The sequence below is a fragment of the Cynocephalus volans genome, chromosome 3 (genome assembly GCF_027409185.1).
Source record: "Cynocephalus volans isolate mCynVol1 chromosome 3, mCynVol1.pri, whole genome shotgun sequence".
NCBI classification, from domain to species: domain Eukaryota; kingdom Metazoa; phylum Chordata; class Mammalia; order Dermoptera; family Cynocephalidae; genus Cynocephalus; species Cynocephalus volans.
Window position 1 is genome coordinate 161,324,076 of NC_084462.1, and position 278,337 is coordinate 161,602,412.

At 38.1% G+C, this 278,337-nt stretch overlaps 3 protein-coding genes, 1 non-coding gene and 2 pseudogenes across 5 annotated transcripts; 4 read left to right on the plus strand and 2 right to left on the minus strand.

The window, feature by feature from the left end:
* The first annotated feature begins 1,368 nt into the window (after window positions 1-1,368).
* Window positions 1,369-1,616, plus strand: LOC134372785 (cytochrome c oxidase subunit NDUFA4-like; annotated as a pseudogene).
* A 2,714-nt stretch (window positions 1,617-4,330) lies between these two features.
* TSHR (thyroid stimulating hormone receptor) lies at window positions 4,331-149,330 on the plus strand. 2 transcript variants are annotated; one of them, XM_063090566.1, is made up of 10 exons: window positions 4,331-4,512; window positions 83,201-83,272; window positions 88,922-88,996; window positions 103,230-103,304; window positions 105,702-105,776; window positions 107,296-107,373; window positions 110,198-110,266; window positions 119,505-119,582; window positions 145,348-145,536; window positions 147,917-149,330. In XM_063090566.1, the coding sequence occupies exons 1-10, from the start codon at window positions 4,343-4,345 to the stop codon at window positions 149,328-149,330; spliced, it is 2,295 nt and encodes a 764-aa protein (XP_062946636.1). In that variant the 5' UTR covers window positions 4,331-4,342. The 2 variants fall into 2 exon arrangements, with proteins under 2 accessions (XP_062946636.1, XP_062946637.1); XM_063090567.1 differs by lacking the exons at window positions 145,348-145,536; window positions 147,917-149,330 and adding an exon at window positions 119,751-119,820 and having other exon boundaries at window positions 4,343-4,512.
* A 38,383-nt stretch (window positions 149,331-187,713) lies between these two features.
* Window positions 187,714-234,552, minus strand: GTF2A1 (general transcription factor IIA subunit 1). Its single transcript, XM_063090851.1, has 9 exons — window positions 234,114-234,552; window positions 230,750-230,851; window positions 221,275-221,479; window positions 219,290-219,354; window positions 215,114-215,189; window positions 213,782-213,915; window positions 204,013-204,333; window positions 192,432-192,521; window positions 187,714-188,022 (listed from the first exon to the last, which is right to left on the minus strand). The coding sequence occupies exons 1-9, from the start codon at window positions 234,141-234,143 to the stop codon at window positions 187,915-187,917; spliced, it is 1,131 nt and encodes a 376-aa protein (XP_062946921.1). The 5' UTR covers window positions 234,144-234,552; the 3' UTR covers window positions 187,714-187,914.
* On the minus strand, window positions 219,901-220,044 carry LOC134374442 (small nucleolar RNA SNORA79). Its single transcript, XR_010023287.1, has one exon. It is a non-coding gene; the product is annotated as a small nucleolar RNA SNORA79 (small nucleolar RNA).
* A 9,079-nt stretch (window positions 234,553-243,631) lies between the features above and the next one.
* LOC134374355 (small nucleolar RNA SNORA70) lies at window positions 243,632-243,778 on the plus strand (annotated as a pseudogene).
* Window positions 243,779-243,792: 14 nt separating this feature from the next.
* On the plus strand, window positions 243,793-244,214 carry LOC134373791 (large ribosomal subunit protein uL16-like). Its single transcript, XM_063091812.1, has one exon. The coding sequence runs from the start codon at window positions 243,841-243,843 to the stop codon at window positions 244,141-244,143; it is 303 nt and encodes a 100-aa protein (XP_062947882.1). The 5' UTR covers window positions 243,793-243,840; the 3' UTR covers window positions 244,144-244,214.
* The last annotated feature ends 34,123 nt before the right edge of the window (window positions 244,215-278,337 follow it).

Consider the following 278,337-nt stretch of genomic DNA (forward strand, 5'->3'; position numbering starts at 1 on the left):
CAACCTATATTTCCATCAGTGATGACTAGATAAGGAAAACGTAGTATTTATACACAACAGAATACTATTCTGCCATAAAAAGGAATGAAATTCTGACATTCACAGCAACATGGATAATCTTAGAGAAAATTATGTTAAGTGAAATAAGCCGGGCGCAGAAGGAGAAATACTGCATGTCCTCAATCATAAGTGGGAGCTAAAAAAAAAGAAAGAAAGAAAGATACAACAATCACAATAATTTGTTGAACTATCGAAAGGAGAGAACAGAACTGACACCACTAGAGGTTGGAAAGGGGGAGGGGTGGTTAATAAGAAATTGGTAAAGGGCCACAAAAAATCTATTACATTGTATAATGATAAATATAGTAATTATTCTGATTTGAAGGTCACATATTACACACAGGTATTGATATTCAGTGCTGTACCCCACAGATACGTACAATCAATTATGTTTCAATTAAAAATAAATTTTTAAAAAATGACATCAAATGTAAATGGCCTACACAAACCAAATAAGAGTCAGAGATTGTCAGATTGAAAGCAAGATCCAACTCTAAGCTATTTATCAGAAATGCACTTTAAATAGAAAGACCCAAAGAGGTTAAAGTAGAAGTATGGAAAAAGCATACCATGGTAACACTAATCAAAAGAAAATTTGATTGTCTCTGTCAATAACAACACACAAAAAAAGATTACATAGCAAGATATTAAAAGATTAATCACAAGGTACAAAGAAAGTTATTTAATAATGATGAAGGGATGAATAAAATAAAAGTTCTAAACATTTATGCACATAAGAACAGAACTTCAAAATACATAAGCAAAAACTGACAGAAATGTGATGGGGAAAAAAATTTTCCCGGTTATGGTAAAATATTTCAGTACCCATATCTCAATCATTGATGTAACAAGTAGACAATAAAATCAGCAAAAGAAAGACTTTAGCAACACCATCAACAACTACATCTAATGACATTTGTAGAACACACCATTCAACAACAACTGAAATGCACAGTTTTTCGAGTGCACACTAACCATTTACCAAGGTAGACCATATTCTGAATCATAAAGAGTTTCACAAAACTTAAAAGTTTTCAAGTCATACAACTATGTTCTTTCTCTATAATGGAGATATTGTAAAAATTAATAACAGAACAATATCTGGTAAATCCCAAGATATTTGGATGCTAAATAACACATTTCAAAATAAACCATGAATTAAGAAATCAAAAAGAAAAATTAAAAAGTATTTTCAACTGAATGAAAATAAAATTACAAGATAGCAAAACCTGTGGCAGAGATGACTTAGTCTTGAGCCTGGCAGATTTGATCTTCTCTCCTTTCAGACCAGAGGACTCTGCTGCAAACATGCTCTGCCAGATCCCTTCTTGGGCCAAGAAGCATCCAAGCTTGATTCTCCTCTTCATATTTATTGGAGCTGGAAGTACTGGAGCAATACTTATGTCTTGTGTCTGGCATTGTTCAATCCAGATGTCAGTTGGGACAGAAAGAATAACCCAGAACCCTGGAACAAACTGGGTCCTAATGATCAATACAAGTTCTATTCAGTGAATGTGGTTTACAGCAAACCAAAGAAAGAAGGTGCAGACCTCTAAATGAAATGTTCGGCTGTACAGCTGCTCAGAATGAAGGTCTTCCAGAAGCCTTGTGCACAATTTTCCATATAACCAGGAAATAGGTCTCCTCTAAATGCATCAAATCAAGTTGATGTACATTGTTGGGAGATTTCACTGATTAATAAATATCTGAAACTTGAAAAAAAGATACCAAAACTTCTGAGATGTCTCTCAAGTAGTACTTATAGTAAAGTCTCTAGCACTTTATATTATAAAAGGAAAAAGATCCCATATCAGAAGAAGGGCAAATTATACCCAAAGTAGGCAAGGAAAAGAAATAATAAAGATCACAGTAAGTATCAATGAAATAGAACATGGAAAAAATAAGTCTGTAAAACAAAAATTTGCTTCTTCGAGAATACTAATAAGATTGATAAACCTTCAGATATAATAGGGAAAAAAGAGAGAGGAAACAAATGACCAATATCAGGTATGAGAGAGTTTACATTAGAACAAATCATATCTACATAAATGGATAAGAGAATATTAGGAACAACTTTATGCCAATAAATCCAACAATTTAGATGAAATGGACAAATTCATTGTAAGACACAAACTGCCATAGCTTCCTCAAGAAGAATTATACAACCTTAATAACCCTATATCTGTTTTTAGAAATTGAATTTGTAGTTAAAAAGTTCCAACAAGGAAAACTCAAGGTCCAGACAGCTTTACTGGTGAATTCTAACAAATAATTTTAAAAGAAATAATACCAATTCTACACAAACCTTTTAGAAATGTAGAGGAGGGAATATTTTCCAACCCATTCTGTGATAGAATTAATTACCCTAATACCAAAACTAGACAAAGAAATTACAGAAAAGATTATAACAGACCACTATCCCTTCCGAACATCTGTGCAAAATTTCTAAATGAAAACTTAGCAAATCTAATCCTAGAATATATTAAAAATATGTTAAATACATCATGATCAAGTGGGGTTTATCTCTGAAATGCAAGGTGAGTTTAACATTCAAAAATCGATCACTGTGTTCCACCACATTAACAAACTACCATGGAACCACCATCACAATCAAGATTTAGAACAGTTTCATCACTCAGAAAGTTCTCTGGTGTCCGCTTGTAATACACCCTCTCCTCTGAATCCCGGTCCTTTGCAACTGTTGAGCTGTTTCCTGTCCCTATTGTTTTGCCTTTTTGAGAATGTCATATACATGAATTTCTTTATATGATAATTACATATAAATACATAATCTTTTGAGTTTGGCTTCTTTCACTTAGCATTATGTATTTAAGATCTGTGCATGCTGTATCAGCAGTTCATCTTTACCGTAGAACAGTATTCCATTGTGTGGATATATGAGTACTTGTTTATGCATTAACGAGTTGAGGGACATTTGCATTATTTCCAGCTTTTGATGATTTTAAATAAAGTTTCTATAAACATTGGAATGCCCATATTTTAAGTGTACAGTTCAATTAATTTTGACAAAGGTATACATCCACTTAACCTCCAGTCTAATTAAGATATAGAACCCCTCTATTCCCTCCTGTCTTTTTCTAGTCAATTTCCCTTCATCTTTATTCTGATTTCCATCATCACAGCTTTTTTCCCCTGTCCTAAAAGTTCATGTAAAAGGAATCACGCACTACGTAAGGATTTGATATTCCTTTTATCTCAAGAGGAATTAGTAAGTTATTGAAGACTTTTAAGAAGGAAATTGGCACAATCTGATTTGTCCTGTATTTCTTCTGATCTTCTGGGGAGAACAAGGCTTAAATTTTCTGGACAGACTAGAATTTCCAGGCTACATGGTGTAATGTTGAATATACTAATTATCCTGATTTAAGTATCACATATTGCACACAGGTATGTATATTCAATGCTGTATCCCCCGGATATGTACAATCAATTACGTTTCAATTAAAAAAAATTCCAGGCCGGCTTCAAACCCGCATCGCAAGGTAGATTCACAGACACTTTCAGGGCACCAGGAACTGTTTCTACCGTTCACGTTCTGCACAGCAGATGGCGCCAGAGCCCAGTGAGGCGGCCTCAGCCACGCGGCTCCTGGAGGCGATTTCAGCGTCCGGGTGAGCGCTGAAGTTGGGGAGCAGCTAGGACCCGCCAGGGGTGTCGCGTGCCGGCTTCGACCGCACCTCGGGCTGGCAAGGGCTGCATGCCCGGCCCGACTCTCAGCAGAGGCAACTTGGGCTGGGAGGAGTTAAACTCCGCAGGACCCTGGTGCGCCCCGGGACAGACCACTCCGCGGGGACCTTCCCCGGACAGACTGCGCGCGGGTGGGACCCGGGCAGGCAGCGTTTTCAGAAGGCTCCCGACGGGGAGAGGTGGATTTGGGGGGTTAGAGATGAAGAAAGGAGAGGACCTCTCCATTAGGCTTTGGCGAGTACAAATGAAAGGAACTGGTGGGGAAGGGTGGAGAGCAGAGGGGACAGCCGGGACCGGTGTTAGGCGTCAGGGAACAGACGGAGCGGGTGCGTGGCTCGGGCCAAGGGAAGCGAAGCAAGAAGCTTGCTTGGGTGGAGAGTTGCCTCGGGAAGTGGAGCACTCGAGAGCCTCCTCTTCTCCCTCTCCAGCCCCCTCTGCGCTGCTGAGGTCACAGCCCCTTCGAGCCTTCCCTGCTCCTCCCCTCCGCTCCTGGCTCCTTCACCCTGGGGAAGCGCAGGGCTGAGGAGGAGGAGGGAGCGGAGGGGCAAGGAATAGCCCTGGGGCCCCGTGGAAAATGAGGCCGGCGCCTCTGCTGCAGCTGGTGCTGCTGCTCGCCCTGCCCAAGAACCTGGGGGGAAAGGGGTGTCCATCTCCACCCTGCGAGTGCCATCAGGAGGACGACTTCAAAGTCACCTGCAAGGATATCCACCGCATCCCCAGCCTACCGCCCAGTACGCAGACTCTGTGAGTACCTGGGAGAGGAGAGGGTAGGACCCAGAGCCGGGGACACCTGGAAAGTTGGACGGAAGTGCACAGAAGCAGCTGGGGAACACGCAAAGTGTGGTGTGCGTGTGTGCATGTGTGTGTGTGCGCGCGTGTGTGTGTGTGCGCGCGTGTGTGCCTGTGTGTGTGTGCATGCGTGTGTGTGTGCGCGCGTGCGTATGTGCTTGTGTGTGCATGCGTGTGTGTGCGTGCGTGTGTGTCTGCGCGCGCGCGCTGAAGCAATGAGTACAAAATCGCCCACACTTTAGAAGGAATCATTGCTGACACCTTCGTTATTCATAACACAAGAAAAGGTAACGAAACAAGGTGACCGTGAGTGGTATTCTTTCTCAAGAGCTGCTATTCTGCTCTTTGCCTCCTCCCAGCCCTAGGTGAAACTTAGTTTCACTTCAGATATTAATAAGGTTAACAGCAACTCAAGAACTGACCTTTTTGATTTTATCTTGGTTAATAAAAGAAAATGCGAAAAAAGATTTCTCCTTTTAGGCTTTCTAGAGGAGAAATTGTCTTAGCAGTTGTACTGATTCATGAAATAGTGGACAAAAATTTAATCAGGGGCCCTTTTCAAAATGTTCCCTTCACACAATGTGTATATTTACCTAATTGTGAACTGCCCACCAACATAGTGCATCCAGAAGCCTCCTTTGTGATAGGCACAGTAGAGGTATAAAGAAGTGAAAAACACATTTTTGAGCATGGTCCTGTTGACGCCACATCCAGGGTTGATTCCTGTACCAGCCAGCTGCCAAAAAAAGAAAAGAAAGGAAAAGTTCATTTTTTATCTGCATGTTAGGTATTACCAAATTAATAACGTCATGTTAAATACTATTACATACACACACACAAATATATTTCTTAACAGATATTTAAATCAATAATCATTGAAAGGGTAAGTGTAGACAAGACCAAAGGGAAAAGGCTTTTTTGACTGATTAATAATAGAATAGAAAGAAAGCATAGTAAAAAATAAAAATAAAAAATTAGGCTGGTTAAGTCTAGTTAAGTTAAGAAAGTGCCTATTATTAAAGAGAATGTAGATAAGTGTGAAAAGCCATGATGAAGTTGTTCTGCAGGATTTTCTCAAGAATTTAGACACTGGGACACATTCAACAGTAGGTGGTGATGAACATTTCAGCACAGGTATGTATTTCTGTGCTCTGAGACGCCCTCGTTTCTTATCTCACCTGATTTTTAGTGCAGTAACCTCGAGATAGTGCATTAGTCTCCATGTTGCCATCACAGAATAAAATATGTTCCGATCATCCTCTTGATTAAACTTCCACATTGGCCCCTGTGGCCTCCAGAATAAAATTCTTTTGTACAACCTACAAGATCCCTCAAGACCTAGCCCAGTCTTTCAAGCCTCACTGCTCCTGATTTCTCTGACTTTCTACTCTTACTGAACAGAACTTCTGACACTTCCCCCAAAGTTCTCTGCTCTCACAGCTGCACTTGCCTTCCCTGCCACACTCTGTCCCCTCTGCCTAAAGCCCTTTCCCCTCTCTTCTGGCTAATGTCTACTCCGAGATCCAGATTCAGGGCTCAATTCCTTCAGGAAGCCTCTCCTGACCCCTGACCCCCAGGCTGGGTAACCTACCCTCCTTCCCAACTTTCTGTGCGTGAAACTGGCCCTATCCTTGACATAACTCTGTGCTTTCCTGTAACTTGTTATTTACTTGTGTGCCGACCCAAGCAGGATATGAGCTCCTCTAACACAGGGACCCTGTCATTCAACCCTGAATTCCTCAACCCAGCACAGGGCCTGGAACTACTTAGATGCTCACAAAAAGCTTAAGTGAGTGAATGAACAATTATCTGCAATAGCAGCAAAGTGATTTTCAGATCTTTTGGGGGCAGTAGAACTCTTTTGTCAAAGGAAAGGTTATGGAGACGTCAAATACGTAAAGCTAACAATTATATTGTGCTTATAAGTACAGGGTCCTGTTCTCAGTACTTTACACAAACTTTACCGTTGAATAACCACAAAATCCAATGTAGTAAGTGATTTTATTATTCTCATTTTATATATGAACACATTGAGACACAATATAATGAAGCAATTTTTTGCTCAATGTCACACAGCTTGTAAGTGGTCAGGACTTGAAATATCACGTGGTCAGCTATAGACCCTGCACCCTCAAACGACTGTTCTCAGATAGAAAGTAGGTCTCACCCTGCCAGCTTTTCCATAGGTCACAGGCTTTGGAGAAAGAAGTCTGAAAACCAGTGATGTCCAATAAAGTACAGATGACCTCTGGGGCTATTGGTCAGAGAAGCATGCAAGAACTCAGAAAATAGGAGGTTAGAGGGAAAGGAAAAAAGGACGGAGGGAGGAAAAAAGGGGTGGGGGGGGAAGTGTATCTAAGTTACAGAAGACATTCCCTGCTGAAACAAACCAGATCTTTGTCACTAAAAAGCTGTTCTGGCTGCTAACTTCTTTTCTGAATCTACTTAAATTATACAGGATCTGTGGCCAAGGCATGTTCTCTCACAAGGTCATATTATTCACAGTGTACCTCTTTTTAAAATTTTGAAGAGCTCTCACTGGCTTAAAATGTAAGGGCTTTTGCTCTTTGCTCTTGCGAGTTGTTTACGTAATTTCTGCAACCTTCATCAAGATGCTGTATAACCACTGCCAAACCATTTTGCAAATTATTTTGGTGCTGAGAACAATTCCTCCTCAGCTCTATCTTCTACCCATGTCTTATGGTGCTAAAAGGTAAACTGACCTCCTCTTTCCACACTACCCAGACACCTGTCCCGTGGTCTTATGGGTGGGTGGGAGATGGTTACACTGTGGCTTTCACAGAAGAAGTGGTTCTCCAGAGGAGCATGATACGCTCACATTATAACAGTGATTTGAACTGGGTGGGAGGTGAGGGAGAACCGATATCCCTACCTCCCCACCGTGGAACATTCTAGAATCTTTGATAAGCAGGCAGTCTGAAAAAAATGACTCTCTCCAATTGAGAATTACTAATGTAGGGGAATTTAAATGAAGTAAGAAAATAAAATTTAAATGTTGGCATATAATTGTACATCATACTACCTCAAAACCAAGGATAGGAAAGTTGCCTCTGTTGCCTGCACACATGAGAGGACCATCTGGTCAATGAAGGAGGAGCTGGATAGAGTTTGGCAGCACTTTTGGATTTGTGTGGCTTCTTCCTCATGAAAGTGCTCACAAACCTTGCCTTGTGCTTTGAACCTTCTTGCTTGCAGTTTTATGATGGCAACAATTGCTACCTCTGCCTCCTCCAACCTCTGCCACTATCTTGGTCTTGGCTTCAGCAGAGTAAACCATCTGTCCACCACACACACTCAAGTGCCTTCAGAAGTGTTTCTGAAGCGGTTGTAGCTGCTGTTGTTTTCAGGTTCACCTTCTAGTCATTTACATTCCGCTCTGTGGCTATAAAGGGATGGACTATTCCAGTGTTTTCTAAACTGTACACATCATTCATTGTCTTTGGGATTTTTGCCCTGCGTTTCATCTGTGTTATTATTTATTCAGCATTTTTAAGTTGACTTTCTTCTTTAACTGAAACAAATTTAGGAATGCTTATATCATGACTATAAACGGAAAATTATCATGACTTGCTATAAATAAGAAGTAACTAGAAAACCAAACACGGCAAAAACAAAAATGTAATTAAATTCTAGCAAGGGTCTGTGAATGCTCTGAGCCTAAGGCTGCCTTCTCTTTGTTAAAAAGGAAGAATAGTAAGTGTTGAGAAGTAGTAAAGAGATATCATGTCCTTGGTAATATCGAAATGATTGGAAGATGATGGGAAAAGGAATTACGTTCTCACTATGTAATTCAATAATATTTAATGCCATGTGGAATTACCCCACGTAAAAGAACCTCATGTAACTCCAACTCATCCCTGTTCTACACTTCGGGAAATGTGGATTTATTCCATATTTCAGAATGGTTTTAGTCATAGTCAGTGATCAGAACCTGAATAACAATTGATTTCCAACCTGAAGAGAAGCCCTCTCTTCAGCCCCCACGTGCTGTCCAAACCCAGCCCAGTACTTAGTGTTTTATACGGGCGGCTTCGTTTCATGCTTCCGGGCTCTGAGATTCATTCTCTTTTATTTTCTCTTTCTCCCTCTTCTCTCTTTCTCTCTACATTTATTTTTAAAATATATAAAGCATATATATATACTTAAATAAGTCAAGGCTCTTGATGGTAAGTAACAGAAAATCCACTGTCTAGTTTAAGGAGGAAAGAAATATTTTAAAAGAAAAAGATGTGATTTTCAGAATTATTGTAAACCCAGGTTTTACAAAAGGCTAGGGCCCAGGGTAAGCAGGGAGTTGGAGCCACAGCCATCATTTGTTTAGGACTATTTCACTGGCAATACCATAAACACAGCCAAGAGACATCTGCAGTCCTGTAGCTGCCAGGCTGTGAGCTGCCATCAATAATTTCTCAACTGTCCCTGCCTCTGTGAATCACCAGCCAGAGAGTGATATCCTCTATGGGAGCATCTGATTGGCTGGCACACATTACCTGCCATACCCTAGCTGCTGGAGGTAGGCAGAAGGAGTAGGTCCGCCTCTTCCACTTTTGGTGTCTGGAGTGGGAGACCCACCCAATGGGGAATTCTCCACCACAGAGAGGCCACGTGCTCTCAACACTGCTCCTCACTTCCTTCATTCTGCACGTGTTTTTAAAGCACTGGGAATATCACAGACATGGTGTGAAGCTCTGGATTTGATGGAAAATGCTACCAACATGTCCCTGTCCTCAGGGATCTCACAGTCTTGTGTGGAAGCTGAACGTGAATCAGATAATGACATAAACACATAACTATAATTGTGTAAGTGTGCTGAGAGTGTTCTTGGTGGGGAGGGGGGGTCTTACTTAAACTGGGGTTCAGGGAAGGTTTTAAGCTACATCCTGAAGAACCAATAAGAGTTAGGTGTAAGGAGTTGCAGGGGTGAGGAGGGTAGAGATTGGGAAAGTGATATTCTAAGAACTTCAAAGAATCCTGACCTGAAAACTGAAGGGGTTTGATTTATTCACTTGGGATGGAGATATTAATGGGCATTAAAATTTGTTACTGCTTTCTTCATAACATAATACAGGTCAAGGTGAATTTTGATGTCCTTGGGGACAGCTTTTGTGCACAAAAAACACTTATTGGGGTAACTGATTTTGAAAATTACTATCTGACTCATTAAAGTAATAAATGTAAAACCTAGTTCTTCCTTGAGTTTTCCATATATTTATTACTACATTTGTAAATCAAATTAATTGTTGCCATTACGTTAAGGAATATTTTATCATTCAGTAATACTTTAATAAATTACTTAATATATAATTTAATAAAAAATAGTATAAGTGAGTAAAAATTTAATTTATTTTCTTTTATAGTACATGAATGTTTGGAAAAACTTGGAAAATTCTAGAGAATCTATCAAATTAAACTTTATGAGTACTGGGAATTCTAAGTTCTTAGACATCCCTATGCTATTGGGCAGCAGAGAAGAGTGGTTAAGAACACACTCTCTGGAGTGAGACCATCTGAATAGCCTTGCTGCACTATCTCCTAGGTATGCTTTTGGAAATATCATGTGACATTGCCTAATTTCTCTGGGCCTCAGTTTCTTCATCTATAAAATAAGAATAATAATAGTATCCACCTTATCAAATTTCTGGGAAGTATGAATGAGTTAACACTGCTGAAGGATAGTTTTCAAAGACAGGTAAAATCATTACTCTTATACTGCTATACATTGAACACATGGTTGAAGATTTTATTTAACTCATTGAGGAGTATATATCGGTTTTCTAAGGCTGCCATACAAAGTACAACAGGCTGGATAGCTTAAGACAACAAATTTATTCTCTCACAGTCCTGGAAGTTAGAAGTTGGAAATGAAGCTGTTGGCAGGGCCATGCTTCATCTGAAGGCTCTTCCAAATAGAAAAGAATTTTCCCTTGGCTTTTCCTAGCTTCTGGTGGCTGCAGCAATCCTTGGCATTCCTTGGCTTATAGCTGCATTACTCTGGGTCATTGGATTTAAGGCCTACCCTAATTCAGTATGATCTCAACTAATTATATCTATAAAGATTTATTTCCAAATAAGACCACATTCTGTGATTCCAGGTAGACATGAATTTTGGGGGACATTATTCAACCCACTCTAATGAGGAAACTGGTAAGATATCACAACCAGTTTAAAGAAGAATCCACAAAATAGACATATTTATAGATCCGGAATACTGAAGTAAATGTATAAATGATGGGAAACTAGCTTCTTCCATAGTGGGGGAGGAAAGTTCATTAAAGCTCTTCACTACAGGGCAGAATTTGCTCATCTATAGACAAAATTACTTTGCATTGCTACAGATATAGAATCTACAAAACTGTAAAATAGTTCCCATAGAATCAAACTAGGAAACATGGAAGGGTGTGCTCAAGTCAAGGCATAATTTTCTATTGAATACAAATTTTCCCCATAATACATCCAAAATGCTTAGAATACTTACTGGCTCATGGTGAGTTCTATGCAAGTTAACCTAGTAAAACCTCAAATTTCCTTTTGAACTTAAATCACTGGACAAAATAAATTAGTTAATTATGCTCTTTAAATTGGAATAGTAAGGTCAATATATTAGATATCCCAATAAGCCACCTTCTCTTAAATAATATGAATACTTGGAATGCCAAACATATATTGATAATACTTAGACTCAACACAAATCTATTTATCTATGATCCTGATTTAGATTCTCATTTCTATTCTTAATTCTAAATTTTCTTAACCCCCACTGTAACTGTTGAGGATGGAAAATCCTATTGTGGTAATTGAAAGGTGGGGCCTTGAAGAGGTGATTAGGTTGTAGGACCATGTCATAGCGAATGGATTAGTAATGGTGGTCAGAGGCATGGTTCTGAGGGCTTTCAAAGGAGAACATGTCAGAATCTTTCTCTCTCTGCTCCACCATTTTCTGCCATGTGAGACCCCTGGGTCACTGTCACCACCACCAAGGCCTTCACCAAATGTGTTCCCTGGACTTTGGACTTCCCAGCCTCCAAAACCATAAGGAGTAAATTTCATCTTCTTACAAATCATCCAGTTCCAGGTATTTTGTTATAAGCAACAGAAATGGATTAACACACCAAGCTAAAACATGTTTATTGGTTAAACAAATTGGTCTTCTCCCCTAATGAACTCCAGATTCTTTATGGAACTGTCCACTGGCTTGCTAGGTACCTTATAGTTAAGGTGGCCCTACTTAAATCGAACCTCCCCTTATACCTGTAGGAGAGAAAAGATTATCTTTTCTTTACCTATCACAAGGTTCATGGCCAAAACCCCTATAACAAAGAAAAAAAAAAAACAGATTAACAAGAGAAATGCATAATGAATTTATTTAATAAGTTTGTTAATAAGTTTTACATGACATGAGAGACTTCAGAAATGGAGACATAAAGAAACAGGGAAAACTGTATTTTTATGGATAGTCATGCAGAAGTATGACTGGAGGACAAAAGGGTGTAATCTAATGGTAATAAATGGGGGAATTTAGCAAGGCCTGCGTATTTGTCTGTTTCTGTTGCTTATGACAGAATACCTGAAACTGGGTAATTTATAAAAAAGCAAAATTTATTTCTTACAGTTTGGAGGCTGGGAAGCCCAAGGTCCAGGGAACACATTTGGTGAGGGCCTTGTTGGTGGGTGGTGACTCTCTGCAATGAACAGGGTGTCACATGATGAGAATAGCCTGAGCAAGAGGGCTAACCTTCTCACTCCCTCTCCTTCTAAATCCATAAGAACCACACCCATGATAACTCATTACTTAATAAATGGATTAATACATTCATGAGAGCACAGTCCTCATGATCCAGTCACCTCTCAAAAGCCCCACCCTTCAAATACTATAATAGGATTTCCCACCCTCTTAACACTGTTACAGTGGAGATCTAGTTTTCAATACATGAACTTTGGGGGGGCACATTTGAGCCGCAGCAGCCAGTTTGTTCAGATTCTTCTCTGTGTCCTTTGTCTTTCTTCCTTTTCACTTTGTATAGGGAGGAACTTCTGGAGTGAAGGTCTTATTACCTACTTTAGAGGAAGGTCAGAGAATTCTTTTGTGGCCTGCTTCAGGGGAGAAGAGCAGAAGAAGGTCAGAGAGACCTTCCTGCTCCCTCTGTTTTCTCCAATGCCAGGGTGCCATATTTTGGGATACCATGTCCTTAACGCCATCATACCTATCATCTAGGTATAATTAACAGCATCTCTTTCACTCTCAAAGGAGTCCCAATTCTGAGGATAAATTACTAATAGATCTCACTAATAGACCATGAATTCCAGAGCCCTATGGGACATGCTGGGACATGCCGAGCCTTGTTTCTTGTCACCATAGCCGTAAGTCTATAACTTAAAAAGAGGGTTGGTTTCTTGGGACCACCTCAAAATCTGCAGCCCCCCACATACAGGGTAGTGACCTTCCTTCTCTGCTTCAGTTGAATTTTGCATTTCTTTGGGTCTCTTGAGATACCTAAATGTCTTCCCTTCTGTTTTATTGTAGGAGCCTCTTAACTGGTCTCCTGTGTCTATGGCCCTCGACAATATATTCTTCACTCAGCAAACAGAGAGATCTTTTAAAATGTAGTTCAAGGCATGTCCCTCCTCTACTCAGAATCTTCCTACTTACCTCAAAATAAAAACCAAAGTCCTTAAAGTGGCCTAAAGGCCTGACATGATCTAGATCTTCTCTATGTTTCTGATTCTTTTTTTTTTTTTTTCTCTCACTGAGTAATTCAGCTTTCCTTTCATCCTCTTTGCCAGCTTTTCACATTAAGTTCTTCCCTCTGCCTGGACCATTACTTTCCCAAGTATCCCCATGACTAATCCCTTCACCTCCTTCAAGTCTTTGTTCAATTGTTACCTTTTCAATAAGGCTTTCCTAATCACTGTCTTTAAAGTTGAACACTCCTGCTTTAAAAAAAAAATTATTTCAGAGCAGTTGGCACCTAATATGCTACATATTTGCTTATTTTTATGTTTCCTATTTCTGTATTTCCCCATAAGAACAAAAAGCAAGTCTTTTGTTTTGGTTTTGTTGTTACTGTTATCTGTTTTGTTCAGTTATCTATCACAAGTGCCCCAAACGAGCTTGGTATATAATAGGTAGTCTATAAATATTTGTTTAACAGAAGAATGACTGAATGCTTGAATGAATGGCCCTGGAGACACTTTAATATCATTTTATTGGGTCCTTTCATGATTCTTTTTCAGAGTCCTTAAGTTTTATTGCCCTGATAGGACAGATGAAATTCTGCCTTTGTGCTGCATTGTGACATATGTATGACATATTTTTCTAGGTTATCTGGGACACTAGTTTTTTATATACTGAGATGACATCTGATGGGGTTCTCACTGCTTGTCTGGCCCTATGCTGACTTTACTAAAACCATGTTAAAGACTTTGAACAGATACCTCCAAGAAATATTAACTTCACCGGTGCTTTCTAAACTTTCCAAATGCAGTACTCCTAAGCAAGAGGAAAGAAGAGGCACCCAGGATATCTGGGACACCCAGAAGCAATGCAGAGCAAGCAGGACATTTCTTTGAAACCTCTGGTTTTATTTTAATTTAACTTCCAAAAAATTACTAAGAATTTTTTCATTCTTTTCCATTACATAGCTGTTTTTCATGTGGCTTCATATTTTCCTTCACTTTCATGGTACTGTAACTCTGTATTTGAATATCCCAGTCACTTCACCCAAAAAAGGTGACTTGAATGCCCAGAATGGCAGGCATTGCAGGAGGCCAGTAAAAAAGTAGTTTGGGAGGCAGTATTGTGTGTGCTTGAGGGTGCCGCCTCAACCATCAGACCAGCCAACACCATCAGTCATGACCTCAGAGGCCTGGATCCAGACTGTCTTGTTATTTTCATCTGTGTGAACAAACCCTAGCTGTCCTGGGGTTTAAGTCTACTTTTTGTTCATATCACCTCTGATAAGATAGTAAGCATAGAAAACTAATTTCTAATGCTCAAAATTTATTGCTAAATAAATTAATTTTATCTGAACTGATCAATTTATCAAAATAGATGTTTTTTTCTGTTCAGAGCTGAGAAGTTGTTAACTTGAATTGATCTAACTATTTGATTATTTTAATGTTTCCTGGTTGCACAAAGTATGTTTGTTACCCATCTGATTGAGGTTTATTAACCGGAGGTTCATGGGCTTCCTGGGAGTTTGTGGTTATGCTCTTGGAATTTATGATTATGTGAAAATTTATATTTCTGAGAGAGTCTATAACATTCCTTACATTTTCAACAGTGTCCTTGACACCCCCCACTCCCCCCACCCCCAAAGTTAAGAAATTCTGCTTTGGAATAATTTGGCATTTTCGTGTGGCTATAAGTGTACATTTGGTATTCATTATGACTCAATCTTTTTATTTTATTACAAAGAGCACTAAAACAAAAAATGTTTAAAAACTACCCGACCTTCAAATGTGATGGTTTTTCTTCTGAATTATGATGATTACTTTCTTTATGCCACACACTTATCCTACCCCTTGAATGGGCTCCTCACATAGAAGTACACTAAATGTGGCCATTTTTCAAGTCTATAGCTTAAAAATAGATTTTACAAGTGTCTGATGCCTCCTATCTCACATTAAATTTTTCACACTGTTTCCATTTTTACTAAAGTTGGTCACTATACTTAATTACTCTTTTCCTTTCATTTACTGCAATTAAAAAGTAGCAGATTAATATTTTAAGTATGGGTAAAATGGTCCTATTCATTCAAAATTATAGATTGGATTTTCAAGTGTTCCATTTAAATGTCAGACTCTACTTTGCTTCATTTTTGTACAAATCCTTAAGAACATTTAGAGTGTTCTGGAAATTTTCAAAACAAATTTCTTAAAATTACAAAGTAGGCATTTGTGATTTTTAAGACACCTAATAAATATTGTTCTCTTACATGGGTGGCATGTGTATATATGCCCTGGATTTTTCTGGTACAGTCCTGTTGAAAATATTTTACCATCAGAATATTCCAGAAGTTCAAATATTTCCTCATCATCTTAAACTAAACTTCCCACATCGCCTTTGCACCTGGCAAAAGCTCCCTGTGTCCAAATTTTTCTTTCAGAAAACATGATCTCTGTGAAGCTTTTGGCTTCATGTGTATTTTGCAGGCATTAGCTTAATTTTACCCATGGCCGAGTGTTATCATTATTACTCAACTCCAGAGAGAGTATTGAAATTGTCTCCTCTTATTGCCAGGTACTGTCATTTTATATTTTGTTATTTCAATCTTTTTGCGAGCTGGGAAACTAGAAGCCTAGCTTTGGAGAAAGGCTCTGAACACGAGAATAAATAGGATCTAAAGACAGACATAAATGAGGGACTGTCCAATAAGAAAGTCTTTAGTGGGCTTTATGGCTGCAGTATTTCCATCTTAACATTCTTTTCGGTTATTTCTGGGTTTATGAACATGGTCCAAAGATTTGAGATGACCAGAAATCCTTCCTCTAGATGAGTAGCACTTTATTGTAGTGAGTTTTTCTTCCTTCCTTCCTTTGTTTTTTCAAAAAATATTTATTGATCACTGTCTGAGGATAGACCAAGAGCAGATTGTCCACCTAACTGGAAAGGTATCTCAAGGCCAAACAATGAAATAGGCCATTCCATCCAGTAAAGCAAAGATCTTTATCACAGGCTAACTTCTTTACACAGTAATGGGTCAGGCAGACAGCAGCCCTAAGGCACATGCCATACTTCTCTCTGCGCCATCTCAAGACTGAGCTCAGGTGTATATAGGCAGTTTGTAAACAAGCCAAACATAACTAGCTCCAAACGTTGAAGCAGGTTGCCAAGCTGATTTATTGCCACACTGGTACTTAATCTTTCCTTCTTTACAGTTAGCAAGTTGTGCCTATCTATGGTTCTAACTACTTTTCCCCTACTTACTGCACAAGTTATGGGCAAAGCTCTCACAAAGACATGACAAACAGGGCTTAAGATGGAGTCGGTTATGCTCACAGTCTCACAGCCACCTATCATATGCGAGTGCTATTCTAGGCACTGGCGATATATAATACATGGCTTTATTGATCTGACATTCTAGCAGGGGGAAATAACCACACTAATAATAATAATAATAATAATAATAAATTAAAACACAAAGAATGTCAGACAGTGAAAAGTATAGTGGAGAAATAGCAAGGAAGGGAGAGGGAGAAGGAATACTGGAAGTTGCATTTTAAATGGTCTAACAGGGTGTCTTAGTTTAAGCTGCATAACAGAATACCAGAGACTGAGTGGCTTAAAAAACAAACATTTATGTCTTTCAGTTCTAGAGACTGGAAGTCCAAGATCAAGGTGGCAGGAGGGCTGGTGAGGGCCCACTTCCTGGTTTGCAAATGGCTGTCTTCTGGTTATACATTCACATGGAAGAGAGCAAAGGTCTCTCTCTCATAATTCTTATTATAAGGGCACTAATTCTATCATGAGGGCTCCACCTTCATGACCTAATTACCTCCCAAAGTCCCCACCTCCTAATACTATTACACTAGGGGTTAGGATTTTAACATATGAATTTGAGGGGTTTGGAGGGGACACAACCATTCAGTCCATAACAGAAGGCCTCGCTGAGAAAGTGACATTTGAATAAAGACCTGAAAGAGCTAAAAATAATAATAATAATAAAAAAATAAGTCAGGCTGATATGGGGAAGAAGATTCTGAATAAATGCTAAGATCCAGAGGCAGGAGTGACAAAGGAGGAACACATATAGTACTATATGTTTAAGAAGTATCAAGGAGAGAAATGTGGCTGAAGCAGAGAGGATAGTAGAAAATAAGGTCAGAGCAGTTATGGGGGACAGATTATGTTATACTATGTAGATCATCATAAGGGCATTTAAATATATATATACACCTTATTTTCTGAATGAGATAAGAAGCTATTAAAAATTTTGACCCTCCTCCAAAAAAAAGAGCAAGATCTGACTTAAATTTTACTAGAATTATCCTGGCTACTATGTTTGTTAATCAGGTGAGAGATGATGATGGCTTGAACCAGCTAAATATCAGGAAAGGTGGTGAGAAATGGTTGAATCTTTGGTTTATTTTGAAGATAAGTCCAACTGGATTTTCTAACAGAAGGTGTGGAGTCTGAGTGAAAGAGAGGAGTCAGTGATGTCTTAGCCTGGGATCTTCTGAAGGCAGAGCCTGTGTGAGAATTCTTACTGGGGAGTGTGATTACAGGGAGCAGAAAGGTGCGATGGGGAAGAGAAGCAGGGAGGGGAGAGAGCTTGCTGCTGCTAGAAACAAATGGCTGCTGGATCCTGACCACCTGAGAATTCAGATGATATGCATCTCAGGACTGTCGCTGTAGGAGGGAAGAAAGGGAAACATGTATTCATCAGTCTTGTCCCCTGTGGATCAGGATGTTAACTCTACCAGCCTTCCAGGTTTCTTGTGCATAGGCAATGAGAGAATTCCTAGGTATTAACAGAAAAGCCCTAGGGTGGAAGGTGAGAGGTGCATGGTGCAGCATCAGGTTGCACCTGTGTGAAGCTAGTCAGAACTCACACAGAACTGGTGGCTGCAGTGTGGCTAGTGCTGTGGATTGGATGTCCCTCCAAAGCTCACTGGGACCTAATCCCCACTGTGACAGTATTAAGAGGGTGGGACATCCTACTATGGTAACTGAAAGGTGGGACCTTGAAGAGGTGATTAGATTGTGAGGACCATGAACTAGTAAATGGATTAATCCATTGATGGTTTAATGGTGGTCATGGGAATGGTTCTGATGGCTTTAAAAGGAGAGCTCATGAGGAGTACTCTCTCTCTTGTTTCTGCCATTTTTACTATGTGATACCCTGCATCTTCGTGGTGAATCACCACCCACTGAGAACAAGGCCCTTACCAGATGTGTTCCCTGGACTTTGGACTTCCCAGTCTCTAAAACCGTAGCCAATAAATTTTGTTGCTTACAAAGTACCCAGCTTGAGGTATTTCTGTTAAAAGCAACAGAAACAAGCTAATACAGGTAGCATAAGAGACAGGTAGGGCTGGGAAGATCAAAAGTGATATATAATAGGTGTCCAGTGTAGTTCAGCCTTTGCACGACTTGGATCTGCTTAAGTTTTGCATTATATCTGGCTCCCATCCTAAAATGTAGGGCCTCCCATTTTGTAAGAATGAGATGCCCTTACTTTTTTCCTGTGAACAAAAGAGATACAAGAACAACCTGCCCCAAAGCGCCCTTTAAGTTGCAGTCTTTGCAAAGACAGTGCAAGAGGATTTGTGAAATAAACTGAAGTCTCCTCTGTTGCAGCTGATCCCAAAGCTGTAATTGGTAGTCATCCTCTATCTTGGACTCCAATTCTACATTTCTCTCACCCTTGGCCAGCACTTTGACTGATTGAGGTGATCACCTGATGGAAGGACCCAGACTTCAACTCTAAGGGTTCTGACCCTTAGTGGCCCTGCCCTTGTCAGCTATAGTTGTTATATTTTCCCTTCACCACTATCACTGGGTACAGAAGAACCAAGAGATGCTCCAGTGAAATCCCTAAGTTCTAGATGTATTCCTCACTCCTGCTAATGTATAGGAGCTGCCTTAGCTTCTCACGGTAAAGAGGGTCTAATATTTCTGTAGTAGAAAACTTCTTTTATTTGCCTATATGTCTACTGACATGAGGAATTCAAGTTACCAGGTGGTCAATATAGTGTCAGGCCCCCTGTATTTTACTTGGCAAAGGTAATCTTTCTACCAGGAACTAGGACCTTTAACTGGCAGGCATAGAGATAGGAAGCTCAAATTCTAAAATTAAGTCACTGGAGTGATAGTGAAAAGGGCCAATACTGCCAACACACCTAGGTGCTCAGACCCATGTAATTCTAGCTGTCTGGAACACAATAACGTATATTGGCTATTGGTTCAGTGTGGATACTTCCTTAGGGCAGATGCCCACTCCTGCAGGTCTTTGTCCCCAAGTTGGCACGTTATCTGAGCCTTTAATGGGTATTCTACCATTCTATTGCAGTCTGCTTCTGCATGATGGGGCACATGGTAAGATTAGTGGATATAGTGACCATGTGCCCTTTGTTGCACCTTCTCTGCCATGAAATGTGTTCCTTGGTTGAGGCAATGTTGGGCTGGATTTTTACTGGTAGATCAGGTATTCTATAAGCCCTTGAACAGTAGTGCTGGTGGAGGCATTGAATTCAGAGAAGGCAGACCTAAATCCAATGTAATGACTATTCTTAAAATGTTTTACTATTTCCTATAGGGTGGGAAGGACCCAATGTAATCAAGGTGCCATCAAATAGCTGGCTATTCCCTTTGAGGAAATTTGCTTTATTATGGGTATAGCATCTGTCTCAACTGTGGCAGGCTGGGCATTAAAAAAGGCAGTATCTTGATTGGCCTTGATGAAAAGGAGCCCATGCTGTTGTGCTTGTGCTTGTCTTCTATCCCTGTCACCATGGCCACTTCAAACACTGCACAAGCACTGGTTGACATCCATAGAATGAGTGACCCTGTCTGCCTGGTTGTTGAGAGTCACCAACAGCCAGAGTAACCAGTTGATACTCTCTGATGAGCATTAAAATGAGACACAAAGATCCATACAATGTGTTCCCAAAGGTCCTTCCATATGCCTCTTCCCCAAACTTCCTTATTCCCTATTTTTTTATATTATTCCTTCTAGGCCAGTGACCAAAGAGCCAATACTCCTCAGTATTCTATGTATATCCTTACCTCAGTCCCTTCTCCCTTTATACAAAGTTAGTGATTACTTGTAATGCTCACAGATCTATCCACTGGGAGAACTTCCTTTTGCCACTACTCTTTAGGGCCACTCTTGAGTGGGGCTGTAATGCAGCACTAGTTCATTTTATGGCTAGCATTAACTTACTGCACCAATCTGTAAAGCAGGCATGAACCTTTGACCTCCATCAAAGTCATACAGTGCCCCCCATGAAGCAATCTGGGGAGAGGGTACAACAGAGATGAGTGAAGTGGGAGTCCAGTCTACCTGTTCATGGAATTTACCTTCACCTTCTAAGACTTGCTTGATCCAGAATATAAAAACTTCCATCATAAAATCAATTGCTGCTGTGCTTGCCTTATTTTATGACCCAGTGGAACAAACAATACTCAGTTCATAATGGGCAGCTGCAGTCACAGAATCAGTTTGTGTCCCCGAAGAGGGCTCAGTCTTTACTAGGGAGGAGTAGCATGCCAGGAGCTATTTTTCAAATAAAGAGTATTTCTGTTTTTCAGAAGATAGAGCCTTGCTCCAAAACCTTAGGAGCCTGAGCTTTAACTGTCTTATTGGGACTTGCCAGGGAATTCTCAGAATATTCTTATTCAGAATGGATATCTCTAATACTATCACATCTGGATCATGTGGCCTACATGCAGGACAGCTGACATTTCAGCCTGAAACTGTTAAAGACTCTTGTTCCAGATTCCACCCGAAACTGGCAGCCTTCTGAGTTACCTGTTAAATGGGCAAATGGGTTGGAGCATATTTCCAAGTGTGATATATACTGTCTCCAAAAGTCAATAGCCTAGCAAATACTGTACTTCTTTTAAGAGGCAAGAAGGGCAAGATCCAACAATTTGTCCTTTACCTTAGAAGAGATATTCTAAAATGCCCAGACTAAACACATCACCAATGGAAGAGGTCCCTGAATCTTTGTGGGATTTATCTTCCACTTCCTGGCACTCAAGTTTTTTACTAGGATATCTAGGCTTCTTTCTAATTCTTGCCCACCAAGTCTAATAAGCATGTCATCAGGTATTAGACCAGTGCAATGATGTGTGTGATGCTGACTATCGACGTTCCTGCAGATTCTTTTAAGAAATAGAGCTGGCAAGATTTGCACTGACAAGTGTGTATTACTATTCTTCCTATGTAAAGGTTTACTACTTTTAATCATCTCTATTGATAGGGATCAAGAAGAGAACTCATTCACTAGATCAGTAATCACATATATAGTACTAGAAGCTGTGCTGAAATGTTCCAGTAAAGATCTATCTGGCACAGCAGCTATGATAGAACCTACCTGTTGGTTAAGTTTACTGCAGTTCATTGTCATTGACTATAATCCATTTGTTTTGGTTTTTTGTTTTGTTTTTGTTTCTTGCAGGGGGCAGAAAGGTAAATTAAATTAGGATATGAGGGGTCATCATTCTGCATACTTTAAGTCTTTGAAGTTGGCACTAATATCTGAAATTTATCCTGGGATGTAGTACAATCAGTCTCAGCTCAAACCTTGTGTCCAATTGTCCTCATGAAGTCTGAGGCTTCTCTTTACCATTTGACAGTGACTTTGGCGAATGGCCACAGGTCTCTTTTGGGAAAGATCAGGGAAACATTTACCATATATGATTGTGGTGGAATTGTAGATACTACCTTAGGGGGTATCCAGCCGCCCTATCAATCAGTAGATTCTTGGTTTCTGACATATAATTTTTTTTTTAAATGTGCATCTTAAATTGATGAAATACGGTAACTCTTGATATAGTTCAAACACAATAATAGAGTAAAGAATTTGCCATAACACTAATTTTTAGGCTTAAGTTAATACCTTAATGCCAGATAAATGAAGTATAAACTGTAATTGCAAAACATCTAGTTCTTCAGTGTTTAGATTCCTGAAAATTGTCATAATCTTTATCTATTATAAACTATTAATCCAAGTTACTTTTATTACATTTTAACAGTTTTAGCTGTAACACGAATTAAGTAGATTTTTTGTACTACCTTGAAAAAGCCTATCATTGTTATGCTTTCTTTTGTTCAATTATGTATTATGTGCTATCTCTGCGCCCAGATCCCTGCATGTGTTTTTACATATAATATCTCACTTAGTATTCAAAATGGTTCTGTCAGGTACATGTTTGATTATAAATTAGATGAGGAACCTGAGACCCAGAAATGTCACCTTTTTTGTCTTTAATGACACAGCCAGTAAGTGAAAGAGTCAGAATTCAATCTCAGATCTCCTAATTCTAAATCCAATGCTCTCTATACTATTTCATAACTGTCTTCCTAAATCTGGTCTATTTTCTCTCTCTCCCTCCTTTTTTCCCTCTCTCCCTCTGTCAATTGATGTGAAATTCACACAACATAAAATTAACCATTTTTCAAGTGTACTATTCAGTGGCGTTTAGTACATTCAAAATATTGTACAGCCATCATCTCTGTCTAGCTCCAAAATATTTTCATCATCTCAAAAGGAGATCCCATACCCAATTAAGCAGCCATTTTCCATTCTCCACTCTTTCCAGTTTCTGGCAACCACAAATCTGCTTTCTGTCTCTATGGTTTTACCTATTCCAGACATTTTATATAAATGGAGTCATATAATATATTACCTTTTGTATCTGGTTTCTTTCGCTTAGCTTAATATTCTCAAGTTTCATCCACACTGTAGGGATAGAAAGAGTATGGGCAATCAGAAAAGTGGCCCCATGGGAAAACAGGCCAAGCTAAAGCTTGCAAAACTTTCCAGATACTATCATTTCTAACACACCAGTGTAGAGAGCGCCCCACTTCATGTCTAAATACGCCTTAGATATAAAAATATGGACACTGACAATGTCCATACTTACTCTCAGCAGCTTAGAGCTACAAAACTTCTTTCCCATGTCATAAGGTTTTAAGAGTGCTCGTCCTGTGAAGGAGAGTGTTTCTAACCAGTTGGCTGAGGAAAACCATGCATTTATGTCTTCTGGATCTCATGGGAATCTTAGGAAACATTTCTGGAAAGAAATGACTTAATAGCAATGCATGAGCCATTATTCATAACTTTTTTATGCATCAACACTCATGCAAGAGACTTTTCTCTGCTATAGGGAAGCTGAAGAACAACTCAAACAATATTTCATTTCTATTGATGTTTCTTATAATAGTATTGGCTTCTATACCATATTTTATGTCTCCATTAAAAAAAAAAATACTTAACCATTATGCCAAGAAGGAACATTTGCTAAGAACTGAAAAATATTTAAATGACAGGAGTATATTATTCTTCCCCGTACATTTGCCAAATCTTACCTCTCAGCTATTTCTCCCCAACCTGCTTTGGACTTGGTAACAGAAGACGTGATCAAATTCTAATCACCCGCCTCTCCCTCTGTGGGAGACTCTATTTGCTCCACTTACAGGAACAAACTGGTAAGATCTGTAAGATCTGCTATACCCACATCATCGAGTGGTTATGAGGATCTTATGAGTGAGTGTTGGCAGTGTGTATGTGAATACCTGGTAAACCAGAATATGCCTCGATCACAGGTTAGCTATTATCACTAACACAGTAGTAGTTCTGAGAGCCCATGAGATCTGGCCTGATTTCACCCTTAGCGTGGGTATTATGTCAATTTCTAGAGGGCAAGCTTCCATGCAAGGACCATTCAGCAGCTGTTGGACATCAGGGTTGTGCAGCTTAATTAAGAAGAGCAAACAATTGTCCACTTTGCAAAAGTGACATTTTAAAGATCTAAAAGAGTTCATATCTTCCAGAGGTATTCATCCTGAGGGAGTTGCCATTAATAGGGTAAAGTGACTGAAATTCTAATTGAGGGGGTCTCTGTCACAATAAGGCCCATAAATCTGTAAGAAGGATTTATCTGTTCTGTGTCAGAGTTTGGTTGAAAAGCCTGTTAGTATTTCCAAACTCTCCAGATGCCCATATTTAATGCTTGGCTGGCCTTCTTATGCAGCATAACCAAACTGCCATTTCACAACCATCTCAATCCCTGGAATCTAAAACAACAAAGCCAGAAGCCCTGAAATGTGCTCTATGAAGCATGAAAGAACCCATTAAGGCTCTTATTCAGTTCTGTGTGATGGTAGAAGGTCTAATGTACTTATGAAGGATTCCTTTTACTTGCAAGAACGTTGGCACTTTATGGAGAGTATGTATCTCGTGACCAAAAAAACATGGCGGCTTGAACAGGCTATGTTTGTTTTTTTTCTTTTTTCTTTATATTGTATGCAGTATCTTCATTATCAACAGCAGTGAAATAGGGACAGAAAATACCTTGTATAAAGCCATTTCAGTTAAATTCATGGTGAAGAGCAGAGGACAGAAATTTCCCACCTAATAGGGAAATGATTGTATGACTGTGTGAAAGGACTATTGATATAGTAACAGTGGTAAGTAGAAATGGAGATTGTAAGTCAAGAGACCTTCAATATATCATAAACATTTTAGCAAGGCACTTAATCATTTTGTGTCTTATCTTTTGTATCTGTTAAATGAAAACCATAGGATGGCTCTGTCCTCTTTCAGGACAGTTGGGAAGACCAAGGAAGTCATTGTTCAAGTGTACAGGAGCTCTTCATTGTTCAGGGACAATCTTTCTCATGCAGCAGAGTGAAAATATGGGACGTTATGATTTATTACATATTTTGGGGAACACAGATTTATCATATGGAGATTTTGAGAGAATTAGACTATAAAGTCAAACAAAGCAACAAAAAAGTAAATATTTAATTTAAGAGCATTGACACCCATCCTTTCCTCTTCTTGTAATGACTATTTTTTTACCTGCATCCATGTTTTCTTGGTCATCTCAGCCCGCTTTGACTTTTTTCCTCTTTCTCCTTCTCTCCCAGATCCTTTCCACTGCTATCTAAACACACTCAAGAGTTTTTCCTCTAAAAAAATTCTTCTTCCATGGTTCTCACATCTGAGTCCATCTGCCAGCCTACTTCCCTGCCTCCGTTCTTCCCTTCACAGCTATGTTCATAAAGAGTCTTCTTAAGTTGTTCTCTTGATGTTTTTACTTACCATTCACCCTTTAGTTTAGTACAGTCTGGCTTTTGCCCCTATTACGCAATTGTAAAAGCTCTTTCCAAAGTCACTGACAACCTTTGTTGCAGAATCCAGTAGACATTTTTAGATCTTTTCCTGAGTTGAATCGTTGGTAGCTGTATTAGTCTGTTTCTGTTGCTTATAACACAATACCTGAAACTGGGGAATTTATGAAGAAATGAAACTTACTTTTACAGTTTTCGAGGCTGGGGCATCAAAGGTCCAGGGAGCATATCTGGTGAGAGCCTTCTTCTGAGTGGCAACTCTCTACAAGGTCCTGTGGTGTCCAGGGTGTCACACGGCAAGAATGGTCTGAGCAAGAGTGTGTTAGTCTTCTCATAAAGCCATCAGAATCATGCCCATTACTACCCATTAAACCATCTATGGATTAATCCATTCATGGAGGACAGTCCTCACAATCTAATTACCTCTCAAATGCCCCATCTTTCAAATACCATAATTGGATTTCCCACCCACTTAACACTGTTACAATGGAGATCTAGTTTCCAATACATGAACTTTTGGGGAGCACAACCACAGCAGTAGCTTTAGTCACTGCTGGTTGCTTCTTTGGCTTCCTCCACATCACACTCCTTGATTGCTTGGTGTCTCAGTGTGGGACTTCTGATCAGCACAAAAGGCAGGGCTGCTGTTGCACAAGGAAGAAAACCTGAGTTGGTTAGGTGTGCCAACTACACTGCTTGCAGCTTAACAGCAGGTGGATTCCTGAATGGAGTGCTCACCTCCACACTGCCACAGCCCACCCCTTGCACTGTGTAGATCTATTTCTGCACATACATTTGGGAAACAGATCATCCAGGTTCCATGGGCCTGTCTTCCTGAGGGGAGACTTAGAAGAGGGAGGTTAGGGGAATGGACTCCAGCCTCTGTTGCTGCAGTTGGTGTCAGGACCGCAATTGGTACTTATTGTCTCTCTCTTCCACTATTCGTTCTAAATTCCCCTCAGCTTCTACCTCTGCTGGTCTTGACTCATCTGTTGATATGATCAAAGCTCTCATTCCTGAGGGATCCGAGCCCATTGTAATACTCTTCTCAGGATGGGGTTATTGCACTTGTCCATTTACAGTCATAATTGAGCAAGTACCAAGACATGCCCAAGTGGGTCATCTGAGCTTCACACATATTTCTCTCTTCCCTCACTGTGCAACTTCCTCCTTTAGTCTGCTGGTCTCTGTATACGAGGAATCCAAAATGTCCGAGTGGCAGACATAGCGTGTAGTTCCCTACAGAGCCTAGAATTGTAGGGATAGGAAGCACAGAGTCCTCCAGTGGATCATTGGATACAATGGCAAATGGAGGCATTCCTACTTCTGCCCCTTGGTTCCCGGATCCATACATTCTTTCTAACGGGGACAAAACATTCATATAGAGGCTTGTGATTCAGTGTGTAGCCTGCATGATGGTATCCCCATCATGGCAGAGTATTGCCTACAAGCTGGCATTTTGGTTGTGCCTTTGGTAGGCTATTCCATTGCTCTGTTAAGCTACATGCTTCTGAATTGTGTGGCGCTTGATATGGCCAGAAGATCCCACAGTCATAGGTTTGCTCCCCTATCTCCTTCTCTGTAAAGTAGGTCTCATGGTCAGATGCTGTGTTTTGTCAGATTCTATGCATGTGGATCAGACACTTTGAAATCCCCCAGATAGCGGTGCTGCCTGAGGCTGTACAGGCAAGAAAGACAAATAATTACCCAGAGTGTCTACTGTTATGACAATAAACTGCTGGCCCTTCCAGGAAGAAGGGGCCCAGGGTTGGCAACTTGCCACTAAGTGGCCATGTGATCCCTTCAAGGAAAGTGCCACTTCAATCTCTGTTGCTAACAAGTTTAGTAGTCAGATTAACCTTTGTAAGTGGGAGTCCATGCTATTGGCCCATGTATAGCCTCCATCTCTGCCACTGTGGCCACTCTGTTAATGTGCAAATTGTGCTTATTCTGGAGTGGCCAACAACAAAGGCTGGCTAATGTCAACTGACCAAGTCATTTTGTCTTGATTGTTTGATGCCTTTTCTATGGCAGCTGCTTTCTGGTAGTCATTAATATGTGATACACAGATCTTCATGTATCATGCCACTCCCATATATTGATTCTCGTGTATCTATTCCAGATCTATTTCAGACTTTCTTTGCTGAAATTTTCTAGGCTTTTTTCTTCCCAAGCCCATAAGCAGCTAGCTGATCCATTTGCTCAGAGGTTTATATATGTTCTTCCCTTAGGCCTCTTTTCCTTGAAAACCACCTATCGGGAAGATTTTCCCTTGCCACTGTTTTCCAAGGCCGCTTCTAAGTGCAGCTGCTGTCCATTTTTGCTAGACATACTGAGCTAACATGCACATATGAAATTAACCAACCCATTAACCAAGCTCTGGCTTTTTCCTCATCCTTTAGCTGCTTCTATGGGACACCTCATGCAGCCGTAGGTATGAGCCATGGGAGGGGCACTACTGCAATCTTAGTAGGTGACTTGAGAGTCTGTGTTACCTGTTCGTGTGGTTGACGTGCTTTGTAGTCCTGCTCAGGCTTGATCCCCGTGTACCACTGTGCATCTGACAAAATGTTGCTGAGTCTACCTGGCATTATGACCCAGTGTACCCTACAAAGCCCAGCTCGTGATGGGCAGTTTAGGATGTATGGTCACTTGGTTTCCCTGGTCAAATGTTTAGTCTCATCCAGGGCCCAGTAGCCCACCAATAACTGTTTTTCTGCAATACTAACGGTGCAGTCTTGCTCTAGAACTCCAGAGTACTGCATTTGGATTCTCTATAAAGGCTGGCCATAAACTCCACACCACACTACTTCTCTTTCCACTCTTGACTCCTTCAACACAATAGGGTCTACCAGATCATACGGCCCGAGTAGAAGTGCTGCTCATACCAGAGCCTGGTGCTGCAGAGTCCTGCTCAGGCCCTACTCCAAGTTGGCAGATTTTCATGTCAAATGATATATGGGAAGAGAAATCCTGTACAGTGTGCCCTTAAATGAATAAACTGCAGTTTGTTTGTCCATTCTCTACTGAGATGTAAATGAAAACATAACTCATATAAGTCCTGAGTTTGGTCTTCAGCTTTTTCTGATTTCCCATTGGACTAGATAAGGGCCTTCCTGTTTAGTGTTCAGCTCTTTGCTAATTGCTCTCAGCTTTGTCTCAGCATTATCTGTCTGTAATAGCTTCAGTGCGACTTAACCAAATCCAGCTAATTCCTTTATCCTTGTATGCACTGCTTTCCTTCCTCTTCCTACCTCCTCCCCAGCCTCCCCCTCCCCCCACACACACTTTTCTTTTTTTTCTCTTAGCATGTAAGGACATGATAAGTTTTTTCTTTTTATTTTTCATTTATTATTAGCATATTCATTCTTACAAATCGTGATATTTCTTTACTAAAGCATGAATCATTGCACAGGCCACGGCAGTTCCCTGTACAGAACATTCTTTCAAGCCACCATCAGTGAAAGTTTTAGTAATTGGTCTGCCACCTTGTGCCAGGGACTATCTGCGGGATCCTCATTACCAGCTGTCAGGAGGTGACCCATTCCCCAAACTCCATTTTACCTCTGGCTTGGCTTTTTCAGACCACTGACTGTACCAACTGTATGCATTCAGTTATTCTGGGAAGCAGATGCTGAGACAGAGTCAGTAGTGCAAGTGGTTCGTAGAAGAGTGACATCTGTGAAGGATAACGGGGCAGGAAGCAGGATTTGGCAGAGAGAGCCCCAGACTGTGCTGCAGATCTGATGGGAGCTCTGGAGCAAACATAAAGTCCAGGCTCTAGTACCCCTGCCATGCTCAGTCATTGGCTGTGGGCTTCCCGGGAAGAGTAGGGCCTTGGTTAAAACACTGACAGATCTTGGAAGTGCTGTAGATGGGGGCTGGCAGTTCCTGCCTCCTGACAGCTAAACAGAAAGCTCTTTCTTGGAGGGAGGTCTGAGTGGCACATCTGTATTCTCGCCATACCCATTTCTCTTTCTCATCTTCTCTGTCTGCACATCCTTGGCTTTCTGTGCAAGCTTCTCTTTCTCTACCTGTCATTTAAATGATGCTATTTCTTAGGTTCTCATGTCATGTCACACATCCCTGGCCATCTTGTGTATGTCCACTCATATGTCTAATGAGATTCTAACGAATTCTAATTTCAGATCTCCACACCAGGTCTCTATTCGGAGCACTAAATCTATATCATCCAACTGCCCATTGAGGAATCCTACAGACTCCTAACATTTAGTATTTCCAAAAGTGATCTCAATTATCTTCTTAGCCAAAACTATCTTTCTGTATACAGTAGTCCCTCCTTATCCACAGGGGACATGTTCCAAGACACCCAGTGGATGCCTGAAACTGAGGATAGTCCTGAATGTTCTATGTACTATGTATTTCGATCGGATAACTGAGAGGGCTACTAAGTGACTAGCGGGCAGGGAGCGTGGATACGCTGGACAGAGGGATGATTCATGTCCTGGGAGGGACAGAGAGGTATGGTGGCGATTTCATCACACTATGCAGAATGGTGCATAATTTAAAACTTATAAATTGTTTATTTCTGGAATTTTCCATTTACTATTTTCAGGCTGTGGTTGACTATGGGTAAATAAAATCACAGAAAGCAAAACCACAGATGAGGGGTGACTGCTGTACTCATCTCAGCAAATGGATCCATCATTTACCCAGATGCAGAAAACAGACAGCATAGAGTGATACTTGATACTTTCTTCTCACTCATCACTAATATTAAATCCATTATCAGTCATTACCAGTCAGAATATCTCTTGAATCTGTCTCCATTTCGTTTGTTTTACTGCCATCTGAGTTCACATCACCACCATTTTTTTCCACTTGAACCACTGTGGGGGGAGTTTCTTTTGTCCTTGCTGAGCTAAACAGCGGAGTGATCGGTCTAAACTGTACTCCTAGAGCACTCATTGGACTTACCACTCTGTTTTCAGTTTTTTCTTGATACCTGGGGAGTTATCTTCTTTCTAAGGAGTTCGGCTATTCATTTGAAGGAATTGTTATATTTTATTCAGCATTTATAAGTGGTCATAGTGGGAATGTTTTTGGATTACCTAAACTTCCAGGAAGTGTCTATCTTTCAGTTTCTAGATTATTCATTCTACAGGTATTTATTGTCTCGGGGGCTGTATAGGATATTGCAGGCAGTGGATAAAGGAAACAGATGCAGATCCTACACTATTACCTTTACAATATAAATTAGATTTAGTTTCTCCAGGAAGGTTTTCCTAATTTTTCTCAAATCAACATTAAAGAGATATAATCTAGCACTGTATATTTCCTCATTCTATCACACTATTTTATTTTATTTTATTTTTTTAATCCATAAAGAAAAGAGGTTTATTTGGCTCATGATTCTGTGGCAGCTGCATCTGGTGTGGGCCTCAGACTGCTTCTACCCATGGTGGAAGGTGGCAGGCAGCCGGCAGGTGCAAGATCAAATGGCAACAGGAAGCAAGAGAGTATCCCACTATTTTAATGGCCTATTTACTTGTCTGTATTACCTTCTAGACTATGATAAAGAATGTCCTCTCGATTAATGATTCACAATGTCTTGCACAAAGTCCCGCACATTGTAGAAACAAGAATATAATTGTTAAACACAATTGTTTCAGAGAGTACTTGAAAATCTTCAGTGTCTTTATAAAAATTCAATAATCATCTTATCATTTCCCCATCATCTGAGCACTATCATCTTTCTTTTTTCTCAAGTTCTTTCTTCTCTGCATGTAAATTTGCCCAAGCCTCCTCTATCCTTAAAAAGAAAGCAAAGAAAAACAATACCCCCATCCCGAGTCCTGTTACTCTTTAAAGACAGAGAGTAATGTCTATCTCTTCTTCTACTGTTAATCAATTCACCATTCCTCCATCGGTAAATTTTCTTAAAAACCAGGCAGAGTAATCCTGGTGCTTCCCAGATGCCATTTCCAAAATAACATTGGTTCCCCATGAAGCGACCTAGTGTAGCACTCTGTCTCCTATCGGATGTCTGCATTTATGATTCCTGGCTAATTCCATTACCTCCTGGTGACCCCTGAATTCCTTGCTTGCTCATTTCTATGAGGGTACTTGAACTCTGGTTCAACATTCTTATACTAATTATGTTTTAATTCCACTTCAAGTCTTATGCAGCATCCTACACTTCAAAAAATTTTTTTAAATAAAACTTTTGTATTGCATTCTATACTTTTCATTGACAGTGAAGTTCACCTGGTATTCCTCCACCAGGTTGCCCAGCTCTGGAAACTCTCTATTGACCCCTCCTGGTAGTTGGCAGACTGGTATTTTGATTAGCATACATCATCAATGCTGACCTTATGGCTTAATGTAGTTATGCCTCAGTTTCTAGTATCTTCCTCTCACTCTCATATTCCTCACTGCCGTTCTTTCTTCATCCTTTACTGATTCCCCCACCCTTTTCAGACTGACTTCTGCACCCATCTTTCTACCAAAACTTTCTATCCCATGGATACAAGGGCCTCTTTTCAGTCTTCTGGATGATTTCTGGTATTTGAAAGTGTTGCCCTTCCATTGCCTGTTTACCCATACACATTCAGTCTAAGAACTGGAAGTTCGATTAGAAGTTATTTACTCTTGGGGTTTTCAAATGTGATTACTTAGTAAGATTGCCAGGGGCACTTATTAAAAATCTTGGTTCCTGGGCCCTGTTCCTGAAAATTCTCACCCTGTAGGTCTGAAGTAGAGTTCGGAAAACAGAATTTCAATTTATTTATTCAGTTAGGTAAGACATGGATATAGTAAAACCTTAAACGATATTGGGTAAATGCTAAAAAGTAAGTCAAAAGTAAGTATCCTTCCTCCTCGGTTTCCTAAATGTCCTCTCCTAAGGCGACGACTATCAACAGTTTCTTGAGGATACGTCCAGATACAAAGTCTATATTTTAAATACATGCTTCAACTGATTTTGATGCATTTGGTCTACCAAGCCTGAGGAGCTTCTAATCTGGGTTGACCTCCTCGTCTTTCCTGAAATTCTTTCTTCCCTTGACATCCTTTATGTTGGTTGTTCAACATGCCCGGTAGTTTTGACTCTGTCTTCTTGGCTCATGCCTCTTACTTCTGACTCCTTAATGAGTTCTTTCCCTAAGGTATACCCCTTGATCTTCTTTTCTATTTTTTCTTCTTTGACAATTCCCTCCAGACACATGAGTTACTCAGATAATATACTTGTATCTCAATCCCTTGCTGCAACATCTAAAGCTAACCACAGACCAGTATTTTTCCTCCTTGTTAGACATTTCTGCCTGGTTGTCTGGAAGTGCCTCAAATTCAACATCCAAAACAAACTCCTCTTCCTGTTGACAAAGTTGCTCATCTTTCTCTCTTTTCTACCATCCTGACACTCTCCCATCACATTGACTCATTCGCTGCCTCTTCAGTGTTATTGAACCTCTGAAAAGCCCTACACTTTCATTCCCTCTGCTCCAGTTTTATTTGTTACAGAATTTCTCACACTTGTGTTTTCCACTGTCTTGTCCACTGTGCATAAGCCCCTTGAGGGCTCTTGAGGGTGGCAATGACATCTTCTTTATTTCTATGTTCACAATGCCTCCCTCACTCTCTGATGCATAGCAGGTACTCCATAGACATGTTGGGTCAATTAATACTGGTTAAAGCTCAAACTTTTTGATATGGCAGTCGAGATCTTCCATTTCTGCCTTATCAACCTTTTTAATCTAGGTACCCTTACTTCAACCAAACTGAATGATTTGCTGCTCTCTTGAATGTAAATTATTCTTTACCTTTCTATACTGCTTTGTATATATTTTTCTTCCTACTTGAAATGCTCATCTACACCATAGCTGTCTATCAAAATTCAACAAATCCTTCAAGTCTCAGATCAAATGCCTCATTCCTCACAAAGGCTTCCCAAATCCCTGAGGCCCTGGGTTCCCATAACATTTGGATTGTACCTCTTTTACAGGACTGTTTACAATCTTACTTCCATTAGACGATCTTTTTAAAATTGCTGGATTTTAGTTGTGGAAGGGACTTTAGAAGTTATGTAAGACAACCTCGTATTTTACAGCTAAGGGAACTGAGACTCAGAGAGAGTAAATGTCTTGCTCAAGATTAAATGCCAGCCAGTGAGCAGCAGGGCCAGACCTAGAACTCGACTCTCCTGAATCCCTTTCCAGAGCTGTGCTGCTTAAGCAATTGTTTTTACCTTCTCTTCTAGACTATTAGCACCAGAGGTCATGGATTGAATTTCATACAGCTTTGCTTCTCTTATAACATCCAGTATAGTGGCTTTCATATAGAAGGCTCACAAAATGATACTGGATCATGTGGACAGGCTGTGTGGAAAAACTATGCCTGGGGGCAGTTTGCAAGAAGCAACTTACTGTCCCCACTCTTTCCCACCTCCTGTTTCCACTGACCAACATTACTCCCCTGCGCTTCCATTTCTGTCCTCTGGCCCCTTTGACAGCTCTTTGGAAAGCCAGGTTCCATGCCCTGTAGGAGACGTGGGGAGGCTTCTCATTTGAGTCCAGAGTGGAAGAGGATGCACGTAAGTCCTGTAAAACATCCCTGAACCTAACTAAGCCTGTTATTTAAGCCTGTTACCGAAGATTGATCCTGCGTTCATTTTCGAAGTACACGGATGTGGGAAGCACAAAACTGGTGGCAGCTTTGTTTAAGAGAGAGTCCTGAAACAGGGATAATTTTAAAATATTTTATACAAGTCGACCGTGACATTTGTGAATAAAAAGATTAAAATGCAGATTGAACGAGTTCTGATTTTTCTCGAGAATAATTTGCAAATCTGTATTTGACTTTTAGAAATCATCAAATCTTAGGGTTTTCTCATACGTTATGATTCAACATTAAAAGACCTATAAACTCCTCTTCTCATTGAATTACTTGGTACAGTGCAAAAGAATCCGTCCTCGTAACCTGTCACTCTCTGTCCTCATATGTAACATACTTTTAATGAAAGTTGTTCAGCAGTGCGCATGACAAAAAATACTTAAGTGGGGAGAAGAATTCTTTTTTAAAATAAGAGGTTTTACCTACTTACAAAAAAGACTTGAGAAATTGGACACACTTCAAAAGACCGAATAATTTTCTTCAGCAGAAATTCCAGCCCAGACGTTCCATAACCCAGATTTGTTTTGAAAGACGAAATAAAGAAACAAATTTTGTAAAGAAAGGCCAAAATTTGAAAACAATGAATGGTGACAGATCCAAAGATTTTGCTTCATTTTACTATTAACACTACCACTCTTCCCAGATTTTATTGTCAGATATTGGAGAAGAAAGGGAAAAAGAAAAGTCTGGGAATCAAAGATAAAATTCACCATAAAGAGGACATTTTAAAGCCTAGTTAAGTAGAGGAAGAGTAATTAAAGGATAAGCTGACTGCCACAAGATGCTATAAAGCTAGCAGACAATAAATGATGGATAGGAGACCTAGGGAAGTTGTCTTCACAGATTTCAAACTTTGAAAGAAGTGCTGCAGACCAAGACCGGCTGACAACATGGTGAAGGTGTCCTAAATGAGTCTGCACCAACAAGCCTGGAGGGATTACATCACTCCATGCTAACAAAATCCAGTCATAAATCTCTCAGAGCAATATGTGAAATTTCTGCGGAATCTTGGAAGATAAGTGTGGGGCCAGAAAAATAGGATCACTTTGTTCTTGTTTTCTAAAAATGGGGAAAAAGTATTTTTTTGCTGGGTTACATAAATGCTGTAAGCCTTCGGTTCTTCTGTAAAATTGGGGACTATTTACTAGTCCCATTTATCCATTAGAATTGTTTTGATAATTAAATAAAATAGATAGGTAAGCTAATTATAAGTTCTAAATGAATATAAAAATGTTCATGATTACTTAAATCTCTTCCTTCTTTGCATTTTTATTGCATTTAACACATACCTCTGTTATAGATTTTAATATATGAAATGATGGAAAAGTTTATGTTCAGTTTCTCAACTGGAATGTGAGATACTCAAGAAGTATCTCACAGATTATCTTTTTATATGACTGCACAACCCAAACACTCCCTCCCCGCATTTAATGGGTGCTTAATATATATTTGCTGAATGAAGCACGATTAAAAAATAATCTCAGCAGGCTATGCTGTAAATCAAAATGTGCAGGACGATATTTAAATATAAATCCTACATTGAGCTCTAAGTAATAAATTGCACAGTTAGAAGATGGTAAAGTCCTAGTCCAGAGTTCATGATAAAAATATCTGGGATCAGTAGTTAACTATAAAAAAAGCCAAAATACAGATGAGATTTTTAAAATGTTAATGTTAATTTTATTATTAGTAGCATGGCACCGTGGGAAATTATGGGAATCAAGGGAAATGGTGGTCTCACTGCATTCAGCAAGAGTTGTCACATTTTAAAAAGAATTGACAAAGTGGAGTATATTCAGGTGACTGCCATCCAAGAAGGTAGGCATTATCTCATACTGTATTAAAAAAAGTTTTAAAAGCCCAAGTAGGGCCCCGTGGAAGAGAAAAATAAGAGATAGAATAGAGCTGTCGTCAGATATTTAAAGACTATCCAGTGTTGCCCCGGTAGGTAAAACTTAGAACAATAAAAATTATACTCCCAAATTTCATTGTCACATGTCAGATTTGGATTCAGCATAAAAAGGAGTGTTCTAAAGATAATAGCTATTCAACAATACAATGGACTCTAGAAGGGGCAGATTGGGCCCCACAATATCTGAGGCTTAGACATTTCTTGTGGTCCTGTTCATGTCTAGTATAGCTCTGGGCACACAATCCATATTCACTAAATATTTTTTTGCATATTAATACCAGGGGAAATAATCAGATTTAACTATTAGTTTATACTTATTCTGCCCAGTAAGGTTTAGAATTGAGCCAGTTATCTGGATTAGTGGCCTCCAGATTTAATTCATTGTATGCTCCTGTTAGTGAAGTTTTTGAACATGTACTTCTAGTATATACATTTATTTATAAATTCCATACTACTTTACTAATCATCACATTATCATGTTTATGAAACATACAAATAATGTAAAGGCTAAAGGTGTGAGATAAAGAAAAGGAAATGTTAATGTGTTTATTTTTTTTCTGCATACCAATTATCATGTCTACTCCACTTTGCAGAACACCAGTTTACAATTAAGGAATTTAACATACTTCTCAATTATGTCAAGTGTCTTAAATGCCTGGATATTTTGAACTCTTCTCTTTTTTTTAATTAATTTATTTTTATTAGCATATTCGTTATTACAAATCATACTTATTCTTTATGCCCCTTATCCAATCTCCCCATCCTCCTTCCTCTCCACTCTAATAACCATAGATTTGTTATCTCCTTCTGATAGATTAACTGTTTCTCTTTGTTGCCTAGATGAGCTGTCCAGTGCTGGGAGAGGGGCGATCAGGTGCCCCACTATTTTTGTATTGCAGATGCTTCTTCTATTTCTCTGGACTGTGTTTTGTGGAGAGAGAGGACCTCTTCCTTTTTTTTTCTTCTTGGTCTCCGCTGGTGACTCTCCTTGTGTCAGTGCAGTCAAGTGTCCGGTGTGCCACCTGCACAGGGACTGTGACTACTGCTATAGCGACTAGCCAGCTGTGGCAATTGCAGTGGCAATGGTGGGTTACCCATGCGGAAATGGTGTTTTTGGTGTGCTCTTGACCTGATTGCAGCTGGGTTCAGCTTCGCCCAGCTCCATGAATCAGGACCCTGGTGGAGCCCGAAGCAGTAGCAGCGTGCCCATTAAAAAGAAGATTAAGTGATTTCCTGGAATCTCTATCTATGTTTTTTGTAGTTTTTTTAAAAATAACTAATTTTAAAAATCAGCTTCCTGTTGACCCTGTGTGATTTCGACTCAATTTTTCCATCTTGTGTCTCAAAAACAGATATTGTTTTATATATATATACTTTATAAATATAATATACTTTACAAAATTGCAACTCCATGGTATTTTGCTGAAATGAGAAATTGAAATGAATGCCTCAGTATAAACCAGATCAATAATTCTTACTCCTGTCTGTCAAATTTTCCATTGAATCCCCAACACAAATCCAGCAGCCTTGTTTGAATATTTAGATGCTCTTTGCTTCACCAATATCTTCCCCCTTTCCTGCCAGATTTGTTACCTTTAAATGAATTATTACGCAATATGATGCCATATAGTCCCATGATTCTTCTTTATTCTTAAAAACTTTTCTCTATGACCTAGTGACCATGATTTGTTTATCGCAAATTTTTCTGAATCGCTTTGCTCTGTCCTATTAAGCTTTTAGCTAACCAGCAGAGGGAGCATCAAGAGACAAACTAGTTTTATCTTGATGTACTTCCAGTTACCTGCATGGGCTAGAAAACTCCCACAAACTCAGATCTGGTCCCCAACAGGAAGAAGCGTCATTCTAGCAATTCAGAAAACCTGGGCTTTAAGCAATGGCAGCACTAGGAATCCAATCTCTTCCTAACATTTTTTGGGATTCCTGTAACAATAGAAGAGGGAAAGTCTCTTTTGTGCTAGTTCCTTCTTGGGCTTCCAATGGCTCCTGTTTTTCCAAATTCTAAAGAAATCAACCCTGTAGACTGAGGTTGGTGGGGGTGGGAAGATGGAGACAAAAAGGAAAAAAGTCTTCTTGTCTGGTTTCTACTCACCAAATCTGTTTTTCCCAGAGCAAATACAAGACTTAACACTGGTTTACGGAGTCTCTGGCTTTTCTGCTCTCTGGGTACCCTGAGACCAAATCATTGAACTACTGAATCTCAGTTTCTTCAACTGTAAAGAAGATACAATATTATTCTTATTATTATTATTACTACAACTACCACTATTGCCATTCATTTAGTAACTTCTGTTTTCCATGCTTAATCTCATTTAATCCTCACATCAGCCTGAAGAGGCAGGTTGTTCCCATTTTACAGATAAAGAAACTGAGGCTTGGAGAGGTTGCAGAACTCAACCAAGGTCACACAGCTAGAAAGGAAACTTGAGCAAAGTCTCTCTGACTCCAAAGTCCCATACTCTTCACCTGTGTTGGGAATAAGAAGAGAAACACCACTCACAGTTGCATTATACCTTACACACTTTGTCTTTTATATCCCCACTTCAGAATAATTTCATGAGGTAAAACATACAAATATTAACATACTCCTCCCTCCCTCTTTAGCTCCCATTTTTAAAAAATTGTTAAGGAAACTAAAGCTCAGAAAATGCAAAGGATTTTTCTAAGGTCACATTGAGAAAAACAAATGGAGTTGGGATTCAACCGGCTTTACCCTTTGATTACTAAACCATGCAGCTTTGCTTCTCCCTAGCACTTTAACCCTAAGATGGTCATTTAAACCCTGAAGTTTTTGCATATGTGAAACAAATGGGAGTGATGACAATAAGTAATACCTATGTTAGCTACCGCACAGTGTCATTTGCAAAGATCAAATGAAACAATACACAGAGGTGTTTATGGAATAAATAAACAACATACAAAACAATGTAATTCTATTATTAAGATTATTCTGGGTTGAAAACTAGGTTATGTATGGCTTCTGGCAAAATTGCAAGACAGGCAGGTTAGTGTTTAACACCACCTATCATCTCACCTCCCAATCCCCAGGTAAGTAGCTCGTGCTCTCCAGCTGCCTTTGTCCTGCTTCTCAGAAGGAAATGTTGCCTGAAAAGGCATTAGAAGGTATTTGAGAGTCAGAAGACTGTCCATATTCCCTTAAATATTTTGATGAGGTTGCTGTGTTGACTGTCTCCTGAGGTGGTATTTATCTACTTGGGAAGCCATCCACAGCTCTTCTTCCCTGTCTGGGACTTGGAAGCAGTTTCATTGTACTTTGGAGCCAGAGCTGAAAAGCCGAATGATTTATTCTTACATGACTATGAACTGTCCCTTTGATATGCAAAAATTAATGAAGTAGTTTATAAAGAAGAAATAGAACCTTTGCACTGATCCGGGACAAAAAAAGATAAGCGATTTCTGCTTTCTACATTTACAAAACAAAAGGTAGTCTGCCTCTACTCTTTTAAGAAATTGTCCCCCCAAAATTGTGTGTGTGTGTTTGTGTGTGTGTGTGTTGTGATGTGGGAGACATGAAGAGCACTGGAGGGAGCAAGCAATCATTTACTTGCTAGATTTGTTCATTCAATTCAATGTCGTTTGAGTGCTAACACTGCGCTAGGTGCTTGACCTGGAATGCTAAACAAGACAGATGTCCGTATGTTCATGGAATTTGCATTCCAGCACTGATCAAATAATTACAAGTTTGGTGGATGTTATAAAGGAGAAAAACAGATTTCCATTATTGCTGTACATATAAGATATAAGCACACTGCAATGTCTTGAAGTTATTACTAATAAAGATCAAGCAGAGGCTACTGCTGCATGCTAGAGACCAGATGATTTCCAACAATGAAAACTTGAATTTCTTAAATAGTAACTGTTATAAAAAGAAACTAGAATGGCTAATCTCAGCTCTCTGTCTCTCTAAAGCCAACGTAATGTAAGTGAGAGAGACACGACTTTATCTTGACCTCACTGACCGCTAGATAGCCCAAGAAACCGTGTGAGCAATAGAGTAGAAAGAATCAAAGGATGAGTTTTATAAAGATAATGAATTCTGCTGACGTTTCTCCTTCTGGGCTATAATAATTTTTCCCTCTTTTGTAATCATACCCTGTTGGAAAGCCACATGGCTTGGACTGATTTCTGCCTACTACAGATTTTGGTTTCCAAAAGTACATCTCCATGACTAAGGAAATGGGCAGTCTCAGGTTGGCTGGCTTCATCAAGAACATTTATAACTTGATTGCACAATTATATAACCAATGGGGTCTTAGCATCAATTTGAATTTTCCCATTGGCATCTAGTTTTAAGGATATTATATTTCTTGAGAAAGAAAGAAGGAGTAGTTATTATAATTTTCATGGACTTACGGAATTTTAGTATTGGAAGGACTTAGATATCATCTATTTTCACCTCCCACCCAATGTAAGAATCTCCTGTACCTGATTCATGATATTCATCCTGTGAATGCATACAGTGAAAAGAGCTTACTATCTCATTTTTGAAGAAATCTGTACTGGAGATTTTCTATATTGGAGAAAAATCTACCACCATTGGTCTTAGATGGGTCCACTACAGACCCCACGGGCCAAAACAGAAGGAATCTCACTTTAATGACTTTCTTCCTTCCCACCACTAGCAAGTCTTTTCTCTCTAGGCTAAACATTCCAGTTTCTTTCCTCCATTCTATACACAACATGATCCTCCAAACTGTTGCCATTTTGGATAATGGAGACTGAAGAGGTGGAAGAGGATCAAAATGTTTTTACAAGTTACCTAATATTTGCTATTTCTCTCAGTTTTGTAACATCAGCAGGTTTGATCATCATATCACCAATGCTGATATTAACATTGATAATTAAACTGAACAGGCTACTTGAACTGTAAAGATAAAAGGGAGTTTTCTCCGTTAATATTGCCAGGTGGGGTAGCTTGCCAATTCATTCTCTTTGGGTGTAGAAAATGCCCAATAAAATAATATCAACCCTAAAATCAGCTCTGGGTTTGAAGCTGCTGCCATGCTATTGAGTCACAAGAATATATTATTTTTTATTTCTAATATACCACTAATTTTAGTAACTCTGGCAAAGGGAATATAAAAACAGGCGATCCCCAACTTATAGGGTTGTGTTCCAGAAGTCAGTCGTTTGGAATGTGTTTTACATGAGTATTAACTTTTTAAGCCAGTCTACCAAAGACTTTTTAACTCCTAAGAGACCTAACATTATAACACTATACCAGAAATCAGCTGCAAACCAGAGTACTGTCTCAGGGTTTTTGCTTAACATGTACCTCAAAAAATATTCTATCATACAGCACTATGTTTAACAATGTTTTTGTTTTGTTTTGTTTATTCTTTTTTATTCAAACATAATTGATTACACATATTTGTGGGGTACAGAGTTGAATATCAGTACCTGTGTACAATATGTAATGATCAAATCAGGATAATTAGTATATTCATCATTATAGTACGTAACAATGTTTTGGATTAGTATGACCAGGGTCACTACAAGGAACACTAGCAACATTTTCATTCTTCCCCTCTCCTGTCCAGTTGAGTTAAGGAACCCCCTGCCCCACATCTGCTGAACAAAGAAACCTGGGCTTCTTGTGACCTGAGCCTGGTGGTGGCTTGGGAAGGTGACGTGCAGTGATAAATTCTATTGACCTTATGGTAGAAAGAGTACCGTAAGGTATACTTCTCAGTCTTCACTCATTCTACTCGGACTCCCATTTTTTCCTTCCTTCTTTCTTTCATGTTAGCCTGATTCATAAGTCTCTTCACAGTCACTCTCTCTCTTTCTCTCTCTCTCCCCCCCTCCATCCTTCCCTCCCTCCCTCTCCTCCTTTCCCTTCTTCCCGAGGTTCACAATGAAGTCTTTCCGTTTTGCTTCACTTGTCCCTTAGGCACTCTCTGAGGCTTTAACAGTTTTCTAAAGTTTCCTCCCTTCCCCCACCCCTGCAGGGTAGCTAAATAAATACATAAATAATTAAAAAATAATAATAATATTTTATTTTATTAATTACATAATCCTGCGGGTCACAAAAGAGAAATGGGGCTATAACGCATCTCTCTTCCCATTCTCTGCTTCACTAACACCTGGAAAGGAGAGGCAGACTCACCTGCAGATGCTACTGGTGGTCGAATAAAATGCATTGACTTCAGAGGAAAAGCAAAGACAGGCTCTTCTAGACCATAAGGGAAAGAAGGTGAGGTAGACCTGGCATCCAACCTTCAATAAGAAAGCAGAACAGAGCTTCTCGTGGGAGGTGGGAGTGAGAAGCTGGGGCCTAACCATTTTGATCTTGCTTGTGTCCCCCCACCTCCACAACTACTTTCTCTCTTTGCAAAGGAACAGGTGCTCCTAGCCCCTCCCAAAGTCAAACCTCCTCCATCATCTGCCCCTCTTCCTTCCTTTCTGAGACATGCATGGCTATGGCAGAAACACAACTCCTTCTTCACAAGCCCAAAATCCAAGCAGCTCTAAACATTGATATTTTGGGGCAATTCACATTGTAATAGAACTTGGCCCAAACTGACCAAGAGGTTACTTACAGTCTTTATTTACTTGTCCATTTACTACAAAAATATCAGTTATCAATGTAATGGTTTCAAGGTGTAGCCCCAGATCCTGGTTGGGTGTAACAAAACATACGGACTCGTATATTTCCTTTCTAAAATCCGAACACTTCTCAATTCTAAAATATGAGGGTATTTCAAAAAGTTCATGGGAAAATAGCATGGAAAGATCATTTGAATTTTTCCATGAACTTTTTGAAGTACCCTCATACATCTGGTTCTGTAAGTTTCTGGGTAAGGGATTATGGTCCAGTATTTCCTGTTTTCCTGCATCTTCCTCTTTCCAGCAAATTGCAGAAGATAAGAGCATAGACTGGTGCCTTGAGCTGGATTCAAATCCTGTCTCTGATACTAGTTGTGTGTGACTTTGCTCAATTTATTTAACTTCTCTGTGCCTCAGTGTCCTCATTTGTAAAGTGGGGATAATAATAGCACCTATCTCAGTGTTGTTGCGAATATTTTAAAAAGTTAATCTATGTAAAGTGCTTAGAATAATTCCTGGCACATAGTAAGCGCTATATGTTTGCAATTATCATCATCCTTGATCCTTCCCCTCTACCTACAATTATTATCTAATTTTCCCATTGTAAAAATTCTACCCTTAATTCTATTTCCCCATAGTTAACCCTCTCAGTTTCCTTCTTTTCACGACTTAAAGAGACAATACGTTACAGTTCCCATTTACTGCTCTTCAACCTGCTTAAAATCTAATTTACTATCTCATTACTCAACTTTATGGTAACTGCTCTCATGCAGGTCCCCAATGACTCTTTAACTGCCAGTTTAAAAGGGTGCAGTTTAGTTGTTCCTGTGCTTGATATTTCTGCAACATTTGATATTTCTGTGACAAATAGACTCTCAGTGCTCCTCAAACCTCGTCTCTCTTCTACCGCTCTCATGACTTTCTCATTAAAGTTTGACCTGCCTGAGGATTTCATCCTTTGTCCTTTTTGCACATTACTCAGGCTCCTTAGAAAATCTCATTCAATGGAACATGTCAGCTATCACCTTGATAATAATGACCCAGACTTTATCATTAACGTTGAACTCTTCCTGGTGCTTCAGACTACATTTCCTATTGCAAACATCTCCACTTGGATGACCTGCAGGAATCTCAAATTCAACATATTCCAACCAAATTCATTATCTTCTCACTGACATCCTGCCTCTAATTCCCACTCCAGCCCCCCAAAATCCCACAACTTGTGTACTTCCTCTTTGCTAAACCCAGTTTTAATGATATTGCGCTGTGCATTCTAGCTTGAGCCAAAAATTTTGAATCACCATCCTTCCTGAACTTCCACATTCAGTTAGTCACTAAGTCCCACCAATTCTTTTTTAGGAATCATCACCAGAACCTACATACTGCTTTAGTCAGGGCTTGCATTTACTATCATATGGACCAGTGGCTTGGATTTTTTTTACCATGACCCATGGTATAAAATATATATTTACATTATGCCTCAGAATGTAGACATATTTATGTACATATGTGTTCTATTTTTTTTATTTTACTTTTCTAAAATTATGGCCATGATACCCTGAATTGATTTTACAATCTACCAATGGGTTACAATTTGCAGTTTGAAAAACACTAACCTAGAATAATGGCATCTAACCACCGCCCCCCATATTTGTAAAAGCAGCTCCATATGTAACACTTCAGAGGGTGTGTAATTACTTCAGGGGCTGTATAGTAACCCCAAGTGTGGGGTTGTAATTTGAAAAAGAAAATGCTCCCCCACAAAATTTCTGATATCTCCTATATGTTCTACTTAGTTCTCATAACAATAATGATATTTATGAAGCATCTGCTACACACGAAGCATACAGCTGTGGCTCAAATAAGCATGGCTTACTGATTTGGCATTTATCTTTACATTTGCTCAGGGTTGTCACAGGTTGCTTAACAGTCTATGTATTTTTATACCTCCGTATAAATTATTATTATTGCACATATTATTCCTCTGGCTTGGAATGTCCTTTCATCAGGCAAATGTCTGCTTTTAGCAATGTATATAAAAATCTGTGTCTTTACAAGAGATAGCTCAGTAGCAGTGGGGCAGCAGTGGTATGTGCCTCTCCAGTTACTCTGTTTCCTGGTTATGGTGGTACCAGCAACAAATCATGCCATTCCTGCCACCTCACCCCATAAAGCTTGGGCACAGTAGCCTGAACCTCACTTATCTCTGGTTTGCTGTGAGTCTGAGGCATGGAAGTCAGGTTCAGGGTTGTTGAACAGAGAGAAAGATGTGTCTGAGCTGTGTAGCCTGCAGGTTTTATAACCACGTGACCTTCTGATTAAGAAAGTTTCCATCCCGGATAACTCAGGATTTCCTCTTCCTCCCTCTTCTATCTGGGAAATGCAACATGAAATAGGTGCGCTTATGATCTCCTCCTTAAGGATGAGGGAACCAGAGCATAGAGAGATTAAGTAATTTATGCAAGGCCTCCAACCAATAAGCAGCTGAGCCTATTGTTTGAAAATATCCCCAGAGATGAAAATGTGCTCTGTGTTTCCGCTATTGTATTAAGGGTAAAAACAACTTAGAATCTAGTTTGTTCTCATCTACCCATGGTCTCATTTCTCCTGCCTTCTGATGAAGTGGACTCCAAACTTTTGGGGCACATACTCTCAATCAGCACTCTAAAATATATATGTATGGATGCATGTTTTATAAACATATATTACAGTATTCACATACCATGTAAATTATAAAGCAAGCACACAAAAAAGAAATTCAAAGAGTATGAATTTTTAAAATTATAAGTAAACATTCTAATGTTTTTCTGCCCCCCCAAAGGATTTCCTTGAACTCTGCACTTTGGAGAAGATCTGTAAAGTATCGTACTTAACAGAAAAACATGTTTTCCTTCATATACAGGAATTATGTTGATCCACAATCAATATGGTTTACAGAGTTGCTTTTCAAGGTGTGGTGTTGGTCTACATGTCACATCTTCCAGGACACCATTAAAGACAAGCATTTGCAGTTTTGAGGTGGCTAACCTTATTTAGGAAAATAGACTGCCACCACAGACGATAACATGACTAATGTGCCCTTGGAACCACTAGGCTGCAGAAGTTTCAGGGTATGGAATCAGTAAGAAGCAATAGAAGGAAGACTGGATTAACAGCAGATAAGAGTTCCAAATAATTCAATCTCTGCCTAAAATAGCGATGGGCCTTGGACAAAACATTTCCTAACACGTCCCTTAATTAAACGCTTTTGCATGTATTAATTCCACTGATGTCATTGATATCATGCTAACCGTGTGGCATTAACATCTTCATTCTACAAATAAGCTAAAGCTTAAAGAGGGTAAATAACTTGTCTACTCAGTAAAAGGTGTAACTGGGCTTCACCACGGCACTTTTGACTCATATACCACCTTGCTTAACTTCTTTCGGCTTCACTTCTTAAAAATAAACTTTCTGTTTCAGGATAGTTTTAGGTTTAACAGAAAAACTGTGAAGACAGTACAGGTAGTTCCCATAAACCCCACACCCATTTCCCTTCATATATTTGTTTCTAGGGCTGCTGTAACAAGGCACCACAGACAGGGTGGCTTAAATACAGAAATTTATTTTCTCACAGTTCTGGAGGCTAGAAGTCTAGGATCAAGATGTAGGCAGGGCTGGTTTCTTCTGTCACCTCTCTCTTGGACTTGCACATGGCACCTTCTCACTGTGTCCTCACGTGACTGTCCTTCGGTCTGTGTTTCATCTGGGTCCTAATCTCTTCTTCTCATGAGGACACCAGTCATACTGGATTAGGGTTCATCCTAATGACCTCATTTTCACTTACTTACCTCTGTAAGGACCCTATCTTCAAATACAGTCACTTTCTGAGGGACTTCCATATATGAATTTTGGGCAAGACACAACACAGCCCCTAACACCTTATTTTTAACATCTTATATTAGTATGAGACATTTGTCACAATCAATAAACAAATGTTGATACATCATTATTAACTTAAGTCCATTCTTTATTTAGATTTCCTTAATTTTCACCTAATAGTTTTTTTCTGTTCCAAGATGCCATCCAGGACACCACATTACGTTTCATCGGTGTTATGGACTGAATGTTTGTGTCTTCCCAAAATTCACGTATCGAAGTTATAATTCAAATGTGATGGTATTTGGGGATGGGGTCTTTGGGAGATAATTAGGTTTATGTGAGGTCATGAGGGTGGGGCTCCCCCACGATGGGATTATTGTCCTTATAAGAAGAGGAAGAGAGACCAGAGCTCAAGCTCTCTCCATCATGTGAGGACACTGTGAGAAGGTGGCCATTTGCAAGCCAGGAAGTGGAACCTAGGGAAGAACCAAATATGCCAGCACCTTGACCATGGACTTCCATCATCCAGTATTTGTAGTTGTAGCTCATTTTTCATTTCTAATACAATTATGTGTCGGACTTTCTCCCTTCTTTTCCCTGATCAATTTTGCTAGATGTTTGTCTATTTTATTAGTTTTTCCAAAGAACCAGCTTTTATAGTAGTTTACCAAGTTTTAAAAATTATGGTACCGCATGTATGGCCTACAAGGAATAGTAGTTAGAGTTTTTAGTCATATGTAATAACTTCTAGGAAACAGTTTATTTCTGTGTTTCTATGACATTAAGAAGTCTACTGGAAAATATCAATTAAGATTTGTTTTTTCGAGGAGAATCTTAACAGATGTACATGATTGTAGAGACATGTAGGTGCTTTTTCCCCAATAAACATGTACGTATATAGGATTTATTAGATAAGTACCATTGTGATAAGCATTTTATTACAAAGATAAACATACATGCTCTGTCCTCTAGGAGTTTTCAAGCCAATTAAAAATTTATAGACACTCTTTATTGTCCACTGTATGAGGGTACTTTAAAAAGCTCATGGAAAATAGAATTAAAAGATAATATGAATACTTCCGTAAACTTTTTGAAGTACCCTGTACTCTGTTATGAATCATGAGCTTTATTAACCACGTTCTCGTGACACTGGGCACTGGCTTGCTGAGAGAGTAAGTGACTTGCCTGGACCCCACTGCCAGTGAGCATCAGAGCTTGTATTCCACTCTTCATACCAGACCACACATGTGGCCAAGGAGGGATATTTACTGCCCTTTTTAGAGTCTGAGAAAACATTGTTTAGTGGTCTGGCATCATCTATATTTACTTGGCTTGATTTGGGATAGAGTATAATCCTAGTCCTTGATGAAAGGATTTTGATGAGTTAACCTAATGGGCAATGATATTTGTGGGATTATTTCCACCCTTAGAGTGATTTGTGGAAAAAATTGCGTACTAATCCTTAATTTAGGATTAAAACAGATATACTCATGAGATATGGGTCAGTAAAATTCATCATAATTTGAGAAATGCAAACAAATAAACACTTCTAAAATATCTTCTTGATTCAGTTATTTTAATCCAAAATCCAATTGGAGATCTGTTCTATATCAATGGTTCCCAGTCCTCTTGGGAGAAGGAGCTGTTTTTCATTTGCTTGCAGGCTTGAAGAGAAGCACAAACAATGTCAGGGATGTCCTCAGAGACCTACAGAGTCTGCCTTTAAGGAAATGTTTATTTCCCCAGGGGAAACCAGATGAGCTGAGCTTACGGATCAGAACAGAGAGAGGGACTGGAAATCAGCAGCCAGTTCCTGACGTTAGACGTCTCCTGGATAATTCGTGTGATGCCAAATAACAGTCTTTTTATTAGGTGTCAGAATCCAGAATGGTGCGGAGTTTGTGTCTAGGGGATATATAGGGGAGTAAATGAGAGAATGTGTGTAAAAAGCTAAGCAGATTGTGTGAAAAATAGCCTTCGGTCGCTTCTTCCTCCACTTCCTCCTTCTCTTCATCTCATCTTTGGCACTCCCCCGACTTGTCTGCACAAGCCCTAAGGGTTTGATTGAACGATAGCTCTGTAGCGTCACAACTACTAGACTCTTCAACATGCCCTGACTGCCACAATTTCATTAGATTGCAGCAGGCTGGTGACCAAACTGAGGCTAAAGGACTTTGTCCTAGAATTCCCACACCAAGTAGGAGGCATAAAAGGACTTGGAGACCTGGTCATAGTTCCTGCAGCTATTAGTCATGGTGTGTTAGTGGAATACAGTCTCAAACAGTTATTTCCTAAATGCTTTCCAAAGACTTGGTTCTTCACACAGATAGTTTTGGCCAGCTGTAACGACAGTGAGAAACTAAAGAGTGTCCGGAGGAACAGAACTTACGCTATGAGTTTAACTTTGTTTTGGGTTGAATTTTCCTCAAAGATAAACCTTCACCTGATCCTAATTTTCATTTCAATTTTATGGACTGGTGATTCGAGTGTCAGGGGTAGTTCTTAGAATCTGTTTATGCAGTATGAATACAGAAATGATGTGGTTCTGAGTTTAGGACCATGATCAGAGTTTTGATATAAACTCAAAACCTCTCTAAGTCACGTGTTATTTTTTGAAGCATAGAAGTTGGACTTTGCAAATAACCTAAATCCTTTTGTTGGAGAAACATTAAATAAGAATTGAGTTTTCTTGCCATGAAGTTCTGCACTGTATCTAGAAAGCGTCTTTGAAAAATAGCTCTGAAAACCTGAGGCTGGCAAAGAAGTTGGCTACTTGAAGGGAAAAATAATAGAGAATTCTGTTTTGCGGCAAGGGGGAACAAAAGAAGGGGAAAAGTAATTATTGTTAATTTAAAATTTTATATTAAATTTCTAGTGTGCAATTTTCAAGACCAGCAAGAGTTCGATTTTTTTTATCCAAACACAGTTACAATGTTAGATGTGTGTTTGAAACCAACATGTGAATATCACCTCTTCAAAAATATTTTAAAATTAATTCTAATTTTTAGCTGACAAATAAAAATTTTATGTATTTATAGTGTTCAACATGATATTTTAAAATATGTACATATTGTGGAACGACTAAATAGAGCTAATTAACATATGTATTACCTAATATACTTATTTTTTGTGGGGAAAACACTTAAAATCTACTCTCAGCAGTTTTCACGTATACAAAACAATGTTATTAAATATAGCGACCATTTTGTACAATAGGTCTCTTGAACTTATTCCTCCTAAGTGGAATTTGGTATCCTTTGACCGACATCTCCTGATGCCCCCTTACCTTCCCCTCTCCACTGCTGTTCCCCTCTCCACCATTCTACTCTGTGCTTCTATGAGTTTGACTTTTCTAGATTCCACATATAAGGGAGATCATGTGGTATTTCTCTTTCTGTGCCCAGCTTATTTCACTTTAATATAATGTCCTTCAGTTTCATCCATGTTTTTGCAATGTCAGGATTTTCTTTATTTTTAAAAGCTGAGTAGTATTCCATTGCGTGTGTGTGTGTGTGTGTGTGTGTGTGTGTGTGTGTGTGTGTATCACATTTTAAAAATCTATTCATCCATTGATGGACATTTAGGCTGGTTCCATAATCTTGACTATTGTGAATAATGCTGCAATGAACACGGAAGTGTAGATATCTCCTTGACATGCTGATTTTATTACCTTTGGATATACAAACCCAGTAGTAGCATTGCTGGATCAGATGATAGATCTATTTTTAATTTTTTGAGGAACGTCCATACTGTGTTCCATATGGCTGTACTAATTTGCATTCCCACCAACAGTGTGCAAGGATTGCCTTTTCTCCACATCTTCACCAACACTTGTTATCTTCCATTATGTAGGATGTCTCTTTACTCTGTTGATCGTTTCCCTTGCCATGCAGAAGTTTTTTAGCTGGATGTAATATCATTTGTCTACTTTTGCTTTTGTGCTTTTGGGGTCATGTTATTGCCCAGACCAATTTCAAGGAGATTTTCTCCCATGTTTTCTTCTAGTAGTTTTACAGTTTCAGGTATCCCATTTAAGTATTTAATCCATAGAGTTAATTTTTGTATATGGTGTGAGATAAGGTTCTAATTTCATTCTTTTGTATGTGGATATCCAGTTTTCCCAACACCATTTATTGAAGAGACTGTCCTTTCCCCATTGTGTGTTCTTGGCACCTTTGTTGAGGATCAGTTAGCTGTAAATGTGTGCATTTATTTCTGGCTCTCTATTCTATTCTATTTGTCTAAGTGTCTGTTTTTATACCAGTGCTGTGCTGTTTTGATCACTATAGCTTTGTAATATATTTTGAGATCAGGTACTATGATGCCCCCGGCTTTGTTCATTTTGCTCAAGATTGCTTTGGGGTCTTTTGTGGTTCTGTATGAATTTTAGGATTTTTTTTCTATTTCTGAGAAAAATGTCATTGAAATTTTGATATGGCTTTCATTGAATCTATAGATTGCTTTGGGTTTCACTTACTTTGCATAAGATTCCATTTGGTGTAACTGAGAATTTTAGTTTAAAAAACAAAATCAGTTGGTTTCCCAAAAGCATAAATTAATGCCACCTTCAGTTTTGCAAAGATGGGAGAGCAACTACACATGGAGAATGGGGAAGAGGTAACGGGGTAATTTGAGGATGCAGAATTTTTAGGGTTAAGTTGATGCTGGGTACAGGCATGCAATGAATGGCTGAGTGATATGTGAAGACACTGAGCACCAAGGAGTTGGAGTGAAGGCCGCTGAGAGATGTGCAAGGGTGTATGGGTGAGGAGGCAGAGAGGATGCAAACTGCTTTTTAAAAAAATTTACCTGGAAATCAATCTGCACTTAGGGTCATGGTTGGAGAAAATGCTTCTCTTCTTATGATGGCTATGGCTTCCTAATAGATCCTGAACAAAAAACTCAAACCGATTTTAATTCCACTTAATTCCACTACAAGAATAGGTGAAATAGGCCGTGGGCAACTGGCCTGAGAATTTGAACACCCTGTGGAAAAACAGATTCAAAATCCCAGAAAACATTTACAAACAAACTTTTGGACTACAACCAACTCAGAAAATGAGCAAGGCCTAGATTACATTTCTCTTGCAAATCAACTGAGTAATGAAAGTAGATTATATTTTCGAAGACAAAGGTTAGCACTCTAGAGACACGACAAGAGATTTTGTGAGAGGGAAACTAGATGTGATTTGAGAGGCAAGAGAAATTAAAAGAAAAAAACGAAAAAAAAAGAAAAGAAAAAAGTACATGAATGCCCTTAAACAAACAAATAGTACAAATAACCAAATTTTCTGAAACCAAAATCAGACACGTGATCTTATGTCATAAAACATATGAGCTATCCCACTCTGAAGAATTTGGTGGTGTGATAAACAAATAAAGAGGATGGATGACGCCAGTTGTACCTTGACACATGCAAGATTGAACCAGCAAGAAAATGTGGATGGTTTCATGCAAGCTAATCACCAATTCCAAAACTTAATAAAAAATATTTATTAAGCATGTGTGTGTTACACTTAGCACATAAGAGGTGTTTAATAAATAATGTTGAATGAGTGAATGTCTGAATGAGCAGCTACTATGTACCAGGTGTTGTACTGGTGCTAGGAAATAGTCCCGTCTAAGATACAAATGATCTTTGTTCTTACAGAGATTACAGGCTAGTGGGAAGATAGACCACTAAAAGTGTTTTGAGTGAAGAAGAAAGAAAAAGAATACTAGTTGCTGTTGAAGCACATAGCAAGTAGATTTAATCTAAGCCAAAGGGTCAGATGAAAAATTTCTATGGAGGGAGAAGAGTCAGGGGATAGGGCTGTGGTGTAGGGCTGTCCAGGTAGTGATTGTACTGTATAACCTTGGGGGAGCCATTCACATGTGATGTGATCCCATGGGGGAAACTAGGATGGAATGGCATATGCAAAGGCTGGAATGCAGGGTAATATAATAAATGCAGTGAAAGAACTGCAGTCTAGAGAACCAAGGGAAAAGTCAAACAGGATGAGGCAGAGAGAAGTATACAGTGACTTTGTCAAGGAGGGCCTGGGGCCATGTTAAAGACTTGAATCTTATCCTGAGGGAAAGGGAAAGCATTGGTTGTAGAATGTTTTGGAAGTTGGCAAGAGTGAATGCCTGGCAGCAAGTGCAATGGTCTGGCAGATGGATATAGTAGCCTGGACCATGGTGATGGGAGAGACACTCCAGCATGTGAAGACACATGAGTCAACAAGATGAGCTGGTTGGTTGGGTTTAGAGATTAAGAAAAAGAGAAGAGCCAAGTATGTGTAGTGTGTATGAAACATTTTTAAAAAAGAAAAAGAAAACCTAGGTGTGCAAGAAATTCTTTCTTATCTTTAAAATAATTTAAATTGAACTCTGAGCCTGTCTCCTGCTCCCCTGTGGCCCCCTTTTCCCCATCTTCACAACTTGGGCATGTATAAATGTTCCCAGTACCTACCCAGTGCAAAGTACTTGGGGCAGCCCCTCTAATCTCCAGCCCTTATCACTAAAGTACCTTTTGTCCAAGCCATGGCAAATGGACCACAGAAATCCTTTACTGAAGCTGGGACCCCCAGTGCCTTGGACAGAGCCTCCTGGATATGCCAAGCAGCGGTTCCTTCCCAGGTCTTGGCCCCTCCCCAAGGCACTAGCAGGTGGTACGTGAAGGTTCTACTCTAGGGACCAAAAACTTTCGGTCTTTCTCGTGTGTGAGGAATCCCTCTCCTCCCTCCTTGTGCTCAAAGGCACCTTCCCTGTGCCCTTCCCTTTGAGGACATAAGATGTGATCTCCTTAAGGAGTTTTTTAGGGTTTCACAACTGGTATCCATGAACTTGGCTGGGAAAAAAAATTTTTACATCTTTATTTTTACAGATGTCTAACTGAAATCCAACAGTTCCTTAAATTATGAATGTAAGCAGCAAAGCACTTTGTTGTCAGTAGGAATCAGAGATATTTTTATCTCATTATTGTTGTTGCAGATACTGTAAAATATGGTTTATCACATCACTTCTTAGAGATTGTTGTTTAACATGTTAGTAAAGAAACCCTCACACTGATAATCATAATTTTGTTTTAATAATTTGGTAGCTGTATTTCAGGATATTTGGTTTCCTTCCTAATCCTACGCATTTTATTTTATGCATTCAAAAGCATTATTATTCTGCCAGAGATCTTTCAAGTTTCTGGCTTGCATAACTCATGGGGATATTTATTGAGATGAGGAAAACTGGAAGGTCTGGGGCGGATGGGAAGAGATTATATCATGACTTTAGAAAAGACCATGATATATAATTCACATACTGTGATATAAAATTTATGTCATCTGTATCCCAAAACTTAATTCAAAATGTTAAACCAAAGCTAGGGTCTTGCTAAAAATATGCCTAAAATATGCAGCATTAGCCGTGAAAGTCTTAATATGCAGAGCAATTTTTACTTTAAAAGCTGTTTATGAAGTAAAAGTAAATATATTATCTGTAGCAGAAGTGATTGCCTAACAGAGCTATTTTTCTTTCTGTGAACTTTATGCCAACTAAAATGACTCCAGAATATGGATATTACCTAAAATGAGTAGTCGTGTTTCAGAGGAAGCCTGTATAATAATTCAGCTGAGTGCACTTAACCAACAATTTTAACTATGTACGTTTTTTGAAAATCTATTTAGGGTCAAAACAACTTTCTTTATTCTACAGATGCACATACACATATATGCCTTTCCAATATTTTTATTATGCCGAAATATATGGAATTGCCATTTTTGGGTCAAAAATGGTTGAATATCAGCTGTTTCATATGGTTTGACCTAAAATTCTGGAACAGTGACTTGAGATCACTGATACAATTAAAGGAAATCTCTGAAACTCGTGTCATGAAAACAACTCAAGACCAATTCAGAATAGACAGATGGATAGACAGATATTTTACTTTCATTTCACTGGAAGGTTAATGTTGAATATGAAGGAAGAACATATTTATTTGTATTTTTAATCATTTCAAATTTCCTAGAAACATAGACTGTTAGACCTGGAAACAACATCAGATACCCACTCAGTCAGTTTAGGTAGTTGATCAAGTCACTAAATGTTTGAATTGAGTGATAGTAGTTAAGAGACCTTGATTTATCTTTGTTAGACAAAATTCTTTTTGAGATCTCACCATTAAGCCAGATGCCAACAGAAGCCAAACTTTTTTTTTTTCATCCCAAATCTTGCAGACTCTTACCTGGCTCCTCTGGAAGGTAGAGTGCCTCATACTACTTAATCTCAAACACAGATACAGGAACCTCCCTTAGTTCCCCAAAGTACAGCAAAAATCAAGGTGTAATGCTTAACAAAATTTTATTGAAGGCTTGAGTATTACAAAGGCCAATGCAGAGAGCAGTTTACAATTGACACCTAAAATTAACAGATCGTAGGAGCCCAATCTTGACTTCAAGTCTCTGCCCAGATGCATAAATCCTACACTGGCAGAGCACTGGCTTAATCCTCACCAGTGGAAACCTCCAGATCTTCTCACCAACACTCCACTATGAATCCAGAAACTAAAAAAAAGAAATTGTTCCCTGCCTTCCCATTCATCCAAGGCTTTTCTGAGGTGACTGACAGAGAGAATTCATACCTCCACCCAAAGTGTAGCCTCCATGGCCTAAACAAAACAATCAAAATAATTGACAGAATATTCCCTAAAGTCTGATTTATTTAATCTTTTTTAAAATATTTAATTTTTTAAAATTGAAACCTAATTTATTGTACATATCTGTGGGATACAGAGTTGACTATCAATATCTATGTGCAATATGTGATGCTGAAATCAGGATAATTAGTATATTCAACATTACACAATGTAATCATTTTTTATGGCCCTTCCCCAGTTTCTCAACTTCCGCCCCTTTCCCACCCCTGGTGGCCTCAGTTCCGTTCTCTCCTTTTGAAATTTCAACGAATTGTGATTGTTGTATCTTTATTTATTTATTTGTTTGTTAATTTTTTTAGCTCCCACTTATGAGTGAGGATGTGTGGTATTTCTCTCTGTGCCTGGCTTATTTGACATACATAATTTTCCCTAAGTTCAGATAAGCCTTTTCAATGTGGTGGCAAAGATAGACCCTAGTAGCACTAAGCTGACATTGTCCTCTTTGCTAATGATCTCAGTGAGAAGATGGTGCCTTTGCCCAGAGAGTGGTGAGTAGTGACAGGAGTGAAGGGGTTAGCCCTACCTGAGCCCCATGAAATGGATTTATGAAAAAGAGGGATTCTATTACTAGAAACTGAGGGTGAAGAAAAGGCAGAAAGAACCATAGCTACTGTAGTTCACTTTTGGGAAGAAGGGGAAAAAAGAGCTGTATATGTGAGGCGGTGGGGGTGGGGGGGTGCGTGTGTGAACTGTGACAATGACTTAGGTGAAATCTGAAGCAATGGACTAGAAACCACAAAAATGATCAATTCCTAAAGAAAAAAGGAAGTGAGTAGTGTGCACTCGAAAAAAAAATAATAGTATTATATTTGCATTCAAATTACTTCATTTTACATAATTTTGCACAATTCCTTGTTATTTAATATAGTGATGTCAACAACAACACTATAGATTAGAGCAATCAAATTAGAACTTCATTGGTTCAATTATGAGAAACCCACTTCAAATTACCATTTCATGGAGATGAAGAAGGGAGTGGGAGGTAGGCACGGGCCTACCTGGAGATCACAAGGCCAAGCCGGGTTTCTGTACCAGTAGATGCAGATGATGAACCTGCCTGGATGTGCAAAGACGAAATCCAACAGGTACCTTTGTGAGGTTTAGGTTCTTTAATGTAAAAGCACAGGAAAGGTAGAACTTCTTCAAAAAGATTCCATAACAGTCTGAAGCTGACAGCAGTAAAATACATGGGCAACCACGGGAACTTTCTGTATAAGTATAAGTAATGCACTGAATGAGTTTGTGTATGGACAGAGTCATGAGGAATTTACACTGCTTTATCGTGTTGATCATAATTTGCATCAACACATCCTCGATCTCAGAGCGAGGCTCAGAAAGGTCACACAACTTGTAAGTTAGAAGGTTAAGCTGGGAACCCAGGTTCCTTGATTCCTAACCTACAACACTTTGTCCGTGCTAGTGGTTCTCAAACTTGAACACATATCAGAATCACCTAAAAGTATTGATAAAACACAAAATTGACCCCAAACCCATAGTAAGGGCCCAAGAAGTTACATTTCTTTCAAGTTCCCAGGTGATGTTGATGCTTGTGGTCCAGGGACTGCACTTTGAAAATGACAGGTCTATACAAAACCTGCAATATCTTCAATGTTTCCTCGAAAATAAGTATGGGATACAATTAACTGCCAGCACTCATTGAGAAGTTACTTTTTGCCATCCACTGTTCTAGGTACGTTATGTGTATTAATCCTTATGAGGCAGGTATTGTTAGTATTCTGATTTTATTTTTGTTATTTATTTATTTATTTATTACGCATATTCATGAGATACAAAGCTGATTGTCCCCCCTCCTGTCCATGATGTGGGGGCCAGATTCATACTGGGGGCATATCCATTACTAGAAATTACTTTTGTACCTTTTGTCCCCTTCCAATTATCCCCCAACCTTCCTCCCCCTCCCCTCTTTCCTCTCAACTCCAATTTGTAGCCCTAGGAATGTTCCCTCCCTCTGTTGGATCACAGCACTACTGTGATCTTTCTTTCCTGCCTTCCTTTCTCTCTTAGCTCCCACATATGAGTGAGCACATGCGGTATTTATCCCTCTGTGCTTTGCTTGTTTCACCCAACGTAAGTTTCTCCAGGTTCATCCATGTTGTTGCAAATGGGAGTATTTCATTCTTTTTTATGGCAGAGTAGTATTCCATAGTGTATATATACCACAGTTTCCTTATCCAGTCATCTATTGATGGACATTTAGGTTGGTTCCATATCTTGGCTATTGTAAACAGAGCTGCAATAAACATGGGAGTGCAGGTATCTCTTCGACATGATGATTTCCGTTCCTCTGGATATAAATCCATAAGAGGAATTGCCGGATCATATGGAAGATCTATTTGTAGTTGTTTGAGAAACCTCCAAATTGTTTTCCAAAGTGGTTGTACTAATTTACAGTCCCACCAACAGTGCAGGAGTGTTCCCTTCTCTCCACACCCTCGCCAGCATTTGTTATTCACCATCTTTTTTATTATAGCCAGTCTAACTGGAGTGAGGTGGTATCTCAATGCGGTTTTAATTTGCATTTCCCTGATGACTAGTGATGTTGAGCATTTTTTCATTTATCTGTTGGCTATTTGTATGTCTTCCTTTGAATAATGTCTGTTCAACTCCTTTGCCCATTTTTTAATTGGGTCATTTATTTTTTTACTGTATAATTGCTTGAGTTCTTTGTATATTCTGGATATTAGTCCCTTGTTAGATGCATAGTTGGCAAAAATTTTCTCCCACTCTATAGGTTGTCTTTTCACTCTATTGATTGTTTCTTTTGCTGTGCAGAAACTTTTTAGGTTGATATAGTCCCATTTGTTTATTTTTCTTATGCTGCTTGTGCTTTCGGACTCATGTTCATAAAGCCTGTGCCCAGACCTAACTGCTGAAGTGTTTCACCTATATTTTCCCTTAGTAATTTTACAGTTTTGGGTCTTATACCTAGGTCTTGAATCCATTTTGAATTGATTTTAGTGTATGGTTAGAGATGCATATCTAGTTTCATTCTTCTGCATATGGATATCCAGTTTGCCCAGCACCACTTGTTGAAGAGGCAGTCTTTCCCCCAATGTAGATTTGTGTTGCCTTTGTCTAATATCAGATGGCTATAAGCCTGAGGAGTGATTTCTGGGTTCTCAACTCTACTCCACTGGTCTGAATGTCTATTTTTATACCAGTACCATGCTGTTTGGATTACAACAGCTTTGTAGTATAATTTGAAGTCAGGCAGAGTTATGCCTCCAGCTTTTTTTTTTTTTTTTTTTTTTTTTTTTTTTTTTTGCTCAGGATTTCTTTGGCTATTCGGGATCTTTTATTTTTCCATATGAAAGGTAAGATTATTTTTTTCCATTTCTGTGAACAATGTCATTGGTATTTTGATGGGGATTGCATTGAATCTATAGATCACTTTGGGTAGTATAGACATTTTCACAATGTTAATCCTTCCAATCCAAGAGCATGGAATATTTTTCCATCTTTTTGTGTCTTCTTTAATTTCTTTCAGAAGTGGTTTGTAATTCTCATTGTAGAGGTCTTTCACCTTCTTGGTTAAAGTGATCTCTAGGTATCGTATTTTTTTGGTGACAATTGTAAATGGGCTTTCTTTATTTCTCTTTTGGTTAATTCATTATTTGATATAAATGCTACTGATTTGGGGGCATTCATTTTGTATCCTGCAATGTTACTGAAGTTATTAACCAGCTCTAGGAGATTTTTGATAGAGTCTTTAGGTTTTTCTAGATATAGTATAATGTCATCTGCAAATAGGGAAAGTTTGACTTCATCTTTTCCAATCTGGATTCCCTTTATTTCTTTCTCTTGCCTGATTGCTCTAGCTTGTACCTCCAGTACCATGTTGAATAGAAATGGTGAGAGTGGACATCCTTGTCTTGTTCCTGTCCTTAAGAGGAAGGCCTTCAATTTTTCCCCATTCAGAATAATACTGGTGGTGGGCTTGTCATAAATGGCTTTTATTGTGTTAAGATATTTTCCTTCTATACCTAATTTGTTGAGAGTCTTTATCATGAAGGAATGTTGAATTTTGTCAAATGCTTTTTCAGCATCTATTGAGATGATCATATGGTCTTTGTCCTTGAGCTTGTTGATGTGATGTATCACATTTATTGACTTTTGTATGTTGAACCATCCTTGCATCCCTGGGATGAATCCCACTTGATCATAGTGTATAATTTTTTTAATATGTTGCTGTATTCTATTGCTAATACTTTGTTGAGGATTTTAGCATCTAGGTTCATCAAGGATACTGGTCTGTAATTTTCTTTTTTTGTTGTGTCTTTATCTGGTTTTGGTATCAGAGTTATGTTGGCCTCATAGAACAAGTTTGGGAGAGTAGCATCTGTTTCAATTGTTTGGTACAGTTTCATGGGAATTGGTATTAACTCCTCTTTAAAAGTTTGATAGAATTTAGCTGTGAAGCCATCCGGACCTGGACATTTTTTTGTTGGAAGATTGCTAATTACTGCTTCCATCTCCTTGCTTGTCATTGGTCTGTTCAGGTTTTCTATCTCTTCTTGGTTCAGTCTTGGTAATTTATATGGGTCTAAAAACTTATCCATATCTTCCAGATTTTCAAATTTGTTGTCATGCAGTTGTTTATAATAGTCTCTAATGATTCTTTGTGTTTCTGTGGTGTCAGTTGTAATGTCTCCCTTTTCATTTCTGATTTTTGTTATTTGGATCTTCTCTCTCCTTTTTTTGTTAATCTAGCTAATGATGTGTCTCTTTTGTTTATCTTCTCAAAAAACCAACTTTTAGTTTTGTTGATCTTTTCTATTGTTTTTTGGGTCTCTATTTCATTTAGTTTTGCTCTGATCTTAATTATTTCTTTCCATCTACTGCCTGTAGGTTTGGATTGTTGTTGTTTTTCAAGTTCTTTAAGGTGTAGCATTAGGATGTTTATTTGGAGTCTTTCCATTTTTTTGATATAAGCATTTACTGCAATAAATTTGCCTCTTAGTGCTGCTTTTGCAGTATCCTACAAGTTTTGGTATGATGTATCTTTATTTTCATTAGTTTCTAGAAATTTTTTGATTTCCTGTTTTATTTCTTCTTGGAGCCATAGGTCATTCAGGAGCCTATAATTTATCTTCTTTCTTTTTTTTTTTTTTTTTTTGTCATTTTGTGACTGGTCGTACCACTCAGCCAGTGAGAGCACCGGCCATCCTTATATAGGATCCGAACCCGCGGCGGGAGCACTGCTGCGCTCCCAGCGCCGCACTCTCCCAAGTGCACCATGGGGTTGGCCCTATAATTTATTTTCCATGTATTTGTATAACTTCCAGTGATTTGCTTACTGTTTATCTCCAGTTTTAGTCCATTGTGGTCTGAAAAGATTATTGGATGGATTTCAATTTTTTAAAATTTGCTGAGACTGGATTTGTGACCTAATATGTGGTCTATCCTGGAGAATGTGGCATTAGCTGATGAGAAGAAAGTGTATTCTTTAGATGTTAGGTGAAATGTTCTGTATATATCTGCCAAGTCCAGTTGGTCTAGGTGGTAGATTAAATCCTGTGTCTCTTTGTTGACTTGTTGCCTGGAAGTCCTATCCCATACTGAGAGAGGGGTGTTCAGATCACCCACTATTAATGTATTAGGTCCTATCTCCTTCTTTAGGTCTAAGGGTGTTTGCTTAATGTATCTGGGTGCTCTGGTATTGGGTGCATACATGTTTATGATTGTTATGTCTTCTAGCTGGATAGTTCCCTTTATCATTATATAATGGCCTTCTTTGTCTCTTTTTATGTTTTTTGGTTTAAAGTCTATTTTGTCTGATATAAGAATAGCTACTTCTGCTAGTTTTTGGTTTCCATTTGCATGGTATATCTTTTTCCATCCCTTCACTTTTAGTCTATGTGTGTCTCTACAGGTGAGGTGGGTCTCTTGAAGACAGCATATACTTGGGTCTATCTTTTTAATCCAGTTGGTTAGTCTGTGTCTTTTGAATGGGGAGTTTAGTACATTCACATTCAGAGTAGTTATTGAGAAGTATTGTTTAATTCCTGTCATTTAATTGCTACTTGTTTAGGTGGTTTAAATATCTTTTGATCATTATTTCCCCTTTTGTTTCTCTTCTTCAATGTGAGTTCGGGATTTAAGGTGGAATGGTTTAGCTTCTTTCTCTTTCTTGGTGGCATTTTTGTTTTAACTGTGGGTTTTGCTCTTGCTTGTTTATTTGTGATTATGGTCCTCATTATTCAGATTCCAGATGAATGACTCCCTTGAGAATTTCTTGCAGGGCTGGTCATGTGCTGGTGAACTCACACAACTTTTGTTTATCTGGGAAATACACTATTTCTCCCTCGTTTCTGAAGGAGAGCTTTGCTGGGAAAAGAATTCTTCGCTGGTGGTTTTTTTCTTTTAGTATTTTGAATATATCATTCCACTTTCTTCTGGCCTGTAGGGTTTCAGCTGAGAAGTCTGCTGTTAGTTTGTTGGGGTTCCCCTATAAGTGACCTGACGCTTTTCTCTTGCTGTTTGTAGAATTCTCTCTTTGTCTTTGACCTTTGCGAATTTAACTATAATATGTCTTGGGGAAGATCTTTTTGGGTTGAATCTCTTTGGGGACCTTTGAGCTTCCTGGATCTGAAGGTCTGTATCTCACCCTACACCTGGGAGGTTTTCTGTTAGTATTTTCTTGAGTAAGTTTTTGATACTTTTTCCTTTCTCCTGCCCTTCAGGAATACCCACAATTCAAATGTTAGAGTGTTTGAGGTTGTCTGCTATCTCTCGTAGGTTTTTCTCATTATTTTTAATTCTTTTTTTCCTTTTTTTGTCTGCCTGACTTATTTCAAAAAGACTGTCTCCAAGCTCTGAAATTCTTTCTTCTGCTTACTCTACTCTGCTGCCCAAGCTCTCAGTTGTGTTTTTTATTTCATCGAGTGAGTCTTTCATTTCTAGAATTTCTGCTGCACTCTTTTTTATGGGATTAATCTCTTTGTAGATTTCCTCCTTCATATTCTGGATGTTTTTTCTTGTTTCATTGTGTTCTCTAATTGAGTCTTCCTTTATTTCTTCAAGTTTTCTTAAGATCATTGCTTGAAATTCTTTTTCAGACATTTCAAGGATTCCCTGTTCCATGGAGTCTGACTTTGGGGCATTACTGTATCCTTTCGGTGGTGTCATTTCTTCTTGCTTGTTTGTGCTTCTAGTATTTTTTTGCTGATGCTTGGTCATTTGGTAGGGAGTTTGCTTCTTCTATTACACTGAGGTTGGCTGTGGAGTGCCCTTTGTTGCTACTGTGGGGGGTGAATTGTCTTTGCTTGACAGTAGGTGTTGTGGTTGTTATGTTAAACCACCTTGTTTCCCATCCTAGACTCTGTGGTCATAGAATGAGCCCCTAGCATGTGGAGTTCTGATGGGCCAAAACTGGTGGATCAGAACCATAGGCTGGTGCTCCCCCCTGGGTCTGAGGTGGGATGAGGGGCTGCGTGGAGCTGCATGGTTCTGCTGGCTGGTGTAGCTGACAACCACCCCTGGTGGGCTCCTCTGCGTGGAGCCAGTTCAGGGCACAGGAGTGGGGCCTGGAGCTCCCTCCCAGCCTGGGTTCAAGGTGGTGGGGGGAGGGATCCACGTGGAGCCATGGTTCTGCTTGCTGGCACTGGGGGGCTCACCTGCACAATGCCAGTTCAAGGCACCAGGGTGGGGTCTGGATCTCCCCCCCCTGCCTGGGTTCAAGGCAGCAGGGTGAGGGAGCCATGTGAAGCCACGTGGTTCTGCTCTCTGGTGCTGCTGCCAGCTGTTTCTGAGGCTGGGTAGTCCAAATTCCAAGGAACACTTCTAGTAGTGGTGACAGTGACCCCTCACATTGCAAGATGGTGGAAGCAAAGAGAGACTATTCTGGTTTTAGAGATGAGAAAAATGATTAACAAAGTGGTTACTTAACTTGCCCAAAGTCACACAGCTAATATGTGGCAAAGCTGGGTTGCAAAGTCAAGCAATCTGGTCCAAAGGCCAGTACCTAATTTGTACACTATAGTCAACCCACAGTACTGCAGTGTATAGGTACACTTATGTTGTATAGGTCTCATATCAGTTCGTGGCACATCCATCCAGTGTAATGTCAGAAGACTCACTGGCTCTTCCTGGGAGCTGCTGGTATACAAAAACTAAAGAAATGACTGAGAAAGAATTCTGCTGGTAGTATCCACAATCTCTCCATTACCAATAGTTCTGCAAATAGTAATCACAATCCCATCATAGACTTTACCTTATCCAATTTGCTAATAATTCCCAAGCAAAAAAATCTAAAATATTAAACATGAAGTATATGTAAGTGCTAATCTGAATATTGACAAACGCTTTTTTTTTTACTAAGAATGTGCAAGCAAAGAATCATGTAAATAGAAAGGGAAGTGAGAACAAGAAGCCTGAGAAGAGAGATCCAAACACATTTTCAAAATAATAGGTGTCAAGAAAGATATTGGAGTCTAAATCCATGGAATCAAAGAGCATGTCTGGCAGAGCAGGGAATGATGGGTGTAAAAGTTTGGGTGATTTGGTTGCCAGCAGGAGAAAGTAACTGCGGATGCCTTAAAAAAAAATGTGCTAAAAGACTATGGGGTAACTTATGTACATTAATTAGTAATTCCCTTTAGAATGTGTCTCTTTGCTGATGAATATCTAATCGACCCTCAAGACCTGGCTTAAGTCCTCTTCTGCATAGCCTACTCTCAGCACAGTTAACCACATTCCACTGAAGAGCTCATCCCATCATCTTACAGGTTAGTTACTTTAACTGCTTGTCTTCCTCTAGGATAAGAGCAGAAGGATTCTGTGGGTTTTTTTCCATATTCATTTTCCCCAAATCTACTGCTTGAAGTAGGAGAAAGGAGAAAGGAAAGAAAAGGAGTAAGGAAGAGAAGAGAGGACCATGGGGGGTGGGGGGAGAAGGAGGAAAGGAAAGTGAAATGAATCATGTCCTTCTGCCTCCGAGGAAATTACGTTGCATCGAAGGTGTGATAGGTTTGTAATTAGATAATCAAGACCTCAATAGTACCTTATACTCAGTAGAAGTTGTTGGATTACATTACTTGTTCTACCATTCTGGGAAGAAATCTGTGACTTCAAAATGTTTTGGATCAATTCTGTCTTCTTACTACATTTCTTGCAGCTTATTGAAACTACTTAGCACACCTTTATATATGTGAAATGTACCATCTGACTCAGGATAAAAATGAAAGTTTCTAGGTAATAGTATCAGTAAGTATATGGCTGCACTTTCAGTGATGATCTACTTTTATTCTTTTCTGAGGCTGCAACCTCAATCTTCAATAACCAATATTACTCAATAACTGGTTGCATTCAATACATGAACCTGAAAGTGGGCTTAAAAATTGCAGCTATTACTATGGGTGTGATGGTTTATTTTATGTCAACTTGTGTTATGTGCTATGGGTCCAGATATTTTGTGAAACATTATTCCGGGTGTGTCTGAGGGGGCATTTTGGATGAGATGAACATTTGACTACGTCGACTGAGTGCTATGGTATGAATGTCTGTGTCTGCCCCCCCCACCCCACCCAATTCATATATCGAAACCTAACCCTTCATCTGATGGTATTAAAATGGGAGGCCTTTGGGAGGTGATTAGATCATGAGAGTAGAGCCCTCATGAATGAGATTATTGCCCTTGTAAAAGAGGCCCAAAGGAGCTGTTCACCCCCTTTGTTATGTGAGGACACAGCAAGAAGCCACCATCTATAAAAGCAGAGAGTGAGCCCTCACCATAGAATAAATCTGCTGGCACCTTGACCTTGGATTTCCCAGCTTCCAGAACTGTAAGAAATAAATTTCTATTGTTTGTAAATCACCTGGTCTTAAGGCATTTTTTTATAGCAGCCAAAATAGACTAAGACACTGAGTAAAGCAGATTACCCTCCTAATATGGGTGACCCTCATCCCAATCAGTTGAAGCCCTGAATAGAAGAAGAGGGAAGACTCTCCTGCATGTAAAAGGGACACTTCTTGCCTGATGCTCGGTCTGGAGCATCAGTCTTTTCCTGCCTTCAGACTCAAACTGAAATATTGGTTCTTCCTGGGTCTCGAGCTTGCTGGCTTTTAGACTGGAACTTACACCATTGATTTTCCTGGGTCTCTAGCTTACAGACTGCAAATCTTGGGACTTCTCAGCCTCCAAAATCACGTGAGCCAATTCCTTACAATAAATCTGGATAGATAAATAGACAGTAAAGATGGGATCTATCTACCTGTCTAATATCCTGTTGGTTCTCTATCTCTAAGGAACCCTGACTAATACAATGGGTAAATCAGTCAGTACAAATATGTACTTAACGTTTTTAATGTGTGAAGAGGTGCAAAGTTAGTTTTGGGCAAATCTGAAACTGTTTTTAGGACTAAATTTCTAACATTGATTTGTTTACTTGATACTTTTATATCCTTCACATAAAAATAAAATATAATGGAAAGGACATAGAAGTCTAGACACTTTGATTCTAGGACTGAATTTTTATTATAAATTATGAGAGACTTTGAACAAATCACTGAACCTTCTCAGCTTGAGTTCTCTCACTTTAAGAGTGAAAGGATAAAATATTTAGTTTCAGTAATGACATCTTGATCCCTGTACAGCTTTCTCAAAACCAGCCAAGAGCAGCAAGTAAAATTATCAATAGACATGCCCATTTGTGATGATTAGAAAATCCTCATTCACTTGAATCATAATATATATGAAGAAGAGCTGACAAGTACAGTGAAAATTGGACCAGAGGAAGGAAAGAAACAGAAAGAAGATGGTTACTGGGGATTACAGGCTGGGTGTGAAGGATTCTCCAACATAGATGAATCAAGGGGCAGGACATACATAGAACAAGGTAAGTGGGCTCAAGGAGCCCCTGAAATCCCAGGAGACACCCAGCAGTGACAGGGGATGTGGTGATAGGTGAGGACGTGTGCAGACAGGTGAACTCTGCTACAAACTGTCTTTCTGTTTGGCAGACCAGATGAGAAACTGTGAATGATAAGCAGCTTAAGGCAGTCAATCATTATCCTGCACAGAATGCAAACTCCATGGAGGCAGGGATTTTTTTTTTCTGCTTTATTTATTGCTGTATTGCCTAAACCTACAGCAGTACCTGGGACAGAGTAGATGCACAACAAAAGTTGTATGATGGATGGATGATTGAAGAATGATTATGGCTAAACAACCCCATTAACATACTAATATGTGCATGGGCTCACATACATACACACAAACACACACACACACACACACACAACCTCATATTATTTGGGACTGTGCTGTAAACTGGAAAATTTTCCTGCTATCCCAGAGCACCTCTCTGGCCCCTCCCATATTCTCATGCATTTTTCTGCCACATCCAGAGAAAATTCTCTCATTATCAAATAGGAATTAACATAGGATTTATGCAAAAAAAAAAATTCCCTATTCATATAAACAATAAAAGGAACAGAACAAATATAAATCATAAAGAGAATACCCACCAAAAATATTTTATTGCTATAAAGCAGATAAAAACTGTGGCCAAAATTACCGGTAAGTTCACAAAACTTAAGGAATAAAATGGCCTACCTGAATCAGGACCCCAAAGCTGAGAGACAAAGTCTCAAGGAGAAAAGGGTATGACACCATGAAATCTTTTAAAAAGTAGTCAGCAGGTCTTGGGATACAAGTAAAAGAGAAAAATAAAAGTGTCACAGAAATAAAGGTATTGATGGGAACAACACTGCTGCTGATGTGAAAATACAGTCAACATATTCATATCTCAAGAGAAAATGGAGCAAAATGAAATAGGAAAGAATAAAAACTAGAGGAAAAATTGTTGATATGGAACACAGAAGAAAATCAAACAGATGCAACACATTTTTTAAAGACAAGAACAAACAAATGGAGAACAAAAATGTTCAAATTTATGTCAAAAAAACTCCTGAAATAAAATTACTTGAGTCTATGGAATTAAAGGATACACAGTATTTCAGCCAACATAAATATTCTATAATACCCATGCATAATCTAGAAAATTTAAAAAATTTCAAAGAAAATAAAGAACCCAGGAGTATCCAGAGGAATTTGGAGCGGAAAGATCTTATCTGAAAAGAATAAGAATTAAGCAAAAGAATTAAGCTAGCTTCAAAGCTAGGAATTCAGTGCTAGAAGTAAGGAAGTCATGTCTGAGAAGTTCTCAGGAAAATAAATTATAGATCCCCAAATTATATACTCAGATATACTAGGCTCCTTTATTCACTGTTCATATATGCAATAACTCTTTCAAATATGCAAGAATGTACAGAAATAAACTACATGAGCTTTTAAAAAACTGTTTGCCAACTAAGTCAACCAAGATTCAAATGATGAGCTGTGAGCATTGAGTCACTTTAAATGTAGAACTAAGGTTAAAATAACTTGGGGGAATTATAGTTACAGAACAGAGTATAAATGTAATAATAAATTATTGCTTATAGAAATAATATAACTAACAAAAATCAGTAGCTAGTGGGAAATGGAGATGGAAGGTCATTTAAATAATGATTTCCTCATCTTCACAGTATATTGTGTAAGGCTGATCTAAGATTAAGGAGGATCTAAGATTAAGTACATAACTAAACAAAATGAATGTATCAGAAAAGAAAAGCAAGGAGGTGAAAGAAACTGAAAGTATTCTAAAAATATTACCCTTCATAGTGGGGAATTAATAGGTACTGTTTAAAGAGAGAACTTACTAGATTATGTAATGTTATATTTTAGAAGGTGACAAAGGAATTGCTAGAAGAACTAAAAATGGATCATAAACCTTTCATATTATGAAAAAGAAATGCACACATGCAAAATGAGCCTAAGAAATCACAGACCAATGGTAAAATATTAAAAACAAAGTCTAAAGGGCTCCTTCTCCCAGGAACAGTGGTCTACATCACTTAAACCACTCTTGCTGAGAAAAAATTAGCAAAGCAGAATTAAAAAAATTTTTTTTAACTCTCCCAGCCATCACAATAGCAAAGAACTATAAAACAAAGAGAAGAAAAAGGAGACCCAGAGAGATGAATCCTAGGAGTGTCTGATGATTCTGGAAGAAGTAGTTAAGGAAGAAATTTAGCAGAGGTTTTGGAAACCCCACAGAGCTAGATGGTCAAAAAATTTCTAATGTACAGCAAAAGAAAAAAATTTTCTAATGCACAGCAAAAGAAACAATTAACAGAGTTAAAAGACAACCAACAGAGTGGGAGAAAATATTTGCAAAATATACATCTGACAAAGGATTAATATCCAGAATATACAAGGAACTCAAACAACTTTACAAGAAGAAAACAAGCAACCCAATTAAAAAATGGGCAAAAGAGCTAAGCAGGCATTTCTCTAAGGAAGATATACAAATGGCCAACAGACATATGAAAAAATGCTCAACATCACTCAGCATCCGGGAAATGCAAATCAAAACCACACTGAGATACCACCTAACCCCAGTTAGGATGGCTAAAATCCAAAAGACTCTGAACGATAAATGCTGGCGAGGTTGCAGAGAAAAAGGAACTCTCATACATTGTTGGTGGGACTGCAAAATGGTGCAGCCTCTATGGAAAATGGTATGGAGGTTCCTCAAACAACTGCAGATAGATCTACCATACGACCCAGCTATCCCACTGTTGGGAATATACCCAGAGGAATGGAAATCATCAAGTTGAAGGTATACCTGTTCCCCAATGTTCATCGCAGCACTCTTTACAATAGCCAAGAGTTGGAACCAGCCCGAATGTCCATCATCAGATGAGTGGATATGGAAAATGTGGTACATCTACACAATGGAATACTACTCAGCTATAAAAACGAATGAAATACTGCCATTTGCAACAACATGGATGGACCTCGAGAGAATTGTATTAAGTGAAACAAGTCAGGCACAGAAAGAGAAATACCACATGTTCTCACTTATTGGTTGGAGCTAAAAATTAATATATAAATTCACACACACACACAAACACACACACAAAACCGGGGGGGGGGGAAGAAGATATAACAACCACAATTACTTGAAGTTGATACGACAAGCAAACAGAAAGGACATTGTTGGGGGGGAGGGGGGAGGGAGAAGGGAGGGAGGTTTTGGTGATGGGGAGCAATAATCAGCCACAATGTATATCGACAAAATAAAATTTTTAAAAAAAGAAAAAAGAAATTTCTAATGTAAATTTTGTCAAAGAGGGATCACTGGTAAACTTCTGCACATTGATTGCGACCCCAAAGAGTTCCACCTAGGGTTAAGGAGTAACTGGAAAAAACTCGGAAATGAAGTACAGTTTCAAATCATCTTAGGTCCTATAATTGGATTAAGGTGATCTAAGATTGCTATTGTTCCTAACTAGCTGAAAGCTAATTTTAGGTTTCAAATGATTTCAACATTTTTTATATACAATGTCTTTCTCACAATCAAAAGTAACCAGACAAATAACAGGAGAAGATGATATAAAAAAAAAATCAAGCGAAACAGCAGCAATAGAAATGAATGCACAGGAGATCCAGATAATCAATTATCAGACAACAACTTTAAAAAATTTTTTAGAGAACATTTTTTAAAAAAACAAATTGAGGTTGATCAAGAAAAAAGAATCAGAAATGAAAAAGAGGTACATTACCACAGAGCCTACAGATATTCCAGAATTAGGATATCATTTAAGGATATTAACAACTTTATGTCCCTAAATTTGAAAATTTAGATAAAATAGATAAATTCCTAGGAAAAATACAACTTACCAAAACTGACACAAGAAAAAATAGAAAATATGAATAATCTAATAACTTTTAAAGGAATTAAAAAGCATAACAAAGGCCGTTGTGATTTCTCCAGAGTTATCCCACTTACCTTTCCCACCTAAAACTTGTTTTCATATCTTTAAGACAAGATTTCTCATTTTGGCTATAGGAATCTTTGGGGAATTTTTTTTTAATTATGAGTAACTATTTTCCTTCCTTCATGTTATTTAACTCAATGTTATAAAACTCTTCTATGATTTACTTTAGTGGATTTATATATTAGCTTCTCAACTATATTTCAAACCCTGGGAGGGTGAACGTAGAAAGAGAGAGTGGAGGGAGACATGGAAGGAGGAAGAAAAAGCTGTTCTGATTTGAGTGGTTACAGTTTTGCATCCACATCCCCTACAGTCTATTTATAGCCTTCTAGCATAAATAGTCATGATAGTCATGGATATTATTAAGTATAAAATATTTTCAGAGAGGCAGTATGACAAAGTAGTTAAAACGTGTGTGTGTGTGTGTGTGTGTGTGTGTGTGTGTGTGTGTGTGTGTGTGTTTGGGAATCTTGTAGTCCTTAAGCAAGGTCCTTGGACAAATTACTTAACATCTCTAATTTTCAATTTTCTAATCTGTAAGACAACGATCATCAGGGTACTGATCTCACGGTATCACTGTGAAAATGAAATGAGAAAATACATGTAACAGTATTAGCACAGAGCCTGGGACCTAAAAGCACTTGAAAAAAATTAGCTATTATTTATGATTATGAGGGAGAGAAAATAAGTAAAAATATATGTGACTTGATTTTTGGTTTCAAAATGTGTTGATGAGGAAAAACAAATCAATCTAATTCCCTTAATGCTTACTTTATGGAAATAAAAATTTTCTTTACTAAGTGGTAGAAATGAGTATGGGCCACTCTGGAAAACTGTTCTTAAGTTAGGCTACCTGGTGACCTATGGATTGATTAAAACATTCGACATTTTTCTAAAGAAGAGAGGGTGAAATAATAACTTGGCCTTTCTTAAAAAAATATACCCAAGGACTCTACGTTCTTGCCAGTTGTCTGTAACACAGTTTGTTGAGACGGCCCAACATTGTCTGGAATTTCCAAGCTTCAGCACTATAAAAATAATTCACTAGAACTGCCTCTGAATAATTTTATGTGGTGTAATTACTTAACACTGTACTTTGGACTACAGTATGGGGTGGATATTTGGGAATTATGCTGAGTCCAGGAAGAGTTCCGCACAAAGCCTGTTTTGTCATATAGAGCAGCTCCTTGTTGTTTAAGGAAGAACGTTGATAGGTTCTAGAAACGTAGTACCTACAGTTTAAAAAGGAGCATATTTATTGCAGCACAGAGGGCAGTTGAGGGTGGCTGATATAACCTCGGTAAAAACAAAGTCACTGACATTCCAATGTGAACCCTCAAGAGCCCTTGAATCACTCTCACAAGGAACTCTCAATTGCTGCTCTCTCATGCCTAAACAGAACAGACCGAGTTCAAATTTTTTTCCCTAGTCTTTTGGCTAAAAGACCACAGAAAACCAATTCTTTACTTAATTTCAAGGAAAAAGAAATTGTATTGCTTTTGTGTAAATTCTTTTTTTTTTTTCTGTCTTTTTCGTGACCGGCACTCAGCCAGTGAGTGCACCGGCCATTCCTATATAGGATCCGAACCCGAGGCGGGAGTGTCGCTGCGCTCCCAGCGCCGCACTCTCCCGAGTGCACCACGGGCTCAGCCCTAAATTCATTTTTTACATCAAGGATTGAGCTGAAAGTTATCAAATGAAAATATATTTTCTTTAAAAATCTGGAATTTTTGCTCTGAATTGTATTGAAGGTAAATTCTATTTGAATTGTAATGTGGGGTGAAATATTTTGGTATTAATCCTTTTCCTTGTCTCAGTGAATTAAGACAAATACAAGTACCATTTAAAAATCATGCAGAGAGATAAATGTTAAGTTCTCTTTACCAGTGATTTCTCATTTTGTGAAACCAGCTTCTCTGAACCCAATGGATTTCACTGAAGAGTGTTTTTGATGATTCTAAATGGAACTGAGGATGACCTCTCAGATACAGATGCATTTGGACTTTCCATCCACTTAGACTATTTCATTCAAAATGGAAAATCATGTGGTTTCATTTTTATTATTTTTTAATTGAGAAGACTGTCAGGAGGAAATATGTATGTGGTTTTATTGTTATGTTGTTTGCTTTAATCAAGAAGATTTTCAGTAGGAAATGCATTCTGGCTATAGTACACATGGAAGAAACATGCCTTTTTGGTCATGACGTTTTTCCATTATGACAGCAGACATATTTCAGGAGTACACATCGTGTTTTGGTGCCTTTTTCATATCAAATTATAGCATCATCAAGCTTTAGACCTGTCTGTGAAAGCTGAGGTATATAAAGCTTTGACTGGTTGCCTCAATTAATTAAACAATCAGGAAATCTCTAGGGATTCCTTCTGTAGACTTGAGTATCCAGGTATGCCCCGCATAAACCCCTGGATCTTACAAACCTGTCCACACTCTCACACCAGGGGGCAGGGGAAATGGAAAGCTGACCTGTCGGTGATGTACACAGCCTTATGCTTAGGAGATCACAAGTTCCTTCCTCGCTGCCATCCTGCTCTTGGCATCTAATCACCGTCCAGTTTGTGGCTCTCAGGTCATACATCTGAAGGAACTACACCCATAAGAGACATAGGGGCATTGGCTCTGCCTGTGTATCTTTGTTGACATTTTTTTCTTTTTTCTTTTTTGTTTTGTTGACATTTTGATATAAAGAAGTTTATTGAAAAATTTATTTTTCATTGAATAATAACGACTCAGGGTAAAAATATCAAGGGTGTTGTCTAGAAATTTTTAATTTAATATTTTAGAAAAACTGTTAGGCTTCAACTTGTAGAATTAAATATATTTTAAAGGCAATTCTATCTACATTGTTTCTTATTTATTTATTCTTGGCTAGTATAGAACACCATTAGGGTGTCTTGTTTCAGATTGTAAAGGTAGGTATTTCTTTTTTAAGTCTTCAGTTGCTTCATTCTCTTTCATTTCTGTATTAGTATCTCATGTATTTTGAACAACTTCCTAAAAAATCCTTCAGGTTTAGAAAGAGACATAGTTTTTTAAGGCTGAGCTTAGTCTTCATGCCAGTGCTGTCCAAGAAAAACATAATGCAAGCCACATTTATCATTTAAATTTTTCTAGTTACCACATTAAAAAAAGTAAAAAGAAACAGATGAGATTAATTGTAATAATATATTTTATTTAACATATATAAAATATTATAATTTTAACATATAATAAAATAAAATTTTAAAAAGATATTTTACTTTTTTTCTTATTAATTCTTCAAAATCCAGTGTATATTTTACACTTGTAACACATCTCAGTTCAGACTCACTGCATTTCCAGGGCTCAGTAACCACACGTGGCTGTGGCTATCATCTTGGAAAGTATGGCTCTACTCTATGGAGGGAGCTTATGATTTACCCTGCTGAGTTGGAAGATCTAGCCCTTCCTTTTCCACTAGCTCCAACCCCTAATCCCCATGCTTTTGACCTTTTCATGGAAAATGACTCTTCGAGAACTGTAGAGCATGCTCATTGTCATGAATGATACTGATAAACAATGCTCCACTCATCTGCACTTTTTAAAATGGTTAATAACTTTCCTTTCATTACAAATAAAATACATGTTTTTTGTAGACAAATTAGAAAGTACAGTCATAGAAAGAAAAATTTAAATATTTCTAATCCCACTTTCTGAGAACTTCTACTAATATTTTGTTATTAGATTTCTTGTGTAATTTACGTGCTTATGTAAAACAATTTTATAGTGTGTATATTATTTTGTAATGGACTCTTTTTTAACTTAATATTATATTTTAAACATCTTTCCATGTTCTTTTTATTAAATTCATCTAGAAAAATAATTTTCCATGGCAGAAGTATATTTTATTTAGTGGATGTCCCATAATTTATGCAATCAATCCCTTGTCTTTGGACATTTTAATCATCAATTTTTTTTCTATCAAGAATGAGTCTATGCATTAGGTTTGTTTCATTCATGTTTGGAGTGAAGAATCAGGGGAAAAATTTACAGGTAATCAAAAGAATAGGAAGATTATTTGCAAATTGCTACCAACCAAAGAAAAGTTTTTTGTTTTGTCTGGATACTTTCAAATGTTCAAATTATCATGCATAAAAGATCCACATGGAAATATCAGAAAAACTATACATCGCTCTAAAGATTGAATATGTTTTAAATCCTTATTTAGGTTAATAAAAGAAAATAGTAGCAATTACAGTCTCTTTCTTTTTTTCCAAGTTGATATTTTGAAAGAAAACTAAACAGGTAAACATAATCTCTTCTATGTTATAACTTGTCTTCTTCTTCATCACTACTCTTTCAATGAAAACATAAATCCAAGAAAATTTCACATTTTCTGAATAGGTAGGGAAGCTAGAAATTTGAAGAATAATTTCATGAATGTGAAACATCTATCTAAATAATATTGAACATATAGTAGGTATTTTGGTTATCTTTTGTTGCATATTTATTCCAAAATACAGAAGTTTAAAACAACAATCATTTCTATATATAAAAATATTGCATGTCAGGAATCAGGCTAAGAAAGAGCTGCTTTATTCTCTTGGCATTATCAGAGTTCACTCTGTAGTATTCGTATGATGAGTGAGCTTGGCTGGAGAGTCCAGATGGCTTCATTCACGTGTCAGCTGCCTTGTTGAGGATGGCCTGAGTGCTAGTCTTAGGTGGGACTTTGACTGGAGCTCCTACAGGTGGCCTCTCTGCGTGGCAGTCTCAGGTAGTTACACTTTTCACAGGGCAGTTTAGGGCTGCCAGCGAGAGTATTCCAAGAAACCCAGACAGAAGCTGCAAGGCTTCTTCTAATCTAACCTCAAAAATCCCAGAATATCACTTTGCCACATTGTTTGGTCAAGTAAATAACCAAAGGCAGCCCAGAATCAAAGGGAGAGAAATTTGTGGTCTTCTTATTTTCACAGTAGACCTCTGTAAATTTTTTTTTCCTCTTCAGTGGCAGTTTCCACATTAGCTTATCTCTCTAAGCGATAGGAATAATTTTTTTTAAAGGGCAGGAAAATACGATCCATAGCAAAACAAATCCAGATTGACAGAGATGGAATTAACAAACAATGACATTAAAACATCTATTATAAATCTTCTAAACAACCTCAAGAAAATAAAAGAAAGCATAACCATAAAGAGGAGAGAAATGAAAAATATAAAGAAGACCAAAACAGGACTTCTAAGGTTAAAAATACACAATAGGGGTTGTCTGGTTAGCTCAGTTGGTTAGAGCGTGATGTTACAACACCAGGGTCAAGGGTTTAGATCCCCATACTGGCCAACTGCAATAAAACAAAAAACCCAGAAGATATATAAAATGAAAATTTAACTGGATAAGATTAACAGCATTGAACACTACAGAAGGAAAAAAAATCAGAACTTGAACACTTAGCAATAGAAACTATCCAGAATTAAGCACGGAGGGAAAAAAAAGGTAAAAAAAAAAAAAATTAAGAATGTATCAATGACCTGTGTAGCAATATCAAGTGAGCTAAATATACATAACTGAAGTTCCAGAAAAAGATGAGAGAGAAAAGAAACAAAAAAAATTTGGAGCAATAATGACCAAAATTTTCCAAATTTGATAAACCTCTTAACCCGCAAACCCAAGAAGCTCACAGTAAACCCCAAGAAGAATAAATGTAAAGAAAACTATACCAGGGCACATCATAATTAAATTGCTGGAAAATCAGTAATAAAGAGAATATCTTAAAGGCAGCCAGAGAAAAAATACACATTACTTACAAAGGAACAAAGATAAGAAAGAGGACCAAAAAAAAAAAAGAAAAAAAAACTATAAAAAAAGATGCCAATTAACTATTGATATGTGCTGATTAGAATATATATATGTGTGTGTATCTATATATGTATTTTATATATATATATATATAACTACAAACCCTCAAAAAAAAAGAAAGAGGACAGACATTGTCAGAAACTATACAGACATGAATGCAACAGGATGACATCTTTAAAGCACTGAAAGAAAAACAAAAGTCTACCTAGAATGCTATACCCAGTAAATATATCTTTCCATATTAACAGCAAAATAAAGACTTTTCAGATAAGCAAAAGCCAAACAAAGTCATTGCCAGCAAACAAGCACTAAAAAAACCAAAATGAAACAAAACAAAACAAACCAGATTAAAGCAAGTTCTTCGGGCAGCAAGAAAATGGAAATTTGGCTCTACATAAACAGAGAGCAGCAGAAATTGTGGCTAGGAAGAATGTGGTTTGAAATCAATATATAACAGCTGAAACACAAGCACAGAAAGGATAACTCATGCAGAAGGGTTAACACCTGAAAGCGTTAACACCACACACACCTACAGCCACACATACTTACAGCTCCTCCAAAAAATGTCTGGCCCTGGTATTCTGCATTTCAGAGTAGAATATGTAGATGATATATAAATATATACATACTATCTCTTCAATGTCTAGCTTATTCTCCTGACTGGTCTGATAGTTCTTAAGCCAATAAGGTCTTTTCTCTCGGGATAAAATTCACTAGCAATACTTTTGAATGAGAGAAGGTGAACTTCTTAACTGCCAAAAGGCAGCAGAGAATCAGGGGGAAATTGTCACCCTGTGCCAGAGCCATTTGTAAGGAAAGCTACTTGTAGAATACTGGACAGATGACAAGTATACACCCAGTTATATTTATCTAGAAGTATGAGCTGAATGCCAGCTATGATCATGGAAATCATTTTGGATAAGACCGCATACATTATGATGCCTGACATTCCTTCAGGACTTTGCAATTTAAAATTCACTTTCAGATCTACCTCGCCTTCTCTTCATAGTAACTAAGGGAAGAAGGTGGGTAATATTATCACTGTTTTGGCTGAGGTTCAGAAAGCCCTGACTCTCAACATGTCACTCTGCTACCTTCACTGACACTGTTAGATCCTTCAGACCCTGTCATAAGCAGAAGCCTTCAATTCTCAGGCATGAGGGCAGAGGAAAAGTGGAGTCACATATCTAAATGCTGGAACTTTTCATCCAGTCAGTGTCCGGGAGAAAGGAAACTTAAATTAGTGAATGCCAAGAGTTCAGATCCCACAGGCAAGCCCATTTCATGTATGAAACAGCAATATTAGATTCTCTTAGACTGAGAACATTAAAAAATGGGTTCATCTCCTTATTTTGATTGGTTTCATGCTCTTCAGGCAGTCTTCTGAATCTCTCTTGGTTCCCTAAAAGTCTGCTGACAAAAGAAAATGATCATGAATATTCTGGCCCCTGTGACAGTATACTTCTCATCAATTAATAAGTTGGCAAACTGATTTGTATGTTTTTGTTTCTGTAAAGCACATATCTAGTGTTCATATGTGCCAAACATTGTTCTAAGTGCTTCTAAAAATAATTTATTAAATCTTCATACCAAGCTTCTTTTCCTTTTTTAAAAATTATTTTTTATTTTTAGTTGCCAAATAATTTTGCATATTTATGTACCAAATATCACATGGTACCAATTTGTGTATAAATTGTGGAAGATGATCAAATCAGGCTAATTAACATATTTACCACCTCACATACTTATCATTTCTTTGCGGTAGGAACATTCTTTTATATATATATATATATATATATATATATATATTTCATTTAATTTTACTTCTCAATATACATTGTAGTTGATTTTCATGCCCCTTTACCTGTTCCTCTTCACCCCCTCCCCTCCCCCCACATCATATTTGTTTACTTGACTTAAACAGTTCAAGGAATTTTTGTGGTTATTCTGTCTTCTTACTCCCCACCCTTGATTTGTTTGTGTGTTTATTTATTTATTTTTAGCTCCCACAAATGAGGGAGAACATGTGATATTTCTTTCTGTGCCTGACTTGTTTCACTTAATATAATTTTCTCTAGGTCAATCCATGTTGTTGCAAATGGTAGAATTTTATTCTTTTTTATAGCAGAGTAGTATTCCATTGTGTAGATATACCACAGTTTCCTTATCCAGTCATCAGATGGTGGACATTTGAGCTGGTTCCAACTCTTGGCTATTGTAAATAGAGCTGCAATAAACATTGGAGTACAAGTATCCCTTCAGCATGATGATTTCTATTCCTCTGGGTATATTCCCAGCAGTGGGATAGCTGCGTCATATGGTACATCTATCTGTAATTGTTTGAGGAACCTCCATATCATTTTCCATAAAGGCTGCACCATTTTGCAGTCCCACCAACAGTGTATGAGGGTTCCTTTTTCACTGCAACCTCTCCAGCACTTATCATTCTCAGTCTTTTGGATATTAGCCATCCTGACTGGAGTGAGATGGTATCTCAAAGTGGTCTTGATTTGCATTTCCCAAATGCTGAGTGAGGTTGAGTATTTTTTCATGTGTCTGTTGGCCATTCGTATATCTTCCTTTGAGAAATGCCTATTCAGTTCCTTTGCCCATTTTTTAATTGGGTTATTTGGGGTTTTTTTTCTGTCAAGTTGTTTGAGTTCCTTATATATTCTGGATATTAATCCTTTGTCAGATGTATATTTTGCAAATATTTTCTCCCACTCTGTTGGTTGTCTTTTTACACTGTTGATTGTTTCTTTTGCTGTGCAGAAGCTTTTTAGTTTGATATAATCCCATTTGTTTATTTTTCCTTTGGTTACCTGTGCTTTTTTGGTCCTATTGATGAAGTCTGTACCCACTCCTACTTACTGAGTGTTTCCCCTATGTTTTCTTTAAGAAGTTTTATTGTTTCAGGGTGTATATTTAATTCTTTAATCCATTTTGAGTTGATTTTGGTATATGGCGAGAGGTATGGGTCTAGTTTCATTCTCCTAAATATGAGTATCCAATTTTCCCAGCACCACTTGTTGAAAAGGCAGTCTCTTCCCCAGTTTGTAGATTTGCTGGTTTTGTCAAAGATCAGATGGCTGTAGGCATACGGTTTGATTTCTGGGTTCTCTATTCTATTCCATTGATCTGTGTGTCTATTCTTATGCCAGTACCATGCTGTTTGGGTTATTATAGCTTTGTAATACAGTTTAAAGTCAGGTAGTGTTATGCCTCCAGCTTAATTTTTTTTTGCTCAGGATTGCTTTGGCTATGTGTGGTCTTTTGTTGTTCCATATAAATGTCTGGATAGCTTTTTCCATCTCAGAAAAAAATGTCATTGGAATTTTGTTGGGGATTGCATTGAATCTGTAGATCACTTTGGGTAATATGGACATTTTTGCAATGTTAATTCTTCCATTCCAAGAGCAAGGGATATCTTTACATCTTCTTGTGTCCTCTTTAATTTCTCTCAACAGTGTTTTGTAGTTCTCTTCATACAGATTTTTCACATCCTTGGTCAGCTTTATTCCTAAGTATTTTATTTTTTTGGTGGCTATTGTAAATGGGCTAACTTTTGTGATTTCTTTTTCTGCATGTTCACTGTTGGAGTATAGATATGCTACTGATTTTTGTATGTTGATTTTGTATCCTGCAACTTTGCTGAAATCATTTATCAACTCTAGGAATTTATTTATAGAGGCTTTAGGCTGTTCAATAAATATATAGGATCATATCATCTGAAAACAGGTACAGCTTGACTTCATCCTTTCCAATCTGTATGTCCTTTATTTTCTTCTCTTATCTGATTGCTCTGGCTAGTACTTCCAACACTATATTGAATAGGAGTGGTGAGAGTGGGCATCCTTGTCTAGTTCCTGTTTTTAAGGGAAAAGCTTTCAGCTCTTTCCTGTTCAGGATGATATTGGCAGTGGGTTTATCATATATGGCTTTAATTATGTTGAGATACTTTCCATCTATGCCTAACTTGTAGAGAGTCTTTATCATGAAAGAATGTTGAACTTTGTCAAATGCTTTTTCATCGTCTATAGAGAAGATCATATGTTTTTTTTTGTTTTTGCTTTTATTGATGTGGTGTATCACATTTATTGATTTGTGTTTGTTGAAACAATCCTTGTATCCCTGGAATGAATCGCACTTGATCATGGTGTATGATTTTGTGTATGTGTTACTGTATTCTGTTATTCTGTTGAATAAAAGTTCTGCTCTTAAAAATGTAGACAATGGAAAGAACATCCAGCTTCTTGCCCCTAGACTAGAAGGAGGGACAAAGAGCAAGAACAGATTGATGATAAACACTGTCAATTAACTCTAGCTGCAAAACTACTACATAACAAAACAACCATAAAACTTCCATGAGGGCTATTGCCCATGTATCTGGGGTTGTGCTGCATCTGGGGTCAGTAAGGTATCCACCTATTACAATAATTTACTCTCTTCAACCCTCATCTTAAAGTAAAACTATTCAGGGGAAATGGAACAGCAGTTCTGTAAATAAACATGGTATCTTCATTATTTAATTAGCTAGATGCCATGTTCCCCCCAGTCATTTTTGTTCTTTATTTGAAGAGCAATAGAGTACTTGGAAGAAAACTCCTTCTAAATATTTTAACAAGGTTATCAGACTAATAACATTTGAAAGGTTAGGGAAGAAAGTAAAAGAAAGCTTAAGCTAATAGGTAGTGAATCTTAGAGAGGCAACCAAGACAATTTATACTGAAAGTAAAAATAATATGGGAAAATAAAAACTCAATAATGGATTCATTTTTCTAGGCTATGTATGCATTACTATGAATCTATCCAGGCTAAATGTATGACTATTAAATGACAATTGAATTTGGCAATTTATATGATCGGTTGCCATTCTGATACTTTTTAAAACATTATTGAAATCAGTCTTCTGTCCCATGCTGTGTTATAATAATCACGTTATTAACTAATTTCATTCAACAAGTGATTGTTTATTTTCATCTTAGGCTAGGATTGTTGGCATTACCACCCCCACCTTCACTTTTGTTTAATACTTATTGTGCATGTCGTATCATTACTAAGACAGCTGCTCTGGGATACGTATTTCTTATTGATCTATGTGTATTAATGGGCTTTCTTTGGTGAAAAATCTGGCTGGAAAGAATATTATGTTTGTAGAATTAAGCAAAATATTAGCATTGCAAATTTTTTTTCTTTTAAAACATATTCTGCCACAACTCACTTGGTACTACTAGAAAGATCTTTGGTCAGACTTAAAGTATTCCAGTATATGTGTTCTCTTGTATGAAAGATAAAGTGAAATTCAAGAAACAGGTATTATATATTTCAGAAACTCGTACTTAAGGAAAGAATATAAACATTATTTGAGTCTTTAGCTCAAAGTCTATTGAGTTGCATTTAGATACCACTTCAGTTCCTAGTCGAACGTTTTAGAAACAAATGTAAGCTTATTCTAATTTTCTTTTTTATGGAAATGTATTGATTGTGCATATTTGTGGGGTACAGGTTTATATTTCAATACATGTATACACATGTGATGATCAAATCAGGGTAATTAGCACATTCCTCATTACAAAACTTAGTCATTTCTTTGTGATGAGGACATTCAATCTCCTCTCTTCTAGCCATTTGATAACATGCAGTAAATTGTTGTTAATTATAGACGCCGTAGCTTGACTGTATAGAACTTATTTTTCCTCTCTAGCTATTTTGTATCCACTAACCAACTTCTCATTATTTCTTCTTCTCCTTCCCCTCTTGGGTCTCTAGTAACCACAGTTCTGCTCTCTCCTTCTGGAAGTTCAAATTATTATTATTTTTGGTTTGTTTATTTTAGTTCCCACTTATAAGTGAGAACATGTGTTATTTCTCTTTCTGTGCCTGGCTTATTTCACTTAACATAATTTTCTTCAAGCTCAATATATACTTTTTACTTTTGAACACAGGCTAAACCCCAAAATTTTTGGTCAGGGAAAGTTACAGTTTTGACCCATGTTATAAGTATGCCCTCAAGATTCTCGCCTTAGGACAGCTCTATAACTAAGACTATCTTTGACTCTGAGAAACTCAATCTCCTTGGGATACTCAACAGGTGTATATCTTATCATTGCTTTCTTTTGGCATGGCCCAATTTTACACAGAGATTTTAGTACAACAAATTGTTCTTCCTATATCTTTTTAAATTCAGAATCCTGAATCTGAACCAATAAACTTTTAATCAACCCAATGAAGAGAATATGGGAAGACAAGTAATTTATGGGACCTGAATTTCTGAAATCATATTAAGGCAACATTGAGCTTCACGGTGAAGCCAGGGGTTGCAAAGAACTGAAAATCTACCCTTTAGTCATTCACATCACCTTTTTCTTCTTCAAATTAATAGATCTTTTTATAAACTAGTTGGCTCTGCTGATCCTTTGAATGGGAAAGTTGCAGATATATTTCAATCATTGCAGAGAAATGAGTAGTGCAAAGGAATCACAGATCAAGGAACTATATTGTTGAGAAGTAACCCTGTAGCCTAGAAGAGAAAATATGCAATGTTAGTCTACTATCCACAATAAGATACTAAATGGATAACATTTGGTTACCAATATTTAAATGGCAAAAACAGACACCTGGAAAGGATGATCAGAGTAATGAGTTATTGTCTTTTTGCAGAATGAGTTAGGACACTAGGCACAACTTTTTCCATACAGGATTCTATTCAAGTAGTCACTATAGTAAAGAGAGGAATGCAAAGAAATGGGGCACCTTGGTGGAGAAGCATGCTGAAACGCATGCAGATGTTTCATTATGTATAAGGAAAACAGTCTCAGCCTTCTGAAGGGTATACAAAAAGCAAATGGGAGGAAAAGCCACACCTTTAAGTTGCATATCCAACCAAGGTGTCTTAAGATTCTGAGGAAGAATTGGCTCCTTGTCGGTTAGTTATTTCCAAACCATAGCAAGTAGATGACAAGATCAAGGTAATCGCTGAAGAGACCTTTGCCTGGGCAAAAAGATTGTAACCCCACCACTGTTTTTAATCTTTAAGATAAAACAAATGCATTTAATTCTTAATATGTACTTAATATATATTCTGATGGGATTCCATGACATTTCCATTGACAAGTGCATGGTACAAATTCAGTAGTCCTGATATACTTATGAATATATTATGTTATCCTTCAGTTAGCAAATGGAATGTGATGTTAGGCAAGGCATACTAGTTTACTGCTAACCCATAGATGAAGTTTGAAGATTTATTTTCTGCATCTCAATCTCACTCTCAATTTTGTCTTGTTGAGAAAAAAAACCTAGATCTTTTTCATCCGGTATTATTTTTGTGGACTATGTATGATGAAATAAATGTTGTAAGACGTGTCATGCTTCTAATAATGTGTTCTTTATAGTTAAGGTGAGTTATTTGAAAAAACCATTGATTAAAACTCTAATTGTGTAACTGTTATTTTCACAGGAAACTTACAGAGACTCATCTGAAAACCATTCCTGGTCATGCATTTTCAAATCTGCCCAATATTTCCAGGATGTAAGTCATTTTTTTCTTACCATAAAGAGTAGTTTGCAAATGTGAGATGTTATTTTCTATCAAGAAAAATATTTGTTATAGTACATACATAGGTCAATGCCATCTACATTTTTAGTGTATATGAAAATTTTCTGTTCATGATGTTTATTTGATTTTGTTACATCTCCATGCCCTAATTCACTGATGATTTTTTAAAAACTTAAGGCAAATTTAAATTCATCTGGTCTTGAGAAGTTTATAATTTTTGAAGAATTTTAATATATCTTGGAAAGTGGGAAAGCCTTACCTAGGAATCTCTTCCATAAACAGATTTTATATCTAACTCTAATCCTTCTATCCTAGTTACCTATTCATGATTCACCTTTCACCACTTATAAAATGTTTGCATTTTGTTATAAATGTAGGCAATGGTTTCAGATTTCTCACACTTAAAAAAAAATAACTAAAATTAATTCTAAACCTTAAAAACTGAATTGCTCCCCAGTCAGAGTGAGGAGAAAAAGGACTTCCATGTTGGGTTGACAGAGTATATCTGTATTTGAAATGAACCAGATCTTTCTTTCATTTAATTGATTCTAACAGGCAATCCAGGTAATTCAGGCATCCCAAAAAATACAACCAGGAGCAACCTGTACAGTTTATTCATTTCATGACCATTTACTATCTATTGTGTCATTTGTGTAGTTCTCAACCAGAGGCAATTTCGCCCCCAGGGACATTTGGCATTTTTGGTTATCACAACTGGTGAGGGACTGCTGCTGGCATCTAGTGGGTAGAGGTGAAAGATGCTGCTAAAAATCCTACAATGCACAGGACAGTCCCCTTGACAAAGAATGATCTAGTCCAAATGTCAATAGTGCTGAGGCTAAGAGACCATTTTAACTGAACAAATCTGCAGTTTTTGATGTTGCTAACCAGCACCCCCCTTTTTTTTTTCGAATTCTTGCCTCTTTTGATTTCCTTGATATTCCTCTTTTTATCATCCCACCATGGCTATTCATCCTTAATCTCCTTTCCCAGCTTTCTATTTTATTTTATTCTTAACAATTCCTTAGATACCAGTTTTTTCGTTGTGTATTTTGTCCTAATTTGTCTATACTCTAATCTCCTTGAGTGAACACTCCCATTCCTCTGGCTTCACTATTACCTAATATAGACATTCCTTGACTTACTATGGGATAAACCCATTGTGAGTTGAAAATATCGTTAAGGTGGAAATGCATTTAATACACCTAACCTACCAAACATCATATCTTAGCCTGGTCTACCTTAAAAAAAAAAAAAATGCTCACAATACTTACATTAGCCTACAGTTGGGCAAAATCATATAACACAAGCCTGTTCTATAATAACGTGCTGAATATCCTATTGAATATTCATTTTCATACTGAAAATGAAAAGCAGAATTGTTGTATGGTTGTTCGAAGTACAGTTTCTACTGAACGTGTATTTCTTTCGCACCATTGTAAAGTCAAAAAATCTTAAGTTGAACCATTGTAAGTCAGGGACCATCTGTATAGCTAATTCCTAAATGAATATCTTGAGCCCTGACTCACCCTACAATTCAGGCCTTCCTTACAAGTTTCCCTCCAAATATTACCACCTGGATGTTTTACAAGTACTTCAAACTCAGCATATCCAAAATAAACACCCCATCTTCCAAATTTTTCCTTCTCTACTCCTCCTTTTAACAGCACCACCATTTAGCATTCTGTAAGCTAAAAACCTTAAAATCCGCTTTAGCTCTTTCTCTTCCCTCTTCCCCCTTCTACTCCACTTGGTGTCTCCAGTTGGATGTCCCAGTAGCTTGGCTATTACTTCAATCATTTATTCAACAAATATTTATTGAGCCCTACTTTGTGCCTGGCACTTTGCTACATGCTCCGTGTACAACAGTAGACAACACTCTTGGAGCCTTCGGTTTCATCCCTAAGAGAGTGATCAGTGCCATGATGGGGTCAGTTATGGGAAGCGATGGGAACCCATACGGGAGTCATGTTATCTGAATGAGAGGAGAGCAGTGGGCAGGTAAAGCCTTCCTGGAGGAAATGGCACCTCACCTGTGATCTGCGTCATCTAGCAAAAGATAAGTGGAAAGATACTTCCAAGCAGAAGGGAAAAGCCTGAGCTTTCTGAGTAATTGAAATAAGTTTTGGGGGGCGAGGGCTTAGGCTGAGAAAGGTGGGGCAGTATAAAAAAGTAAAACGGTGGCGTTAGCAACTGCAGGGATTTGTGAACCACGTGAAAGAGTGTGAAATCTTCCCTAATGACCAAGCCATTGAATGATTTTAAGCAGGCAAATGTTTCTTAAATAAAATTGATCAGATTTTTATTTTAGAAACATTCCCTGAGCTGTGCTGTGTAAAGAGGTTTGAAGTGGAGCAAGGCTATAGACAGGAAGCTAGTGAAGAGCTGGTGTAGTGCCCAGGGGAGAAAGGATGGCAAATTGAACAATGGTGCTTGAGGGGGAATAAAGAAAAAGTATAGGGATTTGAGAAGTAAATAAGGGAGAACTGACAACCTGCAAGTTGATTGATTTGGAGGTGGAGGGAGATGGCGAAGAATCGCATCCAAGTTTCAAATTAGGACACCTGGGTGGCTGATACACATATTTACTGAGATAGAGGAGAAGTTTTTGTGTGTATTTGCTTTAGAAGGGCAGGGGGTAAGTTAGGAATTAAATGTGGAGCATATGGCATTTGAGGTATATTCAGTAGACATCAGGACACAGACTTCTTTCATTCATTCACCAAGTATTTATTCAGCCCCTGCTAAGTGCCAATCACTGTTGTAAGAGCTAGGGCTACATCAGGGAGCAGACAGACAGAGATCCATACTCCCGTGGAGTTTACATTTGGATGGGAGGAAATGGACAATGAACCAAACACATAATAATAAGTAAATTTAGAAGGGAATAATGCATAGGGAAAAAGAAAAAGGTAAAGTGAGGAGGATTGGAAGTTCTGGGCACGTGGGAGCACTCAGGGGAAAAACTTGGGTGGAGATTAAGACTTGAGAGCCACAAATAGGTAGATGCAACTAGGAGGACGAGAAGGCATCAGTAGAGAGGGAAAGGCCAAAGAGGATAGAAAAAGAACAATTTTAAGAGCATGTGGTCCCTGAGGAACCAGGAGGAGATGGGATCCAAATACACGGATTGATCTTCTATAGAAAGATGGTCACCTTAGACATTGTAACAAGAAAGTTGCAGCAAAAGATGGAGCAGATGCAGGTAAATTAATAGGCTTATTGGTGGGGAATTCAAGGAATTCCCATGTCAAGGTTTCAGTCTTTTCTACAGTTATTAAAAGGTTATTTACCAAGATTGAGGGTGGAGGTCGTGGTTAGAAATTAGTGGAGAAGGTCTGAAATAAAAGTGTCAGGCCAGTAAGAAGAGGGTTAACTGAGACATACAGGACATCCAGGCAGAATTGAAGGTCCTGATGAGGCTTCCTCTAGAGAAACTTTGTTTAAGTGTTCACTGAGCCCCATCAGAGCTTAACACCTTGCATGTTAATTCCATTTATCCATCTGTATCTCCCACTACAGTGAGTTCCTTGAAGCTGGGGAACAAGTCTGTTTTGTCAATGTCTAGAAGGGTGTCTGCCATACAGTAAACATTTTAATAGGTATTTGTTGAATGAAAGCATATGCACATACATGAATAATAGTATTCAGTATATCTTAGAGGGTAGTCCAGGTTTGCCTGGGATGCTCCAAATTCCCACCTGTTATTCTGGCATAATTAGTAATAGCACCCTGTTTGAACTCACAAAAATATCCTAGTTTGGATGATAAATGATATGATAACCATAGTGGTACATATCACATGTAAGATGTACATGCTAAGAAGGTATTTGAAGAAGAGGTAGGATCTGATTTATCCTAGTTATAAAAATGAGATAAATAAGCAGGGAATCACTACTTTCGTCCCACTGAATAAGTGGTTCCTACGTGCTGTCTTCACAACCAAGCTATAACAGCACTCCCAGGAGGTGTCATTAGGTTGAAGAAACTGGAATGTCAGTCCTATGACATGGGCTGAATGACCATCCCTCCAAAACCCTGAGAAAGGCTCACATTTCTTAACTAAGAAATTCAATAGAAAAATTGGAGCAATGGGTATGATCAAACTTAGGGAAACAAGTTGGCAGCCTTCAAAATGAATCTTTCTCTTCTAGATGGCTCAGTTTCATCCATGAAAAATCCTCTCAGTCTGTACACAATAAATTAATTCTTTTTAACATGTTCCGTTTTTTTCTCCATGTTAGAGATATAATATTTGGATCAAAACAATTTTTATGATGCTGTTATCCATAAGAGGCAAAGGGTTGAGAGACCTGGTAAATTAAAGGATAATTGTCTGCAGAATAGGTCATTCAAAACAGAAAGCACAGGACCATTAGAATACTTAAAATAACCATGATAAAAACTCAGAGTGGAAGAAACAGTGTTCCTTTTATAAACCTTGTATCAATGAAAATATTTTACTGGTGGATTCAATTTAAACTATAGGCCAGTGGTTCTCAACCTTGCCTGCACATTAGAATCACCTAGGAAGCTATTGAAAATGAAAAGTGCTTGACCTATCCCTCATAAACTCTGATTTAATTATCGTGAAGTGGGTCTTGGACATCTGTGTGTTTTAAAAGCCCCCTAGAATATCTGCTATGGCTATGGCTGAGTACCATCTGTTAATTGGTAATTTTCCCAAATGTCATAGAAATTCCTCTCAATAGAAAACAGTTATTGAATTTGTCTGCATTAGTCATTCTCATTACAAGATGGAATTTGAGGAAATGATTTGAAACATCATTCCTTACGTATTCTTAACAAATTGGATTTAGGAGTTTCTCTCTTTTTCTAGAACTTAAATTTTTATTTGAGTTACGTTTTGCTTACAAAACTCAAGATAAATCTAGGATTTTCAGCCTCATTCAAAATCATGAAAAGAAGTCTTGGGAAAATATGTAGTCATCACCCTATGGAGTGTTCCACTAGAGAACTGTGGTTTTCTCTTCATCTTCTTTGAAACTACATTTCAAAATCCATGCATTGGGCACTCCGTTAAAAATGCTTCTTTTCATTCTAGTGTTATTTTCCAATGCTTTTATTTTTTGCTATTTTGAGTAACTCATCTATTCATTCATTTATTCATTCACTTTACACATACTTATTGAGAGTCGACTACATGCCAAGCACTATGAAATGTCCCCAAACGGGCACAGTTCTCCATTTCAGAGAAAGAACTTACAATTACAGTCTGATGAGACAACTTAAATCAAGTGTCATCCAAACAATTAGAAAGTTCATTCTGATAATTAGCCTAAGGATAAGTTCATGATACTATTAGGATACGATATGGGAAATTTTACCTAATCAGAAAACTTGGAGAAAACTTCTGAAGGAAATCACAGTTGAATGAGACCTACAGATAAATAGGACTTAATATACTGGGAAAGTTCCAGTATCACAGAATCTGAAAAAAAGTAGTGATTAATTTTAAAATAATTAGGGAGCTTTCATAAAGTTTGTGCATGTTGCATGATCTTGGAAGTCCATGACAAAGAAGCAACATCAAAAATAGTATATTTGGAGTTCACAACCCTACTAACTTTCTACTTTGTTTTATATTTTTGTGACATTTAGCTACTTATCTATAGATGCAACGCTGCAGCGGCTGGAGTCATATTCCTTCTACAATTTGACTAAAATGACTCACATGTAAGTACAAGGAAAAATGCATCATAGACCTAAACCACAGCCAACCTTGATTGATAATTTGGGGGCTCCATATGCGATGAGAGCTGATTTCTACATCATGGGTCAAAGTTTCTGTGTATATTTAGATTTTTAAACTTGTTCTCACTCACAGTTTATGTTAATCCATCTTAATTACTTCTCAGTTTTATGGTTGGAAATTAAAGATAAGATTAAAAGTCCTGTTCTTGAACTGCTATTCATTCTATTACTACTGTGTCAGCGTATTGCAGAGTAGAGTTGCTTAGTGGGATTAGAACAGGACGGGGGTTAAGGACTCTAGCTCTGGAGTTATTGGTTAGGGATGGATTTAAACACTGTTTTCTCTGCTTACTCTATCGAATCTTGGACAAGTCATGTAATCTTTTCTAGCCTTATTTGTAAAATAGGGGTAATAAGAGTTTCGACTTCATATGGTTATTATAGATATTGAATGATATAATGCATGTAAGCATTTAACATAGTGCCTAGCAGATCAAAACCAGTCAATACACTTCAGAAATTATTTTTCTGTTTTCATTTCTCTAACACACTCAATCTATAAAAAATTTTACATGAATAATCACATTGAATTCTTTTAACAGACATGTATTCTGTAGTATTAACTCTATTTTCTTCTTGAAGGAACAAAAATACTTATCACCTGTAAATACTTCGTGTATTCTATACATTATGCTACACATTGTATGTATGTTATTTAACCCTCAGAAAACAACCCTGTGAAGTAGAGATTATTATTTCCATTGTTTATGTAAGAAAAACATAAATGCAGAGAGGCTAAATATATTTTCCTTGGTCACACAGTTGCTAAGGGATAGGGTCGGAATTTTTTTTTGAGTTTATTTATTTATTAATATTATTATTTTTTTACATACTAAAATGTTGTTGTGGAACAGTTGGGGAAAAGGGGATAAGCTATTCAACTGCTTTGTTTTTATTATGATTTTTTTCTCACAAAGATTCCAATTGTTATTTATAAGTTCTCTTATGAATATTGATTTTTCCCCTCTGAGCAAAAGTGTTCAATTCTTACAGCAATGGAAATTATTAAATATGGTAATTAAAAAGATGATGAATTTTAAAATGGATTTTTAAAAGGATATTTGCTTTATATATTTGAGGTATTGAGAGTCTAACATCTTAGAAAATAAGAGAATAATGACCTTGCGTTATTCAAATTTTCCTAATATACATCTGACATGATTATCTGCGAATGGTTTGGGTCAGCAGAAAAGATAAATGAAGATTTTGGGATGCATGCCGCCTAAATGTTTAATGCATTTGTTTCATAATTATTTATTAAGCAGTGTCTATAAACAAAGCAGTATGCTATTTGCATGAGAGAAACAGAGCTGAAAAATTACTTCCTTCAAGGAACCGAGAATGCTTTTGTGGATATAAGGCATGAAACTAAATATCAATATAGAATGATCTCTTTAATCTATAGATCACATAGTATCATCAACCAAACTTTCCTGGATTTGTGAATATAGAATTAAAGCCCTCTGTTTTATGTAGTGAGAGACATCTTCACCATGTTGGATTTGCTGCTAGGGTAGATATTAAACTAAGAATCTATATTACGAATAACAGTGTATATTGCCATCACTTATTGAAAGCCTCCACGAGAAGAACATCAGCAGTAAAAGAACATAATGTTATTCTGTTTTATCAGTGTCTTTTCTTCCTCAGCTGAACTTCTGACTTTTCTTGGTCATGTGATTTGCTAAGTAGGCTGAGCTAGGACTACAGACGATCTGGCAGTTCACCACTGCTACTAGGAATCACTCCTGCCAATAACTGTTCAACGTTCTTCTGATAAAGCTCTATATGCATCTTCTGAAATGGCTTCCCAGTTCATGTTAAGATTTTATTCTGTGATATGAATTGGAATGTTACAACATAAGCACTAAAATTGTTTAGATCTAGAGCCGGCATTCCAAAAATGAAAAGCTATTCATTCAATAAATACAGTATATTTAACACTTGCCATTGCATCTTGCAAGGTTATGTACAGGATTCAAAATAGTGGATCATTCTTTTCTTATGTAAATCCTCTCCCCCTGGCCTCTGTGATACCACAATACTGGTTTCACTCCTGCCATGCTGATCAGTTTTTCTCATTATCCTTTGCTGGCTGCTTTTCCTTCTCCACTTCTAATTAATGAGGTTCTGTATGGCCTAATCCTGTGTCTTCTTCTCCTCTCACTCTGCATTCTCACCCTATGTGATCTTAACTAATAATTCTCCAGTTTATGTATCTTACTGTTGAACTATGTATCTATGGGTCTACCTGACATCTCCTCTAAGATGTCTCACATACAAGGATACTTCAAAGAGTTCGTGGAAAAGTAAAATCAAAAGATAATACAAATCTTCCCATGAACTTTTTGAAATACTCTCATATATCTCACATTTTAAATATCCAAAACTGAAATCTTGATTGTTCTGAAATCTGCTAGTACTCCAGTATTTGCTGAGCCAGAAAAATGGCATCTGCATTCATCTTATTGCAAATCCCAGAAACCTGAAGGGTGTCACTATAACTTTTTCCTTACCACTCACTTCTAATTCTTCACCATGTTTTGTTGAAGAATTCTGCTATCCTACTATGTATATGTGTAATGTGTCCTGTTCCTCTCCACTGCCACCATCTTTATCTAAGCCATAATTATCTCTTGCTTGAACTAGAATAATTTCATATTTTAACTGGTCTTTCCAGTTTTGAACTCCTTTAATTCATTAACTGCACAGCAGCCAGAGTGATTTTTCTTGGATAAAATCCAAAGACCTTAGCCTAAACTTCCAGGTCTAGGAGTTGAGCTGGCCCCTGCCCACCTCTGTGTCCTCCTCTTGCTCCATTCCTGTACCCCTATATTTTTTAGTTCTTTGAAGAGTCCGAGGTTTTCCCCACCTCAGGTCTTTCACATGCTTTTGCCTCTGTCTAGAAAGTTTTTTTCCCTCTCTCTTTGCCTGGTTAACTCTACTGATTATTTTTTTCAGCCTAAATATTACTTACCCAGACCCCACTCCTTATACATAGCCTTGACCCCACTCCTGCATTTAAACTAGATCCCCTTTTGAGTCTATTATTGAACCCTTTATTTTTGCTTTATAGAACTTACTAAAATTTGTGATAATGCAAATGTTTAGAAATAATAAGCTTCCATAAGGCAGCGTGTTTTATGTGCCATTCACCCACACCAAACTGTATGTTTTCAAACAAACTAAAACCAAAAGGGGAACAATTTGATATATATTGAACATACATTTTTAAAATAATGAATTGGAAGAGAAAGCTAGTCTGAAGTAATGAAAAATCAGATTGATAGAACATTTAATATATGTATATATATATATACATACACACACATATATGTTTAGCTATCATTAATTGAGCACTTACCATGTCCCCAAAACTATGCCAAATGCTCAACATTTATGTACTCACTTAATCCTCACAACAATTCTCTGAAAGTAGCTACTACTATTTTACAGTCAAAAAAAAATTGGAATTCAATAACTCTATTATATTTAAAGGGCATTTCATGTAAACTTCACATAATTGAGCCTTGCTTTTATATCCAGCCTGAAAATCTCTACCTTTTAATTACAGTGTGTAATTCATTACATTAATTGTAATTATTGATATGGTTGGATTTAGGTCTACCATTTTCCAATTTGTTTTCTGTCTTTTCTGTTCTTTGTTTCTTTATTCCTCCTTTGTCTTCTTTTGGATTAATGAAGGCATTTTTGCTTTTGTTTTTGTATTTTAGTATTCTGTCCTATCTCCTCTGTTGGTTTTTAATCCCTTTGCGGTTTCTTTGTGGTTACTCAAGAAATTACAATATGCATTCTTCTCTTATCACAATCTACCTAGAAATAATATTATATCACTCCACATAGCATGTAAGAACTTTTTGAAATTAAAATCCCACTTACTCCTCCCATCTTTTGTGCTATTGTTGTCATATATTTTATTTTCTATATATCTCCTAAACCTTAAAATACATTGCTATTATTTTTACTTTAAAGATTTAATTGACTTTACAGAATTTAAGGAAAGAAAAAAATAGTGTTTTTTATATGCTCACATATTTAATATTTCCACTGTTCATTCCTTCCTGTAGATCCGATTATTTCTCTTTAGCCCAAAACACTTCTTTTAGCATTTTGGTGTGGTTCTGCTGGCAACAATTTTTCTCAGCTTTTATTTATCTGAAAATGTATTTTACCTTAATATTTGAAAATATTTTTGCTGGGTACAGAATTGTTTGAGCCTTTGAAGATACCCTTCAGTGTCTTCTGGCCTTCATTGTTTCTGATGAGTTGTCAGCCGTACTCTTAGCATTATTCTCCTGTGGGTAATGTGCTCTTTCATCTCTGGGTGCTTTTAAGACTTCTACTGTGTCTTCACTTTTCAACTGTATGATTATAACATGCCTAGGTGAGATTTTCTTTGTATTTAACCACTTGGGGTTTGCTGAACTTTCTGGATCTATGGCTTGCTGGTTTTTTTCAAATTTGGAAATTTTTGTTTAAACTAGAGTATGTTCAAAGTGGCACCATGCCAGTTCCAGGCTCAGTCTTTAAAAGAACTGTCAGCTTCATTTTAGACTCCTGGAGCCCTGAACTACCATGTAAGATGTCCGGTTACACTGATGAGGAGACCATGTGGGGAGGCCCTAAGGTTACACGGAGATGGACAAGGGCGCATCTGAACCTAGCCTTCTAGCAATCCCCATCAAAGAGCTAGGCATTGAAGCACATGATCTTGGACCCTCCAGATTGGTCCAGATGCCAGCTAAATACCACTCAGTGATCCAGTGGACACTACATGGAACGGAACAATTGCTCAATTTAGCACTGCCTGGAATACTGACCCACAAAATTGTGAGCTATAATGAAATGTTTGTTATTTTAACCACTTAGTTTGGGAGTAATTCGCTCTGTGACAATAGATAGCCAGAAAAGGTGGCAATTATATATCAGTTAACAATGGGTAAAAGACAATGAGGCTTTGTAAGAGAAAATTACAAGAATGGCAGGTTTCTTTGTAAGTTATGGAGAGTCCTAAGGGAATACAAATCAGTTTTCCTGGGTTTTAAACTTCAGCTGGGCTACAGTTTGAACCCAAAAGTATGCATGTGATAAAGATTTATGAAAGGACGAGTCGACACCAGTTGACGATCCACCAGAGAGAGCCCGTTTATTAGGCAGCACACACACACATATATAGGGCTTTAAGGGGAAAGCTGATTGGCTTATAATACAATCCCTACTTAGCATACCACATGGGGTTTGGGGGGGAGCTGATTGGTGTGTAATTCTCAGCAGCGGGAAGGAGAATACGGAAGAGAAGGGCAACCAGCGCCATGATGGGGTGTGGCCGAGAAGGGCTTATGTGATCGGGGTGTGATCCCTTGGGGCATTTGGGTCCCTACAATTTATACTTATAAAATGATGAAACACTGGATGCTTACATCTTCTATTTAATTTCCTCTTTAAAGAAGCCAATAATATATACGCATTGATTGCTGCTGTTATTACTCCTATTAGTAATAGCTACCAATTTCTGAAGCCTTTTATAAGCCAGCCCTGTGCTAAAAGTGCTTCACATACACTGTCCCACTTCATCTTGCTAAGCCTCAGTTTCCACTATGTCAAATGAAGATGATAATACAAACCTCTCAAGGCTCTTGCCCACGTTTACTCAGCTAAGAAATTTCAGAAATTTCAAAATTTCTTTTTTTTTCCCAGAACCAATGCTACTCCATAATATCTCTTTAATTAAAAGCTGCAATACTTTTTTTAAATGCTGCCCTCAGAAGGATTTTTTTATGTGAATTTTTAAAAGTCACAAATAAATCAAAATTCTACAACTGGGTGGGTAAAATATGTGACTTGTGACAATGTGATAAGACTTAATTTTGCTGATTCACTGAATTCAATCAAGTGGATTCATTAGAGGTTTCAGGATCACTAGTCTTAGCACCAATCATTAAATAATCATGAAAGTAGTTACATTCACCTACCAGGCAGTTTAGAGAATTACTTTCATAATGCTGTTTCTAGTGGAAAATCTGCTGATAAATTTAAATTTTCCTCAATCTGCTCAAAAATCTGTGTATTTTAAACTCTTCTTGAATCAATTAATATTTATTATTTTTAACGTCTATTATTTTTAATTCTTCAGTAATTTAAAAGATACATCAAATCATAAATATCACCTTTTGGTTATAGATTATTTCTTTCCATTACAAAAAGGAGTGGTACTGGTAAATAGTTCATTGATAATTATCAAAGTAAAATAATTAAGACTTTTCTCAGTGAAACGCTTTGATAATGTAGGAAATAACTTATTCTGTGAATTTATAGACAAAGATGAAAAATAAGTGCTAGTCTAAAAGTCAGGACTTTAGAAGCTAAGAATCTAATACCAGGGTGCTTTGAAACGTTCATGGAAAGATTTGTATTTTTCCACGAATGTTTCAAAGTACCCTTGTATATACCAAGAGCTTTGACAGACTTTTTAGTTTCTGACTCAGTAATTCCATTTCTATAAATTTTTCCTAAGAAAATATACAGAGATGTAAGAAAAAGTTGACATAAAGCTGTTCGTTCCAGAGTTATATAATAGCAAAAATTTGAAAACTACTCAAATGCTTAGCTAGGAGAATGGTTAAATATGAAACACTGTGCAGCCATTAAAGATCTGCTGTCATCACATAGGAAATGCTTTGGTCATAATGTTATTTTAAAAAACAAGACGTACTTACAGAGAGAGAGAAAAACAAATTTTCTCTGGATCACGGAATTATTAGAGATTTCATTTATTTTTTATGTGAGTGTGTTTAAAAGTTTTTACAATGAATATTTATTACTTTCATAATCAGGTGAAATGAACTTTTAAAAAATTAAGGGTCCCTTCAATATGCCTAAAGCTTAAAATTAACACTTGATAAAATATATTGATGTTTTATTATGAGAAAGAACACTGTCATAAAATGTCATTTTAAAATTAATTTTCCTAATGATTACTCCCAGTTTCACCATGGTATTATACAGCATTTAAAGTATTTAAATTAACAAAATTATAGTTTTGCCAACATATGCACATCTTGTATGTATTTATTTATTTACTTATTTATTTATTGCAAGTCTTGTTTTTTCTTTTCACTGTGAATTTTTATTGTGGCAAATTTCAAACATACACAAAAGTAGGCAAAACAGCATAATAAATCCCCATGTGTTCATCATCCAGGTTTAACAATTATAAATTTATAAATAATTATATGTAACAAATTTAACTTATGTTTAAAAACTAGGCCTTTGAGCATCACATATTGCACATAAGTATTGATATTCAATGCTGTACACCACAGATATGTATAATCAATTATGTTTTAATAACAACAACAGAAAAGACCAATCTTTTTTCTCTACCCCATTCACTTTCCTGATGTCTATTATTTTGAAGCAAATCTCTGATATCATATCATTTCATTCACAAATATTTTAGTATATATCTCTAAAACATAAGCCCGCTCTTTTAAAAACATAATTATAATACCATCAGCATACTGAAAAAATAGCATTGCACATCTTGTTTTTAAAGTAGTTAAATAATTAGTAACTACTTCCTTATACCTCCTAGAGCACGTGGTAAAGTTGCACATAATAGATATCTAATAATTATTAATTTAATTTTAATTAATCTCTCCCCACTCCATTCACTAGAGGGAGCAGACCTAGTCAAAGTCAAAGTAGCCTGCCTCTCATTTTTGGGATCTATAGGCGCTTAAGAGCAGACCAGAAAAAACTGAAAATCAAATCGAAGCAAGAGTTGAAAAGAAGCTGGGGACTAGACGAGAGCTAGGTTTTTGCCTAATATTCTTGTTCATTTTCTCTTTTTAAACAACATACTCTTACACATTAGGTGCACCTGTATTTCTTAAAAATCCAGTTATGCTGGCAGGGGTTCCAATGCCTGTTGAACAGTTGAGGTCAGCGAGCTGGCTGGTTGCTCAGTTGGTTACAGCACAGTGTTATAACACCGAGGTCAAGGGTTAGGATCCCCATGCAGGCCAGCTGCCAAAAATAAAAATGATCATGAATAATTGAGGTGGGGAAGGGGGACAGTAGGATAATTAAAAGAAATTAGAAGTTGGAAGGTTCCTTAAGAGCAGAAGAGTGTAAACCTTCATTTCTCCTCTTTTTGTTCCTCGTTCTCTCGCCTGCTGATTTCCCGTATTGCTGGGGGGGGTTAGGCTTGGGTACTGTGTCTGCTGCAATGCTAGTTGTATTGGGCAAGCCAATTGCTCTGTCCTTGGCTCTTACTGAGAATTAACAAATATTTCTCAGAAAAAGAAGAAAACCAGGATTAACCTAGACATATGACTTAATGAAACTAATATATGCTAAGTTATTGATCTGTCAATTTTGAACACAGTGCACACTGGACATCAGTCTTGCACTTTTCATCTAAATGTCCATTTTATTTGAAATCCAATGAAGGAGCATTAAGTAATAATGGGTACTTAAATTTCTTTTCACTTCTGGAGATGATCTCCTTGAAAGATCATTTAAAAAAGAAAAAAGCTGTATTTAAAGTTGGAAGTCCTAGGCTAAAGCTTAGTGTTGCCTCTAACTGTGTAACAGATCAGTCCCTTAATCTTTCTAAGTGTGTCTCCATTGTTTTGTCTGCAAAATGAGGGATTATCATCACCTGCTTCACATAAGTCCCTCACTGGTAGAACCCTTCCAGGTGATAAGAAATACACTCAGTCTCTTTTTATCTTTTAATCTTTCAAGGCTGGGCTTTTCTAATCAAAAAGCTTCAAGAGGCACGGGAGCTGGGCTGGATCCTACCTAACATTTCCTCAAACTGGGGCTCATCATTCGAAGTGTCTGCATTTAAAAACAAAAACCAGACCAAGATGGCAGAATAGACGGTCCCCAGCATCACTCTCTCCCACCATCAACTAATTTACAACTATTACAAAGCAATGACTGCCGAGCTGGGGCTGCTAGAGCTCAGGATAAGAGGAGGAAGAACTTCAGAGTGCATGAAGGTGAGCGAAGCCACGATGAGAGGAAGAAAAAACCTCTCTGACCGTTTTGAGCCCCGGCCACTTCAAGGCTGGCCCTGGTGAGCATAGGGAGCAAGAGCTGGCTAAAGCCACTGCTGTGTCCTTCATATGAAGTTGCTTGGAGGCTGCAGGGGAGAAGAGGGCCTTGGTGGCCGCCAAGCCAGCAAGACCACTAACAGGGTTCCTGTGGATCCACACAGGAGTGAGAAGCCACAGACAACTGAAAAAAGGAGCCACTCAGAGGCCAGTGAGTCATCACAAGGGGCTGGTGCATGGCCTGTCCAGTGGGAAATGTTGGGAGTGCAGGGGGTGGGGCAGACTGGCCCGCTGGGGGAGCACTGGAGCGTGGACAGCTGATCCACCCTCCAGTCAGCACAGGACCACTCAGTGTAGACTGATCAGGAGTATAGGACTGCAGGAGGTACAGTTTGCTGAAGAGACTCAGGCCCAGACCAGAGTTTCCACACAACCCAGGTGTACCAGACCTCACAAGACCTGGAAGTGCTTACAAGGTCAACAATTAAAACCTGAGCTGCACAAAAAGGCTTCTCCAGAGAATCAGCAGCAAAGCAGCCATTTAGCTCAACCACAGGGCTCAAGTGCTGGTTCCCACAGGAAGTTCCCCTATGTTAGGAGTAACCAAAGGACAACAAATGAGTTCCAGTGCAGAGTTTAAGTGGTGGAAACAGCAAATATCCAACACAGAACTGAAAAGAAAACAAAATACCCACAGATCAGAGACAAAGTTCTGATATTAACCAGTAAAGGTCTAATACCGCCAAAGAACACCTATAAAACCTAGTAGGACCGGAAGCCCCCTGGGCTCCCAAGCCAGGGCAAGGGGAGGGCCGATGGCCTCAGCCATGCTCTGCCAACATCCAGCCCAGTGATGACCACCAAGCTGCCACTGGAAGCATCCCAGGCTCCATAGCTAAGGGCCTCAGCCACACCCCACCAATGTCTGCATCTAACCCAGCAATGACCACCAAGCTGCTGCCAGAAGTACCCCAAGCTCCCGAGCTGGGACGGTAGGGGGCCTCAGCCATGCCCCCCAACGTCCACATCCAGCCCAGTGATGACCACTGAGCTACCACCAGAAGTGCCCCAGGCTCCAAAGCCTGGGCGGTGTGGGACTGTGAGCTTCAGCCATGTCCGCCTGACATCCACAGCCTGCCAGAAAGAGGGGGGTGTTGCCATGGCCTTGACCCCCCTCCCTTTCCTCTTCCTTCCACCCTGCCCCCTCTCCTCCCCTCCCCTTTCACCCCCTCCCCCAGCTGTTGCACAACATTTAGAATGTAAAAAATAATATTAAATAAATTTTTAAAATAAAAATAAAAACAAAAACTTATTAGAAGCTTAAAAAAAACCAAAAGCTGCAACATACTCATGTATTTCCCCAACACAGATAAATAGCCCAACTCCATAAAGATCATACTTAAGCAGACTATCTGGCACTGCATATTTTAAAGGTATTTTTTATACAGAAAATATATATTGCTTTGCTTTGTTTTGATTATAAAGTTTGGGTTTATTTCCTTTTTTTTTTTTTTTTTTTGCATACCTTTTATTGAATTTTGTTTCTTCTTTTGAACGAGATAAAATAAGAAGTAAAAATTGCACATCATCACCACCAAACATATCTACCAGAAATAACCACTATTAACAGTGAGCTCTATCTTGTAAGAATTTTATCTAAGCTTATTGTATTAGTTTGGGTAGGCCTGCGAGAAATAGATAAAAATAAAACCATGCAGCAGCCCTAAGGTAAGCGAGGTTTACTTCTTGCTCATGGAACAGGACTGGGTGGATGAGCACGACAGAGCTGCCCTCATTTATGCTCCAAGATCCACCTTCAGCTTCCACTGCCAAATTCAGCTCTCATCCAGACTCACTCTGGAAGGCATCCCCTTTCCAACCTGCTGTGCTGAAATGACATGAAGGGTTTCTTTCTCTCTGTGTCCCCAGATTTCTGGCAGCATAGCTAGTAGCCTCCTGCAATCTTGGGCCATAATTGCTTAACTGAAAATTGTATGATTCAAATTCACCCTCGCAGGCATGCTTGGAACTCAATCAGATTTGGACTCTTCTTTCCCCGTCTCTAGTTAGAGGTTCTTTGGTACTTGCCTCCACCCCTCTTTGCTTCCTGTCTTTGAAAAGATTATACCAGCTGCATTCGCTTCTGATGTTCTTTCTCTCTCTCCATTTAGCAGCACTGCAGACAGGCCAGGCCCACCCCAATCTTTCTTTGCTTCAGAAGAGATTTTTTAAAAGTCACTCATGTTAAGTGTTGAGCTGTCTTCTTACCTCAGAAAGCAGCTTTTTTCTCCTGCTGTTTTCTTGTGGTAATTTTTATTTATCTTTCTCTTTTTTCCTCTTGTATTTCCCCCCCAAAGTCCATCTCCTCTTTGGTAAGCTCTCTCCTTGCAACCTCTCCCACCTCCTTCTTCTCTTCCAGCCTTCATGCAGGTTGCCAGCCCATGTAATGAACAGTTACTAACAGCAGTGTTTCATTTCCCTTGCATTCATTACCTTTAAGCTGACCCAGGTGGGCTGCATTTCCTTTCAATGTGACCTTCTCTTGGGCCACTCACTCAAGTCCAATTGTTCAACAATAGTCTCTTATTAAACACTTTTCCAGACTGCAAACCACACTCAATTTCTAAACTCTTCTAACTACAGACAGTCCCTGACTTTCAATGCTTCTACTTATGATTTTTTGACTTTACGATGGGTTTTTGGGGGTATTAAATGCATTTTCAGCTTTTGAAATTTTTGACTTATGATGGGTTTACTGGGATATAACCCCATTGTAAGTTGAGGCACATCTGTAGTTTACATTTATTTGTCTCTTACAGCCCCTCAAACATTCCTCCCCAAATGGAAAGCTCTGGCAAAGAGTTTGTTGCTCACTTTGGAAAGAGAGAGCACTACATCGGCAGGGTCTGATAGTCTCTGGAGGGACATGGTGGGATAGGCATGAGATTTGTTTGCTCAGGACAGAGGAAATTCCAAGAATATAGGGCTTTCAGTTTTAAAATTTAGAGACTGGTTTAAAGAGAGTCTTTCCATGCAGGGTCCTGGTTGGGTAAGAATCATGATATAATAGTTTAGTATTAATGGGCACCATAAGGAGAGGATTTGCTTTTAATTAACACATATTGATTATAAATATTTATGAGGTACAGAGTTATATTTCAATACACGTATACAATGTGCGATAATCAATCAAGGTAATTAGTATATTCGTCATTGCAAAAATTTATGAATTCTTTGTGATGAGAGCATTTAAGGTCTAAGAGTTCTCAGAGTCTTAGGATGTAAACTGTTGATGCTTTCTTTTGAGGGGTATTTCTTCAAAAAGTTCATGTAATGAACAATAACGTTGTTTGCCTGGACAAGAGTTTCCCATATAGTAAGGTTATTTAATGAAGACAAAGGACCCATAAGGTTATATGACAGTAGACATTAAGTTGTGTGTGCAAGGAGGAGGGGGAGTAGATGGTCTCTGTTCTCAGACTTAATTCCATCCTCTCTTTTCCAAGTTCTGTGTCCTATTCAACATCCTTAGTTAAAATACCTAACCTAGCATTTTGTTTTATTTTTATTTTTGCAAGAACATTGCAACACCTTCAACCCCCGGTCCCTGATGTCTGTTCTAACTTTCATTCCACTCATAAGAACAACAATTATAAAACCATCATCTATAGATCCCTGACACATGGATCTATAGGCCACATGTCAAATTCCTTATAGGTACTATTTAATCCTCATAAGAGCCCTATGAAAGAGGTGCTGTTATTCTCCCTGTTTTACAGATAAGGATACTATGGCTTTTCCAAGATCGTGTAGCGAGAAGTGACAGAGCCAAGGTTCTATATCAGATCCATCTGACTAATCAGCAATAAAAAGGAGCAAACTACTGATATGTGTTACAACATGGACGCACCCCTCAGACATCATGCTTAATGAAAGGCAGACACAAAAGACTACCTGTTATATGATTTAATTTGTATGAAATGCCAGATAAGGGAAATTTGTAGAGATAGAAAACAGATCAGTGGTTTTTAGGCATGAGGGAGGGAGTGGGGACTAACTACAAATGGAGATATGGTTACTTTAGTCATTGATAGAAATGTTCTAAGACTAGATTATGATGATGGCTGCACAATTCTATAAATTAACTAAAAATCATCAAATTTTTACCTACAATGCATGAATTTTATGGAATGTAAATTCTCCCTGAAATGTTCTAAGCTTTCTGATTGGTACTATGAATGACTAAATTGAAGTCCCTTTAGGAATTAAGCCTCAGATGCCGTCCCTAAAAAGAAAACTTACAAGTCTTACTTGTTCTCGCATACTCTTCATATAAAGATAGGGAGTGCCCTTAAACTCTTTTAGGCAATCTACATATGTTAAATACGTTTAATTTTACCAATGAGAGCCTATTTCTAATAGTCCCTAATTTCACTAATGCTAATCGTGTATTCTTGACCAGCAGGTATACATACCTAAGTTCTAGACACACATGATATCACACCATATGTGCTGAAAAATATTCAATTACTGACATCACAAAATAAACCCAAGTGAACTGTTAAAACTCACTACATCTGTGACATCTGAAATAGCAAGTTACAGAGCCTCATGCCCTTCTTGCTAGGCTATTATCCATCATGTAATTCACTCAAACTCCCACTCCAGTGATCATCGTCTTGGCCAGGATATTTGCTATTGTTAGTAACAAGGATATTTCTCCTCAACTCCTCAAACCATTGGAGGAGATTTTCTTTTCTCTCTAAATCTAAAAGGAAAAAAAAAAACCAAACCCAAAACTACAATTAAGAGAAAGGTAGCCCATAAATTCAAATGGACTGAAACCAAGTCAATGGTGCAAGAGGGCTGGATAGCCACTGTGTCCCTGTGAGGAGCCAGGAGTAGATTGCTGTTGCTGGGACAGACTCCTGGCAGCCACAGTCCCTGTGGCACCACAAAAATGCATATTCTTTTCATGAACATTTGTTAAACTGAGTTACGTTGTTTTATTTTTGATAAGGACAGTAATGGATGTATTATGGTGACTGCGTTCCTTATAACTTTTACAGAGAAATTCGTAATACCAGAAGCTTAACTTACATAGACTCCGATGCCCTAAAAGAGCTTCCCCTCCTAAAGTTCCTGTAAGTACTAACTCCTCTCCTATCCCCCGCACCTTTTTTTTTTTTTTTTAAGTATTTTAATGCTGTCGTCTGCTGGGAATCTTCCTAGGATGATGTGGTCCAATGCTGGGACTGGAAACCTGCTCCAAGAGACACAAGGGGAAAAATGCCATCGTTGAGTCTTTAAATGTAGTATCAGAACAAAGTAAAACAAAATCCCAAGAGCCATTTGGTCAATTTTGTTTGGAAATGGGTATCATAACAATATTATAGTGGCTGTTACATATAGCAAGAAAAAAGCCACAAAAGGTAAAATCCAATCTTTGGGGGTGTGGAGACAAAAATGGAGGGGACAACACTTAACTGCTTTGCTCTGGCAACTTATGAGCTGATCATAATCTCCACGGGAGCAGGGACTGCAACATTTTTGTTCTCTGTTGCATCTTTACTGACTAGCACAGAGTAGGTGCTCAATAAAAATGCACTCAGTGAATGTGCATATACGGCCTCAGGCCCTCTAGACACCAGCTGGAAGAAACTTTTTTTCTGCTTATCTGCATTATAAAAACTAAAAAACAAAAACAGTGTGAAGAAGAAAATAAAAACCAACCTTAACCCCAATACCCAGAAATAATCACTATTAACATTTCAGTTCATTTCCATCCATGCCTTTAAAATAAAACTGTATAGATATTTTAGGAACTAAGTCTTTAAGGATGAAAAGGAGTTATCCAGGAAAAGAAGTGGGATGGGGGTTGGGGAGCTGTAGAGGAGAAATACAAGTAGATGGAATAGCGTAATAAAGACGCAGAGCTGTGGAATCACATGGCTTATTGGAGGAACTAAAAAATAGTTCATATTGAAGAGATGGGAGTAGGATATGCCAGGAGTACAGAAGAGAAAGGTGATGGGATATGCAGCTGAAAGGATATGTGGAAATGGACATCATAATGTGAAAACGTGAGGCAAGGTAATCACTCCTCTTATGGACTTTGAGTTCCAATCAACAACTCCTTGATATCACGATCTCCTACTATGTGCAAGGCTCTGTGGGAACACACAATTTTCTAAGATATTGTCCTTGCCTTTAAGAAGCTCACAGTCTAGTTGGAGACATATTGTACATGAAATTGAAAAGTTCCACTCCTGCAGGAGTATAATGGAAAGTGGCAGATGAGCGGTACATAGTGTTTAGGGGCTCAGGTAATGAGTGGTAAGATCAAAAGGAGAAGGATTTACATGGGGTTTCAAAAGATAAAAGACGTCCCGGTCCAAGTCCCTTTTATATGGCATTTCCAGCCCTTTACTATGTGGTCCTCGCCTTGACTCTTGGGCCTTCCCCCACCTACTCTTCCACGTGAACCCCTATTGTAAATGAATGTTTGTTTATTGTGCTTTAAATATACCTTATGGAATCTCACCTCTCTCCTTCGTTATCTGGAATGTCCCATTTGCTTATTTTGAGACTTCTGGCTCCTGCTGCCTCTTCAAATCCTACGCCTTCTGCTCTAGAAGGAGTCATGGCTGAATTTGCCGTAGAAGGTGCACCAATGGAAGAAGAGTTTTCTCTACTGGAAGACTTTAAAGTTTTACTGGGTCATGTCTAGGTCTCACCCTATGCCATACCAAGCCTCTCAAAATAATTTTTGCTTCCAGTATCCACGTTATAGTAGCTGCAACAAATCTTAAGCCAACGAAATCTGGGTGACATCAGGAGCCTGAAAGTTTTGGAGTTCATGCTGTTTTATGCATGTCTTTTAATCTTGACATCTTTCCCTGGATGACACAAACTTTGGAAAGTGAAGACATTGTCTTTGGCTGATTTCCTTCCTTCTCTGGATGTATTTTTTTAAATGGTACCACTGCAGTGGTACTCCCTGTTCGCTACTGAGAAAGCCATTCTTGGCAAAATAACAACATGACATAGTGTAGCATTTGAAAAAGGAAGCCCAGCTTAGAGATGGGTAATTGTATCTCTCCGTCCCATCCACCCCTTTTCCCACCCCTCCAACATACATATAATGTTCTCCAATTAAGACCAAGAAATAACACACACACACACACACACACACACACACACACACACACACACACACACACACACACACACGGGAAAGAAATCTCAATTCCTATTTCTAGGAATCCCACTTGATTCAGACATTCCCCACAGTATTATAAGCAAAGTGAATGTACTGACACTGGAAGGCTAGATTAAATTACTGTGCCTTGAGAGAACATCATCTCATCCAGGGGTTACAATTTGCCCAGGATCACTCAGATATTTCAGTGAGGAGTTAGGACGGGACTCCAGGCTACCTCAGAACCCATGCTTTCAGCTATCACATGATTATACTTTCTATGTGTTGATTTTTCTTACCTAAATTATGTCCTTTTTCCTCCTTTTTTCATGTAACGAAGTGGCATTTTCAACACTGGACTTAGAATATTCCCTGAACTGACCAAAGTTTATTCCACTGATGTGTTCTTTATACTGTAAGTATGCACACGTGCAATGTTTGGCAATATTTTGTTCATCACAGACAAGAACTAGGGTACAGCCATGGGGTTGGTTGAAGCCAAGTAGAGCAATTGTTTCAAAGTAAAAGCAGCGATCAGTGGTCACTGCACCAATGGATGAAGTAAGGCACGGACTGGGAAACAGCCATTGGATTCAGTAATGTAAGCATCGGTGATTCTGACAAGAACAGTTCAGTGGAGTGCTGGCAGTGGGGAAGTCTGGTCATGGTGGGCTCAAAAGAGAATTGGAGGGGGAGAATTGCAGAGAGTGACCATAACAAGCTTTTTTGAGAAGTTTTATTACTAAAAGGGAGCAGAAAATGTCTCAGTAGTTAGAAGGTATCAGGTCAGGAGAAAAGACTGTGTGTTTTTGCTTTTAAATGGGAGATATTATGGAATGTTTGCTTGCTGATGAGAATGCTTGAGTAGAAGGAAAATTTGATGATAATGACAATAATTATTTTTCATATAGTTTTTAGTAGTTTTCAAGCACTTTCCCATGCATCACGTCTTTCATTCAACCACCTTATAAGGCATACAAGGAAGTTACTGTTTTTCCATTCCACAAATGAGCAATTTGAGGAATAGAAAACCTATGTGATTTCGTTTGAGCAGAGTCCCAAGGAGCAGTCAAGAGTGATGCTCAGAGTACTTCTTGTGACTTCTGATTGGTGACCATGTGGTCTTTTCCAAAATCTGCAAAAAAAGGTCAATTGTCTTACCAAATTGTATGGGAGTATGCAAAGAGAATTACAAGTAGAGTTTGCACTACAGAGTCAGCAAATGTGGATGTTAGCCTCCAAACTCTTGGGTTTTTGCTAGAAAAAAATTGACCATGCTTCTTTGATACAGAAGGGCTCAGAGTGAAATAAAGGCAGTCTTCCAGGAACTAGACTGGTGTAGATTCTCCAAGAGCATCTGACTGACAGTTTTGCAAGTGGAGTACATTTAGTAATACTCATGAAATGAAATCCATTGATCCCTCTCTTCCAACTCTTTTTTTAAACTTTATGATCAGTATATAATAATTGCACATATTTATGGAGTAAAATGAGGTATTTTGATACATGTATACATTAAGTAATGATCAAATCAGGGTAATTAGTATATTCATCATTTTAAACATGTATAAAGGTTCCACACATGTAGAAAATTCTAGCTGTTGTGGACAAAGTGTCCCAGATTCAGGAGAACTCTCTAAAATCCATTCACTTCCCTTGAGATGAAAATTAAGTCAGGGACCTCAGCCCACACCCAAAACTCACTTGCTTACTGCACACTTGGGGCTCTGGGTGCATGTTCATCTAGGACATCTCTCACCACCTCACTGGACCTCTGAGCCACCAGTGGTTACGAAGGGTCAATGAAACTCAAAAAGAAATAAGCTTAAGTTGTATTGTGTCCAGCTTTTCATTTAAGCGCATAGGTACAGCAAGAGCCCAGTTCCAGGAAGAAATTATATTTTCATAAAGTGTTTTTGTTCTCTCTCTTGCAGTGAAATCACAGACAACCCTTACATGACTTCAATCCCTGTAAATGCTTTTCAGGGACTGTGCAATGAAACCTTGACATTGTGAGTATTGCCAGTCCTATACCTGCCAACACTGAATTTTGTTTTGGGATGTTGTCATATTTGTATAGACCATCCGAGAACTAAACCTTAAACAAGGGTCCTTCAAAAAGTTCATGAAAAATAGAATTAAAAAATAATATGAATCTTTCCATGAACTTTTTGAAGTACTCTTGTAATATGTACTCTGTAATCTTACAAAGGATTACATATAACTAAATAAGAATGTTGTCTTATGGTGTGGTGCTTTGTAGACTACAAAAGGGTTTAGGTAACAAAAGTATTCCCTTATGGTGGTGATTGGTACATTTCTTATGTAAACGGCCAGTTAGGCTTTACAGACCATATGGCCTCTGTAGCAACTGCTCAACTTTTGCATGGCGAAAACAGCAACACATAATACACAAACTAATGAGCATGTCTGTATTCCAATAAAATTTTATTTACAGAAACAGGCAGTGGACCAGATTTGGCCTGCAGGCCTTATGGTATAACATTCTGTATTAAAGTATCCCCATTTTGCAGAGGCAGAAGCTGAGGTTTAAGCCAATTTAAGTGAGTTTCCCAAGGTTCCTGAATTAGAAAGTGGTGCCACTAAGGTCTTTTAATTCTCTGTACTCACACTTTTACCCAGTAATCGTAGACTATGATTAAGCTCCTATAAGGGGGTTTTGAATAGAAAACATAGTGCTTCTATATATCATCATTTTTCCAGCTCTTGAATGGGTTCTGCTTTTTAGATGTTCAAAAGTAGATGCTTGATCAGGGATATTCACAAAATGATGTTTTGATGGAGAAAATCTAATAGAGGTATAAAAGATAAGTTAATTCTTTAAGTTGATAGAAAATTCCTCTTTCATTGCATTGGCCACAAAGTATAGAGTTGGGGCTACCTCTGAAGGATCCTTTTCCTCTATTTTTAATACCACTGCCCAAGTTTGGACTCAGTGGGTTTTTGCCCAGACTGTCACCCCAGTCCCTTTCTCTAGTCACACCATGGTAGGGGGTTCTTTATCAGAAACAAACCTGATTGAATTACTCCCTAGCAAAATTGATTCAAGATTCCATCCAGTTCTTCTTAGGAGCTATTTTCTGAGCCATCCCATATCTACCAATTTGGGCCCAATGAAGCTATCTCAACTTCTGGGAGTCTATCCACAGGGGAAGAGCATTTCAGTAAATCCTTTTCCCCACAACATGGGGGCAGCTGTCTTGAAAAGACAAGAAGCTCCTTCTCAGCCACTATTTCTTTTGACAGCACAGCAAAGATCTGGGCTCTTAGCCCACTCATCCCCAAACCTCAAGGCATTTACCTCCTCTGCAAGGTTCCCATTGCACCATTTAGCGCCCATCATAAGTAAACTCCTACATTCTGAACTTCTTTACAGAATGTTACCTTTACCTTTGACATTTTTTTCTAAGGACCCATATCCCAAGTATCCCTCTCAAGTGAAAGCAGCCCATTGTCCCGCACCTTGCATGGGGCCTGAAGGCACTTTATAAACATCTGAGTGAGGGAACCCCCTATTTCTGAAATGTAGGGGTGGGGATGGCATAGGTTGTTTATTATCTTTTCAGATGATTATTTCTACATTCCTTCAAAAGTCCTTGGTTCTTTGAAGCTCATGCTCAAAAACCTGTAAACATTAAAGGATATATATCCGATGCAGAGTTTGTAACCATATTCCTGGTAGGATAGAGTTTCAAAGTTTGCAATTCTTTCTTTCTTTCTTTCTTTTCACTCTTTTCCCTTTTCAAGGCCTATTTGATCATTAAGTGTTTTATTTAATCTCTGAAATGTAACTCACAGAACATTTTTAATGTACAGAACTCTCAAGAAAGTCTTTGAAAATAAAAATGCCAAATGCATAATTCTCACAGCTTCATAAAAGAGCTCTAGTTTACAAAGAATTAACTTATTCACTAGAGATTTCTCAGCCTCTGTGCCTGTGTCCCTGGGGTATTGCAATCCTCAACCAAGATACCTTAGTAGCTGGAATTAAACTCACTACATAATTATTTAAAACAAAACAAAAACAACAAAAGCGTGAGATTATTTCTCAGTTCCCTACAACTATATAGGATAAATTCAAGCTTTAGGATACTTCTTTTAACATGGTCATCTCATAAGTGTCCCTTATTGAGTTAAATGTATAGTTTGATCCTCCCAGCAACCTTTTGAATAGGTACTACCATCACATTTTTAGAGATAAGGAAACTGAGGATAAGAGAGGTTGAGAAATTCTCAGGGTTACCTTGCTGTTAAATAGTAGACACAGGTCTAATCCAAATTTAGAGTCTCCTGTGTGCTGCTTAATGTGTTTCCAGAGTGCACATTGGTGGATTACCATAGTTTTCACAGTTCCCCTACAATTGCCAAAAGGCGTTCCCACTAGCTGTGCCCAATTATGGATGTGGGTGTCTTTTCTTATCTTCCTGCCAATAACCCCCATGCATCCCTATGTAGCCCAGAATTCCCAAGGCTGGGGCTCCTCCTGCTGAAAGAGTGTGTGCTGAAAATCCCTTTTCTGAGTGTATATGGAACATTTTTTAAAAATCCTTAATGGTGGCAAATCTTTGCTCCTCAAAGTAAATATGCTTCTGAGAAACAGCTCAAATTTACTAGGAGCAAAGTCCGGAGCCTGGGCATTCAAACTGGGAAATTCAAACAAGGCACACTGTAAATTTTTCTTGTGGGGTGCATATGTGGGACCTGCAAAACTTTTATGCACATGTCTGACACCAAAGAAATTAACCGAACCCTTCAGAAAAGGGCTAGCACCATTTCTCATGCGTCTCTGACTTTTTTGTCTTCTATTGATTGTAGGAAACTGTACAACAATGGCTTTACTTCAGTCCAAGGACATGCTTTTAATGGAACAAAGCTGGATGCTGTGTAAGTCAAGGGTAGCTGTGAAAACCGCCACCTCCCCCCCTCCAACAAGAACCATCCAGTGGGTCAGAATTCTGCTGAGAGATAGGTTCTACCAGAGCATCCCTACAACCCAGAGTTAGTGTGACCAAGTCTTCAAGATAATGATAAGGATCTTTGTAAGGGCCAGCTTTAGTGGACACTTACATTGGCTCCAAATCTAAATCCCAAAGCTTTTATCCTCAGTGTGTGTATGTGTAAATGAAGTAAAAGGTTATCTTTAATCAAGTCCAAAGCAGTTCAGAAAATAAGACTTTCATTTAGTTCTTTCTGACATATTTTTGGGAAAATGTCAGTTTATATTTGATTCATCCAGAAATAGCTGAAAAACCATATTCAACTTTTGCTTTTTCAAAAAATAAATAATGCCTGGAACAGCTGAAAAAGCAAGCAATAGACTTTGTGTTTGATTTGTTTTATAACACTTCTTGAGAATTTCATTAACAATTATATATTTTTTTCAATTCCAGATGTTCTATTGGGGGTTTTATCCCCAAATTTACTGGTTCACTTCGAATAGGGCCTTGTTAGTTTGTAATCCCATCATTTTTTTCTCTTTAAATATTTTATACATAGTTATTTTATATTCTAGAAATGATCATTGCAAAATCTGAAAGCCTTATGATTCTAAATCTGTTATGAAGTACACTGCTTTTCAAACTTTACTGGGCATACAAACCATCTGGGGGAATCTTATCAAAACACAGACTCTGATTCAGTAGATCTGGAGTGGGCCATGGGATTCTGAATTTCTAACAAACTCCCAGGTGATGCTGATGCTGCTGGCCCATGGACCACACCTTGAGTAGCAAGTGTGAAGAAAATAAGCTGCACAACCTAAGCATTGACCCTAGATGGAAAACAACATGCACATAGATTAAGTGATTCGAGCTGATGTTCTGGTTTAGGGGTTAGGTGATAGGTTCTGGAATAATTCCATTTTTAAAGGATAAATGGTAATAAATTTTGAAGTCATTATACTTAAGCAAGGCTCTCTGAGTTCTGTTTGAAGTGGAGTCTCACTCTTTGGCAGGCTTTTGGGCTTCCTACTAGTGTCTATCAAATGAAGAGTTAAAGTACTATTCTCTCTTGATTGTCTGGTTGTGGGGTCATTGGGGTTGACTTCCATCATATTGTGAAAATACATAATCACAGGAAGACTCAATAGAGTAACATGAATACTTACACATCAAATTCATTTGAAGAATTGGACAGACCCTCCTTCCATCTTAACTTTGTCATACTAGCCTCATAAGCAATCCCTCATTTACTTATCTACATATTTATGGAACACTACTCACTGGCGATACAAAGGTGAACAGCAGCAATATACTCCCTGCCCATACTGGTGGGGTCAACTCAAGGGCAGCAATACAAAGGGTCAAGTACATTAGGGAGAAATGACCCAAATCCAAAATATGCCTCTCAGATAAAAAACAACCAACCCCTGAATATTAAATAACTTTGGCCTCCTTGTTTGGAGATACAAGCAGGATTCTCCCTAGATTTACCTCATGTTTTTCTCTAGTATTAGCATTTGTTTTTAATATTACGTGAATCTCACCAAATATCTTCTTCTTTGATTCATCTCTTCCTAGAAAGCCATGACCCTTAAGGGAATGATCTTCCCAATTCAAATTTTCTATGAATGAAGTGGGGTATTAGGACTTTCTAAATTAATTAAGACCGTTTGTAGATGCCGAGGGCATAAAGATTTCAGAGGACTGTTATAGTGTTCTAGATGTTGGGGCACCAAGGGGCTAGCATTGAGGCATCAGAGAACCACATTAGCAAGGGCGGGAGGAAGAACAGTGGAGACATTTTCAACCAGGGAAACCAGAGCTAATAATATGGCTCCTGAATTCTGCCTGTCAGGCTGATTCTTGCCTGAACCAAAAACTGCCTTTCCAGAATGCTAGATTAGAAAAAGAACATGAAACCTTAGATACAGAGTAATCTATTTCTTTTTTTTTATTTATTTTACACTTGAAACATAATTGATTATACATATTTATGGGGTAGAGTTGATTATCAGTATTTGTATACAATATGTGATGATCGAGTTAGCATTATTAGCGTGTCCATCATTACAAATCATAATCATTCTTTGTGTCCATGACCCAGTTTCTCCCAACCCCTCTTCCCCTTTCCATTTCTAAAACTTTTATTTTTTCCATAACAAAAGATTTTTAAAGCCTAAGATAAAGATCTATGCTTCAAATTATTTGCTTCTTTCTCCTGCCATATTTAGTCATTGGCAGATATGACCCGCAAACACCTTCAGTTATCATTTTTTAAGGACAGAGATTTGGGGGTGTAAAATTCAGACTTTAAGGTCTACAGAGCAATGGTCCTCAATATTTGCTACCAAGTGGGATCACCTGAGGAGTTTGGAAGCACTGATGTCTCAGTTTTACCACCAGGATTATGGATAAAGCCAGGGCAATGAGGATTTAAACATCTACCCAGGTGAGTCTGATGTGGATCAAAAGTCAGGAACCACTGCTGTGGAATACATTATCAATCTCCTTGTCAACTGTCACGTTTTACATATGAAGGAAACAAAGCCCAAAGAGTTCACGTAGCTCTTTTAAAATAAATAAATAAATAAAATAAAAGCACGGTATTTAAATTTGATAGAGCTGACTAGTCAAGACAAAGTTGAGACCTGGATCCCCTGGTTGAGGACACTTTCCCCTGCACTCTGCTGGGATTCTTGTCACTGACTTACCCGCTACCGCCAAGGTGTGGACACCCAACTCCTCTCGTTGGTGCTGGTGGAGCCACTGCTGCTCATTTTTTAGCACAGAGCTTCCATGTCCTCTCTGGAAGTGTCTCCAGATATCTCCACATGTTCAGCCACCTGGAGTTCATCCAGACCCTGTCCTTTTGGGTTTTTATGGAGGCTTCATTATATAGGCAGGGTTGATTAAGTCATTGGCCATTGGTGATCAGCTCATCCTTCAGCCCCTCTCCCATCCCCAGAGGTGGGAGGGCTAGTGGAGCTGACTGTCCCAACCCTCTAATCATGCCTCAGGCTTTCTGGTGACCAGCTCTCATCCTGAAGCTATCAAGGGGCCCCAGCCACCAGTTATCTCATTAGCATCCAAAAGACACTCTTATCACTCCAGTGATTCCAAGGGTTTTAGTTGCTGTGTGCCAGGAAACCGATGAAAACCAAACAAACATATGAAAACCAAACAAACATATATTTCACACTATCACAGTAATGAGTCTTTTGAGATGCCATCTTATTGGGAGGCAGGTCAATTTGACAAAGTTCATTCTAGAGGCAGCCTATGGAGATTCCAAGAACTAGTAAAGATTTCAGATCATATGATAGTCTTCTGAAACTAAACCTACAAAGAGAGTATATAGGGGGACTCCCTCTACCTTCTCACCAGCTTTCTCCTTGGAGCATAATATGGGCTCTGTGAGTGGCTTGGCTGATGATAGAGAATTATGCTGTTGGAATATTCACTGGAATAATTCACTGGTGTCCTGATTCTAATCAGTTCAGTCTGTTCTAATCACTAACCATTCCTTGAAACATAGGAAAGAAATCAGTGTATCATTTCACCATATTTTCTTGACATTTTTATGTTGAGTGTAAAAGTTATTTGGAAGAGTTTAACAAATGTGGGAAATATTTATTAGTTAAGAATCATTTGTTTCTTGGTTTCTATAAGTTTAGTTCAGAGGTCAGCAAAATTTTTTCTGGGAAGGGCCTAGATAGCAAATAATTTGAGCTTTGTGGAACATATTGTCTTAGGTGCAGCCACTCAACTCTACCACTGTAGTGTGAAAGCAGCCATAGACACTACATCAACAAATGAGCATGGCTGCGTTCCAATAAAACTTTATTTACAAAAACAGGGGCAGGCAGAATTTGACTGCAGGGCCATAGTTTGCAGACCTCTGGTCTAGATGACATTCAGTGAGGATGGCCATTGTGTGGTGAGTTACGTAATCTGTTTCTCCCAATTCCTGGTAAAGGTTAAAGGGAAGTCATGGGACAGAGATAAGAAGTATCTGGATAAAAATATTTCAGGGTTAGAAAGTTCAGATCCAATCATAATAGAAAACAAAGATCTTTTTTTCAATCCGTATTTTGAATCCAAACTGGAAACTCTGCTCCTGTTATAAAACAATGCTCTGTCTATTCATCATTCTACCCTAAGTTTCTGATTCCTGGTTGATGGAAATTTATTCTTTCCTAGATTTAAACACTTCAATAAAAGGTATCATGTAAATCCAATGTAAAATCAAGATGATGGCCATGATAAGGAGCCCTGGGCCTGGAGGAAGACAAGGATTGAGCTGTAGGTAAAGAAAACAGAGGTCAAATCTCTATGGTAATAATGAAATAGTATTCACTCAGTTTTTAACAAAGGGCTGTTGCTTCTGGTCTCAATTTTAATTATAATTTTAAACTAAGGTAAACATATCAATCCCATATAATTATCCTAATAGTGTTCAAGGATTGCACATAGCATGTTAGCAGTGTGGTAATTTCTCCAGAAGTGTGTTCAGGTATCTTTAGGTTCTAGTTTAAACAAAATGTCATCCAAAAGAGCAGTCATTCCCCATCAGTCCACCTCATGCCAATTTATTGAAATTAACAGATTTGACCTTATTTACACCCATCTTTTTAGTGTAACTGAATAATACAATTACAGCCAAGTTGGACAAATTCCACATTGAGTACAAGCAGTGATTCCTCAGCAACAGTTGAGTAATTAGTTAGGAGTTCATGAAAATGATGGCAGATGCATAAAAGCACTTCATCCTGTGATTTCATATGGAACCAAGCCCCTTGTCATCACTCAGATGTGAAAGTAATAATAATACAAGCATCCCTTGCTCAACAGAAGTTGAACTGTACTCAGTCGCAAGTTAAATCATACAATTATTCTTTGGAAGCTCTTTTCCATCTTCTCTTTCCACACCATCTGCATTGGGATATGTTGTTTCTCACAGAGTGTCTACTTCTCTGTGTCATATTTTCTATGGTTAACCACTAGAACTAGCTACGATCTGACAGTAAACATTTGGACAGGAAAAAAAACCACCATTTTGACGTTCTGAGAACCTACCAAGACACTAATCATTATAAACAGAATCAGCACAATTAATGTGCTAATTGTCATCACACATTAGTTGATTAGAAGTAAAACACCACAGCTGGGAGCACTGGGAAAAGATGACGATAGAAAAGATTGGAGGATTAAGCAGGCCATTTTTTCTCATGGGGTAAGTATTTGAGCAGCTTGTAGGGTATGTTCCAATGTTGACGTTTACCTCTCCCTATTGAAATCTTGAGCATCTTCTCACCTATTTCTGTTTACAAACAGGTGTCCTCATTTCTACTAACAAAAGGATTTCCATAGAGCAATACAGCTTTTCTTTAGACTGACATGAGAGCTAGGCAGGGGTTCCCTTTAATTTTCTGAATAACCAGAGCTGTGGGAAAGAAACACGGTTCCCCACAGAAGTGTTCCCATGCGATTCTCACAACATAATCAGGTGCCAGCCCAAGTTTCCCCTAAAGGGATTGTAGAGGCACAGGCTGAAATTCCATCTTGGAGCTGAAATGTATCCTAAAACTCCCCAGAGAGCGAGCAAGGCTCAGCAGCAATAGCAAATTTCTTTGCCGTAGTACCATAGTCCTCTCTCTGACATAGATCACTTCCTTCTAAATATAGTGTGGAAGAAACCCCTCTCTAGGAGATACCTAGCAACCGGGTTTTCATTTATTCATCCAGCAAGTCCTTATTGAATGGCTACTACGTACCAAGAGTGAGTATGCATAATACTGGGTTTGTCAGTTGGATACTTTTCCGCAACTAATTCCTGACCACCTTCATTTTCCTGACTACCTTGTCCTTCCCGAACTATGAAATACACAATCTTAAATCAGGGGAGGGCTTCTTAACTGCCTTTATGGAAAATCTGACTTCTCTTTTCTAAGAAGAACTGCATTGCTTCCAACAAGTTCTCAAAGAGGCATGAGCTCTCCCAAACAGTAAAGAGCCATTGAACACACAGATGTAGCAGTGCCTATCTTATTTTTAAAGGAAATACCAGTTCTTTTCTTATTAGCCTTTCCCGGTATTTATATTTAGAAATCCTGACTTTCAAGAAGCCTTTTCTCTCACCTCTTACTTACTATAAGCCTTTCTACTCTCTTTTGAGTTCATTCATGTCATCCTCTCCTTTCAAGGGATAGTTTAAATAATCACGCCCAATATGAAAAAATCATTATCTAGAGTAGGTTACCCTAGCTTACCAGGATTTGTGATTTATTTACCCAAGCTGGCTTACAGAATGTGGATTCTAGAGAAATCAGGGTAAGCCATGGTCAAGGAATCAGTTTAACTAAACTGACTTTCCCAAAAAATAGTATGTGATAAATGAGGCTCATGGATCACTGTCTTCATGGATATTAAGGCTTCTGCATACATATTTCTCCACCCAATTCTCGAAGCTTCAGATCGAAGGTGGGAGGAGCAGTCTGAACCCAAGGTTAAAGACTAAGTGAAGCAGCCCTCAAAACTGCTAAAGGCAGAGTGGGGGTTTCATTTTTAAGCACCTAATTATCTCTAAGAGGTAAAGTACCCAAGCAGCCATGTTGGTTTTAGAGAATGCAGCCTCCTGCAAGATCAGTTCGTTGCTGTTCAAGCTGGCTGTGTCTCCTCGGCATCCTCCTTCTCCCCTCCTGGACTCTGGCTGGCTTTCCCCATTTTAACTATTCTGTAGCATTTCTGGTAAACTGCAATGCTTATCAACCAGTCTTCTAATCCTCAGGGGCATATTAAGTATCAGATGAAAACACTGCAGAATTGGACAAGCAAAAATTTAGCTTTACAATGATTTCTAATGATTAGAGCAAGCCGATTTCACTTGCAGCCGTTGGAGGTGAAGAGGGAAAACTGAGATGAGCTCACTGGCTCCTCTTTGATTTTCAGCAGCCTGGGAACAGAATGTGAGATGCTAGCTGCATTGACCAAAGAATACAAAAACAGATGCAAGCCAGTGTGACCCTTATGCTGAGCTTAGTTGTCTTTTTACAAAATCATGCTGTTCAAGATCTTCTCTCCAGTTGTTTTCTCCAAGGTGGCCGTTGTTCACTCCAGCTGTCATTGACCAAAGGAACTCTGTGGGCATAGTGGGTTAAAGAAGAGTCGAACAATGATCAAGTGGGGACTGTGACTGGAGCCATCGGGAAGGCATAGATTGTCTGGTTTAGCATCTTCTAACATATGGGAGACTAACTGATCCTCCCTGTGTCAGTCTTAAAAATGGTCTGGAAGCTGGGTGGCCAGCCACTACCTAAAGAGGCTGTGTCTGGGCCACACCCTTGTGGTGTTTGTAAACCAGCTGCCTCACTAACCACTGCCGTCAAGAAAGTCAATTGGCCAAATACCAACACACCATATGCTAAGTTCTCTATTCTTTCACTCTGCATTATTTTCTCTTTAAAGCATTCTCTTGTGTCACCTTAACACCTTGACATTGCCCACCTCATTTCCTTGGAAGAAAAGTGTATTGATTTATTTATACACTCATCACATATTCATCCAACAGATAGTTATGGAGGTGCTAAACTAGGCACTGGGTATACAGCAATGAATAGGACATAGAACTTTCATTCTGGTTGGGGAGACAATAAACAAGTAAACAAATAAATAAACATGGTAATTACAGATTGTGATAACACGATGAAGGAAACAGAGTGTAAGGAGGCAAAAAGGTGATGGCTACTTTAGATTAGGTAGTTCTCAACCTGTATTTAAGAAAAAATTAAGAGACTCAAAATGTATACCAATTTTTGAGTTGTCATTTTATGGAGTTCCAGTACTTACCTGTCATTTGGTTAATCTTTCATTCTACTCAGAAGGGTAACACTTCTCCTGCATTAGTGGTTGGTAATATTCTCCTCTCCCCCACCTCCCCACCACCACTCTAATGATGACCCATTTCTAGGTCCAATTAACCAGGGGGAAGTTTCTCTGTGAGGGCTCTGGAGAAGGAATCTTTCTAAGCAAGAGTCTTCGTGTTATGCTATTATTATTATTATTAACTATCAGCCTTAAGAATTTTCCATCATGAATGCAAACTCCATAAATAGAATAATAGAAGCATTATCCCTATCTAAGCAGAGCACTGAGGGTCTCCGCTGTATTCATTTTGCATTAACAGGTGGCCACTCACTAATGCTTAAGTTGACTAGACTATGTTGTCAGTTATTCTAAATATGGAAGTTGGGATCATTGATAACAAGGATGCACTTTATTTCTTTTCAGATAATTTTGTTCTCTAAAAAATCTATGGGGAAAAAGGCCAGTTGCAAAATCCTTGGAGGCTTTTATCCATTTGGAGGAAATTTTGTCTCAAAATTACTTTGTGAAAAATTGCTTAAAAAGTATTTTGTCCTCAAATAACCAATGTGTTTTCAAAATGGAAAGATCAATGTGCCCATCAAACCCCTTCTGTGGAAGGTATACTCTGTAATCTTATCTGCCTAAACACCCTCACCAAATGTGGTTGTCAAATAAAATACAGGTCACTCAATTAAATTTGAATTTCAGATAAATAACAGATAACTTTTTAATATAAGAATTTTTCAAAAATTGCATGGAAAATACTGACACTAAAAATTATTCATTGTTTATCTGAAATTTAAATTTAACTGACATCTTGTTTTTTTATCTAAAATCTAGGAACCCTACCTGAAGAAAAGATCTGAATATTTGACCACTCACCACCCTTACCACCTACATTCTATTCCCACTTTAAGCTTAATTTTCAAACATACATGGGAATATTGATCAATATTGAAAAGCAAACTTTAAATCAGTTGGTATTGAAGAGGATTAAAAAATACAATTGCCACCCACTGGGAAAATAGGGAATTTTGATAACTTTTATGAACTCTAAATATGCAACCTAGATTATAAACATGCTCCTTTTCAAAGACTTCTTCCATAATTAATGTACATAAACTTTGTACAACTAAAACCTAGAATGTGTTGAGTGCTTAAGCCAGAAGAAGGTAAGGTGTCTTCTAAATTTTTAAAAACCAGTGAATACCTAGGGAGACCGTGGTCACATTTTATTCTGGTATGTGTACTAATTTGCTGTGATTGCTCAAATTCATCTGATTCATATTTTCTCTCTCTCTCTCTCTCTCTCTCTCTAGTTACCTAAACAAGAATAAATACCTGACAGTTATTGACAAAGATGCATTTGGAGGAGTATACAGTGGACCAACCTTGCTGTGAGTAAGACACACACAAAAAATTTGTCTTTTTTTTTTTTACTTTTTTGGAATAGAGGGAGATACTAAGAAGAGGAGAATCTGATGTTCAGGGGTGGAGAATGTTGTTGTCTCAGGTAAAGTCTTCTTCTGCTAGTACTTTTCTGCATGGCTATAAAGGCTGTATAGGCTATTTCTTGGAAGAAATTCCTTGTTCTTTGAGACTCAGAAGGCTCCAAGCTCCAACATACCATCCTGATGCCTGATCAGGCAGCCACCTTGGTGTGGACATCCTTGGAGGCCCTGTGCATGGAACAGCTGCTGTTTGCAAAATTCTGAGACATGAGGTCTACAAATAGGTGGCTTCCACTCTAGTCTTTGCAGAGAAAATGTACATGAATGTGTATTGCACAATGCCTGGCACAGAAAAGGAAGAATGTAAATGATAGTTTGATTTATTTCTGGAAGAACTTAATTTTTAAAATAGCATGAAAACCATACCTATTTGTGCATCTCCTCTGATTTACACCCCCATATCCAATCAGCAATCAATTTCTGTCCATTCTTTTTCCCTCAAGCGTCTTCTTACTTACCATTTTCTCCATCCCCTTGGTTTTGCCTTAGTTTAAAATCTAATCACTGAGCATCTAGTCTAGTTCTTGCCAAAGTAGAACACAGCACCCTAAGAGATGCACAAGACATTCCATTAGGGGCAAGAAGAAATATTAGAGGCTCTGTTTATACTTGTGTTTTTAGAAATAAGAATAAGTTGAGTTTTATTAATAATTTGTATACAGATGACCATTGTCCCTCAGGTGTCAGGTAGGGAGTAAATGCATCCCCAAAGAATGGACGATCCACAGTCCTGAGGACTCAACACCTTCGTTCCTTCACTTTTAACAATTTCATTTCACTTTTAGATTGAACACACGCTATTCTCTTGATTTGTAGGCTCCATATGAGAGATCAAAGTGACCTTGAAAACTGCTGCGCTATATCGGGTTCACTGTTAACTCATTGCAAAGTACTTAAAAGCATTACACATTTTTTTCTCCTACAGAAAGACAAGTGAAAAAAAAGTGCTGATTTTTTCTGTGATAAGTCTCTGTCAGTATTTTTTTTTAAGCTGGAAGATATTTTTCACTGATATCTTTATCTGCTTCTTCAAGATAAAGGTGATATTTTGCCAATGAATGACGAAAGTAATTGCTTTTCTAAAGAGTTTTATGCTTTGGTGAAAGCCTTTAGAAACAGGTATTTGGAAACATGCCATGTTATATAATTTCCCTGATGAAAATAGTGAATGCTATGAAAAAAAAATTTTTTTAATCAGAAATAGAACTTTAACCGGTTTTAAAAATCTTTCCATTTAAGTTTGTTATGGACTGAATTGTGCTCCTGCAACTTCAAATGTTGAACTCTTAACCTCCAGTACTTCAGACTGTTACTGTATTTGTCTTTAAAGGGGTAATTAAATTAAAATGAAGCCATTGGGGTGAGCCCTAATCTAATTTGACTGGTGTCCTTATAAAAAGAGGAGATTAGAACAGAGAGAGACACCAGGAATGAACATTCACAGAGGAAAGGCCATGTGAGAACACAGTGAGAAGGCAGCCATCTGCAAGCCAAGGAGAGAAGTCTTAGGAGAAACCAAACTTGCTGACACCTTGACCTTGGGCTTGCAGCCCCTGGAAGTGTAAGAATAAATTTCTGTTGTTTAAGCCATTCAATCTATGGTATTTTGTTATGGCAGCCCTAGCAAAATAATACAGAGTTGCAATTAAAACCCATGTGTATAAAACATAAAAATGAAACATCTTCGTATTACTTTGCGAGAACAACTGATTAACATCAGAGAATATAACTTTTCATAAAAGCATGCATTTAATTACTGAAGTGGATTGAAAAATAAGAATTTTAATTTAATGAGTGCAGCCAAGACTACCCTTTTCATTTGGAAATACCTATCTTTGCGTGGTAACTTTTTCAACTGAGACAGCCATCTAAAGAAAAACCAAAATAAACTGAACCAGAAGCGGACTTCTAATAGCCACTCAGAAAGGGTTAAAAATAATTTTTTTAAGCTCATTAAGCAACATTACTTTCACTTTAGTGAAACTTTTTTTAAAAATATTGCTATTTTATCTTGCTTGCGTCCTTTTAAAGTGTATGTTTAACGTGTTTTATAATGTATATAATGTAGTATTACATAATACATGCATAGAGCTCATGAATATTCATATATTAGAGGTACATACTCAAATATTTTTTTACTTATAAATACATGAGATTGAAAGAATTTGAATACCAATGGTGTAGACCAAAACCACTCAAAGGGTGTGTTCACTGCAAAGTCAGTGGCTGCTCCAGCATGTACATCAAAGCACAGCTCCCTTCATGGAGAAAGTCTTGGCCATGAGAATGAAGTCAGCCAAACTAAACACTGTGCTTAGTGAAGCTGTTGGCTTTTAATCTGGCAAAAGCTTCTTACCTTTTCAGAAACTGGTAAGAAACCATGTGCCAATGGGTACCCCACTTTGAGTAGCAATAGTCTAGATGACAAGAGTCTCCAAATCTCCCCCTGCCTTTAGTCTTGGTCCCTCTCAAATCCATGCTCCCCAAACCTCCTTGGGCTCAAATACAAGTAGGATCTTAAAACCCAACACTGGCCTCCCATTCCCCTCAGAATATGGGCCTTGGTGTGGCATGCAAGGCCCTAGATAATCTTCAGCTTTGTCTCCCACACCGCTTTACACGCCTGACCAGTGTTCCACGCATGTTGAACCTCTTAGCTTCCCTAATTCTCCAACCTACTTAATAGAACTTTGCTAAAGTCTTGCTCTTGCGATAGGAAGACTCTTTACAAACTTATCTGTGTGATGAGCAGCTACCGACAGTTCGGTGTTCAAGTAAAGATCTCCCCTTCTCTGAAGTCATTTCTGGCCCTTCTCCTTTGGGAAAAATAATCACTTCTTTCTCTGTAACCCATCCCATTCTGTAGATGTATCTCATGCACCAGTAACATGTTTTTCAGTCTCTCCAAGAGATCCTAGAGGGCAGGAGCTATATCTGTTATATTTTTCCATTTCTAACTCATATTATAATAACCAAAACAGTATATGAGCTTAATAAATGTTTGTGAAATTAATTCAGTACACAATAATTAAATCATACTTCTGTAAACACTATGGCACTTAAAAAGCAGTCACACTTTAAAGATATTTTAACAGGTCATCCTTAAGGGAAAGGGTTCATTTCTACTTCTTTGAAAATGGTAAATTAAAGTACCCATTTGTTTGTACAGCTTAAAAGTTGCTTTTGATATTTACGGCAAGATTTTCTACAAGACTCTCCAGCCAAGCTAAGAGCAGATGTGCTACTGCTTGGAAATGCCTTGCCTGCCTCCTGGTGGCATTCCAGGTTGTAGAAAGTGAAGGAGCTGATGGAGCTGACTTCTAGCTCTATCACTCACCAACTGTAAGACCTAGGTCCCAGTTTTCTCATCTGTCAAACAGAATAACTAAAAGTAATGAAGTGTAATAAGATAATAAACCTAAAGGATGTGAGTATATCCTAAATGAATGGCAGACATTATTATGATTACCTTCACTTCTTCCTGACTCTTGATTCTTCAATATTCTGGTCTCTTCTTAGTTTTCTGCTCACTCCTTCCCGATTTCTCTCACTAGCTCACCGCACCATTATTTAAAATGGGGTTTAGTCCTGGGTCCTAGCTCTTTCTCCTCTATGTCTTCTCCTTTGGTTAAATCATCTGGTCTCAGATATTTTGAGAATGTCCGTGATTTATAAACTTTAGGTCTCAGATCTTAGTTCTCAGTTAGTCATCTCATCTGCCTGGAATTCCATCCCTGCTCACTTTCATTCATATGCATTCCCAAAAGTTTGATTAAACTCTCTCTAACCAACTGTAAACATTTAGGAAGGACATGCTAAGCTTGGGACTCTTCATTAGGAACAGTCAGTAGCTGACGGTCACTATTTTAAAGGGGGTCAGGGAAGACCTTATCGAGAAGATTAACAACTGAAAAAATATCTGAAAGAAATGAAGGGGCAAGCGATGTGGCTATCCAGAGGATGAGCATTCTAGATAAGTGCGAAGATCCCCCCCACACACACTCATCCCCAGGTGAAAATATAGCTGGCGTGTTGGAGGAATAGCAAGGAAGCTATTGAAGCTCAAGCAGAGTGAACTAAATGGGGAAAAAAAAGTAGAAGCTGTGGTCAAGAAGATAATGGGGTAGGAGGAGCAACTTGTGGATGGAGGACATTTTAAGTCTTCTGATTATGCTCTTAGATAAAGGGAAAGCCATTGAAACATTTGGAGCATAGAAGTGTCATGATCTGACTTATGTTTTAACAGCAACACACTGGCTGTTGTGTTGGAAATAGACTGTCGAGGACCAAGTATGGAAGCAGGGAGACCTCTTAGGAGTATACTAAAATAGATGATAGCATGAGATGACAGCAGCTTGCACCAAGGCAGTAGCAGTGGAGGTGATGAGAAATGGTCAGATTCTGACTATACTTTTAAGGTAAAGCCAGCAGGATGTGCTGATAGATTGAATGTAAGTGATGAGAGAAGGCGAAAAATCAAGGACGTCTCCAAGGGTTAGGGCCTGAACAGTTAGACTTGGGTCACCATTTCCTGAGATAAGGAAGATTTGCAAGGAGCAGATGTGAAGAAGTAGAGCAGTTTGAGGTGTCTGTGACACATCTAATCAGGCAGTGAGTGATGTATGTGTATGTGAAAGTCACAGCAGAGGTCAAGCATAGAGATATATTTGAGACTCTTTGGAATGTAGGTGGTAAATAGATATGAGTAAGGAGGAAAGCTCAAAGAATGGATAAAATTGAGACTTCTGATAACCCTCTCTACTAAAATGATTTTCTCCGATCCTTCCTCAAACAACATTAAAATGAGAACATTTTTGGAAAAAAAAAGAGTATACATTTTTCAAGCATAAATTAAAAAGCATAAATTCTCAATGGCAAAGGGAGTAGAAGAGGTGGCCATCTGAATAAGTGACAAGTGTCTTGGAAGACCAAGAGAGAGCTGCGGGCTAATGACTTGCATGGATGAAACCAATAAAAAGCAAGCTAATTCAAATCACAAAATCTAGGGAAGATTTCATCAATTAAATCTTAAGTACAGTATTGTGAAGGTGAAACTGACATTTGAAGTCTTTAAAAACTTCACCTTTTCCTTCAGGTTTCCTCTGTCACCCTGCACAGTCAAACTACTACTTCTTATCTATCCCAGGAGAAAATTAAAGCTTGTTTTCTGTTAAAATGTTAGTTTTTAATATTTATTGATTATATATATTTGTGGAGTACAGAATCAAATATAAATACATGTGTACAATATGTGGTGATCAAATCAGGATAATTAGACTCATGTTTACGAAACATAATCAATCTTTATGACCCTTAACTAGAAAAAACAAAAAACATTATCACCATGACTCAAGGATAATAGGCACAGTTGCAGACAGAAGTGAGGTACTGTTTTTGGAAACAGGATTATATGAAAATTTACATTCTAAAATGTAAGACGAGCAACCCACTTATCCATTCAATCCACAGAATGCTAGAATCAAAGTTTTTTCCCTCCAGGCAGATTAGAGTTCTGGGGAAGCTGACAGACTCAAGGAAAAGAAAAAACCTACAAAAATGATCACTGATAGTCTCTCAAAGTCACTACAGCAAAGCTGCCCATCCAATAAACCCACACACACAGAGCTACACACAAGCCTCTCTCACAAACAAGACAAAATATCCAAGGATCTCCAGACCTTTGAGGAAAGCCATTGACATGAAAAACATCAATGTCTTTTACTTTTCAATGATTTTCATATGTTTATTTTAACCCCACAACCTTACTGAATTTGTTTATTAGTTTTAACAGTTTTTTGATGGAATTTAGGGTTTTCTATATACGAATATAAGATCATGTCATCTGCACACAGACATTTTCCTAACTCCTTTCCTATTTGGATGCCTTTTATTTCTTTTTCTTGCCTAATTGCTCTGGCTAAGACTTCTAGTACTATGTTGAATAGAAGTGATGACATGAAAAACAGAGACTAGAACAAACAGAGAAAGGAATTTGAAAGGAACAGTGATAATGAGAGAAACATAAGAAAACTTTAATAAAAATTATAACAAATATTCTCAGAGAGACAATGTTTTACATGCACAAAATAATTCCATATGCAGGAATATTCAGAAAACAAGAAAGAGCTCTTGTAAATTAAAAATATGATAGCCAAAACAAAAGAATAAGCAGAAGTTTTCAAAAATAAAGTGGACAACATCTCCCAGGACAGAGAACAAAAAAAGAGAAAAATATGGAATAGAGGCAAGAAAAGATTTTTAAAATTAGATGTTCAAACCAGATGATCCAAGACTCAAGCAACAAAAGTTTTAGAAAGAGGAAAAAAAAAAAAAAAAAAAAACAGAAAATAAAACAGTGGGAGAAGAGTTCCCATAAATGAGGGAAATGAATTTTCAGAATAAAAAGACTCACAAAGAGCCCACATGACTAAAAATAGGAGCACAAATGTACAACATAACATATGAAAACACTGAGATTTAAAATAAATAAATAAATAACCTAAAAGCTTCTAGAGAGAAAAATTGTTACCTCTGAAGGCTGGAGGGTCAGAATTCCATCACTCTTCTCAGCAGCAATGTTGAAGGAATACAACAGAGTACACCCTTCAAATTCTAAGGGAAAGTGATTTCCAAACTATTGACTAAATATGATCAATAAAATAAAGACATTTTTAGACATGTAAAGTCTCAGAAACTTGATTTCCCGTTTACCTTTTCTTGGAGCGTAAACTAGGAAAGGGAGAAATGACAAATTCAAAAACAGTGATCAACACAGGAAAGAAGCAAATGGAATTTTCTGGATGACCATAAAGGGAGGTCCTAGGAGCCTTGAGGATAAGGCACCTGCATCAGAGCTGAAGGATGAAGGCTCCAAAAGGAGGGTCTCCTAGAAATAGCAGAGGATTGACAGACTATGTGATAGGATTGACTGTGTGAAAGGCTGGTTTGAGAGGTGTTTTACAGAAACCTTGGAGCAAGTACGAAGACTTAGCAAGCGGTCCATTCAAACCAAGATGTGTAAATAAAAAAAGACCGACCGATGGACATCTTATGAAGAAACAAGAAAGTTACATGAGAAAGGGAATGAAATCATAATCAGAGTTGTAATGACCAAATTACAGAATATAAGTTTAACCAGATATGTCCTAAAACTATTTCAGGAGAGTAGAGGGATATTGGGAGGGGAAGTGTGTGTGGGTGAGGGGTGATAGGAGAGAGCTAAATCTGTCTTTCATAGCAGGAGTCAGTGGATGAAATCTAAAACCAATAAATCAAGAATTTATTTACATCTTGTAAATATTACATATTTACAATTATGGAAGGAAATACCAGATGTTAAAAGTGGTTGCTTCTGAGGCATTAGACACCAGACTGCAAGGAGGGGCTGGACAGGAGTCTGCTGTTTGTGTTATCAAGTTTCCAATGTAGTTTGCCGTATTGCTGTATTGTGATAAATGTGTTGCTTATCACAGAATACCTGAAACTGAGCAATTTATGAAAGAATGAAATTTATTTCTTATACAGTTTCAGAGGCTGGGAAGTCCAAAGCCCAGGGAACACATTTGGTGAGGGCCTTCTTTCTGGTGGGGGCTCTGTACAGGGTCCCATGGTGACCAGGGTATCATATGGCAAGAGAATGGCCTGAGCAAGAGAGAGCTAACCTTCTCACTTGCTGTCCTTACAAAGCCATCAGAACCACGCCCATGACCATTTATTAAAAACGTCAATTCATTACTCCATGAATGAATCAATCCAATAATGACCACTTAAAGGCCCCACCTTTCAAACACTATAATTGGATTTCCCACCCTCTTAACATTGTTACAGTGGGGACTAAGTTTCCAATGCATGAACTTTTGGGGGACACATTTGACCAATAGCATTTGCTTTTAAAAAATAGGTCTATACGTTATTTTAATAAAAATTAAAATTAAATTTAAAAAGAAAGCATAGGAAGAGAAGATAATGGAGATGTCGGCATTTGAGAGGCCAGTAGGAGGAAAGTAAGAAAGAACAGAGTCCGGTCTCATTCGTCAAATTCCAAGCACAGCTGTTGTCAGAAAATGCATTTGTTAACTAATCACACATGGCTTTGTGACATCTCTTTAATTCTTGTCTTGAACTTTTGTCGAAATCTTCATGACTTTATTTCCCACATACCTTCTTTCCATAACTACATTTTAACATCCCTGAGGAAATGGACTGTCTTGTATTTTTTGTAACCCCCACTTCGAAAAAGACAGCAAGTACTTGATAAATATGTGATAAATTTTAACTGAATATCAAATAGTTTGGTCATCATCTGGTATAAAAGCCAAACCTAGAAAATCTTAAACTCCACCTAAAGAAAAGAGAATTAGATGCCATGTATATTTCTGCCTCATAAACAGCAGCTTCTCTTTGTGAAAGAACAGTCATCGATAAGTCAACAAAAACAATCAAACTTGCCCACTTAGTTTACCACCTATTTTCAAGGTCATTTCTCAAATAAGAATCTAATTTAAAACAGGTGCATTATCTAGAGCGAGAAGATCTATTCTTCAATCTTTGTTATTCAAAAAAAAAAAGGCTTTTTAATTTAGTTTGGGAGTTTAATAACCTCTTTCATTTATTGATTGTTTTAATCAAGATATAAAATCTCATTTTCCATTTTTATACTTTCCATTTTTGGTTACCTTGTAGGTTTTTTTTTTTTTTTTTTTTCCATCTTATTTTGAAAGAGAAGCTCTTGGAGTTTTTCCCCAAAGGAAAGAACACCCTGAAATATAATGCTTTCCATAATAACCAGACTTTTCTAAATTCTAAATTATGTAACCTGCTTTAATAGCATTTAGTGTACTATTGAATAAATACCTCCTAAGAAGAGGGAATCTCTGTGATAATATCCTTGAGTTTACGTTACATGTATCAACAAAAATAAACTTTAAAAATAAACTTCTGTTGCTTTTAGCTGATGAATTTAGTCATTTGAAAATCCAAGGGTCACGGCACTGCCATCTTTCTTGATTTAGAGAAAATACGCCTTTTATTTATTTTTTTTACGCTTCATGATCCTCACAAGATCATACTATTATATTAGATGACTGAAAACTTCTGGCCGGATTCTTCCTAGTACACTTGAAGTCCACAAGTGAATTCATGAGTTTCTAGGTTGATCCTGGGTAAAATTATTTTTTATTGAGGTATAATTTATATTTAATAACATACACAGTTTTAAAGTATACAGTTGGATGTGTTTTGGCCAACTGTATTGCTCTACTCTGGTTTAGATTAAGAAAATTTTTATCACCCAGAAAGTTCCCTCATGACCCACCCTCCCAACGACATACTATTTTTCTAGTGTAAAAATATAAGAGTAAAATTGCCAGTCGTAGGAAATATTGCCAAACTGTTTTCCAAAATGGTTTTCCCATTTTCTAGTCCCACCAGGAAGGTATGAGTGTTTCATACCAGCCAAAGTTTTATTGTCAGTCTTTTTCATGCTAGCCATTCTAGCGGAGGTCCGGTGGTATCTCATTGTGGTTTTAATTTACGTTTCCCTAATTATTAATGATGTTGAGCGTCTTTTCACGTACTTAGCCATTTGTATATTTTCATTTCTCAAATGTCTGCTCAAATCTTTTGTGTCACCTCTCCCAGGGTGACGGAGATGCAAAGAATGACTCAAAGGCCATTTCTCCAAAGCAGTGAGAGGCCCAGAAGGGGTTAATCCCAGAAGCAATTCTTTCAAGACAGAAGAATGCCTAGGAATAACCCCGAATCAGGTTTTCTCCCCGTTTTTATTGTCCAGGCAAGAAAGTTACAGAAAAGGAACACAGGCGGATACAAAGGGAACACTGAGATAGTCATCATGGCAACACTTAGTTCCCCTAGAAACCTAAAGAAACAGCCGAAGGCGAGATAAGGAACCTTCCCCAACCATCAACCTTGAAGCCTTTAGCTCACATACTTTCCCACCATTAGGTTTAGCTGCACCAAGGATGGCTGCCCTTACAGCAAGCATTTTTGCTGTGTTACCATTTTTTTTTTATCTACAACAGAGACTTCAGTCCTGGGAAAGTTTTCTGTTTTTCCCAAGCTTAGCATTTCTATGTGCAATTCTAAAAAGTTAGGCAATTCCTTAAACTAAAGGGCTTTGGCCTTGCTAAAATTACAGAGCTGTTGCCCCACTAAGCTATAAGTTAGGCCTTGTAAAATACATTTGCTTTATTAATGTTGCTATCCTCTATGCTTTCGCCCATTTTTTTTACTGACTTGTTTATCTTTTTATTGTTGAGTTGAGGTCTGGGGTAAACAAAACATAATTTGGGCCAAAGGATAGTGATCGACAGGTGCTGAAATCCTATTGTGGAGAACCTGATCTGACTCAGCAGGTAGCGAAAACCTACTGCACACAGAAGTATCAGTAATAGTCACATAACCCGTTACAGGTGTGGCTCTTTCCAACTCCCCCACATGCCTTCCTTCCTTTGCCTCTTCCTACCCTCAGCCCAGTCTGTATTAGTCCTGGACACCTCTGTCCCAGCCACTCAGCTGGGACTGCTTATCTGTACCTGCTGGCTTTTTGGCAGGGACTGAACCTCCCTCAGTGGGGAGGGAAACCAACTGCAAAGACCAGACAACTACAGATAAATCTTCCATACGATCCAGGCATCCCTCTTCTGGTTATATACCCAGAGGAATGGAAATCATGTCAAAGAGATACCTGCACTCCCATGTTCATCACAGCTCTGTTACAATAGCTAAAATATGGAACCAACCTAAATGTCTATCGACAGATGATTGGATAAGGAAACTGTGGTATATATGCACCATAGAATACTACTCTGCCATAAAAAAGAAGGAAATTCTCCCATTTGTAACAATATGGATGAGCCTGAAGAAACTTATGTTGAGGGAAATAAGCAAAGCACAGAGGGATAAATACCGCATGTGCTCACTCATAAGTGGGAGCTAAGAGAGAAAGAAGGAAGGAAAGAAAGACCATGGTGGTGCACTGGTCTTGCAGAGGGAGAGAACATTCCTTGGGCTACAAAGTGGAGTCGGGGCAAAAGGGGGTGGGGGAGGGAGGCTGGGGATAATTGGGTGGGGGACACGGGGTACAATAGCAATTTCTGGTAATGGGTATGCTGCCAGTATGGATCTGGCCTTCACATCATGGGCACAAGGGGTGACAATTAGCTTTATCTCTCATGAATATTCATAATTAAAAATAAATTAATAATTTTTTTAAAAAACCCAAAGACCTAATCAGCCTGGAGCTGCTTGTGTTCTTTTCTGTGTTTACCAAGTGGAGCCCTTGGAGCAGCTCTGTTGGAGAAGAAGGGAACCTCCCAGGGACGCAAAGTCAGAGGAGGTTTGTCTGCTAGGCTGCTCTGCTCACCGACTGTGACATGAGTTGCAAACACAAGACAAACAGCCCTCTGGCAGTGTCCAGCTTGGGCACCAAGGCAGACCCAAGCCAGGGGAGCTGCGTTGTTGGGGGAGCATCCAAAGTAGGTCATCCCCCCCTCAGTCACACACACAGCAAAGGAGCTGTGAAGAGGATCACAGAAGACTTTGAAGAGAAAGAGTAGACATTATCCTTCCAGAATTGTGTGCGTGCTGCCATCTCGACAAGAACAGGGGACGGTCTGCTTCAGCCCTGGGCATCGTTGGATCAGTGGAGTTGTGCTGAGAACTTGGGGTACTGCTTCTCCCTAAAATCCTCATTTATTGATCAGTAGCACCTCTTAATACCACAACCACCAATATGAGAAAAAAAGATTAATACTTTAAATCACAGCAGTCTATAATGTCAGGGTTACTTTTTAAAACTATTGCAAAATCATTTGCAAAGTGGTCCCCAACTAGTGGGCTGCCTCTTGGTGGGAGAGAGATGAAGGAGTTATTGCAAAGATCCTCCAAGTCATAGAAATCTTTGTATTTCTTCAATTGACTAAAAGTGCAACTACCATCGTCCTCGAAAGTTTTCAACTTTAAATAAAGAAAAAGGTCTCCAAAATACTGGGAGCCCCTGTCCTAGAGCAGTGGCCTCAAATGATCATGAATTTTACATGAGGGGATTCAGTCTGAATAAATGTTTTCTTATCTATGCCAGGGTGAAAAGCAAACTAGGATAGCTTTTCATCTCTAAGAGAATAACTCACAAATCTATAAACTATTTCTTATAACATAGCTTTGCTAAAATTTATTGTTTAAGTAAGGGCTTTTTACCTGAACAAAACTGGTAGGACATTAGAGAATTCTTGCTGAGTCTGAATCCTAGGGAAAAAACACACTGGCAAAATGTTCTTAAACATATAAATTCGGAACTGTTTTATTAACTGATCACCACCCTTTAGCCAGAGAAACCCTTAACGGTGATGAATCTGAAGATCAAAGTGCAAGCAGGAGCACAGGTATTGCCTCATTTGCAACTTTAAGTGTAAGTAAATCTACTTTTTAGTGAGTGCTCACTAGGCTCTGTGCTAAACATTTTTACATACGTTTTATTACATCCTTTCAACCCCAAAGGATTCTGACTCCTCCAACACCACTCCTCTCATATTTTTTGGTGCTTTCACCCACATCAAGTCTCAATTATCTGTGCCATGAAAGAAGAGAATGAGATTGTGTAAGATCGAGTAGTAAAGGCAAAAATCATATGTACTATGTTCCACAGCAAGTTTTACTCACCATTTTACAATTAACCAGAGGATGCTGGCAATCGTCTAATTAATGGGAGAGGTAAAACAACCTGGGATTAAATTTTTCAATAAATAACCCCCACGAACATGAACACGAGAAGCAGTTTTTGGTGTGTACAGTTAAGCTCACAATTCTTCCCGAGGAAATATAAATGGGTACTTAATTCTTTCACTCTCCTGGGAGTTTTACTCCTGGAACAGGTGGAAGGAAATAAGGTTGTTACGGGCTGCCATTCTGACATACTACGTCTGCCAAGACGTGGAAATCCATTTTGTTGATTATGTTCTGCCTCTGAGTCTAAAAGAAATAAACAGTTTAAAAAGAAAGTGAACTTTTAATGTTTCATAGTAGCATTGAGCCTGTTGCTTTGGCCACTGTGGTGATCGTCATTTTGTATTTTTGTAGGGGGTGGGAGGTCAAGAGGCGAGAGCATTCAACATCGAGGAGAAGGGTCTGTTTGCATTTCAGCATCTGACTATTAATAAATCGCCATCATTTCCCCTTGTCACTGCATGGTAGAGCACTGACCTTACTGAATTACAGTGTATTGGCAGTTCTCCATTATGCTGGGATAGTAAACTCCATGAGATTTCACAGGTCATGGAAACTATAGGCTTTAAAGAAATGTAATTGTGCAAACTCAAAAGGGAGAAAAAGAGGATAATACTTGTATCTGGTTTCAGCACAATTTTATTTGTACACATAGACTTTGAGAAAAGATTAGTAATTTAGGATCATTTGAATCTTCAGACAAGCATTTTCTTTATTAATAATAGCCATTTTGAGCTTTAGATACATACTCAGTACTTTACAGATAGTATATTGCCTTGAGCCTTTGAACTATCCGGTAGTAGGTGTTATCATCCCTGTTTAACAAATGAGGAAACTGAGGTGCAGAGATATCGGGTAAGTCTCTTGAGGTCACCTGGTTATAGGGGTGGCAGCAGGATGCAAACCCAGCACTAACTAACTCAGAAACGCTATCTCTTCCTAGTACACCAGGTCGACACCTTTCATGTACAATTATTCCTGCACCTGTTGTAATTCTCCAACTTTACTTGATTATTTTCTTAAATGTCTGCTTAAAACTCTGCAGTGGTTTATCATCTTACCCAGGAGAAAGCCAAAGTCCTCACTTTGTCTTCAAAGACCTAGGCTGTTTGTCCCCATGTACACCCCATTTCTTCTTGTCCCATTTCCTATTTCTTTCCTCCTATTTGCCCTACTTCAGCCACACCAGACAAGTCACCCATGTATGTCCCTACCTTAGGGGTTGTGCACTGTTTCCTCTGCATAAATGCTCTTTCCCTGGATATCCATGGGCTGGCTCCTTTGACTTCTTCAAGTCTTTGCTTACGCTTCTCATGGAGGTCTTCTCTGAACACCCAATTTAAATTTGCAAGCTGTCCACCACTCTTCATCCCACTCCCCGGTTTTATTTTCGCCTTGATGCTTATCGCCATCTGACATTCTAGACATTTAGCTGCAGTAGTTCCCCTTTATCCACAGGGGATACATTCCAAGACTCCCAGTGGATGCCTGAATCTGCAGGTAGTACTGAACCCTATACATTCTATATTTTTTTGATCTGATAACTGAGAGGGGTACTGACTAACGAGCAGGCGAACATGCTGGACAAAAGGAAGATTCACATCCCAGGCCAAACAGAGCAGGATGGCACAAGATTTCATCACACTACTCAGAACATGCAATTTAAAACTTATGAATTATTTCAGGAATTTTCCATTTAATATTTTCACACTGTGGATGACCCCGGGTAATTGAAATGGCAGAAAGCAAAACTGCGGATGGTGAGACTACTACACTTTACCCTCTGTCTCCCTCCGTTAGTATATGAATACAATGGAAGAAGGGATTTTTGTCTATTTTTTTCCTCTGTTGTAACTCCCCTGCCTTGAACAATGCCTCGCCCACAGCAGAACATCATTTTGTATTTGATGAATGGTGAAAAATTTCAAGCCAAAGCCATAGATGGGACAAGAACAGGTTGGCTTTTCTGTTCATCAGTTGTTTGTTTTGATGTTAAAGTTACAAAAAGACCAGCTCTTTCCTTATGGGTTCTCTGAAAATGAAGAAACACAGTGGCTCAGCAGTGCAGATGAACAGTTGCAAACTCATGTTGCAATTCAATCTGCAAGTGAGAAAACTAAAGACTTTACTCATGGGCACCAATAGCTTTGGGGGATCTTAAAGTAGAATATTGAATTTTAGAATATGGTAATGACATTGTAGATGCGTAAACAGTTTATATAAAATAAAATTAGGACAGATGTCCTTCATCCTCATTGTTGCTTTTGGAACATTTATCCCTCCCTCCTTAAATCCCCTCCCTAACTTTGAGTCACATTGCACCAGACATTACCACCCAGATTCGTTTTTCATTATTATTACCTATGAACTCTAAAATCATTTTGTCTCATTTCTTTTTTTTTCCCTACATTTAAGATTTTTTTGATGATTAAAAATTGCCTACATTTAAGGTGTACAATGTGATGTTTTGATATTTGTATACATTGTACAGTGATTACCACAGTTCACATATCCATCACCTCATGTAGTTACTTTTTTATTGTGGGTACATTTAAGATCCACTCTCTTAGCAATTTGAAATAGACAATATATTATTATTAACTATAGCTATCATGTTGTACATTTGATCAGTAGAACTAATTCATCATATAACTGAAATTTTGTACCCTTTGACCAAAATCCCCCCATTTCCCCCCACATCCCCTGGCAACTGCCTTCCTACTCTGTTCCTATGAGTTTGACTTCTTCAGATTGCACATATAAATACTGAGATCATGAAGTCTTTGTCTTTCTGTGTCTGACTTGTTTCACTTCACATAATGCCCTGGCTTTGTCCATATTGTCACAGATTTCCTTCTTTTTAGGGCTAAATAATATTGCATTGTGTGTGTATATTTACATAATCACACACCACACTTTGTTTATCCATTTATCTGTCCACCAACACTTGGGTTGTTTCCGTATCTTGGCTCTTGTGAATAATGCTACAGTGAACATGGGAGTGCAGATACACCTCTACAAGGTGAATTTCCTTCGGGTTTATACCTGGAAGAGAGATTGCTGGATCATACAGTAGTTATATTTTGAGTTTATTGAGGAACTTCCATACTGTTTTCCATTGTGGCTATACCAATTTTCAATGCCACCAACAGTGTACAAGGGTTCCTTTTGCCCCTTTGTCTTGCTTCTTGAAGGTTTCAGCTCCTGACTCACTGTTACTGACTTCTTCAACACTACTCCTCTTGTTATTTTTGGTGATCTCAGCATTCACATGCATCATCTTTCCCAAACCTTGGTCTCTGACCTCCACTCCTCCAGTAAGTCTGCCCTCACTCTACTTCCAAACTCCATGGTCATACCCGAGACCTGCCATTACCAATAACTACAAACCCTCCATAATTTCAATCTCAAACATCCTGCTTTCTATCTCTTTCCTTTGAATATATACTTCCTTCAATTATTTGGTCCCCCCAGGATCTACAAGCCACTACTAACATTTCGCTGTCTTTCACCTCCCTGATACCCTCACTCTTTCCTTATGCCACTTACACAGTGACTTGTACACACAGTCAGCTAATCACCTTGCCCCTCTCTCTCATCATCCTTGCAGGGCAAAGCCCAACCCTGATTACGTCCAACTGCCCTCCTAGTCTGAGCCTGGATTTTTGCAGCTGAGCATGGCGATTGGTCTCACTTTAAATTACTGACCCCAGTGGGCCCTGAGTGCTGCAGAGCTATCACATCCATTTTCCTATTCACTCTCCCTCCCTCCTGGATATCCATGTTATACCTCCTCCCCTCTCTTCAGTTCTCTAGTCCTTCTTTCTCATTCTCATGTCCAGTTGATCACTTTGATTTCAATTTTACTGAGAAAAAAAATCAATTAGAAGAGAGCTCCTCATGCTCCCACCACCACATCTCCTCATCTCCCTGCATCTATGTTCACATCTTCTGTCTCCTCTGCTGTATTTTAAGTCACTGTTTAAGGCTGGCCACTTCCACGGGGTCCTGAATCACATCACCTCTCAAAAACTCAAGGGCATTGCTTTAGCAGTCCTCTCCTTCTGTGCTATATCATCTGTTTTCCTCTATACTAGATTATCCTCCACCAGCATTTAAACATGCTGTAGTTTCTCTCATCTTAAAACATTTCTTGAGCCTATAGATTAAAAGACCCCTAAGAGACATATATATCAGATGCCATATCTAGGTTTATTTGGATCCTAACTTAAATGAGACAACTACCTTGCCTCTCTTAAAACACTGACTGAACATTTTGTGACCTTACAGAGTTATTATTTTTAGGTGTTATTTTTTAGGGATACATATTGAAATATTTATAATTTTAAAATATCCCTTCAACTCCATACCTGCTTCCAGATACTGCCCTATTTATCTGTGCTCCGTTGCAGCAACTCCCCAATCTCAGTTAAGCTCCCTTCACTCAGGTTTTTACCTCTCCTCATGCCATTGAAACTGCTCTTTTTAAGGTCACCCGTGACTTTCACAGCTGCTAAATCAAATGGCTAATTAGTTTTTATCTCAGAAGCATTTGACTGGGTTAATGATTCTGTTCTCCTTGGAAAACATTCTTCTTTTGGCTTCCAGGACACTGCTCTCTCTTGGTTTTTTTTTTTTTTTTTTTTTTTTTGTTGTTGTTGTTGTTTTTCTATATACCTCTGATTGCTCCTTTCTAGTCTCCTTTTCTGATTCTTTCTTTTCTTCCTGATCTCTTAATGCTGGAGTGCCCAAGGGCTCTGTCTTTGGTCTTCTTTTTACCTATATCTTCATTCAGTTTTTTGGTGATTTCATCCATTCATGTGGTTTTACATAATTTCTGTGATACCCAAATAGAAATCTCTGGTCTAGACAACTCTCCCAAATTTCAGACTCATAAAACACTGCCCGCTTGATATTACCATCTGGATGTCTAGTAGGCATCGCAAACTTGACACATCCAAAACTGAACTCCTGATCTTTCCCTCCAAACCTGCCTCACCTGCAGCCTTACTCATCTCAGAAAATGGCGACTCCATTCTTCCAGTTGCAGACCAGAGATCTGGGAGTCCTTCTGACTCCTCTCTTTCTCTCATACCCCACATGCAATCCATCACAAAGTTCAATTGGCTTTTTGAATATCTACAAACTCCAGCCATTCTCAGCATCTCCACTGCTACTGCCCTGATCCATGGCACCGTCCTCACTGTTGTTGGGCTCCCTGTTTTTACACCTTGTCCTTTCGGTCTACTTTCAAAGCAGCAGCCAGATTGGTTCTTTTTAAATAAGTCAGATAATACCATTCCTCAGAAGGCTTTTGATCTCACTCCAATGAAACGACAAAGTCTTTTTGATGGCCTACAGCGCCCTACGTGATCTGGCTCCCCAGGACCTCTCAGACTTCTCCCACATTTCCTGCCCCTCTCTGCTTCAGCTCCAGCTACACACTGGCCCCCCTGATTCCTCAGACACAGCAGGTGCACCAGCACCTCAGGGTCATTACACCGCTGGTCCCGCTGCCTGCAGTGCTCTTGTCCCAGACATCGACATGGCTCTCGCTCACCTGCTTCAAACATTTGCCCAAGTATGTCCTCAATGAGGCCATCCCTGACACCTCCCCTCATCTCTAATTGTGACCCCGCTGCTGAGATGTTGCTTTCCTCTTCCCTGTATTCTTTTTCCCCGTAGTCTTCATTATTACCACCTAACATACTGTATGTTTTACTTTTTTTTTTTTTTAAGTTTCCCTCTTTCTGCTCTAGAATGTAAGCATAAGAATAGCAGGAATTTCTGCCTGGTCAGTTCACTGCTATATCCCTAGCATGTAGAACTAGCCCTGAGACATAGACAACAGTCAATAAATACTGTGGAATAAATGCACATTGTGTTTCTAAATTCTTTTAAACATATTAATAGGCAAGCTCACTCTTGAACTTACAGTTTTTAAGCCCTTAAGTTATTTTTTAATTCAGTACTAATAAATTAATTAAACTGTCTTTTAAACAGTAAATTAATCTTTCTGCTCTTAGATGCATTTCATTTGCCAGTTTACAGATGTGACTACACACTTATAACGGAGCAGCTTCTACATTTTGCCCCTTAGAAAAACCCACTTGCATGACATGCAAACTTTTAGAGGCTTGCAATTGCTGTTGGAACATTTGCAGGCCAATTAGTGCTCATTTAATTTGCCATTACATTACCAAAAGTTAATCTTAAATAATACTCAATGACAAATTATCTCACAAAAATAGAAATTGTTCCAGTGTTTGGGGATGCTAGAGTACGTACTTGCTTTTGAATAGTAATTTGTTCTTCTTATGACACCAAATATAGTTGGCTACTTTTTATTCCCCTGGCATCATTAAAATTTGGTGATATACTGCCCTGTATATTAACACTGCAAGACCCACCCCCTCCAATTCGGGCCCTATAACTTTCATTAGACACTTGAGATGATTCCCATGACCTACACAATTAGACTTCAAACTGACTGCCAGGTTCAGCTGAACTGTATTCTGATTTGTGAGTAAATACTTGCTAGAGACAAATTCTCATAGAGTTCAGTGCCCATCGCTTGATGAGCTCTTTTAGGAAAGTTCCAGAGTCAAGACACAGGGAATCCTTCCAGCTTGTAGGTTTCTATCCATGTGGCTACATGAATGAATTCACACCTTTTAACCACTGATAGCAACTCTCCCTATTCTTCTCAGTCAAAAAACAACAAAAAAATTAAATATATGTTAAAGGTCTTATGTTAGAAAAGAGCGTATGCTTTTAGAAAATCCTGGATTTGAAATGGTCAAATAAAACTTTGGGTGAATGGGAGAAGATACAGCTTCAAATAACTTAAAACCTGACTTATTGAGTTTTGGGATTTTGTCAGACTAAGGCTCTTTCTCCATCAACTCTGGAGTTGGGAGACTGTTTAGTGTGGCTCTGAACTCTCAAGTATTTGTCCTAAGCTCTTGCACTGCTCTATGTGCTAAATAGAATAGCGATTAAAAGTTAAAGATGATGCATTTATCCTAAGATTTTATTTTTCTTACTCTTGAGATCCCCATAAAAAGATGAGAAAGGAATTTTTAATATGCAAACATCTGCAAGGACGAAGAGGACATATACATGGTCTGGAGAGCTACAGAAATCCGGATGAAAAACAGCAGAAGAGAAGGAAGGCGAAACCAGTGTACTCCTAGGGAGCAGACAGTCAGAGACAGCTTTCTTGCCCTACGGAGGCTCTAAGGGGCATGGGGCTCAGAGGTGATGGGTGTGGTATGTGTCCATAGTGAGACATGGGGCCAAAAACAGAAGGATTAACTGAAGGTCTATATCTGAAGGCATTAACCCTCTACCCCATTCATGCAAAATGCCAGCAGCCAAGTACCTGACCTCTAACCAGGAGATTTGAAGTCTTTTTTTTTTCAGAAGAAGTTAAAAAACTCTAAAACAAAAACATCCACATTCTGGCATTTAAAGGTCCAACAACATAATGGCCAGCTCCCTACACAAGTGCCCTAAAGCAAAGTCTGCCAGAGAAAAAGCTTGCTCTTAAGTAGGAATGTGCAACCAGGGATCACCAGTCAGAGAAAGCTTCTAACATGGAAGGTTGAGACAAGATAAACAAATGGGGGAAATGAACCTGGAGGAGTCAAAGACATTGCAGAGAACAGAAAAGAATCTTCAACAAAGCAATAATTAGTGACCTGAGATAAATCTGAGAAGACATTTTATCCCTATATCTAATGACAATAATTATAATAATAATATTTATTGAGAACACACTGTTGAGTCAGCTACTGTCCAACAAACCCAGGATAGGAAACAGAGGCACACAAGGTTTAAGTGACTGATAGTGCAGAAGCTGAGATTCAAACCCAGATAGTCTGAGTTTAAAATTCATGCTTCTAAACACAGTCATGTGCTTCCTCAAATGTGCTATTTAAAAATGGAAAAGAACACAAGAAAGCACTCTTCAAAACATGTCTGTGCATTTAACAAATACATGTTCAGAGCTTTCTGTTGGCTAAGTACCAGTCTAGGTACCAAAAATATGGCAATGAACAGAATGGGCAAGGTCCCAGCTCTCATCAACCTAAAATTTCAAAAGTCAATAGAAGAGATAGAAAACAGTCAAGAAATTCTACCGGATGATTTAATAAAAGACACAGGAGAAAATTTGGAGAAATGATAAAAATATATTTCAGGGATCCAGGAGCTTTCTTTTCCACTTATTAAGAATTCCAGAGAAGAATCAGAGAAAATGAGAGGAAAAAGTTATTCCAGAAACAATGCAAGAAAACTTCCTAGAGCTGAAGAGCCCAGGTTTCCACACTGACAGAGCCCCTCACAGTAAAAGGAAAAAATACCCTATCAAGGTGCACCTTCATGAAATCTCACACCAGGGATAAAGAGAATGTCATAACAGCATCCAGATAGTAAAAATGAGTCAAAGACCAAAGAACAAGAATCTGAATGGCATCGAATTTGAACTTATCAAAAGCAACACCAGGTGCTAGAATTCAATAAGACAAAGCCTTTAAATTCTGAAGAAAAGTGATTTGCAACCTGAAATTTTATAGCCAGGTAAAGTAATAATTAAATGTAAGGGTAGAAGAAAAGAACTTAGAAAATATCCCCCTCATACAACCTTTCTAAGAAATTACTTGAAAATGTGCTCCAGTGAAACAAGAGAGAAAATCAAGAAAGAAGATGACTCAGGACTTGGGAAGAGACTCCCACTGGGGAGAAAGGGTATATTCTTCTAAGAAGCTGGAACTTCATTCTACAGACATTGGATAAGCCAGTTTCAAGCTGGAAAGCAATATAAAAAGATCCATGCTTTATAAAGGATATTCTTTCCTAAGTCTGAAGGTGGGATTCGTGGAAGATTTCTGAGAGACCAGTCAGGAAGTTTTTGCAAAACTCAGGTGAAATGTAATTCAGACCTAACCTAAGCTGGTAACAATGAGAACCATGACTGTAGACATACAAACAGCTAAGCTCACGTCTGATCAGAGGGTCTAGCACTGTTGCATTTTATTGTAAATATTAATGGCATAAATGTCGGACATGGGCAAGTGAGAGTCCATGAGGACACTGAAGCTTCAAGCTCTGGAAGTTGATATATGGAAGACAGGAAAAACAGAAATACCAGTCAGCTTGGAGGGAAGAATCACTTCATTTGAGATATTGGGAGTGGAGAGGTGGTGCTACATTCACTGGAAGTGTAAAGGAGCTCCTACCTTCCTTTCTGATAACACTCAGAGTGTCTCATTAAAACTGCAGATCACTGCAAGGGAGAATAAATGAAGAAAAAGAAGCAAGACAAGAGAGGAGAGAGAGGGAGGAAAGAAGGGAGAGGAGGGAGAGAAGGAAAAGAAGAGGGAGGGAAAAAGAGGCAGTTATTCCGCATTAGACCCTGTACATGCTGAATCACAGTGGAGCTCCACAGAGCACTTTTGGAGGAACCTGCTTAATGGATACTTGGAACCACATCAAGTGATTCATGCCAGTGGCCCAATGGTTCTAAGATGGCCCAAGTAGGTTCTAATTTGGGCTGTAAGCAGCCTTAGATCTGAGATGAGGTTGGAAAAGTAGGAAAGGGCCAGATCTGCAGGACTTTAAATGGCATGATAGGAAGAGCAGATGTTATTCATGGTACACTGGGAAGTCACTGCAAGGTTTTAAGCAGGTGAGTGACATTACTCAATTCATATGTTATGATTACTCTGGCTGCTACATGGAGAACAGATTGGAAGGGAGTAAGAGTGGACAAGATGCTATGCAACAAGAGATGATGTTAGCTTGCACTAGAAAGTTTATATTGGAGACGCAAATACGTGGATTTGAGAATCTTTTAGAGTTTGAATCCATAGATTTCTTGCCAGGTTAAATGTTGATGGGGCAATGGTGGTGATGAAGCCTAACATGTTGGAGGGATTCTAAGGTTCCTAGTTTGAGCAACTAAGTGGGAGTGCCAGTTACTACAATGGGGGACAATGGAGGAGCAGGTGGGGGTGGGGCAGGGTATCAAAAGCTAAGTTTTGATGGTCCTGTTAAGTTGGAGATGCCTGTGAGGCATCCAGGTGGAGATGTCAAATAAGCAATTGGATTTGCAAGTCAAGGTCTGGACTGGAGCTGTGTTTGATGGGATTTTTGCTTTTGCCTTGAGCTCAGATAAACTCCAAATTGGGACATGGAGCGAAATTAACATTTATTGAGCACCTACTATATGCCAAGTACCCATTATGTTACAGATGTTTTTGTTATAAGGCTTAGGCCCATTTTCCAACACCTGCTTTCTCCATGCCTGCCCAAGCACCCTTCCAGTTCAGTCCAAGTAGGACCCAACTTGAGGCCACCTGGAATATGCTCATTGCAGACACTGTAACAAACCTTGGAATCACTTCCTCCCTCTGAGATTCCTAACAAGTCCCTGGAGGGTTCCTGCACTGGGATCTGTGTTCAAAGACTCCAACTGAAGTTGAGAACTGAAGTTGAGAACTGAAGATAAGGGTTAGCTCCTGAAACACTGAAGCTGAGAACTTGAAGCCCAAATTAGAATTATGGCTCCACCCTTGGTTTGCTGAGTGTCTATGAACACAACGTGTCTTGTATCTTTGTCTGAATTTTAGTTATCTGCCTGCATCATAAAAATGCTTTGAGAATTGAGACAAGCTTTGGAATCACTCTGTAGAGCATCTTGAATGATGCAGATTTCCCAGCCCCACCATCCGAGATTATAATTCAGTTGGTCTAGGGTGTGGCTCAGTCTGTGTTGTAGGTGATTCTGATACAGGTCTAGAGTGGTACCTGGACCAGAAACATTGATTTACAGAGTGGTGAGCTGCCAGTTTTCCCCAAATATCTGCCTCAATGATATTTTCACCATTTAAACCACTATGGCAGTTTTAAAATAAGGCAACAAACTCTTGATGCTCTTCCATTAAGAGGTGGGCTGTATATCTCCTGTCCTTGAACTTGCTACTTCTCTCAGAATCTGGCTGCGAGAAGCAAAAGCCATGTCAGCAGTCTCAGCTGAGCTCAGCCTTTGAGTCATCTCCGCCTTGGCAGCAGACATGCCAGTGAAGAACCTGTACATGATCCCAGCCCCTCTCATTGAGTCACCCCAGCTGGGTCTTCCCAGCTGAGCCCCAGACATCACAGAGCAGAGACAATTCATCCCCACTACACCCTATTCAAATTCCTGATCCACAAAAGCTATGCTCATACACTGAAAACATTATTGTTTTATGCCACTTAGTTTTGGAGTGTTTTGGAATGGTTGCTAAAGTGTTTTCTCAAGAAATGTCTATTAAAATGCAAGCACATCATTTGGAAGGATAAATTCTTTCAGATGATCATACACAATCAGTGTATCTAGCAGATGGCAAGGCAGGGAAAATGAGCCAAGAGATGCTCTCTTGTTTCGCTGACATGAAAGCATCACTGGGTAAAGAGACACATAAGTTGCTTCCAGAAAACTGGAAGCAGAAAGATGGCCAAACCTTGTCGATAGTAAGGCTAAAACAGAAAGAGATGCCTTCAAAGGACAGATGAGGCAGAGGAGCGACATCCAGTTTTATTCACTTCACAGCTGTGCTTAAGTCTGGCTCTAAAATGCCCCCACTCTAACTGCCAGGTTGTTCATTTATGCCAGTTTCCCAAACGCACTCGCCTAATGTTAAAAATCACATGGAGATCATATAGTAACAAGCCCCAGGGTAATTCTTACATCCAGGCAAGACTGAGAAATGCTGAATTATAGAATTTTTTTAGTTAAATACAGAACTAAATAGCACATGCAACACACTTCCCTCACAGGAGTCACAGTTCTGTGGTGAGAAGGGGGTTAGTTAGTCCATGAGGCTCATGTTTGTGAAAACCCATGTTCTGGCACATTCTGGCAGCCTTGACCCTTGAGAATGTAACCTAGCTAAGTCCAATAACAACAATGTGGAGGAAGAAACTGTAAACATTGGAATTCACTTAATAATCAGATACCGTTAATTATATTAAATATTTAAAATAGAATTACTGCCTATAAGGAATATTTAATTGATAAACTATAAAATGAGAGGGATGTTAGGTTAAATATTCATGGTCTTCTTTAAGCTATGAATGACGCAGGTAAAAATGATGGAGCAACACATGGGGCAGAGAATGTCACATTAAAAGCCATGAATTAATTCTACTTTAGTAACTACCACTAACACCTATGTTGTTCCCAGCCTTGCCACAGCCCCTTCCACTGTTTTCAGAAGTGATGTGAATCTCATCTCAGCTTGTTAATATTAAATATGTGGGTTTTCTTTCCACGAATAGATTTACAATCTTCTAAAGAAACTGGGAGGAAGTTGTTCTCAGTCACGAATTCACGACGTATCTGGTTGTGACTCCCAAGTTCTGCATCGTTAGGAGATTTTCATGACACTGGTGTTGATCCATATTGGTGAACAGCTTATCAGTCCCCAAACCCTAGTCCCCACTGAGGCTGACAGCAACCTAGGCCCCTCTGAGTCTGTTCCATTTTATTTCTCTTGCCTTTTGAGACCCTTCAATAGTTATATGCATCACTTTCCAGAGTAAAATTGACATCCAGCTCTGATTCCAAGAGTTAGCATAAATTGTGATGGATAGAATAAAATGTCTGCAGAAATAATATTTGTATTGATAGATACTGGAATCCAAGCAACAAAAATAGAAGTTCCTTCTAATATATTGACTTAGAAGCCTAATATCTTCCCTTAGACCAGTGGCTACAGGTAAAGAAGTCAGATTACATAGTAAGTAAATAGCAGAAAGGAGCAGATCATCTCCCCACTATTCTCAGGCCTGTTTGACTTTCTGGACAAGGACTACAAGGCCCTAATTGCTCACCACCTCTCTTGTTCTGTTCTCTGCCTCCCAGGGATGTGTCTTATACCAGTGTTACTGCCCTGCCACCCAAAGGCCTGGAGAACCTGAAGGAATTGATAGCAAGAAACACTTGGAATCTTAAGAAACTTCCACTTTCTTTGAGTTTCCTTCACCTCACTCGGGCTGACCTTTCTTATCCAAGCCACTGCTGTGCTTTCAAGAATCAGAAGAAAATCAGAGGGTAAGTGGCAGGGGCCTGGAGTAAATGACAAAAGACCTTGGTGGACATTGAATTAATTTCTTGGTTTGGGGAAGAAGCTTCATGGTTTTAAAACCAGGTGGGGAAGAATTGTAAGCATAAGAAACAGGAATCCATGGGGCACAATGATTCTGTGGACTCAAGGTGGTTGCAGGTGAGAAATAAGGCCACTGTTGCTGGATAGCAGTAGGGAAGGAGAGGTAACAGGATATGATGTGGTAGAGGCAGGTATGAGCAGATCATGTAGAATCTTGTAGAGGTTACATGAACATGATTTCTGATCTCCATATACAAAACATTTTATATGCTACAACCACATGAGGACAAACTTACAAACAACATGAACAATTGGATTACCTGATCAATTTGGGCTTTGCAAATGTCATAGCTCATTGTTACATGCATATGGGCTTTGAGATCAGCTGGGTTTATGCCCCAGCTCTGCCAGTTTCTGTGTTACCTCAGCCTAGTTAGCTACCTCGAACCTTTGAGAATAGAGATCGTAAGCTATCATTCATGGGGATTTTGAGAACATTAAATGAGAAACTGAATAGAAAACACCTGGTATGGAATGGCTGGAATATTATAAGTTCTCAATAAATATGAGCTGTGATATATGGGTTGAATATCCCTTATCTAAAACACTTGGGACCAGAAGTGCTTTGGATATTGGGTTTTTTCTGGTTTTGGAATACTTGCATATGCATCATGAGATATCTTGGGGATAGGACCCAAGTCTAAACACAAAATTCATTAATGTCTCATATGCACGTTATGTACATAGGCTGAAGATAATTTTACACAATATTTTTAATAATTTTGTGCATGAAACAGATGTGGAGTTTTCCACTTGTGGCATCATGTCTTGCTCAAAAAGTTTTGTAATTTGGAGCATTTTGGATTTCAGATTTTCAGATTAGGGATGCTTAACCTGTATATTATTTTAATATCAGGCCACTTCCCAGGCTGCAAAGGAGGAATGGCTTTCTTCTTCTGTTCATTCTTTCTCTGAATCTTGCTTTCACCTACATTTCTACTCTGAGTTGTTTCCCACTTTATGTTTTGTACAGTTCCCTGTTCTCCTAAGTGCACCTTCATTTATCTTTTATTCAGTCCCCCTCGGCTTCTATATAAGCATCTACTAGTTGACTTTCTACACTCATCTTTGGAGTCAGAAAAACAAGTCAAGATCTGGTTGTGGGGCAGAAGCAAACAAGAAAGTTGAACATCTGTTAAAAGAAGGCCGATATGAGCATAACTACTGCAGAAAACTAGGAGTGGGGGATAGGGATGGTGACAGCAGACTGCTGCCATGTGACACTGAGAGGCGAAGGACCAGGAATGGGTGGGAGGCTAAAGTGTACCTCAGGGGCAGATCTAGATTTCTCCTTTGCCTCCAGACAGGTTAGAACAGGCAGTCCATTGGCCATCTTAGCCAGATGAGTCAAAATCTGCTCAGCAGCTGAAGCATGTTAATAATCCCTTTTATTGTGAGTCTTGTGAGCTAGAGAAAAACTAAATCTTATTTCCATGAGCATGCCCACATGGTAGTGTCCATTTATTCATTTGTTCAACAAATATTTATCGAGCACCTACTATGTGCCTGGCACTGTCCGATCCACACCAGTGAACAGGACAGACAGGAGCCCCTCCTGCATTTTGTTTACAATCTAGTGGAGACAGTCAGAAAATAAACAGGCAAGCAAGAAAATATCTGATAGTGCTATGCAGAAAATAAACACACGGGTGGGACAATTTATTTAAGAAGATCAGAAAAGTCTGCTTTGAGGAAGGGGCATTTGAGTTTACAACTGAATAACGAATAGAGGTAGCTATGAGTTTTTTAGGCAAAGGGAACATGGAGTTCTAGAGTTCTAAACAGGAATAATAATAATAACAACAATAACCAACACATACATGGCATTCACAATGCCTCAGGTCCTCTTGTAAAAGCTTTAAAAAGATCAATTCATCTAATCCTTTAACAACCCTATGTGAAATAGATACTCGTATTGTCTCATTTTGCAACTAAATAAACCAAGGTTCATAGACCTGCCCAAGGTGAAACAGCTAGTAAATGGTAGAGCCAGGTTCTAACCTAGATGGATTGGCTCCAGGACATGCTTTTTTATCACTGCTATTCTTGAAGTGGTTGTAGATGAGAAATAAGACCAATGTCACTGGGTCACAGTAAGAGAGAGAAGGTAATAGAAAATGATACAGAAGAGACAGGCCTGACTAGATCATGTAGAATTTGTAAAACCATGTACATTATGGTAAGTAGTTTGCACATGTTTCTAAGTGTGGTGGGGACCATTAGCAGATTTTAAGCAAGCAGTGATTCATTTCTGCTGCCTTGCAGAATCCTTGAGTCCTTGATGTGTAATGACAGCAGTCTCCGGAGCCTGCGTCAGAGAAAATCTGTGGATGCCTTGAATGGCCCCTTCAACCAGGAATATGAAGACAATCTGGGAGACAACAGCGCCGGGTACAATGAAAACTCCAAGTTCCCAGATACCCACAGCAGCTCCCATTATTACGTCTTCTTTGAAGAACAAGAGGATGAGATCATTGGTTTTGGCCAGGAGCTCAAGAACCCCCAGGAAGAGTTCCTACAGGCCTTTGACAGCCATTATGACTACACCGTGTGCGGGGGCCATGAAGAGATGGTGTGTTCCCCCACGTCGGATGAGTTTAACCCCTGTGAAGACATAATGGGCTACAAGTTCCTGAGAATTGTGGTGTGGTTTGTTAGTCTGCTGGCTCTCCTGGGCAATGTCTTTGTTCTGTTTGTCCTCCTCACCAGCCACTACAAACTGACCGTCCCCCGCTTTCTCATGTGCAACTTGGCCTTTGCAGATTTCTGCATGGGGATCTATCTGCTCCTCATCGCCTCCGTAGACCTCTACACTCACTCCGAGTACTACAACCACGCCATCGACTGGCAGACAGGCCCCGGCTGCAACACAGCAGGTTTCTTCACCGTCTTCGCCAGTGAGTTGTCGGTGTACACGCTGACTGTCATCACGCTGGAGCGCTGGTACGCCATCACCTTCGCCATGCGCCTGGACAGGAAGATCCGCCTCAGGCATGCCTGTGCCGTGATGGTCGGGGGCTGGGTCCTCTGCTTCTTGCTCGCCCTGCTCCCTTTGGTGGGAATAAGCAGCTATGCCAAGGTTAGCATCTGCCTGCCCATGGACACCGAGACGCCTCTTGCTCTGGCCTATATTGTCATTGTTCTGCTGCTCAACATAGTCGCCTTCGTCATCGTCTGCTCCTGTTACGTGAAGATCTACATCACGGTCCGAAATCCCCAGTACAACCCAAGGAACAAAGATACAAAAGTTGCCAAGAGGATGGCTGTGTTGATCTTCACCGACTTCATGTGCATGGCCCCAATCTCATTCTACGCTCTGTCAGCACTCATGAACAAGCCTCTCATCACCGTTACCAACTCCAAAATCTTGCTGGTTCTCTTCTATCCACTGAACTCCTGTGCCAATCCATTCCTCTACGTTATTTTCACCAAGGCCTTCCAGAGGGATGTGTTCATGCTGCTCAGCAAGTTCGGCATCTGTAAACGCCAGGCTCAGGCATACCGGGGCCAGAGAGTTTCTCCAAAGAACAGCATTGGTATTCAGGCCCAAAACGTTACCCGGGACATGAGGCAGAGTCTCCCCCACATGGAAGATGTCTATGAACTGCTTGAAAAATCCCATCTAACCCCAAATAAGCAGGGCCAAATCTCAGAAGAATATAAGCAAACAGTTTTGTAAGTTGATCCTATGCTGCTCACAATGGTAGGGGGGACTTAAAAACGGCTAGTTTCTTGCACATGCATTCCAATCCCATGACACACCCACCACACAGCTAACCTTACCCTTGGGCAGGTGATGTTTCGTGGGGCAAGAGTTCCTCTCTGGAGAGTGACTATCATTAACCTAACCTAATCACTGCCTCCAAGAAGGAAGAGAGACCACCAGCATTATCTGACTTCCAGGTGATATCAAAATAATCTATACACTCTGGAAGACCTGCTTGATGCTAACTCCAGAGATGACATTCGTAAGATACTCAACAAATATCAACTGAACCATTTCGACATTGAACTTTTCACTTTTCTATAGCAATTCATACTAAAGATTCAGCAAATGGCAAATGCTATTATTAGTTTGGGTGGTGTCCACAAGATAAAATTGGCCCCATGTTAGCTCGGTTCAACATTCCCTTATACAACAAAAGAGAGGTTGAGTTCCTTAAATCTGGAAAGCCAAACACAATTAGATGGCAAACAAGGAACATGTTTATTATATGTCCATTATAAGACAGTGAAAGAGGGGAAAAGCTTACGTTTGAATTGTTGTTTTCAGACTCTGAAACTATTAATCATCTCTTCACAAGAATCTACCTGATGTGACCCAGCTATTATGTGTTGCCTGGAAAAACTGGCAAGATTTCAACTTATGTAGCCTACAAACAAAGAATTGCTCTTTTTGGCTAGCCTCCTAGCATAAAGAATGTGAACTCTCGAATGTATTTCGAAGTAGCAACAAGTGAAAATTACGGGCAAAGCATACTCAATCATCTGTTAATTAATAAAGTAGGTTGGACACCAGTTAACTGTGAGAATTTGGGCAAATCACTAGGCCTCAGAAGTCTGTAGAAATGAAGGGGCTTAATGTCCTCTGCCAGTTTTCCGACTCTGTGTATATATCTTTCCCTCAAAACACATATTTTCATGACAAAGAGAAAAAAGAACACTAAATACAGTAAGTAAAAGCTGTTTTTCCTATCTTGTATGGTTGCTGTCTCCTCTTTGGAGCCTAGACATATGACCCAGGAATTTTGTTTGTTTGTTTCAGTTTTGGTTATTATGTCTGAACCAAAAATCCTGTTGAGTGACCATATTGGGTTGGATCTGAGTCGCTCATCTAATTACTAGATCTATACAGTTATCATTATCAGGCCAAAAATAGATTGGTATTTATATAACAGAATAAAAGATGGTTTTGCAAATTTTGGTTATTTAGAGTTACTACTTCACTATACAGAGTCGCTTCAAAACACTTAACTTGTCTTCAGGGATTGGTTTCTTTACTTAGCCGTTTCCAGCCCACAATACCATGCAAAAGCTGTCAAGAGAGATCTCTCCTCATCTGAAACTTCCAGCTCTTTCCAACCCTGTTAATCACTGGACATAAAGACTGCTATACCCAACAGTACTTCCTTACTTAAAACGGTCAGAACATTTATCTACAAATGTTCTCTCCAGGTTACCTGTCATCATAGCTCCTTCATTTCCTGCTAGAAAAGTGTCCCCATGCAGAGACAGCATTTGCTTCTCAGTGATCGTGACCCACACCATGAAATAAAAGCCCTTTGCTGTTTTAAGTCTATGGAGTGAGGTTAATGGGCCCCCAGAGATTATTCCCGCCTGATTCACCTGCAGTCTCTCTGCAGCCATACCCATTCCTGATTATCAAGGAGACTTGCACATCATAACAGAAATATCATAAACACCTAAAACCATGACTTACCTAGAAGTTCACTTGTAACTAATGAAATTAAACAAATGTGTTACTTTTGGCATGTGCTTCTCTCCTGTGACATTTTGAAATATGTAATATGTAAATGTGTTTTATCTTGAAGTAGTGAAATAATGCTTTGGAAACGGAGTGCTAGAAAGGTGACTTCAACAGAATTGTTACTAAAATTTGCATCCACAGCATGAAATAAGTTTTCTTCCAATGAAATGGTTGTGCTGAGTCCTAGAGTATTGTTTTTTTGTAATTTGTGAGTTTCCTTTGGGGTTATCGTTAAATGTGTTAAACTAAAGACATGAAAAAACAATTGGCACATTTGCTAATGACTCCATATTAGTAAATAAATTGTTGACTATCAGTTAATAACATAACTATAACTGTGTCGATTATAAATGGTCTTTATGTGAAAAAACTTACTTCTGGTGAATTGAATTGTGATTTATTGACATTCAGTACTGGCTAAGAGAAAAAAAAGTAATAAAACTGAATATATCAAGCAAATGATTACTGTTGACTCTAAGAATTTAAATAGTGCTCTAGTAAAGATAATAAATCTGTAAGTACTGTTCAGAGTTCACTTTATCTGGCATCTTTTAATTATCTGAAGATAGACCCAAATCAGTGAGGATAAATGGCCACAGGCCAGTCACAATAGATGTAACAAAATTCATGCCCTAAAGCTCATCATACGTGTTGCTCAAAGGAGTGTCTCTCAAAACACCCTCAAAGTTTATTGACTCTTGCTTTATGGATAGTCTACTGCAAACAAAAGCAGCAATGAGAAGAAAGGAGCATGCATTACAGAGTAACACCATCAGAGTGGCAATAAAATAAAAGTGAGGGTAAAAAGAAGAAAACTATAATCACAAGAATTAAAAAAGTATTAATAACAGTTTGAAAACAAATACTCCTACCTGCTTGGAGCCTTTGGGGGAAAACTGTATCATAACACAGTACAGTGATTGTCATTCTGAGTACCTAAAGGGACAAGAAAAACCTGTTGGTAGTGATGCATTCTGTTTTAGAGTTATAAATGTTCCAGTTCAAAGTGGTGAACCCAGTCCCCACATCTACCAACCTTCTTTCAAATTCCACTGAAATGACAGCAAAGAGGTATACAATGAAATCAAACCTAAATCGTGCAGTTAACAGGAAGAAAGGAACCACCAGCAAACCAAAGACACTGTTGGCTTTCTGAAAAGTGGAAAGTTTATGGCCTTGAGCTGATGGGTATCTCAGAGTGGAGGAGACTGCAGCCCAGAACACACTCAGAGCATGCGGCTGCCTCTGCAGAAGGATGTGTTCTGCCTGCAGAGTGCCAGGGAGACCCCCAAGCCTGAAGGTCACAGGACTAAGGCAAATTAAGGTAATGGATTGAAAGTCTGTGTCACTTGGCCCCTCTGCTCCCCTCTCACTCCATTCAGCTACAACAACAGACACATTCAGTGTTTGCCCCAGGCTGAAATCAGGATCTTAAAGAAAGTGAATAATCAGTGTAGACAGGGAACACACCCACTCGTCCACTTCCTGCCCTCCATACCTAAAGTAAAGCCTGATCATTGACCCAGAGGTGCCATCATCAGCCACCCACCCTCAGTCAGGGAGAGACATCTTGGGGGAAAAGATCTCCACCATCTGCTGACACTAACCATCCTCAACCTTCATAAAAAATATAAATGGGAGCCGGTCGGTTAGCTCATTTGGTTAGCACTTGGTGGTACTGATAAGACCGAGGTCAAGAGTTCAATCCTCCCTGTACCAGCCAGCTGCAAAAAATATATAGAGAGAGATATAAATGAGCCGCAAGAATGTCCAGACATTTGAATGAAATAAACTGCACATCAATAGCATGAAAAAAAAGAGACCAAAATGAATAAAAAGAACATTTCCCCTGAGACAATAGGTAATTGAGAGACAGAATATTATTTTTTAAATTCCAATTAATAACATTAGAGAAATTTGAGAAAATATTGGATCCCCAAACTATAGCAAACTACCACTTAAAAAAAGTAGTAATCGAAAATTAAAAGGAGTTTTGTCAAATTTAAATGAGATTGTCCAAAAAGACAAAGAATAACAAATACTGGCAAGGATGTGGAGAAAGGGGAAACCTCCTACACTGCTGGTGAGACTGGAAATTAGTGCAGCCATTATGGAAAATTACAGAGGTTCCTCAGACTGCAGATAGAACCACCTTATTGTCCAGCAATCCCACTGCTGTGCATATACCCAAAGAAATGGAAATCATCATGTTGAAGGGATACCTACACTCCCGTGTTTATCTGCTCTATGTTTATATTTACAATAGCCGAGATATGGAACCAACCTACTTGTCTATGCACAGACAACTGGATAAGGAAAATGTGGTATATATACATGATAGAATACTATTCTGCCATAAAAAAGAATAAAATTCTGCCATTTGCAGCAACTTGGATGAACTTAGAGAAAATTATGTTTAGTGAAATAAGCCCAGTAAAGAAAGAGAAATACTGCATGTCCTCACTCATAAGAGGGAGCTAAAAAAATAAATTTTTTTAAAAAGAAAGAAAGATATAATAATCACAGTTGTTCACTGAACTTTCAAAAGGAGAGACCAGAACTGAGGCACCAGAGGTGGGAAAGGGTAAGGGGAGGGGAGTTAGTGAGAAATTGATAAGTGGCCACAAAAAATGATTCCACTGTGTAATGTTGAATATACTAATTATCCTGATTTGAGCATCACATATTGCACACAGGTATTGACATGAAAAAGCTGTACACCACAGATATGTGCCATCGATTGTTTCAATTTAAAAATTTTTTTTAAATAAAAATAAAATGAGATTGTCAAAGCAAGAATTTTAACAGAGGACTGGAAATTAGAGGAGATTTCCTAGAATGTTGAACAAATATACAAAGATATGAAATATGAGACAAAAGTTGAAAGCTACAGAGGGTTAGTCTCCAAGTCCAACTTCTGCCTAATAGGAGTTCTAGAGAAAACATAGAAGACATAATAATTAAGGAAACAAAGGAGAAAATAATTTTGAGCTGGCAGTGATTAATAGTGTCTGTGTAGTGCTAAGGGGGCTGAATGAAAGAGGCTCACATGAAGAACATTACTTACAAAATGTCAGAACACTAGAAGGGAAGATCTAAAAAGCTTGAGAGACAATCAAGAAAGAAAAGTCAAGAATCAGAAAGGATTAACAATCAGAGTGGCTTTTAACGTCTCATTAACAACACTGTGTACTAGAAGACGATGGAGCAGCCAACACCTTCAGTGCCTTTGGAAAAAATATTTTAAATTCTAAACCCAGGCAAATAGTCATCCAAGTGTGAAGGCAAAATAATGACATGCATACACTCAGAAAGATTACTTATGTCAGACAATTATCCAAAACTTAGAAATAAACAAAAAGATAACTGGGTATTCTTTTGACACAGTGCTAGGCTCGACTTCCTATTGTCTGGGCTAGTTTCCAACTCTGTAAAGACAGAGGTTGACTTGTAGCTTTTTATCTGATAGAGATTCAGATGTCTACACTGTTTGTGGCCTCAGTGGACATTAACCAGTTTTGTATCTAACCCAGCTGTCTTATCCTAACACTTATAAATTGCTTTTATAAGCCTAGATTTTTAAGTCCTTTTTAGACCAGTTTTAACAATTTACTGGTTACTTCATTCAATTATAAGTTGAGTAAAGTCTTTGATATATGTTTATTTTATATTTGCATGAGAGTCATTTTGTGAACATTTCCCATATGCCCTATCCAAAAAAAAAAAAAAAAAATTACCTGAAGGAAAAAAAATCATTTGAAGTTGTAATTCAAATGAAATGTAATTTTCCTCCCAATGGATCCTAACGCACTAGTGGTTTTATAGTTAACAATATTTGGGCACCATAATACTGCAAACACTGTAGCTCTTCCATTTTTTAAATTATATTGTATAAAATTCACTTTATGCTAACAAATAGAATACAAATATTACAGACTTTGAGAAGTAAAAATAAAAATAAAGTAATGATTTGGGGGAGGGGGAAGAGGTGAGGCACAGGACATTGTAAAGGAGCTAATTTCCTATCTTACACAGTGGGGAAAGAAGGGAGACTGTCCACAGTTAATAGAATAAGAAATAGAAGTCTGTTTTCTAAGGTTATAAAGTCAACCAATTGAAAAAAGATTGAAAAATAGTACTAGCAAAAAATTTTTTAAAGCTGAGAGAGGAGATAATGCTGTCAACAAATCTCCTTATCTTTATTATGTGCAGCCAAAAGATAATAGTGTCTCAATAGCTGCAGGTTAAAAAACAAGTACATGAGTATATAATAGCATTATAATGGCTAAAATCAGAGAATGGCTGAGTAGTTTTCTCTGGAGATTGGAACTAGGGATTGGGTGGTATTATGGATAGAATCGCATCCCTCATCCCCAAATTCATATGCTGAAGCTCTAACCCCAATGTGACTGTATTTAGAGATTGGGCCTTGAGAAAGGTAATTAAGTTTGAGGTCACAATGGTGAGTCCTAACCCAATAGGACTAGTGTCTTTTTAAAAGAACAGGAAGAGACTCTGGTGCACCTCTCCTCCCCATGCACACAGCAAGAAGCTGGCCACCTACAAGTCAAGACGAGAACCCTGATGAGACATGGAACTTGGGCGATTAACCTCCAGAACTGTAAGAAAATAAATTTCTGTTGTTTAACTCATCTAGTCTGTGGTATTTTGTTATGGCAGCCCAAGCAGACTAATGCAGGTGGAAATTTTTCAATTGGTCCTCTTCTGTAATGCTGATTTTTCTTTTATCATGTACATACTTACTTTAAGACAATGGAATGGAAATTATAATAATAATATTATGCTTTGAGATAATGAACAATTAAAAGTGTGGCACTTGAAATGTGCAGAATGGCTAATTTTATCAGGCAATTGAGTTATTGCGTATTTAGAGTTATAAGAGAGAGAAGCAGATATCACAGTGAAGGTGACAAATGATAATGTAGCCATTATGAAATTTAGATTTTTAAAATGTGGTAAATCTAAGCTGGTCAATTTTAAAGTGCCTACCTATACTAATGTCTGGTAAGCTAAACACTAAGAAAGTAAAATCCCTATATAATTTATTCCATGGACAGCCTAATCATATTAAATCAGAATTTTTGTTTTCCATAAATTCTTTGCTATAAGTTGCATAAAGAAAATTAAGCAACTAATCATTATGTCGTATTAATTTAGTAAATAAAAAGTAAAGCTTTGAATAGAATAGAGTAACAGCAAGACCGTGTGTATAAACAACTTTAAACCACCCCCAATCATTTAGAATGATTCAGGAATCGGTTTTGGGAATTTGGAGATATGCGGTAATATTCTTTTTTATTTATTGAAGTATTTTAGATGGAGAGGACTTAGGAAGGTGATGGATAATTGCTATCTTAAAGCACACAATAAAAAGTTTATATCTTTGTCCTGTGCCTCTCAGTCTTAAAAAACAACATCATGGGTTCTTATACCCCATTTTGGGGAGATTAGAGTAACAAGGCACTATAGAAATAGCTCAATAGTATAGAAACCATGTAATGATGTATTAATAATTCACCATAATGAATTTTTAAATTTATGTTATTTATTTATATTATTTTAAATTTACAAATTGTAATTGTATTACATTTGTAAACATCACTCTAGTGTAATATTTTGATATATGTATACAATGTGGAGTGATTAAATCAATTTAATTAGCATATCCTCACCTCACTTATTTGACATTTTTTGTGGTGATGCATTTGAAATTTACTCTCTTGGTTATTTTTAAATATACATTATTATTGGCTGTAGCCACCCGCTGTGCAGTAGATACCAAAACTTATTCCTCCTGTCTAGCTAAAACTTTGTAGCCTTTGACTAGTAACTCTCCATTCTCTCAGTCCCCACTCGTCCCCGCAGCCTGGTAACCATCATTCTATGAATTCAGCTCTTTCTAGATTCCACATATAAGTGAGATCATGCAGTATTCGCCTTTCTGTGCCTGGCTTATTTCACTTAGCGTAATGTTCTCTAGATTCGTCCATGTTGTCCCAAATCACAGAATTTTGGGTTTTTTTAAAGGACTAAATAAATTCCGTTTTGTAAAGATGAAAGGTAACAACTGTTACCAAGGATGTGGAGAAAAGGGAACCCTTGTACACTGTTAGTGGGAATGTAAATGTATTAGTTTATGTTGCTTATAACAAAATACCTAGAACTGGGTAATTTAGAAAGAAAATAAAATTTATTGCTTACAGCTTCTGAGGCTGGGAAGTCCAAAGTCCATCTGGTGATTGCGACAGTGACCCAGGGGTCTCACATTGCAAGATGGTGGAAACAGAGACAGCAAGAGGCCAACTTCCTCATTCACTCACCTTTTAAACCCTCCAAACCATGCCCTTGACCACCATTTTTAATCCATTCACAACAGCATGTTCCTACAATCTAATCACCTCTTCAAGGCACCACCTTTCAGTTACCATAATAAGATGTCCCACCCTCAAAAGTTACAGTGGGGATTAAGCTTCTAATATATGAAACTTGGGGGACACAATTCAAGCTTCTGTGAGTTTTGGGGGAACATAATTCAATCCACTATAGTAAATTAGTACAGCCATTAGGGAAAACCATGTGGAGGTTCCTCAAACAACTAAAAATGGAACTACTATATAATCCAGTAATCTCACTTCTAGGAATATATCTAAAGGCAATGAAATCGATACATTGAAGGGATAGCTGTGATCCCACATTCATTGCTGCTTTGTTTACAATAATGAGATTTAAACACAGAATTCTAGTCATTAGGAAATTTATTGTCAAAAGAGCACTACCTACTTGTTTGTTAGACAGAAACAATTTTTTTTTCTTTTTTTGCCAGCTGGCTGGTAAGGGGATCCAAACCCTTGACCTTGGTATTATAACACCACGCTCTAACCAACTGAGCTAACTGGCCAGCCCCAGACAGAAAGAATTTTGACAAAAATTTATTTATAACTTATTCCTTCCTCTTTCACCACAGGTACTGCAATTTAAGGATTAACCCTAAGGGGAGTTGCAAAAAGTTCAAAAAAGCCTCAGTTCTCTAGCAGGCTTTTCAAGTTTCTCAGCAAAAGCCATATTAAAGAAATGAGGTAAAAGTTTAAGAAAAACAAGACTAGTATCATTTGTGTTTCTCTTCAGCCAATTCCAGGTTTAAATCTTATTACATTCCATCTCAGTTCCCCTGACATCATGTGAAAAAGGCTTCTGGAATGTTAGTGGGCAAACTTAGATACTGTCAAACAAGATATTGACAAATGATTTCTGGGTCTATTAGGACTTTTTATTAATAACAAATAGAACCATTTCACTCTATTTGTACTGAGATATTTTTCTAATTTCTCAAAGTGTTCCTTAACTGCTCTGACAGGAAAGAAACTAGGGGAGGTATTAATAGCTTCAACAAATGTTGGAGAAATGAGATACCCTGACCAATCAATGCCATGGTCCAGATGAAAGAGGAGATGCCTGACATCATACCTGTTTTCCCCATCTGTAGGCCAGCTCTGGTGAAAGGGAAAAACTGAGCACACAGCTTTGGCATTCATTGATCTTCCCAGAAAATACAAGTTACTACTTGATTTCATTTTAATTAGTGCAGTTGAGCCACTAGTGGGAGCAATGCTTGGAGGAAGGAAGCATTTTCTTCTACTTAACTGTTTGCCTATCCAGCCTGTATGGTACCCATAAGTCCTCGCCAAACCGACTCACTATCAGCCACACCCTGTCATACATCTGGAAGAGCCTCAACCTGCACCAACTCCTCCATCCTATCCTAGTCTCAATACTCCCTCTCCAACCTATTTCATCTGTCCCTGTCCAAGTCCTAAAAGGTACTATTTCTAGGGCTAGCCCGTGGCTCACTTGGGAGAGTGTGGTGCTGATAACACCAAGGCCACGGGTTCAGATCCCTATATAGGGATGGCTGGTTAGCTCACTTGGGAGAGCGTGGTGCTGACAACACCAAGTCAAGGGTTAAGATCCCCTTACCAGTCATCTTTTTTTTTTAAGTACCACTTCTATAGTCCCCATGCCACCATCAAAAAGTGGAAAGGGGCTGGTGGTGGTTGATGCTGCATCCAGAATATATTGAGACACTTTTGAGGAATTATTATGATAGGGACTGGTTGTTAGTTCACTTAGGAGAGCATGGTACCCACAACACCAAGGTCAATGGCTCAGATTTCCAATACTGGCCAGCCTCCAAAAAAAGGTATTATCATCATCACAGATAGGCAATGGAAACGGTGAAAAGATATAGCGTATATCAGTAGGAACAGCTGAGTGGTTCAGGATTAGAAATGGTAGTTATACATAATGAGAAAGAAACCTGTGGCTGGTGTCCCTTATCATCTGTCCCAGTTAGCTGGAAAGGAAATACGGGAGCTAAACATTTCATACTTATATGGCTGACACGTAGAGCAATTGCTTAGTATTGTGCACTAGTTCCAGAGGAAGGTTCTTTAGCTTTTTGATAAGCTAACAGCCACCCCTAACAAAATCTACGGTTGGAAGAAATGTCCAGAAACATCTAATCCATTAACTTCCTTTAAGGTTGTATTGACTGGACCTTCTCAAGCATGCCTTGCCTGAGGCAATCTTCAGCTTTGTTTTATGCAAAGTACTCTTAGGTATGAGGGCACTTCAGAAAGTTCATGGAAACATTCATATTATCTTTTAATTTTCCTTTTCCACGATCTTTAAGAAGTACCATCCTACTAATGCATGTTCTAATTTAAATTAAATTGAAAGACAAAACTCAATTTGTTCATGTTCATTTATTCAAAGTCTGAGCACAGGGAGACACCAGCAGGCTGGAAAATCAGTAGATTGTCTACTGATGAGATGTTTGGAAACTTCCTTTGAAAAGTCTGCTAAGAACCCAATATTGTTGCTATGATTTTGGCTTTTCAATAACAAAGTCCTCTGAGAGCTGTCAACAACATGTTAACTGAGAACTTGGAAGCTAAATGACTTAACAACCACTGATTTGTTACCTAGCCTGTATTTCCTCTGATTATGCTTGCTCTGAATAAACTAAGGAAAAGGAGAAAACAGTGAAGAAATTGGTATTAGCCTTAACTTACAGAAATATTTTCCAAGAGAATAATTATCATTGACTTTCTTGATTATAAAATTATTGGTAGATGAGGGTAATGATAACTTTAAGGTCAGTGAAATGATATTTAATGTCTCTGTTATAGGGAAATCAAGGCATTAGCTCAGCTTCCTGAACAGAATTGGGTCATATAATTTATTACCAAAAAAAAGCACTTCTGAATTCTAAGGCGGCAAACAAAACTCTCAATTAAACATTAAAAACTTTTTACAGCCAGTTATTCTAACTGGACTGGGGTATTTTCATGTTATCTGTGCATGTTTCATGCGTTTTCTAACAAGGTATTATAGATGCCCATTTTCTAGTAAATGGTATAGATTTTACTCTTTGAGTTATTGTAAAACAATAGAGTTACCATACTTTGGATTCTCCTCTATTGGTACACCTAATCAACATGTGGGTGTTTTTCCCATGATAAAAACAAACAAACAAACCTCTTCTTGATTCCACTTCTTCATGATTTCTTTTGCTCCTTTGTCACAAAACTACAAAAAAGGAGTTGTCTTTACCCACTGTTGCAAATTGCTTCCCTCCCATTCTGTGTTAAGCCCACTCTAACTAGATTTTCAACCCCACAGTACTGTGGAAACCGATCTTGTTAAAATCACCAGTTAATTTATTTTGCTAAATCCAGCGGTCAATTTTCAGTCCTTGACATAGCAGCAGTACTTACTACAATTGCTCACTCTCTGCTCTCCCCTTTGCTTCCAGAGCACCTCACTGGTGGCTCCTTCTCAAAGCCCTTTGCTGCTTTCTTCTCTTTGCATCAACCTCTCTTTGCATCGTACCCTGGGGTTCAGTCCTTGATTCTTGTCTTTTTTATCAACACTTATCCCTTAGACGATCTCATGCAATCACAAGGGTTTAAATAGTATCTATATGCAATGATTCCCAAAAGTGTATCTCCAGATAGGACCTTTCTCCAAACTCCAGACTTGTGTATCCATCTGCATCCTCATCATCTCCACTTTGATGTCTAATAGGCATCTCAAAGTCGACATGTCCAGCCAGAACTAAACTCCTGATCTTCTACCCCAAAACCAGCTTCTCCTATAGCCTTCCCCATCTCAGTTCATGGCAATATGTTCTTCAAGGTGCTCAAATCTTGAAGTCTTCCTTGACTCTTTTCTTTTTCTCATACCACACATCCATATCACCAACAAATCTTTTTGGCTTAACCTTCAAAATATATTTAGAATATGACCACTTCTAACACATTCAACCTCTTTCTTCCTTGTATTACTAAAGGTTTCTCCACTGTTTTTCTCTTGTCCACTACAATCTATTCGAAGGATAGACAAACTACTCCTCAGTGATCAGATTAGGCCCACCCAATGGCTGTTTTTGTATATCCTAAGAGCTAAGAATTGTTTTATATTTCTAAATAATTGAAAAAAATCAAATGAATATTTTGAGGCACATGAAAATGTATGAAATTCAAATTTCAAAGTTCATAAATAATGTTTTAATGAAAACAGCCACACTATTCATTTTCATATTGTGTACAGCAGAGTTGAATAGTTGTAATAGTAACTGTATCGCCCACAGAACCTAAAATATTTACTCTCTGACCCTTACAGAACAATTTGCAGCCTCTGGTATGTTCTCAACAGATCAGCTAGAGGGCTTGTCTTTACACATAAGTCAGCTCAGGTTCTGCCTCTGCACAGTCTCTAAGTGGCTGTCCAGTTCTCTCATAGTGAAAGCCAAAGTTCATAAACAAGGCCCCTATATATATATGATCTGGTCCCAATTGCATTTCTGCTTTCATCTCCCACAAATCTCCTCCTTGCCGACATTGTTTTAGCTGCTCTGCCTTCCTGCTATTCCTTGATCTCACCACTAAACTCCCAACCAGACCCTTGGCATTGGCTTATCATTGTCTGGGATGCTTTTCCCTGAGACAGCTTTATGGATAAATCCCTCACCTCCGTGGAGCCTTTGCCCAAATGACACCTATTTAGTCCCAACCACCCTAACTTAAAATTGTAGCTCGTTCTATAGTCCTGGTCTCCTCGTCCTGCTCTATTTTTTCTTTTTTTCTACTGCACTTTTCACCTCCTAACAGACTACATACTTTACTCATTTATCATGCTATAATACACATAATAGAAAATAAGCATCACATGGGGTGACATTTTTATTGGTTTTATTTACTGGTGTATCTCAAGAGCTGAGATCAATCCCTGGCGCATAGTAGGCAGTCAATAAATATTTGTTAGATTTGAATTGAATTTCTGATATATTATTGTTCGTGTTTATAATATGCTTAAGTGGCACCGAGCCCTAAAAAATGCATCCTCCTGAATATAACAGTGTATCTCTGGTATAGCACGACTCTTTGGCAATTATCTGCTTTATGATAGAGTTAGGCATCCTCTGTGGTTAAAAATTAGAGATAACCTTATATAAATTCTTAAAGACCATGAAAAAGGTTTCACCACACACCATTTCCTCTGCAAGAAGCCTTTTATTGAGTCATCAATCTTACAGTAAGGAAGGCCTTGTGATTACAAACCGAAACCCCCCCTGCAGTTCATGGAAATTCAGTCTCAACTTCCCCTTTAAAAGCCCATACCACTGGCCATCCACACCCATGAAAAAGCATTTGAATTGAGCTTTTATTTGGCTCAACTCATTATGCACTTATTGAGTACGTTCTACAAGCAAGATATGTAAGTGGAAATTGTTTTCAACTGTGTCTCGGTCTTTAAGAAACAATCTAGAAAGACAGATGTTACAACAGTATAAACATTTTTAGAGTTTCTGATTGTCACATTAGAATACTGCTGCCCTATAGAAATACAATGCAAGCCACCATGTAGTTGTAAATTTTCTAATAGCCACATAAAAAAAGGCAAAAAGTAAAAAGCCAAATTAATTTTAATAATATATCTTAACCCAACATATACAAAATAAAATCATTTTCACATGAAGTCAATACAAAAATTATTAATGAGGTATTTTACATTCTTTTATCTTCATACTAAGTTTCAGATAGTCAGTATATATTTAAAACACGTAATTTAGAAGCTGAATTTTCTACAGAAACACGACCCATATTCGAAGACCATAAAATTTACGCTTGAAAAAATAGATTTACATACCCAAATTGTTGTAAGCAGATTTAAGTTTTCCACAACTGAACGGAGTATTTTTTTTTTAGCATGAAATTCAAATAATTAAAATGAAATGAAATGAAACACTCAGTTGCTCAGTTTCACTACTCACATTTCAAGTGTGCAGTAACCACATGCGGCTCATGGCTACCATGGTGGACAGCGCAGGTTTATAGCAGGGGTCGTCAAACTGTTTTGTAAAGGGCCAGATATTTCAGGCTTTGCAAGCCATGGTTACCCCTGACCTAGAGGATTCTGCTCGGGGGATCAGAGAAGACTTCAAGAGGCTCCCCTTTAAGCTGGGATTTAAAGGATGAGTAGGATTTCAAATATATAAAAACACAAGCGTGTTGAGAAGGGCATTCCAGTTGGAGGCATAAGCATGAGCAGAGTCACGAAGTGTGAACTACAACGGGACTGTTAAGAAACCAGCTATAACACCAAGGTCAAGGGTTCAGATCCTCATACCGACCAGCCACCGAGAAAGAAAAGAAACCCGCGTGCTCAATGAACAGGAGTAGAAGGCTGGACGGAGTGAAGGCAATGTGCTGGTTATTCTCCCAGAGGCATTCTCTAACTTTTCTGCCCTGCAGGGCCTGACTGCTGTGGACTGAATCACCCAGGCCCCTTTGCCCTCTGGATTCCAGTGGGTTTGACCATGGGAGCACTGACTTATGATCAGCGTAGGAGAGGAGAAACAGTTTGGGTGTTTATGTCCAGTTTCCTCCCTGCTTCTTGGCTATTCTGTCAGTGGTAGTTCCATGGTTACAGCTCCTGTCTTTTACAACTCCAAGTTCTCTCCAGGGTCCAATTTCATCCCCTCCTTTCTCTGTTCATTCAGCCCTAGGAGCAGTAATCTATCCACAGTAAGTTTTGCTGTGGCTAACTCCTGGGTGTTTCACCATCCCTGATTGGTTCCTTTACCCTGCTCACCACTCTGTAGTTTGTAAATTCTCCTGAATTAAACCCTTTTGAGTGAGCCACTTATTTCCTGCCAGCATCTTCACTGATTCAGGAAGATTGGAGCCAGATCATGGGGGTCTTTGCATGCCAGACTATAAAGTTTAATCTCTATTCTGTAGACAATGGAGAACATCAAGGCTCTTAGCTTACAGTTGTGTGGGTTGTGCACTGCACAACAATATATGAAAGTCCTGGCTCTTAAGAAAGGAAGAGGTATGATTAAGGAGAATACAAAGCAGAAGGCTGGCATGGGAGACATTTCAAGCAGAGAATCACCATAATCATATTGTCAGTAAATGAGAGTATTTCACAGGCACACACTACAAACCCTGGGAATGGTAATAGTGGTCTTGTCAGTTTTAAATAGAGGCAGTCACTGCTCTTTAACTTTGAGTTAAATAGCTCATATTCTGTCCAATATTCCAGAGTCCATCCTTTGCAGCAACCTGTGCCCATTCACTGTAGCATCCTCTATCACTTCTGGCTTAGAAATGATTGTAGCACAAGGTTCTTCAGCAAACATTTTCCCACTTTGTCATTTTTTGGTATTTGTGTATGCTGGTTCTGGAAGCCAGATAATCAAGTATAAGGAAAACTACATGTTTCCTTCAAAATATCAAACCCAGGTCCTACGACAAGTGATATTTTACAGCAGTGCTCCCCAAACATGTTTGCATCATGGCACTCTGAGAACCTAATCACATTGCATGCACACTAGGTAAATGCACAAGGCTGCTCTCAGCCAGTGGTGACCAAGACAGAGGCTATGGCTGCCCCAGACCTTTTTTGTTTCTGGATATTGTAAATGTCAGTTTTCCCTAAGTGAGTCTGTAGATACGACGCAGTTCTTTATTTTTTAAATTTATTTATTTATTACGAATATTCATGAGATACAAAGCTGATTGTTCCCCCTCCTGTCCATGATGTGGGGACCAGATTCATACTGGGGGCATATCCATGACCAGAAATTACTTTTGTGCCCTTTGTTCCCTCCCAGTTATCCTCCAACCTCCCTCCCCTTCCCCCTCTCCCCTCAACTCCAATTTGTAGCCCTAGGAATGTTCCCTCCCTCTGTTGGATCACAGCACTACTGTGGTCTTTCTTTCCTGCCTTCCTTTCTCTCTTAGCTCCCACATATGAGTGAGCACATGCGGTATTTATCCCTCTGTGCTTTGCTTGTTTCACCCAACGTAAGTTTCTCCAGGTTTATCCATGTTGTTGCAAATGGGAGTATTTCATTCTTTTTTATGGCAGAGTAGTATTCCATAGTGTATATATACCACAGTTTCCTTATCCAATCATCTATTGATGGACATTTAGGTTGATTCCATATCTTGGCTATTGCAAACAGAGCTGCAATAAACATGGGAATGCAGGTATCTCTTCAACATGATGATTTCCATTCCTCTGGGTATATACCCAGAAGTGGGATTGAGAAACCTCCAAATTGTTTTCCAAAGTGGTTGTACTAATTTACAGTCCCACCAACAGTGCAGGAGTGTTCCCTTCTCTCCACACCCTCGCCAGCATTTGTTATTCACCATCTTTTTGATTATAGCCAGTCTAACTGTGGTGAGTTGGTATCTCAATGTGGTTTTAATTTGCATTTCCCTGATGACTAGTGATGTTGAGCATTTTTTCATGTATCTGTTCTGCCTCAGACCTTGGCCAGCTTCCCTGAGGGTTAAGCGGTTCCATATAGGGGCATGCTTGCAGCACGCTTGAGACTTAGAGCTCAAGTTGTGAAGTTCTACCTCAGACCTCCAACTCCATGTACACCAGAGTCCCTTCCTTTTGGAGCTCTCTCATGCATTATCATTGACCCCAGACAGAGCCCAAACACCTTTAACCCATCTGTGACCCAATCACAGATGTATAACTCCTCTCTTGATTCTCTGAAGCACAGTCAGAGCCACAGCTAACCCATAGAGGAACTCTGTACAAATTTGAAAAAGGTGCCCTTGCTCTGGATGGACCTTGCTCAGCATGGAAAACAGCTGAACAAAGAAGAAGTAACACCACTCAGTAATCTGCCTTACAAAATACTGTTCATTCATGCTTAACTCAGCTGGGGGCCCATAAGAAGGCTGCCTCCTTACCTTGCAGGACACTGTTCTAGCTCTCCTGCCAGTCACTCTGTCCTAGTGACACTTTAGCTGGGAAATTGACTGTCCAGTCCTATTGTGTGGCTCTTCCCTAGGTGGTTTAACCTTCTGTAAAAGCCATGCTTACGTATCAACTACTGTGATACATTTTCAACCTCCAGAGTTGTACTGAGCCTTAGGATCTATCTCTGTGATACCCAAAATCTCATGGAAACTTGGCCAGTTCTATGGTTTTCTTTCTACAAGTTTCTACTCTATCTGGGCCACCCAATAGCTTAATCCAACAGCATAGTCCACTAACCTTAATGTATGGTATGAACTCCCTTATCAGAATTAATCCTCTGCTTTCAAAGATCGGCAATGAAGAAGACTAGGAGAGGAAGACTAGAAGTTGAAGCTTTGAAGTTCAGTCACCCCTGTCTTTGTGGAGGGTCTTGCTTCTTGGCCAGCCTGAATCTGGGTCTGACTTCATTATTAAATCAACAGAGAATGTTAGTTTTTACTTTGTGTAAAGAAGGTGTAAGAAGGTCTCCCATAAGTCATTCACGCATGCCTTCACACTGGGATGTATTCATCTAAGTTCACACCTGTGTCCTAGGTAAATCCAGCTGTTGGGCAGAAGAGCTCTGCAATAGTAGCCCAGAGGGCATCCAGCAGATTCAGCCCTAAGTCAAAACATGGCAAGGGATGAAATTTTTTCCAAATGGGGGAAAGGTTAACATGACCTAAACCTGAGTTTTCTGTTCTTTGCCAGATATAAGTGACCTTTCTGTGATGAATAAAAAAGAGAACCTTCATGAAATATACCTGTGTCATTAGGTGCTCATTACAGACACTTACTCAGCAAGTCTGTCAGGTCAGTGAATGAGGTGAAGAACTTACCAAACTGAAGGTCATTGTCAACCAGTGGAAAAAAGGAGGAGGAGTTAGAAAGAGTCAAGTAGTTTTGAGCTGAGACATGAGGCACAGCCTCCTTCCTAGAGCTGCTTGAAAATATTATCTTTCTCCCTTTTCCTCTTGCCAGAGGATTAAGGGCCCCTCAACATATTCATGGTTGCTGTGTTGACTGTCACACATCAAATCGTCACCTGGAGATCACTGTCTCCCTCTACAGGCTGCACAGCTGAAACACAGGAAGGCACCTCTCCACAGCAGTCACCAAGTGTAACTGACAAGTCTCCTGTGCCCCTCACCCCTGGATGCCATTCTGTCAGCATATTGTGACAACTAATTGCTCTACTGCTTATTCACAGACCAGGAATATAAACCAATTGCCAGACAACGTGTGAGCCTGAAACCTGTTGTGCTTCTTTACCTCTTTGTGTGGGTCTGTAATATAGATCATGAGTTTGGCTCCTCTGTATTAGCCTGTCCCCAACGGTACCAGAAGACAACAGATTAAAGGGTTTTCCACATTCTATAAAACCCTTCAGCATCTTCTTGCTTTAGTAAACTCTCTGAGATTACCTGTTCCATTTGATAATGACAGTTAAGTTGGGAAAGGTAGTGGGCCCTACCTTTCCCCCTCCTGGCTACACAGACACCATTACGAACTACTCAGGTGGTCTTAAACCAAGCTTCCTTTCTCAAAAGGGATAGGGCATTGGAATCCAGGCAATCTGATGTCAAGTTACCTTATGAACACTCAAGGGTCAGGAATTACTCTAAAGAAAGAATCATGCAAAGAGAAACAATTCTTACAGCCATTTTCCATGCTCAGCATTATACTTACTAAGACTGTCTCTCCTTAAAGTTTTCACAAAAATCAGACTCACTCCTCAGATAAAGCCAGAGCCAATAATTTGGCCCCCTTTGACACAACCTGTTTGTCCCCCCATCTGTATATTGAATGCCTTTGCCCAATTGTTGCTAAATCCAAAGCAACACTATTCTAAGAAGTGCTGTCACCATCTATGAGAGAAGGTAGACCTGAGGATTGCTCTACTTCTCCTTGCTGAATAGCTTTCCTGTTTATGAAAGTTCACAAAGTCAGAGTTCAAAGTTCACAGATGGGAGGCCTTCATGCTGCATAGCATCAGACAGCACTCCCCAGGTGATGGGGTTTGGATGTGTTGTCCCCTCCAAAACTCATGTGGAAATTTGATCTCCAATGTAGCAGTGTTGGAAACTGATTGAGTCATGGGGGTGGATCTCTTATGGATGGATTAGTGCTCTCCCTGGGGGAAGACGTCCTGAGTGAGCTCTTGCTCTATTAGTTCCCGTGACAGCTGATTGCTTAAAGGATCCTGACACCTCCTCTTCTCTCTCTCTCTCTCTCTCTTGCTTCCTCTCTCACCATGTGATCTGCTTGTACCCACCGGCTCCCTGCTGCTTTCCAGCATGAGTAGAAGCAGCCTGAGGCCCACACCAGACGCAGCTGTCCCAAAATCGTAAGCCAAATAAACCTCTCTTCTTTATAAATTACCCAGTCTCAGGTATTCTCTTATAGCAACACAAAATGGACTAAAACACCAGGCCACATGGAGAAACATAAAATGCTTGTCAAATATTAAGCTTCTATCAAAGAATGTTATGTTTTTAAATGCAGAATTGAAGATGATACATACTCACAGGTAAATTAAGTTTATAAGACAAACTTTTGTCAAACTTCTTCAGTCCAAGTAATGCAACATTTACAATCATCACATAAAATAAGAAGCAAGCTGTATATTTAAAAAATAGTGAGCTCGGGCCGAGCCCGTGGCGCACTTGGTAGAGTGCTGCGCTGGGAGCGCGGCGACGCTCCCGCCGCGGGTTCGGATCCTATATAGGACTGACCAGTGCACTCACTGGCTGAGTGCCGGTCACGAAAAAATGACAAAAAAAAAAAAAAAAAAAATAGTGAGCTCAGACACATAAATGAAATAGTGTTTAGGTAATAGGGCTCATGCTGGTGGCTATCAGGAAATAATAGAATATAATTAACTTAGAAAAGCTGTCAATGATAAATTATAAATGTGACCACTACATAATTTAATCATCCCTGTTATCTTTTTTACACTTGCAAAGCAAACTCATGATTAGCCATCTTATGGTGAATGCCAGCATGTATACTCATCAAATCCATTTTCTCCACATCCTGGGCATACATGTACATATACATTCCCTAGCCTCCCTTTTAATGATTGAGATCTGGCCAGTGGAATAGAGACAGGGGAAGGCGTGTCACATCCAGGCCCTTAAAACCTCCCACATCCCACACAATCCTCTTGACCCAGGGAGAGGAAAACAGTAACCAAAGTCCAGGGAAAGGTGAACCCACTAGATGGAAGGAAACTGTGTCCCTGAATCACTTCATGGAGCAGAGCCATCTGTATCAATCTGTATTGTACTGTGACATGCAGAAGAAACAGGCCTTTATTGAGTTAAATGAACATTACTTAAGTTCACCTTCTCAAACAAATTCACATTTTTACACTGCATTCTTTCCTTTTACTTCAGAAATTGAGCAATCGTGGACAACATATATTTAGTTTTGCCACACTTAGAACACTCTTTGTCAGTTACTTGACGTCTTCCCATGTCAAAACAGTTTGATAGCAGATTAATAATACAGAATTGTGCAATCATCTTTCATACAGTCTTTAGACATCATGCTATCTCACAAGGCTAAATTTAGTATAAAAATGCAAAGAACGTGCTGTGGGTTGAATGCATCCCCCAAATGTTCATGTGTTGGAACTTAATCCCCACAATGTTAACAGAGTGAGAAATCCTACTATGGTAATTGAAAAGTGGGGCCTTTAAGAGGTGATTAGATTGTGAGGACTGAACCCTCATGAATGGAATAATCTATTGATGATTTAATGGGTAGTGATGGGCATGGTCTGACAGCTTTAAAAGGAGAGCAAGGGAGGACATTAGCTCTCTCCTGGTCAGCCGTTCTTGCCATGTGACACCTTGGTTGACATGGGACCCTGTAGAGAGTTCTACCCAGAGGAAGGCTCTCACCAGATGTGTTCCTGGACTTTGGACTTCTCAGCCTCCAGAACTGTAAGAAAGAAATTTTATTTTTTTATAGATTACTCAGTTTCAGGTATTCTGTTATAAGCAACAGAAATGGAGTAATACAAAACCTAGATACAAATAATCGAGAGAAATTTTTAAAATAGTGTAAGATTCCTTCTTCTGTAATAATCTCACAGTGGCCATTTATGAAAGAGAAAATTTTTCCTCATGTAATACACATTACCATCAATAAACATCCCCAGATTACAAAGGAGATCACTGTTGCTTTCCAATGTAAAAGGGACCCTCAAAAAACTTTGTCTTTCTTTTTTTTCTTTTTAGCAGTTGGCCGTGACCGGTACAGGAATCCAAACCTGTGACCTTGGTGTTATGAGGCTGTGCTCTAACCAGCTAAGCTAACCAGCCAGCCCCAAAATTATTTTTTCTTAAGAGAAATAATTTTGATGTTTCTTTTGACAACCTGCATTAGTGTTATGTGACTAATAAAATTGTGAGAATTATCTGGACTAAATAAAGGATCTGTATGTCTCCAGAATGAATATAAATAAAAATGCACATGAGGGAGGAATATAGTCTCTATCACCCATAGATCTATACTGGTCCAAGGTGAAATATTAAAAATAGAATAACCAACGTATGTATTTTCCAAGTAGAATCAGCTTAGCTAGGAGGGTAATAATAGTGCTATCAACAAAAAATATTTTTGACACCACTATTTTGTTTTCTTTCTACTTCTGTTACAACTTCACACTTAATTGAATTTTGTTATACATTATATTTGTGTCATTTCTTTTTTAAATTTCCCACCCTAATTATTTTCTTACAGTCAATATTTAGACTTATTCATGCTTACCAATTTTTTTGCTGTCCACTTTTTCTTTCATCTCCCTTGTAATTGCCATCATCTTTTTCCTAAAATTCGTAGTTTAGTAATTCTTTTCAGCCCAAGCCTTATAAATAGTAAACACTTTCAGTTTTTATCTAAAAACATCTTTACGTCATTCTCATTGAAATTATACTTTTAGCTGGGTAGAGATTTCTCAGTTGAATTGCTTCCCCTTAGCACTCGGAATATACTAACTAGGCCATTCTTGTTTTTGATGAGGAATCTGCTCTTAGTGAGTAAGTAATGAGTCTCTAATATCAGACGGGGTCTAAGTTTGGCTCCACAATTCAGTCGCTATGTGACTTTGGGCAAGGTCCGTAATTTTTCCATGTCTCAGTTTTCCTACCTGTAAAATGGTGGGGGAAGCTAAAAGATACTGCATTGAGTTATTTAGAGATTCTTACACAAATAGTGTCTGGGACTTAAAAAATCATTTGGTATTATTTTTTATTTATCTTGCACAGGACTAGGTGTCTTCTTGAATCTGTGGATTGTCATGTTACATTGTTCCTAGAGAAATCTTGGTCAATATCTCTTCAAATACTGCTTTTCTTCCATCCTTTCCTATGGGACCTCCTAATAAATGTATATTAGGCTTCCTCTTTACAATCCCCATGCCTAACAGCCTCTCCTGTTTTCAATATGTTTACTTTTATGTGATGTGTTTTATGCAATTTCCTCAAAATTATTCTCAGTTCACTAATTCTCTTTTCAGTTATGAATAATCTGCTGCTTAAGCCATTACTTTTTTTGTTAATTTTAAAGACATAGATTTTCACAGATAGGGGTTGGTCGGTTAGCTCAGTTGATTAGAGCATACATAAGGTCACGGATTCAGATCCCCATACTAGCCAGCACCAAAAAGAAAAAAAGAAAAGAAACAGAACCAATAAGATATAGATACAGACATAAATATAGGTATATAAGAGAAGGTTTATTATGGGATTGGCTCATGCAATCATGGAGGTCAAGACATTCCACAAGTTGCCATCTGCAAATGCATGAGAACCAGGAAAGACAAGGGTGTAAGTCCTGGAGTCAAGTGTAAGTCAAGAAACAGGAGCTCTGATGTCCAAGGGCAGAAGAATGTGGGTATTACAGTTCAAGAAAAGAGAGAGAGAATTCATCCTTCCTCTGCCTTTTTGTTTTATGCAGGCCTTCAACAGGTTGGATGATGTCTGCCCACAAGGAGAGGGCAGGTCTTCTCTGCTCAGCCTACTAATTTCAAAACTAATTTCTTCCAAAAACACCCACACAGACACACCCAGAAATAATGTTTTACCAGCTATCTGCGCATCCGTTAGACTAGCCAAGTTGACACAAAAAATTAACTATCACAAGGTCTATAAATTCTATCTGTTTTCTTTTCAAATATGCCTATTTTCTTTTCATACTTTTCAGTTATTTTCTTGTAAGTATAGGACTTCGTTTATTTAATTATTTTAAACATATAGTCTTTTCAAGATTAGTCTATGATCCTAAGTTTTAGGGTGTTAAGCCTCCTGTTCATGATGTCTTCTGATGCTCCCTCACAGTGAACTGGTTCCTCATGTAATTTATAATTTTGGCCTGTGAGCAACTCTTAAGCCAGATTTGACTTTTTTCTGTGATAGTTCCATGTACTCTAGTGGGTGGCAGTGTTGTGTAGAGAAATTTTGCTTTGCTTCTGCTGCACACTTCATGTTTCTAGAATCCACTTTTTTATCACTTTTTTTGGCTTCAAGATTGTTGAGTCCATGCTTAATGCAAATTTATATTCTACACCTATGCTTGGAACTTTGCCTCACCAGAGCCCTGGGCAGATGCTTGCTTCCTTGAAAAGCAGCACATAGTAGAGACTAAAAGCACAAACCCTAAAGACTACCCGGATTTCAATTTTCACACTTCCTAATAGTATGGAACCTCGGGTAAATTGTTAAAAAACAACAACCAAAAAAAAAAAACTGTGACTCAGTTACCTTGTCTAGAGTCCTTCAGTGAAGAGTTATTAGAAAACTCTTTGTACCAGCCAAGGAAAATGACAATAAGTTCACAATGATAGTACATAAGATGTACCTTCCACTGTTCCATATGTTTTGCCTATATTAATTCATTTAATTCTTACAACAATCTTACAAGGCATTATTATTAATTTCATTTTACAGATAAGAAAACTGAGTCACAGAAAGTTTTGGGGTGTTTTTTGGTTTTTGGGGTTTTTTTCTTATAGTATTCATGAGGTTTGGTAGATTTCCTGTCCTTTCTTTCACACTCACTTTGTGTGTGTGTGTGTGTGTGTGTGTGTGTGTGTGTGTATTTTTTTTTTTTTTTTTTTTTTTTTTCTTTTTCTGTACCAGAAAAGGCCAGGGAGAATGGTTGGGGCAAGGGATAGAGTGGAGCAGGAGGCCTAGCACAATCAAATCCAAAGTCTGCAATTAAATTTTGAACACTCTGCTCATTTTACACCACAAGTTCTTTCTACACTGACACCACTTGAGAGTGTGCTTTAATTTTCTAAAAACTCACAGCTAACCTGTGGCCACTTCCACAGCACATCTCTCCTCTGAGCGGAGAGTTCATGTAATCTGTAGAGCATGAGCAAGGCAGACCAAAGTGGACAGGCTCCCCAAATCCCCTCTGAAACATCTAGTCTCTTCCCCAAATCTCCTGCCTTAATGATTAAAGAAAAAGAATCTTCCTAGGTTCACTAGAATTAGTGTACATTATAAAAAAAAAAAAACAAAAAGAAAATACTACAATGCTTTTGTCAGAAATATTTTGCTTGAAAGTTCAAAAACATGAGTAAAATGGGAGGTTATTTCCTGATAGAACCAGGTTTTATTGTCTATTGTGTGAAGGAAGAAATAAAAAAGATTATTGGGAAGAAAAATAATGCTAATAAAACTTAGCCATTTTTTTCAAACTGGTGGAGTTTAAATATTGGTCATAAAACCTGCTATAATTTTCTAAACCATTACTCTGAAAACTGCAAAACTACAGTGAACAGAAAATGAACCTGTAGTTTCCTTGCGTTTTCCCATCCCAAGTTCCTGGTGACAAAAAAGTTCATGGCAGCAGATGCGGTGGATGGATTCAGGGATGGTAAGTGGACTCTGTAGTTGGAAAAGGCCCTTCTACTGAGAACCTCTGACCAGATTAGGACTCAAGTGGGGGACCCCTCATATCCTCTCTATGTGTCATTATGCAGGTCACTCAACCCTAATGGACCTCAGGTTCCTCATTTATAAAATAGGGGAAAACCCAAGTATTAGCCAGACACCTTATTATACCCTAATTCTCCAGTCTTGTAGGTCATCATTTCTTTAATATCTAAATTTAAAAGAATTAAGCCTCCACCCCAGTACAGAGAGGAATGCAGTGTGCTGGCTCGACCCCGAATATCTTTGGAGATGCCCAGGAGCTTGTGCTTCTCCTGGTGACCTGCTCAGATTTCCCTGATCCACGGAATTAATCTTTGATCCCACTCTTATCTTGCTTCTTGTAGTTTTGTTTTCTCTTCATCCTCACCAGCCCAACACATAGGGCACCCCATGTCCTTTGATCCCCCAGAGCCACCACAATGACAAGGCTTTCGAATGCATCAGACCATTTTTTGAAGGCTTAAGAGTAAAGGGGCTTTGTGGTGATGGGGGTTGAGGGGATGCCTCCCATCGTAGACTCAAACCTTCAGATGCTTTAAATTTGAACTTTAGACATTGAAGTTTTCGAAAGCCCCTCAACCATCTTTGATCATGGAAACTTCTCCCGGGCCTTTTTCCTCCTCCAAGGCTTCCACACTCCCACCGTGTGGCTCAGGACCAGCCCTCTTCTCTCCTCTCCTTCCTTCTCTAACCAGCCCTCAAGTTCCCACCATCTCTTGTCATTTTTCATACAGAGCAGTTTCTTCTCTCCACCCCTTACCCTGAACCTTCTGAAGCTACATTTGAACATGCAAAACTCAAAGATGCGTTGAAAGGAAAGGGCCATCTATTTTTCCCTATTTCCTAGCCCCAATCCCAAACACAGGAGAAGCCATAGCTTCAGTCTTTGTGGGATCCCTGTCCGAGAAGTGGCTCCCTGGCTCGTTGACATCTCTAAGGAGAATGGAGCAGTGTAAGGGCTCATCCTTCCCAAACTACGAACCGTGCCGCCTTCTCCCGCATTCTCCTTTGGAGAAATTCATTTTCTGTGTTAAATAGCAACATGTTCCCTTCCCACTGTAGGGAATAATACCTGTTCTCCAGTGGAACTGGGGAGGACACATGGGATAAGAATATGCCAATGGCCAGGCTGTACTATGTGTGGAGGCATTGGGGCTGCTGGCATTTTTGACTCGTGCTGTTTCCATCCTCCTCCTTTTGGAAATGTGATTTTTCTAAAAAACTTGAAATAAATCATATATCTCCTCCCTTAAACTCTCCAGTACATTCCCATTGCACTCAGGAGCTCACCAAGGCCTCCACGCCCTACTATCTAGCCCTTTCCTACCCCTCCGTCACATCTCCTATCACTTGCCCTCTGGTTTACAACTCTTCAGCCATCCTGGCTTCCCTTCAGTTCTTTCATTCAAGATGTACTGAGCATCTGCTATGTGCCAGGTACATCTGAGCAAAATAGAAAAGCTCTTATCCAAAGGACTTTGTAGCTGCTATTTCCTCTTCCTAGAACATGTTTACCCCAGAGTTCAGCAAAGTCCAACTCGTCCACATCCTTTAAATATCAGCTCAAATTTAGCTCCCCAGAAAGGACGGACCCAGCCACATTTTCTGGAGTCGTAACCCACTCCCCTGGACGCTATGTATTTCATCATCCTTCTTTGGTCTCAACTGCACTTACTGTTTTCCAACATTATCTTGCTCATTTATTTATTTATTTAATTTAAAATTTCTACTTACTAATTATCATCTGTCTTTCCCAACTAGAAATGTAAGCTCCATGAGACCAGGGATTTGGTCTGTTATGCTCCCCACTATGTCCCTAGCATTATAACAGTGCCTGTCACATGACAGGACCTCAATAAATTGGATACACCGCATTAGTGAATGAATGAATGAATAGAAATGTATCTACTTTGGCTTGAGGACACCCCCCCCCCAACTCCATGTGGTCCTCATTGAGTTGTCAATAGTGGTGTGTCCCCTGCCATCTCTGGATATAGAAGTAGTCATGTGACCCAACTTGGGTCCATCATGGACTCCAAAATTTTCAAAATTGGAAGTTAAAATAAGAAGTCTTTTTGGCTCACAGTTTTAAGGATATTTTTGTAGGGCCATCAGTGGCTACCATCTTATTTTGAATAGAAAGAGTCTGTCCAGTGTATTACGAGATTATAACTAAAGGTGAAGCTAGGCTAAGAGATGGAGCTAGAGGGAATGCCTTGATAACATCAGTTGAGCCCCCGCTTCAGTCTTGTATGACGCCTGGTATCTCAGTTCTATGAGTCACTAAATTTCTATTATTGCATAAGCCAGTTTGAGTTGGGTTCCTGTACCATGCATCTGAAAGAGTCCTGACTATGAGTAAATGCTTAACACAGGTAACTCCTAAGCCTTCTATTCCTCTTTTCCAAGTGAAAGAATGAAGCACAGTAACACCAAGCAACAGCCATGGCATTTGGTCCTGCCATCTCAGAGAGCACATTGAAAACTGAGCTTGAGAGAGGGCAACTGCAAGACCCCTGCCCCATTTCAGAGCAGCTGCACGCTCTGGAGAGGTCCCGCCAATTCTCCCTTCCTCTAACTACTCAGTAAGCAACAAGTAGCAAGGTTTACAGTCAGTGGAGAGTGGGTTTTTTCTCCCACCCAGACATGCCCTGAAGAGGATCCTTTGCTCCAGCTCTGGTCATCAACAGCACCAGCCATGACTACGATCCTCCCTCCATTTTCCCCAACCCCACTCCTCGTTCCCAATGACCAGACAGAGCCCAGATGAGAGGCAAACTGAAATCTTACACCTAAACACAGAGCTGTGGCTGGTTATTTATTCTACCCCTCTATGAAAAGAGAAGAGCAGTGATATCAGTAGAGTTGATTGTGCCTGGGTAGTTGCAAAACGAAACTTTTCTGCCAAGGCCAGACCCTAACAGATTCACCCTGGGTGCTTTAAATCTCAACAGAAAACCTCAGGCAAAAACAACAGAATCCTCAGCAAAAATCAGACAATAGAAGTAAGGTCCTGATCTCTCTAGGCTTAACATTCAACTGGGCCATCAAGGTTCTCAATCTAATTCTCCCTGTTCTCGAATATGCTTATAACCTATCAGGTGTCTATTCCTTTTCTTAAAACTCCTAGCTTGACCGGCTCCCCATCTGTTCCCTTAAGTCCAGGGTTCATCAGAAATAAAGGCCTCCTCCCATGTAATGAAGCCATTCCTATTCGTGAACTTTATTTCATTTGCCAAGATCTAGGGGCACTGAAATGGAGGAGCTTCTAAGGTCTAACAAGTTTTCTGAACCAAGTAGCGAAAAGAGAAGACAAAGAACCAAAATTCGCCCATGCATGTGACTAGGGAGGGGAGGCGTGTACTGTAGCTCGGATGTGCTCTGCACAGAGCCCAGTATATGAAAGTATGTAATATTAATAATACTAATGGCTGGCTGTAGTCGATTGAATGGTGTATCAGTTCGTTTTCTATTGCTTATAAAAGAATACCTGAAATTGGGTAATTTATAAAGAAATGAAATGTATTTCTTACTGTTTTGTCCACAATCCTGGGGGTGTATCTGGTGAGGTCTTCTTCTGGGTGGGAACTCTCTACAGGGTCCTGTGGTGATGCAGGGGACCACATGGAGAGGATGACTAGAGCTCTCTCATGTGCTCTCCTTATAACGTCACCAGTCCACACTCCTGATAACCCTTACTCTGTGAATGGATGAATACATTCACGAGAGCACAACGCTCACGATCCAATCACCTCTTAAAAGCCCCATTTTTCATATACCATAATTGGGTTTCCCACCCTCTTAACACTATTACAATGGGGATCAAGTTTCCAACATGTGAATTTTGGGGGAAAATTCATATAGCAAACGGTGGCCCCCAAAAGATACGTCCATGTCCTTGAATATGTCCATGTGATCTTGTTTGGAAAAAGAGTCTTTGCAGATGTAATTATATTAGGGATCTCAAGATGAGATTATCTTGGATTACTGGGGAGATGCGGGAAAGTGCACCTAAATTCAATGACAAGTATCTTGATAAGAGTGAGAGAGAGAGAGACTAGACAGACACAGAGGAAAAGCCATATAAAGATGAGGAAAAGATGGCAGTTACGCAGCTACAAGCCAAGGAACTTCTGGGCCACCATCTTGCTGGCAGAGGCAAGGGAGCGTTTTCTCCCTAGAGCCTTTGAAGGGAGCATGGCCCTCCCAAAACCTTGACTTTGAACTTCTGGCCTCCAGAACTGGGAGAGAATAAATTTCTGCTGTTTTAAGCCACCTGGTTTGTGGTAATTTGTTATTGCAACCCTAAGAAATTAAAACACTAGCCCATATTGGGCTTACTCTGTGCTTATGCCTGTGATAGTTGCTCTGCATTCATTTTCTTTCTTATTTGTAGCAAAACGTCTTTACAAGGAAGGTATTGTTATCCCTTTTAAACAGACAGCATTTAAATGCCACATCCAAGGTCTGCTGAGGAAAGGGTGGAGCCTGGATTCAAATTCAGGTCTGTTCAGTTTTAAAGCCCATGCTTTTTTCACCATGCCACTATTTCTGTACAAGTCAACTTCAAAAAGATGGTGCAAAAACTGAATTAAAAATCTATGGACTTTTGAAGTACCCTTGTATTTAATAAAATGTTTGTTTTCAAATCATTAAAGAGTAGGGTCTGATCCTAAGCCCAGTTTCTAGCATATTTGACACCCAGAGTATTTCATTTTATTAACATCTCCTTCCTTATACAACACAATTACTCACGGTAATAGTCATGAAATGAATGTATTAACTTCCACACTGAATATAGTATTAAAATATGTGTATGCTTTTCTTTTTTGTATGATTGTGGTAAAGTAACATAAAATTTACCATCTTAACCAATTCTAAGTGTACAGTTCAATAGTGTTAAATGTATTCATGTGGTTGTGCAACAGATCTGCAGGACTGTTTTCATCTTGCAAAACTGAAACTCTATAGCCATTAAACAGCTCATTTCCCCCTTTCTCCAGCCCCTGGTAACCACCTTTCTACTTTCTGTTTTTAAAATATTGACTATTGTAGATGCCTCGTTTAAGTGGAATCATATAGTGTTGATCTTTTTGTGATTGGCTTATTTATTTCATTTATGCAAAATGTAAAAAGAAATGTAATATAAATGAAGCTAACAAATATATTATTAAAGCTCAACACTAATATATTTAATACCACTGAATTGTACACTTAAAAATAGTTAAGATGGTAAATTTTAAGATGACAAACAGTAAAAAGAAATTGGAAAAAATCCCACAAAATTCTCCACACTAACTATGGCATTTAGACCAATTGGAACCAAAAATTTCTTGTAGGGAAGATAATTTTACCATTGACGTAGCTTTAAATTGTTGGTACATGGCAATAATAAAAAGCACACCAAATCTAAACATCTTTATTACTGTGTTTATATTCTCTGCCAACAGTTCATCCACTTACCGGCTGTTCCCAGGACAGATTGCTCCCCTCCCTGGGCATGCCACTCTGCAAAATATATCCAGGAGAGCAGTATTCTACAGCTTTTCCAGGAGGCAGCCCAGACAATGTGGGCTACCATGCTCACATATTTAAATTAAAAGAGCATTTTTTTGGTTTCTTACAGTTCTGGAGGCTGGGAAGTCCAAGATCAAGGTGCTGGCAGATTTGGTGTCAGGTGAGAGCCCATTCCTTGCTGCATTCAGGGTGTCTTATAAGGGCACTAAACCAAGTCACCTCCCAAAGGCTCCACTTTCTAATACCATCACTTTGGGTTAGGATTTCTATATATGAGTTTGGGGACAATATAAACATTCAGATGATACCAGTAACTATAGGACATTTGCCTCTGGGTTTCTATATTCCTGCTGCACCCTGTTATGAAACCCTCAAAAGCCACAGCTACTTTGATTGCATTGGGGAGCTCTCTTAGGAATAAACTTCTTCCACTGTCAGACTCACCAGAAGAGAAGTGATGTGAACTGGGTGTAAACAACCCTCCTTTGGGCAAACAAAAATACTGATTTGTTGTTGTTGTTGTTGTTGTTCTGAATACATAGTCTTTTCTTGTGACTCATTTATCTATTAAGGGAGGGGAAAAACCATAATGGACCACCTTGCTGGATAATCCCCGAGTCAGCATAAAAACACTCTCCAGAGTGACCTCGGCATCATGGCCCCAGGGGATGTTTTTGTCTCCCTGTCTTTTCAGAGTGGTGAAAACAGTGAAGAGTGAAGGAGGGTACCCAGAATGTCTCCTCTGAACACAAACAGGAGACCAGGCTGCAGCAGCGTCATGGCCTCTTATTCACGGGTTTAGTTAAGGTAAAAACTATTTGTTCCTGCAAACTGAGGCAATGGAGAGCTCCATCTCCTCCTAGCTATGCTAGGGACGAAGCATCTTGACTTCACTCTGCCAACCTACCCAAGCTTCACTATCCTCTCGCTATCTGATCTTGGGCAAATTATTTGGCCTCTGTGAAGCTCAGTTAACTCATCTGTAAAATGAAGATTAAAATAACCACCCTCAGGGTTACTGAGAATTAAAAGAGCAGGCAAAATATATGGCACTGAAGTATCAACCTAAATGACAGACTTTCTGAAGAAAATGGTGTTCATTTGGGAATGGGCATTGCAATGGGAATATGCACGTCATAGTAAAATAAACTATGCGTATATTCGCGCAGGAAACTTAGCCCCCACTGTTAAGAGGGTAGGAAATCCCATTACAGTGATTGAAAGGTGGAGCCTTGAAGAGGTGATTAAAACCCGCTGTACTAAATGGATTAAAAATGTTGGTCATGAGCGTTGTTTGGAGGGCTTTAAAGGGGAGCACAAAGTCTGACTCTGGTCTGCCATTTTCACAATATGATATTCTGCCATCACTGTCACCATCACCAAGACCTCCACCAGCTGTGTTCCTTGGACTTTGGACTTCTAGGCTCAGAAACTAGAGGCAATGAATTGTTTTCTTTCTAAATTACCCAGTTCCGTGTATTTTGTTATAAGCAACAGAAACGGACTAAGATAGGCCTAAATGTAACTGAAACTCCTCCTTTATGTTGAAGAATAATTAATTGGCCAACCACAATTGTGACAGATATTACAAATATTGCTGATTTGCTTATGCGGTGAAGATTTTAGAATAGGATATTAAATACCTAATGGGAAGAAGGGACTAATGTGAAGGTGGAAGATGCCCTGCACGGGAAAGATGATTTTTAAAACATGCCTTTTTGTTTCCAGAATTTTGCTAAAAAACCAACTTTGTTTACCCTAGCCTACCAATAAAGAAATGTGAAAGTGTATGCACACTATATAGACATGTAACTTTACAATAGGCACTCATTTGCATGATTAATAAAGCTTTTCACATCAACTCAATACTAGAGGTGGCTCATTCCCACATAAACTGAGCCATATAATTAGGTTTCTTGGTTGCAAATGACAGAAACAGACTCTGGTTATTTTAAGTACAAAAGGAAATGATTTTAATGGTAGTTTGCAGAATCAACAGGAAGGCTGGGAAAGCAGGCTCAGATAGGAATCAAGCAAAGAGAGGCAAACCAAGGCCCTGCCCCAGCAAAAGTCTGCTTATAAGACCATCACTGGCATCCTTGCACCAGATGGTCACTATCACACCACCGGACCTGCGCATAAGAGGACCTCCGACCAATCCTGTAACTTTGTTTCATGCTCTCAAAATTTAAAGTCCTGAGTGCAAGCATCGGAATATCTCTGAGATTTTGGTCCCTGTTTCTGAATGACGAGGCAGGCAATTCCTCACCTGCCATTCTACTTCCATAGAGATGTATGAACTGCTCTCCATCCTGTTTAGTGTGAAGAAAAATAGGAAGGGTGTTCTGACACTGACACCAAAACAACAAATGTCCCTCATGCATCTCGTTGAAAGTACACAGCTGTAAAAAACCTTTATTCTCTTCATCTCTTGAAGCTAACCTGGTGGACTTCTTGGTCTTCCTGGCCCTACTTGGCCTGCCTAGCATTGCCACCCTACCAATGGCATCCTTAGTGTGGAAGTTCTGTCAACTCCACAGAAAAGCCAGCAGGCTCTCTTCAAAGTAAAGAAGACAGCTTTTCAGAATCAGAGGGAAGTACTTAGAGCGTCAATGCTTGACAATTTGTTTTTCTCAAGTGAGTTAGGCAGAATCCACTATTATTTGGGAAAATAATTTCTAAAATATTATAGTTGTATTATAGTTTTAGCTTTGGGAAAATTCAACCTATTTTAGACATACAATTCAGAAAATGATTTTTAGGGGAAAAAATAGCTTAAAGTCTTCGCATTGTTTCATTATCCCTCTCCCATACCTCTTCACGCACTTTTCTTTGGCATTTTCTGCTGTAGCTAGATGCATTGCTTCACCAACTCAACCTCCCAAGTTTAATTTGTTTGGTTGTAACCAATTCTTTCACACTGGTTCTCCTTAATCAGATCATCCTCTACTGCTATTTTTGACCATTAAATTTTTTTCAGCTCCACTAGTCATTTTAGAGAAATAATTATGAAATTAAGGAAATGATTATGACATCTGAGTGCTTACTGTGCACCAAGCACTATTCTAAGAGCTTTACACATTCCTCATTTAATCCTCAAAACATCATTGTCATTTTACAGATGGAGAAACTGAGGCCACAAAGCTTGAGATCATAGTGTAGGAGCTTGAATTAAACTGCAAAAATACAAAATTTGCTGGCAATAAATCTTTATTATGATTTATTATGATTTTCATGTTTCCTAGATAAAGTAGTCTGTAAAAGGATAAAAAAATTACAAAAGGCAAGCTTTCTTTTAGTGATTGAGTTGAATCAATATAAAACTGAATTACCTGCTCATTATTTAATGCCTTCTAAAATGACACAAAATATATTCAATATGTAATACAAACCTCAACAATCCAAATCTCCTGATATGCAATTATTTACACACTCTGAATGAAGAAGGGAAAGTTTAGCTAAACAGAGAAATAAGAAAACAATAACGTTCTTGAATAATTTTATCCTAAGTAATCTATGCTTTGGAATAGAAATTTTCATTTAATATCTTAACTATTGCAATTTTTAGTTACATTTTGTTGGTGTGAATTTAGCCCAACCTAAATTCCTGTGTGCTTGGAAGATACAACTTTTAAAAAACTATTATTAAGAATCTGTAACACAGTTTAATAATTATGATTGACATCCCAACCTACTTATCTAAAAGGTACAGAATTCAATGCTACCCTTTTTGTTTGTCAAATGAAACTTATTAACAATGTAAAGCATTATCCTTTCTAAACTGTATAATTTTATTCAGTTATATATATAACAATGTCATACACTAGTAAGCAAAGCAAGCAACATTACTTTTTTTAAATAACATCTTTAATTAAAGTTTTTGCAAAGGTAAAATATTAAACTTAAAATAGATCTTAGTACATCAAAATACTAAGTTCTCTAATTGTATTCCAAGACGGTCTTTAAAACATAATATCCCATATATCACAGAAGAGCAACCTTGATCTGCAATTGTACAGAATGAATTTTACAAACATAATAAATATATTTACGCCCTTACACATAACAGTATGTACAACAGCAGTTGACAATAGTAGCTCAGAACAGCAAAAAGGATTAGCCCCTCCCCAGAATTGTAGCCCTGATGCATACTGAACTGATTTAAGGAAATTTGACTGAAATAGTTACTAACTCAATGTAGTTCTTCCCTTAAAAGAGGAGAAAAACATTTCTTTTGTTCTTTAAAATAAAGCAAAAATATTAAGTTTGGTGTGCTCTTCCTTAAACCATAAAAAAATGACAAAAGATAGACTAAGGCAGGCTTAAAAAGGGAAAAATATAAACCAGAATAATTTCCATAGCGTAACAGAGAATTAAAATGTGAAACTATTTACCTTAAACTCACTAGGAACATATAAAGCAACCGTCTTTTAACCAACAACTTTCAAACCTGCTATAACTGATTCAGACAGGTAGATGGGATACAGACATATGAAATAAAATGAAAATGTACAAAGATGAATCAATAAAATATCACATTGCACAAAAGCTCAAAAAAGTTCAAGATGAAATAATCTGAAAATATAGGAATTTTCTCAAGTGGAAAAAAAATGCTACGTTATAAATGGAACTCCCAAGAGGAATGATATGTTTTCCTATACAAGGCATATTTACCCTCTGATAATTATGGTGACATTATTGCTATGAGATAATTAAAAATTACTCTTCAAGGGAAATAACTTTTAATTCCTCCATAAATGCCAGGACGAAAAGAAAACCAAATCCTTGATTTTCACCATAGCAAAAGAAAATCTTTATACAAAAGCTATTATAGTTTTATGTTCTTATTTTCTAAAACCAGAATCTATTATGCTCTTCAAGAACACATTTTAATCACTATACACACTGCTCAAATCTTGATATAATCCTAGAACAACATCAGAGTGGCTTTGATTTTAAAGAGGCAACAGTATAAGTGTGAGATTATGATGGCATTTAATTAACAGAAAGAAATGCGAACACTTAAAAATATATAAAAGCCCAATATAAAGATTCCCCTCATAACAGACATTTTACTCTAAAAACTAATTGCACAATAAAGAGTTGTTTTAGCCATATGTGGCACACCACAAAAATTAAATGTGCTCTCAGGTATTTCAAGTGGTCTGATTATCCAAATGACCACCAAGCAAGAGTTCGTATACTGAAAGGCACACATTTCCACACTTTATCTAGTAATTTTGTGTAAGTTTTCCTTAGCACTGTTAATTTTTTTAAGTAAAAGGTGCCATCACCATCAGTGCAAATCTAAATAAATCCTCTTCTAAAACCATTACTTATTTTCATAATACCAAGTCTGAACTATTTTCCCCCTTTGGATAAACATACTACTTTCATTTTAAAATTATGAAAGTGGAAATCCCTTGCCTTTTCAGAGGAATGACATTTTAATGAAACCTAGTATGAAATGATTTCTTAAATATAATGTTAAAAGCATGATTAAGAATTCAAGTACAATAAAAAATAAGCAAGTGACATTCTTATAGCAAAAGCCACTATAAAACTAAAACATGCAATCTGATTAAAAGGAACACAATGCAATAATATATAAGAGCACAATTTGGTATGCAGTGTTGTCTGGGCCAGCTTTCAGAATTTTTACAGGTAAAAGAAAAGCATTTGCCATGTATGCCATATGCAATATACAGGTGCAAATACAAACGGTTATTTCCTGCTTCAAAATAACCCTAGTGAGTCACTCTGAAAGCAGTAATTGTTCATGTTTGAAAATAAAGTTATAAAAACAGGCCAGTATACAATACTACTATGAATATGAACATTCGCCTACATAGACGGCCCAAGATGTGAGCTGAATATCATACAGTAATCCAAGTTTCAGTAGCATAAGAACTACTAGATAGCCAAAGGGTTTCACTTAAGCAACACTGCAGCACTGCTAAACTTTTATAGGTAGTAGTTCAGGTCGTTGACTTCTTCATTGAGTAAATATAAACCTACTAGCAACTATAACAAAGGACAACTGAACAACAGGACTTCTGTGATTTCACTCCCTCCCTTCTCTTCTCCCAGTCTTATTAATAATAGTAATAATAACAACTATGTGTGCTTTGAGAGTAGTGGGGTAAACAAGTAAGCTTCCCCTCCAGAAAATTAATATAGTCAAAATAAAAACTGTATTACCAGTAATGGCATCTAAATAAAACTTAACTACTAGCATGCTGGATACCACCATTTACACCAAAGTTCAGAACACAAGTGAAAGAGACCAAATTGGTAAGTGGGGTGGGAAATAAGCAAAAACAAAAAAAATAAATGATAAGCCTTTTTGAGAAGTTTAAAGATCTGTTAAAAAAGAAAGAAAGAAAAAAACACTATAATAGCTCACAGCTTACTTATTTATAATATACTTTAAAGTATTTATGTGTTACTTCTGGAAACACACAAAGGCAAATAAAAGGAAGACAAAAATTGAAGACTAAAAAAAAATCAATATACAAGTAACTTAAACACATGTGAATTTTGTCAAGACAAAAACCATGAAAAGTCAAATCAGTTATCAGAACACAAAGGTGAAGACAAGGGTTCCTGCAGTTCTTCCAGGCAGCTAATTCACACATAGCAGTGCTATATTATTGTTCTTTAGAGCCCCTTACAGAATACAGAGCTATGCATTGTTAATATACATACTAAATTTCTGTTATCTTTAATATATAAGTCAAATTTCTACGCTTTCTTCCCAATGTGCAAACTGGAGCCCATGTCCACATTATCAATGCCTGGAAGGGCCACCAAATCAAGGAGAGGTAAATATGTACTTAGTGGCCCACCCCTCTCTACCCCTCAATTTCCCCCCCCAGATTACAAAATTGCTTTTAAAAACTTTGTTCAATAGGTTTTTAAAATTCTTTACTAGTAAACACAAGAAACCTTTATAATTACTAAATTGTTTAATAAAAATCCAAGTCCTCACCACCTGCCCTAAGCTTCAATAAACATACAGAATATTATCTGAATGTTTAGCTTTAACACATATATAAGCACACATTTGAGCCCAACAGGCAAAATCTACATAAACTCATATATTCATGTGTATACAATTTATGCTAGATGGTACCTTTGTGAAATAAAATACTACTACTGAAAAGCCAATTTGGGGTTTCTTTTTAAGATGTGGGACTAAAAGAAACAAATATAGTTTTTCTGTAAGGAAATTAAAATTGCCATTTTAATTCCACTCAACTCAGACAAGACCCAAGTATTTAAATTACATTTAGTAAATATGAAAATCTATCAAATTATATCTCCAAACTGTGGTCACTGATTACTTCCTTTACATCTTATAAATAGATGTTTCATAAAGCAGGGAAGGAAGAGGTATATATTACTGAGGGAAAACAGCAAGTAAAAATATTTAAGACCTATTATGAGAGTTTTAAATTTTCTTATACAAGTGAATTAAAATTCAACACCTTAATTCTTACCCTTTTGTAAAAAGCTCACACGCAACTTTTACCAAATATAACCACATACAATAAGCAGTTTCAGTTCAATCTATCAAAAGGGAAGTTTCTTCATTTCATTCCAACAAGTATCTTCTGATTGAACCCAAGTTGGAGTAAGGAATATAGACAAAGCTTTACATGCTGATTACTGGTGGCAGGTACCTGTATTTAAAGTTGACAATTATGGTTTTCCTACACAAACCCCAACCCTCCCACCCGTACATCCCTAGGTGCTACAGTTCCATGGCTTGCCAGTTAGAAGTAGTGTCTGTGTTGTCAAGGTCTATCTTTGTTCCAGTAGCTTTGCTTCTACTGCACTTTTCTGACATGCAGAAGTGAAGTTTTGGTTGGTATATGTCCCAAGTTTCAAACTGTCCACTTTAAATGTTATTAAAGTTTCTTTTATTTATAAAAGAAAAGAACAACTCTTCACCATTCTGCATCTCCAATGGCTTTGGAAAATATATAATCTCTTCCATTAAGATTCATAATGCCATCCTTGAGATGAAATTTCCATTTGTTTTTACTTCTGTGTATCTAAATAAAAACAAAATGAAAATATGATACAATCAGAAAACAGAGAAACTCGTTCCTTAATAAAGTTTAATTTAATAAAAAAAAATTCACTCACTAGGTGGGTGTTTTAAAAGTTATCTGTAAGTAATGCAATTATGGATTTCTTTTACTAAAACAAAACTCCTCATAGTGTTTTCAAGACCTAACACGGAACTTTATGGATAGCAGTATTTAAAAAATATATCTGAGGGAATGCTGATCATCCAGTCATTTATAGCAGATTCCAAAAACTATGTACATCCACAATTAAGACAAAAGGGGAAGGACAGACTCTGGGCACTCCTATCCTTGCCTTTACTCGTAGTTTTTAGTTGTTTGCAATTCCATAGATTTGGGGTTAAGAGGAGTTGGACGACTTAATTAACCAAAGTGACCTTTCTTCCCTTCCCCTTAGTAAGCGCCACTCATTATTCGATGTTCAGTTCAAGCTCCAAATATTCTCCAAAGAAGGTCCCTTGGTTCTCCCTATTCTATGATTCAAAGGTACCTCAAAAATCAACTAGTTTAGGCTTCCAAATGAGAATATTATGTCTTAGAGAGGAGGTTCAATGACTTGACCAAGGGTATTCTGCTATTAAGTGACAAAGATGATTCTTAAGTTCTGGTCCAACACTCTTTTTACTAAATCAGTCTGTTTCATATAATAATGCAGAAATGCTCACCAGGTACAGATATTTTCTGAGATCCCTTCCTAAAATTCCATGGTCTAATCTTCCAGTGCAAACATTCTATATGTCTTATTCCTAGCAAATGGTTGTTCAGTGTCTGCTTCAATATGATAAAGTAAGGGCAAAGAATTTCAAATTAAATTATTCCTCTCTGGGACAACTCTCTTTTAAGCCTTTCATACTTTACCCCTTACTGAAATCTGTTTCCTCTAACTTTCGCTTACTGATCCTAGCTCTGCCTTTTGAAACCAAAAAAAACCACCTTCATGTTTTTGAAAACCACTCTCACGCTCTTCCTCTAGACTCAAACTTTTCTTACTTATTAAAACCATACAGACCATAATAAAGCTAAAATAGCAGGCAGGGCAGAGACTCTTGAATTTAGAGGTCTTATAGCTCTGGTCTAAATACACTATGTTGATGTTAAAATCTATTATCTTAAGATGGATGACTTGAATGTCTGACAGACATACCAGACTTCACTTGTCCAAAACTGAACTGATCTCTCCCAAACCTATTCCATATGTAGCCTTTCCAATGTGAGCTGATGGCACTGCCATCCTTCTTTCCAGTTTCTCACCAAAATCTTGAGAGTCATACTTGATCCCTCTTTTTCTTCTCTACCACACATCCAAGACTGTCAGGAAACCCTGTGGACTCTTTGTTCAAAACAAACCCAAGATCCAACTACTTCTCACCAACATTAATACTGTCACCATAGTCTGAGTCACCATTATCTCACTTGTATTATTACAACATCCCCTAAAAAGTCTCCTTGTTTCAACACTTGCTTCCTCCCCATACTCTGCTCTCAACAAAAAAGGCAAATCCTTTTAAAATTAAAATCAGATCACATCATCTGTCCATTTGAAACCTTCCAACAGCTTTCCATTCACTCAGAATAAGAGCCCATATCCTTACAAAGACCCATACCACCTGCCCTTATTCCACTGACTTAATCTACTATTGTACACTCCTCCTCCCTCACTCCAGTTCAACCACACTGGCCTACTGGCTGTTCCTCACACACAACAGGGAGGCTCTACCACCAGATAATGGCAGAGATAACTCTCTTCACGTATTTGCTTAAATGTCATCTTCTCAAAAGACCTACTATGACTACTCCATTTAAAACTGAAACCTGTACCCTTTCCCTGCTCTGTATTCCATACCAATTATCAGCTTATATCATATTAATTAATTATGTTTCAGCATCTGTCTCCCCTCACTACAGTAAGCTTCCCAATGGCAGGGACTGTTTTGTTTTGCTAACCACTATATCTCGAGCTCCTAGAATAGTGCGCTAGGACATCATAGACACTCAGTAAGTATTTGTTGAATGAAAAGACCTCTGTCTCCCCTTTTCTTTGATTCCCTATAGAGAAAGTATTAATTATGCTAAAAATGTGTATACAAATTGATTTCCAGCATAAATTTAGTGACTGCAACCTGAAGGACGCTAGGATTATATAAAGAAAAACAAGAAAAGTGATGTGTAGCCAGGAAATAGGAACTCCACAGACAAGAAACAACATTCTGCTGTAAGGCAACTTGAAAAAAGCAAATGTAGAAGTTTCATGGGTCAGATGGTCCATACATTCAGCACTATAGTCATATTGGGTAATAAATGGTAAATATTTTAATTTGAATAAAAGCAGAAAGTACAACTTGAAAAGCAATTCATATACTGCCCTAAGCCCTTCATAAAGGTATGTCCTGAATATCAGGTGAAAAGCCTCTAAAATTTCCTAATGAAAAATGTATTAAAATAAAATTACCTATAAACAAGGCTGAAGCCTCTACACCTGAGGCAATTTTCACTAAATGCTCTATCAGTCCCTCTCTATCCACACTTCAGCAAGCACTTGGATACATTATAAGTATTTGTCTACAATTCTGATTTGATTGGCAATACGAACTTTATTATTCCTTCTATGATCTTTTCTAAAATTGAATCATTGTTGAAATTCTAAAGTTTAGGCTTCAAAACTAAACTCCTAAAATTCAAGTTGGCTCAAACCATATCTAACCCCATTGTAACCAGTCATAAAACACTACCAGTCTTTACTGTGGGCTAAAACACCAAGCCCCCTCCCCTACAATCTTTAGAACTCATTAGAATCCTAAAATTAGATTTCTGCAAACTTTGAAATTGCTTATCATTCAACATACTATTTAAAGCTATTTTCAATTTATTAGTTTAAAACATTAATGTCTCCAGGAACAAAAACAAACCAATTTAACATATAAAATATTACATGGGCAATTTGTGCCAAAGGAGAATACAACCACTCTCTTATGCTAGAAAAATACTTAGAAGCATATTCTTCGGTCAGGTTAAGGTAAAAGGCCTCTCTTACCTGACAAATCTGACATCTTACCATGACACTGTGTTCTGAATAATTTGGTTGCAAGAGGTTCCCTTAAGACCTCCTGACAATAAAGATTTATTAGTATTTGCTGTTTGAACCTCATACTCTTTGCTCTACATGTACCTAACAGGAAATTACATGTGTTATATAACATATACAGGGCATTAACAACACTCACCTGGAAGTCATAATGCACAAAAGTAAATGCTGTGAAACTCTCAATCAATGACCTCACTGACTTTATTCTGTAACTTCACCCATACGTAAGTGGTCCAACTTTACCTTTTTATTAGTAAATGTTAAGATCCATTGTCCTAGCATTCTCCACATAGATTTGTTTGCAATAAGCACAGCTACCTACCACACTCTTTTGTATAAAAACAACGTAAATTTAAGATTTTCTTCTTCTGTAAAGTAAACTTCAGGCGGGGCACAAATTTTGTATGTTCATGACTACAGCTCCACTGCCAAAAATAACACCTGGTACATTTAGGCACTCAATAAGTATTTGTTGAATGAAAAAATTGAATAAATGGTTTCAAACAGAATCCAATTGCATCTGTTAGAGTTTTCAGCATTTGGTAAAGACCTCTGCTGAAATTAAATTATAAATGCAATGTAATACGTGGATATATTATATATTTAATGACTGTACCCCCAAACCAAATTTTATTCCAATTTCAATATCTTGATAACACAAATCTCAACAATAACACAAACAACTAAACAATTAAATATTTGGAAAGAACCTGGTTTAAGAATTAAGACCACAAGGAGTCAATTGCTAATTCTCACAGAAACTGGTTTAAAAATCCCTCAACATTACCAAAGCACAGCAAAGCTAAATAATCTTTAAAATGATTTTCAGTAAAAACTTATCTAGTTGTTAGTTTTCAGTCCTGTTTATTGCCCTAGTCTTCTCCTTAGTAATAAAAAAAAAAGTTATAAAAATTCTATTAGACTCTTCTAGGTTTGAGGCAGTGCGGCTAACTGGAAAAAAAACAGGACTATCCCACTGAGTTAGCCATTTGTTACTAAAGGACAACCCTAAAGTGGCTTTGTTTACATGTAGAGAGAAAGTCTAAAAAGCAAAAAAGATCATATGTCTCTCCATTTCATCAATAACTTATTTTTCAAATGTAAAGTTGATAAATTAATCTTTCATTCAACTAAAATTATCTATAAAACTATAACACTGTTTTCACATTGTTTACAGTGAATATAAGAGGCATTAATCAACTGCCCAGATGTTTCAAAAAGGCAGAAAGGACAGTTTAAGGAAGAAATCACAAAGGAAATAATGTCAGGAATCTGAAGATAAAATCCTTACCTTATCATATTGGCATACAACGACATTTTCTGTGTCAAAGAGTTCTTGTCCTTCCTCATCACTCACATCATCTTCACTATTGAGGGGTTCCTACAAATAACAGTTTATTTATTTAGACCCCATGTATTACAACTAAAAGACTCCTACTATTCAATGAAGAGAAATACAATCACATTGATGTTCTTCGAGAACCAAGTGCCAAATGGAATACATTCACTCACACACAAAATCAGCTGTCATTTAAAGAGTTTGTCAATGTTACTGAAATTTCAGCATGAAATTTAAATACAATTAAAATAGTAAGCTATATAATTTGTAACTCTGAAAAGATTTTCAACTTTGTTTCCTTTACTCTTTAAGCACAAGAAGATAATTCTCCACAATAAGTGTTTTAAGATGCCCACAAGCAGACCAAAGAAAATATGAAGGTTTAATGAACTAATGGCACTATGTACCAAAAACAGTATAAAATGGTGAAAACTGGAGGAGGAAAAAAAGGGTAACACAATAGGCTAGCACTCTATGTGTCTTTACATTAAGGACTGGGACTCTGAAGACAAATCAGCAGGTTTACCATTATAATGGTTACGGAAGAGGCGTGAAATATAATCAAGATTCTGATTTTGTTTTTTAAAAAAGGCAGGGGGGTGAGAAATCTCAGTACCAAAAAGAATTAAGGGCCAAAATAAAACCTAACTAGAGCATAAAATGGCCAATTATGTTAATCTTCACCTCAATTGTAGTGGAAGATAAAAGACATAACTCAGATTTCTAATAAATGGAGAAAGAGAATGTAGGACAAAATAAAACTAGAAAGGAAAATAATAAAGATGATATTAAGTCCAGGCCTATCCCTACTCACACACATCTTTGTGTATATATACACATTTTTATTTTTTAAAAATTTATCATTATACAATAAAATTGGTTTTCATGGCCCTTTACCAATTCTCTCCCTTTCCCTCCTCCCTCACCCCTTTTCCCACCCCCAGCAACCTCAGTTCTGTTAACTTCTCTTAAGTTCAAGGAATTACTGTGATTGTTGTGTCTTTTCCCTCCCCCCATTTATTTATTTATTTTTATTAGCTCCCACGTATAAGTGAGAACACACAATATTTCTCTTTCTGTGTCTGGCTTATTTTCACTTAATTTTCCTTATCCACTCGTACAGTGATTGGCATTTCAGCTGGTTCCAACTTTTGGTTATCGTAAATAGAGCTGCAATAAACATGAGAGTACATGATAATTTCCATTCCTTTGGGTATATACCCAGCAGTGGAATAGCTGGGTCATATGGCAGTTCTATCTGTAGTTGTTTGAGGAACAACCATACCATTTTCCATAACGGCTACACCATTTTACAGTCTCACCAACAGTGTAGAAGGGTTCCCCTTTCTCTACGTCCTTGCCAGCATTTGTTATTCTTTTTTTTTTTAAATTTTATTTTGTCGATATACATTGTGGCTGATTATTGCTCCCCATCACCAAAACCTCCCTCCCTTCTCCCTCCCCCCCTCCCCCCCAACAATGTCCTTTCTGTTTGCTTGTCGTATCAACTTCAAATAATTGTGGTTGTTATATCTTCTTATTGGTGGGAGCTAAAAATTAATATATAAATTCACACACACACACACACACACACACACAAACCGGGGGGGGGGGGGGGAAGATATTCTGTCTTTTTGATATCAGCTGGCCTAGTTGGACTGGGATATCATCTCAATGTGGTTTTGATTTGCATTTCCCAGATGCTGAGTGATGCTGAATTTTTTCATGTGTCTGTTGGCCATTCTTATATCTGCCTTTGAGAAATAACTATTCAGCTCCTTTGCCCATGTTTTAATCAGGTTACTTGTTTTTTTGCTGTTAGGCTGCTTGAGTTCCTTGTATATTCTGGATATTAATCCTTTGTTGGATGCATATTTTGCAAATATTTTCTCCCACTCTGTTGGATGTCTTTTCACTCTGTTTTTTCTTTTGCTGTGTAGAAGCTTTTTAATTTGATATAATCCCATTTGTTTTTTTCTTTTGCTGCCTGTGCTTTTGAGGTCGTATTCATAAAGTCTATGCCCAGTCCTACTTCCTGAACTGTCTCCCCTATGTATTCTTCTAGAAGTTTTAGTTTCAGGATACTTAATTCTTTAATCCATTTTGATTGATTTTGGTATATGGTAAGAGGTACAGGTCTAATTTCATTCTTCTACATAGGGATGTCCTACTTTCCCAGAGCCATTTATCGAAGAGGCAGTCTTTTCCCTAGATGCCTTTCTCAATGACCAGATGGCTGTAGGTATATGAGCTGATTTCCAGATTCTCTATTCTGTTCTACTGGTCCGTGTGTCTGTTTTTATGCCAGTACCATGCTGTTTTGGTTACTAAAGCTTTGTAGTATAGTTTGAAGTCTGATAGTGTTATGCCTATGGCTTTATTTTTGTTGCTCAAGATTCCTTTGGCTATTCTGTTGTTCCAAATGAATGCTAGGATTGTTTTTTCCATTTCTGTGAAGGATGTCATTGGTATTTTGATAGGGATTGTGTTGAATCTGTAGATCACTTTGGGTACTAGGGACGTTTTCACAATATTAATCCTTCCAATCCAAGAGCATGGAATATATTTCCATCTCTTCTTGTGTCCTCTTTAATTTCTCTCAGCACGGATTTGCAGCTCTCGTTGTAGAGATCTTTCACATCCTTGGTTAGCTTTCTTTCTAGGTATTTTATTTTGGTGTCTATTGTAAATGGGCTAGCTTTCCTGACTTTTCTGCTAGTCCACTGTTGGAGTATAAAAATGCTGATTTTTACATGTTGATTTTGTATCCTGCATCTGTGCTGAATATCAACTCTTACCAGTTTTTTGCAGAGTCTTCAGGCTATTCTATATATAGGCTATTGTCATCTGCAAACAGGGATAATTTGACTTTGTCTTTTCCCATCTGGATGCCCTTTATTTCTTTCTCTTCCCTGATTGCTCTGGCTAGTACTTCTAATACTATGTTGAATAAGAGTGGCTAGAGTTGGCATACTTGTCTTGTTCCTGTTCTTAAGGGAAAAGCTTTCAACTTTTCCCCATGATATTGGCAGTGGGTTTGTCATACCTGGCTTTAATTGTGTCAAGATACTCTCCTTCTATACCTAATTTGTTGAGAGTCTTTATTGTGAAGGGATGTTGAATTTTGTCAAATGCTTTTTCAGCATCTACTGAGATAATCAAATGGTTTTTATCTTTGATTTTGTTGATGTGGTGCATCACATTTGTTGACTTGTGTATGTGGAACCATCCTTGCATTCCTGAGATAAATCCCACTTGATCATGGCATATAATTTTATGGTTGTGTTGCTGTATTCTATTTGCTAATGTTTACTGAGGATTTTTGCATCTATACTCATTGAAGATAGCCTGTAGTTTTCTTTTTTTGTTGCATCTTTGTCTGATTTTGGAATCAGGGTGATGTTTGCCTCATTGAATGAGTTTGGGAAAATGGTCTCTGTTTCAATTTGCTGGAATAGATTGTAGAGAATTGATATTAATCCCTCTTTATAGATTTGGTAGAATTTGGCAGTGAAGACATCCAGTACTGGGCTTTTCTTTGTTGGGAGACTGCTGATTACAGCTTCAATCTCTTTGTTATTCATCTGTTCAGGTTTTCTATGTCTTCTTGGTTCAGTCTTGTTAGTTTCTGTGTGTCCAGAAATTTGTTCATTTCCTCCAAGTTTTCAAATTTGTTGGCATATAGTTGTTTATAACAGTCTCCAATGATTCTTTGTATTTCCATGGTATTGGTTGTAATGTCTCCTTTTTCTTTTCTAATTTTTGTTATGTGGGTCTTCTTTTTTTCTAGGTCTAGCTAATGGCTGGTCTATTTCGTTTATCTTCTCAAACTTTTTGTTTCATCGATCTTTTAAAACTATTTTTGGAGTTTCTATTTCATTTAGTTCTGCTCTTATCTTATTTCTTTCTGTCTACTAATTTTGGGGTTGGATTGTTCTTGTTTTTCTAGTTCTTTGAGGTGAAGTGTTATTTGCCATCTTTCCATTCTTCTGAAGCATTTATTGGGATACACTTTCCTCTTAGTACTGCTTTTGCAGTATCCCATAGGTTTTAGTATGATGTGTCATTACTTTTGTTAATTTCAATAAATTTTTTAATTTCCTGTTTAATTTCTTCTTGGACACGTGTCATTGTGTAGAATGCTGTTTAATTTCCATGTATTTGTACAGTTTCCAGAGTTTCATTTGTTATTGATTTCTAATTTTAATACATTGTGACCTGAAAAAATATTTGTTGAGACTTGATTTATGACCTAACCTGTGGTCTAACCTGGAGGATGTTTCATGTGCTGATAAGAATGTATATTCTGTGGGTGTTGGATGAAATGTTCTGTAGATGTCTGCCAAGTCCAACTCGTCTAAAGTATTGTTTAGATCTGATTCTGTTGATTTTTTCCTAGATGATTTGTCCAGTGTTGAGAGTGGGGTATTCAGGTTCCCTACTATTATGGTATTTGGGTATATCTCTTTCTTTAGGTCTAATAGTGTTTGCTGTATATATCTGGCTGCTCCAATGTTGAGTGCATATATATTTATGATTGTAAGATGTTCTTGCTGGATAGATCCCTTTATCATTTATAGTGGCCTTCTTTATCTTTTTTTATGGTTTTTGGTTTAACGTCTATTTTATCTGATATAATAGCTACTCCAGCTTGTTTTTGGTTTCTGTTTGCATGGTATATCTTTTTTCATCCTTTCACATCCTTATTAGTTTGTGTGTATCTTTACAGGTGAGGTGAGTCTCTCAAAGCCATCATATTGTTGCGTATATCTTTTTAATCCAATTAATTAGTCTGTATCTTTTGAGTGAGGAATTTAACTTTTCCATTAAGGATTATTATTGAATGGTGTTGATTTACTCCTGGCATTTAATTGATTTTTGTTTGGATGTTTTAAATATCTTTTGCTCCTTTCTTTCCGTTTTACTGTTTGTCTTCTGTGTTTGTTGGTTTCTTGAGACAGATAAAAGTTCTTTTCTCTTTATTGTTTGCATTTTTGTTTTACTGGTATGTTTTGTTTTTCTTGAGTATTCATTGTAGTGATGGTTGTTTTTAAGGTATTAGGCATGGTACTCCCTTCAGGATTTCTTGTAGGTCTGGTTATGTGGTGGTGAATTCCTGCAGTTTTTGTTTGTCTGAGAAATACACTATTTGTCTTTCATTTTGAAAGAATAGCCTTGCATGGGTAAAGCATTCCTACCAGCTGGCAATTTTTGTCTATATTTTGAATATATCATCCCATTCTCTTCTGGTTTTCAGGGTTTCTGATGAGAAGTCAGCTGTTAGTCTGATAGGGACTCCCTTACAGGTGACTTGACACTTTTCTCTTGCAGCTTTTAATATTCTCTCTGTCTTTGAGCTTTGCCAATTTGACTATAATGTGTCTTGGAGAGGACCTTTTGGGATTAAATTTGTTTGGAGATCTTTGAGCCTCCTGGATCTGAAGACTTGTACCTCTCCTTGAACCTGGGAAGTTTTCCACTATTATTTCATTGAATATGTTTTCAATGCCTTTTTCTTTTTCCTCCCCTTCTGGAACACCTATGATTTGGATATTTGAGCACTTATGGTTGTATGCTCTCTTAGATTTTCTTAAAAAAAAAAAATTTTTTTTTTGGTCTGCATGGTTTTTTTTTTTTTTTTTTTTTTCCTGACTGGGAAGGGGATCGCAACCCTCAGCATGGTGTTGTTTGCACCACACTCAGCCAGTGAGCACACCAGCCATCTCTATACAGGATCCGAACCCGCGGCCTTGGCACTACCAGCGCCGCACTCTCCTTGTGAGCCAGGGAGCCAGGCTTGCATGGGTTATTTCGAAAAGGTCATCTTCAAGATCAGAAATTCTCTCTTCTGCTTGTTCTAGTCTGCTGTTTAAGCTCTCTGTTGTGTTTTTTATTTTGTTAAACGAATCCTTCAACTCTACAAGCTCTGTTACATTCTCTTCTAGGGCTTTAATTTCTTTGTACATTTCCTCCTTCAACTCCTAGACACATTCTCATTTTGCTGTCATCAGAGTCTTCTTGTATCACATTGAGTTTCATTGAAATTGTTGCTTGAAATTCCTTTTCAGTCATTTCAAGAACATCCTGTTCTACAGGACTTGGTATTTGAAAATTACTATATTCCTTTGGTGGTATCATATTTTCTTGTTTTTCTTATTTCTAGTATCTCTACATTGGTCTTTAGTCATCTGGTAGAGAAGAAGTTGCTTTTTCTTGTACTCTGGAAGAGGGTTTGCAGAGAAGGAGTTCCTCTTGTGGATGTGTTTTATAATGATGGTTGAGTGGGGTGTTTTAGTATTGGTTCCAGTTAGACACAATAGTGTAATCTCTTTGACTGAATTTGGCGTTGGACTTTATGAGAGAGTGCCTCTGTGATCTAGTCCTTGCTGAGGTTGGTGACACTACATTGGTTCATCAGGACATGGACAAGCTCTCCAATTTTGGGGTGTAGAGCCCTGAAGTCTTGTTACTCTTAGGTTATGGTGGGTGTTCTTGTATAGGACTGTTGGCACCCTGGCTAGCTCACCCTGACCCTATGGGTGCACTGGGGTATACTAGTGCTCCTTGACTTGAATGGGTGATTCTGGTGGGTTTTCTCTTTTTTCTTTTCTCTTTACCTAGGCTCTGGTGGTGATTCTCCTTCTGTCCATACCGATAAGTGGTCACCAGGTACCCTGTGAGGTATTGGTGGCTGCTGTTATGGCAGCAAGCCATCCTTATGGCAACAGTTGCTGTGGTGGTGGCTGTCATGGCCCACTCGTTCTATGCTGCTATCTGCAGCAGGGGTAGGGAGTGCTGTCGACAGTGCAGCTTCTTATCTCTCTGGCAGGGCCTCGGCTGCAGCCAGGAGGGTCTTCCAGGGGCAGGGCTCACTTGCCTGGGTCCTGCATGGCTTCCTGTCTCTCTGTAAGGGCTTTATTATTTTTTGGCAGCTGGCCAGTACAGGGATCTGAACCTTTGACCTTGGTGTTTTAACACCATGCTTTAACCAACTGAGATAACCAGTCAGCTCTTATGTTCTTTAAAATAGATATCACCAATGTAAAATGAAAAAAAAATTTCAGGTAAAGTCACATAACATAAAATTTACCATTTTAACAACTTAAAAGTATATAATTCATTTGCACTAAGAACATTCATAATGTGATAACCATCACCACTGTCTAGTTCTAGAACATTTCATCACCCTTACCCATTAAACAGTCTCACTCCTCATTCCCCCCCACCCCCATCCCCTGGAAATCACTAATATGCTTTGTCTCTATGGATTTATCTAACTCTGGATATTTCATATAAATGATATCATACAATATGTGGCCTATTGTATCTGGCTTCTTTCACTTAGCACAGTGTCAAGGTTCATCCATGATGCATCCTTTTTATCAGTATTTCATTCCTTTTTTATAGCTAAATAATATTCCACTGTATAAATATACCACATTTTATTGTCTATCATCAGCTGATGAACATCTGGGTTGTTTACACCCTTTGGATATCATGAACAGTGGTACTATGAACATTCGTGTAAAAGTTTTTGACTGAACATCTATTTTAAATTATCTTGTGTATACACTTAGGAGTGGAATTTTTAAGTCATATGGTTAATTCTATGCTAAATTTTTTGAGGAGACAGAAAACTGTTTTCCATAGCAGCTATACCATTTTATGTTCCCACCAACAATGCACAAGTTTCCAATTTCTCCATATGCTCACCAACATATATTTTATTTCTTTCTTTTTTGATAATAACCATCCTAGTAGGTGTGAAGTGGTATCTCATTGTTTTCTTTTTCTTCTTTTTTGTGTGGTTGGCTGGTAAGTCATTGTGGTTTTGAATTGCAATTCTCTCATGACTAAAAATGCTGAGCATCTTTTCATGTGCTTGTTGGCTATTTGTATCTTGTCCTTGGAGAAATGTCTACTCAAGTCCTTTGCCCAATTTTCAATTGGACTGTCTTTTTGTTGTTCAGCTGTAAAGAGTTCTTTACATAGTCATGCATCATTTAATGATGGGAATATGTTCTAAGAAAGGCACTGTTAGGCTATTTAGTCATTATAGGATGTACTTATATAAACCTAGAATGTATAGCCTACTACTCGTGCAAGCTATATGGTACAACCTATTGCTCCCATGAGTGATGCACTGAGCTACTACAACAGCTACAATATCACCAGGCAATAGGCATTTCTTAGCTCCGTCATAATCTAATGAGACCACCACTGTATATGTGGTCTGTTGTTGACCAAAACATCATTATGTGGCATTATGTGTATATTCTGGATACTAGATCTTTATCAGATATAAGATTTGCAAATATTTTCTCCCATTCTGTGGGTTGTCTCTTTACTTTCTTGATATTGTACTTTGTTGCACAAAAACTTTAATCTATGAAGTCCACATTTTCTTTGATTGCTTGTACTTTTGGTGTCATATGTAAGAAAACATTGCCAAGGTTCTGAAGATTCACCCATTTTAAGAGTTTTATAATTTTAGCTCTTAGACTTAGGTCTTTGATCCATTTTGGGTTAATTTTTGCATCTGGTATGAGGCAGGGGTCCAACTTCACTCTTTTGCATATGGATATTCAGTAGTCCAAGCACAAATGTTGAAAAGGCTATTCTTTTCCACTAATAGTCTTGACTGATACAAAAACTTTAACATAATAACATAAATGGCAGTATTACACTTACAAAAAACACACCTAAAGCTTACAGATCCAACAAATTTGAAAGTGAAAGAATAAGAAAAGATATCCCAGGCAAATTCTAACCAAAACAAAGCTGGTGTGGCTCTACTAATATCAAACAGACATTATGTTTAAAAAAAAATTACTAGAAATAAAGACACTATATAATCAAAGTTTCAATTCACTAGGAAAATAGAACAATTCTAAGTTTACGTGCACCCGTTTTTAAGCTCAAAATATAAAAGGGAAAAATGACAGAAAAACAATGAGAAATAAATCAATTACAGTCGGAGATCTGAACATATCTCACTCAATAATTGATGATGGATCAAGAACACAAAAAATATCAATAAGGATATAAATATCTGAACAAACCTATTCACAATCTAAATCTAACAGACATACAGAAGAGAGTACTAAACAGCAGAAGACACATTCTTTGTTCAATTACACAGAGAATATACAAAAGCAGGCAAGCAAGTCTGAACCGATTTCAAAGGATCCACAATCACAGAGATCCTATCATCCACAAATGAAACAGTTAATTCAGAACAGAAATTAATAAAATAGGAAAAAAACATAAGGTAGAATAAACAAAGCTATAAGTTGATATAACTTACCATAACTCTCAAAAACAAAACAGAATACTTGAATGGAGTAAGATTATTAGGCCCAGACATTCATAGCAGCATGATTTAACAAATATTCAAAGAATTAAGTATAGTCATTCCTTGGTATCCACAGGGGATTGGTTCAAGGGGACCCCCCTTCCCCCTATATACCAAAATCCAAGGATACTCAAGTTAGCCCTACGGAACTGGGAATACAAAAAGCCATATGCATAGGTTCCAATTCTGTGAATATTGTATTCTCCATCCAAAGCTGGCTGAAGAACATTCACATGTAAGTGGACCCACACCGTTCAAACCTATGTTGTTTGGCGTCGACTGTATAATCTTTGAAGTTCAAGGTAGAAGGAACTCCCCAAAATTCATTTTATAAGGCTATCAGAAACCTAAAAACCTGATGAGTATGAGAACAGAATGTCACTGACAGTATCACTTATAAATATATATGCAAAAGTCCTAAACAAAGTGAATCCAGCAATTCATTAAAAGGGTAACATGACGATTAAGGTGTGCTATCCCAGGAATACAAGATTGGTTTACAAACAGAAAAATCAATTAATAAAATTCATCATAAATAACAAATTAAGGGCCGACCCCGTGGCGCACCAGGAAGAGTGTGGCGCTGGGAGTGCAGCAGTGCTCCAGCAGCGGGTTCGGATCCTATGTAAGGATAGCCGGTGCACTCACTGGCTGAGCGCGGTGCGGCCGGTCACAAAAATGACAAAAAAAAAAAAAAAAATTAAGGGTAAGAAATGGTACAATTATCTAATAGTTGCAGAAAATGTATTTAACAAGACTCAACATTTGTTTATAGTTTTAAAAAACAATATCTACCCTAAGTGAATCAATGTACAGTATATGCATATATTAAAACAACACACCATACCCCCAAAATAAATGTTTTTTTTTAAAAAAAAAAAGCAAAGCTCATAGCTACTTCTGAATAGAAGGGAACTTCCTTAACCTAACAGAGGGTATTCATAAAAAACCTACAAAGGACTGGCTGGTTAACTCAGTTGGTTAGAGCACAATGTTATATATATAACATAAGATCAAGGGTTCAGATCCCCATACCGGCCAGATACCCCCAAACAAAAACCCTACAACAAACAGTACACTTAATGGTGAACCACAGAAAAGATTACTTTTAAATTTAAGAATAAGACAAAGGTGTTTTCTATCACCACTTTTAAAAAATACTCTTCAGGAGGGCATAGTCAAAGAAGCAAGAAAAACTGCCATTTTTCACATATGATATAACTGTCTATATAGAAAACACAAAAGAATCTATAGATACATTATTAGCATTAACAAAAGACATTAGGAAAGTAGCTGGTTCAAAGATGAATATTAAAAGCTCTACACATTTTCATATTACCAATAAACAACAGGAAAACAATAAAAACATGTCATGTCACGTAGACTAGCATCGAAACTACTAAGAATTTAGGGAATAATAATGGGGAAGAGATGTGAGTAAGCACTTCCACATGATAAAAACAAAATCGCAAATAAATACATGAAAAGAGACTGAAACTCATCAATAATTAAGGAAATACAAAGTAAAACCAAAATGAGACACACACCATTTTCTACCTATCAGACTGGTAAAAATTAAGCATAACAAAGAAAACAAAGATGTTTACATGCTCCGAGAAGACAGGTACTAAGAGTAGATAATGTTATTAAGGAACAGGTATGAAATATGGACCAAAAGAAGGTTTTGAATAATTCTGTCACATTTATGCACACTGACAATCAACCTTATAAAAATGAATGAATAAAATAAAACAAAATAAAAATATCTGTGACATTTAGTTTTTCTTAGATTTCCTCTCTTCCCTAAATGTTGCCATGCCTTTTGAATTACTGAAGCAAAAGATTAACCAATCTATCTCTTCTACCAAAGTCTCATGTTTACCATATTATATAAACATAAGCCAAAGAATTGGAATTACTTGCACTGTCTCTACTACCTTTATTAACACAATTTAACTTCACATACACTCATTTTCTATCACCAGCTATATGAAACAACTATGAAGATAGAGCCAGAATAATCTAAAAACCTTACTAAACTCAGAACAATCTAACTTTACCGTAAAATCCTATGTTGTACAGCACCTAACAGCCTCTGAAAAAATAGGATATAATTCATCAGTTTGGCACCAAGTAAAGCAGGAAATGTTTATTTTAAGTCTTTTACTAGAAACTTACTTCTTCCACTTGCCCATCTTCAGCTCCATCTTTTTCTTTGTCTTCTTCTTCATCGTCATCATAGTCTTCTTCTTCATCTTCATCTTCTTCAGATGATGTATCCCCAGTTCCATCAACTTGTAATACCAATGGAGCCTGTGTTTGAGCAGGCTGGGCCTGAGGCTGCTGTTGGCCAGTGGCAGTTATCTGTGCTTGTGCTGGTGTAGGTGCTGCCACTGTCGTAGGTATAACTTGAGTCTTATTTCCTGTAAATAAGATTTGCTGAGGCTGGATGATGACACCTGCCTGTGGTGAAATCCCTCCAGGAAGAGGGGCCAGTACCTTATAGCAAAAGAAAACCACATATTACGAAACAGTGAGAGGATCAAGTATGGTACATACAAATAGGCCCAAATGTTCAACAATCACCAGGAATGTACGTATTTCAAACATAGGTAAAACTACTAAAACACAAAAGCAATGTTTAACTAGTGTTCTGACTCACTAAATTTCCATTTTGCCATTCAAATTTCTGAAGGAAAAAGATTTTCTAAAGATAATTGCTTCACTTACTGAGCACTTAGTATTTATATGCCAGGCACCAGGCCAAGATGATACAGGTTATTAGTTTATTCACTTGAGGTGTAAAGAGGTTTAGTTGTTTGCAAAGCTTACTGTCACTAAGAAGCAAAACTTGAACCTAGGCTTTCTGGTCCTGAGCCCATGCTCTTACTATTATGCCATGCTGTCTCAACACGAAGAACACTGGACTGAGAATTTGAACATCTGGCTCTAGTTTCACCTAAGATCAGATATAGATAAAGCTGTCAGACCAGGATCAATGGTTCTCAAACCTGGCTACAAATTAGAACCACCTGGTAACTTAAAAAATACTGATATCTTGTCCTCACACTAATATTCAGATTTAATTGGTGTAAGACAAAAGCTATGTATTTTATTTAAAGCTCCCCAGTTGATTCTATCATGCAACCATAGATAAGAACCACCAGCTTAGATGATTTCTAAAGTTCCTTCCAGTTCCTGCATTCTAGGATTCTAAAGTCAACCACAACTTGAAAGAATGTATTAACAAATATTATTAACTATATGTATGAGCTATATCAAAAAGTTCATGGAAAGATTCATATTATCTTTCATTGCCATTTTTCCATGAATTGTTTAAGTACCCTTGTACCACAATTAACATATTATAATTATTAATAAATAAAGAGCACTGAAAGCCTCTTACTTGCCATTTGGTTCAAGGAATGCAAAAATAGTAAGACATAGCACAGACTGAGCATCCCTAACCTGAAAATCTGCAGTCCAAAATGTTCCAAAATCCAGAATTCTTTGAGTGCTGACATGAAACTCAAAGGAAATGCTCATTGGAGCATTTCAGATTTTCAGATTAGGGATGCTCAGCCAGTATGTATATGTAAATATTCCAAAATCTGAAAACATCTGAAATCCGAAACGCTTCAGGTTCCAAGCATTTAAGTTAAAGGATACTCAACCTGTATTTCCTTTAAGAAGCTTACAGATTAATGGTGCAACAGACAAAGCAATAAGCACTCAAAAAGATGGGATATATAATAAAAGTATGTGGTTTTATGAGAACACAAAAAAGGGTACCAAATTCAGTTTGGGGACAAGGCATGATCAAGGAAGCCTTCTTAGTAGGTAATACTTTAATTTGTTTGTGCTTTAAGGAGATTAGCCAGGCTTTTCTGTTCGATTTGTTCATTTGCGGGGAGCGGAGAGAGCTGCTGGATGGAAGGTCAAAGGCAGCATTCTAAATAGAAGAATAACATCAAAGGAAATCCAGAAGTGACAGCAGCACATAACCTGGAAAGCTGTAAACAGGCTGGATTAATATTACTGCTTTGATCTTGCCTCTATCATCATACTATTATATTGATATTATGTGTTTCTTTGTCTCTTTTTTAAAGTACCTACGTTCCCTAAGAAAATAACCATTCCTTTTTCATCGCTTTCCTCACAGTACAATAATTTAACACCTGGCACACAAGTAGGTGCAAGTATTTGTTAACTTTATCTAAATAGCAGCTAAAGCAAATAACTGGAATTATGGTAAGAAATAAATCTGGAGAGTTCAAAGAAACAAGATCCGAAAAAAGATATTAAAACCATGTTGAGGAGTTTAGATTTTTTCCAACAGGCACTGGGAAGTCATCAGAAAAATTTAAGACTTTTAGAAAGATGACTATAAATCAGTCAAGTTAGGAAGGCACAAGACTAGAGGCATAGAAATCGATTAAGAGGATGATACAGTATTATTAGTAATAAATTATGACTATGTACTAAAGAACTGACAAGACAAACTGAGAAGAAAATAGTTTCAAGCGTATTAAGGGACTGCAAACATGAGAAAACTACAGTCCAAAAATAAAAAAAGAAACTATTAAAAAGAATTGGTAGGACTTAATGATACTTTATATTTTAGAGATAAAGGAAAAGGAAGTTACCACACATTCCCTTTCATAAAATACATAAGCATCATGAAAACTAGAGTCAAGTCTGCTTTGTTTGTTCCTAAATGGCCACCCCTTGTGAAGACCCAGACACTCAGTACTGCTTGCTGAATGAAGGCTGAATGACTAGTTTAGGAGGCTAGATGGAGAGTGCTGCCACTGACAGAAAAGCACATTCAGGGAGATGATGAAGAATAAGCAGAGATGATCATTCAGTTTTTAACATATTAAATGTAAGTTAAGCTCTCTCTGCTTCCACCATCTTGCAATGTGAGACCCCTGGGTCACTGTCGCCACCACCAAATGCACTTTGGACTTCCCAGTCTCAGAAACGATACTACATGGAGAACTCCACTGGCCAGTGCCAGAGGTGCAGCAGGAGCTGCAAGGCCTGCCAGGACCCACGGCCCATGGACTGCCTGGCCTGCGATACATTCTTCTTTCTGCTGCCCTCCAAGGGAGAATGCTATCGCACCTGCCCCGAGCGTCACTATGCAGAGCAAAGAACACAGACCTGTGAGAGATGCCATCCCACTTGCAAGACATGCAAAGATGACCAGTAAGGGGATCTTAACCCTTGACCTGGTGTTGTCAGCACCATGCTCTCCCAATTGAGCCACAGGCCAGCCCATTTCCACAAACTTTTTGAAGTACCTATCTCACTTGAGATTGTGTATCTAACCTTAATTTCTCTTCATTTAAAAAAAAAAACTCTCTGGCTTAGCCATTCAAAAAGTGATACCCTGAGTTGCTATGGAGAGTCACCATCAAGAAAAAGGCATTCACCAGATACATTTCCTGGACTTCGGACTTCCCAGACCCTGAAACTATCAACCGATTTAAACTATAAAAACATAATATCAAGTGCATACGGAACGGGGAGAAGTCCAGCGGGGGAGGCAGAAGCTCCGCAGAGACCACATGCCCTGCAGGGCCGCCATTGCATGATCTGGCAGATAGGCTTCACTGCAGGCACCCAGCTCCATTCCCAGCCCAGCCTAGTGCGCTTGGAGAAGGGAGACATCCGGCAAGGGAGGCGGGAATGCCACGGGGACCACACTGCTGCCACGTGATCCAGCAGCCCGGACCAATGCGTACGGAGCACAGAGACGTCCAGCAAGGGAGATAGAAGCTCCGTAGAGTCCACACACCCTGTAGGGGGCCACTGCTGCGCGATCCAGCAGCAGGTAGGCTTCACCGCCACCACTCGGCTCCATCCCAAGCCCAGTCTAGCGCGCACAGAGCAGGGAGACATCCTGCAGGGGAAGGGGAAGCTCTAAGGAGACAACATGCTCTGTGGTGCCTCGGCGCATCCCAGCAGCCCGGGCCAGAACGCACAGAACAGGGAGAAGTCCAGCACAAGAGGTGGAAGCTCAGCAGAGACCACACACCCTGTGGTACCGCACCGTGATCCAGCAGCCCAGCAGAGTCCAAGCTGACCAGAAAAGTGGCTCCCCGGAGAGGCCCAAGACCCGAGGCAACCACACACGCAAGGTACTAGTGGCCAACTGAGCAGTCACTGAGGTAGCCATACCAAATTGGCAACCACAGCAACATCTTAGTCAGTCAATAGTGTCAAATCTGTGGACTGTGAAACCCCCTGCCACAATGAATAAACATTGAAAAAAAGATACCAGAAATACAAAAAATCAAGAAAGTACAACACCAAAGGATAATAACTCTCAAGCTCTAGATCCTATAGAACAAGAAGCAATTGAAATGACTGACAAGGAATTTCGAGCAGTAATTCTAAGGAAACTGAATGAGATACAAGAAAACTCAGCTAGACATCATGATGAAACGAGGAAAAGTATACAGGTCCTGAAAGAGGAAATGTACAAGTAAATTAATATCCTGAGGGCTGAGCCTGTGGTGCACTCAGGAGAGTGCGGCGCTGGGAGCGCAGCGACGCTCCCGCCGCGGTCTCGGATCCTATATAGGAATGGCCGGTGCACTCACGGGCTGAGTACCGGTCACAAAAAAGACAAAAAAAAATCCTGAAAAAAAAATATAGCAGAACTTGCCGAACTGAAGGAGTTATTCAGCGAAATAAAAAACACAACAGAGAGTTTAACCAGCAGGCTTGTCGAAGTTGAAGAGAGAACCTCTGAACTTGAAGATGGGCTGTTGGAAATAACACAAGCAGACAAAAAAAAAAAAAAAAGAATCAAAGGCATTGAAGAAAATCTGAGAGAGATATCAGACAACCTTAAGGGCTCAAGTATCCGAGTCATGCGTATTCCAGAAGGGGAGGAAAAAGGAGATTGCATTGAAAACATATTCAACAAAATAGTGGCAGAAAACTTCCCAGGTATAGGAAAAATCACAGATCTTCAGATCCAGGAAGCTCAATGATCTCCAAACGTATTCAACCCAAAAAGGTCTTCTCCAAGACACGTTATAGTCAAATTGGCAAAACTCAAAGACAAAGAGAGAATCTTAAAAGCTGCAAGAGAGAAGCGTCAAATCACCTATAAGGGAGCCCCAATCAGGTTAACATCAGACTTTTCATCACAAACCCTAAAAACCAGAAAGGAATGGGATGATATATTCAAAATATTAAAAGACAGAGATTGCCGGCCAAGAATACACTACCCTGCAAGGCTATCCTTCCGAAATGAAGGGCAAATAGTATATTTCTCAGACAAACAAAAACTGCGGGAGTTCACCACCACACGACCACCCTTACAAGAAATTCTCAAGGGAGTACTGGGTTTGGTTCCTGAAAAATAACTACCACTACCATAAAAACCCAAGAAAAATCAAAACCCACTAGTATAATAAAAATGGCATTCATGAAGAGAAAACAAACAAAAAGGGTATCTACAACCTAAGGAACCAACAAACACAGAAAAGAAACAGTAAATCAGAAAGCAAGGAACAAAAGACACCTAAGACAACCAAACAATAATCAATAAAATGCTAGGAATAAATCAACACTATTCAATAACAACTCTTAATGTAAAAGGCTTAAATTCCCCAATCAAAGACACAGACTGGCTGACTGGATTAAAAAGGAGGACCCAACCATATGCTGCCTTCAGGAGACCCACCTCACCCATAAAGATTCACATAGACTAAGAGTGAAAGGATGGAAAAAGATTTACCATGCAAACAGAAAAGAAAAACGAGCTGGAATAGCTATTCTTACATCTGACAAAATAGACTTTAAACTAAAAACCATAAAAAGAGACAATGAGGGACACTATGTAATGATAAAAGGACTGATCCATCAAGAAGACACAACAATCATAAATATATATGCACCCAATGTGGGAGCACCCAGATTTATAAAACAAACTCTATTAGACCTAAAGAAGGAAATAGATCCTAATACCATAATAGCAGGGGACCTGAACACCCCACTGTCAATATTGGACAGATCATCTAGGCAAAGAATCAGCAGAGAAACACAAGATCTAAACAATACTCTAGACCAATTGGACTTGGCAGATATCTACAGAACATTCCATCCAACAACCTCAGAATATTCATTCTTCTCATCAGTACATGGATCATTCTCCAGGATAGATCACATATTAGGTGGGTCACAAATCAAGTCTCAACAAATTCAAAAAACTTAGAATTATCCCATGTATTTTCTCAGACCACAATGGATTAAAATTAGAAATCAATAACAAATGAAATTCTGGAAGGTATACAAACACATAAAAATTAAACAGCACTCTACTTAATGACATATGGGTCCAAGAAGAAATCAAGCAGGAGATCAAAAAATTTATTGAAACTAATGAAAATAATGATACATCATACCAAAACCTGTGGGATACTGCAAAAGCAGTATTAAGGGGGAAATTTATTGCATTAAATGCTCACCTCAGAAGACTGGAAAGATGGCAAGTGAACAACCTAACACTTCACCTTAAAGAACTAGAAAAACAAGAACAATCCAAACCTAAAGTTAGCAGACGAAAAGAAATCATTAAGATCAGAGCAGAGCTTAATGAAATTGAAATTTGAATCAAAAAGTTGGTTTTTTGAAAAGATAAATAAAATTGACCAGCCATTAGCATGGATAACAAAAAAAAGAAGAGAGAAGATTCAAATAACAAAAATTAGAAATGAAAAAGGCGATATTACAACTGATTCATCTGAAATACAAGGAATCATTCGAGACTACTATAAACAACTATACACCAACAAATTTGAAAATCTGGAGGAAATGGATAAATTTCTGGACACACACAAGCTCCCAAAAATGAGCCACGAAGACGTAGAAAATCTGAACAGACCAATAACAATAAAGGAGATTGAAGCTGTTATCAGAAGGCTCCCAACAAAGAAAAGCCCAGGACAAGATGGATTCACAGCAGAATTTTACAAAACATTCAAAGAGGAATTGACACCAATTCTTTATAAACTATTCCAAAAGGTTGAAACAGATGCAAAATCTCCCAAACTCATTCTATGAAGCAAACATCATACTGATACCAAAACCAGGTAAAGATATAACCAAAAAAGAAAACTACAGGCCGATATCCTCGATGAATATAGATGCAAAAATCCTCAATAAAATACTAGCAAACAGAATACAGTAACACATACGTAAAATTATTCACCACGATCAAGTGGGATTCATCCCAGGGATGCAAAGTTGGTTCAACATACGCAAATCAATAAATGTGATACACCATATTAATAAAATCAAACACAAGGACCGTATGATCATCTCTATAGATGCTGAAAAAGCATTTGATAAAATTCAACATTCATTCATGACAAAGACCCTCTATAAGTTAGGTATAGAGGGAAAGTATCTCAACATAATTAAAGCCATATATGACAAACCCACAGCCAATATCATCCTGAATGGGGAAAAGCTGAAAGCTTTTCCTTTAAGAACAGGAACTAGACAAGGATGCCCACTCTCACCACTCCTATTCAACATAGTGTTGGAAGTACTAGCCAGAGCAATCAGAGAAGAGAAGGAAATAAAGGGCATCCAGATTGGAAAAGATGAAGTCAAACTGTCCCTGTTTGCAGATGACATGATCCTATATATCCAACAGCCTAAAACCTCTACAAAAAAACTGTTGGAGTTGATAAATGATTTCAGCACAGTAGCAGGATACAAAATCAACACACAAAAATCAGTAGCATTTCTATTCTCCAATAGTGAACATGCAGAAAGAGAAATCAAGAAAGCCTGCCCATTTACAATAGCCACCAAAAAAATAAAATACTTAGGATTGAGTTAACCAAGGTGAAAAATCTCTATAATGAGAACTACAAACCACTGCTGAGAGAAATTAGAGAGGATACAAGAAGATGGAAAGATATCCCATGCTCTTGGATTGGAAGAATCTACATAGTGAAAATGTCCATACTACCCAAAGTGATATACAAATTCAATGCAATCCCCATCAAAATTCCAATAACATTTTTCTCAGAAATGGAAAGAACTGTGCAGATATTTTGATGGAATAACAAAAGACCATGCATAGCCAAAGCAACGCTGACCAAAAAAAATAATGCTGGAGGCATAACACTACCTGACTTTAAACTATACTACAAAGCTTTAATAACCAAAACAGTATGGTACTGGCATAAAAACAGACACACTGATCAACTGAATAGAATAGAGAATCCAGAAGTCAACCCACACACCTACAGCCATCTGATATTTGACAAAGGCACCAAGCCTATACACTTGGAAAGAGACTGCCTCTTTAGCAAATGGTGCTGGGAGAACTGGATATCCATATGGAGGAGAATGAAACTAGACCCATACCTTTCACCATACACTAAAGTCAACTCAAAATGGATTAAAGAATTAAATATACACCCTGAAACAATAAAACTTCTTAAAGAAAACATAAGAGAAACACTTCAGGAAATAGGACTGGATGCCGACTTCATGAATACGACCCCAAAAGCATGGGCAACCAAAGGAAAAATAAACAAATGGGATTATATCAAACTAAAAAGCTTCTGCACAGCAAAAGAAACAATTAACAGAGTTAAAAGACAACCAACAGAGTGGGAGAAAATATTTGCTAAATATATATCCGACAAAGGATTAATATCCAGAATATACAAGGAACTCAAACAACTTTACAAGAAAAAAACAAGCAACCCAATTAAAAAATGGGCAAAAGAGCTAAGTCAGCATTTCTCTAAGGAAGATATACAAATGGCTAACAGACATATGAAAAAATGCTCAACATCACTCAGCATCCAGGAAATGCAAATCAAAACTACACTGAGATACCATCTCACCCCAGTTAGGATGGCTAAAAACGAAAAGACTCTGAACAATAAATGCTGGCGAGGTTGTGGAGAAAAAGGAACTCTCATACATTGTTGGTGGGACTGCAAAATGGTGCAGCCTCTATGGAAAATGGTATGGAGGTTCCTCAAACAATTGCAGATAGATCTACCATACGACCCAGCTATCCCACTGTTGGGAATATACCCAGAGGAATGGAAATCATCAAGTCAAAGGTATACCTGTTCCCCGATGCTCATCACAGCACTATTTACAATAGCCAAGAGTTGGAACCAGCACAAATGTCCATCATCGGATGAGTGGATATGGAAAATGTGGTATATCTACACAATGGAATACTACTCAGCTATAAAAACGAATGAAATACTGCCATTTGCAACAACATGGATGGACCTTGAGAGAATTATATTAAGTGAAACAAGTCAGGCACAGAAAGAGAAATACCACATGTTCTCACTTATTGGTGGGAGCTAAAAATAAATAAATAAATTCACACACACGCACACAAAAAAAAAACGGGGTGGGGGGGAGAAGACATAACAACTACAGTTCCTTGAAGTTGATACAACGAGCAAACAGAAAGGACATTACTGTGTGGGAGCGGGGAGAGGGAGGAGGGAGGGAGGTTTCAGTAATGGGCCACAATAATCAACCACATTGTATATCGACAAAATAAAATTAAAAACAAACAAACAAACAAAATCCACGAGATTTGGAGGGGACAACACATCCAAACTCCATCAATGGGCACACACAATAAGTACAATTTGTAATAATATATATGTTAATATATTGATTTGATCAACATATGTTAACGTTGAACCCCCAAAATGTGTATAATCGATTCAAGAAAAAAGAAAAAAAGAAATGTAAGTTAAGCTGTAAGGTATACAGGAGGAATTTAGAACAACAGGGTCTGTAGCATTAGAGAAGAATATAAGAATTTGTGTATATAAAGCCATGAGAAAAGGGAGGGGAACCACCCAGGGAGTCCATACAGAAGAAAGAAGAACTCCATGGTGATCGTAGCATAAGATTCTTTTACCTGTTGAATAACAGGAGCTTGTACCCCACCAGGCTGCATTTGTGGTATAACCTGTTGTTGTAGAACCACTGACTGCTGAGGCTGAAAGATATACTGGGCACCATTGGCTGCTCTGACGACTTGAAGAAGCTGGCCTAAAGCAAAAAGTATGTATTCCAAGTTACAACTTCAGCAGTGACCATCTCAAAATAAATGAATTCATACTGAATGTAAAACCACTGAAGGTCCCCTAGAACTTATCAAGTGGAAAGTCTAACAATTTCATTAAGGGCTATCATACCTACACGTTCCTTGACTTCCATGTTCAAATATATTGCTTAAAATGTTCCATTTTCCATACTTATCACCCTCATTTGGCTGTTTTCCAATAAGGTTTTAATGACAGATTATGAGGCTTTATCAAAATCTTAAATTAGTTTCCCCAACACACTAGGACTCAAGAAAGAGCAATAAATAAGATCAGACATTTCAGGGACTGTTTGTTTTAAGAGCTTTAAAAGCATAATAATTCATTTAGTATCTTGCACTAAAGCACCAAAGTACTTTGCTTCAAAACTGCTTAAAAGCAATAAAAGTTTGCTGAACCGATTATCATTGCCACATGATACTAACTATATTACTGGCTTATACATACAGAACCAAATCCCCCCAATATGTTGTGTTAGATGACCCAGAATCTTGAATTAATTCAAAGGTGAACAATTTGTATCTTATTAAAATATGTAGCAAGACAAGCCCCTAATTTGTTCTTCACAAATTTAGAAATCCCCATACCAGTCAGCTGCCAGGGGAAAAAAAAAAACTAGAAATAACAAAATGTATAATCAAGATTATAGACAGAATACTTAAAATCACGTAAATTCTTCAAACACTAAGATGCCAAAGATCACGAGCTTGCCATTGGACTTTTGTCAACGAAGAGATACCATGTATAATAGCATGCAATAAATTTGTTCATAAAATACTATAGGGTTTAGTTTAACACCACGAATAAGTTCAAATGAGTCAAGTCTAACTCACTTGGCAGGTTAAATGTGTTTAGTAAAAAACTAAGTAAACAAGCATTTCTATATAATCATACTTCATTCAATGATAGGGTTTCTCACACACGGATCAAAAACTCAAGTGCAATTCTCATCTTCTCTACTGCATCCTCAACAATGCTTACAGCTGCATGTGCTACAGCCCTCAAATAAGTTACACTTTAATAACCTAAAGCAAATGGTGAAAGAAATATTAGTATTTTCTGTCTTTTGATGAAAATTAACTTAAGGGCTAGAGGGTATAATTTTCTGAATTATATTAAACAATGGTTCTATTATTCCTAATTACCTGAATTTGTTAATATCTGTTGAACAGGAGTCACACCTGCAGGGAGTGCCAAGGTAGCAGCTGTAGCAGCAGCACTCTGTGGGGGGAGGGGGGAGAAAAAAAAAATCCAAACCACATATGTACATAACAATATCTCAGTTTATCTCTAGCATATTTTACTAGTATATAAAATTTTTTGTTTAGCATATACTAACATAAAACATTCTAACAATAAAACTAAATTCCATTTTATAAGATGATATAAGAAAGACCATCTAGCCTAAATAACCTACTTAATTATTTCAAGCAATTACACTAAACAATATAATGGGATTTTTTTTCCCCTAGAGAATATGCTCTAAGAAAATTTCACAGGTAGCTTTTCCCCCTCCCCCTTCAATCTTCTTTAAGGTAGCAAGCCTTCACATACTCAATCTAACCTATACATTTTTAGAAAAACACGTATTAACAATGCTATACAATGTATGAAATAACCATTTCAGGGCCGAGCCCGCGGCGCACTTGGTAGAGTGCTGCGCTGGTAGCGCGGCGACGCTCCCGCCGCGGGTTTGGATCCTATATAGGACTGACCGGTGCACTCACTGGCTGAGTGCCGGTCACGAAAAAATGACAAAAAAAAAAAAAAAAGAAATAACCATTTCATTATTGCTTCCTTTCCTACTCTTTGTTTCCTTATCCCCAATTCTTTGTTTTCAATTAATACACTTGAGGCCAAAATATAAGTATCTTTATTTTAGAATTCTTAATTTTTAAAATTTCTACCAGAATCAACATATCATCATCATAATACTTCACTTGGAGTTCAGCTGACAATTCTTCTAAAATGCCATATTATCAAAAAGAAAAAAAAAAAGGACACACTGGCATTATAATTTAGGTAAAGCATGTATTAATTAATAAATTTATTAATATAAAAAAAACCTTAAAGTCTTAAGGAAAGTCCAAAACTTTAATTTCTGTATTTTAAAATGGACTTTGTATGTGACATTTACATTATAAAGACATGGGATTATATTCTGAATTTCTTTAAATTCAGGATAAATTCTTGATTTACTGCTTCTAACACTTTTCTCCTCTTGTTCTTCCCCCAAAGAATTACACCATTCTGTTTTTTTATTCTGTCCTCTGCAATTCTGCCAAGGTGTGAATATGCGTGGCTGGTAATGTGTAGGAGGAAATCATTTGTCTAGCAAGTGAGCACTGCTTCCTATTTGTCTTATAAACCACAAATGAGCTTTGTGGTATGCTACTTATCACTCACAAAATAGAAGTGATTTCTTTAAATACTGTTTTTTGGTTAAAAAAATCTGAATCTGGAAAAAAAAAAAATCTCATTGCTATCACCAGTTACACAGGCTAAGAGATCTTTTTACAAATAACAATTCTTACCTTTAAGTAAAAGTTTTGGCTGAACTTAAGAATGAAATGTCATAGCTGAGACACCACTTATGTATCTCACTGTAACTACATTTAGGAAGATTTTTTTCCCCTCACCCCGTCAGTCTTCTTTAAGGTACCAAGCCTTCATATATTCAATCTAACCTATACATTTTTAGAAACATTCATATTTAGAAAAGCTTAGGGAAATAAATATTACTGTGCTTTGGAGATGCTAATGCCAGAGAAGTCAACAAATCTTCTAAAATTATACTAAACTGGGTTAATGATAGAACTACTATCTAGTCTGGGCTCTAGGTATAGCTTTCCAAGAAAAAATGCTTGTTGGCCACTTGACAGGCCTAAGTAATTTCTATATGTTAAGCCTGAAATTCTCACTTTATCTACAAAATCCAGCCATAGCCTTTCACGTTCAACCATCTATAAGTTGGATACCCAAGTATCCAACTTAAAATAAATCTTGTCTATACAGGCAATTGAAAGGTAATCTAAATTTAAGAAACATATTAAAAGCCACCTACAATTGAGAAATATCATTATTTACAAATATTAAGTGCCAAATTATAGGCACTTATGTAAGATAACAGATCTCTCTCTACTGGCAAACTGACATACATGACAAAGTAACCACCTGCACACCTTCCACACATTCAAGTTGCTCAATAAATGCTTGTTGAGTCATGTACCATACACAAACCACCTTTTACTTAATGGCTATTGAAAATTTCTTCTTGTATTTTAGAAAATAGCCCAAATACGAATAATGTATTAGACCAATCACTTCATAAAGAGAACCTGAAACACTAAGGTTTGATATAAGTTCCCTGAAATAGCCTTCTGCCTAGTATTATATTATCACTATCCCACATTTCTATGAAATTACATTATTTTCCAATAAGTTCACTTCTAAAGCACACAAAGCCACTGGAAAAATCAAAACTATTTTTATGGAATATCTTTTAATCAGGAATAATAATGCAAACCAACCCCGCCCCCTCTAACTCCCAAAAACCAGTAAAAAAAAAAAAAATCTTTATTTTTATTGGTAAAGAACCTATACTGATTATGTTTTGGAACATGTAAAATACACGAAAGAAACACTGACTAAAAAGCAAAGTAAAATGTTAAAATACACAAAAATGCTAATCCATTTTACTTATTGAAGTTTCTGACCTACGATCTATTTAAATAACACATGCTCTTTAGAATTAAGACCTAAGCAGTACGTAAGAGACAGACCACTGATTTTCACCCCAGTCTCTTTAAACACCGTATTAATTTAAAATTCTCTCCCACAACACTTTAAATTCTTCTACATTAGAAGGGCCTACTGTAGGTGGTTCTGCCAAAATTTCTGTTTTAAAATGACTGAAGTTATTCCCTAGGAAACAGTCTTAGTAACAGCAACTGCACTATGAACCCTACAGTGATACTTTTTTTTTTAAAGGGTGGAAGTTAAAAAAAATGTGAAGCCTTAGACTTAAATGGAATTTTTTGAATACTAAAAATTCTTGTGAGAAATAATAGGAATGGAATTTTGCAATTTTCATGCAGAAAGAACTGATTCTAATAACTTGTGCTGGAAGTACTAATAAAGATTCTTGGTATTTGTGAATTTAAAAACTGCATTTTCTACCATCATGTAGAAATTTGCAATTTTGCCAAGGTATGAATATGCGAGGCTGTTAATGCATAGGAGGAAGTCATTTGTCTAGCAAGTGAGCCCTGCTTCCTATTTGTCTGGTAAATTACAAATGAGCTTTGTGGTACACTACTTATCACTCACAAAGTAGAAGTGGTTTTTCTAAATATTGCTTTTTGGTTAAAAAAAATCTGGATCTGAAAAAGAATCTCGTTGCTACCAGTAGTTACATAGGCTAAGAGATCTTTTTACAAATAATGATTCTTACCTTTAAATAAAAGTTTTGGCTGAATTTAAAAATGAAATGTCAGAGCTGAGACATCACTCTATTTATGACATTAATAGTGTGTATCTTAAACAGAATAAAGAAAAGCCATTTGTAAGAAAGTACTGAATAACTAATCAGACTGCATTTTAATGTTTTCTTTAAAAAAAAACTTAAGGATATAGGTAAAGATTTTCTAAGAATCTCAAGGGATTCTTTCAATTTTATAGTTACACTTACTACACTTGATGAGAAATATATGCTCTAAGTGTAATTTGAAAATTTAAGGACTAGTGAAGGCAGTGAATATCCCTGAGAAATATCAAAGTTCTAAGTAACTGGTTAAAATTATTTTAAGGTAGTAATTTACACATTACAATAAAACTTGTTAGACCATACTATGGTTAAATCAGTGCAAATATTTCTAAATGTTTGATTTTAAAAACAGCCACCTTGAACTATCTAAACAGCTCATTTTCATTTCTAAAAAGTTTACAATTCTTAGCATTCTTGACCTCTTACAATTAATAGGTCTTCTGAAGCAGAACTATACTTAAAACATAACAGGTTTGATAGGTGCCCTAAAACATATTTTTCAAAAATAGTAGGGGATGAAAGAGCTCACACAAAGCATCACTCTTTTGATATTTTTTAAACAGAAAACTGTATAATTTTATAAACCTTAATGTCTCAATACCAAGCTAAACTTTAGATTTGCTGACAAATCTAAAATTAAAGAAACTACATAAAATAGATGTTTTGCTCAAGTCTTCAATAAACTTCAAACTTTTATCATATAACATACCTAGGCATAATTATAATTTAAGTTAGATAAGTATAGTCAATCAAAGTGCTACGTTCTGAGTCTTACCATGTTTGATGCATTCATATGTTGTATCAGCTTAGAATCAGGAACAATAACTTGTGGTGCGGTGGCTACAAAAAAAGCACACATGTAAATAAGGTACCATGAGACTAATTTCATAACCACAAGAATGTTATACAATGCTAAAAACTTTTTTCATGTTTTCCACATTTTCTGCATTCAACCATTAGATATCACAGAATGTTACAAATACCAGCTGTGATATATCTTCCCTACAATGGAAAGCACCAATAACAATTATTGAAGTGACAATACCTAAGGATGCAAGGGATTTAGGAACATGAAGTAGTGAAATACCTAACACCTAAATGTATGTTTCTGAGCATTCTTAAATAAACTGAAAATTTTCAAACATAATTTAATCTTGTCTTGCTAACTCAGCATTAACTGTTTTACTGATATAATGATACCACTGTTGGCATGAGTTACTAATCCATTAAGAGCAAGCTCAAAAAGTTATAACTAGTTTTATTAATCTACACAGTCCTTTTCTCCTGATTTGACAGTTGCCAGAATTATGTTACTATTCTTTTATTAGCTGTTTAAAAAATACAAATCAGAAATAATGGCAATGTAACTTAAGTGTAAAAGGAATTAAGTGTTTGATTCCGCAAATTTCAGAGAAAAGATAGATAATCCCATTATCCTAATATTCTCTGAGTGAAGAAAATCACATTTTAATTTATGATGACCTAAAATCCTAGTGCCAGGCTTGAAGGCAATAGGAGGAACAGTCATCAAAAATATTAGAAAGTTATAACACCAAGGTCAAGGGTTCAGATCTCCATACCAGCCTGCTGCCAAAAAAAAAAAAAATTAAAATGCTAAAATTATTTGATACAAGTTATAGATTAAAATCAGGCATTAAAAAAATCTTACTTGGTATAAATAATAAAATAACCCAAATAGACCTTTCTATTGTATATCACTATCAATTTTAAGTCATATATATACTCTCAGATAAGGCAAATGGGTAACTAAATGGTTAACTTAAAATAAACTTTTCATTTACCTTCACTCTTCTTGTCAGTAACAATAAAGACTCACTGAATTAGAATGCCTAGCAAGTTGTTTAACTGAATAGATGTTTGTCATGAGAGATAATATTTGCTACATGTAATAAATCCCGCTTCTTAGCTTTCAGGGCCCAGATTTTCCCCAGCTGTGAAATGGAGGCAAGGGCTATTTCATAAAGTCCTTACAAGGAATCAATGAAGCAGTCTCTATAAAATGACTTGCATAGTGCAGAGCACTATGGACACAGTCTGTAAATATTTTTTTCTTACCTTTAAACCAAGTAGTATAAATTAAGATATGCTGCATGAAAGTACTTTAAAAAATTTGTAGAAAAACAGAATTTTAAAATAATATGAATTTTTCCATAAACTTTTTGAAGTCCCCTCATATATTACTCTTCACTTAGAAGAATTCAATTTAGACTTACATAAATTACTATGGTACTGAATTTTCAGATTGCCAAAGTATAGTTTCAAAATTACTCCAGTGTTTAAAATACAGTTAAAAAACTATAAACAGAAACATGTCTTCGAAAACACGTTTCATAAAGAAAGCATATAATTATTTTTTCATAAAAAATAATGAAGCCCTTAGGAAATAAGCCTTTATAGATCTGACTTATTTTAGGAAATCAACCACTATACTAACAGCCTTCTAAAAGGATATATTAATAAAACTTACCTGAATATCATCTTAGGCTTTCAATTAACAAATTGCTTGTCTATCATTACTATGCAAGTATGATTCGCATTTTATACAAATTTATACACACACCCCTCAGTCAATAGAAAGGAGAAGAAAAATAACAAAATTAATATAGTCTTTTACAAATTTTTTTTAGGTTTACCAACCACCTTTTAATATCAAGATCTGAGAAACTCAAAGTATTTCTCTTCTTTCAAAATGACAGATTAAATTCCCAGGTCGTAAGCAGGAAAACAATCCGGTCTCACCTTGCTGTGATGCAGGAATAAGGACCTGCTGGGTCTGCGCTTGCTGAGGTACTGTCTGCTGAGGTTGAGCTTGCTGGTGGTGGTGGTGGTGGTGATGCTGCTGCTGCTGGGGTTGATGCTGCTGTTGAACTTGCAATAAAAGCTGCTGTTCCTCTGAATGAAATCCATCTACTGCTCTAGACTGCATTAGTTTATTCTCCCATAACTAAGGCAAAGAACATTAAAAATTTCTAAGTGAAAGTCAGAGAAAATAACTCTGGACATACAGATTAAATATTATTTTTATTATTCTGTTTAAAAAATTCTTCCATTTTAAAAGCTGATACAACCACAAAAATACAAATTCTTATCCATGTGTAAACTATAATGAAAACAAGTTTTTAAAGTATCAAACCTCATTTTTGCCACTTTGGAGTACTGAAAAATTTTTTATTTCTTTTTATCTCCTCCTTTCTATGGTAATTCCTTAGTTATCAGATATTATTTAGCAAAGGGTTTCATGTAAGCAATTTTTTTAGTAATCAAAGACTGTCCTTTGTAATACCAAAACCATTATTAAACTACTTTTACGAAATTCATTCCTTAATACAAAACTTTTTGCCTCTTAAATAACATATAAAGAACATAAATTCATCTTTTCTTGATTACAACAATGAGAAACACCGAGGCAATCCTATGGTTAGAAAGACCCAACTTTGCATCTGTCCAATCCCACACAAAAGGAAAAACAAACAGCAGTGCCTGATGGTCTTAAGAGTTTTTCCTAACCCTCCACACTTCTTGATAATTCGCTCCTTCTCCCAGTAATCCCAAGGATTGATGATCTTTTTCTGTTTAGCCACTTTTCTTTTCTTTCTTTTTTTTTTTTTTTTAAAAGATGACCGGTAAGGGGATCTTAACCCTTGGCTTGGTGTTGTCAGCACCACGCTCAGCCAATGAGCCAACTGGCCATCCCTATATGGGATCTGAACCCGGGGCCTTGGTGTTATCAGCACGACACTCTCCTGAGTGAGCCACGGGCTGGCCCAGCCACTTTTATTTTCTCATTTCACCCTAGGATAGCTTCTGTGATGAATAAAAATCAGAAGTGGACAAAAAGAAAAGAAAATATTTGCAACTATTTCATCCTTTTCCCTAACACATTTCCCCCTCTACCAAGTTAGTTTAGTGCTCAATCTAGAGCCTCAACCATATAAGAAAGTGTCCAAGGAAGTCACAAACTGTTCCTTGAAAATACAATGAAACTTAATTCAGTCATTTTGCAAACAAGGATCTACACATACTTACTCTGTTTTCTTCTCCAGAATCTGTTCTTCGGACATTGCCTAAATCACCTGATGCTTTTATCAGGTTCTTCAAGAACCTCCCTTTGCCATACTTACAGACTTTTTATAATCTTCTGACCCTTCCAACCATTCTAGAAATTCTAGATTTCTGTCTACATGCCAATAACAATTCCAGCACATCCCTAATGGCTTACTGAAAAAGTAAACAAAGATCAACTTCCCAATACAAATATCCCCCTAGCAGGCCCAGCATTCAGACTTACCTTAAGTCTATTCTCACAGAGATAGTAACAATATCCATCTAATGGGTTGTGAGGATTAAACAACATATCCATGTGAAACACTTACTGGAGTCTAGCAAAAAGTCAGTAATCAATAAATGTTATTATTATTATTGGTGGTGGTGTTGGTATTAATTGTATAATAAAGCATTACACCAGAAGTCAAGAAACCAATTAGTCCTGGCTTGGCCACTAATGTGACCAAATCATTTATCTTTCTTAGATATTTTCATCTAAAAAAAGAGACAAATTGCATTAGATTAATTCTAAACACTCTTCCAGCTGATAAATCTAAGTCTCTGCAAATCCCAGACTAAAAATAGCTAGCTTCTTTCTGTGGTAACACAGCATTACTTTTTGAGAGCCCAAGTTATGCCTGGTTCATCTCTATAAAGTGGGCACTTAACACAGCACACCATCAAAATAGGCACTTACATGTTGAATGAAACACATTCTGACTAATGTGTTATTACATGGGCTCCCAAACACTGAGCTATCATTCAAACCTTCTACATATCTTTTCCTTCTCCAGAACAAAACAAAGCTTAGTATCTTGTGATCCAATCAAGGTGAAAAAGTACTATTAATTCATGCTTTAAGAAACAGTTTTTTAAACCATAATTTTCCAATTTAATGTTTCACTTTTATCACCTCCAATTGGTCTACTCATAGCAATCTGAAACCATCACTTTAATGCAGCTTCCATAATGATGGCAAATATTAATGTATACATATTATGTGCAGCTAAGTGCTAGATACCACAACTCACCTAACCTACCAAGTCAACGACCTACAGGTAAAAATCTACCCCAACATCCCATCATTCATTATTGTCAATTTCCCTTCCAGAGCATAACTCCAATCTACTACTACTACTATTACCCTAGTCCTTTCCTCCCACCAGTACCACAAAGTGTGATGATGTAATACATTGAGCTCATTGAGCTTTGCACATCAATCATGCTCTCTACAAATAATTATTGAAGATCTCTAATACGAGAGTACTTCAAAAAGTTCATGGAAAAATGGAAATTAAAAGATAATATGAATCTTTCCATGAACTTTTTTTTTTTTTTTTTTTTTTTTTTCGTGACCGGCACTCAGCCAGTGAGTGCACCAGTCATTCCTATATAGGATCCGAACCCGCGGCGGGAGCATTGCTGCGCTCCCAGCGCAGCACTCTACCAAGTGCGCCACGGGCTTGGCCCTTCCATGAACTTTTTGAAGACCTCTCATATGCCACACACTATTGCAGGCATTGAGAAGAGATAGTGAACAATCCTTGTCCTCACACAGCCTACATTACAGTGGTAACTTATCCTTTCAATCTATCCTCTATAAATCAGAAGTCCTCAAAATGTGGTTCCAGAGCCAACATCAGCATCACCTGGGAACGTATTAAAATGCTAATTCTTTAAAAAAAAAAAAAAAAAAAAGAATTGAAAAAAAAAATTTAAAAGCTAATTCTTGGGCTGGCCTATTAGCTCAGTTGGTTAGAGCGTGGTGCTGATAACACCAAGGTCCATGGTTTGATCCCTTACCCGCCAGCCATCAAAAAGCTAATTCTCAGGTCCAAACCAGACCTACTGAATCAGCAGCTCTGGGGGTGAGCAGCAATCTATTTAAACAAGTGAGAAGAGTTACTTTGAAAACCTAAATCAATGCTTTCCAAACTGAGGATCACAAGCCATTATTGGGTCACAAAAAGTCAACTTGGAATTTTTTTGTAAATGAAATTGAACTGAAAAGAAAATGTTAGACTGTATTGCACAGAGTAAGAACTGTCTTGCAAATTTTTGTTTCCGTTATACATACACACTTGTGAATATTTAATCAAAATGTTAAATACTATTATCTCTTAACTAGGATCCTAGTCAGTTTGGGATACACTGTTTTACACTGTTACCAAAATGAATTTTCTAAAATTTCCTTTGCTTAAAAACTGAACCCAGGCTGGCAGCATGAGCTCAGTTGGTTACAGCAAGGTGTTATAACACCAAGGTCAAGGGTTTGGATCCCCAAACCTGCCAGCCACTGAAAACAAAGCAAAGCAAAGCAAAGCAAAGCAAAGCAAAACACAACACTGAACTCATGGCAAACTGTAATCTGTAGATATCTATCTAACAACCTGGAATACTTACGTAGAAAAGAAGATTCCTAGGTCCCATTCCATTATCCCTATCAAGTCAGACTCTCTGGAGCAGATTCCTTCAAAACTGCACTTTAGCACCCCAGATAACCCTTCTCACTCTAAAGACCAAGCTCCTTAATATGGCATATGTTGCCAAATGCCAACTGCTACTATAACTTGCACTCTATTTTCTAACAGTACCAAACTACTTGCAGTTCCCTGAATATAGCATATACAACCTTAGTAGACTGTTCCTTACAATCAGCAGTCTTTCCTCACAATTCCCAAAACAAGGCAAGTGTCAAAGTCAAACAGCCTCAAAGAAAAGCAATCACTCATTGCCTCTGTACATTAGAGACATTTCTATTTTTGTACCTATCACACTAAGTATTACCTTCTCAATTAAAGTATGAACTCCTTCAGGGCAGAGACTGCCTTATGCAGGATCTAACAAATGACTAAGAATATACCAGCCATTATTTACAACATTAATTACAAAGAAGAAAAGGGAAACTACTGTTTTCTAGAACAGCATTTCTCTATGAGTAGTTTCCCTTTTCTTTTTTGAATAAGGATGCTACTGACATTTTAGGCGGGACAATTCTTTACTGTACAGGACAGGCCCACAGGAAATGTGCAGGAAATGCAACATTCCTGGCTCCTGCCTACTAAATGCCAAAGGTGTCCACTAGTCATCATGACACGTGAACACGGCCCCACACATTTCCAACAGCTTTGGGGGACTTAGAGTGGTCCACTGAGAATTTGTATTTACCAGGTACCATAATACTGGTCTAGGTAAGGTGAGAAATACAAAAACAGTACTGTCCAAGTACTTAATACTAAGCTTATAATATCAAATAATGTAAAGTTCAAATTAATTGAGTATTTACAGTTTCTCTCCAATTCCAATTTTATTTATCAAAATGTTCTATTTTTAAAATACCAACTGTTCAAAATAAAACAATGTAACACTGTTTGGCAACAGTAATCATACTAATACTACTAAAGACAACCAGGAATAATGAATTGTTATTTATATATTTATTTTGCTTGAAAAATAGGAAAAACTCTTTTTCCTTTTCATTTTTACAGTACTCCCTTTTCCCCAACAAGTAGCTATTATTTACAGCAGTCCCACTTCAGCAATCTTTGCCAGGCCACTGAAATTAGACATAGAGAAAATTCATCTTCTGTTCACAAAATGATTCAGCTGCACATTTGTGTATCATGTTAACTAGACTAACAGATAAAATTTATTGAGTTCTGTGTACTTTCTAAGTACTTTACATGTACAGATTTGTTTTTCATAAAAATCCTACAGGATAGACATTATTATTATCTCATTTTTACAGAAAAACAACCTGAGGAATAGGAAGTTAGGTAACTTACTGAAAATCATCAACTAATAGCACGCAGAACTGGGATATAACCCAGACTGACTCCAGTGGCCCAGTCCAGGCTGGACTCTGAGAGCCAATGTCTTTTCATTTTGCGCCCTATGCACCATGCTTGCCTCTTCCTAATCCCAGCCCTAGTCCAGGCTCCTAGACTCTCAACCGTACCACTGCTATGAGAGCAGGCAAGTAACCTTCAAAACCATCTCAGGTACTCCCCATCATAAAAGCAAGATCTAGTCACAACTCTGGTACCTTCCTTCTTACTGGCAAGTATTGCATATGTCACATGGAGATGAAAGGCCTATGTTCACATCTCTACCACTTACTAGCTAAGTGACCTTGTCAAAGCAAATTATGAGTCTACTTTCTGATCCATAAAATGTGATGAAAGAGACCTACTGTTCCCTGCAGTATGCTGGACTAGAAATTCTGAAGAATTCTCCTACTTTCACAAAACATCCAACTTCTAGATAAAATATATAACTAATTACATTTCTGGGCTCCCAAGAAATGATGCTGGAGAAAAGTTTTTCCTAAGAGTAAATGAAGTAGAATAATAGACCATTATTCAACTTATGGTCCAAGTATTTATATATATATATATATATTTAGAACAGTGGCTCTCAACTGGGGGTGATTTTGCCTCCCAGGGACATTTGGCTATGTCTTAAGACATTTTTGGTAACAACTGAGGATTGCTACTGGCATCTAGTGGGCAGAGGCCAGTTATGCTGCTAACATCCTACAATGGAAAGAACAGTCCCTGCAACAAAGAATTACCCAGTCCAAAATGTTAATTGTGTCAAAGCTGAGAAATCTGAACTAGAGGGAGATAAAGAGAGTTTCGGATTTAATTCCAATTGAGAAAACTTTTCCCACTTTGTTTTATTCAAAAGAAAGGCCATGTGGGCCGAGCCCGTGGCGCACTCAGGAGAGTGCGGCGCTGGGAGCGCAGCAACGCTCCCGCCGCGGGTTCGGATCCTATATAGGAATGACCAGTGCACTCCCTGGCTGAGTGCTGGTCACAAAAAAAAAAAAAAAAAAAAAGAAAGGCCATGTGTTGTTTCTCCCACAGTACTTGCTGTTCAGATATGGGTAGGTTTGATAATCTAGAAATCAGGATGATTTATCATTCACCTTGAAGAGAATTTCTACTGTCATTCCCACCCACAGTCATTCACCACTCCAAAATACATTTTACATTCAAATAAAGATACACTGAAAATCAGAAATATATTTTATATGTTTTTTCTTCCTCCCATGGTTCACACATTAAAGTAGGCCCACAGTGGTTCAAAAAATACCCTTAAGAATTTGGTTTAAATTTTATCATCTCCCTCTCTGCATTATCTAGTCAAACCTCAATCATATGTACTCTCACACTCATCTTAATTCATAATCTAATTTACCAGGCTATCCTTTATAGCTTTATGTGTTTGACAAAACTCTGTGTAATAGCCAAAAGAGGGGGCAAGGGATACAGAGAATGACAAAGTACTTCATAAACCATAAAATATTAAATTCATGTTAGTTTTACTAGCAAGAATGTCTAAACCCATGCAGTCCAATACCGTAGCCACACGTAGTGATTTAAGTCTTAATTAATTAAAATTAACAAAAATTCCTCAGTTCTACTAACCATATTTCAAGTACTTCACATGTGCCTAGTGGCTACCATATTGGACAGCATGGATGTAGAACATTTTTATCACCACAAAAAGTTCTACTGGACAGTGCTGCATGTCCAGTTATTAAATCTAGGGCACAATATGGAAATTCTAATGATATCCTGAAATATAACTCGTTTTAGTTTAAGTTTCATTTTTAACTCCAATTACAACTCATTATAGAAGACCATGCCCCACTTAAAGACAACAAAAACATTAAGGTATTTTGTTCACTTAGATTCTGGAGCCACATTTGTTAACTATAACTATTTCACATAAACATTTACTGAACGCCAACCACACATGCCAGGCATTGTAATTGAGTAAGTCAGACTTTCTGTAATTTAAAACTAACTATTAAACTAAAAATCACTGCATGATCTATAAAATATACACGTATACTAAAAAAGTCAAATGTAATAAAAATGCAGGTGGAGGTATTTTGTCTCAAAAACAGCTCATTCTCTTTGGAGAGAATGTTTTGCCTCTACTAGGACCAGCAGGAAAAATCAATTCTCCAGATTTTCATTGTGAAAAGCAAGAAGAGATAATAAACAACCTAGACTAACCACTGGTTTGACCTACGATAAATGCTTAAAGTCTTTAGGACTGGTTTTCTACACCTAAAAACGTTGTATCTTCTACATAAGGTCACAAAACTACAAAGACAACCATTATTAAAGCATAAAAAAATTGCAAAACACTTGTTCTACATAACACTAAGGAATCAAAGTAACCTTGTTCTCTTATTTTTCATATCCCTAAAATACTTTCTGCTGTTTAAGCAGGTTGTATTATTGTTCTTCCAACTAATGTCTCAGAGTTGGCATTCTTTTATTTGTATTTTTAGATACCTACCTTTCACTATCAACCTTTACATTTTTCTCAAGGTAAATAAATATTTCCTTGTTTCACTTTAACTATATATTTTTTTCCTTCCTCACATGGACAGATTCTTATTGAAAACTAAAGAAGTTGCCCACAGATGCCTAACACACTAAGAAATATTTCATCACCACAATAAAGGTGATATTTCTTTATTTAAAATAATGAGTTACTAAGCTGCAGCCTCATGGATATATGAAACCACAACAAATGCTCCTTAGCATTTATTAACTGTGATTACTTATTTGTACATAGTTCTAAAGAAGCTCAATACCCAATTTCCAAACCAGCAGTTCTAAAACTTTTGATCTCAGCACCCAATAAAAGGTACTTTTTCACAAATGACTAAGGACCTCAAAGAGCTTTTGTGTATGTAGAATTATATCCATCAATACTTAACAGTAACAGAAATTATAACAAAGATTTTTTAAATGTTCACTAATTTATTTAGAAATAACAAAGTATCTATTACATGTTAACATAAATAACATTTTTATGAAAATAACAATATTTTTCCCATATAAAATTGAGAATGAGAAATCACTTAAAGGAAAATAGCTGGATTCTCATGCCTGACTCCATAATCACTTTGTTGTTTTGCTGTATATGAAGAAAATCTGCTCTCCTACAGTTAAGAAAGAAAAAGGAATTTTAAGTGATGGTTTCTTAAAAGTGAGCTGTAATGTAGAATCTGAAACCATATACCAATGAACTTTTCATACTATTAAAGTCCATTAATTTAGCTTGCACTCAGAATGGATTTTCCAAAATTATGTTATTAATTTTGGAAAATACAAGTTCAGTGAATTATGCAGACCTTTCGTATGTTAACACAACTCATTATAGAATATCAAACAACTGAATTTCTTAATATCAACACTGAGCATACATCTTTTTAGTATTCAGTTCTTAAGAACGGAAAGCATGCATAAAGCACTTCTGTTGCATATAAACAACTGTCTCAAGGAAAAGCACTAGTGTGTTTAGAGTTGTGAGTTGAACTGGTCACTTTTCTCACAGAACACAACTGTTACTTGAAAGAATGACAAACTGTGATTTTTCATACTTGGGCATTTAGCCAACCTTGTGGAACCCCTGAAAGAATCTCTGGGGAAAAGTCCAGGAGTCCACATACTATACTTTGAGAACCACTATTCTAATTTATAGGGCAGAAGTATTCCACAATTTCATGAATCATCATGTCACCAAGAAAACACAATTGCTAATAAAATATATCTAAATATTTCTGCTTAAATTCGAGAGACAAAAAATTAGCTCACAGAGTAAAATACATTATAAACCTAAACTTTGGCCCACATAAAGGATATTACTCACGAATCTAAAATTCTTTTATCAAGCATTTTTTTCATCCCGACCTACCTCTTAAACACATTTTAGAATAGTTACATTAAGACCACAAAAAAAGGGACAAAAACACTGTTACAGACATGTCAGATAATTAGACCATAAAACGCAGAATGTTAACTGTCCAATAATAATAGCTACTGTTACTGCCAGGCATTGTGCTAAGTATTTTATATGGTTATTACATCTAATCCTCAAATAACCCTACAAGGTAAGTGCTATCAATTCCTATCTGAATTGACTGAAATATAAAAGTTGCTTGCCTACGGTCAGAAGAATGGATGGTACAGTTGAGATTTAAATCAAACATCCTTCACTAACTCCTTCAACAAAGTCAAACGTTCATACTATGTAAAAATTATAGATTCATTTCTGGCTAAAACAATTTTTTGTTGTTGTTTTTTTGTGTGTGTGTGGTGGGGGGAGAGTAGTATTTTTTTAAAAAGAAAGATAAACTCACCGTTTTTAGTTCCATCAGGACTTGTTCATCTACTCCATCATCCAGAAAGATGTCTCTCACATCATTAATAACATCTTCAATCACAGATCTGTATAATTTAGGCTTTAAAGAAAAATAAAAAAGACTGTTGAAAAAGATTGTCTTTCACAGGTTAAAATGTATAACGGGTTTTCACAAATTTAAAACAAACTAGTCATTTTGCCACCTAAAACTTATTTTAGAATATGACTTTGAGGGCCGAGCCCGTGGCGCACTCGGTGGAGTGCTGCGCTGGGAGCGCGGCGACGCTCCCGCCGCGGGTTCGGATCCTATATAGGAATGACTGGTGCACTCACTGGCTGAGTGCCGGTCACGGGGAAAAAAAAAAAAAAAAAAAAAAAGAATATGACTTTGAAGATATGTCCATCCTGATAATGACCATTTGCCATTATTAAACTGGATTTGATCACTGCTTATTTTAATAGAAATTTTAAGACTGTTTAATGCAATTCATTAACAGAACATCCTTATGCATACAAGGTCCATTCAATTCCCAGTTATAATTTCCTGGGCTGGCCTGTTAGCCTGGTTGGTTAGAGTTTGGTGCTGACAACCTCAAAGTCCAGGGTTCAATTCCTGTACCATCCAGCCATCAAAAAAATAAGTAAATAAAAATAATTTCCCACGTTGTTGTCAAAATACTTAATGTGATGTGCAATAATAGCTCTACGGGTTACTTATGTCTGATTCCTATTATTCTGTATTTGGTTTGACCCGTTACAGCTCATAACCTCACCACTCAGTCTTAGGCTTCGAAGAACTTTATGTCCGGCAGTCACTTGTCTGGTAATAAGCCACACGCAACATAATGAGTATTCAAATTTAAAAACCACCTAATTTCTGTTTTTGTGTCCTAGTCTGAACTTTCAAGCTTTACCATAAAATTGTTCATATACCCACGATAACAGATCTCAAGGTCCCAGAGGAACAAGGTACACTGATCTTTCCCAGGATTTCTCTCCTACTATGGCCCGAGTGATGCTAAGGTACAGAAACATGAACACTCTCAATGTTTATTAATTACTATTACTATTATTATTGTTGGTATTACTTGAGGTGGGGGGCAGTGGAATAGCTGGCTTCTACAAGGTGGCCAGAAGGATAAAATGAGTAAAATGAGAACAGATGTGAAAGCACTTTCAGCAAACTAGATATTGTTTTGGTGTTTCTGAAGTCAATTACCCCTAAAATCTTTTGCTGGGATATCCAGACACATACAGATATGCTTTCTTCTGGTACTTTCTTATTAATGAGTCATTTTGCTTTGGGGCCTCAGTAAACCCAAAACTTCACCATTTAATGGATTCACTGCACTACAGTTGAAGGAAAAAGGGAAATGTGTATCCCTCACAAATACATAAAGAATTTAGCAGAATTATTCACAATTTGAAAAGCCCTTACACTACTGATGTTTTTGAAAGTATATGAGAACATAGGCACTTATCTGAAGTAGGAATTCCTAAATCATTAATTCTAAACCTAAGGTAAAATATTCGTTTTGACTAAATACAATGTAACTTAACTATGTCCTGATTTTTAAAAGACAGATATTCCAAACTTAAAAAACTGGTAAGTTAATATCCAGTGCAGTAAAATTCTACTTTTTAATACCCAGTTTGCAGCAGGTCTCTTCACTCTCATTACTTAACAATTCCCCTACACATAAATGTACCGCAGACATAAAGTCCTATACTAAAGCTTTAGGCACCTACCTACAAGTATTTCTTTGAAAAGCTTCGTGTCTTTGGTATTTGTTACAGGTAAACACATATTGAAATATTAGGAGCTACATTTCCAACAAATTTCCTGAATATTTGGACAAAACACTACCAACACCAAGTTCTCTGCAGCTAACACTTAATGTAAAAAGCAATAATACACACACCTTCCAATACAGACGATCTGATCTTAAAATTCTCTTAAAAAAAATAAAAATTTAAAAGTAAAATAAAAATAAGAGACAGCAATTCGGATATATCTTCCCCTAGCAAATAAGGAAGGCAAATCCTAGCTGGCTACCTCAAAACAAAACTTGGGGCTCTGAGAGTGGCTCCCGTAGTGTAAGAAATTACAGCCTAAAAAAAAAAAAGACCTAGAAACAAATAGGGCTCTGCACGAGTCTGCCTCTCGCCTCGGGAGCACGCACCTCCCAGCCCCGCTCTCAGCAGCTCTCACTATTTAAAGCCGGATCTGGTGTTTAAATGGAGAGGCGGTGACGTAGGCCTGAAAAGCACCTTCCCATCCTGGCAGAGTCTATATTAGAGAGCGGCAATGGCTCTATATAAACAGGGCAGCCAAAGGGAGGAGGACCACAAGGCTCAGGGACTGAAAAGCAGGGTAAGCGGCCGCAGCCATGATGGGTCGACCCGAGTCGCCAACGGTACGGTGTCGGGCAGCCGCGGGCTTGTCTGCGGCATTCGGGACCGGGCAAAAACGTGTTTTATTGTCAAAACCTAAATAAGAGAGTTGGGTGGACTAGTGATCACATTGCGTTGGTGACTGACAAGGTTATTTATGTGACTGCTTTTGCAAACCTACGTAATCGCAAGTAACCAAAAAGGGGCAAACGGGAAGAAGTAGACAAAGTCCAAGGCGAAAGCGGGGGCACTTTGACCACTGTAGGATTTTTTGGGTTTGTTTTGGTGCTTTTGCTGATCGAAGATAACGCTGGGGGTTTTGCTTCCCCTTCGCCATTTTACCCATTCGGAAGGAACTGAGATAAGTGCTTTTCAACCATCGTCCATTTTTTAAAAAAACCAAAAAACAAAAAAACGTAAAATGGCCCCAGTGAGGGCTCCCAAAGCACAACCACCAGAAAAACCCCAAGTAACCCCCAATATAACCATTAACCTTCCACTGCAGTGAAGTGGATCATGCTGGGTCTCAGGGATTCGCCCGACTCCCCAGACACGGTTTTTGTTCCGAGGCCGCTCGGGAGCCCTCACCGAGCCAGCGCGGCCGGGCCCCCGTCGGGGGAAGCGGCGGCTTCCCTCCCGCCCTCCCTCCCGGCCGCCGGGGTCTGGGGCCGCGGCCACGCACCTCGGGCCCAACAGTCTCCGCGGCCCGGACCGCCCCGCCGAGGCCCCAGGCCCCGCCGGCACCCCCGCCCTCCCGCCGCCGCCGCCGCGAGCCCTTGGCGCCCCCCCGCGCCCGCGCCCCGGCCCGATCCGCCCGAGGCGGGAAGAGGCGGCGACGGCGGCGGCCGCGCGGGGGGCTGAAGAGTCGAGGCCGAGAGTCGCCGCCGTCGCCGTCCCCGCCCCCGCCCGGTCCGGCCGTTGCTACCGCCTGAACGAAGCCCCCGCCGGCCACCGAACCACGTCCTTACCACGGTGTTTGTATTTGCCGAGTTCGCCATTTCCACACACAACACAAACAAGAGGGGGGCAACCCCGAGAAAATAAGATAAAAACAAAACCAAAAAAAAACAAAACCAAAGTAAGACACCTGGAGGGTGACCCGAGTCACCGCACGACTGGGGGAAAAATTTAAACAAAATCGATCCTGAAGGAGGAGGAGGGAGCGGCGAGGGAGGAGGGGGCAGTCCTCCCGGAGCTAAAAACCTCAAGAATCGCCTTTAAAAAAAAAAAGCCACGACCCTTCAGGGGTCCGGGGGGCGTTGCCCGCTCCCCACCCCGCGCCAAGGAGGGAAACCACCACCGGTGGCCGCTCCCCGTGCCGCCGCTGCCGCCACCGGCTGCAGCTCCAGCCGTCCGGTCCGCCCGCTTCTCCCCTTTATATAGCGAGCCAACAAGCTGCGCGAGCTGCTGCCACCGCCGTTGCCGCCGACAGACAGGGCGGAGGGGGAGGGAGGGGCGGAAAGGGCGGGCCAGAGGTGGGCGAGGCTGAGCGCGAGACACCGCGAGAACCGCGTGCGCAGACGCGCCGGGGCGGAGGCCGCCACGAGTCGCGTCATCACGCGCCGTGGAAGGTGCTGCGTGGGCGGTGCCTGGGCACCGGAGTAGCGAGTTCCGACCTCTGCCTCTCCAAGTATCGCGTGATCACGTGATTGGTACCCAGGCGGAAGTGTCCGGCAGCCCTGTGGGATGAAGAACTTGTAAAGCGTTGCTGGAAAAGGCGCGAGTGGTAGTGGCACTCGAGTCCAAAGCTAGCTCGGACCGCCTCCCGTCAGGCGTTTCCGCGCCGGACGCGCTGGAGGGATTAGGAAATATGGAAGGGGCCACGGTAACTGCCTCGCTAGGAATGGCCGCGAAGAAGGGCCGGTCACGTGGCATGGCTTCCGGCCCGTGGCGCGCTCGGACTCAGGGCAGAGTTTTAAATGCGGAGTCATCTCTTGATTCGTGAGTTAGGTTCTGAGTGTGAGCTTCGGGGCGTGAGGTGCGGAAGCAGTGGGTGGGCCTTTCAGTAGCCGGTTTGTGTACATGCTTCTAAAGGGATGAAAGCTGATTTGGGCCCACTGTTAACATTCGAGAATTAGTTACCCCTGAAGCCACATGAGCAGATTGAGTCTGGCTGCGAAGCGTCTGGACTTTTAAGTTTCTCAGAGGTTCGGCTGCTACTAGCCCACGTACTTTAAACGAGTTCTCACAGGGGTGGAAATGCCTAAAAGCAAAACGAAACACTAACCACTGGATATGAAAGCACGAGAACTTACCTTTTTTAAAAAAAAAAATAGTGCCAAAGTACTGTGAATCCACGTGGCCAGCGTACAGTGACTAATCGTATCTGAAATATATGCCCTTGACCCACCGACTCGAGGCCTCTCTCCGTGACAGAGCAGGCAGAAAATGTCTGTGTCTTGGGGTGCAATTCAATAGGCTTTTGACCTGCTCCGCCCGAGCAAATCCTGCCTTTTTAATCAACATTTCAAGCAGAACAGAGAATGCTCTGTTTAGAAGGCAGAACTCACAGTACCTAATATTCTTGTCCCTAGGGATTTTGAGAGAAATGGAATATAGTCTGGACCATAAGGGAATTTATCCTGAAAAGGCAGAAAGAACAAAATGTCAAAGTTCTATGCGGGTGAAACCGGATTTGAGGAATATCAAAGGCATCCTACCAGAGGAAAAGATGCCACCTGCCAGGACCGGAAGGAAGGGATTCAAGAAAGCACAAGACATTACTCAGAAAATGGAAGATTTTGAATAGGGTTGTTAATGGGTGTAGAGAATATCCGTTAACCTTGAGATTTTTTTTCACTTCAACTGCAATCTCCTTTTAACAGTTGCTTCGCAGTTCCCTGCGCAGCTGCCCGGTATTGGGTCCGTAAAGAGAAGTTCACAGGAAATCAGTGTTCTTGTTATATTTTATAAAATTATGATGCCATCAACATTTGTAATTCAGTTAATGTTCAGGTGACAGTTATCCTGAACATCATACATGGTAAGCTTCACTGTACATTTTTTTTTCCTTTTTTTTTTTTTTGTGACCGGTAAGGGGATCGCAACCCTTGGCTTGGTGTCTCTCCCACGGCGCTCAGCCAGTGAGCACACTGGCCAGTGCTGCGCTCACAGCGCTGCACTCTCCCGAGTGAGCCACGGGTTGGCCCCACTGCACATTATTTTACGGGGACTTCTTGTTCCCTCTTTGTATGCATACATACTCGCAACTGTTTGCACATAGAATCCCTCACCTTCTACCTACTTTTCTTTCCTACCACTTGTATTCGTAACTAAGTGGGCGGGTGTTAAGATTAAGACCACTGCAGACAGGACATGAGAGAGAATCTGAGATTTGCTCTCCATGGAGTTAGTCATCTCTAACGGGATTGGTGAGATGTATATATTCCTATGGGTCTGACTTGTGAAATAATAGAATACCGTTATTGGATAAAAAAGGCAGAAAACAGTCCTGGTCTCCTTAAAACCTTCAGACTCCCTGGAGGATCTGTTTGAGTTGGCCTCTCTACACCTTCTAAATTGCGACAGTGCCTAAGCTCTTGATTAATATTTACCCGGGTCTCTTCCCTTCTTCACCTCTGTGCCTGGCACCTGAGTAGCTGTCATGGAGTCCATTCCAATTTATTGGTTTTTTGCATTCCCTCATTTAGTTGTTATGTGCCTTCGATCACAAAATATGTGTTCCAGCCTGTTTAGTTTCAGAAAGAGGTGTTTTCTGATCATGCACCAGAATTGTGGGCCTGAATATTTGGAAGCTACAGCCCTTTAATTCACAAAGCTGAAAATTTGTGAGCAGAAAACCACTCCCATATAAGACTAGATTTAGCATTATCTTTAAATTGGTTTTTTCCTCTGAACTTTTTATTCTTTGTGCCCTAAACCTTAGATAACTTTTCTCGTTTTAAAGTTCGTTGTAACGTACGAAACATTTATACTGGATATCCGAATTGTTAACTCATACTTTGTAACAGCAATGTACTTAGAAAGAAAGATGCATAATAGTGCTTTCTTTCCTTTGTGATGAATGTTCTTTTTTACTTTTAACTAAAAATGTTTTGTATTGGAGGATAAAAGTTTACTTCTTTCTTTTCATATTAATATGCTGCCCAAACTGTATAACTGCAAAGCAAGAGAAGAAAAGAAAAATCAGTGCATAAATTTCCATACACCATAAACAAAACGACACCAGACCTTAAATGTTCAAACACTTACATGTTTTGCTGTCCAAATGACAATTTTTTCAACAATGCGATGAAAGAAGAAAGTCTAAAAAGACTTAGTATGGAAATTGGCTTCAACTAAAATCTCATAACTTCCCTTCAGCCACCACTTTCTTAAATAATAAAAAGAAGGAAAGGAAGGAAGGAGAAAAGAAAAAAGGGAAGAAAGAGCAAGCTAATTTTTTGGCATATTTAGGCATCACACAGCCTTTATATGCTCAGTAGTATGGTATTGGGTACCTATGGAGGATATGAAAGTGAAGAGGAAAGATCTTACATCTCAAGCTTAATAATCCTAATAAAAGTGCCTATTGTAAAGTGTAGTGCATAATTACACCATTCTTCATTTAAATTATTAAAAACACTGGTGTATTTCAGTCCTACCAAAAACTTATATTCAGATTTCACCTGTTTTTAAGGCTTTACCAAAAAGAAAAAAAATAACTACCATCTTCCACATGCACTAATTTTTGGTGTGGTGGGTATAAGAAGAACCTTTTGACCATATAAATTACTTCTATAGTGCGAGGAGATTTTTTAAAGTCTTTTTTTAGTGTTTTCTTCCTCTGTTCTAATTTACATAGTTTGAAACTGCTACTCCATGTGTTAGAACACCAACTAGCTTGCCATTATTTTCTGTATACCAAAAGATAAGCCAGCTTGTGGTGGCTTAGCAAAAATAAATTAACTTAGTGAATTAACTTAGTGTAAAGTTTTGTTATAATCAGGCTTGACTCTGCCACTAATTTACTGTGACCTGCCATAACTAATTTGATTTGTATCAGTAAGAGGAAATAACCACCACCTACGATTGTGGGGAAAATCAAAGGTACTAGAAAGTGCTTTGACAAGTATTTGGTGGATGTTTTTATTATTAATGGTAAGAGTATAACAGCTACATCAATATCATCAAAGCAGGGAGAAAGTCTTTTTAATTTACTTTGTAGAACACTACCATTAGATTTTAATGATAATACCAATGGTCAGTGGTTAATTTCTCCAAAGAAAGTTTGGCCAAATTTTGATACCTTAAGTGGTGGTTTCACAGTATCATTTTTGTAAGTACAATAGTGATATGCTATCATACGATAAGACTCTTTAAGCTGAATGCTGATTTACTGGCTGGAATTCATTGACTTGCTTAGTTATATATGTGCCTTACTGTATCTAGCAAAAATTGTATATGAATTTGCCATTGACCCAGCAATGCCAATTCCAGGACTCTGTCCCACAGATATAGTTGCAAAAATATAAAAAAGATGTATGCCCAGTACTATTCATTGTGGGATTGCTTATAACACCAAAAGGAAAAAAAAAAAAAAAAAAGCCTACATTTTAAATAAGGGGATTATATGTTCATGTCCCACATGTCCACATAAGGAGTTTAGTTGAATAGACTGTGGTACATGCACACAGTGAAGTACTTTGCAGCTGTAACAAGGAATATTAGACCACTATGGAATGATCTTCAGGATATAATGTTAAGTGAAAAGAGCAAGGCAGACAGAAGTGTTCTTTGTATGCCACCATTTAAGAAAAGAGGAAATACAAAAATGTGTATAATACACTTGCTTACATTTTAAAAAAGAAAATGGGCTGGCTGGTTAACTCAGTTAGAGCATGGTGCTGGTAACACCATGGTCCAGGGTTCAGATCACTGTACCCGCCAGCTGCAAACTAAATAAATACATACATACATATATGTTTAAAAAAGAAAAGATAAACTATAATTTAAAAAGAAAGATTGCCTATAAGGACAGGGAGAGAATAGTGTGGAGAGGACAGGAAAAGAAGCTAGGTCTATTTAAATATACTATTTTTTAAAATTTTACTCTGGAAACCTAAATATTTTACTTAGTTATTAAAAAAAAAAAGTTTGAAAAACAATTCCCTGAACGAAAAGTGAAACAACCCAGCCTATCCAGATATTTCTTTTTTTTTTTTTTTTTTGTCGTTTTTTCGTGACCGGCACTCAGCCAGTGAGTGCACCGGTCAGTCCTATATAGGATCCGAACCCGCGGTGGGAGCGTCGCCGCGCTGCCAGCGCAGCACTCTACCAAGTGCGCCACGGGCTCGGCCCCAGATATTTCATAACACACAGAGAGAAACTTTTTCAAGTGAGTTTAAAACAAAGTAAGTTCACTATATATCTGTTGTGGGAGATCTCTAAGGACAAAAAGAAATGTCAAGAAAAATTCTTAACTGCTCTCAGAATTTGCATTGCTGGTGGTAATCTTTGTATATATGTTCTGATATTTTTTATGTGAAATGTGGAGGAATGGATATGAATAATTATATTATGTTCTAATTACATAATCCTAATCATTCTTGAGAAACAGGCCTTCAATGGATTGGATGATGCTTGCCCACATTGGTGAGGACGATCTTCTTTACTCGGTCTACTGAGTCAAATGCTAATCTCTTGTCAACGTGTGAAAAAGGAAATACAGATATAAAATTATAAAAGGGTAAGTGAAAATTCTGTGGAACTGAATTTTAATTAGAAGTATCATGATGAATTTTGTCTTAAATTTTTTGTCCCGGTTTTGAAGAGAACTAGAAGCAATGACAAGCCAGTAGCAGTGAGTACACCTGGTACATAGATTATTGTATTTCAAGATCAGTGCTCTGTGAGGAAATGTCTGATTCTGATTCCAGCCCAAGAGCAGGAAATGTCTTTTTCTTTTTTATCTTTTTTTTTTTTTTTTTGCAGCTGTCATCACAGAGGGAACTGAACCATTGACCTTGGTGTTACAAGGCCACACTATTTTCTTTAGAACAACAACAAAACCCTCCAAACTCAATGCTTTATTTTATAAAATACACATATATCTAAAACAGCCTGAAAACAGTGACCAACCTCATATCTGTGAGCACTTCTTGCTTCCAGATTATGATCCTGAAATACCATTTTCCACCTATAGGCATCACAGCTTTTTGGAGATATTCCTGACTTCAGGACTGGGATAAGAAAAATATTAGTTTAAACCAAATGAAATTGCCAATTATTGCCCAACCTAATATAAAATAAATCTTTAATATCTTTTCATACAGATAACAAAGAAGGTATATTTGTTTCTCAAGGCTGCTGTAACAAGAACCTCAAACTAGTTTGCTTAAAAAAATAGGAATATCCCCATACTGGCCAGCCACCAAAAAAGAAAGAAAGAAAGAAAGAAAAAGCAAGAAAGAAATACAACAGAAATTTATTGTCTCTCACTTCTGGAGGATAGAAGTCTGAAACTGAGGTGTTGGCAGGTTCATGCTCTCCCTAACGCTGTGTAGAATCCTTCTGTGATGATTAATTTTATGTGTTAAGTTGACCAGGCTAAGGGATGCCCAGATAGCTGGTAAGACGTTATTTCTGGGTGTGTCTGTGTGGGTGTTTCTGAAAGAGATCAGCATTTGAATCAGTAGACTGAAAATCACATTCCTCAATGTGGGCAGTCAGCATCCAGTCCATTGAGTGCCTGACTCGACCAAAAGGCAGAAGAAGGATGAATTCATTCTCTCTTCTAGAACTGGGACATCCATCTTTTCCTGCCTTAGGACATCAGCTCCCCTCATTCTTAGGCCTTCAGACTTGGACTGAATTACAGTAGTTCCCACTATGATATCCATAGTTTTGCTTTCTACAATTTCAGTTACCCACGGTCACCTGGTCAACCGTGAGCTGCTATTAAAGTAAAATAAGGACTACTTAAACACAAATACTGCAGTACTGCTACAGTAAATCTGATAGATGGCTACTAAGTGACTAACAGCCAGCCATCGGGGTGAGATAGAGCAGGACAGTGTGAGATTTTTATCATGCTATTGAGAATGGTGCTTGATTTAAAACTTTTGAATTGTTTATTTCTGGAATTTTTATTTGTATCACAGTGCCTACATCAGTCACCTCACCTCATTTCATCATGTAGTCATTTTATTGTCTCACAGCATCACAGGAACAGTGAGTATAGTACAATGAAATATTTTGACATAAATTTTATTATAGCACAGTATATTGTTATAATTGTTCTATCTCATTATTATTATTGTTATCTACTGTGCCTAATTTATAAATTAAACTTTATCATAGATATGTATTTGTAGGAAAAAACATAGTGTATGTTGTATCCAGTACTGTCTACATTTTCAGGCATCTGCTGGGAATCTTGGAATGTTGTCTTCCAAAGATAAGGAGAGGACTATTGTACTCTACTGGGTTTCTTGTTTCTCCAGCTGCAGAAGGCAGATCATGAGACTTCTCAGCCTCCATAGTAATCAGAGCCAATTTTCATTTTATGTATCTGTAATGAGAATGGCACTGAGAATGCGTCTGGAGGAACAATTTTAAGGATGAATTTTCTGAATTGGTTCTGAGGTTTCTGGAATTGTCTCTCTAATTTGATTAGGTATAAAGATGGTAATGACTCTATTTCCAGTAGCACAGAGAGCACTGCCCATTCATGGCATGAACTGTTATAGAGTTATGCAAAATATCTGTGTTGGATACTCCTTTTTTCTTTTCTTTTTTTCTTCAAAGATGACCAGTAAGGGGATCTTAACCCTTTACTTGGTGTTGTCAGCACCACACTCTCCCAAGTGAGCTAACCGGCCATCTCTATATAGGGATCCGAACCCGTGGCCTTGGTGTTACAAGCACCACACTCTCCCAAGTGAGCCATGGGCTGGCCCTTGCATTGGATACTCCTAATCAACTACTTATAAGAAGCAAGGAGCTAAGTGATTCTGTTTATGATACTTCTGAATATTTTTGGAAAACTAAGGAATATAATGCCATTGGTTGTTTGCACCTATTGTAGCTGGATGAAGTGGTGAAAGAAAAGGATGAGCTCTGGGGTTTGAATTTCCAGCTCACGAGCTGCATAAATGACCTAAAAGCTTCTAGGTGTGCCCTGAAAGAGAGTCTTATCTCCTATAGCCACAGAGCTGAAATTGCTGAAAATCATACTCAAAACCTCATCCTTCAACTGGCTGAATTACCATGCAAGTTAACTCCAAGCCTCACAGGAAGTCCACTGTTACAGTGAGGGCATTGATTAAGAATAAGATGCTATAAGTTGGGATGGGGATGTGTGGGAAGACCCTGATGAAGCTGGAGACATTGAGAACCTAAGCTCTAATGAGTCATCTGTGCCAGTTGTAGAGATCTTCCCAAACCTAGCGAAAGTGACCTTACACCACTTAGTGGCATAGACAATCCCACCCTGGTGGTAGCAGCCTCCCTTCCCAGAGTGGTTTAAGTCTTTCCACCTCTATGTAAGGGGGTTAATTCTGCATTGCCTGAGGAGACACTAATGGCTTCCCCGAAAGCAGTTGTCAGGCAAGATAATTCTGATTCTCCTCAGGACCCACCCCCACCACCACTCTTTGCTTCTAGACTTATAACTAGATTCAAGTCCCAGTAGGCCCCTAAGGGTGAGATACAAAGTGACCGTGAGGAAGTGCACTACACTCCTAAAGAATGACTTGAGTTTGTTTGTTTGTTTATTTATGGCTGGCCAGTAAGGGGATCTGAACCTTTGACCTTGGTGCTGAGTTTTTTAGTTTATGGTTCAGGTTTTTTGGGGGGGTTTTGCTGGGGCGGGGAGGGGGTGGTACACATCTTGCTTGTTCAGAAATCTGAACCTGTGACCTTGGTGTTATAAGGCTGTGCTCCAACCAACTGAGCTAACCGGCCAAGCCCATTTTCTAGTTTATACAAGCAGAAATCTGGGGAACATGTGTGGAAATGGATATTAAGGGTGTGGGATAATGGTAGAAGGAACATAAAGTTGGATCAGGCCAGATTTCTTGATATGTGCTGTTACAGGGCACACTCAGCTCCTGGCTGAGGCTCCCCAAAATTTGCTATCAAACCCACAGGTCCAGCTGCCTGCCCCCAGACAAAAGCAAACCACTCAAAAGTCAAATGTTGGTGGAAATGGAAGTCAGTTTTTATTCAGGAATACCAGTGACCTGAGGAGACGTGCTAGGCTAACCCATTCCTCCAGTAAACCTGAAGGAGAATGGCCAGGCTAAAGCCACCTCAAAGACTCAGATTTACTGAGGGGTTTTTAAAGAGGGGGCTGAGGGAATGGAATGTGGGAAATGAAAAGCAGGAGGGAGAGGAACATGAGCAGCGAGGGCTTCATGCAAGGTCTCAGGTGCAAAGTCTCTCCAAGACTGTCTGGTTTCTGCTGTTGTCCTTGCTAGAGGGGTCGAATCAGTTTAGCTTTATTAATGTCTTCCTTGGTTTCCCTTAGATAGTATGTGTAAGTCTGAAGCTCCTGGCTCACTGGAAAACAACTTTACATTTATGTAAATAATGTCATCTTAGTGTGCAATGGCTGCAAACAGCAGCCTCCTTGGTAGTGTATGCAGCCTGTTGCTTGTACGGGTTGCCCTAAGGGACCTTGGAGACAGCCTTTTCCAGTGGACATTCATGTCTCTGACTTAGTGCTGGCCCCAATCTAGGCTCCAGACTGGTATGCGAGGTGCTTTTGGAAAGCCTCAGGGCACAGTGGCCAGGGTTCACATTGGCCAAGTCATCATGTCCATTCGCACCAAGCTGCAGAACAAGGAGCATGTGATTGAGGCCCTACGCAGAGCTAAGTTCAAGTTCCCTGGCCGCCAGAAGATCCACATCTCAAAGAAGTGGGGCTTTACCAAGTTTAATGCAGATGAATTTGAAGACATGGTGGCTGAGAAGCGGCTCATCCCGGATGGTTGTGGGGTTAAGTACATCCCCAACCGTGGACCCCTGGACAAGTGGCGGGCCTTGCACTCATAAGGGCTTTCACTGTGCTGCCGCCTCCTTACCTGCACCTGCTAATAAATCCCTACTTCTGGTCCAAAAAAATAAATAAATAAATAAATAAATAAATAAATAAATAAATAATGTCATCTTGCCTCATAACCAAGGTTCAAAATATCAAATAACTATGGGAAAAGAGGAAACTCAGAGAAATGCATGCCAAGAACAAACTCTTTCCTTTTAAAATTTTCCTACAGGCCCTTGTGGTTTTAGGTCACAACATGGCTTCAGTCCTGCTCACCCCAATGACTTCCCACTGTCAATAGTTCGTTTCATTTCTATGGAATGGGAAGACAGCTCATCTTACTGCTTAGATGTGAGTCAGGGCATTGAAAGAGTTACTTTGGAATGGAACTACTTGACATGATGGAGGACATTGCTTTTGGTACCCAGCTGGAGTGGCAGAAAGACAAAGGGAATTCCCTTATCTATTGTCTTAACAGTTGATTGACAACAGGTGGCTTACTTAGAGTTAGTAAGCTATACATTAATTGGTACATTAACAATTTTAAGAACTTACATGAATCCTTTATTCAGGAACGGGGATGTCTTATCCAAGTCATGAGCCCCCCTTCAAGGCTGTAAATACTTTTAGAGAACTGCTTGTGGAGACAAAACATCATTTCCCCCTTTTCAAACAAAACATTCCTCATGAAAGCATTGATAATCAGTTTTCTGATTGAAAAGATCTTACTTCTCTTTGTACTAATCCCTCGGTGCCGGGAAGGCTCATTCCTGGGTAGATTGATCCCTCGATGCCGAGGAGGCTTATTCCCAGGTCCTCATGTCCCACACTGGGGGGAACGATGAAACAGCTGGGCAACATGAAGTGTGGTCAGGAACTTAGAAGAAACATGCATTTTTTATATAATCAATTTTTCCAATTGTATCCTGTTATAAAGAGAGAGCAAATTCTTATTGAACTTATGCAAATAACCATATTGTCATAAAAATCATAAGGATCCAATTTTTAAATTTTGGAGGAATCAAACAGAAAAAAGCAAATGCCTCCATCTTTGTCCGTAAAAGCATATTTTACAAATTGCTATAAGTTATTAGCTTAAGAGAGAAGTTTTCCTTGAATCTGGAAAACAAAACATTTAAGTAAAGAACCAACAATGTTTTTTTTTTTTTTTTTTTTTTTTTTAAAGATGACCGGTAAGGGGATCTTAACCCTTGACTTGGTGTTGTCAGCACCATGCTCAGCCAGTGAGCGAACCGGCCATCCGTATATGGGATCCGAACCCGGGGCCTTGGTGTTATCAGCACCGCACTCTCCCGAGTGAGCCACGGGCCGGTCCGAACCAACAATGTTTTAAGCAAAAGTCATAAAAGCGTTATCTTTATCAGTTAGTTAACCTTATATAATCAATTTTTTGTTTGATCTTGATTAGTAGGTTTATAAACCCACCAGATTTCCTATTAGAGTTCTGCAAAACTTTTATTTTGTTTACTGATCTGACAGTTATTTAAAATCTGTGTTTACAAGTACTTGTTATAGTCTTTTCCATGAATCTGATTGCAGATGTCTTTAGAGAAAAATCAAAACTTCTTGCAGTTTTACTAAAAGCAGATCAGTACTTCAAGAAAACCTTGTTCTAATATGGGAAGATTTAGTTCTGGATCAGTGTCTTTTTAGTATCAAAGTTCAATCTTCAGAAGGACTTAGCTAATTCCCTTCTAATTATAGCCTGCTTAATCTAACTATAGCCAACATAAACACAAAATTCTTTTATAAATTTACCTTTCACAAACCATTACTAGAACTTACTCAGACATTCAACCACATGATTTAGACTTTCTGCTTTGTCTGATACTTTCTCTTTCCTAAATAATCAGTTATTTTACTGTAGGACAAAAATTTACTACACAAGATGCTATCTCACACAAAAGCATTAATCTTTTCTTTTTAACCTTCCTAACCATGACTAAATCTCCATATCCTTCACATCTCCTCTCTTCTCCTACATACTGATGTCTTTCTCAACAGCATTAAATTAGCCCCATTTATCTAAAAATTGCATAATCAAATATCATTCTGTTTTAGGCTGGATTCGTAACTTTAACTTTAAAAATCTCTAGCAAAGACAAATATAATCCTGTTTGACCAGTAAATCCAGGCAAAAATGTTTGCTGATAATTCTGAAAACATTTCTCATATGATCTGATTTTCAAAAAAGCCTTTTTACTCTTTTTTTTTTCTTCAGTTTCAGTTTCAAATGAGTTTTGGGTTAAATTGTCAAATATTTACATTTAGCTAGGAATGGCTGAGTTGTATCAGAAACAGAATCTCCAAGTGATCCTGATTTTTTTTCCCAGTAGGCTTCTGCTTTAACACTTGCAGAACATCGTGCACACACAGACAAATTTTTTCCGAAGACTTAGCCAATTATAACTTCTTCTGTTTCTCAAGCTTGCCTAGAGAAACTCAGAAAAAAAACCATTTTCTTTTTAGTCATCAGGTCTTTAATGACCAAAAGGCACAAACTTAGTTACTCAAACCCAAACAGACAGAACTCTCACAGACAAAAAAATATAGTGGCTTTTACATCCTTGAGTCATTTCTCACCCCAAACGGTACCTTTTAACAAACGAATGACATTTCTCATGCCAAAATGGTACCTTTAACAAACAAACGGTATAGAAAGGACTCCCAAAGACAGTTAACCAGCTTCCCAGCTCGGATCTTGTCAGAGCCCTCCCTAACACTGCCTTCCTTTACCAACCAAAAGGTGGGGAATTGGTGGTTATGCCACCACTGGAACATCAGGGAAAGTCCCCTAAATCCCAGCCACTGGGCTGGCTTACCTCAGAACTCCGGGGGCTAAGCTGCCCAAGGCACTCGGCTCCTAGCTTGGCTTGCCAAAATTTTTGCAGGGGCCACTCAACTCCTGGCTGAGGCTCCCCAAAATGTGATACCTGCCATACAGGTCCAGCTGCCTGCCCCCATTCAAAAATAAACAACCCAAAAGTCAAATGTTGGTGAAAATGGAAGTTAGCTTTTATTCAGGAATAACAGTGACCTGAGGAGAGATGTTAGGCTAACTCATCTCTCCAGTAAACTTGAAGGAGAATGGCCAGGCTAAAGCCAACTCAAAGACTCAGATATACTGAGGGATTTTTATTTTTATTTATTTATTTATTTATTTTAATTAATTAATTTTTTTTTTTTTTTTTTTTTTTTGTGACCGGCCGCACCACGCTCAGCCATTGAGCGCACCGGCCATCCTTATATAGGATCCGAACCCGTGGTGGGAGCACTGCTGCGCTCCCAGCGCGGCACTCTCCCGAGTGCGCCACGGGGTCGGCCCTATTTATTTATTTATTTTTAAAAGATGATCGGCAGGGGAATCTTAACCCTTGACTTGGTGTTGTCAGCACCACACTCTCCCAAGTGAGCTAACCGGCCATCCCTACACAGGGATTCGAACCTGTGGCCTTGGTGTTATCAGCACCACACTCTCCCAACTGAGCCACAGGCTGGCCCTTACTGAGGGATTTTTAAAGAGGGGGATGAGGGAATGGAATGAGGGAAATAAAAAGCAGGAGGGAGGGGCATGTGAGCAGTGAGGGCTTCATGCAAGGTCTCAGGTGCAAAATCTCATCAAAACTCCATCCAGTTTCTGCTGTTGTCCTTGCTGTTTTCTCATGGTCCTGCTAAAGGAGTGGAATCAGCCTAGCTTTGTTGATGTCTTCTTTGGTTTCCCTTAGTATGTGTAAGTCTGAAGCTCCTGGCTGACTGGAAAACAATTTTACGTTCATGTCATCCTGCTGTGTAACCAAGGTTCAAAATAACAAATAACTATGGGAAAAGAAGAAACTCAGAGAAATACATGCCAAGAAAAAAACTGTTTCCTTTTTGAAATTTGCCTAGAGGCCATGTGGTTTTAGGTCCCAACATGGCTTCAGTCCTGCTCACTACAACAGGCTCACTAAGCAGAGATTCTGCATTTAATGTTGCAGGCTTGGGGAGTTAGAAAGGGCTCTAACAGTTTGGTTGATTGGCTGAAACATTGATCAGAAGACGGCCGATCATGAGCAAGTTGGAGAAGCTTGATCTCCCTTGGTTTAATAAAAAGGAATGGATTCAAAGGGTTAGGGGGATTGAAATGTTAGAGTAGATTTGTCATTTAAGACCCACTCACCCACACTGGGAGGGTCGAGAATACATACCTTTTACCAATAGTTTGAGAATAAATTTATGAGGGGAGCCCCCACATGTTGAAGAGCCTCATGATCACTCTCCTCTGTAGGCCAGACCTTACAGTAGCAGCCACAGCCACTGAATTGGAAAACCTAAATTCAATGGGAGTAATTGGATCCCAGAGGGGCACTCAGCCAACAAAGGTAAGGTGGATGAAATTATTGTAATGGACAGCAGAGTCAAAGCAGTAATCAGAATAGCCTGACCCACACAGACCTATGGCATTGGTTAGTTAATCATGGTATTCCTAGAGGTGAAATAGAAAGCCTAGTAAATTTTTACTTGCTCTGTATAAGCAGAAAAGTTCTAGGTCACATGAACAGAAGTCTAAGTCATGGCCCCACAATCAATTCCCAGACTTAAGCCAGTTTACAGACCCAGAACCCCTTGAATGAAGCAGAGGTCAGGTCACTTCAAGGAAGGACCCTGGTACACTACCAAAAGTTTATACTGTTAAATCTTTCTCCAGTTTTTCCCTAAAGGGACTTATGGTCTTTTACCAGTATAACTGTACGTTGGGGAAAAGAAAGTAATCAGACCTTTCATGGACTACTTGACACTGGCTCTGAACTGACACTGATTCCAGGAGAACCAAAACATCACTATGGCCCTCCAGTCAGAGTAGGATCTTATAGAGGTCAGGTGATCAATGGAGTTTTAGCTCAAGCTCATTTCATAGTGGGTCCAGTGGGTCCCCAAACCCATCCTGTGGTTATTTTCTCAGTTCCAGAATGTATAGTGGGAGTAGACATACTTAGCAGGTAGCAGAATCTTGCATTGGTTCCCTGATCTCTGGAGTGAGGGCTATTATGGTGGGAAAAGCCAAGTGGAAGCCATGAGAACTACCCCTACCTTGGAAAATAGTAAATCAAAAGCAGTATTGCATCCCTGGAGGGATTTTAAAGATTTAGTGTCACCATCAAGGACTTGAAAGATGCAGGAATGAGGATTCCCACCACATTTCCATTCAACTTTCCTATTTGGCCTGTGCAAAAGACAGATGGATTTTAAAGAATGACAGTGGATTACTATAAGCTTAACCAAATTGCTATAAATTGGATGCTCCCCCCAATCTCACTGAGGCTTAATCCTTACTGTAGCTCTTAAGGGTGTGAAATCCTATTATGGTAATTGAAAGATGGGGCCTTGAAGAGGTGATTAGATTGTAGGACCTTGCAGTAGTGAATGGATTAATAATAGTGGTCAGGGGTGTGGTTCTGAGGGCTTTAAAAAGAGATTGTATGAGGAGCTCTCTCTCTCTCTACTCCTCCATTTTCTGACATGTGAGACCCCTGGGTCTCTGTCACCACCACCAAGACCCTCACCAGATCTGTTCCTTGGATTGTGGACTTTTTAGCCTCCGAAACTGTAAGCAATAAATTTCATTTTCTTATAAATCACTCATTTTCAAATATTTTGTTATAAACAACAGAGATGGACTAATACACAAGTGGTGACTCTAAGTGCAGCTGTTGTACCAGATGTGATTTCATTGCTTGAGCAAATTAACACATCCCCTGGTAGTGGTATACAGTTATTGATCTAGAAAATGCCTTTTTCTCCATCCCTCTTCATAAGGCCCACCAGAAGCAGTTTGATTTAAGCTGGCAAGGCCAGCAATACACCTTCACTGTCTTACTCTCTAGCCCTATGTCATTTCATAATATAGTTTGCAGGGATCTTGACCACCTTTCTCTTCCACAAAATATCACATTGGTCTGTTACATTGATGACATTATGCTGATTGGACCTACTGAATGAGAAGTTGCAACTACTCTAGACTTACTGATAAGACATTTGTGTGTCAGAGGATAGGAAATAAACTAAAATTGAGGGCCTTCTACCTCAGTAAAATTTCTAGGGATCCAATGGTGTGGGGCATGTTGAGCTATCCCTTCCAAGGTAAAGAATAAGTTGTAGCATTTGGCAACTCCTTCAACCAAGAACGAGATACAATACCTAGTGGGCCTATTTGGATTTTAGAGGCCACGTATTTCTCTGGAAAATCCTGACTAATACACCTCCCTGGCCTCTTCCCAGCATCTCATGATGGCCAGCAAGTTTTGGCATTCCTTAGCTTGTAACTGTATCAGTTCAATCTCTGTTTCCATCTTCACATGGCATTCTCCATGTGTCTTTATATCATTTTCCCTCTTTGCATGTCCGTCTCTGTGGCCAAATTTAACCTGAAAAAGGACTCCAGTCATATTGAACTAGGGCCTACCCTAATAACTTCATATTAACTTGATTGCCTAAAGACAAATAAGGTTACATTCTGAGGAACTGGAGGTGATGATTTAAACATATCTTTTTGTGGGGACACAATTCAACCCATAATAGAAGGTATCAAAGACTGCTATTGTAATCTCAAAAAGAATTCTGGCACCAACATGAAGAGGTTCCCACTGGTCAAAGATGAGACTCTTTGAGAATCAGTAGGATCCTGGCTGGTTAGCTCAGTTGGTTAGAGTGCCACCTTGTAACACCAAGATCGAGGGTTCGGATCCCTGTACTGGCCAGCTACCCGCTCCCCCCGCAAAAAAATCTCCCAAGAATCAATAGGATAGTACTTACAGTAAGTTGGACTACATCAAATATTTAAATCCATTAATGTGTAATGCAGCTAAAAAAAAAAAATACCATTAATATTCTCATTGGAGGATGCTAGGAAAACAACTCATTTTACCTTTTTTTTTGGTGGCTGGTCAGTTTGGGGATCTGAACTTGACCTTGGTATTACAAGTCTGTGCTCTAACCAACTGAGCTAACCAGCCAGCCCAAAACAGCTCATTATTTTAAAGATTTGTTAAAAAAAAAAGAGAATCAAGTATTTATATAGCCTTTATTACATGAACTGTACCACTGAGTACCAAATAGTAAATGTACTAGGTTGAATGGTTGCCCCAAAAAGGTATGTCCATATTCTAATCTCTGGAACCTGTGAATATTGTCTTATTTGGAAAAAGGGTCTTTGCCGATGTAATTTAGTAAAGGATGTTGTGATGAGATCATTCTGGATTACAAAATTACCTGGGAGGGCCCTAGATCTAATGACAAGTGTCATTATAAGACACACAGAGAACAAACAGAACAGCAGAAAGAAATATGACTACAGTGGCAGAAATAGGAGTGATGCTGCCATAGCCGTGCCAGCAGCTACCAAGAATACTAGCAGCCACCATAAATTGGAAGAGCCAAAGAACGGACTCCCTGCTAGAGTCTCCAAAGTGAGTGTGACCCTGCCAACATGTCTATTTTGGACTTCTGGCCTCCAGAATTGTGAGAGGATAAATTTTTGTTTTATGCCACCAAATTTGTATAATTTATTATAACAGCCTCAGGAAAATAATACAGTAGATGAGAGAAACTTTCTCTTTAGAACGTATTACAGCTAATAAGTGAATAAGGAATGGTAGAATATTACCACTTTGCAACCCCAAATGAATTAAGAGATGAAGTCTTTAGCATTGACATCTGCCAGCATCACAGAAAGAGAAACAACCAGATATTATGTGTTTCCTGATAAGAACATGCAGCCACCTATGAGGAGGTCTTGCCCCCCATAACCCAGAAAAATATAACACTGAACCTGATCAAGCTTATACATGCAACTAACAGTTTACAGAAAATACAGAGGATGTGGGGACATGTTGAGCTACATATCAGGAATGCAATCAGCAAAATCCAGACTCTAGAAAGCTATAGAACAAATGATCTGATTTTCTTCAACAAATAAGTACAGGTGGAGAGAGAGAGCAACCTATAGATTAAAAGACATTTAAGAGTATCAATCAATCACAACATGTGGAACTTATCTGGATCCTTATTTAAGTAAACTAAAAAAAAAACCCGACAATTATGAGACAATTGGAAATTCAGACACATGCTGGATATTTGATGAGATTAAAGAGTTACTGATAATTTTTTAGGTATGACAGTGGTTTTACTTTAAAAGTTCCTTATCTCTCAAAATTCATCATGAAAACATTAAGGATAAAATGATATGATCTCTGGGATTTGCTTTAAAACAGTACAGAAGCGGGGGCATGAATGGGGTATAGATGAAGCAAGTTTGGCCATGGGTTGAGGGTGAGTAAAGGATGCATTGGGATTCATTATACTATTCTATTTTTTAATATGTTTGAAATTTTCCTTTAAGAAGTTTAACAGAGGCTGGGCAGTTAGCTCGGTTAGAGCACGGTGTTATAACACCAAGGTCGGGCCGAGCCAGTGGCGCACTCGGGAGAGTGCGGCGCTGGGAGCTCAGCGACGCGGGTTCGGATCCTATATAGGAATGGCCGGTGCACTCACTGGCTGAGTGCTGGTCACGAAAAAAGACAAAAAATAAAAATAAAAAAAAAAATAACACCAAGGTCAAGGGTTCGGATATCTGTATTGTTCAGCCACACACACAAAAAAAAGTTAAAATAATAAGCCCAATGAAGCATTATCTTACAATCAGTAATGGTTCTTTAGCCGCACAGTCTTAACTTCCAGTCCAAAGACTTCATCAGTATTCCCAGGAAAGCCTGATATTGTGTTACAAATGCAATTAACATTAAACACTGTTTAATTACATGGATTTCCTCTTTATCTGATTCTTGGATCTCAGCTATGTGTGCCTTCGTTGAATCATAGTTAAAGAACTGTGAATTGGGACAGTTAAAAATGGTGAAAATTAGGGTGCTTGTCCAGATTTTTTAATAAAAATATTCTTCTAGAGGGCAAATGATCTTTGATTTAACCACCAACTTTATCATATTCACATTCCTTCAACTTTGTAGAGGCTTCTGATATGACAGAGAATTTTACACATACAACTTTCTAATAGAATATATCATAGCTAAGGAAACTAAATCTGTAGTTAATTTACACACCGCATCTTAGAGAATTATTACTGAAACTGGAGCTAGAGGGAGTCATTCTCCATAACCTACCCTCTTCTGGTAGTAGAGCTTATAAGTATAGGTAGTGGAGATTATAAAAGGAGATGTGGCAGAAAGATTATTATAGATTCCAGGCTAGAATGGAAGTAAGGAATCTGCATAAACACTGAGGACTCTTTCTTTTAACAAGGGTATCTGAAAAATCAAGGGGTGTGGTTCAAACACCTTCTTGAGAGCTAAGGCTCTGGATTAATGTTGTAGAACGATTCTTCAAAGATAGCCAGTACTCAAAACAAATGAATGTTTGTTTGTTTGTTTGTTTGTTTTCAGAAGATGACCAGTAAGGGGACCTTAACCCTTGACTTGGTGTTGTCAGCACCACGCTCAGCCAGTGAGCGAACCGGCCATCCCTATATGGGATCCGAACCTGGGGCCTTGGTGTTATCAGTACCGCACTCTCCCGAGTGAGCCATGGGCCGACCCAAAAAAATGAATGTTTAAACAAGAAAAAAGATTTTTTAAAAAAATGAGTAGTTTGCCATTTTGTTTTTCCTGCCAAATTGACAAGCAATAATAACAGTAATTCATTTATATGGCAGTGTTTGCTTCTTTTAAAGCTTTAACCACACTCTGTTTTCTTTAGAGCTTGTAACAGTCTGATGAGATAAGTAACATTATCTCTTTATTATGGATAGGAAACAGACTTGGGTTAAGCAATGACTTGCTGAAGGTCATATAACTATTTACTAGTGAAGTTTTGGAGGTCCGAGTTCAAGGCTCTTTCCGCATGTCTTAGGGATAAGAAGCTGGCTTCAGCCAGCTGCCAAAAAGAATAAAAAATAAAAATAAATAAAATAAGCTGTATGTCCAGGAGAATACAAAGGTTTTGAATCGGATTATGTTGCTCCCTAAATTTGTCGATTTTGTGTTAATAATGTAATGCATTAAACTTCATTTGGGAGAAGAGAAATTCTATAGAGTATACAAAGTTGAGACTTGAAACTGAAGCTTTGGGCCGGCCCGTGGCTCACTCGGTAGAGTGCGGTGCTGATAACACCAAGGCCACGGGTTCGGATCCTATATAGGGATGGCCGGTTTGCTCACTGGCTGAGCGTGGTGCTAACAACACCAAGCCAAGGGTTGAGATCCCCTTACCGGTCATCTTTTAAAAAAAAAAAGAAAAAAGAAACTGAAGCTTTGCCCCAATTAAATATAATTGCCTTCATAAGAGCATCAGCAAAAAGCATTCATTAAATCATTTGAATAACTGATATTTCTTTTCCTAAATCAGCTGAAAATCTCATCAATTTCCTGTTCCAAGTAGCATTTACTCAATTACTGAATTTGGCAAAAACAGTCATTTTTTAGCAAGATTCTCCATAATCAAAACATTTCTGTCTAGCTTTATAATTATATTTTAAATGGTTTCATAAAACAAGAAAGAAAAGGATGACCATTTTTAATGGTAGAAAATTGAGAAGGGAAATTCTTTCTATTTTACTTAATGGGCCAGCAGTATGACTTTCATTATGTGAACAGAAAAATAAATTGTGTATGTGCCAATGTCATTGCTCAGTAATTAGAAGAGACTGTGTGTATTGAAAGGTGAGGTGGAATAGCAAATACCCAAGAGCATGAGTGAGCTTTGGAGTCACATAGATTCAGATGCTGTTCTCGTTCCACCTGTGGACAAGTTACTTCACCTCATCTGTGAGATGGCATTTAGTAATATTACTTTAGAGAGTTGTGTGAAAATTAAGAGATAATCCGTGTAAAGCCCCTTAGCACAGTGCTTGACACAAAGCAGGTTCCTAGTAAATATTAGAGACAACAATAATATTGACAGTATGGAAAATTAAATGATGACTTCTATTTTGTCTTTGTGTAGATCTTGTTGAGCAGTGGAGTGGAGCAAACATTAGGGAATAGAACACATCTGAACTGAGTCCACCAATTAAGCAAACATATCTGTCTTTTGAAGGTGTGAGTTTTTTCCTTCTGTGAAATTGGAACAAGAAAGAAAGGAATTCCAAGTTTGAGATAAAACATATACCGCACTTTAAATGAGTACATTTTCCACCAGTTTATTTGAGGTTAAATAATTTGAGTAAGTGATTTCTGTTTCTACATCAGTTGAAAATCATCAGTTTAGTGCAATGAATCAGTTTGCTTAAAACTTGAGTCTTTGTATAAACCTCAAGGCAAGATATATGATTGCTCATCTGTCAAGTGTACGGTGAATTACCATTCCTCAATAAATCTTAAATTACAATGATAGATTTTCAGCCTTCAGATACATTGTATTACAGTATGTGTGATAAAAGACAATCAGTACTAGTATTTGGTCACAGGATGGCAAAATGCTCTAAAGCCCCGATAGAACACAGGGTTGGGAACCCACAATACCTAGAGAACTGTTTCATTTCTTCTTTATGTTTTTGTAGCATCCATAGTGAAATTTATCACTAGCAGTGGTTTTATTTGCAAAGGGTAGAATTCATCACATATTTGCTTCTTAATTCTAATTTTAGCGAACAACAACACAGTCAAGTCCAAATCCTTTACTTTCTCTCCTTTTCCCCTCACTTATTTTCCTTTCTCCTTTTCCCCGTTCTTTTCTTCTCATTCCCTTTGCTTTTATTTTTTATTTTTAATGCAATAGTGGCAGAATATCAAACATAGCCTTTTTTTCAATGACCATAATATATTTTCATCCTTTTGATATTGGCTTAAAAAATCAAATCAGAATTTCTGTCTGACTTTTTAAAAATGTGACTGTATAATGATTATCAAATACAGACCTTTCTCAAAATCTCTGTTCTTAGTATCCATATTTATCCCACTTAATTTTATCCTCAGTGAATCATGGCATTTGAAAAATATTTTGTTCCGGGGAAAAAACTAACAAAACAAGAAAAGTTAGATTACCAAAAGCTATCAAATAAAAATTATGTAAAATAAAAGATGACACTCCTGTATGCCATTCAGAGGAGCCCAGAGTAACCAAGGGGGTCTTTAAGACCCTGGACTTCCCCACAGATAGCTTAGAATCACAAGCATTTATAGAGCAAAATCATGGGGGGTGGGGTGAGAGTGTCCCGTGATCGTGTGTGAATCTGATTGGTTGGTGGTGAGGTCTGGCCTCTCGACTGATACTTTCCATAACGCCTTAGGGTCCAGGGTGTGTTTGCTTCAAAGCAGGTTTGTAGTTGTTTGTTATCTGCAAAGGCATCTGGAAATTGGCCTTACAGATGTTATCCCAAGCCATAAGGCATTTATTTAAAGAACAAACATCCTGACCTTCAGATCAAGTCCTAGCCTAAGGAAGTTTGTTTAATCAGCTCTACTCTTATCTTTTTATTGATGCTGCTAGGAATCCAGCCCATCCTGCCTGGTCAAGCGGTTTTTCTTTTTTAGCTGTTCCCCAATTTCAGTTTTTTACAAAAATGGAATCAGACATAGTATATCACAGACCTCTTTTTAGGCCAGTAAATTTCAAACTGTCTCAGGTATTTTTAATGAATGGCTTCATGGAATTTCATAGTATGAATCTATAAAAATTTATTTAACTATTTCCCTGTAGTTGCACAGTTAGGCTGTTTCCTTTTTTGCTATTATAGGCATTGCAACAGTATCCTTGTGCATGCACTTTTGTATACTTTCGCTATTATCTTTGTAGGATAGATTCTTAGAAATAGAATTGATGGATCTTTGAATTTGTACATGTTAAATACTAAGTGATAGTCACAAATTACTGACCTAATAGTTGTCCCCATCATCTCTTTGACTTTATAAAAGTTCCACATTGGTTTCTATAAAGTTGAAACCAATCTTCTTTTTTATTCTTCCAGAAAAATGAGTTCTTGGTCTTTTTGTTTCTGCATCCTTCTCCACACCACACACTTATAATATCTTTCTCTACTCATCTTCATCCCTTCTTCCTTTCTGAAGAAATTCAGCTCTTGAAATCTTTGATTATTTCCATCATTTGCCTCATCATTGTTTCTCCATATTCTTTTAAAAAAAATCATTTTGAAAATGATAATATTTGGCATAATTTCTTTTTTTTTTTTTGTCTCTTTGTGACCGGCCGCACCGCGCTCAGCCAGTGAGCGCCCCAGCCATCCTTATATAGTATCCGAACCCGCAACGGGAGCACTGCTGCGCTCCCAGCGCCGCACTCTCCCGAGTGAGCCATGGGCCGGCCCTATTTTTCTTTTATATAAAGAGAAAGACAAGCTGTCCCTACCTCCCAAGTCCTGAAAATATTCTCCTTTCTAAATTTTGTACATATTCCATGTAAAAAATGTATTATGAATACATTTTTGCATGTCTGATTCTCACTAGACTTTTCTTCTATTCATTCAGTAAATATTTATTGAGCATCGGACCCTATTCTAGGCCATGATGTACAGCACAGAACAAAACAGACCAAATTCCCTTCACTCATGAAGCTCATGAGGCTGGTGAGACAAGCAATAAATAAGACAAATAAATAAAATATTATATAATGTATTAGGCAGTTGTAGAAAACCAGCTGAGAAGAGTGGAGACAGAAGGAAAGGTTCATCATGTTTTGAAAAGAGATGCAGCAGGGCTTGCTTTAGATAGGACATGGAGTTTTAGAAAAATGAGCAATTAAAAATGCCTCATAGGTCTCCCTTAATATTGGTGCCCTTTACTAAGGTTGAGGAAATTGAGAAAGGGACACATTCAGGAGAGAAAAGTTCTTATTTGGTTAGGTTTAGATATGTTAGTGTTCAGGTCTTTTTCACATGATGGCATCAAATAAACAGTTGAATATGAGTTTAGAGCTCAACAACCTAACCTGGAGATAAAGATTAGGAAATATTTCGCATATACAGGTATTTACAGCCGCAGGAATGAATGAGATCATGCGAGGAGTGTAGAGGTGGAAAGTAGAGGCATTCTGATATTTAGAGAATGGACCAAGGAGAAAAAGCCAAAAAACAAGACTGTGAAGGACCACACAATGATGTAGCATATAAACCAGGGGAATGGGAGTGGGGTTGGGGGTAGGTACAGACACCAAAGAGAGTGTTTCAGGGAGAAGAGAAAGGTTAATGTGCCAAATACTGCTGAGAAGCATATAAGGTATTGATAGAAAAGATCTCAGATTTGTCAGGTTGGAAGACACTGACAAAAGGCATTATAGTGTGTTGATGGAGATGGAAAATACGTTGAAGTGAATTAAGAAGAAAATAAGAAGTGAAGAAATGGTGAGAGTAAATGTAGACAGGTTTTTTTGTGAAGCTATTTTGTGAAAGAGAGTTCCAAAATGGGCTTGTATTTGGTGAGGGGTATGGTGTCAAATAATGTTTTTCCCAGTTATTTTTATTGTGGTAAAACAACATTGTGGTACAAGTAACATAAAATTTACCATCATAACCAATTTTTTTTTTTTTTTTTTTTTTTTTTTTTTTCGTTTTTTCGTGACCGGCACTCAGCCAGTGAGTGCACTGGTCATCCTTATATAGGATCCGAACCCGCGGCGGGAGCGTCGCCGCGCTCCCAGCGCAGCACCCTACCGAGTGCGCCACGGGCTCGGCCCCATCATAACCAATTTTAAATGGGCAGTTTGGTGGTTTAAATACATTCCTACTGTGTAATTATTATCACCGTCCATCTCTAGGATTCTTTTCCTCTTGCAAAACTGAAAATCTACACCCATTAAACAGTAATTCCCCACTTCTCCCGACTCCTGGCAAACATTGTTCTACATTCTGTTGCTGTGATTTTGTCTCCTCTATAGTATATGTCAGAGTTTCCTTTTTCAAAAAAGTTGAGTAATACTTCATTATATATATTTACCACATTTTGCTTTTCCATTATCTGTCAATGGACATTTGGATTGCTTTGATGTTTTAGTTATTGTAAATAATGCTTATATGAATATGGGTGTATAGATATCTCTTCTTGATCCTGCTTTCAGTTATTTGGGATATATACCCAGATTATATGATGCCGGAGACCAGCTCCGCAGGATTCATTGGACCTGAATAGGTGGTGTGGATTTGGTGAAAAAAGAAAGACATGGACCACAGATGTCTAATGCAAGCAAGTGTGGACCACGACCACATGAATCTTGCTTTATTTATATCTTTTTACTTAATCTTTTACATAATGATTTATCTTTTAATCAAAACATTTCTTATTTCATTTCTATTGAAAAGGAAAGGTCAAAATGTTCCAAAGCATTCATGCTTTGACAAAAACACCCACTCATGCATCAATAGTTCACCCCAAAGTCTGTGGCTTGTGGCCAGGAAACTATACAATTACAGCATGCTTGGCTTTATTAAAAAGCATCAGACTTTTAGTTTGAATTATAATTCTTAACCTACTTAACTTATATGTAAACTTACATTCTATTAATCTTACTTATACTTATGTTTAACAATTTAATAATGTTTATGTTTATATCAACTATATTAATTCTTAACTAAAACCATATAACTTATATAATGATTCTATATAATAAAATATAACAATAAATCTCTATTACTGTTAAATGATTCTAAATTATAAACTAACCTAAAACAAACCTGTTAATATCAAAATTTGTTTATATTCTTATACTATTTTACTTATTTATCTCTCTAACAAAACGTTTCATATCTCTGCCAACTGACTCCGGGAACAGCACGGGGGACAAGGTGAAAAGTTAAATGACCCTTCTTAAGTTTGTTAAAATACACTGTATCATTCTTATTATTACTATGGAATGACATGTTCTTGGTGAGTCAAGTGAAGCAGTGGGAGTGGAGAAGGAACAAAGAAATCTGTAACTGGTTGTGATCAATTAGTTGTAAATACCACTGCACTCGGACCCACTGCCTCCCTAGGAGACGTGGATTTATAAAAATTTAACACAATAGCTTAATTCCTCACGCACAAGAGTATGATCACAACTATAGAGCCAGTTATTCTAAAATTATGGATGAATGCACACACCACTTACAGGAAAAATCAACAACAAAGTTAAATCAAGCCAACCCATACTGGGAACATGTATCAAAAACACCTTTAGTACTGACAATGCTCTTTAAATAAACCAGTTAATTTTGATGTATTTTAACATGTCCTTTGAGAAACTCTAGGTTCCTTGGAATCTCTCAAATCCATACCAAGCCAAAAGGTTAGGCTGTTTAATTTTGGGAAGCCTTGTCAAGCAACCAAAGGCAAACAAACAGGAAATTCCATGGAGCCGTGCCACATACACGGGACCCCCTGCAGCCTAGCTGAACAAGGGGTGTTGCTCCTCAGGCTCCCATGCCATTCCCTATAGCAGGATGGCTCTCGACAATATGATAATTCTATTTTTAATTTTCTGAGGAACTGTCAGATTGTTTTCCATAGTGGCTGTACCATTTACATTTTTACCAACAATGCACAGGAGTTCCAATTTCCGTGTCCTTGCCAATGCTTGTTATTTTTTGTCCTTATTTTATTTTGTTTTTATAGTAACCATTCTAATGGGTGTGAAGTGATATCTCATACTTTCAGTTTGTGTTTCCCTAATGATTACTGATGTTGACTATCTTTGTTTTATTGAAACACAGTTGATTGTATATATCTATGGGGTATAGAGTTGAATATCAATGCTTGTGTGCAATATGTGATGGTCAAATCAGGATAATTATTATATTCAGCATTATACAGTGTAATCATTTTTTTGTGGCCCTTTTCATATGCTTACTGGTCATTCGTATGTTTTCTTTGGAGAAATGTCTATTCAAGTCCTTTTGAGTTTTTGAGTTAGATTTTTTTTTTTCTTTTGCTGAGTTTTAGTAGTTCTCTATATATTCTGGATATTAATCTCTTATCAGATATGCAATTTGCAAATATTTTGTCTCATTCTGTGGGCTGTCTTTTTACTTCGTTGATAGTGTTTTTTGATGCATAATTTTAAAAAATTTCTTTATGAAGTTCAATTTGTCTATTTTTGTTGTTGTTGTTGCCTGTACCTTTAATGATACATCCAAGAAATCATTGTCAAATTTGGTGACATGAAATTTTTGTCCTACGTTTTCTTCTAAGAGTTTTATAGTTTTAGGTCTTACATTTAGGTCTTTGATCCATTTTGAGTTAGTTTTTGCATATGGCATTAGATAATAGTCCAACTTCATTCTTTTGCATGTGGATAGCTAGTTTTCCAGCACCATTTGTTGAAAAGACGGTCCTTTCTACATTGAATGATCTTGGTAAACTTTTCAAAAATCATTTGACCATGTGTGTGAAGGTTTATTTCTGGGCTCTCTATTTTATTTCATTGGTCTATATGTCTGCCAGTGCCACATTGGTTCAATTACTGTAGCTTTGTGGTAAGTTTTGAAATCAGAAAATGTGAGTCCTCCAGCTTTGTTTTTATTTTCAACATTGCTTTGGCTATTCAGAGTCCCTTGAGATTTCATATGAATTTTAAAATGAGTTTTTCTATTTCTACAAAGTAAAGTCAGGGATTTTGATGAGAATTGCATTGAATCTGTAAATCACTTTGGGTAGTATTGACATGTTAACAATATTGCCTTCCAATCCATAAATATAGGATGTTTTTCCATTTATTTATGTCTTCTTTAATCTCTTTCATCAGTATTTTGTACTTTTGATTGTACAACTCTTTCACCTCCTTGGTTAAGTTAATTCCTATGTATTTTATTCTTTTTAATGTTATTGTAAATGAAATTGTTTTCCTAATGTCCTTTTATAATTGTTCAGTGTTAGTGTATAGAAATTCAACTGATTTTTGTTTGTTGACATTGTATGCTTCTTCTTTGCTGAATTTATTACTTCTTACAGTTTTCAGTGTAATCTTTAGGATTTTCTCCATATAAGATGATATCATCTGTGAGCAGAGATAATTTTACCTCTTCCTTTCCAATTTGGATGCTTTTATTTCTTTTTCTTGCCTAATTGCTCTGGTTGGAACTTCTGGTAGTAGTATGTTAATAGAAGTGATGAAAGTGGGCATCCTTGTCTTGTTTCTGATCTTAAAGGAAAAGCTATCAGTATTTCACCATTGAGTATGATGCTCACTATGGGTGTGTGTGTGTGTGTGGCTTTTATTATGTTGAGGTAGTTTTCTTCTATTCCTAGTTTATTTTTTATCATGAAAGGGTATTGAATTTTGTCAGATATTTGTTCTGCCTCAATTGAGATAATTGTGTGGAGTTTTTTCCTTCATTATATTATTGTGATATATTATATAGATCAATTTTCATATGTTGAACCATTCTTGCATTCCAGGAATAAATCTCACTTGGTCATGGTGTAATCTTTTTAATATACTGCTGAACTCAGTTTGCTAGTATTTCATTGCAGATTCTTGTACAAGTGTTCATAAGGAATATTGGTCTGTAGTTTTCTTTTGTGTCTTTGTTTGGCTTTCATATGAGGGTAATGCTGGTCTCATAGAATGAGTTAGAAAGTGTTTCTTCCTCTTCAATTTTTTTGAAAAATATAAGAAGGATTGGTGTTCTTTAAATGTTTGGTAGAACTGCCCAATAAAGCCATTATGTCCGGGGCTTATTTATTTATTTGTTTTTGGTTAGGATATTTTTGGTTACTGATATGATCTCCTTACTAGCTGTAGGAGTACTCAGAGTTTCTCTTTCTTTGTTATTCAGTCCTGGTAGGTTTTGCTTTTCTAAGAATTGGTCCATTTCATATAGGTTATCCAATTTATTGATGTACAATTGTGCCTAATACTCTCATATAATCTTTTTTATTTCTGTAGAATTGGTAGTGTCTCCACTTTAATTCTGATTATAGTAATGTGAGTCTTCTCCTTTTTTTTTTTTTTTTCTGGTCCACCTAGCCAAAGTTTTGTCAATTTTATTGAACTTTTCAAAGAACCAACTTTTGGTTTCAGTGATTTTCTCTGTTATTTTTCTATTCACTATTTCATTTATCTGTGCAATAATCTTTATTATTTCCTTCCTTCTTCTACCTGGTTCCATAAGTTATAAAGTTAGATTGTTGATTTGAGATTTTTCATCTTTTTAAAATAATAATTGAGATCTTTTCTCTTTTTTAATAACATGCTCCTTTACAGCTCTGTCCCCACCCCTTTCAGATGTTGATGTCACAAAATTAGATTTTATATGCCATGTGTCTCAAAATATAAACTAATATTTTTTTTTATAGACTTTAATTATTAGAGCAGTTTTAGGTTCACAGTAAAATTAAACAGAAGGTACAGAGATTTCCCATATACCCCCTGCCTTTACACATGCATCAACTCTCTCATTATCAAATCCCCCACCAGAGTGGTAAATCTGTTACAATTGAAGGACCTACCGTATTAACACATTGTTATCACCCAGAGTTTATAGTTTACATTAGGGATCACTTTTGAAGTCGTACATTCTGTGGGTGTGGACAAATGTATAATTACATGTATCCATCCTTACAGTATCATACAGAGTACTTTCACTGCCCTAAAAATCTTCTGTGCTCTGCCTGTTTATCCTTCCCTCTCCCTAACCCTGAGCAACCATGACATTTTTACTGTCTGCATAGTTTTGCCTTTTCCAGAATGTCATATAGTTGGAATGATACAGTCTATAATAGCCTTTTCAAATTGGTTTCTTTCACTTAGTAAAATGAATTTCTGTTTTTTCCATGTCTTTTCATGGTTTAATAGCTTTTTCTTTTTAGTGCTGAATAATATTCCATTGTCCAGATATGACACAGTTTATTTACCCATACTAAAGTACACCTTGGTTGCTTTCACATTTCGGCCATTATGAATAAAGCTTCTGTAAACATCTATATGCATGTTTTTGTGTGGACATAAGTTTTCAACTCCTTTGGGTAAATACCAGGGAGTGTGATTGCTGAATTGTATGGAGACAGTATGTTTAGTTTTGTAAAACAAAAATCCTACTAAATTGTCTTCCAAAGCAGCTATACCATTTTGCATTCCCACCAGCAATGAATGAGAATTCTTGCCACTCCATATTCTTGTCAGCATTTGCTATTGTCAGTGTTCTGTATTTTGGCCATTCTAATAGGGTGTAGTGGTATCTCATTGTTGTTTTAATTTGCATTACCCTGATGACAAATAATGTGGAGCATGCTTATTTGCCATCTCTGTATCTTCTGTGATGAGGTGTCTGTTAAGGTCTTTGGCCTATTTTTAAATTGGGTTGTTTATATTCTTATTGTTGAATTTTAAATATTCTTGGCATATTTTGGACAAGAATTCTTTTTCTGCTGTCTTTTGCAAATATTTTCTCCCAGTCTATGACTTATCTTTCATTCTCTTGACAGTGTCTTTCACAGAGTAAAAATTTTAAATTTTAATTAAGTCCAGCTTATCAATTCTTTCTTTCATGGATCATGCATTTGGTGTTGCAACCAAAAGGTCATCACCAAACCCAAGGTCATCTAGATTTTGTCTTACATTATTTTCTAGGAGTTTTATAGTTTTGCATTTTACATTTAGGTCTGTGATCCATTTTGAGTTAATTTTTTGTTTCTTGTTTGTTCGTTTTTGGTTTTTTAATTTTTTTAACTTCTCGATATACATTGTAGTTGATTTTCGTGACCCTTTACCTATTCCTCTTTCCCCTCTCCCTTTTTCTCCTCCCCCCCCAATCATATCTGTTCACTTGTCTTAAGTTCAAGGAATTGTTGTGATTGTCATTTTGAGTTAATTTTTATAAAGGGTAAGGTCTGTGTCTAGATTTATTTTTTGAATGTGCATGTCACTGTTTCACTACTATTTGTTTAAAAGACTATCTTTGTGGGCTGGCCAGTTAGCTCAATTAGAGCACAGTATTGTAACACGGAGGTCAAGGGTTTGAATCCCTGTATTGGCCAGCTGCCAAAACAAAAACAAACAAACAAACAAAAACCAAAAAAGAAAAAAAAAAGAGAAAAGACTATCTTTGCTTCATTGTATTGCTTTTTCTCCTTTGTCAAAGATCAGTTGACTATATTTATGTGGGTCTACTTCTGCACTCTCTATTCTATTCCATTGTTCTATTAGTCTATCCTTTCACCAATACCATACTATCTTGATTAGTGTAGCTTTATAGTATGTGTTGATTTGGTTAATGTTAGTTCTCCAACTTGTATCCAACTTTGTTCTTCTTCAACATTTTGTTAGCTATTCTGATTTTGTTTTTGTTTGCCTCTCTATATAAACTTTAGAATTAGTTTGTCAATATCCACAACACAACTTTCTGGGATTTTGATTGGGAGTATATTGAAGCTAGAGATCAAGTTGGGAAGAATTGATATTCTGACAATGGCGAGTCTTCCTACCTATGAACATAGAATTGCTCTCCATTTATTTAGTTCTTCTTTGGTTTCTTACATCAGAATTTTGTAGTTTTCCTCATATAGATTTTGTACATATTGTATTTATATCTCAGTATTTTGTTTTTGAGGTGCTAATGTACATGGTATTGTGTTTTTAATTTCAAATTCCGTCTGTTTTTGCTGGTATATAGGAAAGTGATTGACAGTGGTGTATTAACCTTGTATCCTGTAACCCTCCTATAATCACTTATTAGTTCCAAGAGTTTTTTTGTCAATTCCACATAGACTATTTCAGATTTTCTACATAGATGATTGTGTCATCTAGAAACAAAGACAGTTTTATTTTTTCCTTTCCAATCTGTATACCTTTTATTTCCTTTTCTTGTCTTATTGCATTAGCTAGGACCTAATAATACCTTTTAGTGTATTAATCTCATATCACTTAGAAAACAAAATGTAGAGTTACAAACCATTGTTACAATAATACTAGCTTTGAAAAGTATTTACTTATTTTAATTAAAAAAATAAAAATTTTATATATTTATTATGTACAACATGATGTTTTGAATATGTACACATGGCTAAATAGAGCTAATTAACATATGCATTACCTCACATACTTATCATTTTTTGTGGTGAGAACACTTAAAATTTACTTGCTTAGCAATTTTCAGGTTTGTAATACATTGTTATTAACTACAGTCACCATGTTGTACAATAAATCTCTTGAACTTATTCTTCTTATGTAACTGAAATCTTGTATCCTTTGGCCAACATCTCCTCAACCAATCCTCTATGCCCCTGATAACTATCATTCTATTCTCTGCTTCTATGAGTTCAACTTTTTAGATTCCACATATAAGTGAGATCATGTGGTATTTGTCTTTCTGTGCCTGGCTTATTTTGTTTAACATACTGCCTTCAATACTAGCTTTCATAATTGCCTATGTATGTACCTTTACTGAGATCTTTATTTCTTCATATGGCTTTGAGTCTAGTGTTTTTTTATTTCAACCTTCTGGACTCCCTTTAGCATTTCTTGCAGGGCAAGTGTAGTGGTAACAAAAGCTAGGTAAACAAAAGTCTAAATAAAAAAGATTTATTTGTCTGGGAATGTCTTAATTTATCCCTCACTTTTGAAGGACAGTTTTGCCAGATACAGGATTCTTGGCTGACAGGTTTTTTTTTTTTTTTTTTTCTTTTAGCATTTTGAATATGTTAGCCTGCTGCCTTTTGACCTCAAAAGTTTCTGATGAGAAATCTGCTGATAATCTTTTTGAGTATCTCTTGTATGCGATGACTTTTTTCTCTTGCTGCTTTCATGATTGTCTCTTCAGCTTTCAACAGTTGACTATGGTATATCTTGGTGTGGATCTCTTTGAGTTCATCCTACTTGGAATTTGTTGGATGCTTGTATTCATGACTTTTATTAAATTGGGGACATTTTCAGGTATTATTCCTTCAAATATACTCTCTGCTCCTTTTTCTCTCTCTTCTCCTTCTGGAACTCCTATAGTGCATAAGTTGGTGTACTTGATGGCGTTCCTTGGTTCCTTATGTTCTTTTCACTTTTCTTCAATTCTTTTTCTTCTCTTTCTCATACTCAGTAATTTCCATTTTGAAGTTCACTGATACTTCTGCCTCTTCAAGTCTGCTTTTGAATGCCTTAGTAAATTTTTCATTTTAGTTATTGTACTTTATAGCTCCAGATTTCTTTTTTCTCTCTCTTCTTCTTTTTTTTTTTTTTGTTTTTTGGTTTGTTTGTTTTGATTTTAGGTTTTCTGCCTCTTTGTCGATATCTCCATTTTTTTCATATATTGTCCTCTTGACTTTGTCCACATTTTTCTTTAGTTCTTTGAGTATCTTTAAGACAGTTGTTTTAATATCTTTTTCTAGTACATACATCAAGTCTTTTTTAGGGACAGTTTCTATTGATATATTTTTCCTTTGAATGGGCCATACTTTTCTGTTTCATTGTATGTCTTGTGTTTTGTTTTGTTTTTCCAAACTGGACATTTGATTCTAATAATGTTGTGACTCCGGAAAACAGATTATCTCTCTTCTCTAGGATTTGCTGCTTTTTTATTGTTAAGGCTGCCTCTGTGTCAAGGATCTGTCTGAGGTGTAAACTTAAGGTCTTCTCAAGTGTTTTCTGAGCCTGCATCTTTCCCTGGGTGTGCACATTGACTTTCTAATTTATCCATATGTGATATTGCTTTTGAATGTCCTAGACTTCAATGTCTGGCTCCCCAAAGGGGAACAAGAGAAAAATGAAGGGGGTTGGGGAAATCAAGGTGCTTGCCATTTTAATTCCCTGTAAGTCACCTCAGCTGGAGGTGGGGGGGGGCTTACAATAGTGGGGGGATGTACAACAACAATGGCTGCCCACCTCTTGGTCTGCACCTTTGTGATCAGAAGCAGCAATCAGTGATTAGGTCACAGATCTCTTATACTTGGAGGACAGGGTTCTTTTTGCCCACCCTGGCTCCTGTAAGCTGTGGGGAGAGCTGCTTTTGGAATGTGTGTATTTCTGCCTGCCAAAAAGCTGGAGGGTGGTAGGGGATGGATAGCTGCTACTGTGGTAAGAGCTGAAATTGACTAAAATTAACTGCAGTTTACCATGCAAGCCTTCCCCTGAAAGCTGCAAGTCTTTAGTAGACTCCAGAGTTCCAAAATAGTTACATAAGACAGATTCTGCCAGTGCAATTGTTGTGAAGTTGGGAAGACAAATTTCAGGTGCTTTCTACTCAGCCATCTTCCCAGAATCCTCTTCTCAAATGAATTTTGAAGGTGGATTTATTAGAGACTATTCCAAGCTGATAGAAATAATCCAATAGAGAAGCAAAACACAATGGTACAAGAGAAATTGCTTATTATTACAGACATCTGTCTTTGAAAAAGGCTGGAGAAGATAGGCTTCAGAGCACAAGAGGAAGTGTTCACCTTTGCTAGAAACAGGGAGCCTCTGTGTATTCTAAAAGAAGAATGAGAGCAAAGAAAGGTAGAATTGATGGTGGAAATATGTAGCTAGGTTGGTAGATTTGGTGGTGGGAAGAAAAGGAAGTTCATGTAACTGTTTTCATTTTTTCTACAAAATATAAGGGAAAGTTATCAGCTGAGAGTGAGGTGTAAGGAATGGTAGGGATTGTTGGGGGCTTGAAAAAAGAGGAGAAAGTAAAAGTAGTCATTTTTTTGAGGGCAGAAGATAAAATGTATAAACGAAGTATATAAGATTATTATGCAGAATTGATTACTCACATGAACTTTAGGATGAAAATCATCATGTGCATGCTCTTCTCCAGTCTTTCAGCTACTTGTGGAAGGCACAGTGTAGTTGTGTATTTGGGCTTAACTAATGAGGCATACATAACTAACTTTTCCCAAATATCCGCATTCCCTTTTTGTTTTCATTTAAAAAATTTTTTTTTCTTATTATTTGTTTACTTTTATTCTCTCTCTCTCATTTTTTTTTTTTTTTTTAAAGATGACCAGTAAGGGGATCTTAACCCTTGACTTGGTGTTGTCAGCACTACCCTCTCCCAAGTGAGCTAACCAGCCATCCCTATATAGGGATCCAAACCCGTGGCCTTGGTGTTATCAGCACCACACTCTCCCAAGTGAGCCATGGGCCAGCCCTTCTCTCTTTTTTAAATATCTTTTTTTGGTTTTTGTTTTCTCTCCCCCACCCCACCTTTTCTTTTTTTAATAATAGAGTGCCCTGAGTTTTAGTCTGTTGTCTTAGTCTATTTGTGCTGCTATAACAAAATATCTGAGACTGAGCCTCATAGAACACAGGGTGGGGGCTTAAAAATGTTTCTTGAATGTCTACTATATTGATTAGCAATTATTCCTGAAGAGGACAGAGTGCTTTGAAGATATTAGTTATTACTGTCACCTGGAATGAAATTGACCCACTTATAGCTTTCTTGTAGGTGGCAAAGTAGCATAGATAAGAGCTTGGAGTCTAGTCAGACAAGTTCTACCACTTGTTAGCTCTAAAATTCCTGGGCAAATTAATTGATCTCTCTGTGCTTCAGGGGTTTTTTTAACCTGTAAAATGAGGACAGTAATAATACCTGCTTCATAGGGTTGTTGTGAGGATTAAATGAAGTAATGCATGTAAAGCACATAGCAGTGTGCCAGCTATTGCTGGTGTTACTGTTGGGCAATGTAACAGGAAGCACATTGGGCTTGCAAAGAAATTTATAGGTTAAATGTTAAAGATGTGAAATTTATCTGATAAGAGGTTTTGTAGTGGGAAGTATATAGTGTGTGTTTTACGTTTAATTGGTAGAAATAAAATGAGTTCAGAGAAGAAACTAGGTAGAAGGAAGGCCAACAAATGACTATGATGAAGATGATAGTGATGCTTATTATTGTTGCCGGGGCCAGCTTTTGGAGGTACTGTCTTCACATCTCTCAGGGCACACTGAAAATATTTCCAGTCAAAAACAAGTACTTGAAACTTTTTCTTCCAAGATCTGGAGGATTTTGTCTACATTAGCTCTCCCTTGTCTGAGGTGGGATTCCAGAGGCAGCACAGCATTGGGAAGGCAGATTTGCTTTGCTATTATTGAAGCACTAAAAAGTTTATGTAGAGAAAGTCCCAGCACAAAGAACTTAATTCTGGCTTATAGAGATGAGAAGAACATTGCTTTCAAAATTCCTTCCTGCACCTGACCATGCTGCCTTGCCACAAAGAATATTCCTCAATGGGAGCATTGTCTGCTTGAAAGTAGAAATCCCATCACTAGAATTTTTGTGGAAAAGGGTCAAAGACCTTGAGCAGAAACAAGGTCATTTCATTCATTTATAAATGAGATTTACCTTTGTGTGGTGTCCTTGGGTTTTGTTCTTATTTATTTATATTTTGGCTTTACAGCTTTTTATTTTTATATTTTTCTTGACAAATCACATAGACTTTTTTTTTTTTTTTTTTGGTGGCTGGCCGGTAAGGGGATCCAAAACCTTGACCTTGGTGTTATCAGCATCATGTTCTAACCAAGTGAGCTAACTGGCCAACCCCTACAAATCACATATACTTTCTGGTTAGCTTTTCCCAAACTGAGCAGATTTTTTAAAAGTTCATAATTTTAAAATCTCAGGAAAGAATAAATTGGTAGACAGCTTTTTATTTGGTATTTTCGTAGCAAAAGAAATCGCAACTTTTTCAAAAAAACGTTGGGTGGATTTCCAATAGGCTACTTGCAGAATAAATATAACCTGGTTCAGCATTTATAAATCATTGATTCTTTTTCTTTTGCCCCACCATTCAGTCTGGTAACCAAATGCTTCCATTCTCCCTTTTGCACTGAGCCGTTCTTTTTTTTTATATATGTATAGCAATTGTCATTTCTTATTAGAAATTGTGATATTGTGAAATACATATTAAGTCTTCATCCTGTTTTCTAACTTACATTAAGGGCTGGTCACTGGAAAGACCAAGGCATGATTGCAGGGTTGGAACTTTCAGCCCTATCTCCCAACCTCAGGGGAGGGGAGAAGGAGGGGCTGAAGGTTGAGTTGATCACCAGTGGCCAATGATTTAATCAATCATACTTGCATAATGAAGCTTCCATAAAAACCCAAAAGGACTAGGTTCAGAGAGCTTCCAGAAAGCTGAACACGTGAAAGTTCCTGGAAGGTGGTGTGCCCGGAGAGAGTATGGACGTTCCACTCCCCTTCTCACATACCTCTCCCTATGCATCTCTTTCATCTGGCTGTCCATCTGTATCCTTTGTAATCTTTGTTATCAATGGGTAAACATAACAAAAGTGTTTTCCTGAGTTCTGTGAACATCTCTAGCAAATTAATTGAACACGAAGGTGGAGTAGTGGGAACCCCTATTTAAACCAGAACCGTAACACCCATGCTTGTGACTGGTATCTAAAGTTAGGGGAAAGTCTTGGAGACTAAGACCGCAACCTGAGGGATCTGACACTATCTCCAGGCAAATGGTGTCAGAATTGAATTGAATTAGAAGACACCTAGATGGTGTTCTCTGGGGAATCTGCTGCAGAATCTGCTTCAGAATTGCTTGATGTGTGGGGAAGAAACCCCACATACCTGGTGACACAGCGCTGAGTCACTGTGTGAGTAGGGAATAGAGAACAGGAAAAACACTTTGGTTTTTGGTTTTTCCTATTTCTAGGATTAGTGCCAGAAGTGTTGTGTTGAAGCCGGCCGATTAGCTCACTCAGTTAGAGCATGATGCTAACACCAAGGTCAAGGGTTTGGATTCCTACTGGCCACCATAAAAAAAAAACCCAAACAAAAGTGTTGCATTGAGTGACTGAGTGAGTGAGAGGAGAAAAAAGCACTTTTTTTTTTCCATATGCCTCCTTAAAGAACCATATTAAATGAGTAAAGGGGACATATTTTGTACTGCCCAGAGAATCAGGAGAATTAAACTTGCTTCCAGCATTATGACAGCAATAACCTCTGAGTTACAAAGAGAAAGAAAAGCAATAGTAGGGAGGAGACTTTCCAGAGGCTCCAAAATGGAAGGGGGATTGATTTCAAGGAATTAGAAGAAAGTTTTATCAGAATACAGTGTGAATTTCAATCATTTTCAATTGAATGTTGATTTGTGTTGGCCGATTCATATTATTTTTGGTGCATTTTGCCACAAATGGGGAAAGCCATTTCTCTCAATCAACTATTGCTTTTTAATGATGAGAACTAATATAAAACATTAAAAGGCAGCATACAAGTGATAGAAGTTTGGACAAAGAGAAAGCCATGTGGGCATAAATAATCAGGGACTGTTTTAGACCTCTAAGATATGCCCCTTTCTCTGCTACTGCCACCAGATCAGTGTAGGCTCTCAGGACTTTATGTCTTGTTAGTGAAGGAGAGAAAAGAGAAGTGGGGTAGCGGGGAGGAGGGAAAAGAAGAGAATGTCATGATCACTAGGGTTTGCTCTCAACAGGTACAGAATAGATTTTGTTCTGTTCCTTTCTGTTGACCTGGACTGTGGTGGAGGAGGACATTAACTCTTTCTGAAAATTTTATCTGTAACTTTTAAGACCTCTAAAAAAATTGTGAGTCTATGGTGGTTCTTTTTTGGAAATCTAAGATTTCTCTTTTTGGGGGGACAATACTTCAATGGGTCTATGACAGGATGGGATGGAATGGAACTAAAAGTTGCTTTGCATAATAAAGGTGGAATATAGTGGAGACTTGTTTTATTTCCATTCAAGTTATTTTATCTGCCGTTCCACTCAGTGGGTCTGTGAGACAGATAAAGGATGCTGTCAGGTCTGAAACAGTCAATTCATGTTGGAAATACTCGGGGAATGATTGTGTGACTCATTTTAATGGTTTCCCCACACTAACCATGAATTGAGACACATTGTTCAGGTGTCTGGGATCTTGGCTGGTGATGACTATGTCAGTATCCTCAAGGAAGAAATTGAAAAATTAATTGAGGGTCATAGAGCAACTGTCATTAAAGAAGATTCGACTTTATGAACTATTTACATGGTTTTCAAGAATGTTGACTTTAGAACTTAATCCCCACTAAAGAAGGGATTTTAAGAGTTTTTAGTTTTCCCTTGGCAGTCAGAGACTGTGGGTTTAGCCCATTTACTCAGGCTAGGACCAAAGAAGAAGTTTAGTAAGGGATTCCCTCCGTGGTGTACTGTCAATGAAATTTAGGAGCTGGGATGTATGATAATTCAGTTTTAAGTTCTTCCCTGTTTTTGTGCTGTAGATACTCACCATTAATTGCTAACCATCGGTAATCATCTGTTATACCCACTGGCGTTGAATTATTCATGCCTTGGAGAATGGAGAGGGGGGCTACCTTCATTAAACGAGATAATGTACCTAAAATACTTAGTACAAGTGGTTGCACCAGAGTATAAATATTACATAAATGTTAATAATATTATTACGCTTTGGGAATGGAGAAAGCTGCCTCAGCATGGAGGAACAGACAGGTGATAGCAGGAGGTGATCAAGGAGGAGCTGGGAGGAGTTTAGAACAAGAGTGGACAAATGACACTGAGGACATTTATATTCTCATCTTCACTTCCTCTCATCCTCGACTTTTTCTACCCAAATTCTCTGGAATGTTAGGGAGCATGCTAGGCTTCAAACAGTTACTTGAGTAGTTATTGTATGGAGATATTAAAGGAAAGGGGGACCCTAGAAGGCATAAGCCTTGTGACAATGTGGACCTTAGACAATTTGGTCTCAAAACTTGTTCAAGAGGACTCTGGGAAAATACAGATGAAAGAATAGTGGGAAGGAGTAGAATATTCTCTATAATCCCCAACTGAAGAAAATGTTATGTGATTATTTGACTATTAACCCTTCTGTGCACCTGCTGTTACTAGTCCCAGTTTTGTATTGACTGTGCTATATAATTGTGTGTTCTGTTCAGGACAGAGATCTCTTGATGGCAGGGACCCACTGAACTGGTCTGAGTTCTCCCCCTGTAGATTCTTGTATTTTGCAATAAAATATCCTTGGTCGATTTGAAGTAAACAAAACACAAAGCTTTGTTTATTTGTTGCCTTGTTTACTTCATAAAACCTTTAAATCATTTTCCTTGCCCTTAATCTTTCCCATAGTTCAAAATACCCAGCACACTACTGACAGATTCATATTTCTAGAATAATGCTTTACTGGCAAGATTTCAGCATGACTTCCTCGCATTTACTAGATTGAGTCCAACCACAGTCTGGATGCAAGCTCAACCACAGCTTGGCCTAACCATCAATCTTGTCTCTTGATATGCATGAATCTTTCACCCAAGTCAGGCTGATCTCCTACTAACACAATATACCACTTTTTTTTTTTAAAAAAGAGATGACCGGTAAGGAGATCTTAACCCTTGGCTTGGTGCTGTCAGCACCACGCTCAGCCAGTGAGTGAACCGGCCATCCCTATATAGGATCCGAACCCATGGCCTTGGTGTTATCAGCCCCGCACTCTCCCGAGTGAGCCACGGGCCGGCCCCGCACATACCACTTTTATTCCTGCCTCTTCCCAACCCTAAATTCTCTTCCTCTTGCCACTGAGCCAAATTTGTCTCACCAAAAGCCACCTTGTCTCACCCAAAAGCCATCTTTCCTGTGAAAACGTCCCAGGTATTCTAGTCTATACTTACTTTTTCCCATCTGAGTTTATGTTGACATTAATAATTTGGATTCATCAATTGATTGAACAATTATTTGTTGAGCACTGACAATATGCCAGGAATATAATGCAAATTTATTATTTGCTTATGTGCTCTTTTATATTTCTCACTATATGGGCATGTACTTATCTCCAAGAAAGCCTTAAGGATTGTATCATTTCCATTTGTTTTCTCACAGAATTGGGCACAAAATAGGAAAACGTAAACATATCTTGAATTGACTGCATACTTGAATTATGCCCATGACAAACTTTGGTATGATTAAACAGGTCGTTAACTTGTCAATTTATGATCACTAGCCATATTAATTGGATGATGGGTCTTTTTAATAATAAACATTACTCTTCATGATGCCTGACCTCATTAAATCCTGCAAAGTGACACTTTGTTTAAAAATTTTATTAATAGCTCATTTCATAGCTAAAAAAGTGTATTACAGATTACAATCAGCAGAACAACTGAAAACAAAAACCTCACCTTTACAGAGAGAGCCAGTGTATAGACTTTATTACATAGGCACATATTTTTTTAAAAAGTAAACTGGTTTTACATAAAAGTAACCACAATAGTGCGAGAAGTTACATTGAATGAGGATGGATGATGGAGGAAAATACAACTTGGATCAGCTGAAGTATTCACTGGATCTTGGGTGATCCTTTAAATGTTCATCCTGACACCCTGAAATTCACTATGGACATTACAAAAATGGGGGGTGAGGAGGGGTGCTCCCCTGGCTAAAACACTGATTCTGATTAATCTCTTGAACATGGTAAAGTTTTGTTCGGGTTTTGTTGGCAAGTAGACACAAAGATAGAGTGAATGGGGGCTTAGGGTCAGAGGAGTCCCTATCCTTCTCTTCCCTCACCCCCATACTTTAAAACCCTTTCACCCAACAGGCTGCTGCCGGGATCTCACTGCACATCTGCTTTCCCAGAACTGCTACTGTGGGACACCACTGGGGTCACTGATTCTAAAGCACATGGAGGCAAGCAAGGGTGCTTAAGGCTTCAGTCATGGTGTGGCCAAATGGTGTCCACAACTAGAAATGAGGGTTTGATCTGAGGCAGAACGTGGGAATGAACAGGAGAGAAGGCTGGAATTCCTTGCTCTGTCCAGCTAGAATCAATCCATCACATCTGGGTAACACTAAGCCCAACCAGAAAAGAAACTAAAATCACACTCAAACACACCACAAGAGATGCTATTTATTTTTTGCGGCTGGCTGGTATGGAGGATCCAAACCTGTGACCTTGGTATTGCAAGGATGCACTCTAACCAACTGAGCTAACTGACCAGCCCCATAATTTTGGCTTTTTGGTGGCTGGCTGGTATGGCCAGCCCACCAAAAGATGCTATTTGTAGCTTGTACCTATTTTTAAATTCTTTAAACTACATTTTCATGTTACTAAGGGACAATGAGGAGGGTGGGGGCTATTGTCTTTTTCTTTCATTTGGTTTTGCCATAACAGTCTCAGGATGTTTGCTGAGTTTTTTCCCTCCCGTGATTTCGGAAGTCTTTTATATAAAAGGACATATCTATAAATCTAACACCCTTCATCTTAACATTCTCAGTACCTTGGAGGGTTAGACCTCTTCTGCTTCAAGTAGTACCCAAATCCTAACACGCACTTTGGAGACCTGTCTGTTCCTCTTCACACTGTTTTGCTGGTGATGCCAGTGAAACTTCCAGGGCAGCATTCCAGCTGATCTTTACCACCCTCTTTGATCTTCCTTTTTAATCTGTATTTTAAAGGCAACTGCAAAATAGAGGGTTGCAGAGTTTTGTGTGTTTCTGTTGTCTGATCAGATGTTAGAGGGTAGAGGAGTAAAAAGGAAAAAGATAGACCAGCTCATTTTCCCAATTTCAAAATTTAAATCTCTTGATTCTTAAGAATTTAGGAAGAGTCATATTCACATAAAGTTTCACTGAAAGTGGCACCAAGGGTTACTTTATAAAATAATCCATAGAACTAGAAACTGAAGTCCAGCTGGGAAAATAGCAAGTCTCGTAACACAGTGATTGCCTCTATGACTATATCCTTTAAAGATTCATGGAAGCCCCAATTCTCCCTTACTAAAGCCATTATGGGATGGCTTTATATGGGCAATCCTCGGTGTCCTTATGTTTAGACTTTGCTCCCTTTAGGGAAGCTGGCTGCCAACACAGCACCTTGACCATAGTAGACACTTGATGATAAATACTTGTTGAGTTGAATTAATTCTATTGTTTATCCCTGCTATGTAATCTTTTACTTTTCCTAGAGCTTTTTACTTTTAAGGGATGGCCTCTACTTCAAGAATTTTGAGGCTTGGTAGCCAATGCTGTACTTGCTATCTCTCTATACCTTTTCACACTGAAATTTTTTTTTTTTTTTAAGAAGTCTGTTCTTTTAGGGGCCGGCCCGTGGCTCACTTGGGAGAGTGTAGTGCTGATAGCACCAAGGCCACAGGTTTGGGTCCCTATATGGGGATAGCCGGTTGGCTCACTTGGGAGAGTGTGGTGCTGACACCAAGTCAAGGGTTAAGATCCCCTTACCGGTCATCTATAAAAAAAAAAAAAAAAAAAAAAGAAGTCTGTTCTTTTATAGCATCCAGTTATTATTCTCCTCTCCTCAGGCACTACCGGACACATTACTATGGATAGTTTCTTCCTTTATAGGCTTGGAATTGCAATTTAAGAGATTTACATTTTCTTTTTTTCAATTGTCAAAACAAGGACTAGACCTTCTTGAGCAGAATTGCTAAGGCACACTAGATAAATTGTAAAAATTCCACATTCTTGCTTTAGTTAACGCATGGGAAAATATTACTAATACACATTTGTTTTTTGCATTTGTTTGTTTTATACATCTCCTTCACTTTTAGTTCCTTAAATACATAAATATGAGTCACAATATCCAAAGCCAGTCTCATTTAAAAAGAGCATAATTAAGAAATGATGATTGGTGGGGAATTGGCATTTAGACAATGGTAATGTTTAGAAAACATCGTAGAAAATTGGTGAGAATGACCTGATTTTATATGAACAGTTGTCATGGTTTCAGTGGGACGTGGTAGTAAAGTGTTAGAGACAATTTGTTTACTAGATGAATTTTGTGGATTTAATTTTGTCAGTTTTGTTTGAATTTCCTGTTAAATTGAATTCTTAACATGACCTAAGGGCCGAGCCCGTGGCACACTCGGTAGAGTGCTGCACTGGGAGCGCGGCGACGCTCCCGCCGCGGGTTCGGATCCTATATAGGAATGACCGGTGCACTCACTGGCTGAGTGCCGGTCATGAAAAAATGACAAAAAAAAAAAAAAAACACATGACCTAAACTCTAGATATGCTGGAATTAACTTACAATCATCATTCTTAGAAGAGTTAAATTTACCACTCCCAACTGGGAGAATTTCTGCAAGTAGGCTGGATGGCGGTGCTTCCTACTTACACCAATTTAATATTCCCAAGGCTTTTTTTTTTTTTTTTTGTCATTTTTTCGTGACCGGCACTCAGCCAGTGAGTGCACCGGCCATTCCTATATAGGATCCAAACCCGCGGCGGGAGCATCGCTCCTGAGTGCGCCACGGGCTCGGCCCTTCCCAAGGCTTTTAAGAAAAAAATTTAGCTCATTCTCTGCTTTCCCACCACTAAACTTACT

Excerpts from the sequence above, each read along its gene's own strand:
- LOC134373791 (XM_063091812.1), top strand. The coding sequence starts at position 243,841 with ATGCGAGGTGCTTTTGGAAAGCCTCAGGGCACAGTGGCCAGGGTTCAC.
- GTF2A1 (XM_063090851.1), bottom strand. The coding sequence starts at position 234,143 with ATGGCGAACTCGGCAAATACAAACACCGTG. Across the intron at positions 230,852-234,113 it reads CGGCAAATACAAACACCGTG|CCTAAATTATACAGATCTGT; the intron begins GTAAGGACGTGG and ends TTTTCTTTAAAG. Across the intron at positions 188,023-192,431 it reads TTGTATGCCAATATGATAAG|ATACACAGAAGTAAAAACAA; the intron begins GTAAGGATTTTA and ends GTTTTTATTTAG.
- TSHR (XM_063090566.1), top strand. The coding sequence starts at position 4,343 with ATGAGGCCGGCGCCTCTGCTGCAGCTGGTGCTGCTGCTCGCCCTGCCC. Across the intron at positions 4,513-83,200 it reads CCGCCCAGTACGCAGACTCT|GAAACTTACAGAGACTCATC; the intron begins GTGAGTACCTGG and ends TTATTTTCACAG. Across the intron at positions 119,583-145,347 it reads TACAGTGGACCAACCTTGCT|GGATGTGTCTTATACCAGTG; the intron begins GTGAGTAAGACA and ends TCTGCCTCCCAG.